The sequence below is a fragment of the Dendrobates tinctorius genome, unplaced genomic scaffold (assembly GCF_039654945.1).
Source record: "Dendrobates tinctorius isolate UK_male_01 unplaced genomic scaffold, ASM3965494v1 ptg000075l, whole genome shotgun sequence".
Taxonomy (NCBI): domain Eukaryota; kingdom Metazoa; phylum Chordata; class Amphibia; order Anura; family Dendrobatidae; genus Dendrobates; species Dendrobates tinctorius.
Window position 1 is genome coordinate 54,853,301 of NW_027361743.1, and position 288,358 is coordinate 55,141,658.

The 288,358-nt window shown below is 45.4% G+C and overlaps 2 protein-coding genes, 1 long non-coding RNA gene and 1 pseudogene across 6 annotated transcripts; 3 read left to right on the plus strand and 1 right to left on the minus strand.

The window, feature by feature from the left end:
• The first annotated feature begins 13,462 nt into the window (after positions 1–13,462).
• DHRS12 (dehydrogenase/reductase 12) lies at positions 13,463–42,427 on the plus strand. 4 transcript variants are annotated; one of them, XM_073583309.1, is made up of 11 exons: positions 17,431–17,711; positions 18,451–18,584; positions 25,115–25,197; positions 27,918–28,010; positions 28,576–28,657; positions 35,882–35,943; positions 37,162–37,266; positions 38,393–38,483; positions 41,460–41,597; positions 41,915–42,036; positions 42,127–42,427. In XM_073583309.1, exons 1-11 carry the CDS (start codon positions 17,611–17,613, stop codon positions 42,130–42,132), a joined length of 1,017 nt encoding a protein of 338 aa, XP_073439410.1. In that variant the 5' UTR covers positions 17,431–17,610; the 3' UTR covers positions 42,133–42,427. The 4 variants fall into 4 exon arrangements, with proteins under 4 accessions (XP_073439412.1, XP_073439413.1, XP_073439411.1 ...); XM_073583311.1 differs by lacking the exon at positions 17,431–17,711 and adding an exon at positions 13,463–13,542 and having other exon boundaries at positions 41,915–42,427; XM_073583312.1 differs by lacking the exon at positions 17,431–17,711 and adding an exon at positions 15,930–15,949 and having other exon boundaries at positions 41,915–42,427.
• Positions 29,138–31,993, plus strand: LOC141096576 (uncharacterized). Its single transcript, XR_012233715.1, has 2 exons — positions 29,138–30,022; positions 30,063–31,993. It is a non-coding gene; the product is annotated as an uncharacterized lncRNA (long non-coding RNA).
• A 9,311-nt stretch (positions 42,428–51,738) lies between the features above and the next one.
• WDFY2 (WD repeat and FYVE domain containing 2) lies at positions 51,739–118,332 on the minus strand. The gene is made up of 12 exons (XM_073583313.1): positions 118,045–118,332; positions 98,618–98,685; positions 95,878–95,951; positions 86,098–86,152; positions 84,906–85,056; positions 82,673–82,785; positions 75,415–75,541; positions 70,573–70,678; positions 65,827–65,928; positions 60,669–60,799; positions 58,855–58,963; positions 51,739–57,161 (listed from the first exon to the last, which is right to left on the minus strand). The coding sequence occupies exons 1-12, from the start codon at positions 118,179–118,181 to the stop codon at positions 57,132–57,134; spliced, it is 1,203 nt and encodes a 400-aa protein (XP_073439414.1). The 5' UTR covers positions 118,182–118,332; the 3' UTR covers positions 51,739–57,131.
• A 7,028-nt stretch (positions 118,333–125,360) lies between these two features.
• LOC141096600 (ubiquitin carboxyl-terminal hydrolase 31-like) lies at positions 125,361–223,894 on the plus strand (annotated as a pseudogene).
• Positions 223,895–288,358: the final 64,464 nt, after the last annotated feature.

Sequence of the window (288,358 nt, forward strand, 5' to 3'; positions counted from 1 at the left end):
TCTGTGTCTCCTCCCATTCAGTTTCATCCCATTGCTTCTAGTCTTTCCTTGTGCAAATGAGAATAAAGTTGATCCTTCTACAATGTGACAGCCCTTTAGATATTTGTAGACAGTTATTAAGTCTCCTCTCAGTCTTCTTTTTTGCAAACTAAACATTCCCAAATCCTGCAACCTTTCCTCATAAGACAGGATTTGCAGACCGGTCACCATTCTGGTCGCTCTTTTCTGAACTTGCTCCAGTTTGTTGATGTCTTTTTTAAAATGTGGTGCCCAAAACTGGACACAATATTCCAGATGAGGCATGACCAAAGAGGAGTAGAGGGAAATAATGACTTCACGTGATCTAGACTGTATGCTTCTGTTAATACATCCTAGAATTGCATTTGCCTTTTTTGCTGCTGCATCACACTGTTGACTCATATTCAGTCTGTGATCTATTAGTATACCCAAGTCTTTTTCACATGTGCTGTCGCTTAGCCCTATTCCTCCCATTCTGTATATGCTTTTTTCATTTTTATTGCCCAGATGTAGTATTTTGCATTTCTCCCTGTTAAAAACCATTCTGTTAGTTGCTGCCCACTTCTCCAGTTTATTTATATCTTTTTGAATCCTCTCTCTCTCTTCTCTAGTATTAGCTATCCCTCCTAGCTTTGTGTCATCAGCAATTTTAATCAGTTTACCTTCAATTCCTTCATCTAAATCATTGATAAAGATGTTGAACAATACAGGGCCCAGGACAGAGCCCTGTGGTACCCCACTTGAGACATTCTTCCAACTGGATGTGCAGCCATTTAAGACCACTCTTTGGGTCCGATCACTAAGCCAGTTATGAATCCACCTAACAGTTGCCTTGTCCACTCCATACTTAGTCATTTTTTCAATAAGGATTGTATGAGATACTTTGTCAAATGCTTTGCTGAAGTCAAGATATACTATATCTACAGCATTTCCTTGATCCACCCAATCAGTGATTCCGTCATAGAAGGAAATTAAGTTAGTCTGACATGACTTATTTACAAACCCATGCTGACTCTGTTTAATCACTTCATTCTTATCCAGGTACTGACATACATGTTTAATAATTTGTTCAAAGATCTTTCCTGGTATAGAAGTCAGACTCACCGACCTATAGTTGCCTGGGTCCACCTTCTTCCCCTTTTTGAAGATAGGAACAACATTTGCTCTTCTCCAGTCTTCTGGCACTTCTCCTGTTCTCCAAGAATTTTCAAAGATTATGGAGAGGGGTTCAAAAATTTCTTCTGCTATCTCCTTCAGTACTCTGGGGTGTAATTCATCTGGACCTGGAGACTTGAATTCATTTAGGTTAGCTAAGTGTTTCCTCACTATCTTTCTGTTTATAGATATCCTGGATTCTTCTAATCCCTTAATAGGACAGTGAAGAACAGTTGATGTTACATTTCCTTTCTGAGAGAAAACAGATGCAAAATAGGAATTTAAAAGTTCAGCCTTCTCAGCATCCTGTCTTACCATTTCATCAGTTTCATCCTGTAAAAATCCTATAGCATCTTTGACTTTTCTTTTACTTTTGACATATCCCCAAAATCCTTTATTATTGCTTTTGACATCTCTTGCAAGCCTCAATTCATTTTCAGCTTTAGTTAATCTGATTTGTGCCCTGCAGGTTCTGCAGACAGCATTATATTCTTCTTTAGATATGCCTCCCTCTTTCCATTTTATAAACATTTTTTTCTTCCTTTTTAGCATGTGCTTAAGTTCTGTGTTCATCCATCCTGGTTTCCTTAAATGCTTCCTATTCTTCCCTCTTTTCGGAATTGTTAACAACTGTGCTTTGAGAATTTCATTTTTCAAGATTTCCCATCCTTCCTGGACATTTTTGTCTTTAAGGATATCCACCCATTGGATCCCTCCAATTCTCTTTCTGAATCCCTTAAAATCTGCCTTTCTGAAATTTAACCTTGACGTCTGAGTCTTCACATGTTATAGCCCTCCACAGGCAGGGCTGTTGTCCCAGGGCAGGATAGGTGAAGAGACACTTAGATGGTGTAGTGTTGTGAGTTCATTTTCCCCTTCACTACTGAGGCCCGAGGAACTCCCTCTTCTGGTGAAGAAAGGTAGTGAGCCTGATTGTCAAACACCTGGGGCTGATGATGATGACAGGCTGAGTGGAGTTAATGACTGGATATAAGGCTGCCGACGCCCTTCTGGCCTGCGGGTGATTTATCTGTGGACTTCTAGGAAACCAGTCTGATTCCTGCTCATCTAAAGCTAACATTTCTGCTTTGCCTTTTTGCATTAGTGTTTTGTTTTCCTTGCTTTTCTGGATTCTGCCATTCCCTGCTGGGGTGAGCTGAATCTCCTTTTGCCTGTTGCTCTGTCTTCAGAGTATTCCTGAGTACTGACATAGCTTTTTTGAAGCCTAGCGTCTTCAGGGCCTTTTTACTGTCAGTTTGTTGGCTCTTATTTTCATAGGGTTTTTCACGGATTGCAAACAGCAGCCTTCCTGTCCTTTCCTATCTAAGCTAGCGTGGGCCCCATCTTTGCTCAGTCTATCTTTCTGTCTGTGTTTTGTTCTTTCTTCTTGCTTCACCGTCATTATATGTGGGGGGCTTCCTTTTGCTTTGGGGTCTGCTCTGGGGCAGTTTAGATTTCCCTTTCTGTCTTTAGGCTATGTAGTCCTCCGGCTGTGATCGAGGGGCCTAGGGCATCGTAGGAGCCCCCCACGGCTACTGCTAGTTGTGTTGATAGGTTCAGGGGTCTGCAATCCGATAGCTGCCAACTTCTCTGGTTTTCTGGACTTAGCTAGCATTTCTATTTTTGCCTCCTACGGTAACTCAATCATAACAGTGTAGTGTTTGGCGCAGGGGATGTAGCAGTGCCAGGCGGACGGACGCAGGAAGGAATGGAGGACCCCAGGGCATGTAGTTCCAAAGCTTTACTCACAGTCTGTAGTGCCCGCTTCTGTGCCGTGTCCTCCGGGTCAGGGACTCAGTCAACCTCCAGGCAAGATGGAAAGCTCCCTTCCAACACTCCGCCAACTTATGTGCCTTTTCTGAACGTCTCCTCTATAGCGCCTTTAAGTGTGAAGATCTCCTAGTACTGAGTTACACTGGAGTTCCTCCTGACAGATGTTCCCAAGAACTCTACTTGTACAGCAGACAGCTGTAGCCTGCTTCGGGGACTCTCTACTCCTGAGTCCCGGCTCTCTATCCAAATTGCTGTTGTGCCCCCAAGCCTTAGATGGGAGTAGTGCATTTACAGCCCACTACTCCACAGGTGTCTGCTGCAGAACCATTAGTGTCCATACAACCTCGGGGCCCGGGCCCCGGCTTTGCGCTTAGAACTTCTACGCAGGGTTCTTCCTCTAACCCACGTCCTCTGTGTTCCCTTTCACTCCTACGTTCCGTACTTGTCTTTCTCTCCTATGGAAGCTCAGGCTTCGGTTCAATGTCTTTCTCCTTTCCTTTCCCATGCCAGCTGGCTCCGATCACTGAGGCAGCTGCAGCACTCCTTCCTCCATCCCTCTTCCAGGGATCTCCACTTCTCTCCGAGTGGCTTCCTCTGACTCCCCGTCTGACTGACCTCTAATCCTAAAACCTTCCCGCTCTTTTATGTATATTCTCAACTCCACCCACCTTCCAGCACGTTTAGTGTTCCAAGCAGGGAACCACCAAAGGTGCTCTGCTTCTCTCTAAGAAAGGAGTCGCAATGTGGTTTTGCTGAACTACTCTATTGTGTGGGGTGCGAGTGTTGGAGCGTGGTCAGGAGCCTCCAACTTACCTGGATGGTGGGGCACCACACCTTAGGAGAAGGTGCAGTACCTCTGTGGCGACTGAGCCTCAGGGGCGCCACAGATTATTTACTTGTGCATTTTCCAAACGCAGATCTCGTAAGCCAAGCGTATCAGCACGGGATGAGATACAATGTAAGCTGTGCCGGCTACTTTATCAGATCACAATCCCAATATCTGCAGATAAATATTTCAGTGTGACATTTGGCATTTGACATTAGGCACGGCTATGAACCCATATAATAAATTGGCACTAGTGATGAGCGAGCGTGCCCGGGTAAGGCCTCTTTCACACATCCGGTTTTCAGCATCAGGCGCGATGCGGCGAAAAGTGTAAAAACCGGATCCGGCGCCGGTTGCCACCGGATCCGGTTTTTCCCCCATTCAGTTTCATTATTGCCGCATCGCGCCGGATACCTATGCGGCGTATCCGGTTTTTGCCTGATCCGGCAAAAACAGCCTGTCCGGCGTCTGGAAAAAACGTTCCATTTAACGTTTTTTTGCAGCGCCGGACCGGCTTTTTCCACAGCGCATGCCCGGACTCTGTGAATGTTAACCCCACAAGTGCCTGGCGAGAGAGAGAGAGATCTCTCTCTGTCACCCGGACACTTGTGAGAGATCTCTCTCGCCGGGCACTTGTGGGGTTAACACTCACAGTGTCTGGGTGAGAGAGAGAGATCTCTCTGTGGGGTTAACCCCACAAGTGCCCGGCAAGAGAGAGAGATTCTCTTGCCTGGACACTAAGTGTTAACCCCCCATGTCTCTCTCTCCACCACCCTCCCCTCCCCTCTCCTCCCCTCCCCTATCCTCTCCTCCCCTCACCTCCCTTTCAGCAGCTGTCTCATTGGCTGCCTTTGTCCACCTCGTCCTGCGGCTCCTTTAATAATGTCCGAGCCGTATCGTCTCGCCGCACACACATCCGGTGTCACGGCTGCAGGCCGGATCCGGCGACCCGGCTTTTCGCCGCATGCCGCCGGACCCCACACACCGGATGTGTGAAAGTAGCCTAAGATGTTATCGGATCCTGCTCGTGTACTAATAGTGTTGGGGAACCGTGGGGACGGTATCAGGCCTCTCTTATTTTGATGTCTGTTTTTATTTTTATCAGTGTGCTGGATCAGATTTTCTGCGGAGTTTGGCCAGTGTGTCCAGTTTTACCAGCAGTGATTTAGCTGTATTTAACCCCTTTCTGCCATTAGACGTACTATTCCAGGTCACATGGACGGGACTTAATTTCTATGGATGGAATAGTACGTCATAGGCGTGTCACAGCTGACACCCAGCACTAAGTGCCAGGAGCAGTCACAGACCGCTCTCGGCACTTTAACCCCCAGAACACTGCGATCAAACATGATCGCTGCATTTTTCGGACCATAAGACGCACTTTTTTCCCAAAAAATTTTTGGGGAAAGTGGGGGGTGCGTCTTATGGTCGCAATGTACTAACCTGTGAGGCTGGTGCGGGTGCCGCTGGGGCTCTGTAGTGCGGTGGTGGCAGCGGGCTGTGCTCCGGTGCAGGGGTAGCGGCTCTCTGTGCTCCAAGCCGGAGGCCCCCGCACATCCCTTGCTGGCCACCGCCATGTTGCGGTGGCCTCCGGGAACATGGACGCCGGGAAGATGGCCGCCACTCCAGGGACGGCGCAGGTTCAGATCTCATCCCGAGATCTCGGGGGACGAGATCTCATTGCCGAGATTTGAATCTCGTCCCCCGAGATCTCGGGACGAGATCTGAACCTGCGCATGCGCCGTCCCCGGACCGGCGGCCATCTTCCCGACGTCCATGTTCCCGTAGGCTACCGCAACATGGCGGCCGGCAAGGGATGTGCGGGGGCCTCCGGGCTTGGAGGAAATGCCGGCGGAGCCGGCGCCCCTGCACCAGAGCACAGAGAGCCGCCACTCTCACCCCACAGAGCCCAGCTGCCCCAGCCCAGCTGCCCCAGCCCACAGCACAGCTGGCACAGCCCAGCTGCCCCAGCACAGCCCAGCCCAGCTGCCACAGTGCAGCCCAGCTGCTCCAGCACAACCAACCTGCCGCCACCACATGAGCTTGGACCACTCCTCCACCTGTGCCGGATCCTTTCCCAGGTAAGCTGAATTCGGACTGTAAGACGGACCCCCATTTGACACATTAAAAAAAAGGAAAGAAGCCAGCGCCGCTTGTGGTCAGAACGCATAACATAAAGTGCATATGCACATAATATCTAACTATTCAAAATGAGATATTTGGCAAAAAAATTGATCAATTCAATTGAGCCACCCCGCCGCGCCAAGGCAATCTCATGTGGGGGGTCCTACTCTATGTTTTTAATAAACACTGTGCCATTACGGCCTCCTAAATACATTAAAAGCGAAACCACATTAAGTGCAATCCGTACCTGAGCATTTCTGGATCGCTCCCATGGAGCCAGAAAAAGCAAGTGCAGATGAAGGCCAATAAGGTCTGAATATAGACATGTCAGGTTTAACCTCCACACATTGCCCAACCAGCAAACATAGATGAAGGGCGATGCAGGCTCAGACACAGGTGCACAATTAAATAAAGCCTGGGGCAGGGCAGGGCTGCTGTGTGTGTGCACAGCAGCCTAGATCCATCACAGTGAACACAGAAAAAATGGCAAACATAACCCAGCGCGCATGGCAACAGTGGTGGTCAGCCACATACCAACATACAAAAAAAAAAAAGTTAGATGTTAATATGTGCATATGCACCTCATGTTATGCGTTCTAACCACAAGCAGCGCTGGCTTCTCTCTTTTTTTGTGGCATATTGGTTTGTGGTTGACCACCACTGTTGCCATGCGCGCTGGGTTATGTTCGCCATTTTTGCTGTGTTCATTGTGATGGATCTAGTCTGCTGTGTACACACACAGCAGCCCCGCCCTGCCCCAGGCTTTATTTAATTTGTGCACCTGTGTCTGAGCCTGCATCGCCCTTCATCTGTGTTTGCTGGTCAAGCAATGTGTGGAGGTCAAACCTGAGATGTCTATGTTCAGACCTGGTTGGCCTTTATCTGCACTTGCTTCATCTGGCTGCACGGGAGTGATGCAGATATGCTTCAGGTACGGATTGCATTTGACATGGTCTTGCTTTTAAAATATTTAGGAGGCCGTAATGGCTCAGTGAATAATAAAAATGTATAGTAGGACCCCCCACATGAGATTGCCTTGGCGCGGCGGGGTGGCTCAATTTATTGATCAATATTTTGCCAAATGTCTCATCTTGAATACAGTTAGATGTTAATATGTGCATATGCACCTCATGTTATGTGTTCTAACCACAAGCAGCACTGGCTTCTCTTTTTTTGTTCCATTTGACACATTATTATTTTTTTCCCTATTTTCCTTCTGAAAATTGGGGTGCGTCTTATAGTCCGAAAAATACGGTAGTTGTAAAAATATTTAAAAAATAATAAAAATATCTATTTATTCAAATAAAAAAATGTACACAATAAAAGTACACATATTTAGTATCGCTGTGTCCGTAACGACCCAACCTATAAAACTATCCCACTAGTTAATCCCTTTAGTAAACATCATTAAAAAAAGGCAAAGAAACAATGCTTTATCATCATACCGCCGAACAAAAAGTGGAATGACACGCGATCAAAAAGACGGATATAAATAAACGTGGTACCGCTGAAAACGTAATCTTGTCCCGCAAAAAACAAGCCACCATATAGCTCCATCACCAGAAAAATAGTTATAGCTCTCAGAATAAAGGGATGCAAAAATAATTTTTTATATAATAGTTTTTATTGTATAAAAGCACCAAAACATAAAAAAAGATATAAATGATTTATCGCTGTCATCGTACTGACCCAAAGAATAAAACTAGTTTATTAATTTTACCACACGCGGAATGGTGTAAAGGACCCCCCCACCCAAAAAAAAATAAATTAATGATTGCTGGTTTTTGTTAATTTTGTCTCACAAAAATCGGAATAAAATGCGATCAAGAAATGTCATATGCTCAAAAATGGTATCAATAAAAATATCAACTTGTCCCGCAAAAAATAAGACCTCACATGACTCAGGGCCAAAATATGGAAAAAATTATAGATCTCAAAATGTGGTGATGCAAAAACTAAAAGCGTATTTTAGCATGTGACAGCTACCAAACATAAAAACCCGCCATAAATAGTAAATCAAACCCCCTTTTATCACCCCCTTAGTTATGGAAAATTAATAACAAAAAAAAGTATTTATTTCCATTTAGGGCTGAGATTGGGGTTAGGGGTGTGTTGGAGTTAGAATTGGGGGGTTTCTCCAGTCACCTTCCACGACAGTCACCCTGGGAGGTTGTCTCCCCGCCCTAATGGGGGACAGGAAACACAAAGAGGTTAAATAACCCTCCCCCTTCCTGCTACCTCCAGTGTTTTTTCCTGTCCCCCAGTGGGGCATGAAGAGGTTACAGAGGGGCTGCCGTGGCCATCGAGCGGAGCTCCTACATACAGCTGAGCAGCCGAGGTTGGGAGGTTCGCCTCTCCTCCGTGTCGCTGCTCCCGTCTCCACCTCCCGGTGTGACTCGGGACTTATCCGTCCCTCCCGCGCCCCCCGGGGCAAAGCGGGGTGGTATAGTGCTGGCTGGGGTCCTCCCGTTAGCTCCCCGGCTTCCTCTTTCCTTCCACGCTGCTGTACAGGGCCGCGCGCGTCGGAGGGGGCAGAGCTTCAGCCCGTTAGTGACGTCGGCGCGCACTTCCGGTTCGAGTCCTCCAGCGTCTCCCGGGATGGGGACACGCGCCGGCACCCGGGGAGCCCAATGGCAGGAGGGGTCGGGCGGCAGTTCCTCCCCACGGACCAGAAGGAAGGAGGGGCACAAAACGACCAACGCTGCAATGCCCATATAAGGGTGCCACAGACTCCAGGTAAGCGCAGTCTGTATGAGTGCTGACATGGACGGTGACAAGCCCTCAACTGCTGCATCTGCGGAGCCCAGCGTTCCCCCTCCTACCATGAGTCCCTTAAGGCTATGTGCATACGCTGCGGTTTTTGCTGTAGTTCCGCTGCGGTTTTGGCCCTGCTGAACCGCAGCAGTTCCGCAGATATGGTACAGTACCATGTAACCCTATGGGTTTTCAAAACCGCAGTGCTCACGCTGCAGTTTTTTCCGCGCGGTTTATAAACCGCGGCATGTCAATTGTTTCTGCGGATTCCGCTGCGGTTTCACACCTTTAGCATAGTAGAGATGTGAAACCACAGGGCAAAACCGCAGGTCACTTTACCTGCGGTTTTACCTGTGGTTCCGTGGTGAAAAACCCGCAGGTGATTCCGCAGTGTGTGCACATAGCTTAACTGTCAAACTTTGATGGCACGGGTCTGAGCAAGCCTTCTCTCTCTTCTTGCAGGAGGACAAGGCCTCTGCCCCAAGAAACCCCCGCAAATGTGGTATCTGTGGTGCCAGGTTCCCTTCTGATTATAAAAAGAAGCTATGCCAGCCCTGTACGCAAAACATTCTGCGCACCGAACAGCCCTGCCTGTTTGACAGCATAAAAACTCATTAGACAGGAGGTTCAGACCTCCATAGCGGCCCAGACCCCGGTGACCCAGGGCCCTCCCCCAAAAAAGAGGAAAAGGGCACCTACGGAAGCCGATTCGGATTAAGGAGAAGTCCGCTCCTCAGGGTCAGAGGATATTTGGGAGAATGAGGGCTCCACATCCACCTCCAAACACGACGCAAAGAAATACTATTTCTCCTCTGAGGATATGGAGGAGTTGGTCTCCATGGTGAGAAATACCATGGGGGTTGAGGAGGAGGTGAAGCTCAGTCCAAGATGAGATGTTTGGGGGGCTGAAACCCAGAGGTAGAAAAGGCTTTCCGGTTCACGAAAACATACAAAATATAATAGCTCAGGAGTGGCCCTCCTCCGAGCAGGTACTCTCAGAACTAAAAAAATCGCTTTCCCCTCGAGGGTGACAGCTCTATTTGGGAAATTCCTAAAATAGATGTTCAGGTCTCTAAAGTGACTAGAAAGATGTCCCTTCCTTTCGAGGACTCTTCCCAGCTGAAGGATCCGATGGATCGCAAAATATGAAGTCACCCTAAAAAAAATCCTGGGAAGCTTCTACGAACTTGCTCAAGGCAAAAATAGTCTCCAATTGCGTCGCCAGATCATTGTTCTTCTGGCTTCGTACGTTAGAGGAACACCTCTCTGGGGTTACTTCCAGAGAAGAAATCTTAGATTCCCTTTCCCTCCTCCAAAAAGCAACAGGCTTTTTAGCCGATGCTTCGGGAGAAACGGTGCGGGTATCAGCAAGATCCCTAGTCCTCACAAATTCGGCTAGAAGAGCCCTTTGGCTGAAGTCATGGGGAGGTGATATCACCTCTAGGACAAAACTGTGCCATCCCCTTCCAGGGGCACCACGTGTTCGAACCAGTCTTGGATGACATTCTCGAAAAGGCTTCCGACAAAAAGAAATCGCTACCCAAGCAGAGAGTCGCCAAGAGACGATTTTTTCGTTCCCCACGAGAGCAGTCCTCCCAGAAGGAGTTCAGAGGGAAAGGCAAGATGGGACGATGGCGCTACCCAAAGGGGGGTAGAGGGAAGAACATCCTTGTCCCTCAGCAACAACAACCCCCTGACAAACAGTGACTCCCCGGTGGGGGGTCGACTCACTCAGTTTTTCGCCCAATGGCAGGCCACGACCTCGAACCAGTGGATCCTGCATACTATACAATTTGGGCTGAAACTGGAGTTCGAACACCCCCCCACACTGTTTAAGAGTCACCCCTGCACAGTCCCCAAGTCTCCAAAAAGTTCTACTTCTTCAGATAGAAGATCTATTACGGGAAGGAGTAATCTCGTATGTACTTAAACAGGAAATAGGCAGAGGACATTACTCCCGCCTATTCCTGGTGAAGAAGCCCTCCGGAAAGCACAGACTTATCATAAACCTAAAACCCCGGAATCGCTTCATCAGATACCGGAGGTTCAAGATGGAGTCAGTAAAATCGGCAATTCCTCTTATTGGGCAGGGCTGGCTGATGGCTACGATAGACCTAAGGGACGCTTATTACCATGTCCCAATTCATTTGGATCACCGGAAAGTTCCTGAGGTTCGCGGTCTCCCACGACCAGGGGATCAGCCATCTCCAGTTCAACGCCCTCCCATTTGGCGTATCCCCGGCACCAAGGGTATTTATGAAAATTATGAGGGAAGCAGTCATTTCTATCCATCTTCAGGGAATATGCATCGTTCCATATTTAGACGATATGCTCATTGTCGCTCCATCAGTATCCTGGCTGAACCAGGACGTATCAAAGACCCTACAGATGCTCTAATCTCCAGAAGTCGGACCTTCATCCTTCCCCAAGGAAAAAATTCCTGGGGATCCTCTTAGATTAGGAAAAGAAGACGTCCTTTCTTCTCGAGGATCGTCAATCAGACCTTCGTCGGAGAATAATCCGGTTCAGAGAACAATTGGCACCGACTCTGAGGGACGCCATGTCTATCCTGGGTTCCCTGACATCGTGTATTCAGGCAGTATCCTGGGCACAGGCACATATGCGAATCCTCCAGTCATACGTCCTGTAACCGCAAGGAAGTATCAGAACAATCTGTCAAAAAGGATTCCACTTCCAGGACACGTAAAATCGTCCCTCTTGTGGTGGCTGAGTTACCGGAACTTGAGACTAGGAATAAACTGGGACCAGCTTCCTCTGAAAATACTCTGTACTGATGCCAGTCTGAGAGGTTGGGGAGCCGTGGTGGAGGAGTCTTACTTCCAGGGACAATAGTCCCAGAACATAAGAACCAGATCCTCAAATCTAAGGGAATTGACGGCAGTGGAAGAAGCACTAAAAGCCGCCTCATCCCTTATCCAGAACCATCACGTCCGGATATACTCCGACAACGTAACCATGGTAGCATATCTCAGACACCAGGGTGGCACGAAGTACGCCAGTCTGAAGACGGTGGCAAAAAGAATCTTCCTATGTGCAGAAAAGCACCTATTATCCATCTCCGCCTTACATCTGAAGGGGTCGGAAAACATCCAGGTGGACTTCCTAAGCAGGAAGGACATCCATCCGGGAGAGTGGTGTCTGAATTAGGAGGTCTTCCAGTCTCTGACCTCAAGATGGGGAGACCCAGAAGTCGACCTATTTGCGAATGCTCAAAACGCAAAAACAACAACCTATTTCTCCCTCGGTCCCACATACGGAGCCCGAGGGACGGATGCGGTCGCTCATCCATGGGTCTTCAGACTGGCCTACGCCTTTCCACCAATTCCTATGTTGGCAAGGACGCTGCAGAAGATCAGATCAGACAGGGTCACGACAATCCTGGTGGCTCCAATGTGGCCAGGATGGAGCTGGTACAGCACCCTGTTGGACATGGCCCTTGAAGGTCCCTTGCTTCTACCCCAAAAGACCGACCTCCTTTTCCAGGGTCCCTTACTGCACCCAAACCCCAGCAAATTGAGTCTAGCAGCTTGGTTATTGAGGCCAACATTCTGAGGGCCAAAGGGCTATCGGATGAAGTAATCCAGACCCTTCAAAAAAAGTAGAAAGCTGGTAACAAATGCCATATACGGCAAAATATAGAAGAAATTTTCTTTCTGGTGTCTTCCTAAGGTCCCTGACCCCTTTCACCCCAATATTGCCCAGGTCCTAGATTTCCTGCAAAAAGGGTTAGAGCTAGGACTTACTCCAAGCACACTAAGGGTTCAAGTATATCTGCCCTTAGTTCTTTTTTTGACCAAGACCTGGCCAGACACTGTTGGGCTAATCGATTCATGACTGCTGCAAGCAGAATACGGCCTACACTCCCTAATCGGGTTAATATAGTGCTGAATAGCCTAACACAGGCCCCGTTTGAGCCCCTGTCAGAGATTTCATTGAGGATCCTCACACTCAAAACAGACTTTCTCGTAGCAATCACCACTGCTAGGCGGGTGGGGGAACTACTGGCCCTATCTGTACAAGAACCATACCTCCTGCTCAACTCAGACAGTATAGTACTGCGCCTAGACCCCTCCTTTATGCCCAAAGTGGTGTCAGACTTCCATCGAGGTCAGGATATTGTGTTGCCCTCATTCTGTCCAAATCCTTCTAATACGAAAGAAGAAAGGTTCCACACCCTGAATGTTCGCAGGGTGGTCCTCCATTACCTTGAACTAACCAGGGATCGGAGAATCGACCAGAACCTGTTTATTCAGTATTCAGGACGGAATAAGGGAAAGAAGGCGGCAAAAAACACAATAGCAGGTTGGATCAAGCAGTCCATCTCCCTGGTATATTCATCAAGAGATCAAGAGATCTCTCTCCTCCCGAGATGCTAAAGGCCCACTCCACTCGATCAGTCACTACATCATGGGCAGCAAGAGGGATCGCATCTTCGGAGCAGATATGCAGAGCTGCCACCTGGTCCTCTGTACACACCTTTACCAGACACTACAGACTGAATTTTAATAGGGATCTAACATTTGGCAGATGCATTCTGCAAGCCGTGGTCCCTCCCTAAAAATTAGTGTTGGTATAACTCCAAGGTGACTGTTGTGGAAGGTGACTGGAGAAAATAGAATTAGACTTAACGGTAATTCGGTTTCTAGGAACCTTCCACGACAGCACTAATTTCCCTCCCTATCTAATATCTTACCGGACGATTCCTGCTCTACTGGCGGTAACTATTCATGCTAGTATGTCCAGAAAAAACACTGGAGGTAGCAGGAAGGGGAGGGTTATTTAACCTCTTTGTGTTTCCTGTCCCCCATTAGGGCGGGGAGACAACCTCCCAGGGTGACTGCCGTGGAAGGTTCCTAGAAACCGAATTACCGGTAAGTCTAAATCTATTTTCCACTGTTTAGGCACATCAGGGGCTCTCCAAACGCGACATGACATCTGATCTCAATTTCTGCCAATTTTGCATTGAAAAGTCAAACGGCACTCCTTCCCTTCCGAGCTCTGCATGTGCCCAAACAGTGGTTTACCCCCACATATGGGGTATCGGCATACTCAGGAGAAATTGGACCCTAAAAGTTGTTGTGCAAATTGTCCTGTTACCCTTGGGTAAATAAAAAAAAAATTGGGGTCGAAAAGATCATTTTGTGAAAAAATGATTTTTTATTTTTACGGCTCTACATTATAAACTTCTGTGAAGCACTTCGGGGTTAAAAATGCTCACCACACATCTAGGTAAGTTCCTTAGGGGGTCTACTTCCTAATTGGTGTCACTTGTGGGGGGTTTCCACTGTTTAGGCACATCAGGGGCTCTTCAAATGCGGCATGGCATCTGATCTCAATTCAAGCCAATTTTGCATTGAAAATTCAAACTGCGCTCCTTCCCTTCTGAGTTCTGCCGTGCGCTCAAACAGTGGTTTACGTGCATATATAGGGAATCGGCGTACTCAGGACAAATTGTACAACAACTGTTGCGGTCCAATTTCTCCTGTTACCTTTGGTAAAATAAAACAAATTGGATCTGAAGTAAATTTTTTGTGAAAAAAAAGTTAATGTTCAGATTTTTTTTAATCATTCTAAAAATTCCTGTGAAGCACCTGAAGGGTTAATGAACTTCTTGAATGTGGTTTTGAGCACCATGAGGGGTGCAGTTTTTAGAGTGATGTCACTTGTGGGTATTTTCTATCATATAGACCCCTCAAAGTGGCTTCAAATGTGATGTGGTCCCTATAAAAAAAAAAAAAGGTGTTTTAAAAATGAGAAATCGCTGGTCAACTTCTAACCTTTATAACTTCCTAATAAAAAAAAAAATTTTGGTTCCAAAATTGTCCTTTCTGTTTTAGGCCGGGATCACACTACCTGTGTGATGCGAGAAACTCGCAGGAGTCTCTCGCATCCACGCTCAGGACCGGAGCTGCGGCTGCATAGAAATACATGCATGGTGTTGGTGTTGATGCGAGAGACTCGTGCGAGTTTCTCACATCATGCATGGTAGTTGGAAAATTGTGAAATTTTCACCAAATTTCCGTTTTTTTCACAAATAAGCGTAAGTCATATCAAAGAAATTTTAACACTATCATGAAGTACAATATGTCACGAGAAAACAATGTCAGAATCACCGGGATCCATGGAAGCGTTCCAGAGTTATTAATTCATAAAGGGACAGTGGTCAGAATTGTAAAAATTGGCCTGGTCATTAACATGCAAACCACCTCCGGGGATTAAGGGGTTAAAAAAGAAATAAAAATTGCCCAGCTTCTCCTACCAATCTGTCCAGGATCAGACAAGCGTATTTCACGTACATGTGTTGTCCAAATTAAAATTGTACAGCACGCTGACCCACGTATAGGACTGTTCAGACAAAAGGCTTTTTTTTTTTTTTTTTCACCCGAGCGGCGTGTCCTTGTGAAAGAGACCACAGCGTGCACAACTCTCCATTTTTTTCATCCAGAAAAATGGATCAATTTTTTAGACACTTGTCTGAACGCGGCTTTAGGGCGCAGTCAGATGGCCGTATGTGAACGACTGTCAAATTGCATCGCAATCCTCGGACTGGCCGTCGTCTCTCCTGTCCCGAGTGTGACCGCTGCATAGGAATACATGCTGCTACGCTCGGGTCAGGAGCGCCGCCGGCCAGTCCGAGGATTGCGGTGTGATTATTGTCCGTGTTAGGGCGCAGTCAGGCGGCCGTATAACGATGTAAAAATCAGGACAGCACAATAACGGCATCTGTATGCCGTCCATTATTGCCGTGGACACAGACTTGGTTTTGATCCGTGACTTTGATCAAGAACGGATATGTCTCCGTCAAAAAACTCCAACCTGTGTACAGCACCCTAGACCCTATAATGGATACAGATGTGTTGGCACCCTTGAAACAATTTTGTTCTGTCCATTTTTGGGGTTTTGTGTCAAGTAATTTGCCTTTTTTTCCCTGTTTTTTTAATGTTCCAATACACACGTGAAATAAACGTGTATAACAAAACGTTCTGGCCCAATTTCAAGGGTCCCAACACTTATTACTGTACATAAAAAACGGAGGTCTAAGTGAGGCCTAATGCACAGTGCAGACAGTGCAGAGCGTTTATATCACCAGCATAGGCTGTAGCACTGCAGCCATGGCAAGTCCTCACACTGTGGCTCCGAGCAGCAACATTGCCAAGTGATGACTGGTGCAACATAATGTCGGCACATTGTCGTGTTATGTCATCTCCGCAGTCTCCATTCACACTCCGCCGAGGAATGGCAATGGAGGCTGAACTACAACTCCCAGCATCCCTGCAGGTCAATGATGACATTATATAACGCTGTGTGCAGGAAGCGAAACGAGGAGGGCGGGAAGGTGCTGAGGGACCCGAGCACATATGTGACCGCAGCCCCGGGGGTAGCGTTACACAACATGGGCGGCCGCCGGTTACATATCCAGGGGACGTCCCGGCCGGGCGTGTCCGCCGTGATGGAGGGAGGGTGAGGGAGGACGGGACGCTGCAGACATGTCTATCTACAGGAACACCGTGTGGTTTGTGAAGGGGCTGCGGGAGTACACGAAGTAAGTGCGGTGCGAGGTGCAGGCGCTGTAGCCTGCAGCTGTGTGCGTCATATATACACACATATATATATTCTTTATCTGTGTGTGTATATATATAATATACACAGGAGCACATTCCTGCCCCTCTAGAGCTTGATGGCCTCTCCCAGGTGGAATGTCTCAGGGTGGCTGTTGTGGTACCCATGTGCCCCTGCTGTGTATTCCCTTTGTGCCCCCTCCTGGGGTTGGTGCCCTACACTGAGGCCGGCCGCTCGCTGTAGAACTGCAGCATCTTTTCAGCGATCTTGGAACTTCACGGCAAACCTCGCTGTGTGAACGATGCCAGATGCTGCGTCGCAGTGCGGAGACCCCTGGTGCCACAGGCGCAAAAGGCGCGCCAATAAGGGGAGGTCTATGCGTGCACATGTTAAGCTCGTTGCGTTCTTATGTTTCCTGCTTGTGGCCGGGGCGCTGTGGGGCCCCGCCATTAGTGTATGGTCTGATGGGGACTTATTAGATTTGTATTGCAGGCAACATCCCAAATTCTGTAAGATGTGCTCCTGTTCTTCCTATGGAAGTGATGGAGACTGTGATAGAACCGTGTTTCCCAGCTCCTCGCCGTGCCTCAGTTCTCCGATGTGTACTGTCCGTTTCTGTAACCGCGCACAGATGTATTCCAGCCTGCGGCGCTTCTCACCAGTGTTTGTAGACCTGCTGTGTGGATCAGTGATCACCCTGACAATACCCCATTTATCCATCCAGAAGTCATAGACAGTGATCCGCTGCTTCGGACCCTCGCTGTCAGCCGGAGTGGAGAGACTGAAGACCATCCATTGCTCTAGCAGCTTCTGCCCAACCACATGTTACACGGTCTCCTGATGGATCACAGGCCACAATACAAATCAGATAAAAGTTGGATGACCCTGCTGATTTCAGCAGCGCGGACCCCACCTGATGTGTACATTTGCTTCTCCAATCTTCCCTGAATGATGATGTGGACACAGACCGAGCAGCGCCCTGTGCAGGAACAGTACATGTGTCCTGTGCAGTCCAAAAACTCACTATAATGCACACTGCCACCTGCTTTGGAGGAGAAAGCGGGTCCCCTAACCTCCTGGGCCCCAGGTTGCCCCAATTATACCTCCATCCCTGATGTGGAAAGAGAGCAGGATTGGAGAAGTCATCAAAAGTCCCTTTCTCAACCTATGGCCACTCATGTATATGGCCGGCTTTACTGCCTGGACTGCCGTCCTGTAATCCAGAACCATGTCCTTACATTGTAAGGTGTCTGGAAACATTACTAAAAAGTCAGCCGAGCCCAGCTGCCGGCTGGTAGCGCACACTGCAGCGGGCGTGGACGTGTGACTGATATCATCTTATCTACCAAGAAGATTGACAGATCTGTGCTCATTTACTGATGAAAACTGCCCAGCGAGCAGAAATTGCCACCAATAATGGGACCCAGGGAAAAGGATTGGAGCAATATAGGAATCGGTCACCTGCTTCATGCTGCCCCAGGTGCGAGCAGCATAAATCCGAGCCTGGTTGGTGGGAGTGTATCACCTATAAGAAAATTGGAGGAATCGTATTGAAATCAAGGACCGTTTTGTTGCTTTTTTTTGTTTGTTTTCCTCTTTTCAACTTTCTCTATTTGGGTAAAGCTGGGACACTTCTATACACGAGATAGTAGATATTAGATCAGGGCCCGAACCGTCCAGCGCTACATCCCCTTCATTGTTTGTTCCGAACTGTCTGCGACAGGCGGGACGGCTTAGGTTGTAATTCAGCTCAGTGGGTAATACGGCTTAGTTTTTGACATGGCTCAGTCCCATTCACTTAAATAGGACTTCTGGCATAACCACTACTAAAAGTACGAGAATGTGTCTGGTAAAAAATTGAGGGGACCAGCAAAGAAATCAGGACCCCTTCAAACAACAAGTCAGCTGAGGCAGCAAGAGTTGGCCCGCCACCAGTCCAAAGGATAGGTGATGTGTTTTAACTTTCTGGATAACCCCTTTAATGAGGTCGTGTGCAAGATTTAATATCCTGTTTTTAAAACTGTCTTTCCTGTATTTAAAAGCCCTAAAAATGTGTTTAAAATGGTGACGGCAGTTTCCAGCTGTATTTGCACTAGGTATCGCTGTATGCCATGATTGGAGTGGTGTAATGTGTGATGATCCTGATACGTCCACCATCTAAACAGAGGGAAACGTTACCGAGTAAGTCACAGTAACGGGGGCTGTCTTGTGTCTTGTAGAGGTGGATATGAAGCTGCCGCCAAGCACTTTGCTGCTGAAGATTTACAAGTTGATGTTACAGGAAGGTCATACATGATCACAGGAGCAAATAGCGGCATCGGCAAAGCGACTGCTCTGGCAATTGCTAAAAAGGGTAAGGTTTTTTTTTAATTCGTTTATTAAACATCAGGGTACAAAGAATGCACAACATACACATTAGCTTATGATAACAGGCATTATCCAAAACACACATGTCTCCGTCCATAGTAAAATATTATAGATGAACAAGGTAATATGTACACTTCCCTCCAAGCATACATAAAGGATAATTATTTATGCATTTTCCAACATATATATCACTCCAATTTCACAAACCTTGTCATATCGTGCAACGGTGGATCTAACTAAAACTCCTAAACTACAGCTAGCACTACATCAACTAATATCTATTATTTCTGCAGCCAGGTTTCCTATATCATATTGTGTCGCCTGTGATGTCTCAGTCTTGTGAGGTGAGAGGAATTCCACCTCTCCCAGATCTTTTCAAATTTACCCGGTCATCCCCTGTTTTGGTATAACGTGCGCTCATATGGAACAATTGAATTCACCAACTTGATCCAAAATCTAAGGGTAGGACATGAGCCCCCCATCCACCGCAGCGCCAGCACCTTCCGCGCCATAAACAACGCCTCGCGCAAGAAAACCCCTGTATAGCGATCCCAAATCTCCTCCCATACCCCAAACAAGCAGACCAATGGCTCTAGAGGGACAGGGGCTTGCACCAAGGATGTCAGTAGTGTGGTCACCTCTTTCCAGTAATGTAGGATAGTGGGACATTGCCACACCATATGAATAAAATCAGCATCTGGCGAGTGACATCGTATACATTCTGAAGATTGAAGCCGACCAATCCTAAAAAGTCAAATATGATTGATTTATTATATACAGTTGTATCATTCTGTTATTTATAGATGGTGATACCCCAGTCTGAGACTCCAGAATCTCCTCCCACTCCTCTCTTTGCGTATCAGGGATGAGTCGTTCCCACTTCAACTTAATAGAGCTTATGGCCGATTATGCCCCTACTGACAGCATATATGTGTACAAAGAGGATATGAGACACTGGGGGCCCTGCGAATTAAGGATTCCTATCAGAGGTAAAGACAAAATAGTACAGTCCACACCCCTGTCCCTCATATGTGATTGAAGAGCCGACCTCAGCTGCAAATAGCGGAAAAACTGAGATCTCGGAATATCATGTGTGACCTGTAATTGTTCAAAAGACTAAGGTCCCTTGGTCATACAAGTCTCCCACTGAAGAAACCCCACACTGGGTCCAAAAAACAGCGGACGGGTGATTCAGCAGTTCGGAAAAATAGTTATTACTCCACAGAGGCATTTCCGCCATAACGTCTTTAAACCCTATTACGTTCTTAATTTGTCTCCATATTAATCGTGCCAGAAGGAGCAGGGGCAGCAGATGTGGAACATTAGTTTTTTCCAACTCAAGAAAACCTAATGGGCAATCCGCTTGTGCAGCGTGAAGCAGGTGGCTTTCAGAATTAGGGAGGCAATTACCCGGCATCCATATATTTAAAGCTTTAGCCTGCCCAGCTAAGTAATATAGGAAAAAATCTGGCAACGCTGCCCCACCTTCCTTCTTCGGTCTTTGTAAAGTGGACAGTTTAAGTTTGGGCCTAGTTTTCCCCCAAATAAAGGACGTGACCAGGGAGTTAAGATTAACAAAAAAGGACTTGGGCATCGCTACCGCACTGTGCTGGAGCGAGTAGCTAAATTTAGGGAGTAATATCATTTTAATCAGATTAATGCGTCCAGCCTCCGATAATGGGGGCCTACTCCAAGATGCAAATTTAGCTTTAACTAGTTCCAGCAACGGATGGACATTAAGTTGTAGATCAAGCGTACTATTATTAGGAGTGTGGATACCCAAATATTTAAAACTAGATACAATAGGCAGCGAGAGAGCCTCCAACTGGGGCATGAGAAAGGGGTAACAGGGCAGACTTCTCCCAATTTATATGTAAACCTGAATATTTACTAAATCTATCTATAAGGGATATCACCTGTGGCAAAGTATCTTCCACATCATTCAAGAATATCACCATGTCATCGGCATATAGGCCTATGGTATCTACCCGGCCTGCTATATCTATACCTCGGATATTAGGGAAGGACCTTATGCGTATTGCTAGTGCCTCGATTGCAAGGGCGAAGAGAGCCGGGGAAAGAGGGGCACCCCTATGAAATGCAAAAGACTCAGATATAGAATTATTTATTATAATACGGGCCTTGGGTTTCATGTATAATATTTTGATCCATGTTATAAATTTATTGCCAAAGCTATACCTTTGCAAACATGCGGAGAGGAAAGGCCATTCAAGAGAGTCAAAAACCTTGGCCGCATCTAACGATGCCAATGCCCATCTGTTGTCTGGCACCAAGGAGCTATATTGGACTATTGACTGGACTCTTCTGATGTTAATAGAAGTACTTTTACCAGGCATAAAACCCGTTTGATCTGGATATATAAGATTCAATATAATTGAATTCAGCCTAGTAGCTAGAATCTTGGTGAAAATTTTATAGTCCACATTTACTAATGAAATGGGACGATAGGATCCACATTCCAAAGGGTCCTTCCCCTCCTTCCGAAGCACTATGATATTAGCCCCGTAAAAGGACTCAGGCATAGAATTCCCTCTCCATATTCCCTGAAATACCTTTACCAGGAGTGGCGTCAATATATCCCGATACTTCCTATATAGTTCAATGGGGAGCCCATCTGGTCCAGGGGCCCTCCCAGAAGCCATATCTGTCATAGCATTATCTATCTCCTCTGCGGTGAACTCAGCATCCATAAGGGCTCGCTGTTTCGTATCTAATGTTGGGAATGATATATCTGACAAATAGTCTAGACATCCCAAATTTTCAAAGTCACTTTTAGATTCATATAATGACCTCTAGTAATCCTGAAAGCAGCCAAGAATATCCTCGGTCGAAGACACCAGTGTACCGTCCACCCTACGAATCTGCAATATCGTATTAGAGGTGTTATGTTGGCGCACTAAATAGGCCAAGAATTTGCCCGTCTGGTTCCCCATTTCGATATAGGATTGATGGGTGAAGAATAGTTTGCGCTTAGATTTAGTCCAAATAGAAATAGAAAGAAATAGCCAGCTCACCAGAGATCAAGCGCAGAAACTCGGAGCTCCGTGCGGACCAACGTCATATACCATAGAAGGAAAGTTCTGCTCCAGTTGCTATTAAAATCTTCTTTAATGAAAAACCATTAAAACATACAATGGTGAAGACTCTCCATGTAACCACACCACAACAGAGATGACAGGCTACGCGTTTCGACCAGACGGTCTTTGTCAAAGCATGACTTTGACAAAGACCGTCTGGTCGAAACGCGTAGCATGTCATCTCTGTTGTGGTGTGGTTACATGGAGAGTCTTCACCATTGTATGTTTTAATGGTTTTTCATTAAAGAAGATTTTAATAGCAGCTGGAGCAGAACTTTCCTGCTTAGATTTAGTGTCCACATGCTGAGTATATAGCCTCTGGGCAGCCAGCCACTCACCCCTGTTCCCGCTAGTCTGGTTAGGCCTCTTTCACACTTCAGTTTTTTGTGTCAGTTAAAATCCGCCAAAAAGGCGGACAAGCGGATCCGTTCCCAACTGATGTGAACGGATGCCACAGGATCCGTTTTTTGACGGATCCGCAAAATGAGGAAATGTAAAGGAACCGCTGGCAGAGAGATAGAGAGAGAGAGAGAGAGATATATATATATATTTTAGTCCGGCACCCAGACACAATTTTGGGTTAAATCCGTGTCTGGAGGATCCGCCGCCCAAAAAAACGTTGCAAGCTCCGTTTGGAAATCTTTGAGGATGTTAACGGATCCTCACAAAAACGGATGCAACTGACGGCAATCCGTCAAGATCCGCCAATAATGAAAGTCAATGGGGGAAAAAAAAAACAGATCCGCAAAGAAAAATGGCGGTTCCGTTTTTTTTCCAAATCGGCGGATCTTGACTGATTGTCAAAAACGGAAGTGTGAAAGAGGCCTTAGATACATATGTTGCCTCTGCATCTTTCAGTCATTGCTCCACCTCGTCATCCTTCCTTGCAGTCACCCGCTTAATATAAGAGATCGTGGAGGATAGACAGCCCCTCAGGTATGTCTTAAGGGCATCCCAAAATAAATGAATATCCTGGGGTTCCGGGTGGGACGCGATGAAGCAATTCAACTGATCAATCGTTGTGTGGGGAGACCCCATCAGTTTTAACCAGAAAGGATTTAACTTCCAAGCCATCCCACTGTTTACTCGCCCAAATTTGAGTTTAAGGATGACCAGACTATGGTCTGAGATCCCCCTACTTCCATGCTCTATATCAGTCACCCACATTGCCAGACCGCTAGAACCAAATATATAGTCTATACGTGATAGAGAGCGTTTAGTGGATGAGTGGCAGGTATATTCCCTTAAATCAGGGTGACGCACCCTCCACAAATCCAGCCACCCGCCACCCCCCATAAATGACGACAACTGGGTTGTAGTCATTGGAGAGGACCCCCCCAGTCGCTCCATCATCCAGCCTCAATTTATCAAGGTGATTGTTCATGACCATATTAAAGTCGCCCATACAAATAACATCTGCATCTGGATAATTAAGGGCAAAACTCATTGTCTTCTGCAGGATGGATATACGAGCCGGAGGGGGGTTATAAATACATAAGACCACATATTTCCTGGTGTTTATCAATGCATGGACAAAGACAAAACGACCCTCCGAGTCTCCCTCGCTTCCCATCTGACATCTTTATGTACCAACAGCGAGACCCCCCTCGAGTAGCTGGTATGGAATGTATGGGCAGACCATTGTACCCAGGGTTTCTGCACGCACCGCACTGTATCCCTAGTTAGGTGCATCTCCACCAAGGCCACAATGTGAGGACGGTAATGTCTGACCTGTGAGAAGACCTTGATCTTTTTTCGAGGAGTTTTTATTCCCCTCACATTCCATGTCATACATATTAGCTCCGACCCCATAGTTTACTCCGCCGAACATGGTGCATAGTATTACCTGGGCAAAGTGTAGAGACATCACCTGGAGACTGAAATTGTTGTTGACTGCGATTAGAACCTAAAAAATACCAAAAACTTCTACGGAAAAAAAACAAAGTGAAAAAACAACAAACAACATAGGAGCAGAGTCCTGTACTCCCATCACTAAACAAACAAGGCGATACCATCACTGAGCCCAGTGTCCGGTATTGTTGAAAGCCTGGACGCCTTCGAGTAAAGCTCCAATCAGCCGATTAATAGAAAATACCAACTAGCAATAGATGCACTAGGATTCTTTTTCAGCAGACCCTCCATGGGATCGCAGCCTCTCCGCTGCCTCCGCCGGGTCTTTAAAAAACAAAGTAGAACCCCTGTGGGCTACCCAGACCCGGAGCCAGGCCGGGTAAATCATCGAATACACAACTTTCCTCTCCCGAAGATGTCTTTTGACCTCCGTAAACTGAACCCTTTGTTTCTGGAGTTCCGCAGAGAAATCTGGGAAAATCGAGATCGTGGCGTTATTGAACTTGATAGGACTCTTCTGCCGCGCCAGACGTAGAGCCACGTCTCTATCCCTGCAATTGAGGATGCGCGCCAGAAAGGGCCTAGGCGGGGCTTCAGGAGGAAGAGGCCCAGTAGGGACTCTGTGAGCCCTTTCCACCGCAAAGATTGAGGAGAATTCATCGCCCAAAGTGGTTTTAAGCCAGTCTTCTAGGAACTACTCCAGGTGTTGTCCTTCCGATCACTCCGGCAGACCAATTATTCGGATGTTGTTCCGACGCATTCTATTCTCCAGGTCGTCTGCTTTTTGCCTTCACGCATTCATGGAGCCTGCCACTTTCGTTAGTTTAGCTTCCATGGGTGTGATGGTGTCCTCTACCTGGGATACTCGCGTCTCCACCTCCGTAATGCGGCCCTTCATGGCTTGCATATCTTGTCGGAGTCGTCCCACCTCGGTATATACATCCTCTATCTTCCCAGACAGAGACGTCCTGGTCAAGGAGATGGCCTGCATGAGTTGTTCAGACGCCTGCTTAAGGGTTAATTCCTCCTGCTCTAAAAAGGGTACGTTTATGGTCACCAAAATACAAGACTGAACATGGAAGTAACCCCAGAAGTTATGAGTAGGTGCCTGGCCTTCAAAATGGTAATTCAACTGTAGGGACCATGGCAAATCATAAAAAAAATAGGAGCGCTTGGTCCCATTGACCGTGAGAGAAGTATCTGCACTTGTGTTGTGACTCGTGATTGAAGTGAATGGAAGATACTTTTTCGTTTTTCCCCCAATTCTAAAACATTGGGTACAGTGTATTTTGGGTAAAAATGAAAACTTGTCTCAATAGTTTCAGGCTGCAAACAAAGCACGAAAAGTTTGACCCTGCCATCTTCCATCTGCTCCATTGATAAAGCTACGGTTATAATTGGATGGATGCAAAGGAATATGTTTGTGGTGTGTAACCACATAGTAACAGCAGCTGTAGACCGAACATGGCAGGCGATTGTTAATCAAGACTTTGTAACATTGCTTCATTTTTTATGCATTTAAAAGAACATAAGCAATAATGCCTCATCTGGGATTTTTCTTTTTTAGGCGGCACTGTTCATCTGGTATGTAGAAATAAACACCGAGCAGAAGAAGCACAAAAAGAGATTATTGCAGGTAGCGGGAATCAGGTAAGGATGCAATAATAATAACAAAAACTATACATACAATACTACATTACAGGCCTCACCGTCCACCTCCTCGTATTGGTGATACGTTGGCTAATACCATGTTTGGCTGAAGTGTATGGTGACATTTTATATTTCCAACCTTCTTATTATGGGTAAGCCATGAAAAGTTTGTTCTCTTTACAAGTCCATCATTCCTACTATAAAAGTGGCATTTGTTGCTGTAGTCAGAGTAGCCCTGACACCCTTCTTTCTGTACACTAGATTACATGGGTTGTCCGGGGACTGATCAGTATAAGATCTGCTGATACCTGCTCTGTAAGAGATGCCGAACACCGTAGATCTGTGCAATGTTTAGTGGCCATTGCCAAGTGCTGCGACTTCTCCCATTCCATGAGCTTTATGGGGACACCGGGTGCCAGTCCCCCACTCATCCCATAATGGTGACCCATCCTGCAGGTAGTCCTGGACAACCCCTTTAAATATTTGATTTTTTGTTGCAAGGAAACACATTACGTTCACATAACCGTGTCCTCTCCTAACCCCCTGTACTCATGAATGCAGGGTGTGTCCACGCTTACATCTATTTTCAGTAGGGGGAGTAATCGGTTGTCAGACATCTCAAACAATGGCTCATTTTATTGGCACGCAGAACACTTGAGCATTGAATTCAACACAGCTGAGCCTTCATTTCCCAACATCATTTTGCTCGCTGCTGCACCAGTTAACTGAGAATCTGTCAGTGAGCTCACTATGATGCTATAATAGGGAGTTTGTAAGTCTTGGGGCTCATGCTGACGTTCGTGGATCTCAGTCTGATCACAAACTGCAATGCACAGATTGACCAGGAGAGCATGACCGCCTCATATATTTCTATCAGGCTGTCACGCTCGGGTCAGTGAACCTGCAGCTAGTCCATGTATTGCTCTCTGAGATTGGACCAAGATCCAAGGATGTCTGCAGTAGCCCTTAGGCCTATTTCACACATCCGGCATGGTGCGGCGAAAAACCGGACTACCGTATCCGGCGCCTGTTACGACCAGATCCGGCTTTTTCCCCGTGCAGTTTCATTGTCGCCGCATTGCGCCGGATGGCAATGCGGCGCGTCCGGCTTTTGCCGGATACGGCAAGAATTGCTGGTCCGGCGTCTGGAAAAACGGACCGGTTTTTCGCACTGCGCATGCCCGAAAGACCTTCTCTGCCAGGAATATATCCGGCAGAAAGAAGGATCCGGTGTCAGCGTTTGCGGCCGGATCCTGTAGTCCGATATTTTCCCGCATCGTGCCGGATAAAGAAAACTGATGTGTGAAAGTAGCCTTATCTGTCTTTTTTTTTTTTTAAGCTAGTCTTAGTTGGATTATGACCACATCAAAGTTTAATCTGCAGGAAAACAAAGAATCTGTAGAAGCCAAAGGTTACAACATTTTTGATTAAATCAAATGCAAACATGATTTTTAGCCCCAAATACATACATGTAAGTTTAAAAAAAAAAAACACGTTCCCACAGGTGGCTAACCCCTTAAATCTAGGGCTACTCAGCAATTTTAGTGATGTGATATGAAGATCTCCACTTAGCTTATTGTGACTTTACAAGTCTTACTGCACACAGTGTGATGAGACAACACAGTTTTGAAAATCCAAATTTACCGGATCTTTGCTTGTAAGGACGCGTTCAGACGGCCATGTGAAGCGGACAATTTATATGGCCGTCTGAATACGCCCTAACTGCGACTTATTTTCCACATCTCGACAGTTTTTTTTTTTTGTTTTTTATATGGTAGCTAATGGGGTAAATGCCAAATTGCACCCTAAATTGGTCGGGTGACTTCAGCAATTTCTGGACAAGTGGCCTACATGGACACTGTGCAAGACCTAGTGACATGAATGAGTAGTTCAGTCTGATCTTAGTAGGGATTCCTACTTCCACTACCGCCACTGAGAGTAAATTGGTCCCGTATGGACCAGTATACTGTCCTCATACACGTTAGCAGGGTGTGCAATGAGACATGTAGCTAAACCCCCGGTCTTCTTTAAGAAAAGAAGCTGTAAAATTGTAACTTTCTTTTATTGATTGCAGATGTGACGGGAAAGGGTGAAATTACAGGATGCAATAACAGGAGCATTTCAGAATATATAACTGCACAGAGCATAAAAATACAGATAGTCTGCAATACACAGTAACATGAGGTAATACATGGGTACCATGAGGTAATACATAGCTGATGGTTACCTGTTTAATACAACAACGTTATACACACAGGATTATAACAACTAGATAGTGCTTACCAACTATGCTTAGAGCAGGCTGTTTAAGAAGCATGAAGAACATGAATGGTGTAGTTTCTCCTAAGACACGTGGAGGAATAATGGCTGCTGTTCCCCTCACAGTGTCAAAAACAAGACTATGATGTAACAGGAACAATCCCACAATACACTGCAAATTAAACTAGAATCTACGCATTAAACGGCCAGCAGGTGGTGCTGTTACCTTACAGTATGAAATATATGAAGGATTAATACACACAAAAATACAATGTCTGTAATAATCGAAGACATAAAAAAATGACTAGACCTTCTAGACAGCAATTATATGGCTGGACAGAACAACCAGATTCAGGAGGAAGCACAAATTTCACTTTGTTCTTACATTTGGTGCTTTTAGGAGAAATCATGGCTCTGCTGTGTCTGTTTCTTCCCCCATCATACACTGTCATGTGTTACAGAGCGTATCCGTGCACCTGCTGGATTTGTCTAACCCAAAAGAAATCTGGAAATTTGCTGAGAAGTTTAAGGCTGAAAACCGTCTGCACGTCCTGGTGAGTTCTACGATCTGCTCAATTCAGGCTTTTCTTTTCCTTTTCTCCCTACATCCAGAACAGTATTGCTTTACTGGCTCATGGTCCTTTTAAATGGATTAAGGGGTTATCAAACACAGTAATAAACATTATTCCTTATCCGATAAGTCCACGCATTTCTCTACCTTTATTTTTTTTTTTCATTCCGTTAGGATGTCCGTGCCACCTTCTTTGTGGCAGGACTAAGACTACAAGTCCTGCCATCCTTCTCTTGCAATGTTTTCCTGCTGATCTCGGAGGGATATGGGCTGGCCCTTGTACTTGCACATACAACTAAGCCAGGCCCCTTTGTCACCCCCATTAGTGTTGGCGATCGCTGACTGCATGTGGTTGGCAATCTTGCTGTTTTGCCCATTAGATGATTACCTGACACAAATGGAGGCGGCCCTCAGTCACGTGGCACTGTGTCGAAATGTCACAATGGTCGTGTTTGCTGATGGATGGATATTAGACAGTATTTTTTTTTTCTACAGATAATGCCTTTTATAAATTGGGACTCAAATCATATATTTTCGTGACTTTCTAGGTGAATAATGCTGGCTGTATGGTGAACAATCGCGAGTTAACAGAAGATGGAATAGAGAAGAACTTTGCCACTAATGTCTTGGGTAAAATAATACATTTTTCTTTTATCTTATGTGTCTTCTTTATACATAAAATAATACATAAATGATGTGACACTTTCACATCTTATTGCTTTTTGGATACTTTACCTTCATATTCCCTATGAAGCCTGGCATCAAGTGTATATATGGCGGCAACAGGAGATACAGGTGTCACAACAGATATGCACAGGAGGTAATTGGCAGAACATCTTCCCCTATGGAGATGTTGTCTGTGTATTCTGCATTGATAGATGCACCCACTATGACTCTGTAGTGGTGAAGAAGATGGCAGATGCAGGTGTTCAGGAGCTGAACAGACATCAATGGGAAATACTGGATCTCATGAGTTTCTGACTGCTGGAGGTCACCAGCTTAGCCAAAATAACTCAACTTCCTGGAGCCCTGATTTCTCCCTCACCCATGACAGCACCACGGAGAGAGGGGATCCGCCCTTCAGGGACAGGAACCTACAGATAAAAAAGGGCGGTACCTCTCCTCCGCCTTCAGTTGGGTTCCTGTCCCTGACGGAGGGACCCACAGGACGGTACCTTTCGTGTGTCCAGGATCCGGGGCCGGCCTGACCGGTGGTGGCAGCGGGAAGGCCCCTGCCTCGGGAAGGTGCGGTGCCCGAAGCCGCCACTGCTGGGGCCCATGCGGGCTGCCGGGTGAGCGGGCGGGAGTGACGCCGGAGCCGCCGCTCCGGAGAGGAAGTCGGGGCTCGTGGGGACCCGGTAAACATGCGGGCGGCGCCGGGTTACAGAGGTGTACCAAGATGGCGGCCACCCCGGAAGTAGAAGCCGGCTTCCGGGTCCCTAGAACCGGCGCATGCGCAGGAGCGCTCTCCCGGGGACCGCGGTGCAGGATGGGAGCGGTGACGCCAGCCGGGAAATTTTAAAATGGTGGCTGCACAAGCGCTCCAGGCTGGAGGCGTTCCTGAAGGAGATAGTGACCAGCAACAGGAGCAGCAAGCCAGGCAGCAGCTTTAGCAGCAGCAGCACCACCACCACAATCATCGTCAAAAGAACGCAGTACAGATGGTCGTTCCAGTAGTCACTCCACGCAGCATAGCACGTCAGCTGCAAGGAGCAAATCGCCACCAGGAGTGCAGCCTATTCAGGACCTGACTCCATCTCCCGAATCGATACCTGCAGCCGCATACCTTTGGGTGAGTGATCTTCGTGAATGTTCACCATTGTATTAAAAGTTCCATTTCCCTTACTAGGGAAAGAAGGGGAAAAGAAAAGGGGTGCCCCACTTGTGCTAGTCCCCTACCTATTTCTTGAGAGAGTGGTTCTACACCTCAGAGCCAGCTGCCACCTTCACCATCTCACTCTGCTGCGGACACCAGGCAGCCAGAGTTCAACACCAGTTTCAGCAGTGGCTTCAAGCCAGCTGGTAACTCCACCAGGTTTCTGCAGTGGCTTCACAAGACGCTATCACCAACACCTGCCTAGACCATGTGACCCCATGGGAAAAGGGAATGGTCAAATGATCAGGGGCCAAAAACTGCTATAACCCCAGTGACCACCGGGGGCAAAAGCCAAAGCAAAGAAAACATCGAGTGCGAAAAAAAAAAAAAAAAAAACCGGAACCATGTTAGGAAACTCCGGATTTGGCCTCTGACCTAAAAGCTGCAAGAGCAGAAAGCCCTAGGAAACGAAGTCCTAAGCCTGGTAGAAAAAGGAGCCCTCCAGGAGGTTCCCCTGCAGGGAAGGGGCAAGGGGTTTTACTCCCCTCTTTTTTTCCTGGTGACCAAGCCAGGCGGCAGGTTTCAGACAATTATAAATTTAAAAAAAAAAAAAAAAAAAAAATTTTTTTGGAGTCAATCAGGTCCACCACCAATCTCGGTGTTGGATCTCAGCGACGCCTATTATCACATCCCCATTCACAAAAACTCCAGGAAATATCTCAGGTTAGCTGTCTCGATAAAGGGCGAGATAAGAGAACTCCAGTATAGAGCCTTGCCATTCGGAATATCTGTAGCTCCACGGGCAGAGATGATGGCCCATATAAGGGAGCAAGACATAATATTAATCCCGTATCTGGACTATTTTTTAATAGCAACCAGCTTGGTTCAAAAACGCTGGGAACAGGGGGACAGAGTGATGGGCACTCTGCAAGGCCTGGGCTGGCTCCTGAATCTAAAAAATCAAGATCAGAGCCCAGCAGAGTACAGGAATTCTTGGGTCTAATATTGGACTCAAACATTCAAGAGTGCCGCCTCCCAGACCGCAAGAAGGAGAAAATCGCTCAAATTGTAACAAGAGCCATCCAAAATCCCTCCATGACATTAAGAAAAGCGATGTCACGACTAGGTTCTCGCTCCGCCTGCCTGCCAGCAGTCCAATGGGCTCAGTTACACACGAGAGTTCTACAGTGGGATGTACTAGCCAACTAGTCTGCAGTAGGGGGACACCTAGAGGGTCGTATTACCCTAAATTCAAAAACTACTCATTCCCTAACCTGGTGGAAAAGCCAAGACAACCCTTCCAAAGGGATCCCCTGGGTAACAAAAAATAACACACATAGCTACCACATATGCCAGTCCCACAGGGTGGGGAGCACACATGAACAACGAAGTGGCCCAGGGTACGTGGGGAGTTCAAGAATTAGAAGCCTCCTCGAACCAGTGAGAGCTCTTAGCAGTGGGCTACGCATTAGTACACTTCTTACCCCTGCTCCGGGGTCATCATGTCCGCATATTTCGGACAATCGAGTCACAATAGCATATATAAATCATCAGGGGGGAACCAGGTCCCGAGCCCTAATGGAAACATTCTCCAGAGTCCTCAAATTAGCAGAGGCAAACCTGCTATCTCTGTCACCACTACACATCCGGGGCACGGAGAATCAAAGGGCAGACTTTCTAAGTCGCTCCCAATTATGACAAGGGGAATGGGTCCTAAAGCGGTCCGTTTTTCGGCAGATTGTAAAAATGTGGGGGGACCCGGGCATAGATCTGTTTGCCGACTTCAGAAACAAAAAGTGGAAACTTTCTGCTCCATAGACCCCAGGGGGAATCCTCTAGCTCTGGACGCCTTCATACTCCCATGGACATGGGGCCTAACATATGCCTTTCCCCCGATCATGCTGATCCCAGCAGTGTTAAGAAAAGTCAGGGAGGATGGGGCAGGAATGATTTTAATAGCCCCCTTCTGGCCCAAAAGAACCTGGTTCTCCTGGCTAAGAATATTCTCTCTAACCGACCCATGGATCCTCCCAGATCTCCTGGACCTGCTATCGCAGGGGCCAGTGTTACACCCTCAGGCAGGGAGATTCCATTTAACAGCATGGAATTTGAGAGGGCACTGATGAGAGACAGAGGAATTTCAGAGAACCTGATAACTACACTACAAAAAAAAAAAAAAAAAAAGAGAAAAAATTCTTATCCACTTCGGAGGTAAAGGTTCAGGATGAGGTTCACATTGACAAAATCCTAGAATTTCTACAAAAGGGCCTAGAACAGGGTCTAGCGGTCAACACATTAAAGGTACAAGTAGAGGCCTTGGGCACCTTTATAACCATAATGTGGTAGGTAATCCCTGGGTGACAGATTACTAAGGCCGTATCCAGATCCGGGCCGATAGCTAATCAAAGATTACAATCATGGGATCTAAATCTTGTACTATCCACGCTAACAGGCCCTCCATTCGAACCTATTCACTCAGCATCCCTAAGAATCCTGTCGTTAAAAACAGTGCTTCTTTTGGCGCTAACATCAGCTCGCAGAGTGAGCGATATGCAAGCTTTATCAGTAGGGCCACCTTTCACAAAGATTCTAGATGATAGGGTCATTTTAAAGCCTGACCTGGCATATCTACCCAAAGTGTCATCACACTTCTATAAGTCCCAAGAGGTAGTCCTTCCTTCATTCTGCCCAAATCCTAAAAAGAAGGGAGAAGACAAATTCCACACCTTAGACGTGATGAGGTGCCTAGTGCAGTATCTAGAGGCCACCAAGAAATGTAGGAAGGAAGGCTCTCTCCTTGTGTGTTTTCAGGGACCTTGGAAGGGACTCAAAGCATCTAAGAGTACCCTGGAAAGGTGCATAAGGGATGCGATTGCCCTGGCATATTCATCCAGTGAAAATACCATTCCGGAAGGGTTGAGAGCCCATTCCACAGGAGTGATGGTGACCTCATGGGCTGAAAGATCTGAGGTATCAATAGAAAAAATCTGTAAGGCGGCCACCTGGTCATCACCTTCGACCTTTTTTAGGCACTATAGATTAGATCTAGCCTCTACGTCTGACCTGACCTTCGGGAGTAGGGTCCTTCAGGCGGTGGTCCCTCCCTAAGCTACCAATCTCTGTAATTCTCTCCGTGGTGCTGTCATGGGTGAGGGAGAATAGCTTAGTTACTCACCGATAACGGTGTTTCTCAGAACCCATGACAGCACCCGCTTATTCCCCTCCCCTTCACGAGTGTGGTGGGCACGTTTTACTGTTAGTAGAGTGTTTCCGTTTAGACACGGTGCTTCTGATAATAAGCAATATTATAATGTTATGCATATATTTCTGTTGTCTAACTAACCTGGAGACCCTCTGATGCTCTGTAACCAACTGAAGGCGGAGGAGAGGTACCGCCCTTTTTTATCTGTAGGTTCCTGTCCCTGAAGGGCGGATCCCCTCTCTCCGTGGTGCTGTCATGGGTTCTGAGAAACACCGTTATCGGTGAGTAACTAAGCTATTCCTCAGAGTGCGGTACAGACAGTCAGCATCACTGGTCTCTCAGACTCGGTGTTGTCTTGTCCACAAGCTAGTAGGGACCAAGCAGTCAGTTTAATCAAATGTTTATTTTAATATTAACCATAGCCCGCTCACTTGTGCTGCACTGCGATTTAGCAGCGACACCTAACAAACTTTGACCACGTCACAGATGTCGCAGCCTATGTCACTATTTAATCAAGCTTAAGAGTACTGTGACGACAATAATAGAAGGTGTATGGGCACCGTAGCACAAACCAGTATGCAGGACACCAGAGCCCAGTGGCCCCCAATATGGTCAGAGACTAGGCAGTAGCTCTGTATACAGGCACATCGTGGCTCTGTAGACAGTCACATCGCTGCTCTATATATACAGGAGTATTGTGGCTCTATATACAGTATATCCAGGCGTATCGTGGCTCTATATATATCCAGGCGTATCGTGGCTCTATATATATATATATATATATATATATATATATACAGGCGTATCGTGGCTATATATATATATATATATATATATATATATATATATATATACACACACAGGCGTATCGTGGCTATATATATATATATATATATATATATATATATATAGCCACGATACGCCTGGATATATGGAGAGCCAGGATATATATATATATATATATATATATATATATATATATATATATATATATATATATATATATATATATATATATATAGCTACGATACGTGTATATATATATATATAGCCACGATACGCCTGTGTGTATATATATATATATATATATAGCCACGATACGCCTGTATATATATATAGAGCCACGATACGCCTGTATATACTGTATATAGAGCCACGATACTCCTGTATATATAGAGCAGCGATATATATATATATATATATATATATATATATATATATATATATATAATGTGTATATATATATATGTATCGTGGCTCTGTAGACAGTCACATCGTGGCTATATATACATACAGGCGTATCGTGGCTATATATATATATATATATATATATATATATATATATATATATATATATATATATATATATATATATATATATATATATATATATATATATATATATACGTATCGTGGCTATATATATATATACAGGCGTATCGTGGCTCTATATATACAGGCGTATCGTGGCTCTATATATACAGGCGTATCGTGGCTCTATATACAAGAGCCTTTTCCTATCAGTTTTGCTTTGTAAACCTGGGATGTGCTGACCGTGGGCTGTGTGTGGTACAGCGGCTCAGTGCCATCCACTTCAAAAGATTCCCTATGGGAAATGTAGTGACTATATAGGCACTAGACGCACTAATGGTAAGATTGGATACATTTATCAACATTTGAGAAATATATCATATAAAACATAATTAAAAAGGGGGAATGATGTAAAAGGCAACAACGCATTTCGGGGAAAACAGTCCCTGTTATCGAGCAAAAAAAGAGGTGTCCTGCAGGATGTCAACTAATCCGTTATATATACATTTATACATCAGGACATACCCGGCAGCACGGCTGCTTCCACTCCTTAGATCCTAGACGCTTGCTCTAATAATTTAATAATTTGGACATACTCCTTTTCTCTCTCTTTAGTTTTCCTACCTTCCAGATCCACTTAAATAGGGCTGAGATGCAATAAGAGACACACATCATGGTCAGGGGTGGCGCTTTTTCTGAAAGTCAGCTGTGTTCTAATCCCTTTAATTCTGTCAGTAGTGATCCACACAGCCTTGTACATCTCTTTCCTGCCAATTCTGCATCTTTGGTAATGTACCTGTGAGGAAAATACTATAATGAGTGCGTCGGTTCACTGAATTACCCTGCCAGGACTTCTCCTGCCTCCGCACCAGCAGGGCTCCATTATATCCATGCACTTTGACTGCTAGAAGTAATATTGGAGCTACTCGGGGAAAGATGAAGTGCTCTGTAGGAGGCGATGCCCATTACTGCAGGGCTGTGGGTTGGCGCGTTTCTGGCTGCCCGCCATACAGCGAGGTTTTCATCAATCCAATAAACAGGAGGGCACAGAGCGTTAATCTAATAATATGCCCGTCCTCGCTCCCTGGGGCTGCTCGGCTGCGGAGTCTATTCATTTTGTGGTTATGTAACAATCCAATTAGTCGTGATTGTTAAATATTTAATTTCAGGACTTTTCACAAAAAGCGATGTAAACCTGCATAACCAATATCCGTGACTTCAATCGATGTATCCAATCATCAGTTATCAATTTTGATCAAAGATGAACTTTTTTCTTGCATTCGGGCAATAATACAAAGGATCGGAAGCCATTTTTGTTGTAAAGGGGCTTTACGCTGATCCAATTCTTAATGTAATTGGATTCTTGGAGAAACTTTTATATTTGTGTTCTCACAACTTGTTTGAAAAAAAAAAAAGTCCATGTTCAGGTCCTTGGGTACAAGTAAAGGAATTATACTGTGATGTTATAGGTTGCCATTGCTTCCAGCACCATGACCAAACCATTCTGTCTTCTGTCCTCACATAGGTACATATATTCTTACAATTGCGCTGCTTCCTGCATTGGAGAAGGAAGATGACGCCAGAGTCGTAAGTTCCCTGTTCTTGACTGCTCGGGTGATATTAAAGGGGCTTTTCCATTACGATAACTTATGACTTTTCCATAGGATAAGCCATAAATGTACGATCACTGGGAATGGATTAATGATATGTGCACACACTGAGGTTTCACTGCAGGAAAAAAACGCTGCATAAAATGTGTTTTACTGGCGGCTTTTCCCCATTAATTTGAATTGTTGAAAAACATTGCAAAATTGCTGTAAGAAGAGACGTGCTGCAGATTTTTTTTTTCCCAATCTGATTGATGCTTCAAATCTGCAGGGAAAAAAATAAGCAGATTCTGCACGAGACGTCACAAATCTCACTCACTTTACTCGTACAATAAAACGCTATGATTTTTTTTTAACGGCAAAAACACAGCATTTGAACAATTCTAAAGAAAATGAGCATAGCGGTCCAGAAAATACTGATATTTTTAGTGCAGGGCCTGAAGAGGGCCGCCCTGGCTGTTTATATTCTTTGAACATTAGACCTAACACGGTGTATACATTGTCTGCAGTGTTCCTTCTATTAGTTTTGTATCCTGTTGGATCTTTTTACTATAATTTGAGGTTTCTTGTACACTTAGTTTTTCAATGCAATTTGTTAACTGTGTGTTTTTGGGGTGTTAATAATCACCTCATTCTCCACCCGTTCTGACAATGCAGTGGCTGCAGCACTGCTTCAGTGTTGTGCCCCCTTTCCCAATTTTTAGTCTTTCTGCTCCTGGACACCCAGCTGTGCTGGGATTTGTAGTCTGCCCCATACAGAGCCGCAGGTTGCTGGAAACATCCCTCTTCAGATGGGACTATGAATTGGTGCTGTAGCCCCTTTGTTCTCAGGACTGGTGGTCCCAGAGGTCAGACCATCAATGATCATTCAGTCAATATTTTTTTTTTCTACTTTTGTATTTATCAGGTATTTTTTTCTCTGATATTGGGTGATTTGCCAGGCTCTTCACTGTATTCCTACTGTGTGGATTTATCTGGCCGCAGAAAGTGAGCTCTTGGCAATTTTTAGTTAGATTGGGGGTATTTTATTGGAGGGATTGTGCGGATTTCAAGCATTGGCCTCATTTTGAACAACTCCCGGAACAGTAATGAATATATCGTGTGCGGCGAATGCTGCCACTCAGCTGGCCACATGATTGTAGCCCTGGCACCTAGCGTGGGATCCTGGCATGTGACGGTTGTTGCTGGGTTGTTTCAGGTGACGGTCTCCTCAGGCGGGATGCTGGTTCAGAAACTCAATGTCGTAGATCTGCAGTTCGAGAATGGCACTTTTGACGGAACTATGGCTTATGCACAAAACAAGGTCTGTGCTCTCTGCTCCACAAGTATTACAAATTACACGATGTAGGAAATGTTTGCTTTGTGCCTGAAATACTCACTGTGCTCTAGCTATAGAAACCTGGGGGTATGAGCCTATACATTACTATGCATCTAAAACATAAAAAGGGGCATTCTTTATAAAAAAAAAAAATAAATAAATAAAACACACTTTTTATGCTTGCTTATATAGAGCAGCATTGTACAGACTGTGTAGACAGTGATACAATCTAGATTCCCTATCAGTATGTTTTTGGAGTATGGGAGGAAACCCACGCAAACACGGGGAGAACATACTTAATTAATACAGGAGTTCACATTGCTCAGATTGGAATCCAGGACCCCAACCATGGAATCCATTGCAGTATCGGGCCATGTTCTGTACAAAACCCCCAGCTTCATATGGCCTGGTGCAGATTTACATGTCATTAATAAGGAGGGCCTTATGTATATAAATTAAGCTACAGTTCTAAAAGCTCACTCCTACAGGTGTATTTACTTGGCAGCATGCAATTAATATCAGGCACCAAAAATCTCTGTAATCTGGCCCCATAAGGAGGCACAATATCACACACAGGGCCTAAGGATGGCTAAAGGGGTTTTCTTAGACATTGCTACCATATTGCTGTAATGTCACAAATGTCTAGTGGGTGGACGAGTCCTAATCCTAGGACATCAACCTCTAGAACCGCGTGGCTTTGGTGTCTCCACTCAGCTTTTCCAGGCTCATACATGTCGTGCTATTGAGGATATTGATTTATCATGGGCTAGCACTGTGCCAAAAGAGGAGTAGAGAGAAAATCGCACCGCACTTTTCTAGGGCCACTGTCACTTTGTTTTGAGTGGTAAGTGGGGGACATTGTTCTTAGCGTTATTCCAGTGTCTATCTTGAGACAATCCACTCATTACATATAAATGTGCCCTCGTACCCTTAATTCTCTGATATTGCAGACAGAATTCAAAATCCCACTCACTTTTTCAGCCCTTTTCCCAGAAATGTTTCTATTCCACACAAATGTTTGTTTTTTTTATTCTGCTTGAATGTTTGTTTTTTGTGATGGCATAAATAATTCTCATTTTTGTCATGTATGTATTGATTTTGTTTTCTTTAGAGACAGCAAGTAACCCTGACCGAGCAGTGGGCTAAAGCGTATCCCAAAGTCCATTTCGCTGCGATGCATCCAGGCTGGGCCGACACACCGGGTATAGAACATATGTGGCAGCTGTAACACTCAGGATTATTTCTGGCAAAGCAAAATCTTGTGATTTATAAAGTTCACTGTTCATGCGGTCCATACAAGGCAGGGGATATGTTATGTCAGGCTGCGTAATGTACTGTACTTTCCTGGGGAAAAAAAGGAAATCTGACGCATCATAAGCCAAAGGAGGGATCATGAATCCAGTGAAAACAGAATGCATTATGCAGCCTTGTCAAGCTAAATGTCTGTCTACTGAGCTGCAATGCTGCCACAAAAAAAAAATTATATATCGTGGTGTAGTGACCACTTTGTCCGCTAGGGGGCGCTGTGTGGAGGCCCCAAGAGAGAGGATGAGTGGCAGAATCCTGAAGGACCGTTATGTATCTCAAGGTGGGAGGCCTTGAGATGGAGACTTATGTGTGTGTGTTGATGAGCAATGATATTGCTGAGGTGTTGTTTCAATATGTCAGGGAGAAGTCTCCAGGTAACTGGGGAGATGGGCAAACCCAGTTACCTAAACACCCAAGGGGTGTGTTTGAGAACATTGTGATAAAAGTGTGTGAATGGTTCAAGGACTTGTGATGAGGTCATAGCCATGTGACCCCCGGTGGGCGTGGCTACGGGCCGTATAAGGTGGCCAGAGTAGGTCACATGGGGGGGGGGGGGAATGCAGGGACCTGGTTGGTCCGTTTTGGAAGGCCCCGTCTGGGAGAGATGGGGCTGTCTTTCTGTCAGCAAGGAATGCTGTGTTGAATGGCTGCACGTGACTGATGAATCCCTGGAGGAAATGGACATCTGCCGCATGATGAAGGAACTATGAGGAAACCCTGACGTGGGTGAGAGAACTGAGGCTGAAGAGCCTGTGTATGCATAACCTGTGTGACCACAGAGATTCCAGAGCTGAACTCTGTCATGGACGCTATGCTGATATGAAGTTTATGTTGCTTCTGTGGGTTTATGATGCTAAATAAACCGCATGGACTATGATTGTTTATGGAAAACCTGTGTCGGATCTGGTTTTGTGGCGGCTAAGTAGGTTAATGGGGGGATTGGGGCTAAAGTAAGGTATATGTGGATTTTTTCATTAATTTCCTATAGATGTGTTTTCTAGCTCACCATATTCAGTTTGAATGGCTTTTTTTTTTTTAGACTTAAAGAGGTTTTCTACTACTGTATCACCCCTGCTTAATTAAGGTCTCCAATTAGTGGATACTCTCCCCTCACTTTGCTGTTCCCGCGGGTGATGTGACAAACAGCAGCCACTTATTGGCGGAAATGGTGACATGAGACAATGTCACATCACCCGCGGAAACAGCAGCAAAGTGGGAAGCGTGTCCACTTTTTTTTTTTTTTTTTTTTTAACTGGGGTTCTGTTGCATTTCTGAACGGGCGATCCTTTTGTTCTCTTTGGTAGCGGCTCTCTAAAAGGCTATGTTCTCTTAATGAGGATTTGATGGTGCAGATTTTCTGTATCTGTTTTGTTGCGTGTATTTTTTGTTAATGTATTTTTATCACGTTTTAAGCATCAAATTTTCTTTTTGGTCAGTGTCAAAGACTCTTTAGAGGATACAGACCAGCCTAGCGTCCTTGTGTGAGTCGACAAAAATGGCTGCCAGCTGAACTGCAGCTTGGCTCAGTTATCTAATCTGTATGGGAGCCTTACTACCCTTCCCTACTTCTTGGGGTGTGTTTGCACACGCTGCTTATTCGCAGCAGTTTCTGCTGCGGTGTACACTACCATAATATCCTATGGGAAATGGAAACCGCAGTGCAGACGGTGCGGATTTGCAGCGGTTTTTAATCCGCAGAAAGAATTGACATGTCAATTCTTTCTGCGGATTCCGTTGCGGTTTACCATCTCCTCCATTGTAGAGGTGATAAACCGCAGGGCAGGTCTTTTGACCTGCGGATTTTGTAAAATCCGCGCGGATCAATCCGCAGCAGAATCCGCAGTGTGTGCACACACCCTTACACTATTATATGTATGTACAATTTATAATATTTATGCACAATTTATATGTAATTGTACATACTATAGCTTCCCAATCTGCATTAAAGGCATAGAAAATATGTACCGTATTTATTACTCTTATTTAGTCATTCTCCCCTAGACATAGCACAGTGAATCTAAGAACTGTCCCTGAATCTAGTATATAACATTACAGAATTTCATCAGAGCTTTTAGGGAAGATAAGATAGATTAAATCAGATCTGTCACCAGATTTCACAATACAAACTGCACATTTTATTGAATATATCTTAGACCTGATGAGGATGGTGTACTTTGAAAACTTAAGCAAAAATGGATGTATAATCCTTATATTAAGATGACCATTTTATCGGTCCAACTGATGAAACTCATGAATTCAAGTGTATTAATTCTCTGTCCATCCAGCCTGCCATCTGCAGCTTGTACTGAGCAGTATGAGATCTCAGCAGCAGCAGGGACACTGAGGAGCTGTCGATAGGGCTGGTTTGGGGGGGAGAATCTCAGTTTACACTTCCCCAAAGTATTATACAGCCATTGTGACATAGATTTCAGGACAGATGAAATTGCTGTACTTACTTTGAAAATGCTGTATACCATTTATGCAGTTTTTATGGTGGAATCTGATGACAGATCTACTTTGTGTTTTGGTTTTTTTTTTTTGATATATATATATACATATACACACACACACTGATTCGGTTGGTGTACATGATGACTTTATCACTAAAGTGTAATATTTAAAAGGGTTTCCAAGACCCCTGAGAGAATAGGAAAAGAGAACAGTCTGCAAGTAATTGCATATGGAGAGGGGAGGTTTAGGAATAACAGAACCCTACAGTGAGAATATTATGCATTTTTAGGATACAAATGTTTTGTACATGTCCAGATAATTCTGTGAAAGACTATGTCCAGATAATTCTGTGAAAGACTATGTCCAAATCTACTTATTGTGTTGATGTTCTGTAACCTCATTTTTCTTACCCCTTTAAGTGGTGAGGTTATCAGTGCCAAACTTCTATGAGAAAATGAAAAACAGATTACGCACAGAAGACCAAGGCGCAGACACTGTGGTGTGGTTGGCTGTGTCTCCTGCTGCAACAAAGCACGCAAGTGGCCTTTTCTTCCAAGGTTAATGCTTTTTCCTGAGAATTCTTGTTGTTTAGTTGGTGTGCAATACAAAAGGAAAAATATCTAATCCCTTTGGTTCCAGTGGTCACGAAAAAAAGTCACTTGGTCCAGATTTTCTGCTCTCATAGCTCATTTGCAGTTGATGAGTTGTGTATCGACTACCAGGAGTCTCATAGGGTTTTAGGCAGCACAATTCTATAGTTAAGAGAAATTCTAATGTAAATGTAGCTATACACAACTCTATGAACCAACAACCCCACATCTGTTGCTGACTGTAAGATTCATAACCATCTCAACAACTTAATTTTCTCTTCTAGATCGGAAGCCAGTTTCTACACATCTCCCCTTGGCAAGTACACACTCCTCCGCTGCAGATGAAGAGAAACTCCTACAGATCCTACAGGAAATGTCTCAAAAATGGACTACTGACTCCTGTAAGGTATAACCCCCGAGATCAGATTTGTTTAACAGAATAGGACAAATGTCATTTAACACCATGAGCAATATATTCACCTCTGTAACACCACAGCTCTAATGGAAGATAAGACGAGCGTTTGCGATGCTGCGGACAAGAGCTTCAGCCACAACAGACAACATTTTACAAGTTCTGTGGTATGTCTGTATCTGTAAGACTGCAATATCAGACTTACATTAAAAATGCATGTGTTCTCGTCATGGATTTCACAGATAGATCATGTATGTAATCTAAAGAGCTATTCACATGTGTCTACAAAAAAAAAAACAATGCCTGATGAAGAGACCTGAGTAGTCTCGAAAGCTTGCAATTTGTTACCATCTTTTCAGTTAGCCATTAAAAGGTATCAACCACTGAGGACTCTCAATTCTGAATATTTTTCTACAAAAAAAACAAACATGTTTGTGTTCCATGTCACAGATCAAAATTACTCATACAAGTCTATAGACCTGTGAAAATTCAGAGCTCACACAATGACTCGTGTGCTGTCCATTTTAACGGGTAGAAAAAGCCTTGGAATTCGTTTTGGCATAGGATTAAATCACTGAAGATGAAAACTAATGGTAGACACTAAATATTGATGGAATTCGGTCTGTATCTTTACATATGGGAAAAGTGGAAACTGGAACCTTAAGGGTATGTGCTAAATCTACAGTCATGGCCAAAAGTTTTGAGAATGACACAAATATTATATTTTCACATGATCTGCTGGCCTCTGGTTTTTATGTGTGTTTGTCAGATGTTTTTATCACATACAGAAATATAATTGCAATCATATTATGAGTAGCAAAAGGTTATATTGACAGTTAGAATGAGTTAATGCAGCAAGTCAATATTTGCAGTGTTGACCCTTCTTCAGGACCTCAGCAATTCTCCCTGGCATGCTCTCAATCAACTTCTGGATCAAATCCTGACTGATAGCAGTCAATTCTTGCAAAATTAATGCTTTTATTTTGTCTGAATTTGAAGGTTTTTGTTTGTCCACCCGTCTCTTGATGATTGACCACAAGTTCTCAATGGGATTAAGATCTGGGGAGTTTCCAGGCCATGGTCCCAAAATCTCTTATGTTTTGTTCCCTGAGCCATTTAGTTATCACCTTTGCTTTATGGCAAGGTGCTCCATGTTGAAAAAGGCATTGTCGATCGCCAAACTGCTCTTGGACGGTTGGGAGAAGTTGCTCTTGGAGGACATTCTGGTACCATTCTTTATTCATGGCTGTGTTTTTAGGCAAGACTGAGAGAGAGCCCATTCCCTTGGCTGAGAAGCAACCCCACACATGAATGGTTTCAGGATGCTTGACAGTTGGCATGAGACAAGACTGGTGGTAGCGCTCACCTGGTCTTCTCCGAATAAGCAGTTTTCCAGATGTCCCAAACAATCGAAAAGGGGATTCATCAGAGAAAATTACTTTACCCCAGTCCTCAGCAGTCCACTCCCTGTACCTCTTGCAGAATATCAGTCTGTCCGTGATGTTTTTTCTGGAGAGAAGTGGCTTCTTTGCTGCCCTCCTTGAGACCAGGCCTTGCTCCAAGAGTCTCCGCCTCACAGTGCGTGCAGATGCACTCACACCTGCCTGCTGCCATTCCTGAGCAAGCTCTGCACTGCTGGTAGCCCGATCCCGCAGCTGAAACACTTTTAAGAGACGATCCTGGCGCTTGCTGATCTTTCTTGGGCACGCTGGAGCCTTTTTGGTAACAAGGGAACCTCTCTCCTTGAAGTTCTTGATGATGCGATAGATTGTTGACTGAGGTGCAATCTTTCTAGCTGCGATACTCTTCCCTGTTAGGCCATTTTTGTGCAGTGCAATGATGACTGCACGTGTTTCTTTAGAGATAACCATGGTTAACAGAAGAGAAACAAACGATGCCAAGCACCAGCCTCCTTTTAAAGTGTCCAGTGGTGTCATTCTTACTTAATCATGACAGATTGCTCCATTAACACAGGTGTGGGTGTTGATGAGGACAGGGCTGGAGATCAATCACTGAAACGATGTTAGCTGGTCCTTTTAAGGCAGGGCTGCAATGATGTTGAAATGTGTTTTGGGGGCTAAAGTTCATTTTCTAGGCAAATATTGACTTTGCAAGTAATTGCTGTTAAGGGAATCCACCTGGCTAGCGTTGCTTTGACACGGCTAGACCCTTCTTATGCCCCTCTGGAAGCATCCTGAGAACTACCTTTTCCTGATGAAAAATTCAGGAATAGCGAACGGCAGGACAGAGCTGCCAATTCCAAAACTCGTCTGATTGACGTAATTGCCACTAGAAAAACCACCTTCCAAGAGAGGACGGACAGTGACACGTCCTGCGGCGGTTCGAAAGGAGCCTCCTGTAAGGCTCCGAGAACCAGGTTAAGGTCCCAAGATTCCAATGGCCTTCTATAAGGAGGCGTCACATGGGAAACTCTCTGAATGAACGTCTTGACCTGAAGTTTGGTGGCAATTCTGCGTCGGAAAAGCACTGACGTGGGTGAAATTTGGCCCTTGAGCGAGCTAAGCACGAGGCCTGATTTTAAACCAGATTGAAGGAATTCCAATATGGCTGGAATGGAAAAACACCAGAGGTGATCGACCATGATCCTTGCACCACGAAAAGAAGGTTGTCCAGGTGCGGTGATAGATGCACAAGGACAAAGGCTTCCTAGCACTAATCATGGTGGAAATCATGTCATGAGAGAACCCAGGCTGTGCTAAAATCCAGGATTCAACGGACACGCCGTCAAAGACAGGGCCCCGGAGTTCTGGTGGTAAATCCTTCCCTGCGAGTGTAGATCCATGCAATCTGGAAGCTGCCAGGGGACGTCGGCAACTAGTTGTATTAGTTCTGCATACCATGCTCGGCGCGGCCAATCTGGCGCGACAACGATCACTGGAACTGCCTCTGCTCAGATCTTCTTAATGACCCTCGGAAGCAAGGGAAGAGGAGGGAAGATGTACGGGAGCCGGAACCGGTGCCATGGCAGAACTAGGGCGTCCACTGTGATGGCGCATGGATCACGCGATCGGGAAATGAACCGAGGAACCTTATTGTTTAATCTTGAGGCCATGAGATCCACATCCGAAGTCCCCCCAACGATGACAAATCTGTTGAAAAACTTCCGGATGAAGAGACCACTTCCCCGAGGCAATGCTTTGGCAACTGAGAAAATCTGCAGGTCAATTTTCTACGCTCGGCCCAATGGAGGATGTGACTCGCTTCGTGCACGGCCATCCTGCTCCGGGAACCTCCCTGGCGGTTGATATACGCTACAGCCGTGGCGTCGGATTGGAACTTGATGAGACCTGCGAGGAGACGGTGGAAACTCCGTAGAGATAAACTGATCGCTTGCATCTTCAAAATGTTGATGGGGAGGCTGACTCTCGGGTTGACCAATGACCCTGTTCCGTGTGGCGACGAAAGACCGCTCCCCAGCTGATGAGACTTCTCCTGGAGAATGACCAACCCGTGGGAAGTGTCAAAGATCATCCCTAAAAGGGAAATCCGCTGAGCTGGTTTTGGGAAAGACTTTTCAAAGTTTATCTTCCACCCCAGGTGAGAAAGTGTATTTACTGTTATCCATGGATTCCTCACAGACTGAAAAGGGACGGACCCTTGATGAGCAGGTCGTCCGGATACGGTAACACCACCACTCCCCCGAGAGTGATTACCAAGGTCATGCGGCTGTCATGGCCATTGGAAAGACCCTGGGGGCAAAGGTGAGTCCGAAGGGCAAGGCAACAAACTGGAAGTGTTCCTTGTAAATTGCAAAATGCAGAAACTGCTGGAGGGACGGGCAGATCGGAATGTGAAGGTAAGCGTCCTTGATGTCGATGGATGGTAGGAACTCTCCTTTTTCCATGGAAGCGACAACTGATCGGAGAAATTCCATTCGGAATCGCCGTATCATGACAAACTGATTTAACAGTTTGAGATCCAGAATGGGTCACATCGTCCCGTCCTTTTTTGGAAACAAAAAGATTTGAATATAATCCTCTGAACCTTTCGTGATGAGGGACCGGTATGATGACTCCGACCCTTAGCAGAGCCTGAACAGCCCGAAGGAAGGCTCTTGTCTTTTTCTTTGGGGGGAGAGGAAAGGAAAAACTGAGTTGGAGGGGGGAGATGAAAATTCTATCTTGTATCCGGAGGACACCAGCTCCCTGACCCACTTGTCGTCATTGGGTAGATCTGAGATCTGGCTCCCCTAGATCCCGAAGCCCTAGGTTTCTAAGAACGGTTAGGTCTGTATGAGAACTGGGAGCCTGTGTCTCCGCGCGGAGACTGACCTGATCCGAAAGAAAAAAGGTAGAGGAGGACCAACCGGAATTGTTGCGAGATCGAAAATGCGTCGGCTGTTGGTTGCGAAATGGCTGAACAGCCCTTTGTTGAGGAAGGAATCTACTTTTTCCCCTCCAGTAGTATCAGAAATGAGCTGGTCCAGTCTCTCTCCAAAAAGACGACCCGCTTGAAAAGGGGGGGGGGGGGAGGAGAGAGTCAATAATCTTTTAGATGTGGCATGCGCCCACCAGCCGCAGAGCCCTGGGGCTCTTCTAATGGAGATTGCATGAGCTGCAGCTTGAGCCGCGCAATTGGCGGCATCAAAAGAAGCGTCTACTACAAAGCTTGCTGCGTGAAGCATCTGGCTGGCAACAGTGGTTGTCTCCGGAGGAAGATTGGTGCCCAGGAAGGAAGTAATCAGGACTTCTGTCCAAGCAGCCATGCCTTAGTGACCTAAACTGCCGCGAGGGATTGGAAAAAAAAAAAAAAGCCACTCCTGAAGCTTCGTCAAATTGGCTACCCTGCCCTTTTCAATTTTTGGGATCGGAGGGGTTTCTGACTGAGGAACCCTCAGAAACAGGAGCGTTGTAGAAGCAAGACGTGGTACAGCAGGGTCCACCGGAGGGAACTAATCGACCGTTCATTAGGTCTGGATCAAAAGGGTATTTAGCCAGAGTAAACTTATGCCCAGTGAACCACTTATGTGGCCGATCCCTATCTTACTGGATGGCTAGTAAATAACCAGCGCGCACTCTTGTTCCTTAAATGAGATAAGGAGTGCTGGAGTGGGAATATTTTCCTCATCTAACTTCAGAATCCTGTTGACTGATTCTATAAGAGAATCAAGCAGCTTTTGATGAGATGGGGGATTCTGAGGGCTGACGCGACAGATACGAATTCAGAGTGATGCTTGCTGTGAACCTCAGGAGAGGGCGAGCGAGTGACAGGCGTCGCTGATGCGCGACCACGACTGGGGGATGGGCCATGGGTCCGATTTTCCAGAGACCGTGCTCCCGGAGGGAGAATATAGCCTGGGCAGAGACTCGACCGACCGTGATAGGGGCGCAGCCCACTCAGGGGTACCAGACGCAGGAGGCCCATCAGCAGTGGCTGCGAGGGGCGTTGGAGCGTAGGTCGGGTCGCGGTCCGTACATAACTGATTAGTTTGTGCACTGGGTAAGACAGACCTGCAAGTGGTACACACGGTAGAAAAAACGCAGTGTGCTTCTTAGCAGCCCGTTTAGCCTTCTTAGAGTGAGGCATAGCGCTCCAGAAAGGGATAACGGCAGAGTCTGACTGCACCTGCAGGGAATTTGCTGGGAAGGGGTTAAGCTTTAATCTGAGGACAGATGCAGCTAACCCACGGTCCTGTGTTATGTCCCCCAGGAGGAAAAAACTGTGGCCCTGTGGAGTCACCCGGTATTCGGCTGCTCCTGAAAGGGTTAACTGCAGCAGAGGTAACAGACATGGCCCCTGAGATTAGAATTGCGTGTCTCGTTGAGTATGAGAGGCGCCAAGAGGAGGGGGCGGTGACGTTAGCGCGGGCGGCGCTATCCAAATTGCGGCCTAGCAGGCCAGAAAAGCCGGGGGCTACATTTCTGGCCTCCCCGCGGTAAGCCCCAGGCGGGGGGAGGGAGCCGCAATCGGGCGCCAGTGTACCGCCGCTGACGCTAAGTCAGCTCTTCTCCCGGGGACAAGGACCCGACCCCATACCTCCACTCCTGTGCTCAGTCAGGTCGTCCGCTGTCCGGGGTCTTATCCTCTAGGCGATGTAGCAGAGCTGGAGGAGGTTTTACAGGGGCGTATTGCTCAATTGATCCTCCCTCTGGGCAGGGGGACGGAGAGCTCTGGAGCTGATTCAGGGCATGCGAAAAAGCGCTGTTCAGGTCTCTCTCCATGCACTCCTGTTGCGCTTGACCTCGTATCCGTGGAACCATCGTCCGAGGAATACAGCCCCATTCGTCGCAGGAAAGTGTACGGGGAGGTATACTCCACGTGCTTGCCTGTTGTTGGTTCGGGGGGAGAGCGGGCCGTATAATGGAACAGTCGCCCCCTTCACTCCGTTAATTAAAAAATAAAAATTTACAGAAAATTCAAAAATAAAATAAAATAACTGTGGGGTCTGAAACCAGACCCAAGTGCCTCCTACAGACACTAAGCAAAGAACTAGGGAATTCCCAGCCAGCGAGAGGGTGTATACTGCAGGGGAGGAGCTAACTTTTTTTCTGGTTTACTTAGTGTCCTCCTAGTGGCCAGCAGCATAGCACCCACTGTCTCTGTGTCCCCCAATGAGGCGTAGGAGAAATAGGGTATATAGTTTTGCTTTTTTATTTTAATCAAAAAAACATGTTAATGCCATCCAGTCACGGCGACTGTAATTGGGACAGTCCTAACTAATTAAAAACCTTAATGTTTGTCAAGTGACATCCATGTGGATAAGGGCTGAGACTGACTGTGACCAACTAGTGGACACCCCAATATAATGTCTAGCGCAATACAAAGGCAGGCCACACCTTTATATGCACATGATGTAAACAGACTAAGAAAAACCCAAACGGTATGAAATGGGATATAAACTGGTGTGCGTGAAGGGTGTAAGTGCACATTCACACTGGCCACTGAACAGAAAAAAAAAAAAAACAAAGGCGTGACCTGCCTTTCTCTTGAGCTGGGCATTATTGATGTGGTCTCCCTCAACGGTGTGTCCACTAGCTGGGCCCAGTCCGTCTCAGCCCATATCTACATGCATGTCACTTGACAAACTAAGGTTTTAATGTTAGAGTTAGGACTGTCTCAATTACAGTCACCGTAGAGTGATGGGATGGCTTTCGCATTTTTTTGATAAATATGTTAACTAAATACTCTATTATTTTCATGCACTATGCTATTTACTGCAGGGTATTTAATCATTGTTTGTCTGGTTTTTTTTTTCAGTAGGATCAACCCTCCTATGCAGTCTATATGGGCATGTAGGTCATGGGAATCTGAATAAAATACACATACTTTGATATGTGCAATTTTATTCCAGAGAAATCCATGTTTTTCTTATATGCAAGTGAGCTATTAAAATCTATGGGACGGACACCAATCGCCCCGAAAATCTGCCTCCAGAGCTTATTATAAATGAAAGGAGGCATTACCAGTGTGAGATGTTATGATTGACACTTTGATTTCATAATCGCACAAAGCTGTGCAGTGACATCAGAACTAACAGTACAGCAGAAGTGAACCTCGTCTTATTACAAACAAGAAGCACATTTGTAAGTTTTTCTCTCACAGAGCAGTCAGCTCTCTGTACTGCTGTTCCCCGTCCACTGGCTGGGTATGAGATGGAAGCTGAAGCACTATGTTTTTGCAGTGAGACACATTTCACACTTTTGCTGTACTGCATTAGTTCCAATCTTACTGCAGAGCTGATTAGGAGAGAAAGTGTCAGTCATTATATGTCTCACACTGGTAATGCCCCCTTTCATTTATAATAATATCTGGAGGCAGATTAAGGGAAGATCTATTTCTAACCCATAGATCTTAACAGCTCATTTACATATAAAGAATGTGGATTTCTCTGGTATTAAGACATCGGATCTCAGATATTAAGGTATCATTTTATGGAACTTCCTAGGCCACTACAACAGATCTGCCATGTGTACACTCTACCTTCCCATGCTGTGGACACTTACAGCTGAGAGACAGGACGCATCACACAGCTGTCTCCTAACTTGAATTGTTTACCATGAGGTGATAGGACTAGTGACAAGCTAATGTCCTTGACTATGGTGTTATCAGAGCATGCTCATGTGCTAACACATTGTCTTCCGCATGCTTGAAAAACACGTTCCAAGTCTAGCGGCTGTTCGACAGCTGCAACACCATTCAGGGATTTCTTAACAACTGCAAGACATGCAGCTGTGGGGACTGGAACATATTCGCTCATGCTGAAGACACTCGGTTAGCACCTGAGCATGCTCAGATAACACCTTATACGAGCACATTGACTCGTCACTAGATATAAACCAGGGCGATTTGGTCCTAATAATTCACTTCTGGCCTGTTAAGAGAGCAGAGATCCAGATTTGTAATATTACATTATTTTTTGCAGTTGACAGTTTTTCCTGGACTTCCAATACAGAGTGAGGTTGTAATTCATATTTTGGTTGCGTTTCTATATATTTATACACCTAGGGGTCAGGTGTCTGTGGTGGAAATGTGCATTTTAGCAGTTTGCATTTTTCCCCATTCTTTTACTTCCAGAAGCTATAACATGCACATAATAATGTCTGAAAGATGGCATTTGCTTAAACAAATTGTCCAGGTTTGGAAAGACATGACCGCTTTTTTTTTCCAGAAACAGCACCACTCCCGACAGTGGGACGTATGTGGTATTGCAGCTAAGGCTACTTTCACACTTGCGTTTTTTTGCGCTGCGTGCGCAGTGCAAACGCTCATAAAACGCACTATGCGTTTTGTTTTTGAGCATGGTTTTTTTTAAAAAAATAAAAGCATGCTTTTTTTGCGCTGATGTGCGCATTACCATGTGCACATCAGCGCTCCCATTGAGTATAATGTGTTTTTGGGTGAATTGTGCACATGCGTATTTTTGAGACAGGTTGGACGCACAAAAAATGCAACAGGATGCATTTTGTGCGTCCGGACGCACACAACAAAAAAAAAGCATGCGCATACAAACGCGAACTAACGCATGTCTATGCGCACCCATGTTAAGTATAGGAAAAAACCGCATGTGTGAAAGCAGCCTAAGCTTCATTCATCACTTGAGTGTAGCAGAGTTGTAATACTGGACAACCCCAAACCAGTGTGGAGGGGTGGTGCCATGCCAGAATCAGGGACCACCACTTAGAAAAATCAGAAAATCCATTGTAGAGAAGTGAAGAGGATACTGCCCATAGTTTATTATGCAGTTATGATTATTAAGAAGAGCACAATGATCATATTGTATAACAATAAGGCAATGCTAGCGGAATAGTAGTTTAGACGGGTGTTGATCAGCTTTTGAGGCTCTGTACATACACTGTTATATTAGACAGTGTATTTTTCTTATCAAAGGCCATACTGGAACTGGTGGCATCTGTAGGCAGATTATGATGGCAATCATTAGGAATAGATGCTAAAGCAATAGGGTGACCATCGCCTTAGATCAGAACGCGGCAAAGGTCTTTAGCTATGGGTGGGTTCAGAAGCAAACATGTATATTGCAGTCATAATGGTTATTCGGTAAGAATTTAGAAAAAGGTAGGACTATGGCTGTTAAAATTAAAGGGAATCTGTCACCAGGTTTTTGCTACCTAATGTGAGAACAGCATAATTGTAGAGGTAAAGACCCCGATTCCAGCGATGTATCACTTTCCTGGGATGCTTCGTGTAGTTTTTATATAAAAATAAGATGCCATAATCTTTAATTATTGTTTGCAAATACTTTTTATTTACAATTTTTATTCAGTAACAAAATATTGTAAAATCAACATGTACAGAAATCAGAAAATACTAAATTAACTGCATCTAGGTAAAAGCGCAACAAGATTAAATTACTTAAGACAGTAACGTATTAACAAGTTAAAAGGTGCTGTCCAGGATATAAACGTGAATTTTAAAATAAAAAGGCAAAGCAGGAAACCGCTGCCACTCTGGGGGTCCCCAGTTTACTTGCCTGCATCTGAACATACACGGTCTACCAGCAACTGCTGCAGTCAGTGGCCTCAGAGGTCTCAGGCTAGAAATAGGCGAATCTCCATTAAGGCCATTGATTGGCTTCAGTGGCCAAATGGGCCAAAGGCAAGCGATTAGCCGCAAGGAAGAAAATGGAGGCCGCCAGAGACTACAAGAGTGGTGGAGCTGCTGGGGTTTAAACAGGCGAGTTTGTTAGTGCTAGAGCATTCCCTGCCTTTCTCCATCACGTTATATTCTGGACAACCCCCTATAATTTGGTCCCTTGTAGTTTTCAAATCACATTGTAAACAAAATTTAACAGCAGCAATTTAATAGCAAAGAAAGGCGATTACACCTTTCACACGATATACTCGTCTGTAGCAATACTCTGGACACCCCTGAAAAGGTCACAGTGGAATTAAAATTCATTTTACAGCCGTTCTGTATAGAGGAAATTCCCCGAGGCTGAGCAGTCTGCAGGCACTTCGTATTAGCCATTTACTACGCACAAGATGGCCTAGTACCTGCAAATGGTGCAAGTAGACTCCTTACTGCAATTCGCACTTTCTACGCCCCCCAAGATCCATGCTACACGGTAGACTTACATCGATGTCTCTTGTTCGCCACATAGTGTGCACAAAATGCAAACTGTAATGTGACAGTCGCCCTCAGATAGAGATCAGTGTGATCCTTGCACCACTACAGTCACACTTTCTTCTATGGGAATGCGACTTTAACAAGTGACATTCACTTTAAGGTGGTTTCCCATAATCATTTAATACCTATCCACAGGATAGGTTATAAATGGGTGTCCATCCAGTGGGAGGTCAGGCGCGCCGAAGACAGTTAACACCTGAGCATGCTCAGATAACACTATCCCAGCATGTTCGCTCATCACTAGACTGGTCCTGCATGTGCACCACAGCTTTCATTACACCGGATACTCTAGGCTTGTGAGTGCTGCGGATCCCAGAGGTTAGACCCTCACCGATCACCTATCCTATTAGTAGGTCATAAAGTGTTATCCCACAAACAATACTTAAATATACATTTAAAAACAAAGAAAAAAAACATATCACTTTTCTGCTGAGAATTGTAAATTTAATTGGAAGCTTGTTCTCTCACCGAGCTGTAACGCTGCAGTCAGATCATAAAATGCTGACTGTATAGAGGGGGCTTCCATTTGCTCTGTTCCCTTTTACTAATATGGCATCCTTATGTACATTTTACCAGTATGCTGGAAGGCCATACACAAAAAACCTCCACTTATAAAAGATTTGTGAAACTAAAGATGTCAGAGAAAGAAAACCGCAATATTGTGGGCTTTAACATTTTTGCTAGCTGTTTTTTACTTGCTGGTCGTTGGTGAAGTCATTGTTGTGGGCAAATGAACAACAGTCACAAGAGTGATGCCCGTAAGGCACATGGCAGCTGACCCCAGAGACTGCCTCCAGCATCACAACAGTTCACAGGACAACGACCATCAGGGGATCTAACAGAGAAGCAGTATTTGGTTTTTATTTTGTTATTTTCTTAACTGCAGTTTTCACTATTGTAGTATCCCATTTTTAGGCTATGTACATACACAACTTTTTTTCCCCAGGCAGATGCTACCACAGAAAACACTTGAGAGAAAAAAAAAAAAAAAACATTGGCATCTCTACGTAAAAGCAACTTGCTCTTAATATGTTCAAACTCTTGAGTGGTTTTTTTTAACCACTTCAGGGTTCTAAAAATTCCAAGCAGTTAAAAAAATAAGTTCATTTATCTGGTGTTTTCTGCTTAAAAGACGCTCTGTGCTTTACAATACTAGTCAAGGGAAAGCTCAGAAGGATGCCCAGACATGTTTGGGAGCATTCAGACATCGTTTTTCATCATTTTAATAAGACTAAAAAAATAAATGACAGTAAAAATAGGATGTAACTATGGGAAAACCCTGTAAAAAAAATAAGCTGGCTGCCAAAAATCACCAAAAAACGCTCTCCATCTTTTTACAACATACTAGACATATCTCCTTGTAGCATGGATCTTGGAGCGGTGCAGAGCTGGAAAACAAACATTAAATGAGCTCAGAAACGGAAACGTACACGACATCATTTCCTAATGAGACACTTATGGCTTTTGGGGTTTCTATGTCAGCATTACTGAATAAATAGGAATGAGGATTTGGAACTGCAGTGTTTGTTCAAAAGTGAAGACCCAAGGCACCGGGAGGAGGACGACAACAGCGCCTCCCAATCATGAGTGATCTGCCAAGAGACCCTTCAGGCTGCGTCACGTGCAGGATTGTGTGAAGTGTCATGTCAGTTCATACGATCAGTGTTCTAGATGTTTTAATTCCGCTTCGGTTTTCAAAAATGCCTGGTGCAAAAAAAAAAAAAAAAACAAGTTGCATGTCATGACTCTGATGTGGCTCAGGATGGAATCTGCTCCAAACTGGGCAGTTGCCCAATCAAAAATACTGCACAAAAACCTTCAAAACTCCCAAAAGAAGGGGCATTTTCTGAAACGGTTCCCAGTTCAAGGGAATCGGTCAGTTGGAACAACCCTCAATAAAACTCGGTGTGCACAAAACCTTAGGAGGAGATGGGAGCAGAATGTCACCATTTGCTTATAAGGATTGAAGTGACAAGTTCGGGCAATTCCTAATCAATATGCCTATACATCACTTGGCTGCCCCGAATTTCACCCATCCCCACTTGTGTTCATCCTCGAGGGTCAGATTGCTGTAGGGGATGGCATAGTTTGTCATAGGTTAAGGGGAACCGCAAAAGGTGAAACTGTCCGAAATGCAGACGTTTCTGTAAAAAGTGCAGGCGAGCACGGTACCAGCCCAGAAAATACGGCCTGCCTGCAGCATATCATTCTGAATATTGCTTTTTTTGCTCTTACATTTTGCGTTAAAACCTATTGAGCTCTCAGTCATAAGATCTTATTCAATGGAAGGCATAGATACCTTGCTTGAATGCAGTAATTTCACACAATAGATGTACTGGATTACTGGAAATTGTCGCCAATTATGTATCTTTAATGCGCCTAATCTGGACAAAAACAGATTTTCTCAATGTGGTCCTTTTTTGTGTGCGGCTACAGCGTCCCATTAAGAAATGGTTGTACATAAATATGCAAATAGCAGGAATATAGCCAGAATGCGTGATACGTATTGCACAGGATTACTTGTAGAACAGGTTAGAGACGATCTAGAAGATTTTCGTCCATGTTGAGTTGTGACCGGCCTGCCTGAAACGCTACACTTAGCTTCATGTATGCGAGACGTGTGACTGGATACTAACCGGAAGCGGAGGATCATTAATGTAGTATGTGGCAGCCTGCTGTGAATACATCACATTACCCCGTACATTATATATGCTGATAACTCCGGTTACAGAATATTTAACAATCACAATCTTAATCATAGTCGCCATTATACTGGACGGAAGACTCTCCAAATCAGCAATCCTGAAACCCCCCCAAAGTTGGGCCACAAGTCCCCCATCTATTCCAGACAGCTTGGAATGATCTGAATCTGCTCTTATTTCTTCATTTACAATATGCAATCACTGCCATTTCCATCATTGCTGTTTTAGCCAAGACAAATAATACTGAGATTTAAAGAAAGGATCTCTAGCGGTACAGCCGGGGTCACACACTGCCCAGAAGATCTCTCTGGCTTGGAAAGTGATGATATATACCGTTCACAGCGGAGAGGTGGGGATTAGTGATGAGCAAACGTGCTGGGATAAGGTGTTATCTGAGCATGCTCGTATGCTAACAGAGTGTCTTTGGCGTGCTCGAAAAATATATTCGAGTCCCGCGGGCTGCATGTCTTGCGGCTGTTCGACAGCTGCAACACATGCATGGATTTCCTGTTTGTTAGGCAATCCCTGACTGTAATGTAGCTGTCGAACAGCCGCGAGACATGCAGCCATGAGGACCTGGACATATTTTTCAAGCACACCAAAGACACTCTGTTAGCACCCGAGCATGCTTATTCAGCATGTTCACTCATCAGTAGTGGGATCTCTTCTGCACAGGACCCTTAAGGAATCTGCAAAAATGCAAATAACCCCACATCTCTCATGATTGGAGAAACTCCAGTCCTCAAAAAAAAAAAAAAATAAATAATGAGCAATTGGTGGTGCAGTACTCGGAATATACTCACATCATAAACTTCTTAAAATCTGCAACAAAGTTTACATTGATTTTCCATTCAATTGAAAACACCTGCTACATCATTTCAAAGTGACACACCAACCAAAAAAACGCATGGGGGGGGGGGGGGGCACCATATCAGATAGGAAGAGTCTCCGCTGCTGTCATCAGGCAAGTAGCGTCGTGTCTATAAACGATGAGCTAGTATTCCCCCGCTGATCGATACCTGAAATGTCTCCTGAAGTCGGCGGCTGAACGGCAAGATTAAACCCTTTTTTTTTTTTTTCAGGGTGGGGGAAAAAAAAAAAAAAAAAAAAAAAAATGGATGAGATCTTCCCCCCCTTTCAATATCCATATAATACTTTTATTAATATATACTCATTTCAAGTACTATTTTTTTTCTTATAAATAAGAAAAATGGAATTTTGGGTTAGATTAAAAAAAAAAAATTAAAAATGCATAATTTTAAATGATATTTACTAATATTTGATCGTATTATTGTGTGGAATGTTATTCTTGAAGAGTATTCATGGAGACCGCAGGGACGACCGCATGGCATGTATAGCATTAGATTGCATGTTGGCATGTTCATCCAGACACTGTCACATTAATACTGCAGCAGGAACGTATAAATCCAAAGAAAGCATCATGGAAAGGGTTAAATTAGAAGGGTCCTCATGATCAAAGATGGAGGAAACCAATCGTACATACAAATGCCAGTATGCAGCACAGAACCTCTGCACAGTAAACTGCAAACAATACCAACCCAAAAGCAGGTTCAGAGCGGGGAAGGAGCGGCGGTAGACCCCGGCTCAGATCCGTCAATACCAGTCATTCCACAAAGCAATTATAAAGAGAATCTCCCCTCCAGAGACAGCACTCAGAAACCCTTAGCGGCTAGACACGCCGCCCGCTGCGCTCCCGTAGGGGCTGCACACAATCTTCTACTTCTTCTGTTACCAGCTCTCAGATCGATTCATAGATGATCATCAAGAGACGACCGGTGTCATATCCCAAAGCTGCGGAAAAAGAAGCACAAGATGACCAGCGCTCAGAATTACACAAAAATAATTTGTAAGTCTTTGCATTTCACATTTTTGAAAAGCTGAGCCCTTACTAAACGTTCCCTGGGACCTGAATACACTAACTCTGGTATGGAAACATTACAGCTGTACAGACGACCAGACCGTGTCCAGGCCGTGTAACCTGTGCTTACATTTATCAGATCCCCACAATGATGACCGTGTCTGTAAAGCCACCTGTGGCGGCAGACATCTCCCACTGTGGTACACACCATATATTGGGTACAACTGGTGTTCTCACAACCCACGTCTCTATATTCGTTATTCCTGTACTCCGCAATAACAATGCCATGTGCTCTAACCCAATCCCACAGCGGCCAAACTTATACTTTCGTTGCAGAAGTGGAAATACAAAATATATTTAGGCAAATTGAAAGGACATTAAGGTGTACGGAGATCTTGGCCACACACGGGTGCAACAGAACTCCCTCATTGGCATGTGGAAGAAAACGAGCGTTAAAATGCAATGAAATCTATTCTAACAAGATTTGGATAGGGTCACTTCACACTTGAACCATTGAATATTTGATCTCCTATGAAGTTCAACCGGTGGGGTGGACTTCATAGGATAACAAAACATGGCAACCAATCCGCACCCAAACCAAAGCGCCACAACTTTACGTCCGTGAAAGGCAATGTCTATGGCATTTAAGGGCAAAAGTTTAACAGCAGTGTTCAGAGCCAGGTCAGAAGCCGGATGTACTCCATGGCAGGCAGCTGCTCAGTATTGAGCGGGCTCAGCTCCCAAAGCCACTCCGTATACTATTGTGTAGCGGGTGTTTCATGGAGCAGGAAGGGGAGACTCATCACACTGTCTGCATGATCATTACTGGGTACAAGGATATCTGCTGGCAGCACATACTTAAATAAAACTATTCAAGGAATGTTCACTAGTGATGAGCGATTATGCTCGTTGCTCTGGCCTCCCCGAGTATGCTCGGGTGTCCTCCGAGTATTTTGACGTGCTCGAAGTTTTTGACGTCTCAGCTGCATGATTTGCGACTTGTAGACAGGCTGAATACATGTGGGAATTCCCTAACAAACAGGCATTCCTCACATGTATTCAGCCTGTCTAGCAGTCGCAAATCATGCAGCTGAGACGACGAAAACTAAGTCTCCGAGCACGCCAAAATACTCGGGAGGACACCCGAGCATGGTCGAGAAAACCCGAGCAATGAGTATACTCGCTCATCACTAATGTTCACATCTAACGCAGCCACATGGCATGGTCAGACAGCTGGACCTTGCCCAGATGTGACAAGCAGCAAATCAGCTCTTGATACTGATGTAAGTAGCATTATCAGTTCACATTAGCGTTAATAGGTTTCTATCATATATTGTGATATATTTGACATCATGAATATTGCAGTCTGCAGTGCTAATGTTCCTGTCAAAAGTACCAGAACCCCAATGCCCCCATTATAAGTCAATGTGATCAGTCAGATTCAATTGAAAAAGTAATCAGCAGAGCGATCACGGCTGCAGTATGAGCAGAAGCCAATGTGCTAGTGTGCACAGACCTCAACGTTGCCTTACATGCAAACACTGAACAGGGGCCCAGACACCACGCAGGGATGCTATGTGTGCGAGCCTGTGTAAACAGCCGCCATAATCCGGCCTCATTACTAACCTTAATGACCTTGTCTGTTCCTGAAGTCAACAGCCAGACTCTCGTGGGGTCAAAATGTACATGGACTATATTGTGCTTACTATTATGGAAAGTCGCAGTCGGTGCACGTCTGAGAAGAGAAAGGAAAAAAAAAAAAAAAGCTAAAAGCAAATGTGACAAACAGTAAAGCATGAGCAGAGGTTTCAGTGCCTTATTTTTCCCAAACAGTAATACCAACAAATGCCTAGGTAAAGCTGGTAGACACGACCTAGGACAGAGAAGTGAGGAGATGAAAATCGCTTTTTAATGGAGTATACAAAAAGTTACAGTATTCCAACCACAATGTGCCTCACAACAAAGGACATTCAATAAGCCTCGTGCTAAAAATGAGAAAAAAAAAAAAAAAAAAAAAAAAAAAAAGGGGGGGGGGGGGGATAAATGAGAACTCACCAGTCCAACTGTAACATCCCATGTAGACATCTGTGTAACTAGTGAGTCGTTGGGTCTAAACAGTGTGTGGTCACCATGATAATCATGAGAATAGATGTACATTGCTGTTAATAGCTAGTGCTGTAAATGTAGGTCAGGTCTCATGACTCCACGTCGACGCGTTTCACCCGCTTCTGAGGGGGCATGTCAGGGAGGGGAACTTTTGTATGGCTAAATACTAGTGGCCATCCAATAAAACAAGTTAAGACACATCATGTGATGTGGAGGCAACAAAGTATATTTTATACACACACACACACACACGGCAGCATATTGACGCTAGCCCTTTAAAAATCCTACTTTTGTCCTATACTAGTGCACTTTGTAATGCGCATTCGCTGTCCCCTTTCCCAACTGACTCCTGAGTTCATGGCACTCATTTAGGGGTGGCGCTGCGGGATTGTGTTCCAGTGACCGAAACTGGAAACCACACTTAGATGCGTCATGTGCCGTTCATGCAATGCGCACCTTTCATTTATTCGATCATTGTTGCCTCCACATCGCATGACGTGTCTTAACTTGTTTTATTGGATGGCCTCTAGTATTTAACCATACAAATGTCTCACTCAGACATGCACCCTGAGGAAGCAGGTGAAACGCGCGTCGGGGTGGAGGGACCTGACATACATTTACAGCAGCAGCTATTAACAGCAAGGTACTACATCTATTTTCACACTGTTTATACACAACGACTCACTAGTTACACAGATGTCTACATAGGATGTAAGGGTACGTGCACACGCTGCGGAATCCGCTGCGGATTAATCCGCACGGATTTTGCAAAAACCGCAGATAATCCGCAGGTCCAAAGACCTGCGGATTATCTGCGGTTTTGCCTGCGGTTTGGTCCTGCGGATTCACTATCTCCACAATGGTAGAGATAGGAACCCGCAGCGGTTTCCGCAGAAAGAATTGACATGCAATTCTTTCTGCGGATTCAAAACCGCAGCAAATCCGCGCGTTTTTTTCCGCAGCGTCGGCACAGCGGTTTTTTTTTTCCCCATTCAAATGAATGGTACTGTACACCGCAGCTAAAACTGCTGCGTGTCCGCAGCGGCCAAAACCGCTGCGTGTGCACACAGCCTTACAGTTGGACTGGCGAACTCATTTGCCTCCCCCTTTTTTTTTCTCCTTTTTAACATGCCGCTGTACATGTTTTGAAGGCTTATTGTATGTACTTTGTTGTGAGGCACCTTGTGATTTTAATATTGTAACTTTTTGCATATTCCATAAATATACAATTTATATACACACATGTAGACAAGATAAAATTGAAAGGTAATATAGAGATTTACTTTTCTCTAACGTTTTATTCTATATTCAGAAATATTTGTGCGTGCACTCACTGTTCATCTGTGATGGACTCGTAACAGCTGTCACACACGCGTACATCAAACTCAAAGCCCATGAGGGGAATCGTGGACCTCTTGGAGCTGCATTTTCCACATACAGCTTTTCCACATTTTCTGCAGTGATGCTGAAATAACAAAAGAGGAGCTTTTAAAAAAAACCTGACCCATCAGTAGTCATGGAGGAACAGCGGTTTTCTCGCCCAGTGAGAGCCCAAGTTTCATCATCTCAGTATGTCTGCTGCATATTTAGGCTTCTACCAGAGACATCTTGTTCCACCAACGCTTGATTTTAACCATCATGTAACTGCTGCAGTCCAGAAATCCATGGCATTTCATGCAGTTTGGTGGACTGCAGCGGTCCATCGAATGATCCTTACTAATTACTGTAGCATCATCAGTAGTGCTACAAAAAGTCTAACTCCTGAAGCAGGTTAGGAAATGTGAAAATAAAGAGTCATCAATCATCTTATTATTTTTTATTTATAAGGCACGTTCAGTATTTTACATCAGTATTTGTAAGCCAAAACCAGGAGTGGAACAAATACTGGATGTGTGAACGTGGCCTAAATCAGTGTCTGGGACTGCAGCTCATCCCAATTCACTCAGACCCAGTGAACCATTTCCCTTTTGACCCCGACTCCATTCAAACTTCTTTTGGCTGGGGTTGTAAAGATGGAGGAACAAGGGAATGGGTTGTCTATTCTTAGGAATGGCGTGCCAGCGGTCGGACCCTCACCAATACGACATTTGTAATCTAATGGACAGACGATGAATAAAGGCGTATTTCATCCAAACATATTTCTCATTGTCAACATGCTCAGGATAAAGGGAAGAGATGGGAGATCTCCAGAACACCTTAAGTGGAAAAAAAATAAATTATCTTCAACCTTTTTTTTTTTTTTCGCTTTCTTTTTTTAACACATAGGCAGAAACATGATTATCAGGAGTTCTGCTCATGTTGATTTCACTACTATGTAGAATGCTACATGGGCATCAATACAGTGTTTACCATCTGACTCCCTCCATGGAGAGCTGTGACTGACATGGATCTGGCAAGACCAAGCATTGTATATGGTTCCCTCCGTGTTAGAGATAGCTGCAGGGATAAGTCTGTGGAGAGGGGAGAAGGCATGTACAGTCTCATAGAAGACAGAGGCAACTGAAAAGGAGGAAAGCATGTGAAGAGGAGATATGTGCTGGATAGAAGCTGTGATGATCTATGAGCAGTGAAGACAGGTTACACACAGATCTCACAGTCTGTATTAGTGGACACTTCCCACAATACACTGGGTGCAGAATTATTAGGCAAATGAGTATTTTGATCACATCATCCTTTTTATACATGTTGTCCTACTCCAAGCTGTATAGGCTTGAAAGCCAACTGCCAATTATGTAAATCAGGTGATTTGCATCTCTAATGAGGAGGGGTGTGGTCTAATGATATTAACACCCTATATAAGGTGTGCTTAATTATTAGGCAACTTTTCCTTTGGCAAAATGGGTCAGAAGAGAGATTTGATGGACTCTGAAAAGTCAAAGATTGTTAGATGTCTTGCAGAGGGATGCAGCAGTCTTGAAATTGCCAAACTTTTGAAGCGTGATCACCGAACAATCAAGCGTTTCATGGCAAATATCCAACAGGGTCGCAAGAAGCGTAAAAAAGGTGCAAAATAACTGCCCATGAATTGAGGAAAATCAAGCGTGAAGCTGCCAAGATGCCATTTGCCACCAGTTTTGCCATATTTCAGAGCTGCAACGTTACTGGGGTATCAAAAAGCACAAGGTGTGCCATACTCAGGGACATGGCCAAGGTAAGGAAGGCTGAAAAACGACCACCTTTCAACAAGAAGCATAAGATAGAACGTCAAGACTGGGCCAAGAAATATCTTAAGACTTAAGATTTTCCTAAGGTTTTATGGACTGATGAAATGAGAGCGACTATTGATTGGCCAGATGGATGGGCCCGAGGCTGGATCAGTAACGGGCAGAGAGCTCCACTCCGACTCAGACGGCAGCAAGATGGAGGTGGGGTACTGGTATGGGCTGGTATCATCAAAGGTGAACTTGTGGGACCTTTTCGGGTTGAGGATGGAGTGAAGCTCAACACCCAGACCTACTGCCAGTTTCTGAAAAACACCTTCAAGCAGTGGTACAGGAAGAAGTCGGTATCATTCAAGAAAAACATGATTTTCATGCAGGACAATGCTCCATCAAATGCATCCAAATACTCCACAGCGTGGCTGCCCAGTAAAGGTCTAAAAGAAGAAAAAATAATGACATGGCCCCCTTGTTCACCTGATCTGAACCCCATGGAGAACCTGTGGTCCCTCATAAAATGTGAGATCTACAGGGAGGGCAAACAGTACACCTCTCCGAACAGTGTCTGGGAGGCTGTGGTGGCTGCGGCACGCAATGTTGATCGTAAACAGATCAAGCAACTGACAGAATCTATGGATGGAAGGCTTTTGAGTGTCAACGTAAAGAAAGGTGGCTATATTGGTCACTGATTTCTTTGTTTTGTTTTTGAATGTCAGAAATGTTCATTTCTAAATTTTGTGTTATATTGGTTTACCTGGTGAAAATAAACTAGTGCGATGGGTATATATTTGGATTTTATTAAGTTGCCTAATAATTCTGCACAGTAATAGTTACCTGCACAAACAGATATCCTCCTAAGATAGCCAAATCTAAAAAAAAAAAAAAAAAACACTCCACCTTCCAAAAATATTAAGCTTTGATATGAGTCTTTTGGGTTCATTGACAACATAGTTGTTGTTCAATAATAAAAAGGATCCTCTCAAATACAACTTGCCTAATAATTCTGCACGCAGTGTAGAAAAGTCTGAAACTTGGATTAGACTGCAAACTGGATATCATGGGGTGCGAGTATGGTTGCCATCGCTGTGGCGAGAACACCTACAATGGAGAAGCTACGTCACCATTATGGTCTCTACAGAAAAGGTCCCGTTCACGCTTAATATTTTTCCCTTCTGTCTGAGGTACACAAAGTGTTCCCAAAATATACCCCGAGAAGGCTTTAGGGTATGTGCACACGTTGCGGATTCGTGTGCGGATCCTCAGCGGATTTGGCCTTGCGGATCCGCAGCAGTTTTCCAAAGGATGTACAGTACCAAGTTATCCTATGGAAAACAAAAACCGCTGTGCACATGCTGCGGAAAAATTTGCACGGAAACGCAGCGGTTTATTTTCCGCAGCATGTCAGTTCTTTGTGTGGATTCCGCAGCGTTTTTACACCCATTCCATTCTAGGAATCCGCAGATGTAAAAAACACAGGGCAAATCCGCACTAAATCCATAGGTAAAACGCAGGCATTTTGACCTCCGGATTCCGCACAAAAAAAAAATCTGCAGACGAATCCGCAACGTGTGCACATACCCTTAATGCATCACCCATGACATTACCAAGGTGCAGATCAGAGTCTGAATAGCGCTATAGTCATCTGGCAGCAAGTCTAAATTCACACGTCTGTGTGACACGTGTTCCGTGTCTCAGACTGGTGAGACTCAGAAGGCCCTATTCTCGCCCGTTTTGCGGATCAGACGCGGCCAAGTCTATGGGGAAAAGTGTGGAACGGATGAGGCTATGAAGTACAACGTACGGTGTGTCTTCTGTGCGTCAAAGTCTGACCAGTTTTTAATTGATATATTGTTAGGAGACAATGGATAAAAATAATCACCTGCTGCAGGGTAAAAAAAAAAAAAAAAAAAAAAATCCAAGAAAGGGGACACCTGAGGGGAAAAAAAAAAAAAAAAAAAAAAAGTCGGTCCATTTCTATCAGATGTTAATACACAGATGTGTGAATGCAGCCTTACTTATCAGCTTAATACTCTCCCCGTGCTAAGGGGGAACAGGTTATAAGTACGCCTTTTCATGAAAGTGATTAAGAGATTGTAGCCACACTTCATATTACACATGGGTGCAAGTTGCGCTGGCTTCAGAGTTAAAGGCGTATTCACATCTCCAAGATCCAATATGTAGTATATGTGATAATATTAGCAAATACCTCCAATTAGAAATGTAGTGTAGTTCTTCTGATTTGCCATCTTTCCTCATGTGCAGGCATTGCAGGACCTTAGGTATTCATGGTTACGGCCACTAGCAACTAGCTGTCACTTCATCAGTGGACGCAACCATGGATACCCAAGGTCCTGCAATGCCTGCGCATGAGGAAAGAGACATAGCTAATCAGGAGAACTATACTACAATTCTAATTGGCGGTATTTGCTAATATTATTACACCTACTACATATTGGCATAGGATCGTGGAGATGGGAACACCCCTTTAAGTAGTGAAATCAAAAGATATAAGCTGTCATAATGGACGTCAGATGCAAAAGAAACTTCTAAAGTTGATCATGCACATTACAGACTTGTCTCACGTTTGGCCAAGCCGTCCCTCCTGAAGTCCCATTAAAAGGATTTTCCATTACAAGGATACTGACCACCTATCCACAGGACAGGTCATCAATATCAGATCAGTGGTTGGCCAACATCCGGCACCCTCACCAACTTCAGCAGTGGCTCGGCGTAAATGTATAGGAGTTGATGTGCAGCACATGGGAGCAGCCACTAAACAGTGTGACAGCCGTGCTGTTCTGCTCAGGACATGGTTTACATCCAGCCATAAGTGGGAACTGAAGTCAGCTAAAATCAGCTAAGGAGCAGATTGTCGCACAACCACAGATCTGATATTTTATGACGCAATACTATAGTAAAAAGCCCTTTCACATGCACTTCCTACTCTGTCAGCTGTGCAAGTGTTTTATATGGAGAGATGGGTACAATATGTTGCCAGTCACCTCTTAAGGAACAAAACACATTATTCATGTAGAAACCCAAGTGCCCAATCCTTCTCTTCCTTAACATTATTGGCGACTATTCTACACGGTAGATATCAGCCATTCTGCCTCAAACTCAAAATTTTCAGTCAACATTAAATTTAAATTTGCATGGTCAGCCTAATCAGAGTTCTCAGAACCAGAAAAATTTCAGAGTTAAGCTGATTTTCATCAGTCCTCGAGTCGTCTTTCGTTAGCCCCGGTACCCACAGAGAGAGAGGACAGCTCCCGATTGCAGACTTGCGGCTGATCTTTAGCTTCACTTAGGAGCAGCCATAAGAGGAGATTCGCACCTGTCGGAGACCGATCTTCTTGCTGTCCCACATCTGCTTGAAGTTCCAAAAGAAAGGCTGGTCACACTTCTGACAAGAGTCACTGTCCAACCATTCCGGAGTCTGGAGAAGAGACAAAGCAGGATGGACCGTTTCAGATAACAGAGGTCTACAATGGAGGTGCGGCTTACGCATCTGTGGACTGGGAAATTCAATTTAGTAAGAGGTTAGTAAGTTTCATGGGGATTCCACAGTTTCTTGTAATCTCTTACTTTTATGCACATGTGTCTTACACGGACAGTTTTACCAATGTCACCAAATCGCCAGTAAAAGCAGAAGCTGGCTACTTCCTGCCCGGTCACTGAGGTCACAGGGGAGACACATTTCACATTACACTTCTGTGATGTGTATTTGTCCTGCAATTGTAGCTTTCATTCACCCCAGAATGGAGAAGGCTACAGCACACTAGTGTCCAGTGCACATAAGGATTCAGGAGCACCATCAACGTGGAAACTTTGCAGGACATAATCAATAAAAGGTGGCAAACTATGCTTTTTCATCATAACGCCGGAAAAAAAAAGTGGAATAGAGAGCGATAAAAAAGTTGAATGTACAAAAAAAATGGTATCACCGAAAACGTCATCTTGTCCTGCAAAAAACAAGCCGTCATACAGCTCCATCAGTGGAAAAATTAAAAAGTTATAGCTGTCAGAATATAGTGATGTAAAAATTATTATTTTTTCTGTAAACATTTCTATTGTGTAAAAGCGCCAAACCATAAAAAAAAAATTACATAAATGTGGTATCGTTGTAATCATAATGACCCGAAGAATAAAGCTGCCTAGCAATTTTACCACAGGCAAAACAGCTTGAAAAACACAAAAAAAAATTTCCTGAATTTCTCGATCATCTTCAGTCTGCTTCCCAAAAATTGGAATAGAACGCAATAAAAAATATGCCTAAAAATAAAACGTCAGCTCGTCCCGCAAAAAAACAAGTGGTAAAAATATAATTATTCGTTCTTCAACGCCCAATGGTATAAAGTTCTGTGAGGCACATGTAGTGGCAACATGCTCACTGCATCCTTAGATGAATTCATTGAGAGATGTAGTTTGTAAAATGAGGTCACTTATGGGTTCTGCTGTTCTGGCTCCTCAGGGGCTCTGCCAAGGTGACATGGCAGCATCAAACCATTCCAGCAAAATCTGAACACACTCAGGAGAAAATGCATAAAAAATTCTATGGTGCCATTTCTCCTGTTATCTTTGTGAAAATGGGGATAAAAACATTTTTGTGAGAAAAATTTGATGTTTTTATTTTCATGGCTCTACATTATAAACTTTGGTGAAGCACCTGGAAGTTCAAGGTGCTCACCACACAACTAGATAAGTTCCTTGGGGGGGGGGGGGGGTCTAGTTTCTAAAATGGGGACACTTGTGGGAGGGTTTCCACTGTTTAGGCACATCAGCGGCTCTCCAAATGCAACATGGCGTTCGCTCTCAATTCCAGCCATTTTTGCATTGAACGTCTCAAACTGTGCTTCTTCGCTTACGAGCCCTGCTGTGCACCCGAAAAGTAGTTTTCCCCCACATATGGAGTGTCAGCTTACTCGGGAGAATTTTCTCCTGTGATACACAAAAATTTGGAGCAAAAGTAACATTTTTGTGGTTCAATTTTTCCTTCCACACTGCATTAATTCCTGTGAGGCACCTGAAGGGTTAATAAACTTCTTGAATGTAGTTCTGAGGAGTGCAGTTTTTCCAGAATTGTGTCAGTTTTGGGTATTTTCAGTCTTAAAGCCCCCCAGTGTCATTTCAAATGTGTGGGTGGTCCCCCCCACCCCCCAAAAAAAGGGTCGTTTTGTAAATTTTGATGGAGAAATGAGAAATTGCTGATTAACCCTTATAAACTTCTAAAAAAAAAAAAAAAAAAGTATGTTTCATCCTAATGTAAATTAGACATGTGGGAAATGCCATTAACTAATTGTGTATGACAAACTCTTTGGTTGAGGGGCATATGAATTAAAACTGTGTAAATTATGACATTTTCTACATTTTTAGACAAATTTCCGATATTTTCACAAATAAACGCAAGTCATATCGAACAAACTTTACCACTATCATGAAGTACAATATGAGGTAATAACTCTGGAACACTTCAACAAATCCCACTGATTCTGAGACTGTTTTCTCGTGACAAAGGTCAAAATTTAAAAAAAGAAGTCAGGTCATTAGCCTACAAAAGTAGCTCAGTCCTTAAGGAGTGAATATTGTGATCTGCTGTTGGTATACAAGGCTGCATTTTATCTATTCTAAAAGCATCATCAGCCATAGCAAACCACTACTCATACACAGATAAATTAGTTGACATTAAGGCGCTTGCATCCCACGGAGCAGCAGACCGCCATGCCCACATCCGGCACCTACAGAGTGCATGCGTTTGCTATGACCCATAGGAGATACCTTCGAAATTGTTCTCTCGATGGACCCAGCCAGTGGACATTCCTCTCAGGCAGTGTGTAAATGCCGCTGTACAATTTCATTTTCTAAAGATCATCTTTGGTGAACTAATGATCCTTCTCTAACCGATCAATGGATATCCTAAGAATTATGTATCCAAGAGGCCAGATCCTAGTAACCATGCTTGGACTGGGAATCCTCCGGTGGGCCACCACCCTCTTATGAGCAATACTTAGCACTATATAGATGAATCGCTATGTACAGACGAAGGCAGCATCTTATGTAGTAGTTGAAGAGGGGGGCCCTGGAGTTGGTTAGTGGTGGGCCTCTGGCACCCCAGTCCGACAGACACGGCTAGCAAGCATTGGTTAGAAACAAAAAGGTTCAAAGAGGACCCGTTGCATTGATCATGATCTTATAGGAGCATGGATGATAAGAGACCAGGAGGAACTGAATTGATAAATATTTTGTTCAGTGACATCTCTGGCTATTCTGTGCTTAGGAGTCCAGTGGGCGGTCCTAATCAGAAACTGATAGCCATCAGTTACATAGGAAGGGACACTAATGACTAGAACCACCCACTTGGCTTCTAAGCCAAGAATTAGGAGGGTTTTCAATTGATAAAAGTACAAGTACCGATTTTGCTCCTACAGACGTACGTCGCATTCTATCCGCCTCCTCTTGCGCTATAACATGCTGCCCTTGGATCGCAGTGTCCCAAGCTGACAGGTTCATGTTACCACTTTACTTGTATCTAATGGACACAATACACGAGATATTTAGAAGGTTACTCAACACAGTCATCATCACCCGACCTTTACTCTGTTACAACATAGCACGTGCCTAAACCAGAAGAACAGCCCTCACGACATCTTTACACTAGTTTTTATTTCCATGCATTGGGAACATTGCACACTATTTTCTAATTCAAAAGACTTTTCCAAACACAGAGATACCAAATGTGTTTTTTTTTTTTTAATAATTTTTAAACGGGACAAAAGGGGGTGATCTGAACGTTTTTGTTTTTTTTAAATATTTTTTAAAACCTTTTTTTCTTTATTTTTTGCTGTATTTAACAGTCCCTTTTGAGGACTTGAAGCTGCGATCATCTGATCGCTTGTGCTATACATAGCAGTGCATCAGAACTGCTACATATAGCTAAAATCCCTAGTTGGCTTTCACAGGAGGATCATAATGACAGGCACAGGGGGTCATCAGCAGACGCCTGGCTGCCAAGACAACCCATCGGCACCCCGTAATCATGTCACTGGTGCGCCGATGGGAGCATGGGACAATGTGCCCCCCTGCAGGCACATGTTAAACTCTGATGTTAGAGACCGTCTCACACTTAGTAAAAGATGATATGCTCAATGGCCGACAAGTCCAGAGACGCTGCAGGCCATGGTAGAACGTGCCGACCATACAGGTTGCTCAAGGTAGCAAGAGTAATACGCAACCTGGAATAGTCGTGTTGAAAGATAGCTCCTGAGACTCTTTCACGTTCTCTCATGAAGGCCTCTCATTTGCGTTGCCCATATGGTTTCTAGCTCAATCTCTTGCATCCAAGACAAAAGCAGGACTCATCACTGAGGCAGACGGACCTCGATGGCCATGATGTCCTTTGAGAGCGGTCAGGTGAGGTCAATGGAAGATCTGTAGTCGGACTTCTGTCTCGTAGCCCAATGTCATACAAACGCCTTCTGATGGGTTGTGTATGCAAATCGATCCTATTCCCACAATTATGGGGTGGCATAATATACATTAGCTGAACCCCTCTACTCTTCATTTCGGGTACACCAACAGCTCGATGTAGTGTTGATTTGGTGGTAGGGCCAGGGGTACAGCTATTTCTCCTATGTTTCAGCAGCCATTTTTTAACACGACAATACCATGCAGCACGCTGCTTTTAACATTGTGAATGGAATAAACAAGCTACCATGGCCTGCAGCGACTTCAGACTTGTCTTTCGGCAATCACACCTAAGAAGTCATTAGTCTGCAAAAGCAAAGGGAGCTGCCAGCATCGGATTTTGATGATTTACAAGCCCAAGTGGATTTAACGTGGCAGAACATTCCTCACACAACCATTAATAACCTCATTGCTAGCAGCCAAGGTGTGTGGGTGCGTGTATTTCTGCACGTGGAACTTCATCCTCCATACTGACTAAATTGAGACTTTTGTAAATAGTTTTCATTTTCCCATCATTTGAAGATCATTATCATATCTATCCATCCCGTGATTTTCAAAATTCCACAATGTTTCTTTGTTAAGGTTACAAGAAACAAAACATGTAATCTATAAAACCAACCTCCTGTCTCTCAACATCCATGTTCCAGACTACAATCCCCCCATCAGCACTGCAGGAAATGAGCTGCCGGGAATGGTGTGCGTAGGCGATGGACTGGATCTTGTCACTGCAAGACAAATAAAATTTACAGGAATAACAATGACATATTGCAGGACAAAAAGGCGCTAATATTTATATAATCACCCACTATTACAGAACTAATCACTAGATCTAAGGATTCAGTGGATCCAGTGCAGCGAGCCCAGGAAAGCTCACTTGCGGAGGCAGCACAAGGGGGATTTAAACTTGATTTTCCAAGTTATTTGGGCAGCACAACCAACACTCTGCTCAAAAAATATATATATATTTAACAGAATACTTAAAGTACACATCACATCTTGATTATAGACATTCTAACTGAAAATCTTTATGGATAAAAACCCAATTAATTAACCAACTGATGGCTGAACATAAGTGCGGCTCCAGCGGAAAAGCGAGCGGTTGTGTTAAATGAAGAATTCTCCCAGAATATATATATATTAAAAAAAAAAAAAAAAAAAAAAAAAGTGTCTAAACACTAAGGTATGAAATCATTCCTCGGCAGAGATTTGTTTCCAGAGGCGGCTGTAATGTCTCACGACCGGTTTCTAAGCGACGGCCATCAGATGGCCTCCCCGGGTGCAACCGAGATCCTCCATGGGATTGTGAAAAAAAACAAAAACCTCACTCATCGTTGGATGCAGAACGAATACACATCACAGAGGAAGAAAAACAGCAGCAACCGTTGTCATGGGCCCGACGGTAAATCGTGATTGTTACATATATAGAGAGTAGATTGTAAGATCTGAGTGACAGCAGTGAAAAAAAATATTTTAAAAAAATATGTAGAAAGTGGAAAATATAAAAGATAGTCACTCCTATAGATTCCCAGGATACATGTGCTGCAGACACTGCTGCTGCGCTGCCCCCTTTCATACATTGCACGCTTAGTTTCTTGCATAGGAGTCTGACTATAGGGGTTATAAGAGGGGAGAGACATTTAACGCCTATCCACAACAGGGGATAAACAGTTAATCCCTAAGGACCCCTACAGATCACAAGGATTTCAGGATGTAATTTGAAGCAGCGGCACAGTCACACACAGTTTCTACCATGCCTGCTCCTATAAGGGTAGCAGAGTACACTTTCCATCAGTGCTACAGACATGAACGGAGCAGCAGGACGACTCCATTCAATCCCAACTTGGGCGAGGAAAAACGGGGAGCTGGACCCTCTTGTTCCCCTGATCGGTGAGGTTCCAGGCTGCCAAACATTCATAACCGATGCAAATGTCTTGTGAAAAAAGATGGAAGATACACAAAAAACGTTTCACATATTCACAAATACTAACCTAAAAAAAAAAAAAAATAATAATTTACATGCAGGCTTAAAGGGAACCCATCATCAGAAAATTTCCTATTGTCAGTTTAAAAAAAAAACAAAACGGCTCGATCTGTATTTAAAATATACTGCTGTTTTCACACTGGACATTGAAGCTTTTTTAGACTTCAACATTCTCTTGCTTCAGGAAATACTACATGCACATTAGCTGCGGAGATAATCTTATAAATGTGCCCCTGCTGTGTACTGTGTAATGGCCGTGTCTGACCGTACAGGGACAATGTCTGATCATACCACAGCTCCTGGGCAGGGGAGGAAGCAAAAGAGAGGAGACAGACAGGGACGGCACTTGATAACATAATTCTTTAAAAGGTAAAATATTTTTAAAACCAGGCATGGAAAGGTTTTCTCACAAAAGGAATCAGTTGTGATCACCGTGCTGTCCTGTCTGTATACTCTTTTGCATTCTCTCCTGCCCAGGAGCTGTGGTATGATCAGACAGACAGTGTTCCCGCACGGTCAGAAAAGGCCATTACACATCACATACAGGAGCTTCTCACAAAATTAGAATATCATCAAAAAGTTAAATTTATTTCATTCTTCAATACAAAAAGTGAAACTCATTATATAGCGTCATTACAAACAGAGTGATCTATTTCAAGTGTTTATTTCTGTTAGTGTTGATGATTATGGCTTACAGCCAATGAAAACCCAAAAGTCATTATTTCAGTAAATTAGAATATTTTATAACACCAGCTTGAAAAATGATTTTAAAATCCAAAATGTTGGCCTACTGAAATGTAATGTTCAGTAAATGCACTCAGTACTTGGTCAGGGCTCCTTTGACAACAATTACTGCATCAATGCGGCGTGGCATGGAGGCAATCAGCCTGTGGCATTGCTGAGGTGTTATGGAAGCCCAGGTTGCTTTGATAGCAGCCTTCAGCTCGTCTGCATTGTGGGGTCTGGTGTCTCTCATCTTCCTCTTGACAATACCCCATAGATTCTCTATGGGGTTAAGGTCAGGCGAGTTTGCTGGCCAATCAAGAGCAGTGATACTGTTGTTTGCAAACCAGGTATTGGTACTTTTGGCAGTGTGGACAGGAGCCAAGTCCTGCTGGAGAATGAAATTTCCATCTCCAAAAAGAAAAGCTTGTCGGCAGAGGTAAGCAGGAAGTGCTCTAAAATTTGCTGGTATACGACTGCGCTGACTTTGGTCTCAATAAAATACAGTGGACCTACACCAGCAGATGACATGGCTCCCCAAACCATCACTGATTGTGGAAACTTCACATTAGACCTCAAGTAGCTTGGATTGTGGCCTCTCCACTCTTCCTCCAGACTCTGGGACCTTGATTTCCAAATGAAATGCAAAATTTACTTTCATCTGAAAACAACACATTGGACCACTGAGCAACAGTCCCAGTTCTTTTTCTCCTTAGCCTAGGTAAGACGTTGGCGTTGTCTATTGGTCATGAGTGGCTCGTCACAAGGAATGCGACACTTGTAGCCCATGTCCTGGATACGTCTGTGTATGGTGGCTCTTGGAGCAATGACTCCAGCAGCAGTTCCTTGTGAATCTCCCAAAAATATTTGAATGACCTTTATAATCTTTTCATGGCTGTGGTTATCCCAGTTGCTTGTGCACCTTTTTCTACCACACATTTTCCTTCAAATTAACTTTCTATTAATATGCTTGGATACAGCACTCTGGGAACAGCCAGCTTCTTTAGCAATGACCTTCTCTGGCTTACCCTCCTTGTGGAGTGTGTCAATGACTGCCTTCTGGACATCTGTCAAGTCAGCAGTCTTCCCCATGATTGTGAAGCCTACTGAAACAAACCAAGGGACATTTGTAAAAACGCTTAGGAAGCCTTTGCAGGTGTTTTTTATTATTCCAATTTACTGAGATTACTTTTGGGTTTTCATTGGCTGTAAGCCATAATCATCAACACTAACAGAAATAAACATGTTAAATAGATCACTCTGCGTGTAATGACTCTATAATATATGAGTTTCACTTTTTGTATTGAAGAACTGAAATAAATTAACTTTTTGATGATATTCTAGTTTTGTGAGAAGCACCTGTATCAGGGGCACATTTATAAGACTATAATCAGCACTATATATTTTTTTAAAACACATCTAATTGTGAAAATTATTCCCCCCCCCCCTCCCAAGATCTATTGATTAAAATCAACTTTAAAATGAACTTTGTTGGTGGGAAAACCCCTTTGAGGGTGTGTGCACACGCTGCAGATTCTGCTGCGCTTCCGCAGCGTATTTGGCCGCTGCAGAACCGCAGCATTCAAGTCAATGAAAAAAAAAAAACAAAAAAAACCCGCAGTGCGGATTTTTCCGCGCGGATTTGCTGCGGTTTTGAAACCGCAGAAAAAAAAATTGACATGTCAATCCTTTCTGCGGATTCCGCTGCGGTTTGCCATCTCCATTGTGGAGATGAAAAACCGCAGGGCAAAACCGCAGAGCAATCCGCAGGTCTTTTGACCTGCAGTTTCACCTGCGGATTTTACAAAATCCGCGCGGATGAATCCGCACCCCAATCCGCAGCGTGTGCACATACCCTAAATATTTACAAGATTGGCAGTCATTTAAAAGCCGGTCCTCACAGGCAGACCACGCTAAATGTTACACACTGAGTGGTCTGTAACATCTCAGTGCGCATAGGCTGCCATTCTCTGTAGTGCGTTGCAGAGAACGATAATTTTTAAGCAAGCTCAAAAATTATTTCACCCAACAAGTGTTTTACTTCTTGGCTGCTCGTTTACATTGCAAGATTATCGCGAGTTTAACATTGCTAGGAACGTGTAGTGTAGATGCATCCAAAGCCGCCTAAACAGGGCAGCATGAAGCGATATTCCAGTCATTAAAGGGAACCTGTTGTGCTGAGTAACCTACAGACAGTGTCAGATCAGCGCTGTTTTACTGATTAAAATGATACCTTGGTTGATGAAATCCGTCCTGTGGTTGTGGTTTAATCTTTATTTTCAGCTAATCACAGTACATACGTGATTATGCAGCAACAAAGGTGTCTGCCTGTAGGTTTTTTTTTCCCATATGTATATAAAATTTTCATTATGTAAACTAGGGGGCAGGAAAGTGACCTGTCAGCAGTCTTTATTATGAATGCCTAAGCAGAGCACCACATGAAGACCTCCCACAGGCTGCCCCCCCCCCCCCGTGCACGAGCATATCATTAACTGAAGATAAAAATTAAAACAACCACAAGACAGATATCACCCAGGTATCATTTTAATCAGTATAACGGTGCCGACCTGACACTGTCTGTGGGTTACTGTGCACAATTCTGCTGACAGATTCCCTTTAAAATCAGACAAGCTAGCCAACAAAGTCTGCAACACAAATTTTTAGAGAGCTTAAAAGAATCTGTAACTTCAGGAAAATATAATTTTTTTGATAGAATGTGAGTAAATGTGCCCTACTGTGTGGTGAACGGTTTCTTACTGATGTCCTTGAAGTTCTAGTGCGGTTCCTTTTCGGCCCCCGATGTCCCATATAATAACGGAATGGTCAGAACTGCCCGAAAATAAATGTCTCTGTACCGGGTCCCAACACAAGGACGTCACACCAGCTGGGAAAGAAGAGCAGGATAATAATGAAGTTGTAGGTTTACAGCTTATTACGACACATTGTAAGTCACTGGACACTGCTAGGAGCTTGAACAAGTTCTGCTCCAGAAGCAATAATGAAGAGCACTTCAGAGAATGGACGGATGGATCAGAGGAGAGCATGGTCTAAGGAATATCAATGAAATGAAGAGCAGGGCTGCCAGCCTCCATGAGCACTTTTGTCAAATCATTAACAAATTTATAAAACAGACATACAATAGGCGTAGATAGAAACATGATGTAGAATAAGAGGACTGTGTGTAATATATATAATCATCTATATATCTCTCTCAACATCAAGATGTTGGACGGAAAAGTCGTGGAAATACGGAAATAAACAGAGTGGATAGATGGGTTAGCGATATGCTACTGATGAAAAATGGAAACAATTTTCAAATCTTCTCAAATATTGAGTATGAGCACCACATGCAGAAATTACTGCGCTTAACCTCACTGATAGGAGGTATTATTGGTTGCACTTGGGCAATTCATCAAGATCCACTGCAAGCAGCTCCCTGTACAATGGCAGACCAATGATGTTACAGATGTGCTAAATGACAGACAAGACCTGAGACGTTGCAGGCCATGGTAGCAGATTTAGGCCCCAAAGGCTGCTCACAGTAGCTCGTGCAATATGTGGCCTCAAGTTTTGTTGAAAAACAGTTTCCGGGACACTTTCATGCCAATTTGTGAAGGCCTCTTCAAAGGCATGTCCACATTATCACCAGACCAATCTCTAGCCTTTAGGAGAGAACCTTATAACAGTCCTACTACGGGGATCATGGTGTGGTGTTACATGCCTTTGGTTATGGAAATAGTGTTAAGGTACTTTCTCCAAAGTGTCCCAGGAGCCGTTTTTCCAATACGAGCATGTTACTCGTGTTACTGTGAGCAGACTGTGGCCTAAAACATGCTTCCATGGCCTACAGCGACTCCAGACTTGTCTGGCATCGAGCGAATCCGAGACGTTATTGGTCAACAATTGCACAAGGCACTGTCAGCAGCGGTTCTTGATGACTTTCATGCTCAAATGTATTCAGCGTGGCAGAACATTCCTCAGACAACCATTAATAACCTCACTGAGAGCAGTTAGGTGATGAGCGAGTATACTCGTTGCTCAGGTTTTCCGGAGCATGTTCGGGTGATCTCCAAGTATTTTGGCGTTTGGTTTCTGTTGCCGTACCTGCATGATTTGTGGCTGCTGGAAAGCATTAATACATGTGGGGGTTGCCTGTTTGTTAGGAAATCCCCACATGTATTCAGACTGTCAAGTAGCCGCAAATCATGCAGCTGCGGCGACAAAGTACATCTCCGAGCACATCCAAATACTCTGATCACGCGAGCATGCTTTGGAAAACCCGAGCAACGAGTATACTCGCTCATCACTAATAGCAGTCAAAGCACGCAAGTGCAGGGATTTCTGCGCATGGTGCTCATACTCAACCCGGAATTGAGATGTTTTGAAAATGTTGCTTCTATTTTTTCAACAGTTGACTACCACCAACACGTTTATCCATCCTGTGACTTCCATAATTCCATGGGTTTTCCTTCCAACATTTCAATGTTCAGTATAGGTGTATGAACACACATGGTCCTACCTATCGCGACACACCAAGTCCTGTAGTGATGTTTTATCAGCAGAATTTAAGTAGCCAAGTATGTGTAAGTTGGGGTCTCTGATGTTGCATCATGCCATTAGCAGGTTCTTGCTATGTAATCCAAGAACAGTTTCCCTTTAAATAGGTAAACTGTAAAGTTGCTTGTTTTAACAAGCACTTTGATCCAATTAATAAGAGACAACCACTGTAAAGCCGAGACTCAGATTATAAACCACAATCTGTCATAGGAGTCAGAACACATCACAGTAATATGCCTTCCATTTTTTTTTTTTTTTTTTGAGTGGGCGGTTCCACTTTAACAGTATTTTTCCAGTTCTACTGTATATTTGCTGGAACTTCCCTCACTTCCAAGCATGCACTGTTCCAGCTATTTCCAATGTATTCTTGCACCATAGAAAGTCTGTCCCTCTAAGTACGGTATGAACTTTTAACAAAAAAGAAAGCAGTAGCAAAGACAAATAGCCCCAATTTTAATATCAGAGTCTCCTCTGCTGGGGATGGATTATACTTGACAACAGGCAGGAACGTTAAATTTATACACTGTGTTCCAAATTATGCAAAAAGTATTTCCTCATATTTTCTCTAAATTACCTATATGAATTGCAGTCATTGTTATTTTCCAGTCATCTACTATTCTAGTATAATTGCAATGTTTTTGAACAAAATGCCTATGAAAACAGTATATTTTTAAAAATAAGAAACACTCAAAATGTTCCAAATTATTATGCACAGCAGTTTTCTCGTCCATTGAATTTGTCAGTTTTTGGATGGTTTGTGCTTCAATTGTTTTGCATGTGGACAGAATACCCTCCCAGAGCTGTTGCTTAGATGTGAACTGCCTCCCGCCATCAGAGACACTCCTTTTGATGATGCTCCAGAGGTTCTCAATGGGGTTGAGGTCAGGGGAAGATGGTGGCCACACCATAAGTTTGTCCTCCCATAGCAGCCAGAGATGCAGATGTGTTATTTGCAGCATGAGACGGTGCATTATCATGCATGAAAATGATCTTGCTGCGGAAAGCACGGTTCTTCCTCTTGAACCATGGCAGGAAGTGCCGTTTTAGAAACTCCACATAGATTATGGAGTTCATCTTTACCCCTTCAGGGATCCTAAAGGGGCCGACAATCTCTCTCCCCATGATTCCAGCCCAAAACATTACTCCACCTCCTCCTTGTTGACGCCTTAGCCGTGTTTTCATGGGGTGTCCATCAACCAGCCATCCTCCACTCCATCCATCTGGGCCATCGAGCGTTGCACGGCACTCATTGGTGAACAGAACAGTTTGGAAGTCAGTCTTCATGTATCATTTGGCCCACTGGAGCGGTTTCTGCTTGTGTGCAGTGGATAGAGGTGGTCGACAGGATGGCTTACGCACAGCTGCAAACCTCTGAAGGACCCTGCATCTTGTTCGGGGGGTCGTTGGAGGCACCAGCAGCTTCAAAAACTTGTCTGCTGCTATGACAAGGCATTTTTGCAGCTGCTCTTTTATCCTGACGCAACTGCCTGTTGGAAAGAGTCCTCAATTTTTCCTTATCAGCACGCACACGTGTGTGCTGGGAATCAGCTACATACTTCTTGATTGTGCGATGATCACGATGAAGTGTCTTGGCAATGTTGATTGTAGTCATGCCTTGACCCAAATACTCCACAATTTGTTGCTTCTCAGCAGCCGACACATCCTTTTTCTTTCCCATTTTGGCAAAAAATGTAGGCTGCTTAATAATGTGGAACAGCCTTCCTAAGTAGTCTTGCCTTTATTTGGACACACCTGCCAAACTAATTTGCACAGGTATCTGCAATTGCTTTCAGTGATATAAAGAGCCCTGACACATCACCATCAATGAGTTTAAATGACAAACAAAAAAATTCTAACCTTATCACTCCTAAAATCTTTTTGCATAATAATTTGGAACACAGTTTATATAAATGTTAGTAATACAGTGGGGCTGTTATATAAAGGTCTATACAGAAAAGTACAGTGGTAATAGTGCATGTATCAATCAGGATGGAGGGAAACCTGCAGGGGAGGCTACGGTCTGGCCACCCAAGGATCTCAATATCTTGGACATGTGTTCAGCCTCTTAGACCTCAGTACATGGCAGGATCAGGAGGTGTATAGCCGGCACTGTTGCTGACAAGCGACAACACAGCTGCGCAGAATTAATAGCACAGTCTAGCTTCTCGTACAGTAAAAATCATAATACAAAAGGATAAGCCAGCTCAGTCACACTTGTCATGGAAAAAGCCCACAGCTAAAAAGACCGGGGGATTAAGGTAAAGTCTGTACTTGTAAATTGCTGTAATTAGAGGTTGATGCTAATTCCTAGATAAATAGTGCAGTCTAACCCATAGATGAATGCCATGTGGAAAAAAACAAAAAAAAAAAAACCAAAACAAAAACGTGCATACTAGAATTTATTGTAAGACAATACTGCCGAAATGGATAACAGGCATATTCCTACGTGCTGCCTATATATGATTCATTTATTAAATAAAGCTAAACTAATGACATAAGACAGCTATTCTCGCCGGAGGAAGAGTCCTATAGTAATGCTAATACTCTGCAATATGGTGCCACTATAGATGCAGACTTAAAGGGAATCTGTCACCCTTTTTTTGACTATTAGGTGCCGGCATTGACATCGGGCTTATCTACAGCATTCTGTAATGCTGTACATAAGCCCCTGATGTAACCTGAAAGATAAGAAAAACCTGTTAGATTATACTCACCGGGGGGGCGGTCCGGTCCGATGGGAGTTGCGGTCTGGTCCGACGCCTTCCATCTTCATATGATGCCGTCCTCTTCTTCCCTTCCTGTAGTGGCTCCGGCGCACTGCTCTGCAGACCTCTCCCGACGGAGCCACTGCAGGAAGGGAAGAAGGGAACGGCATCATATGAAGATGGAAGGCGTCGGACCAGACCGCAACTCCCATCGGACCGGACCGCCCCCCCGGTGAGTATAATCTAACAGGTTTTTCTTTCAGGTTACATCAGGGGCTTATGTACAGCATTGCAGAATGCTGTAGATAAGCCCCTGATGTCAATACCAGCAGCTCATAGTCCAAAAAAAGGGTGACAGATTCCCTTTAATACACATTCACCTTATCGTTAGTGCAATGTATTCAATATTAGTCACAGTAATGTTGTATCTAAATCCGGTGACCATTAGGGCTCCGATCAGCGGTGACCATTAGGGCTCCGATCAGCGGTGACCATTAGGGCTCCGATCAGCGGTGACCATTAGGGCTCCGATCAGCGGTGACCATTAGGGCTCCGATCAGCGGTGACCATTAGGGCTCCGATCAGCGGTGACCATTAGGGCTCCGATCAGCGGTGACCATTAGGGCTCCGATCAGCGGTGACCATTAGGGCTCCGATCAGCGGTGACCATTAGGGCTCCGATCAGCGGTGACCATTAGGGCTCCGATCAGCGGTGACCATTAGGGCTCCGATCAGCGGTGACCATTAGGGCTCCGATCAGCGGTGACCATTAGGGCTCCGATCAGCGGTGACCATTAGGGCTCCGATCAGCGGTGACCATTAGGGCTCCGATCAGCGGTGACCATTAGGGCTCCGATCAGCGGTGACCATTAGGGCTCCGATCAGCGGTGACCATTAGGGCTCCGATCAGCGGTGACCATTAGGGCTCCGATCAGCGGTGACCATTAGGGCTCCGATCAGCGGTGACCATTAGGGCTCCGATCAGCGGTGACCATTAGGGCTCCGATCAGCGGTGACCATTAGGGCTCCGATCAGCGGTGACCATTAGGGCTCCGATCAGCGGTGACCATTAGGGCTCCGATCAGCGGTGACCATTAGGGCTCCGATCAGCGGTGACCATTAGGGCTCCGATCAGCGGTGACCATTAGGGCTCCGATCAGCGGTGACCATTAGGGCTCCGATCAGCGGTGACCATTAGGGCTCCGATCAGCGGTGACCATTAGGGCTCCGATCAGCGGTGACCATTAGGGCTCCGATCAGCGGTGACCATTAGGGCTCCGATCAGCGGTGACCATTAGGGCTCCGATCAGCGGTGACCATTAGGGCTCCGATCAGCGGTGACCATTAGGGCTCCGATCAGCGGTGACCATTAGGGCTCCGATCAGCGGTGACCATTAGGGCTCCGATCAGCGGTGACCATTAGGGCTCCGATCAGCGGTGACCATTAGGGCTCCGATCAGCGGTGACCATTAGGGCTCCGATCAGCGGTGACCATTAGGGCTCCGATCAGCGGTGACCATTAGGGCTCCGATCAGCGGTGACCATTAGGGCTCCGATCAGCGGTGACCATTAGGGCTCCGATCAGCGGTGACCATTAGGGCTCCGATCAGCGGTGACCATTAGGGCTCCGATCTTGGCTCAGCGGTGACCATTAGGGCTCTGATCAGCGGTGACTATTAGGGCTCCGATCAGCGGTGACTATTAGGGCTCCGATCAGCGGTGACTATTAGGGCTCCGATCAGCGGTGACTATTAGGGCTCCGATCAGCGGTGACTATTAGGGCTCCGATCAGCGGTGACCATTAGGGCTCCGATCAGCGGTGACCATTAGGGCTCCGATCAGCGGTGACCATTAGGGCTCAGATCAGCGGTGACCATTAGGGCTCCGATCAGCGGTGACTATTAGGGCTCCGATCAGCGGTGACTATTAGGGCTCCGATCAGCGGTGACTATTAGGGCTCCGATCAGCGGTGACCATTAGGGCTCCGATCAGCGGTGACTATTAGGTCTCAGATCTTGGCTCAGCGGTGACTTTTAGATCTCAGATCAGCGGTGACTATTTTCCTCAGATTTTGGATCAGTGGTGACTATTAGGGCTCAGATCAGCGGTGACTATTAGGGCTCAGATCAACGGTGACTATTTTCCTCAGATTTTGGATCAGTGGTGACTATTACTCTCAGATTCTTGGTCATACTAAGGTTGGAGTACTGATACATTATGCTGATCAGTGCTGGTTTTAAAGGTCCTTTTTCATACTCTATCGGGGGGGGGGGGGGGGGGTAAATGACATTAATCTAGTCAATCACTTAGTCCCCACTTGGTGTGCATATTGTCGACAGTTGACCCCCATATTTTCATCGGGAGAAGTCACATAAAAAATTAGATCAGTCGATGTGATTAAACAAATGAGCGTTTGACTGATGCCATGGTGAGAAGGGTCAATGATCGGGTATGAGCAGCCATTCGGACAATGAAAATTAAAAACGTGAAGTTTTCACTACTGTCTGTAAAGGGAAAAGGAGAATTGAGCATGTTCCATTTTATAATACCAGATCTTTTACTCCTGCAGGAAATAAGCCCCTTACAGAGGGGTCTCACAGCAGTTTATTTCCCTGTCCCCATTAAAACATGCATAAACCCTCAGCTAAGACAACATAGGTAAACCTAGCACTGCAAATCGTTAATTGATCCTGTGAAATTGGTAAATGGTTCCATCACCGAAACAGAGCAATACTCAATCAATAATCACTCACCTGTATGTCCCTTAAAAGTAGTAATGAGGCTACAATTGTCTTGTTCAAGTTTTAGAATAGTGACCTGCCCTGAATGGTCACCGACAAACACATGCCTCGTCTCCACGTCAAATCTGTTACATCACAGTCAAGGATCAGAGACGCCGAGAAAATGTTCTTAAAGATAATCTTTAAAAGAGAACTAGCAGGTGTAAAATAAAACTGTACACAGTGCACATAAACAATGTAGAAAAATAGTGTTTGGGCACGTAGCCCAAAGATTATTCGCTTTTGTGGCCCTTCAAGAACAAACTCCTGTATTGAGTCATCAGGGAACATTGCACTGATTGTTTGTGTGTGGATATTGATGTAGATAGTATAATAATGAGACAGACCAAATCACTAAAGTCTATCGTAGACATTATACAGCCGTGTCAGCCCAGCCGAACGAGGCTTAGGCCAATTGTATGTCCGACATGCATCTTGGCTGTCTTTCCCATTTAAAAAACTTAGGAAGCTTCTAAACTATAAGCAAAAAATGAGCTTTGAGAAAGGGGAAAAAAAAAAAAAGAAAACTATTTTGGAGCGCATGCATGTAAGGGGGAACTCCCACCGAGCTCTGAACCTGCAGCTCCACAAGCAAGTATTGCAGAAAAGGCAGGAAAACAGTCTGCTAGGACAAGAATCTCTCCAAGTACCCAAAACCACATCTACAAAATTTCCCATACAGAAAGGTAAACATTCCCTTTAAGCATTCTATTTCTTTATACCTCCCTAGACTTTATTGTGTAACAGAAAGATGAAATGAAGCCAGTGAAGCCATCTTATTTACAGAGCACTGAATAGTTAATGACGCATTGTTCATCATCTTGGCAGAGCACAAGACTCTGCTCAATTATAGCCTCTGTAATTGGAGTCACTGAGCTGTAGGCAAAAGGAAGTGGTTCCCGTGGTAAGCAGGTAACTTGTGCCGCCACAGCAGCTGCTCAGAATACAGCAGGTGAAATAAGTATTGAACATGTCAACAATATTCTAAGTAAATATATTTCTAAAGACGCTATTGACATGAAATTCTCACCAGATGTCGGTAACAACCCATTCAGTCCATACAGGCAAAGAAATCAAACCATAGAGGCCGATAAATTAAATTATGTGTAATAATGAGAAATGACACAGGGAAAACGCATGAAGAAAGAGGCGCCAAAAGTCACAGCAAATTATGATACCAGCTGAAATCTATCAGTAATTAGAAAGCAATCCTGCCAGTGCCAAATAATTTCAGCTGGTTCAACTGATGGCTTATAAAAAGGTCTCATTACCAAGGTGCCACAGAAGAAACATCTCATGATGGGTAAAAATCAATGAGCAGTGTCAAGACTTTTGAAACCTTATTGTTGCAAAACATACTGCTGGCATTGGTTAAATATTAAATAAATTTCAGTTAACCAAGTTCAGTACTTATTTCCTTTGCCATTTCTTTATACACAATTTAATTTATGGACATCTATGGTGTACTTCTTTTGCATGGATTGCATGTGTTGCTACCGACATGGGGTGAGCGTTTCACATGAATAGCACCTTTAGAAATATATTTACTTAGAAAATAAGTAACCCTTATAGATTGTGAGCCCTCAAGGGCAGGGTCCCCTCTCCTCCTGTACCAGTTGATGACTCGTTTTGCCCAAGATTATTGTACTTGTTTTTTGTTATGTATACCCCTCCTCACATGTAAAGCGCCATGGAATAAATGGCGCTATAATAATTGACTTGCTATACCTGTTGATCGGTGCTTATTCCGGCAGTTGTAAATCCCCTCATATCATCCCACTGGTGTACTAAACTCCAACTCCTTGTTTTTTCCTCTGCTCTGATTTGCTTTGCCTTTTTTTACTCTACGGTTTACTTTTCCTGTTGTTGATTAGTTACAGCTATAAAGGCAAGTTGGTCAATTTCAGGAACAATTCTCCATGCCAACCAAGATGGTGTATAGCCCTTGCCTCCTACAACATGCTTATTCCTGGATCTAATATGTATAGTGGAGCATAGTTCTGTAGGAACACAGTTTCGATTTTGTTTGTTTGTTTGATTTTTGACACATGTGGTCGGTCCACTTGACCTAAATCCACGGTGACAGGCAGGAAACATGAAACTTTGTGATGCAGTTGGAATGTAAGAAGGAATTAAGAAAGATAGGAGGTTGTGCACTTACCGTAAGGAAGTCACAATTTTATGTACTTGGACTCTGAAAGGATACTGAAGGCACGAAGCACAGGCTGCCGTGCGGTAATTTCCCAGGCGTTCCCCGGTCTCTGAGCAGTGCCAGGTAAAGAGCTTGTCCTGACCGGTGCTCAGCATCCACTCCATCTCCAGAATGAAGAGGACCATGGTTACTCTGCTCTGGTGGGCTGGGTGGCAATAATACGACTAGTCACAGTCAGTACTGTACAGCGCTCCACATACACAGTCACAATCATAATAAAATCAGTAGATCAGTAATGCTAGACAAGTAGTATCAAATTTGAGGGAAAAAGGCAGCGAGGACCTTTTGTATGTGAAGAATGACAATTTCATGCTTTCTCTGGAGAGGTGGGATTTACGGAAACTTCAATGTGAGCTCAAACCAAATTTGTGAGACTGTCTCAGCCTTTTTTCAGTACCAGAATCTAATCTGAATGATAATCATATTGGTAGTTTTGCTTTGTAGAAAGCTCAGATATTTTGTGTGCCTTTATTATACAAACCCTTAAAGGTTTCTCTACACCAACCAACCAGGGGCTCTAAACTATTGCCGATCAGGCGGCTCTTAATGATGCGCACAGAATGAGCTTTAGCCGAGCGCACATAGGCTGGCATTCACACCAGCGCGAACCCTGTTTACACAGGACAGTGTGCTGCCGAGAGCGATGAGCTTTTCTGAAGGTCATTCTAATAAAATGACTAATTATGCCATTATTTTAGAAAAACTATTGAAGGGTAACTGCCCTCAGAATGATAAGGATACACTCACACAAGACTTTTCCACTGCACAAAAATCCACAGTGGCAAAAGCCACACTAAATGACATTTTTGCTACAGATTTTACTGAGTTTTCACAATCTTTGCAGCAGGGTGTAAAATCTTTCGGGAACCAAAAAAATAAGTCCAAGAAGAATTGACAGACTGTACGTTTCAGCTCTACAGCGCCTCTGAATTTACGGCTACGTGTGGAAGAGACTTTGTAAAGTTTTCCACTGCAAATAAGAGCCATGGAAACATGTCCGATTTGTGCTGCAGAAAATGCACCACAACATAATGATTAAAAAAGTGAGACTAAATGTGTTTCTTATTTGTGGAGGTCTCACTGACAATATTGTACCAATAAGGAAAATTGGTCCTAGAACCATTTCTATAAAAAACATTGGGTACTGCAATGAGTTTTGGCGGCTATTATATTGACGCTCTCTTACCCGAGTACGTTCTGGTGGAGTTCATTTTGTTGTAATCTTCAGCTAAAATAAATTCCTGAATAAAGGTAAGAAATAATTTACATAAATCTACATGGAAAACACAACTTTGTACAGAGTTACGTTTCAAATTCACTGCAGCAGTTGTTTTCACCACTTAGACGGTGATCCCCCTTCTGTACTATGGGTTATAATTGATTACAGAGGCAGAAGAAAATCTGAAGTCATGATGCTCATATGAACCAGGCATTAAAAGGAATACAGTAAGAAATATTTTTGTACATATTGATTTCTACCAGTGACTGTCTTTCCGCTTCTTCTAACATTATCTCTTCTTTCTAAAGCAGAATCTTTCCAAAACTGAACTTCTTGCGTTTCCGCCCTCTACTGGATATAGCCATTACCATGGATTATTCTACCTCAACTCCCAAGGTAAGGTTATATTTGACTCAGATCCTTCTCAAAACATCCCTAAAATCAAACCTTTCCTTACCTTTGACTGCGCAAATAAATGCTAAGCGTCTCTTATTTTATGCTCATCTGGACTACTGCAACTCTATACTAATCAGTCTTCCTCATACTAAACCCTATCTTGAACGTAGGAGACAGGGTCTTATTTCTGTTCAGCCATTAATTGCATGCAGAATGGAAAGGTGGTAACTGAGCGCTGGCCACACACTAGCTGTCTGCGCCACCATTATCACAATCACTGACACTGTAAGCCTTGATTAGGCTACTTTCACACATCCGGTGTTTTGTGTCCGGCGCCGTGCGGTGAAAAGCCGTACTGTCGGATCCGGGCTGCAGCGCTGACACCGGATTTATAGTTGTGGCCAAAAGTATTGACACCCCTGCAATTCTGTCAGATAATACTCAGTTTCTTCCTGAAAATGATTGCAAACACAAATTCTTTGGTATTATTATCTTCATTTAATTTGTCTTAAATGAAAAAACACAAAAGAGAATGAAGCAATGAAGCAAAAAATTGATCATTTCACACAAAACACCAAAAATGGGTCAGACAAAAGTATTGGCACCCTCAGCCTAATATTTGGTTGCACAACCTTTAGCCAAAATAACTGCGACCAACTGCTTCCGGTAACCATCAATGAGTTTCTTACAATGCTCTGCTGGAATTTTAGACCATTCTTCTTTGGCAAACTGCTCCAGGTCCCTGATATTTGAAGGGTGCCTTCTCCAAACTGCCATTTTTAGATCTCTCCACAGGTGTTCTATGGGATTCAGGTCTGGACTCATTGCTGGCCACCTTAGAAGTCTCCAGTGCTTTCTCTCAAACCATTTTCTAGTGCTTTTTAAAGTGTGTTTTGGGTCATTGTCCTGCTGGAAGACCCATGACCTCTGAGGGAGACCCAGCTTTCTCACACTGGGCCCTACATTATCATGCAGAAATTTGTTGGTAGTCTTCAGACTTCATAATGCCATGCACACGGTCAAGCAGTCCAGTGCCAGAGGCAACAAAGCAACCTCAAAACATCAGGGAATCTCCGCCATGTTTGACTGTAGGGACCGTGTTCTTTTCTTTGAATGCCTCTTTTTTTCTCCTGTAAACTCTATGTTGATGCCTTTGCCCAAAAAGCTCTACTTTTGTCTCATCTGACCAGAGAACATTCTTCCAAAACGTTTTAGGCTTTTTCAGGTAAGTTTTGGCAAACTCCAGCCTGGCTTTTTTATGTCTCGGGGTAAGAAGTGAGGTCTTCCTGGGTCTCCTACCATACAGTCCCTTTTCATTCAGACGCCGACGGATAGTACAGGTTGACACTGTTGTACCCTCGGACTGCAGGGCAGCTTGAACTAGTTTGGATGTTAGTCGAGGTTCTTTATCCAACATCCGCACAATCTTGCGTTGAAATCTCTTGTCAATTTTTTTTTTCCGTCCACATCTAGGGAGTTTGGCCACAGTGCCATGGGCTTTAAACTTCTTGATGACACTGCGCACGGTAAACTGTTATGAATGAGTCACCGGAGGAGGAAAAAACAAAAATGCCAGCTAAGTCAAGAAAACCAGAGAGGTTGGTAGCTAACGGATTGCAGACCCCTGATCCTATTCACACAACTAACAGTAGCCGTGGAGTGTTCCTACGGTGATCCTAGACACCTCGTCACAGCCGGAGAACTAAATAAGCCTAAAGAAAGAAAGGGGACATCTAAACTGCCCCAGAGCAGACCCCAAAGCGATAGACAGCCCCCAACATGTATTGTCGGTGAAAACAGATGAAAACACAGACAGAAAGACAGGCAGAGCAAACGATGGGGCCCAACTAACTAGATAGGAAAGGACAGAAAAGATGCTAGCTGCAATCCGCAAAAATCCTACCAAAAATGTCCCAACACGTCTGATAAGAAAAACGGCCCTGAAGTCACTAGACTTCAAAATCCCTATATCAGCACTCCGATATATTCTGAAGACAGAGCAAAAGAGATTTAACCAATCAGGGACAAAATGGAAATTCAGCAAAGCCCCAGCCGGGGCTAGCTGAACACAAATCTCAGCAAATCAGACAAAATCTCATGGAACAATAACAGAGCAAAACTTAGCTTTCAGAAGACAGGAACTGAACTGGGGGCAGCCTTATATCCACTCAGATTCCGGATGTCCAATCGCAATCCACCTGTTCAGATGACAGGTTTCTCCCATCCAAATCAATTTCACCACCTCCTTTCACCAGCAGAGGGAGTTCATCGGACATCAAAGGTGAACGAGAAAATAAGCTCAACAGTAGACACAGGAACATTCTGGTCTTTGGAGATGGACTTGTAGCCTTGAGATTGCTCATGCTTCCTCACAATTTGGTTTCTCAAGTCCTCAGACAGTTCTTTGGTCTTCTTTCTTTTCTCCATGCTCAATGTGGTACACACAAGGACACAGGACAGAGGTTGCGTCAACTTTAATCCATGTCAACTGGCTGCAAGTGTGATTTAGTTATTGCCAACACCTGTTAGGTGCCACAGGTAAGTTACAGGTGCTGTTAATTACACAAATTAGAGAAGCATCACATGATTTTTCGAACAGTGCCAATACTTTTGTCCACCCTCTTTTTTATGTTTGGTGTGGAATTATATCCAATTTGGCTTTAGGACAATTCTTTGTGTTTTTTCATTTAAGACAAATTAAAAGATAATACCAAAGAATTTGTGTTTGCAATCATTTTCAGGAAGAAACTGAGTATTATCTGACAGAATTGCAGGGGTGTCAATACTTTTGGCCACAACTGTACATGCGTCGCCTGATACGGCTTTGGCCGGATTTAAAGAAGCCAGCCGTAGAAAGGTATGCTGAACCGGGGGACGAGAGAGAGAATATTTTGCATTCGCCGAGCACTTGTGGGGTTAAAAATCACAGTGTCTGGGCATGCGCTCTTTAAAAAGCCGTTGCAGCGCTGCAAGAAAACGTATCAGGGAACGTTTTTTGCAGACGCCGGACGGCGCATGTTTGCCGTATCCGGCAAAAACCGGAGGAGCTGCATGGCCATCCGGCACGATGCGCCGATCATTACATGCTATGTGAAAAAAAAAAAACGGATCCATTTCCGGATCCGGTTTTTACAATTTTCTCCGCATCGTGCCGTATTACAAAAGACGGATGTGTGAAAGTAGCCTTATTCACCACGTTCTTTATAGCTGCCACCTACAGATTGTCAATTGCACGGCAGAATACACCAGGTACTGGTTGTTTTGTTTTTGTTTGTTTTTTTAGGTTTCATTTCTTCCAGCAAAATCATCCCCAATCTATAACCGTTTAGAAGACATAAGGTTTGTTCACATAGGACTGTATAACAAAACACCCCTGTATATATTACAGTAAATTGATTAGGCATGTTTATTTAGGAGGCCGATTTCGCTGGAAATCCGCAGCAATCTCACAATGAAGACTAGAGCGCTTTGTTTTTTTCCAACTACGATGAAAATGTTCCATCTCATTAAAGGGAGTGTCAGCAGGTTTTTGCTACCCCCATCCAAGAGCAGCATGATGTAAGGGCAGAGACCTAGATTCCAATGATGTGTTGTTTACTGGGCTGCTTTTGTTTCAGTAAAATCAGAGTTTTATCAGCAGGTGATTATCACAAGAAGATTAGGCGTCTTGTACCTCCTGGTCCAACTTGACACTCACCACTAATTAGCAGCTGTAAAAAAATAAATAAAAAATATGAACACTGCCAATCAGCGGTGTGTGCGGGATTACACAGGGATCAGCATTCAGAGCTTCGAAAAGTGATTCTAATCAATACTGCTGCACCCAGTAAACCAAGTGATACTTTGCACAAATCTGGTTTCTGCACCCACCTACGTCATGCTCCTACTGCTGATTCCCTTAAAGGCAGTGTCTCTTCAGGACCCTCTCTGAACCAGAGCAGAGATCCCCCAAGTAAGAACTGCTCTCATGAGGACGAGCCTAGAGTTACAGGATGAGTCTTATTTGCTGCTAAAGATGGAGATGTAGGGGTAGAGACATCGTCCAGCTAATAGCCGATCTCAGGCCCCTGGAGATCAGTTGACTACCAATTCAGGTTCTATTGTAAAGAGTCTATCCTCATATAAACCCCTTCAATCATAGTCTATGACCGACTTGATTATATGCTACAGAGTATTACAGTTAAAGGGCGCCTCTTGGGTGCTCGGTGCACCCTGGGTGTGACCAAGTAATTCACTACGCCTTCACACCTCTCTCCGTCCTCACAGGGCTCCAGTAAGGCCAGGTGTGTCAATGAAAGAAGAGCAAGGAGGAGACAGATAGGAAACAAGTAGGTGGTAAGGAAGGTGCACCGAATGGCTTGGCCAAGGGGGCACTTGGTGCCTGTGTTTGGTTTGATCAGTTATTTACAGCGGACTGACTCCAATTAATATTTAATGTCTTGAGTACACGGATGACCTTCACATGGGGAGCAAGCTGAGGAACACTTGTTTCTAGTGCATAGAAAGTGATGTAATGATCTACTGTACCTGCCTATAGCGGTCGATGTACGTTGTACAAGAATGTGCCCCTTCTGTTCTTGGTTTATGTTGTGAAATATGTTAAACTTGATTTACACAATGGATAACAGCACGTCTGACATATCTACAATTAGAATGGCTGCCATTACAAGAGCGGACAATCCTGAAAAAGCTCCAAGTTCTCTGCCACTGCCCCCCCCCTAAAAAAAATGACCATATGCTTCCTAAATAATGTTACAGTGATAGATCTGTATGAGGGATGTCCCCTTATCTACAGTACACAAAATCATGTAAGGGAGGCGAAATCTTGTAAAAGAATAAATGTTGACTGTCCCTTTAATTATCCATACCCTTCTCCATTGGAAAACTGCTCATGTCAAGAATACAAGTCCGAGTGGGAACAAATGCAGCATTGTGGAGATGAACTCTGCGGTGCAAGGGCCTCGAGTTACACTGTGTAATGAGATCGTTGTTTCTAGGTCAAGTGGAAGCCGACACATCGCAGTGAAATGTAACAGAGGAGACTTTGCCCTTTATGTAACAGTAAACTGTCACTGAACAAATGTGGCCAATAATATGGCGCTGGATCCCCCGCATTTCTAAGATAAAGACTGATCAGCCTTAAAAAGCGACTGTCCACCTTTTGCGGGTAATTTTTTCTTAGTTAAAGGGAACCTGCCAGCAGGATTTTGCCAAGTAAACTACAGACAGTGACGGGTCGGCGCAGTTATGTTGATTAAAATGATACTTGGGGTGAAGAAATCAGTCTTGTGGTTCTTCTGTAATCTGGTTTCTTCTGCAATCCATGTTAGAAGTTTGCAGTTACTGTTAGGCCTGTTTCACACTTCCGTTTTTGTGTCCGCCAAACGGATCCGTTTCCGTTTTTTTGACGGAAACTGATGCAAACGGATCCGTTTTTAAAAAAACGGATCCGTTTTTTTTGACGGATCCGCGGTAACCACTAATGGAAGTCTATGGGACAAAAAAAACGGATCCTGCAAAAAAATGGCGGATCCGTTTTTTTACGGAAACCAACGGATTTTGACGGATTTGAAAAAACGGAAGTGTGAAACAGGCCTTATGCCCGTTGTCCAGGTCAGGACTGTAGGCAGAGTCTAATCTTCCTCCTGTAAGCCAGAGAAACCAAGGAAAGACCAGCCCACAGGCCACCCCGAAGCACAAACAGTCTGTCTCTGTGATGAGGAACATGTCTGTGCTTCGGGGCATCCTGAGGGCAGGTCTTTCTTTGGTTTCTCTGGCTTAGAGCAGGAAGATGAGACTCTGCCTACAGTCCTGCCCTGACAACAGGCATATCATTAACTGCAAACTTCTATCACTGATTACACAAGAACCACAAGAAGGATTTCGTCACCCCAGGTGTCATTTTAATCAAAATAACGGCGTCAACCTGACAATGCCTGTAGTTTACTTAGCAAATAATTGGGTTTCATGACTAATTTGGCACAGCTTGTTTTCAATAGCCTTTGTGTTGCACCATTCGTCGCTGACTGCAGTATGAGTAAACTGAGAATCTGTTGGCGAGCTCAGCCTGTAAAAAACAGACATGGCACATAAAGCATCACAGAAGATTTAATTTGTGGAGGTTCACGTGTTTAGGTCCCTGCTGATCACTAAAAGACAGTGTTAGAAGCGTTCACCTGAGCATTGCTCCTTACGGAAGCTGAAAACAAACAATACAAAATCTAGGATTGAGTCTTCATTCTCAGAGATTAACTATATGCGAATGCCCCCTCCTTTTAGTGATTGGCGAGTTGTGTCACACCTGGACTGATGTAGAAAAGAGAAAAGAATAGCACACACCAACATAACTAGTGTAATGGGGTATACCATATACTGAATGCTGCCAATAAAGAGATTAATGACAACCCCAAAAAGTACATGGTGTTATGGACTGAGTAGAGACCATTTGTCAAATAAATATATGCAAGGGGGAGGAAGAAAGAAAAACTTCCTAACAACAAAACAGGTCAATAAATAAAATTGGGGCGCCCCCTGACGAAGGTTCCCGAAACGCGCGTCGGGGCGGGTACCTGGTCCTTTACTTGCCGCTCTGCACGGACACTTTACCTGGTAATATAGGACAGATATATTTTTTGTGTCATGACTCTATGTAATCCATTTTAATGGCATTATGGCCATATTCGGTGGGATTCCCACGCTATTATTGTATGTCACGACTCTGGGTTATATATCATGATGGTATTACCGCTACACTGAGTGGGCTATGTTCCCACTTTATATTCTGTGTGGTTGATATAACATTTGTGTGATTTTTTTCTTTTTGTCCTTTCCATTTGGGTTATATTTGATCGACATGTTAGGACTTTTGGTATCTTTTTTCATGACAAGTCACCAACTTATACAAATTTTTAATGGTATTGTTCCTTGCCCTGTATCCTAAATAAAGCAATTTTATTTATTGACCTGTTTTGTTGTTAGGAAGTTGTTCTTTCTTCCTCCCCCTTGCTGATGTAGAAAAGGCAGTTACACTAAACGTCAGGGCCACCCATTGACTTTAAAGGTCCTGGCGGTCCTACTCTTCAGTGATGTTCTAAACACTCACTGCAAAGGACCGTGGCTACACAAGGTCTGTGCTTCCACAACTACACAGATCAGCTGTCAGACAGCTGGATACCCCATAGAGAAGGCAGAGGTGGTTTATTATTGTCTTTGTCTTCACACCATCACTGTATACACAGCGCTAAAGAAACATTATCTGCAGTAATAGGAAGCACTGACAGTGCCTCCTCCTCCATACTCAGTGATCACTGTGATATAGGGAGGGAGCAGGAGCTGCTGGGTATAATATCAGCCACAGTTACAAGGGAAATAAGATGAAAATAAAAAAAATATAATAAATGAAAAATTCAGACAGGTATCTATGGCACTGCATGAGGAGATCAGTGCCATACACTGTGTATCATAGTTAGGGGCTCTGTTGCAGTTCTTCTTCTGTTGCAGTGTCTACACACTCCTCAGCCCCCCACCTGCCTAGGATGTTTTAACATCTTTTGACTAATAAAATTTGGACTTTATTCCGGTGAGTGCTACTTTTTTTCTTTATTTGGATCATCCATTTGGCTTTGATGTGCACCTGAAGGAAAAAAGGTTTTATGCCTGCGGTATTCCTGCTTCACAGACAGCCTTGGCTGTTTGGTACTTTTGGTGGTGCTCGGCATTTTTTTCTATTTTGTGTCTACACGAGCGTATAAAAAAAATAAATAAAAATTTGGTCCGAACTTCATCCATAAAAGTGGAACAATTCTTTTATCACTTGTCATCCATGAGCAATCTGTTGTTTTTTTTATGATCTTGATAACCGCAGAATTAAAAAAAAAAAAAAAAAAAAAAAAAAAAATGGGGCAAGTGGTTTATTCCGAGCTCCAACCATAGAACATGAACAGTGGTTACATAAGACAGCTGGCACCAACAGTGTATGGGGTGAGCCCTTCCTCTGCTCCAAACAGTTAGTGCACACATTCGCTATACATGTACGACAGAAGTTGTTAAGGGGTTAAAATATTATTCCTGGCATTAAGGAATTTTGATTAAGGCTTAGATTTTTAGTCCACTTTGCCTTGGAGATGCAAAAGGGCTTACTGTCTTCCAGGTCACAATGAAGGGGTGAAGCCCCGCTAACATTGCAGCGTGTGGCTATCGGAATACCGCGCACAAGTAGAACGTGTGGACGATAGGGTCAGCGTACGCTGACAACACTGCCTGTATCTTTACATGAGGCATGAAGACACAATACACGGTAGATACATTAGGTGGCCTAATACAAAAGCACTGGGCCTGCAGCCTTTTGTGTCCACTAATAGGACCATTGGGTGCTGGAAGGGGTGACCGAGCCCTACGAGTCACAGTATCTCGTTTGTTACAATTGAACCTATTCACAGAATACAATCTACTCAAAAAAAAAAAAAAAGCGTATCGAGTCCTTGAAACAGTTCAGGCCAACAATGTGGCCCGTATAGGAAAAAAAAAATAATCCTATGCACCCCCTAGTCTGCAAAACTCTATAATACAAATACTCAAAAATAATTACAGTAAATTGAGCAGATACCAGAGGTAAATGGGCTTTCCTAGTAATATGTAATCACTATACAGAAAAGCGATATACAACTCTCTATCTAGTTCTCATTCTTTCAATGGCTTCTAAGATATCTGCTTGTTGTCAGTGGATGGAAAATAAACTGAATTTGTTACCAGGATTTTGCCATCTAAGCTGAGAGCAATAAAACGTAGCGACAGACCCCGATTCCGGTCATGTGCCACTTACTGAGCTGCTTGCTGTAGTTTTGATACAATCACTGTTTTAATCAGCAGGAGACCACTAGAGGACTAGATGTCTTGTGCCATACAGTCCTGCATATTCATGAGCTCTGTATAACCTCGCCCACACCACTGATTGGCAGCTTACATGCAATTCCCCCCCCCCACAGGACTGAAGATGAACTCCCTAATGAGTGATTTGCAAGTTTCATAACGCTGGAAAAAAATGTATAAAGTTTAGTTACTCTCTAATCACTGTGAATACAGGCGAGAGCCACTGCGACTGATGAAGGTCCCGCATCTTGACCACCCTCCCCCAATACACATGCCCCGGTGTAAGCAGCGTATCAGTGCAGGCTTCCAGCTTGTTGAAGGAAATGGGAGCCTTTCACTTACATCAAAAAGAGAACTTGGGAATAATTAGGACACATTTAAATAAGCTGAAAACAATTATAACAAAGACTTGGATTATATAAAACAAATCCTTTAAACCAAGACTGTACTTTATATGGAGGGGGCATATTACAGCATACTTACTGAGATTGTGCCATTGTCTAGCCCAACAGACAGCCTCCGGGTTTCCGGGTTAAAAGACATGCAGGAACACGGAGCTGTAAGATATGGACACGTACTGGGGTTAGCAACAATCCCATACCGGGAGCCAGAATCTAAACATTTAGAGGTCATCCATCACCAAAACATACAGATCTGTCTCCCTTACTGTAGAAGGCGATCCATTTAATCCATGAGCAGGCGAGCCCTCCACAGCGGGAGTCAAGACCACCTTCTATGTGTAACGTTCATGGAGGGCTCCCGATTTCCCCACTGTATTTTGGGGATGGGTACAGAGGCTCCCAGACAGGATTCCGGATTAGCGAGTTGAACTATAAGGCCGGGATCACACTACTGTGTGTAATGCAAGAATCTCACGTGAGTCTCTCGCATCAACACCCGGCGGCACTCAGGACCGGAGCAGCGGCTACAGGTATTTCTTTGCCGGGTGTTGATGCGAGACACATCACACACGGTAGTGTGATCCCGGCCTTAAACAAAATATCTGTATATTTCTCGACAAAGGCTGGGTATGTTCTAAACATTGGAGGTCTTAAATTATCTGTTTCCATGTGGATGGACTGAATAAAGATCATTCCTTTATAGTGCATGCCGAGTCCCAAAGACCAAGTCTTAGGCTGGAGTCACACTTAACGTGTAAAAATATGGACCATATTGTACGGTCGTAATTCGCAGAAAATTTCCCTGAACAGTGATCCGTATGTCATCCGTTGTCAAGGTGTGGCCGCATATTTTGTGCATGTAAGCATCAGTATGTAATCTGTATGCCGAGATGTTCTCGCAGGCATGCAAAATGGACAGATAATGGAGCCCAATGGCAGGTTAAAACCCAAACGAAAGGATATATATATCTGTCCCCTCCTGCTTTTTCCCCCTGCTCTACCTACTCAAGGTTGCCAGCTTTACTTTCTTTCTATGAGGTACCGCTGATCCCCTTCCCTGCTCCTAGTATGTTTACTTTTTATGCTTTCTGGGCAGATTGAGGAAAAAAAAACAAAGAAAAAAAAACAAAAACGATCCATTTAAAAATAGATTCTTTGAATTCTGTTTTACATCTGTTTTTAACAGATCCATTTTTTACTATTTTACCAGTCGTGTTTTTGAAGATCTCTAGTATTCTGGGCATGTGCATTGCTAAAAAAACCGAATCCATTAAGAAATGTATAACTAAACGATCCAGCGCTATCCATTTTTTAGTTGGACAAAATTTTGTGCAGGCTAAACTTTTTTGTAACAGGCATAGGTCCTATAGCTATAGGAGACAAATTTTTGGCGTCGTGACAATTGTAGGGCACCTACATACATCACTATATGACCTGCCGATCAGTCCCAAATTAATATCGGACAGAGCGTTAAGAATATGCTGCATATCCCATGTTGCCCCATCTATGAAAAGCTAAAAACCAAGGTAGGAAATATGGCATATCTCCCGCCTGGGACCTCCAGCAACAAAGTCATACTAAAAGTTGGGGATACCATAATTTTCTAAAGACAGTCAAATCCCATGAACAGTCCCCATATGAGCTCTCCAAGGGGAGGTGTGAGGGTGTAACCTTTAACTAATACAGTAAAGTGACAACCTGGAAACAGCGGGGGAATACCATATTTGCGGGATTCCCTAGCTGTTCTTCCTTGAAGCAAGCGAATTGAAAAAGAGAACACTTCTCAGGTAACACTTCCTGTTATACTCTTTCAGGAGGGAAGGGGGAAAAAAGAAGGAATTAGGAGCAAAGTTAAAAAACGGGCAGGAAGACACAGGTAAAGCGTTCTGACTGAGCTGTCTAACAAGTCTTTTAAGCTTACTCCTGAACTGAATTCACATCTACCCTGCTCAGTGATGCAGTATAGTTTCCTCCATGCTGCCGAGTTCTAATTAAAGAATGAAGAGCAGCAATCCTTCTCTGTATGTTGTGATGTGAACAGGACACATAGCAAGTAGTCACCAGTTCAAAGTCAGTTGCAAATCAAGAGAGAGAACTTGCATAGGGAAAAACTGGTTAAAAATGCAGGATACAAGTCATATATTGGCCAGAAATCTTATTTTTCCTCATGCACTCGCAAAGGAAAGTTTAGTCTCAAATGCTCTTTTAAAAACACAGTTAAACTATTTATAATACTGAAAGTTCTTAACCTCTGGAATTGTATTGCCCAATAAAGGAACCAAGTCACGAGACGAGTTGTAATTTGCTGAAAAAAAAAAAAAAAAAAAACACAGCTACAAAAGTGAGGAGACTATAAGGCAAGAAACTTTTTTTTTTTGCTTTCTTTAGTTACTCTGCTGACATTCTTCCTCGTGGTACTGGATCTGTTATTGTAACTATTATCTACTGAAACATTATTGAGTCTCAGAATCATTGAGTCTTTCTAGAAATACATAAATTCAGTTTGAACCATCTGATCCACGATACCCTAGGAATACGAATGGTCGAAAGAGAAATGTTATGAAACGGAAGAACTGGTAAGAAATAGAAACTTAGATTATATTTCGTAATTGAACTGTCAATGAACTTTAATGGGATATTCCTATATGGGATATTTATGGCATTTACTGCACATTAGTAAGCGGAAAGAGCTAGGCAGCGCCTAACGGCCCTGTGCTTAGAACACATGTAGGTCTGGGAGGCGAGACCGGCGTCCATCCTGTGGACATGATACAAGTATTACCATCTTAGACAATGACCCTTGTAGAGTATTGGTGACTTACCTGGCATAGAATGATATATGCTGGGCCAGAACTGACCGCTGTCCCGCTTCATCCACACACGGACGGTCCTAAAACAGTTGGGAATAAAAAGGTTTATAGCTATTTATTCCGCCAACAGAATTTCATAGGCAAATGCCTAACTAGATTCTCGATTGTGGGATAACGGCCATCACTCCCACTTCCTGCACACAGCTGCTCTACGTACAGACCTTGTCCGATTTGTGGGACCCTGGCAGACCCTACAGATACCAGGCTGGACTTTTACAGCGGAGTATATGGTTATTTAGTATATAAGTAAAAGCAATATGGCATATAAATAACATTTAAACACCATTTTTGATTTATAAAAAAATAATTAAAAAAAAAAAAAAGCCTAAAATCCATCCCACTAATGTCAAGGTGCACCCAAATTCGGGATGGTTCTAACCTCTAGAGTTAAAATTTCACAAACATTCGTCATACGGGTTCCTGTGTGAATAAGGGCTGAGCAGGCCTGGGTCCCAAACTTGGATACACAGCAAATGGTAAGCTACGTAAATGAACTGTCCAGCTCAAAGAAAGGGAGGCCGCACCCTTACCTGCACTAAATGCAGCATGGGAATAGGAGCACAGCCACTGTGAACATGCTAGTATTTCAAAAGCATTCCAACTTATACTCCCGTTCATTTTAAGTTTCTGCATTTAGTCTTCATGTTTAGGACCCGATCCTGCTCAGCCCTCGTTCACACAGAAATCACTAGAACACATAGTAAGGTTTTAAATACTAGAGGTTAGGACCATCCCGAATTTGTGTATACCATGATGCATTTTTTTTAATCAAAAACAATGTTTAATAAGTCCCCAATGTTATTTATATGCACCATTTCTTTTACTTACTTACAGTGCGATATACGGTTATTTTGTTTCTGTCTTATCCCATCTAAAATCTGAAAGTGGATGCGATCTGGAAAGAACAGTTTGGTCTGTGGCCAGCTGCCTTCCTTAAGGCTATAAAGAAACCGAGCCACCACTGCCGACATGGGTTGACCAACTACTTGCTTATGTCATGTAATAAATCTTTTTTTATAACTCTACATGGGGCGGTTCCCGTAATCCCTCTGAAACAATATGATTAAAATAGACAAATGGGTGTTCCCACTGAATAGGAAGATTGCAGAGACAAACCCCAATTAGTACAACCTATGTATCACCCATGAGGATTTGTAAGAAAAGGCCACAGAATTCTTATATTATCAGGACAGACATCGCAGGAGTGGCCACAGACTTTCTGTATACCATACTTTAGTTATTTCTAAAAAGAGAAAAAAAAAAAAAAAAAACACATCAAAAAAACAAAATGAGCATTACTAACCCTTCCTGGGTTCAGTGACAGCTCTCTACGGCTGCTCCAGTGTTTGGCTGCAGCAGTGATGACAGCGCTGCTGCTAATTAATGAGGTTAGCAGCTTGACATAAGCCGCTGAGTTCAGTGACTGGCTGCAGTGCTTTCCACGTGACATCACTGCTGCAGTCAAAAAAAAACTCTGAACGGAGCAGTGGCAGAGAAGAGATGCTGGACGCGGGGTAACTAATATTCAGTTTGGATGGCATAAAGTTTTTTGAAAGATCAACCCCTTTAAAGCACCACAACAACTCCAGAGCATTGGAGTGTTGCTCCTAATCTAAGTTCCTGTGGTCTCCTCCCCTGTTAGATCTCTAACCCTTACAAGTTTATTGAAATGAAAAGATTAGGAAATCCAATGAGAGACCATAGGAGACGTCTACTTACCAGGGAAGCTTCCTTGATTTATAATTTGGGCACACAGGTCCCATATGGCCTCAACATGTGCAGGGAAATTACGTTCCACTACTAACTTTTGACAGGACTTTTTTTTTTCTGCTTGTTTTAATCATTTCATGTTACTTCCAATTTTTTGTTGTTGTTTTTTATATATTTGTGTGTCTTTTCATGTCTGTCTCCATTGAAGTTGAGTTTGTGTTCTTGTTGTAATGATGAGTATGCACATGGTAGACATCCCGTGATCTTCATCTCCACCTGTATTTAATTAGATCCCGTGCTGGTTCAGTCTGAGCAGTTCTGACACAGGACGCCGGAGTGTGATTGAATCACGTTACTTTCTGCTTGATTGATGCGTGGACGGATTAACACTTTGGATATGCAGAGTTCTGAAATGGTCACCCACTTTCCGCAACACTTAACTATTCTACAATTGTAAAATAAAAGGGAAGGCACTGAAGGACAATGACCACTACATATCCAGGGAGACCCTCTGTCATGGTAGGTCTCACAGAAATAACTGAATTTATATTGCAGTTTAAATAAAACTAGAGAAAAACACATAAAAATGGGTCTATTCACTATTGAACTTTTTGGCCACCAAGGTAAATGCTATGTGATGGGTCACACTAAAACAACTCATCATAAGAACACCATCCCTACAGTGAAACATAGTGGTGGGAGCATCATTCTGGGGGATATTTTTTGACAGCAGGGACAGGGAAAGTGGTCCGAGTCGAGGGGAAGAATGATGGTGCGAAATACAGGGACACTCTTGAGCAAAATTGTTTGTCGGTGATTTGAGACTGGAACAGAGGTTCAGCTTCCAACAAGCCAACGATACAAAGTATACTGATAAAGCAACACTCCAGTGGATTAAGGGGAAAAATGTAAATGTTTTGTCATGGCCTAGTCAGAGCTCAGACCTTAATCCAATGGAGTATGTAACCAAAAAACAAAAAACCTACGGTCAAAAAAAAGTCGCACTTCCTATCATGCCAGAGATCCAAAAAAGAAAACAGAAGTCAAAAGCGAACAATTATATGTGGTAAAAAAAAAAAAAAAAAAAATTTAGACAAGTAATATGCATTAAAATGACTTGAATAGTCAGAGTGTCACATATCCAGGAGCACAAAAGGTCTATAGGCTACAAAGCATATGTACAAAGTATAGGGGACGAGAAGAAATGTGCAATAGTACAAAATAAAAAAAATGGAGCATAAGAACTGATATAGCAGAAGTACAAAAATAGTAAGGTGCTACAATCAAATGCTGACATAACATGGGGAAATATCCTAAATAAAGTGTTAGCCCTGTGGCCAAATAATCCAACAGTTCATTCTGTACAGTACAAATGTTAATAAGCCCCTAAGTTGGTGAGGATGGAATCCATCATATATTATCCAATTAGTCACTCAAGGTGCAAAGAGTACCATATGAGTGTGCACATAGACTAATAAAGGCAAAGTGCATTGTATTTACCTGGCAATGAGATGCGACAACCCCCGAAGAAGCTGACGTGAAACGCGCATTGGGGTTGCCACATATCTTCTGTTCCATGGTTGATTTTGTACTATTGGACATTTCTTCTTGTCCTCTATTCTTTGTTCATATGCTATGTAGCCTATAGACCATTTGTGTTCCTGACCATATGACACTTCTCATTTTAAAGCATATTACTTGTCTAAAGAAAATTTGCTTTTTTTTTACCACACATAATTGTTTGCTTTTGACTTCCGTTTTCTTTTTGGGATTACTTAATCCAACTGAGAATCTGTGGTCAGACTTGAAGATTGCTGTGACCAGGGGAAACCATCTAACTAGAAGGAGTTGGAGCAGTTTTGACTTGAAATAAACAAAAATCCCATTGGCCAGATGTGGAAAGTTCAGCGTTATCTAAACTGACCTGCAGCTATAATTGCTGCAAAAGGAGGTTCTACAAAGTACTGACTTTAAGAGGGGTGAATAGTCATGCACACTGAAGTTTTCAGTTATTTCATTCTATTTGCTGTTTGCTTTGCAAAACCAAATGTTCACAGTTGTAGACATGTTCTTTACACAAACTGATGCAAACCCTAAAAAACAGTGAAACTCCAGGTTGTGAGCTAGCAATACACGAAAAATGCCAAGGGAAGTTGAGGGAGGGAATACTTTCGCAAGCAACTGGACACTGTGCTATTTTCAAATTAGGTGGCAAAATTCGGATGACAGATTCCTTTAAGATTTAGTACCTGTGCAAACTTTCCAACTAAGGGCCGCAAAACTGTATTGTGGCCATATTTTCGTGTTCGTATTATGGACACAATCTCGGCCCGACTACAGTTCTCGTGGCCGCAGCATCAGTATTATATACAGTAGGTCTATGATGTGGTCAGTTAAAGAAATTGGTAAAATAAATCATTTTTACCATTGTATACAATGCATGTAATATGGGAAAAAAAAAATTTGGAAGTAATATTTCATCTTCTACCCAGCATTGCAAGAAGCCAAGGACAGTTGTGACCTTGCAGCTGTAACTTGCAGTCTCACATGTTTCAATGCAATAAAGGAAAGCAAGAAGCATTTCTATTCTTCATCCATTTTCATGTAGCAATTACCATTTCCAGAACATTGGAGAAGGTAAGAACTGTAAATGAAAAGATACGTGGGAAGAACACTTGTCACAGCAAGAAACATTATCCTTCCCGCAAAGAAGCCTATAGTGTTATATCTGCTGTGGCACTAGAAGTCCCATCATGCCATGCCAGCCTGAAGAATTATTCATTCAGAGCGTTTGTATCTCAGGGTCACAGTGGCTCAGACGTTGAGTCACACACCTATGATAGTCTACGGTTGGATATTTTCCCCTCGGACAGAGTGGTCTATACAAAACCAATACTGATTGCCGCTAATGCCAGTCTATGGGTTTGCGAAAATCGGTCAGCACTAGGATGTCATCTACGCGCTGCCCATTTCTCACGGACTGTCTGATATCAGAAGCTTGCGGGGGGGGGGGAAATCAGAATTTTTTTTCATCCGATAAAACAGGCCAATAATCTCTGATGAAAGTCTGATCAAAAGCACTAATGAAACACAGTTTTCTGCAGATGAGAGAAATCACTGATGTGTGAATGAGGCCAGAAAGCATCACATGAAACAGTAAGAATTACAAGAGACAGAGGGGAATATGTATAAAATAACACATTAGAAAAAGGAAGCTACACAGCAAACTGTTAGAAAATTAGTACAAATACCATTACTTGCAAGCTCGATAAATATCGCTGCCGGTTCCTAGCTCGGGAACTGGCGTGGTGGCCATATTCCCCAGGGTAGGAGACAACTTTAACTGCTACATGAACATATCTAAGAACTACGGTAATACAAAAAAAGCTACCTGAAGGTAGTCACAGCAGTGATAACCTGACCGGAAGGAATGGAGTGGGCATCAGGGTTCAGGTCTCCCTCCATTCCGGTGCTGCTTAAAACTCCTCCAACGGGAAAGTCTGCTCGCTAAGCAATGCTCATCATAGAGAACTTTGCAGCCATTCAGCAACTTCAATATCTTGTCTTCCCTATGATCCTGCGTTTTTAGGGGTCAAACTGCTTCAAAAACACTTAAAAGAAACTTCCCAATCATTTTCATGCTTTTTGGCCTTTTTGTGCCAATGGATGCGTTTACCGCTAAGGAAACGCGTAGCAGCTAAAACCGCAGCATGTAAATTAATTTTGCGGCTTAGTCCGTGTTTTTAGCTATTTCCTATGGTCCAGAAGACGCGCGGAAAACGCGCGGTAAAAAACGCGTGTTTTCTGGGAAGGAGTCTGGTTTTGTGTCGGGTTTAAAACGCTACTGTGGGCACATAGCCTAAGACGAGAAAATGAGAAGCTGCACAATCGGCGGGTGCATGGAGAGAAGTCTGTGCGCCCACTCTAGTCTCAGCCATCCTCCATCACTGGATTGCCTCCTTGATTCTGAAAGCAAGATCACCTTTGACCAGATATGCTAAGAAGGGAGCTTAGTTGCTACCGTTGTTCTTTGCATAAGACCGCCATCTCTGGATTGACAGCTTGACCTGAGCTTTAAGGCTCAAACTCATCTCCGTGAGGAGGGGAAGGGGGGGGGGGGAAAGAATCGCTCCGATGTAGGACAAGTATCATGCGAGTACATTGCAACGTTTTATCAAGTAGCATCCGTATGACATACATACGCAATCGGCTTTTACATATATTATTTCTCCATGTCATTTCAAGCTAGTTTTCTAATAATACAATCTTAAATATAGAGAAAGATTTGTCAGCGAGAGCTAATATATGCTTTGTGTGTGCATTTTTCTGTACAAGGATTTAGCTAATTTAAAAAATATGGGAAATTTCTCACGCTGTGAGCGTTGACATCAGTAAGGCGAGCAGAGTTCATCTGCTATGAACTACGGTCACCTTAGTGATGTCAGTGCTCGTCACAGCTGGCATGTTCTCACGCTACTGTCACAGTGTTCCAGCTGGCATGGTGAGCAATCACATTACTGATTTCACAGCTCAACACAACATACAGAAGTAGTAGAGTTGGGGGATTGTTGTGGGTTCATTTTACTTTAGACCCCTTCGGAATATTACATTTTTTAAGGTAATAAATGGGTAACATGGTCAGGGAGTGCTTTGTACAAATAAAGTACTTTTCTCTGTGTTTTTTTGCTTTAAACTTACGAGGTTAGTAATTGGGGGGGAGGGGTTTCTTATTGATGCCTCTCAATCCCTGAGCTTGATGTCAGCTCACATTACAAAGCTAACATCAACCCCAAAACCATTACCCCAATTGTTAAAGAACCAGGGCAAGTGGGAAGGGCCAAGCCCAAGCACCAGAACATCTGATGGATGCACCATGTCTGGGGCAGCTGACTGGTGTTATTAGTCTGGGAGGAGGTCAATATCTATGGCCCCTTCCCAGGCTACTAATATCAGCCTGCAGCTGTCTGCTTAGCCTTTGTTGTTTACTAAAAATAGGGGGAAGCCCACATCATTTTTATCTCTTTTTTTTTTTTTTTTTTTTTTTGGGGGGGGGGGGGGGCCCATTTTTAATAACCAGTAAAGGCCAAGTAGACAGCGGTGAGCTAATATTGATAGCCTGGGAAGCTCCATGTTTATTAATCCCCTTCTCAGTCTATTAAAGGGAATCTGTCACCCTTTTTTTCGGCTTGCAGCTGCCGGCATAGACATCGGGGGCTTATCTACAGCATTCTGTAATGCTGTAGATAAGCCTCCGATGTAACCTGAAAGAGAAGAAAAACACGTTATATTATACTCACTGGGGTGGGCGGTCCGGTGCCTCCCTTCTTCATGCGATGACGTCCTCTTCTCCCGTCCTGTAATGGCTGCGGCGCAAGCGCACTGCTCTGCCCTGTTGAGGGCAGAGCAGAGTCCTGCAGTGTGCAGGCGTCAGGAGAGGTCCGGCGCCTGCGCACTGCAGAATTCTACTCTGCCCTCAACAGGGCAGAGCAGTGTGCTTGCGCCGCAGCCATTACAGGACGGGAGAAGACGACGTCATCGCATGAAGAAGGGAGGCGTTGGACCGGACCGCAACGCCCACCGGACCGGACCGCCCACCCCGGTGAGTATAATATAACGTGTTTTTCTTATCTTTCAGGTTACATCGGAGGCTTATCTACAACGTTACAGAATGCTGTAGATAAGCCCCCGATGTCTATGCCGGCAGCTGCAAGCCGAAAAAAAAAAAAAAAAAAAAAAGGTGACAGATTCCCTTTAAGACCAGCTCTTAAATATCTGCTAAGTATGCAGTGGGATTTTTTTTCCTCGCATCCATTGGCGAGTCTCGTACGATATATGCGGCCATGCAGTCCAAGCTGAGAAAAAAAATTTTGCAGATGAACACAATCATTCAATAACATTAGTCAGAGAGAAATACGATTCTTTATTCGCATTGCACTCGTCTGATTTAAACGCAGATAAGTATGAGCCCTTACATAGGGGCTCCTCACTCCGGGCTAGCTAGCGCCTTCAGTCAAGAGAGATGGAGGTGGCTGCATGCAAAAGTAACTGGAGGAAAGGTGCACCGAGCAGTTCAGTCACGCCAGGGTCCACCCAACACGCCAATAAGCGTATCTAAGCAGAGTTAATTTCAGGGAGAGCGGAGGAGGAGAATTTATAAAGAAACATTACGTTGTTATAGGGGTCAAATGCATAGTTTATGCCGTCAATTTGAGGTGGTAAATTCCATTAAATACGTTTTCCCGTAATCAAAACATATGGTTTCTTCACGGGACAAATTATGTTCTGATCTGTGGGTTCCTACCGCTAGGACACATGCCAATAATAATAACAAGAATATACGGTCCTTTGATTGTGGAAAATCCTCTTCAATCTCTTCTTTGCCCCACCATTCAGCTGTACACAGCTCTGGGGGCGGCCAAGAGAAAGCAGTAAACCGACCTGCAACAGCACAGCGCCATTCACTGGGTAGTGGCTGTTGTCAGGTACTGCAGATCAGTTCCTGTTCATTTCAACAGGACAGGGATTGTCCTGATAAGCAAGTCTGACCCCTTTAAATAGTAAGCACCATAATGGTAATATTTTTCTTCTCTTTTTAACCCTCATTCCCTGCAGGACTGATGAGCAGCGGCAGCTTTTACCTTGCAGGCGAGTGTGACCCAGATTGTAATGCACTTTGTGCAGTTAGCCGTTTCACGTGTGAAAGTAATGGATGAGAAAAACAATTTCTAGCATAAAATTCATGTGTATATTTTCTAAGAGCTAATGGTTCTAGTAGAAAAACCAATAAAGACATACTAGAAAAACAAACCCATTACTTAGGTCATTGACAATATTCGAGTTCAGGATCTCTCCATCCCTGACCCCATCCTCCTTCAACTGACAGTGACCACACCTTGCGCCATCCACATAGCCGGGCGAAATCTGGCGCCTGCCCACTATGCTTTGCCCTACTCGGCAGAGACAAAAACACAACTTATGTGCGCAGGCGCCAGACTTCACCAGGCAATATGGAGGACGTAAGGCATCATCCACATTGATTGAAGGAAGACGGCGAGAAGCAGCGTGGGGGGGGGGGGGGGGGGGGGGGATGGAGGTGCTCAAAATCATGCCCATCGGACCGGACCGATTACCTTACAGCATCAGAGTAATATGAAAACGGTTTTTAGGGATATGTCAGGGCGTTCTATAATCATTTATGAGCTGCAGCACAGGCCCAGAATAAGGTGATGGTTTTGGCTGTTATATGACAAAACCAGTGACAGGTTCCCTTTATAATCACAGTCTATGATCTAAATACTTGGCCTCTCTCTCCTTTTGTATTTTTTGCCATGGAATTTTTCACATTGTTCAAACAAAAATAAAATACTGGAATTTTTATTGAAGGGAAAAAAAAAAAAACCTCTGCTTTTTCTTGAGGAAAAAATAAAATATTGCTTTCTAGATTAAAACTAGAATTTTTTTTTTTTTATTTTTTTACTAGGCCCACGAGAAACCACCCTGCCTTACAGAGGGTGTCTGCAAATTCCATTGGTAAGATCAGCAATCTCTTATAAAAGGGGTGATCTGTGGGTATAAAAACTGAATCGGTCAGCAGAGTTTTGTCTATGTAATCTGAGAGCAGCATGATATTGGGAAGGAAGCACAACTTTTTTTAGTCATACTAAACCCATCCGGGGGCCACACTACAAACTATAGGGGCATTATCTTCTGACATTTATCGTATATACTTTACGCATGCAATAAATGTCCCAGATCGATACGAATTTTACTCCTAGGACTCTGCAATCTAAGGTTTTATGTCCATTAGAGTTTGACGCTGCGTATCTTCTGGCAAAGTGGATGTGATTTATAGGAACCTCGTGACCCCTTCTTTTAGCGCAGCGTACACTGCCCTGCGGTGCGGGTTTCAAATCCACAAGACGCCAATTTCTCTTGCAGATACGCCGAGTTTTCTGTGCAGATTTTCTCCATACCGGGTTATCAAGTGCGCCCATCCAGCATGTAATAATGCAAAGACTCAAGTATCCTGTACAATGGCCGGGTCCTGTGCACCGCACAACATGACAGCTCAGCCTCACTGTACTCAGCCATTACTGACACCAAAGTAGTAACAAACTGGACCGAAAACCATCACCTCTCTTTGCAAAATGCAGAAAAATTGGAGATGCTACATTTACTACTTCATCGTACCGGCAGTGTCAGACTACACACGGGGTGAGTTTGTGGTGTATACAACGGCACTGGAAACACGTACAATAGCGGCCAGACATTTTACAAAAACTATTGGAACTAAGTGTCTACGTTCACATGAACGTATATAAAAAAAAAAAAAAAAAATAGTCCTAATTTCAACCTGAAAAGATGGACAATTTTCTTTATACAGTGGCTTGCAAAAGTATACATCCCCCTTGGCTTTTTACCCCTTTTTTTTTATATTCTGCGATATAAAAACTGTCAGTCTGTCAGTGATTTAAAACTGTGATTTTGATTATCTGACATGTGCCCCCAACAGCCGTGGGTGGAATCGTGATCCATGTTAAATGCTGCTGTGTATTTCTGACAGCGGCATTTAACTCACACTTAGGGTATGTGCACACGCTGCGGATTCCGCTGCGTTTCCGCAGCAGTTTTGGCCGCTGCGGACCCGCAGCAGTTTTAGCTGCGGTGTACAGTACCATTCAAATGAATGGTAAAAAAAAAAAAAAAAACGCTGTGTAGACGGTGCGGAAAAATCCGCGCGGATTTGCTGTGGTTTTGAAACCGCAGAAAGAAGTGACATGTCAATTCTTTCTGCGGAATCCGCAGCGGGTTCCTATCTCCACCATTGTGGAGATGGTGAATCCGCAGGACCAAACCGCAGATCTTTTTACCTGCGGTTTATCTGCGATTTTGCAAAATCCGTGCGGATTAATCCGCAGCGGATTCCGCAGCGTCTGCACACACCCTTACCGAAAGCAAGCCCCAAACCCTGCCCATCGGCGCCCTTGACACATGCTAGCAGGGCACCAATGGGTTGGCATGACAGCAGAAAGTCTACAACGTGTTATTTATTGCAGATCTCCTATGGATGCCAACCCGTGGCCGGCAATCATATTTGTGCTACACATAGCAAAGAAAATCAGTTGTTCACAGCTTTGAAGCAAGCAAAAAAAGAGAAAAAAAAAAAAAGTGTTAAAAAAATATAAACGTTCAAATCTTCCCCATTTTTGCCCCACTCAAAATTAAAGAAAAAAAAAAAAAAGAAAAAGTTTGGTATTTAAGTGTTCAAAAAATATTTAAGTTAATTAATCCGCTCATTAGACGGCGTAACGAGAAAGTTCCACAAAGTCCACTATCACTCCAGCCTCCACCAGTCTGGCCTTTATGGCAGAGTGCCCAACGGAAGACTCTCCTCAGTGCAAAACATATGATAGCTGCATAAAGTATGCTAAAAGAACTCCCAGACTACGAGAAATAAGATTCTCTGGACTGATGAGGCGAAGACAGAACTTTTTGGTAATAATTCTAAGTGGTATGTGTGACCAAAACCAGGCACTGCTCATCACCTGCCCAATATAATCCGAACAGTAAAACATGGTGGTGGCAGCATCATGCTATGGGGGTGTTTTTCAGCTGCAGGGACAGGACAACTGGTTGCAATTGAAGGAAACATGAATGTGGCCAAGTACAGAGATATCCTGGATGAAAACCTCTTCCAGAGTGCTCTGGACCCCAGGCTTGGCTGAAGGTTCACCTTCCAGCAAGACAATGACCCTAAGCACACAGTTAAAATAACAAAGGAGAGGCTTCAGAACAACTCTATGACCATTCTTGACTGGCCCAGCCAGAGCCCTGACCTAAACCCAATTGAGCATCTCTGGAGAGACCTGAAAATGGCTGTCCACCAACGTTCACCATCCAACCTGACGGAACTGGAGAGCATCTGCAAGGAAGAATGGCAGAGGATCCCCAAATCCAGGTGTGAAAAACTTGTTGCATCATTCCCAAGACGACTCATGGTTGTACTAGCTCAAAAGGGTGCTTCTACTCAATACTGAGCAAAGGGTCTGAACACTTATGACCATGTGATATTTCAGCTTTTCTTTAATAAATTTGCAAAAATGGCTACATCTGTTTTTTTCAGTCAAGATGGGGTGCAGAGTGTACATTAATGAGAAAAAAAATTGAACTTTTTTGAATTTACCAAATGGCTGCAATGAAACAGAGTGAAAAATTTAAAGGGGTCTAATACTTTCCGTACTCACTATCTCTCTATTTTTTTTAACATCCATAAGTGATTTTCCCCATTGATGGAATGCATACTGATGTTTTATTGATACTACTTTGGGGTGCATGTGGTAATCTGACCACTTTTTTTTTTTTTTTTTAGGGGTGGGGGAGCTTTAATACAATCACTGCTCTTATTTACTGATGCCGGCTGTATAACACAGTGGACATCTTCCACCTAAGGTGTGGACTTATGCAAGTAGATGTCAGGAAGGTGTTAAAGAGGGTCTGTTCGCTCTCTAAGGCCTCTTTCACACATCCGTTTGTCTCCATCAATCAAAATCCGCCGTTTTGCAAGAAAAAAAACGGATCCGCCATTTTTCTTGGCGGATCCGGGTTTTTTTCCCCCATTGACTTGCATTATCGGCGGATCTTGACGGATGGTCATCCGTTGGATCTGTTTTTTTACGGATCCGCCAAAATGTTGGCGTCCGCAGACATGACGGGACGGACACTGAAACGTTTTTTCGCTGGCCGGATCCGCATTTGTACACTGCGCATGCCCGGAAGGATTGCCTCGGCCGGAAATTTAACCCTAAATGCCAGGTCTGGCGGCTGAAAAAAAAATTCTCTCGCTCTCTCCTCCCCGGGCACGGGTTCCTTTCAATTTATGCCTTCCCCGGATCCGTCAAACCAACGGTCCGATTGCACACGTTGCTTTCAAAACAGTTGCGGATCCGTGTCCCGCCATTTTCGCGGATGGCAACTGATGAAAAAAAAAAACGTATGTGTGAAACAGGCCTGACATGGCTGTTCTAGCAAATAATTGTATTTCTCATACCAATTCTGGAGACTCTTTTCTTGCTACTCTTTGCTGTTCCTCTCATCCCCGCTAGAAATTTAGGAGCAAATTAAGAGTCGAGTGTTCCTGGACAATCCATAACCGCGAAGAGCTGACGGTATTTAACCGTAGGGACACACATTTTTGACCCAATACATAAATCCTGGACAGCCCCTCAAATATTACTAATTATATTGTCTAAACGATCTGCAGTGACAAAAGGGAAAAGGAAAGTAAGACATTTTTATTTCTTGCTCCTGGGTTTAAAGTTTTTGCCACAAAACATTTTTCCGCCATCGACAGGTGATAAATGTATGCTCACTTGGGGTCTGACTGTTAAGGCCCACCTACCGTAATCCCAAGAACAGGCGTCCTGTGAATGGAGCAACAGTGCCTCGTCTCCGCTCCACTCACTTCATTCAGTCTATGGAAAAGGCAGACAAAGACCACCACTTCCATACACAGTGAATTGTCACATATGTGCATTAACGCCCCATTCACACAAGAGACCCCCTGCTCCTATAGATGGTAGTTATGAGTAATGCATGTCTTTGATGGTCCCCATGGACTCAACTGCTCCCCAAATCTCAATGTGCGCATCAGGTGGAGACCTATAGGGCTGATTTAGCACAGTCCGCACAGACAGTCCTGGCCATTCAGCTTTGCAGAGGACGACAGCGGCTCCCATTCACTTCATTCTCAGTAGGGTCTCAAAGGTCAGACCCCAAAAATAAGGAGGCGATCACTAATCCTGGGACTGCGCCAGCAGCAGGATAATCACGGGCAGCTTTTCCCTGAGAAGGAGCCAGCACAATTAGATCCCACCAGTCAGGGCTACGCACAACAGGAGAACTCAAGTGTCAGAGTACAACATAATAATAATAATAATAATAATAATAATAATAATAATAATAATAATAATAAATTTTATTTTTATAGCGCCGACATATTCCGCAGCACTTTACATTTCAGAGGGGATTTGTACAGACAATAGACATTACAGCATAACAATAGTCACATACAGTAGATTATAACAAATACCAAGAGGAGTGAGGGCCCTGCTCGCAAGCTTACAGTCTATGAGGAAAGAGGTAGACACGAAAGGTGGGTGGTAACAGTTGCCCTGATTGTATGGACCAGCCATAATGTTAAGTGTGTAACAGTACAGACACAGAGGGCTAATGGATGCATAAAGCATGTGGGAACATGATGCTGGGAACCTGGTTATGGTAAAACTTTTGGCTCTGCCACACAGGGATAGATTAGGTTAATGTGTTGAGGCGATAGGCCAGTCTGAATAAATGTGTTTTCAGGACACGCTTAAAATTGTGGGGATTGGGGACTAATCGTATTGACCTGGGAAGTGCATTCCAAAGAATTGGCACGGCACGTGTAAAGTCTTGGAGACGGGAGTGGGAGGTTCTGACTATTGAGGATACTAACCTCAGGTCATCAGCAGAACGGAGGGCGCGGGTAGGGTGGTATACTGAAACAAGGGAGGAGATGTAGGGTGGTGCTGAGCCATTGAGGGCTTTGTGGGTGAGGGTAATAAGTTTATACTGAATTCTGGAGTGGATGGGTAGCCAGTGTAATGACTGGCACAAGGTAGAGGCATCGGTGTAACGATTGGTGAGGAATATGATCCTGGCTGCAGCATTCAAGACAGATTGGAGAGGGGAGAGTTTGGTAAGAGGGAGACCGATTAGAAGAGAGTTACAATAGTCGAGACGAGAATGAATAAGAGAACAGTAAGAGTTTTTGCAGAGTCAAAAGTAAGAAAAGGTCGAATTCTAGAAATGTTTTTGAGGTGCAGATGACAAGAGCGAGCCAGTGATCGAATGTGGGGGCAAAGGAAAGCTCGGAATCAAGTATGACCCCAAGACAGCGGGCATGTTGCTGGGGAGTAATAGTGGAACCACACACGGAAATGGCAATGTCGGGTGTAGGTACATTAGTAGCGGGAGGAAACACAAGGAGTTCAGTCTTTGACAGGTGACGACATCACAACAACCACCGTCACTGCGGCCGTGCTGCACAACGCGGTGGGACCGGGCCCAGCACTGCAGAACTGACCGGATTATTATTTTGTAGTCACACATGACTTTCCCAGCATAAACTTTACAAGTATCACATGAGAGCAGCCAGCGGGCGACTCCATGGTGGGTTTTTTTAAACCGCAAAGTTACAGCTGTCTAATAGCCACATAACAGAAAAATCACAGAACAGACGAGCGCCGGTGGGGTAACTTGTGTGAGAATCAACGCTGGGAGGAAACGCAACATTGCACCTGTACTGGTGACTAGTGCAAGACGAGGTAGGTCCCGGGAATGGAGGGTATCGGTCAGGGCACAAGCCTCCTGCCCAAGACACCAGCTCTAAGGATGGTAATCTGTACATGCAGGTGCTACACAGAATGTCTACAGCAACCCCCCCTCGGGACTATAGAGGCCAAAAACCCCTGCAAACCCCAACCCCAACCCCCCCAAGAATGCCAATACTCTCCCCCCTCCCCATGCCAATAAAAGCAAACACTCTCCCCCGCCAATAAATGTCAACACTCTCCCCCCTCCCCGTGCCAATACCCCCCACCCAGTGCCAATAAACGCCAATACTCTCCCCCCCTCCCCGTGCCAATAAATGCCATTACTCTCCCCCCCTCCCCGTGCCAATAAATGCCATTACTCTCCCCCCCTCCCCGTGCCAATAAATGCCATTACTCTCCCCCCCCTCCCCCGTGCCAATAAATGCCATTACTCTCCCCCCCTCCCCGTGCCAATAAATGCCATTACTCTCCCCCCTCCCCGTGCCAATAAATGCCATTACTCTCCCCCCTCCCGTGCCAATAAACGCCATTACGCTCCCCCCCCTCCCCGTGCCAATAAACGCCAATACTCTCCCCCTCCCAGTGCCAATAAATGCCATTACTCTCCTCCTCCGTGCCAATACTCTCCCCCCTCCCCATGCCAATAAATGCCAATACTCTCCCCCCCCTCCCCGTGCCAATAAATGCCATTACTCTCCCCCCCTCCCCGTGCCAATAAATGCCATTACTCTCCCCCCCTCCCCGTGCCAATAAATGCCATTACTCTCCCCCCTCCCCGTGCCAATAAATGCCATTACTCTCCCCCCCTCCCGTGCCAATAATGCCATTACTCTCCCCCCCTCCCCGTGCCAATAAATGCCATTACTCTCCCCCCCTCCCCGTGCCAATAAATGCCATTACTCTCCCCCCCCTCCCCGTGCCAATAAATGCCATTACTCTCCCCCCCTCCCCGTGCCAATAAATGCCATTACTCTCCCCCCCCTCCCCGTGCCAATAAATGCCATTACTCTCCCCCCCTCCCCGTGCCAATAAACGCCATTACGCTCCCCCCCTCCCCGTGCCAATAAACGCCAATACTCTCCCCTCCCAGTGCCAATAAATTGCCATTACTCTCCTCCTCCGTGCCAATACTCTCCCCCCTCCCCATGCCAATAAATGCCAATACTCCTCCCCCCCTCCCCGTGCCAATAAATGCCATTACTCTCCCCCCCTCCCCGTGCCAATAAATGCCATTACTCTCCCCCCCTCCCCGTGCCAATAAATGCCATTACTCTCCCCCCCTCCCCGTGCCAATAAATGCCATTACTCTCCCCCCCTCCCCGTGCCAATAAATGCCATTACTCTCCCCCCCTCCCCGTGCCAATAAATGCCATTACTCTCCCCCCCTCCCCGTGCCAATAAATGCCATTACTCTCCCCCCCTCCCCGTGCCAATACCCCCCACCCAGTGCCAATAAACGCCAATACTCTCCCCCTCCCAATAAATGCCATTACTCTCCTCCTCCATGCCAATACTCTCCCCCTCCCCATGCCAATAAATGCCAATACTCTCCCCCCCTCCCCGTGCAAATAAATGCCATTACTCTCCCCCCCTCCCCGTGCCAATAAATGCCATTACTCTCCCCCCCTCCCCGTGCCAATAAATGCCATTACTCTCCCCCCCTCCCCGTGCCAATAAATGCCATTACTCTCCCCCCCTCCCCAACAAATGCCATTACTCTCCCCCCCCTCCCCGTGCCAACAAATGCCATTACTCTCCCCCCCCCTCCACGTGCCAACAAATGCCATTACCTCTCCCCCCCTCCCCGTGCCAATACCCCCCACCCAGTGCCAATAAACGCCAATACTCTCCCCCTCCCAATAAATGCCATTACTCTCCTCCTCCATGCCAATACACTCCCCCTCCCCATGCCAATAAATGCCAATACTTTCCCCCCCTCCCCGTGCCAATAAATGCCATTACTCTCCCCCCCTCCCTGTGCCAACAAATGCCATTACTCTCCCCCCCTCCCCATGCCAATAAATGCCATTACTCTCCCCCCCCTCCCCGTGCCAATAAATGCCATTACTCTCCCCCCCTCCCCAACAAATGCCATTACTCTCCCCCCCCTCCCCGTGCCAACAAATGCCATTACTCTCCCCCCCTCCCCGTGCCAATACCCCCCACCCAGTGCCAATAAACGCCAATACTCTCCCCCTCCCAATAAATGCCATTACTCTCCTCCTCCATGCCAATACTCTCCCCCTCCCCATGCCAATAAATGCCAATACTTCCCCCCCTCCCCGTGCCAATAAATGCCATTACTCTCCCCCCCTCCCCGTGCCAACAAATGCCATTACTCTCCCCCCCTCCCCATGCCAATAAATGCCATTACTCTCCCCCCCTCCCCGTGCCAATAAATGCCATTACTCTCCCCCCCTCCCCAACAAATGCCATTACTCTCCCCCCCCCCCTCCCCGTGCCAACAAATGCCATTACTCTCCCCCCCTCCACGTGCCAACAAATGCCATTACTCTCCCCCCCTCCCCGTGCCAATACCCCCACCCAGTGCCAATAAACGCCATACTCTCCCCCTCCCCGTGCCAATAAATGCCATTACTCTCCTCCTCCGTGCCAATACTCTCCCCCCCCGTGCCAACAAATGCCATTACTCTCCCCCCCCTCCACGTGCCAACAAATGCCATTACTCTCCCCCCCTCCCCGTGCCAATACCCCCCACCCAGTGCCAACAAATGCCAATACTCTCCCCCCCTCCCCGTGCCAACAAATGCCATTACTCTCCCCCCTCCCCGTGCCAACAAATGCCATTACTCTCCCCCCCTCCCCGTGCCAACAAATGCATTACCTCTCCCCCCCTCCCCGTGGCCAACAAATGCCATTACTCTCCCCCCTCCCCCGTGCCAACAAATGCCATTACTCTCCCCCCCTCCCCGTGCAATACCCCCCCACCCCAGTGCCAATAAACGCCAATACTCTCCCCCTCCCCGTGCCAACAAATGCCATTACTCTCCCCCCCCTCCCCGTGCCAACAAATGCCATTACTCTCCCCCCCCTCCCCGTGCCAACAAATGCCATTACTCTCCCCCCCCCTCCCCGTGCCAACAAATGCCATTACTCTCCCCCCCTCCCCCGTGCCATCAAATGCCATTACTCTCCCCCCCTCCCCGTGCCAATACCCCCCACCCAGTGCCAATAAACGCCAATACTCTCCCCCTCCCCGTGCCAACAAATGCCATTACTCTCCCCCCCCTCCCCGTGCCAACAAATGCCATTACTCTCCCCCCCCTCCCCGTGCCAACAAATGCCATTACTCTCCCCCCCCTCCCCCGTGCCAACAAATGCCATTACTCTCTCCCCCTCCCGTGCCAACAAATGCCATTACTCTCTCCCCCCTCCCCGTGCCAACAAATGCCATTACTCTCTCCCCCCTCCCCGTGCCAACAAATGCCATTACTCTCTCCCCCCTCCCCGTGCCAACAAATGCCATTACTCTCTCCCCCCTCCCCGTGCCAACAAATGCCATTACTCTCTCCCCCCTCCCCGTGCCAACAAATGCCATTACTCTCCCCCCCCTCCCGTGCCAACAAATGCCATTACTCTCCCCCCCCTCCCCGTGCCAACAAATGCCATTACTCTCCCCCCCCTCCCCGTGCCAACAAATGCCATTACTCTCCCCCCCCCTCCCTGTGCCAACAAATGCCATTACTCTCCCCCCCCGTGCCTATAAATTCCAATACTTTCCCCCCCACCCCGTGCAATAACTGCCAATACTTTCCCCCCCACCCCGTGCCAATAACTGCCAATACTCTCCCCCCACCCCGTGCCAATAAATGCCATTACTCTGCCCCCTCCCCGTGCCAATACTCTCCCCCCTCCCCGTGCCAATAAATTCCAATACTTTCCTCCCCACCACGTGCCAAAAATTGCCAATACTCTCCCCCCTCCCCGTGCCAATAAATTCCAATACTCTCCCCCCTCCCCGTGCCAATAAATTCCAATACTCTCCCCCCTCCCCGTGCCAATAAATTCCAATACTTTCCTCCCCACCACGTGCCAAAAATTGCCAATACTCTCCCCCCTCCCCGTGCCAATACTCTCCCCGCCAATAAATGCCAATACTCCCCTCCACCCAGTGCCAATAATTGCCAATACTCTCCCCCCTCCCTGTGCCAAAAAATGCCAATACTCTCCCCCCTCGCGTGTCAGTAATGCCCACACCTCCCTGTAACCCCAGCCCCGCGCTCATTAGTTGATGGAGATGCCGGGGATAATGGAGCAGCAGGGGGCGCCTCTTTGTACCTGTCCTCGGACACGCTGATCACCCCGTCCTCCTTGGGCACGATCACTGCCATGTTCACCACGTCCTGGGACCCCTCCACCTTGCTCAGTAATACCGGCTTGCGGGTGAGCGGTGCGGGGCTAATCTCGGCCGCCATCCTCCTCCACCTGGCGCCGAGGTGTGCGCTGCCCGGACCTATCAGCAGCAGCCGCCGGGCACGGACTGGCAGCGCTCTACACACTCTCTACACTCCAGCCTCAGCGCCGAGCTGGTCAGCTGACTGACACGTCACCGCTCAGCACACGCCCCCCGCTTATTTATTTAATTTTTTTTTGTTTCACTCATCTTTATTGATGTGTTTTGCTCGTGTACTTTGTGTCCGCGTGCTCGCCACGTGACCTGTGTGTGTCGCTGTCCCAGGTGTGAGGGCTGCAGGTCGTCACGTGACTGATATTCCTGGTATAGAGGGTTGGACCTCTGTGATTCCTCCTGTCACAAGGACACATAGTGTCAGCTGCAGGGCTATGTGCACCATTATTACAGCCGTGTGTGCGACACTGGTCAGCCACCCTGAGTCTCTTAAGTTTACTCTTCTGATACATCGGCCATACTCTGATAATGGTGCTGGTTGATAAACACTTTGCCATTATAAATGTGAACACTGCTGAATTTCTGATGTACAACTACCTTAGTTTGGGTCAGGCGCAGCCTGTCGGTGGGGCATGTTCCCGAGGCGCTGCCTGTCGGTGGGGCATGTTCCCGAGGCACTGCCTGTCGGTGGGGCATGTTCCCGAGGCACTGCCTGTCGGTGGGGCATGTTCCCGAGGCGCTGCCTGTCGGTGGGGCATGTTCCCGAGGCACTGCCTGTCGGTGGGGCATGTTCCCGAGGCACTGCCTGTCGGTGGGGCATGTTCCCGAGGCGCTGCCTGTCGGTGGGGCATGTTCCCGAGGCGCTGCCTGTCGGTGGGGCATGTTCCCGAGGCGCAGCCTGTCGGTGGGGCATGTTCCCGAGGCGCAGCCTGTCGGTGGGGCATGTTCCCGAGGCGCAGCCTGTCGGTGGGGCATGTTCCCGAGGCACTGCCTGTCGGTGGGGCATGTTCCCGAGGCGCAGCCTGTCGGTGGGGCATGTTCCCGAGGCGCAGCCTGTCGGTGGGGCATGTTCCCGAGGCGCAGCCTGTCGGTGGGGCATGTTCCCGGGGCGCAGCCTGTCGGTGGGGCATGTTCCCGAGGCGCTGCCTGTCGGTGGGGCATGTTCCCGAGGCACTGCCTGTCGGTGGGGCATGTTCCCGGGGCGCAGCCTGTCGGTGGGGCATGTTCCCGAGGCGCAGCCTGTCGGTGGGGCATGTTCCCGAGGCACTGCCTGTCGGTGGGGCATGTTCCCGAGGCACCGCCTGTTGGTGGGGCACGTTCCCAGGGTGCAGCCAGTTGGTGGGGCACATGCCCAGGACGCAGACAGTCGGTGGGGCACGTTCCCGGGCGTAGCCTGTTGGTGAGACACGTTCCCGGGGCGCAGCCTGTCGGTGGGGCATGTTCCCGGGGCGCAGCCTGTCGGTGGGGCATGTTCCCGAGGCGCAGCCTGTCGGTGGGGCATGTTCCCGAGGCACTGCCTGTCGGTGGGGCATGTTCCCGGGGCGCAGCCTGTCGGTGGGGCATGTTCCCGAGGCGCTGCCTGTCGGTGGGGCATGTTCCCGAGGCACTGCCTGTCGGTGGGGCATGTTCCCGAGGCACCGCCTGTTGGTGGGGCACGTTCCCAGGGTGCAGCCAGTTGGTGGGGCACATGCCCAGGACGCAGACAGTCGGTGGGGCACGTTCCCGGGCGTAGCCTGTTGGTGAGACACGTTCCCGGGGCGCAGCCTGTCGGTGGGGCACGTTCCCGAGGCGCAGCCTGTCGGTGGGGCATGTTCCCGAGGCGCTGCCTGTCGGTGGGGCATGTTCCCGAGGCGCAGCCTGTCGGTGGGGCATGTTCCCGAGGCACCGCCTGTTGGTGGGGCACGTTCCCAGGGTGCAGCCAGTTGGTGGGGCACATGCCCAGGACGCAGACAGTCGGTGGGGCACGTTCCCGGGCGTAGCCTGTTGGTGAGACACGTTCCCGGGGCGCAGCCTGTCGGTGGGGCACGTTCCCGAGGCGCAGCCTGTCGGTGGGGCATGTTCCCGAGGCGCTGCCTGTCGGTGGGGCATGTTCCCGAGGCGCTGCCTGTCGGTGGGGCATGTTCCCGAGGCGCTGCCTGTCGGTGGGGCATGTTCCCGAGGCGCAGCCTGTCGGTGGGGCATGTTCCCGGGGCGCAGCCTGTCGGTGGGGCATGTTCCCGAGGCGCTGCCTGTCGGTGGGGCATGTTCCCGAGGCACTGCCTGTCGGTGGGGCATGTTCCCGGGGCGCAGCCTGTCGGTGGGGCATGTTCCCGAGGCGCAGCCTGTCGGTGGGGCATGTTCCCGAGGCACTGCCTGTCGGTGGGGCATGTTCCCGAGGCACCGCCTGTTGGTGGGGCACGTTCCCAGGGTGCAGCCAGTTGGTGGGGCACATGCCCAGGACGCAGACAGTCGGTGGGGCACGTTCCCGGGCGTAGCCTGTTGGTGAGACACGTTCCCGGGGCGCAGCCTGTCGGTGGGGCATGTTCCCGGGGCGCAGCCTGTCGGTGGGGCATGTTCCCGAGGCGCAGCCTGTCGGTGGGGCATGTTCCCGAGGCACTGCCTGTCGGTGGGGCATGTTCCCGGGGCGCAGCCTGTCGGTGGGGCATGTTCCCGAGGCGCTGCCTGTCGGTGGGGCATGTTCCCGAGGCACTGCCTGTCGGTGGGGCATGTTCCCGAGGCACCGCCTGTTGGTGGGGCACGTTCCCAGGGTGCAGCCAGTTGGTGGGGCACATGCCCAGGACGCAGACAGTCGGTGGGGCACGTTCCCGGGCGTAGCCTGTTGGTGAGACACGTTCCCGGGGCGCAGCCTGTCGGTGGGGCACGTTCCCGAGGCGCAGCCTGTCGGTGGGGCATGTTCCCGAGGCGCTGCCTGTCGGTGGGGCATGTTCCCGAGGCGCAGCCTGTCGGTGGGGCATGTTCCCGAGGCACCGCCTGTTGGTGGGGCACGTTCCCAGGGTGCAGCCAGTTGGTGGGGCACATGCCCAGGACGCAGACAGTCGGTGGGGCACGTTCCCGGGCGTAGCCTGTTGGTGAGACACGTTCCCGGGGCGCAGCCTGTCGGTGGGGCACGTTCCCGAGGCGCAGCCTGTCGGTGGGGCATGTTCCCGAGGCGCTGCCTGTCGGTGGGGCATGTTCCCGAGGCGCTGCCTGTCGGTGGGGCATGTTCCCGAGGCGCTGCCTGTCGGTGGGGCATGTTCCCGAGGCGCTGCCTGTCGGTGGGGCATGTTCCCGAGGCACCGCCTGTTGGTGGGGCACGTTCCCAGGGTGCAGCCAGTTGGTGGGGCACATGCCCAGGACGCAGACAGTCGGTGGGGCATGTTCCCGGGCGTAGCCTGTTGGTGAGACACGTTCCCGGGGCGCAGCCTGTCGGTGGGGCACGTTCCCGGGGCGCAGCCTGTCGGTGGGGCACGTTCCCGGGGCGTAGCCTGTCGGTGAGACACGTTCCCAGGGTGCAGCCAGTTGGTGGGGCACATGCCCAGGACGCAGTCAGTCGGTGGGGCACGTTCCCAGGGAGCAACCTGTCGGTGGGGCACGTTCCCAGGGCGCAGCCTGTCGGTGGGGCACGTTCCCGAGGCTCAGCCTGTCGGTGGGGCACGTGTCCAGGGCACAGCCTGTCGGTGGGGCACATTCCCGGGGCACAGTCTGTCTGTGAAGCACGTTCCCAGGGCGCAGCCTGTCGGTGTGGCGCAGCCTGTCGGTGGGGCACATTCCCAGGGCGCAGTGTTGTGAATTCACTTTCTGGCCTACCTCTGGTTACTAGTGAAGGTAGTGGAGCTGGTTATGTTGATAGAGGGGTCGCGAGTTCTCTTCCCGGGCTCCCTCTGGTGGTTACTGGAGGTAATGGAGCTGATCTAATTAACAGAGGCCTGCCAACTGATAATGAGGAGGATGACTGGAGATCTGGAGTTTCTGACTGGATTTAAGACAGCCGACTCCCTCTATCCCTGCTGGTGATTTTTTCCTGCCTCCTGAGGTCTTAGTTTCCAGCTCAGTCCCTGCATGTTCAGCTAAGTGTTCTTTTGCTATTGTTCACATTTGATTGGTTTTGTCTATTTCAGTTTTGTGTGGTCAGCCAGCTCCGGCTGGGGCTGTGCTGAATCACCATCCATATGTTACTGCTTGTGCCAGTTTGTTTTGTCCCCTATTAGATTGGCCTCTCTTTGCTCTGTTTTCAGAATATACCAGAGTGCTGATATAGTGGGCGAAGTCTAGTGAGTTCAGTATTTTTTCTATGAGACGTGTTGGGCATTTTTTTGCAGGGTTTTTTGCGTGATTGCAGACAGCGTCTTTCCTTTCCTGTCCTGTCTAGTCAGTGTGGCCCCCATCATTTGCTCAGCCTATTTTCCTATCTGCGTTTGTGTTTTCATCTTGTCTCACCGACAATAAAGTTTGGGGGCTATCTATTCCTTTGGGGTCTGCTCTGGGACAGTTTAGATTTCCCCTTTCTTGCTTTAGGCTTATTTAGTTCTCCGGCTGTGTCGAGGCGTCTAGAATCATCATAGGTACGCTCCACGGCTACTGCTAGTTGTGTGGATAGGATTAGGGGTCTGCAATCTGCTTAGTTACCAACCTCTCTGGTTTTCTGTGGCTTAGCTTGGTCTTGCTTTCCTCCTTGGTGACCCAATCATAACAGCGCAGCCTGTTGGTGGGACACGTTCCCAGGGCGCAGCCTGTTGGTGGGGTACGTTCCCTGGGCTCCGCCTCCACATTTCGAACCTTCCACAGTCCAACTGCTCACTCTTGGAAAAAATCACTTCATCATGTGCAGTCTCCTTTACCCCCCACTTCATCTTGTGCAGTCCCCCTTTAACTCCCTCCCCACATCATTATGTACAGTCCCACTTTAACCCCCTCCCCACATCATCATATGCAGTCCCCCTATAAACCCCAAATATCATCTGTGCAGTCCCCCTTTAACTCCCACATCATATATGCAGTCCCCCTTTAACCCCATCCCCACATCATCATGTGCAGTCCCCCTATAACCCCCTACAGCATGTGAAGTCCCCCTTTAACCCCATCCCCACATCATCTGTGCAGTCCCCCATTAACCCCCACATCATATGTGCAGTCCTGTTGTGAGTTCATTTTCCCCTTCACCGTTGATGTCTGATGAACTCCCTCTGCTGGTGAAGAGAGGTAGTGAAATTGATTGGGTTGAGAAGAACCTGTCATCTGAACAGGTGGAGCCTAATTGGACACCCGGAATCACTGAGTGGATATAAGGCAGCCGATGCCCTACAGGGGTGCTGGTGATCCTTTCTGTTCTGAGCTCTTGCAACCAGTTAGTCCTGTCTACTGAAAGCTACGTTTTTGCTCTCTTATTTTTCCATGAGATTTTGTCTGTTTGCTTCGTGTTTTGTGTTCAGCCTGCCTTTGTTGGGACGGGCTGAGCTCCATTTTTGTCTCTGATCAGTTTATCTCTTTGCTCTGTTATCAGAATATACCTGAGTGCTGATATAGTGATTTTGAAGTCTAGCGACTTCAGGGCCTTTTTTCCCTATCAGACGGTTGGGACATTTTGGGTAGGGTTTTTTGCGGATTGCAGCCAGCATCTTTTCTGTCCTTTCCTATTTAGTTAGTTGGGCCCCATCGTTTGCTCAACCTATCTTTCTGTCTGTGTTTGTGTTTTCATCTGCTTTTCACCGACAATAGATGTTGGGGGCTGTCTATTGCTTTGGGGTCTGCTCTGGGGCAGTTTAGATTTCCCCTTCCTTTTTTTAGGCTTATTTAGTTTTCCAACTGTGATCGAGGGGTCTAGGGCACCGTAGGAACCCCCCACGGCTACCTTTAGTTGTGGTGAATAGGATCAGGGGTCTGCAATCCGATAGCTACCAACCTCTCCGGTTTTCTGAACGTAACTATGAATCTCAGAAGTGTCCACAGAGGTGTCATAGGAAAAATAAGAGAGCAAAAACTTAGCTTTCAGTAGACAGGACTAACTGGTTGCAAGAGCTCAGAGCAGAAAGGATCACCAGCACCCCTGTAGGGCGTCGGCTGCCTTATATCCACTCAGTGATTCCGGGTGTCCAATCAGGCTCCACCTGTTCAGATGACAGGTTCTTCTCAACCCAATCAATTTCACTACCTCTCTTCACCAGCAGAGGGAGTTCATCAGACATCAACGGTGAAGGGGAAAATGAACTCACAACACAGTCCCCTCTTAACCCCATCCCCACATCATGTGCAGTCCCCCTTTAACCCCCCATATCATATGTGAAGTCCCCCTTTAACCCCATCCCCACATCAAGTGCAGTCCCTTTAACCCCCCATATAATCTGTGCAGTCCCCCTTTAACCCCCTCCCCACATCATCATGTGCAGTCCCCCTTTAACCCCATCCCCACATTATATGTGCAGTCCCCCTTTAACCCCCTCCCCACATCATCATGTGCAGTCCCCCTATAACCCCCCTATCATCATGTGCAGTCCCCCTATAACCCCCTACAGCATGTGAAGTCCCCCTTTAACCCCATCCCCACATCATGTGCAGTCCCCCTATAACCCCCCACATATGTGCAGTCCCCCTTTAACCCCATCCCCACATCAAGTACAGTCTCTTTAACCCCATCCCCACATCAAGTGCAGTCCCTTTAACCCCCCATATAATCTGTGCAGTCCCCCTTTAACCCCCTCCCGACATCATCATGTGCAGTCCCCCTTTAACCCCCTCTCCCCACATCGTCATGTGCAGTCCCTCTTTAAACCCATCCCCACATCATCATGTGCAGCCCCCCTTTAACCCCATCCCCACATCATCATGTGCAGCACCCCTTTAACCCCATCCCCACATCATCATGGGCAGTCCCCCTTTAACCCCATCCCCACATCATCATGTGCAGCCTCCCTTTAACCCCCCATCCCCACATCATCATGTGCAGCCCCCCTTTAACCCCCCCTCCCCACATTGTCATATTCACACTGCACCCAGGGTTGGAGCCGCAGGTGGCATCATCCATCCATCCATCACTCCATCTAGTAAAGTTTTCCTAAACTTGTTTATGGCCTGGAGTGCGATACCCGGGAGCAGACTCACCTAGAGCTGGCTGCTGGCTGCTGACATTGGCCGGGCTGTCAGGACTCCCTCGCAGCACAATTATGTGCAGTGTGAGCTGAGCAGCACAAGTCCCAGCAGCAGCAGGAGCTCTGCTGCCAGCCGTACCATCCTCTGGGTTCAGGGAGGCTGGCTGGGTGGAGGGGCCGCCGCCATGACTACCACCGCCGCCGCAGCAGCAGCAGCCCCAGGGAAAGCTTCAGGTGAGGGCGGCAGGCTTTTCAAATGTCTGTACAAGCCCTGGCGCGCTCTCTTCCCTGCACTGACGCGGGCCGCTGCGGCCCTGGTCAGAGCGTGCACCGAGAGAGTATGCGCGCACCAAGGCCTGTGCAGACGATTTAAAGGGCCGGCGGCCCATTTTGAAGCTCAGAGACGCCCGCCTGGGCAGTTTATCAATCCGGGCCTGCACACACTTGAGCTTTATATATTAGATTGCACCCCTTACAGCTCTATTTAGCCATAGTGGTTTCCTCCTATTTCTAGCATGTTTATTCCCATACGGTATATATTGTGCACAGGTCTTATTCAGGATGCTAATAAACGTCTCCCATTTTCTTTTTGTATTTTTATGTCTCAGGATATCGTCCCAGTTAATTGCACCAAGATCATCTCTCATCCATTGGAAATTTCCTTTCCTGAAGTTTAGTGTCCTTGTAACCCCTCTACTACACATCTTATTAAAGGATACATGAAAACTTATTTGTGATCACTATTACCCAAGTGACCCTCAACCCTTACATTTGCTATGCGGTCTGGCCTGATGGTTAATATTAGGTCTAGCAGTGCCCCCCCTCTTGTTGGGTCCTGAACCAGTTGTGAAAGGTAATTGTCTCTCATAGTTGTCAGAAACCCCATTACCGTTGCTGGAACTGCAGGTTTTGGTTCCCCAATGTATTTCAGGGTAGTTGAAGTCCCCCATAATAATGTCTTCTCCTTGAGTCGCAGCTTCATCTATTTGCTTTATGAGGATATTCGCTGTTGCTTCCATTATTTTTGGAGACTTATAACAAACCCTTATCAGTAATTTATTATTTTTCCCCCCTCCCCTTATCTCTACCCACAGGGACTCTATATTTTCATTAGATTCATATATATTATCAGGAAGGATGGGTTTTAAGGATGATTTTACATATAAACACACGTCTCCCCCTCGCTTATTTGTTCGGTCATTTCTGAACAGACTATAGCCCTGTAAATTAACCGCCCAGTCATGGCTCTCATCCAGCCATGTCTCAGATATCCCCATGTCATAATTATGTTCCAACAACATTAACTCCAATTCCTCCATCTTGTTTGCGAGGCTTCTGGCATTAGTATACATGCACTTTATGTATCTCTCTGTACCTCTATTCTTTCTTAAATTATTAACTGTTCTAACCCCACCCCCCATGCCACCCCCACCCCCAATGTCATTATTTGTGCCCAGGTCTCTATCTGCACTGTCTTCCCCTCCTATAAAAGGAATACCCTCCTCCCCCCGTCCCTAGTTTAAATACTCCTCCAACCTTCTAGCCATTTTCTCCCCGAGCACAGCTGCACCCTCACCATTGAGGTGCAGCCCGTCCCTAGCGTAGAACCTGTAGCCAACTGAGAAGTCGGCCCAGTTCTGCAGGAACCCAAACCCCTCCTTACTACACCAATTCCTGAGCCACTTATTAACCTCCCTAATCTCCCGTTGCCTCTCTGGCGTGGCACGTGGTACAGGAAGTATTTCCGAAAATACCACCTTGGAGGTCCTTGCCTTAAGCTTACAGCCCAATTCCCTGAAATCATCTTTAAGGACCTTCCACCTACCTCTAACTTTGTCATTTGTGCCAATGTGCACCATGACCGCTGGATCCTCTCCAGCCCCTCCCAGTAATCTGTCAACCCGATCAGCGATGTGTCGGACTCGAGCGCCAGGTAGGCAACACACCGTTCGACGATCCCTGTCTTTTTGACAGATTGCCCTATCTGTTCCCCTAATAATTGAGTCTCCCAATACCAGCACCTGTCTGGCCTGCCCTGCTCTCCTATTTCCTCCCTTACTGGAGCAGACACTCCTCCGGCTTTCAGAGGACATGCCTTGCTGCAGTAGTGCTACTCCTGCACTGACACTCCCCTCATCTGCAAACTTATTGGGGTGTGCTAGATCAGGACTAGCCTCCCTGGTGCTCTTCCCTCTACCCCGCCTTCTAACTGTCACCCAGCTAGCTGCTTCATTGTCCTGCAGCTCCAACCTAGCATCTCCCCCTCATCTATCTCATTGAGCGTCTGCTCAGTGATCAGAAGTCTCCTTTCCATATTGTCTATGGATCTCAGTGTTGCTCCATATTGTCTATGGATCTCAGTGTTGCCAGCTGCACATTTAGATCCAGTATCTGGGCTTCCAAATGCACAACGTGCTCACATCTCGCACAGGAGTATGCACCCTCGACCGGCTGTTCAAGGATTTCATACGTGCGGCAAGCCGTGCACTGGATGGCATTGGCAATAGTGGAGCACATCCTAATGGGGATTGCACCAGACAAAAAGATAAGCAAAAATAGATAAAAAGTATTAATAAAATATAACAGCAATTCAATAATTACTCCCTGAATTCAAAGTCACTGAATCACAAGTCACACACTTACCACAGTCCGCACTTACGCTCAGGTCACACTCAGCTCGTTCACACTCGCTCAGGCAGAAGATTTAAAAGATTTTTTTTTTTCCCTTTTACCAGCACACCACCCTTCTGCTCAATGCACTTCCAAAAGTGAGTAGTTTGATATCACCATTTCACCATTTTTTATGCAGTTGATGCAACACAAGTTTGAAAATTTACAATTTGCATTTTTTCACCGTCTCTTTTATGATTCTTTTTTGTACGTTCTGTGAGGAACATACATCAAGTTTTATTGCACTAGTTTTTATGTGTTCAGAAATATATCCAATATGGCACCAATGTGAGTACTGGACACATGGCTTTGCCTATAATAATAGATGGCACACCATTTGGTCTTTAGGGTAAAATTGAAGTTCTAGGACCCATCCAAAGCTACTAGAGTCACTGAGCAAGCAAGAAAATCCTTCCAGGAATTATTACTCACAGAGGGAGGCATGCTGCTAAAAATACATTTGGTCTTGCTAACAAAACAGTTTTCCCGCATTTGCGTATATTGTAGCAGGAAGAATAAACTGTACTAGAATGAAGGGCAAAATGTGGAGGAAAATGCAGCCAACTATGTGGCAAAGCTGAATTTGTTCCAAAGATGAAAGAACACCAACAGGGCTAGAATGGCAGACACTTTCAGAGACAACGTCCGTTTAGCTCCATCAATCCCTATATGAGAGACTAATGTGCCAATAGACGTGGGATACCATAGCAAGCTCCCATCCGCCAAGGTAGGAACCGCTATACGCACAAAACAACCAATTCTCTACAGAAACCGTAAAGTATTGTCTGGTACCAGAGGTTCGTCAAGAACCATACAGTAAAGCCCATAGTGTATAAGTATGGAACTTCGTCATTATTAGAGACCCTCCAATAAAATAATCATGCCCGTATCACTAACATAAATATACCATATATACCCGTGTATAAGCCGACCCGCGTATAAGCCGACCACAAAAAACTGGGAAAGCTTATTGACTCGCGTATAAGCCTAGGGTTAATGGTGGTCCAAGAAGATGCTCCATAGATAAAAAAAACCCCCATATACTGCTGCACAAGGGTTACTGCTGGCCCAAGAAGATGCTCCATAAATACCCCCCATATGCTGCTGCACAAGGGTTAATGCTGCCCCGTAAAATGCTCCATAAATACCCCCTTATGCTGCTGCACAAGGGTTAATGCTGGACCAAGAAGATGCTCCATAAATACCCCCCATATGCTGCTGCACAAGGATTAATGCTGCCCCATAAGATACTCCAGAAATGCCCCCATATGCTGCTGCACAAGAGTTAATGCTGCCCCGTAAGATGCTCCATAGATACCCCCATAATATGCTGCTGCACAAGGGTTAATGCTGCCCCATAAGATGCTCCATAAATACCACCCATAATATGCTGCTGCACAAGGGTTAATGCTGCCCCATAAGATGCTCCATAAATACCCCCCATAATATGCTGCTGCACAAGGGTTAATGCCCCATAAATACCCCATAATATGCTGCTGCACAAGGGTTAATGCGGCCCTGTAAGATGCTCCATAAATACCCCCCATATGCTGCTGCACAAGGGTTAATGCTGCCCCATAAGATGCTCCATAAATACCCCCCATAATATGCTGCTGCACAAGGGTTAATGCTGCCCCATAAGATGCTCCATAAATACCCACCATATGCTGCTGCACAAGGGTTAATGCTGCCCCGTAAGATGCTCCATAAATACCCCCCATATGCTGCACAAGGGTTAATGTTGCCCCATAAGATGTTCCATAAATACCCCCCATAATATGCTGCTCTACAAGGGTTAATGCTGCCCCATAAGATGCTCCATAAATACCCCCATAATATGCTGCTGCACATGGCTTAATGCTGCCTCATAAGATTCTCCATAAATACCCCCATATGCTGCACAAGGGTTTATACTGCCTCATAAGATAATCCATAAATACCCCTTTTTTTGCTGCTGCTGCAAATGACATACTCACCCCTCTGTCGCTGGGGGCCAGGTGCCGGTGTCCTGAGCCCCGTGCACTGGCGATATTTACTGGTCCCTGTTCCATCGCCGTCCACTGCTCTGTCTCCCGGGTCTCTGCAGTGACATTCAGCAGAGGGCACGCTGTTGTGAATTCGCTTTCTGGCCTCCCTCTGGTTATTACTCAAGGTAGTGGAGCTGGTCAGATTGATAGAGGGGTTGCAAGTTCTCTTTCTGGGCTCCCTCTGGTGGTTACTGGAGGTAATGGAGCTGATCTGATTAACAGAGGCTTGCCACCTGATAATGAGGACGACGATTGGAGATCTGGGGTTTCAGATTGGGATTTAAGACAGCCGACTCCCTCTATCCCTGCTGGTGATTTTCTTCTGCCTCCTGAGGTCTGATGTTTCCAGCTCAGTCCCTGCATGTTCAGCTAAGTGTTCATTTGCTATTCTGTTTGCATTGATCTGGTTTTGTCTATCTCAGTTTTGTTTGGGTCAGCCAGCTCCGGCTGGGGCTGTGCTGAATTACCGTCCATATGTTACTGCTTGTGCCAGTTTGTTTTTGTCCCTTATTAGATTGGCCTCTTTTTGCTCTGCTTTCAGAATATACCAGAGTGCTGATATAGTGGGCGAAGTCGTGCGACTTCAGTGTTTTTTGCATCAGACGTGTTGGACTTTTTGCAGGTTTTTTTGCGTGATTGCAGACAGCGTCTTTCCTTTCCTGTCCTGTCTAGTCAGTGTGGGCCCTATCATTTGCTCAGTCTATTTTCCTGCCTGCGTTTGTGTTTTCACCTTGTCTCACCAACAATATATGTTTGGGGGCTATCTATTCCTTTGGGGTCTGCTCTGTGGCAGTTTAGATTTCCCCTTTCTTGCTTTAGGCTTAGTTAGCTCTCCGGCTGTGCTGAGGCGTCTAGGATCATCGTAGGTACGCTCCACGGCTACTGCTAGTTGTGTGGACAGGATCAGGGGTCTGCAATCCGCTTAGTTACCAACCTCTCTGGTTTTCTGTGGCTTAGCTTGGGCTTGCTCTCCTCCTCGGTGACCCATTCATAACAGCGCGCACTGACTACGTCATCGCTCCCTCTGCTGAACATCACAACAGGAGGACCCGGAGACACAGCGGTGCACGGCGATAGAACGGAGACAGGTGAATATTGCTCTGCCCCCGTCATACTCACCCCCTCCTGGCGCACGGTCTTCTCTGCCGCCTCTGCTTCTCCCTCGGTCGTCTGCTTCCTGCATTCAGCGGTCACGTGGTACCGGTCAGTAAACTCATTAATATGCGCATATTCATGAGTTTAATGAGCGGTACCACGTGACCGCTGAACGCAGGAAGCAGACGACCGAGGAAGAAGCAGAGGCTGCAGAGACGTGCCAGGAGGGGGTGAGTATGGTCTCTGACACCCCCGCTCCCCCTCCCCCGCCAACCCCCGGTATATGACTCGTGTATAAGCCGAGAGGGGGACTTTCAGCCCAAAAAAATGGGCTGAAAGTCTCGGCTTATACACGCGTATATACGGTAAGTAATATAAATGAAAGCCAAAGTTTTGTGTAGCAAGACAGTCGTTAAAACAGTCAAAGTTAGATAAATGATCAAAAATGTTAGCGAGTAATCAAGTCCTGGAATTAATTTTCAGATGACCTGATTTTTCAAGAACATTTGTGGGGTCCACACTCTGGAGTGTACAGATGTGGGTACGTGGATGAGAATTTGTTGGATTAGTAGTTTGATATGTGATTGATCAAGTCCTGGAATTAATTGTGAAATGAGGTGAAATGGGATCTAATGATGAAAATATTTGCTATTACTTACTATTACTTGCTATTAAAATATTGAAAAAAAAACCCTAAGGCTGGTTTCACACTTGCGTTTTTTTGCGCTGTATTTTAGCGCTAAAAAACGCATGCGCTTTTTTCCCTATATTTTGCATGGGATGCGCTTATGTGCGCATACACATGCGTTTGTATGCGTTTTTACGCGCATGCGTTTTTTTGTGGTGTGCGCTCAGGCGCACAAAATGCATCCTGTTGCATTTTTTGGGCGTCCGACTTGCCTCAAAAAAACGCATGCGCGCGCAATGCGTTTTTTTACAGCAAGACACCCATTATAAGTCTATGGGTGCGCATATGTGCGCATTGGCATGCTCATGTATGCGTTTTTTTGCGCATGCATTTTTTTTGTTGACCATTGGTTAGACAATGGAAATTAGGGGTTTGGGTTAGAGTTAGGGTTAGTTAAGGGGGTTTAGGGTTAGGGATTGGGTTAGGGTTAGTATGGTTTGGTTAAGGGTTAGGGTTTAGGGTTAGTTAGGGGTTAGGGTTAGGGTTATGGTTTGGGTTAGGGTTAGTAGGGTTTGGTTAAGGGTTAGGGTTAGTATGGTTTGGTTAAGGGTTAGGGTCAGGGTTAGGGTTAGTATGGTTTGGTTAAGGGTTAGGGTTAGGGTTAGTAAAGTCACGGTTTGGGTTAGTGTGAGGGGCCAAATAATGTTGGAAAAAACACAAACGCGGTAAAAACGCACTAAAAACGCATACAAACGCTTGAAAAAAACGCATAACTTGTATGCGTTTTTTCCATGCGTTTTTTTGCGGGGAAAACGCGCTGCAAAAAAAAGCAAGTGTGAAAGTAGCCTAAGGCTGGCTTCACACTTGCGTTTTTTTGCGCTGTATTTAGCGCTAAAAAACGCATGCGCTTTTCCCCCTATATTTTGCATGGGATGCGCTTATGTGCGCATACACATGCGTTTGTATGCGTTTTTATGCGCATGCGTTTTTTGTGGTGTGCGCTCAGGCGCACAAAATGCATCCTGTTGCATTTTTTGGGTGTCCGACTTGCCTCAAAAAAACGCATGCGCGCGCAATGCGTTTTTTTACAGCAAGACACCCATTATAAGTCTATGGGTGCGCATATGTGCGCATTGGCATGCTCATGTATGCGTTTTTTTTGCGCATGCGTTTTTTTTGTTGACCATTGGTTAGACAATGGAAATTAGGGATTTGGGTTAGAGTTAGGGTTAGTTAAGGGGGTTTAGGGTTAGGGTTTGGGTTAGGGTTAGTATGGTTTGGTTAAGGGTTAGGGTTTAGGGTTAGTTAGGGTTTAGGGTTAGGGTTATGGTTTGGGTTAGGGTTAGTAGGGTTTGGTTAAGAGTTAGGGTTAGTATGGTTTGGTTAAGGGTTAGGGTTAGTATGGTTTGGTTAAGGGTTAGGGTTAGGGTTAGTAAAGTCATGGTTTGGGTTAGTGTGAGGGGCCAACTAATGTTGGAAAAAACGCAAACGCGGTAAAAACACACTAAAAACATACAAACGCATAAAAACGCTGCGTTTTTTTCATGCATGCGCATAAAAATGCTTGAAAAAAAATGCAGCATTTGTATGCGTTTTTTCCATGCGTTTTTTTGCGGGAAAAATGCGCTGCAAAAAAAAGCAAGTGTGAAAGTAGCCTAATAATTGTAAGAGGTGTGGTAGATCTCAAAACAGGGAGATACAAAGGCCTAGTTGGGATGGGCACGTGGGGCAGTAGTACCGGGAATCACTCCCTCTACTGTCATGGTAGACAGAGTGATTCCTACAAACCAGGCATCTTTATTGAGGATACATTTGAGTGGGAGTGACAGAGACAGGGCGAGAAATGATGCTCTGCAAGTCTCCGGGAATCCTCAGATTCAAAGGCTTCCCCCTATGCCATCGACTCAAACATGAGGCCCTCAACAATTTTTTCCTGAAACTGGAGGAATGTAACCGGTCTTTGGGACTTTTTGTACAGGACAAAATTGTTCTATGTGGCAGTTTGCATAAGGTAGATTGCCACCTTTTTGTATTAGGCCACCCATAAATTTGTTATAATCTGTGACACGGATTGGTTTTTGTTTGTCCCTGGTGGCGCCACTGTCTCTGACCGTCACAGTGGTGTCGGCATGCAGTGTGGTAAGCATGTAAACGTCCTTCCTGTCATTCCACTTCACTGCAAGGAATTGGTCACTTGTGAGTGAGTGACGCCCCCTTCTCCAAACGTCTGGACACCAACTATGACGGAAACCCCACTCGGTTTTCCCTGACTGTCCCTCAGCCCCTGTATTTGCAGTGTGGAGGGATTTATATAGGGGGATGCTCATGCAATAGTTGTCCATATACACATGGTACCCTTGATTTAGAAAGGGCATCGTTGGCTCCCAGACAATTTTGCCTGGGATGCCAATTGTCTGGGGTTAGTTTGGGGCCTTGATTTGGAGGTCCCGACCTTCATAAATTAGGAAGGTGGAAGTGTACTCTGATGAGCTCTCACATGTTTTGTACAATTTGATGCCGTATTTGGTGTGCTTGGAGGGGATAAATTGGCGTAATGACAGAGAGCCCTTGTAGCTCATCAAGGACTCGTCGACTGCCACATTTTTCTATGGGATATAGGAATTTAGAAATGAAATTTGTAGGAGAGAAATTAGGGGTCTCAATTTATTTAGCCAACCTTAGTTGGAGTCAGTTCTTGGGGGGGCTTGGGAATTGTCACTGAAGTGGAGGAATCTCATCAGGGCTTCATAACGGACTCGGGACATGACGGCTGCAAATACAAGGGTGCTGTGGACAGCTTTTGTTGCCCAGTAGGAGCGGAGTGTGGTTTTTTTTTTACTAATCCCATATTTAGGGTAAGGCCCCCAAAAAAATTTATTTCGGGAACATTTGTGAGGATCCAGGAACGGGAATGAAAGGCAGTGGGTTTTTGGGAGATGTATATAAGTTTATTTGGTGGGCGATTAATTTTAGGACTTCTGGGCTAATGAAAATTTGGAAAAAATCAATGTAGGTAAAATTGGTGACATCTACTCTTATTTCAGGGGCTGCAAAAAAAGGGGAATTTGATGGGAAAATGAAGTGTCATTATGCCACATCGGTGTGAGGAATGCGGTACTTGGTCCTGCCTCTGAAGCTTCAGCAGTGACGACCGACTCCGCTACTATCGTACTGGGGAATCCCGTGGAGGAATAGTCGTCGTCACTGCCTGAAAACTGCTCTACTACAGAGGCAGATTCCGTTTCGCTCCCGGAGCAAAGCAAGCTGTACGCTTGTGTGGCACACCTGAGGCTCGGTCGCCACAGAGGTACTGCACCTCCTCCTGAGGTGTGGTGCCCCACCATCCAGGTAAGCTGGAGGCTCCTGACCATGCTCCAACACTCGCATCCCACACAACACAGTATTTCAGCAAAGTCACATTGCGGCTCCCTGCTTGGAGTGTAGCAGAGCACCTTTGGTGGCTCCCTGCTTGGAACACGAAACGTGCTGGGAGGCGGGTGGAGTTGAGAATACATAAAAGAGCGGGAAGGTGTAGGATTTCTGGTCAGTCAGTCAGTGAGTGAGAGGAAGTCACTCAGAGAGGAGTGAGGGAAGAAGATCCCTGAGAGAGGGATGGAGGAAGTAGGTACTGCAGCAGACCTCAGTGACCTGGGTCTGCTGGCACGGGAAAGGAAAGAAGGAGAAAGACATTGAACTGAAAACTGATCTTCCAAAAGAAGGAGAGATTAGTACGGAACGAAGGAGTAAAAGGGAACAGAGGACGTGGGTTAGGAGAGAACCCTGCCTAGAAGTTCTAAGCGCAAGGCCGGGACCAGGTCCCCGAGGTTGTATGGACACTAATGGTTCTGCAGCAGACACCGGTGGAGTAGTGGGCTGTAAATGCACTACTCCCATGTAAGACTTGGGGGCACAACAGCAACATTGATAGTGAGCCGGGATTCAGGAGTAAGGAGTCCCCAAAGCAGGCTACAGCTGTCTGCCCCACAAGTAGAGTTCTTGGGAACATCTGTCAGGAGGAACTCCAGCGTAACTCAGTACTTCACACTTAAAGGCGCTATAAGAGGAGACGTTCAGAAAGGTACATATTGGTGGAGCATTGGAAGGGAGCATTCCATCTGGCCTGGAGGTTGATTGAGTCTCTGACCCGGAGGACACAGTACGGAGGCGGGCACCTGTGTGTACTACAGACTGTGAGTAAAGCTTTGGAACTACAAGGCCTGGTGTCCTCCATTGATTCTTGCGCCTACACACCCAGCACTGCTACATCCGAGTACCAGCTACTACACTGCCTGCGCCCCTCAGCTACCCCCCCACATCTACACTGCTCTGGGACTACAGCTCCACCTGTGGGGAGTTTCACCATCTTGGCTGCAACACACCACCAGTCCCAGAGGATCTGCATGCAGCGTCGGCTTAACATCTCCCTTGCCGAACACCACAGGTGGCGTCACGAACTATTCATCAATTCTATTTCATTGTTCTTTCACCCCTTTTTGCAATGGAACCCCAGGGCCACGGACCGGGTCACAGCTCCCGTGACAACTCCCATTGAGATCAACGGGCCCGGTGCCGAGTACCCCACAGCCCTGGCCGGGGCGCTCCACTTGATCCGCGCTGAATGTTCTGTGGGCCATTTATTTATTTGTCTGCCTAACGAAAAACTAACCCTAATCTAACACTAGTATTTTTTTTTACTGCGTAACCCTAATAAGCGTAACCCTGATACGTGTAGCCCTAACCCTAATACGTGTAACCCATACCTAATAACTCTAACCAAAAAAATTCTTAAAAAAAATATTTAAAAAAAAATTATAAAAAAAAATAAATGTTTTTTTATAATTCCCTGACAACGCTGATGCCGGGATTACGGAGAATGGGGGTGGGTAATTGGATGTCTTATGGGGTTTGCGGACGCAGAAATTATTTTTTATATTTCTGACAGGGCAGTGCTTGAACGTAGTCTATCTCTCTTCTCTCCCAGAACAACGACAAGGAGAAAAGAGAGAGGCAGAGCCCAAGTGCTGCCATATTTACTAAATATTGGGGGGTTTGATCACTGTGATAGGGTCTATTACAGTAATCTATCACAGTAATCAAAACCTAGCAGCTAATGAGAAGATTCTCATCGGTTGCTGGGTGCAGGCAGGCAGATCTTGACGGAGGAAGGAGGGGGCCGAGGGACAACTAATCTGGTACATAAGGTACCGTGGGGGGCTTGGGGACCCTATTTCTCCTCTGATGTGCAATCACATCAGAGAAGAGAGAAATTAAATGGAAAATTGGTGCGCCCGTCATTTTCTTTCTGCTGGAGGAAGGAGGGGGACCTGGGGACTACTGATCCGGTACATAAGGTACCGTGGGGGGCTTGGGGACCCGATTTCTCTCTCCTCTGATGTGCGATCACATCATCATAGAGATAAATTAAATGGAAAATCGGACTTTTTTTTCGGTCGCCGCTATACCGCTAATAACGGCGATCGCAACAACGGGGGTGGGTAAAAAAAAACTATCTGAATCATGTACTCTGGGGTCTCAGCTACCCCCGGTAGCTTAGACCCCGGAGAAATTCCGACGCTGGGGGGCGCTATACACTTAATCATCAGAGCCGGTGGTCATTAAGGGGTTAAACCACTTGAGTGTTGCTTTAGCAGTATGCTTTGGGTCATTGTCTTGTTAGAAGGTGAACCTCCGTCCCAGTCTCAAATCACTGACAGACTGACACAGGTTTTGCTCAAGAATATCCCTGTCTTTCGCACCATCCATCTTCACCTCACCTCGGACCATTTTCCCTGTCCCGACTGCTGGTGTTCTTGGGCTAATGAGCTGTGTTGATTTGGCACCAGACATAGCGTTTATCTTGGTGGACAAAAAGTTCAATTTTGGTCTCATCTGATCACAGCACATTCCTCCATACATTTGGGGAGTCTCCCACATGTCTTTTGGCAAACTCAATATGAGCCTTACAATGTTTGTGTGTAAGTAAACGCTTTTTTTCTGTCTCCTCTTCCATAAAGGCCACCACTGTAGAGTGTACAGCTTATTGTGGTAATATGGTCTCTGCGTGGGAACTCTGCAGCCCCATCAGGGTTACCTTTGGTTTCTGTGCTGCCTCTCTGATTTATGCCCTCCTTACCGGGGCTGAGAGTTTTGGTGGGTGGCCTCTCTGGCAGGTTTGTTGTGGTACCATTTTCTTTCCATTTGATGATAATGGATTTGATGGTGCTTCCGGGGGATCATTAGAGATTGGGATATTTTCTTAAAACCCAATCCTCGTTTGGAGATCTCCTTGGTCTTCATGGTGTTGTTTGGTTAGTGGTGCCTCTTAATTGTGTTGCAGTCTCTGTGGCCTTTCAGAAAAGGTAAAGTGTATACACTGACAGACCATGTGACAGATTGCACACAGGTGGACTTCTTGTCACTAAGCATGGGACTTATGAAGGTAATTGCTTGCACCAGAAATCTTTAGGGGCTTCATAGCAAAAGGGGTGAATGCATATGCACATGCCAATTTTTAGTTATTTGATCCCATAAATTCTCTTCACTTCATCAGCTTAGACTATTTAGTGCTGATGAATCACACATAAATCGATTACAAAAATATTTAATCCCTTTCCGACATCAGGCGTAATAATACGTCAATGTCGGACACCATCCCTTTGCTTTGGGCTCCGGCGGTGAGCCCACATCTTTTCCGTCACATGTCAGCTGTCTTGAACAGCTAACATGTGCCACTAACAGCTGCGGGAAGAATCGCGATCCTCCCGCAGCTGTTAACTCGTTAAATGCCGCTGTCAAACTCTGACAGCAGCCTTTAACACCCGCTTCTGGCAAGCACGCCGGGAATCCGCCCATTGGTGACCCCCATCATGTGATCGCGGGTCGCCGATGGGGTTGGCATGACAACCAGAGGTCTCCTGCAGACTTCTATGATTGTTACTACTGGATTACTATGAGCGCCACCCGGTGGTTGGTGCTCATAGCAAGTGAGTAGCTCTGCTACATAAAGATGACCTGATCATTGCCTGTATGTAGCAGAACCGATCAGGTAATGGCAGCTACTAATATACCATGGAGACTAATGAAGCATGCCAAAAGTTTAAAAAAAATTGTTTTTAAAAATATAAAGATTCAAATCACCCCCCTTTCGCCCCATTCAAAATAAAGCAAAATAAAATCAAACATACACATATTTGGGATCGCCGCGTTCAGAATCGCCCGATCTACCAATAAAAAAAAAGGATTAACCTGGTTGCCAAACGACGTAGCGAGAAAAAAGTCAAAACGCCAGAATTACATTAAAATGCAATAACGGCCATCGAACTTCTATCATGGAATGTGGCTGGCCTCAATTCACCGGTCAAGCACAGAAAAGTACTAGATCACATTATTCGTCTACGCCCCCATATTGTCTTTTTACAAAAAACCCATTGGCTATGCAGAGGTCACCCAGCGCTCCGTAATAGATATTATGCAGAGTGTTTGGAGGCTTCCTTTACACAGAAAAAACGTTGTGTGGCCATTTTGTTTCATAAGGATTATTATTATTTATTTATATAGCACCATTAATTCCATGGTGCTGTACATGGGAAGGGGGGTTACGAACAAAGTTATAGATAACGTTATATACAAAGTTATAGATATCGTTATATACAAAGTTATAGATATCGTTAACAGTAATCAAATTTACAATGACGGACTGGTACAGAGGGGAGAGGACCCTGTCCTTGCGGACTTACATTCTACGGGGATCTCGATTATTCTTTACAGCAGGGTTCCCCAACTCCAGTTCTCAAGGCCCACGAACAGATCTTGTTTTCAGGATTTTCTTAGTATTGCCCAGGTGATAATTGCATCACCTGTACAATACAAAGGAAATCCTGAAAACATGACCTGTTGGTGGGCCTTGAGGACTGGAGTTGGGGAACCCTGCTATACAGAATGTGGTGAGGGACCAGGCAGGACGATATATATTAGTCAGAGCTATTATTGAACAGCGGGAATATTGCCTTATAAATGTTTACACACCCAATACTATTAGCCCCTCCTTCTTTGCTAAACTTGAAGAGATGGTTCACAGCTGGCATCCTACCAATATATTATTGAGTGGAGATTTAAATGCCCTTCATGATGCTTTTTTGGACAGATCTACCCCCTGCCCGCATCTCACCCTCCATCCAGAGCAATTTTTACCTTGTTAAACAGGCTTGACTTGGTTGATGCCTGGAGATGCTGCCAACCTACAGAAAGAGAATATACCTTCTATTCTAGGGTACATGATGTTCACACTTGAATTGATTATTAGCTAACTTCTGCCTCCCTTCTTTCCCTTCTAAAAACAGCTGACATTCTCCCTTCAATTATCTCAGACCACTCCCCGGTCTTACTTACTCTGGAACTCCCCACTAATAGATCTGTGTCTTTGCGCTGGCGCTTCCCCTCTTATCTCTATACTTCAGATGATTTCAAGCGCTATATGACGGGCTGGTGGGAAACTTTCGTGGAGGACAACTTTGAACACTTGGACGATATCAATCTATTTTGGGCCACTGCTAAAACAGTACTTAGGGGACATGTTATCTCTTATGTGCCCCAGAAAAAAAGGAAGTTGTTGTCCTCCTTGCTGTAGGGTCGGTAGGCCGGGCTGGGGGGGGATGGTCCCTCTGTATACCACGCAGTGACGCACAGACAAAAGATGGAGGGTGCAACAGGTCCAAGTTTATTTCCCGCCGTCCGACTGACGGCCCTCACGATACACCGCAAATTCTCTTCACGACCCTCCGTGTCCAGGCCCCGTTACTCACACACCGTACTTATCACCAGGGACGTAAATACACGTACCGTCCCTTTTCGCTTAGCGACGTTCCTGTCAGCTCTGGTCAGGTATCGTCTTCAACTCGGTATGTGTTTCCCTGGGGCCTCGTCTGTCCTGCGGTACTTCATGTCAAGACCACCCCCCTGACTTCCTTTCTCCTCAGTCCCCTGGTTAGGTTTTTCCTCACAGTGCAGCAACTGTCACAGTCTCCTAGTCACTTGAGCTCCCCCTGGGGACTGGAATCTTCTGGAACCCTCCTGTCAAATTTATAGCTTTCCCGGTTCCCTGTAACTCCGCCCCCCATGACCAACGGTTTCTTAGCCCTAAGCTGATGTAAAGTCGTATGCTCACACTCCTCCCTGCCCTCTAATGTCAATTCCAGGTACTGCACGTCACCTACACTTTCCTAGCTGTTTTCCCTTCTGTCATAACTGACATCCTGCCTGACAAGTGCAAACCCCTTTGAAACCTGACCAGTCAATCTGTCCGTCAGGTCACCTTCCCTACATTGCGGCCTCACATAGTCCAGCTCACTCAGTCGTATAGAGACTTTAAATTACATAATACTCCCTCCTCCAGAGATGCTTACCTGACAGCTAAACAAAATTTAAATACCCTATTACATGAGCAGGCACACAACCAATTTGCTCATCAACGTAACCCTTATTTTCGTTGTGGTAACAAACCATGCCGTCTCTTGGCATCTTTAACGAAGTCATTCAAAGCGGCTACTAGGGTTCCCAATATTGCCTTACCCGATGGCTCTATTTCTCGTGACCCAACCCAAATTTGTGCAGTTTTTAGAGACTTTTATGCAGATCTTTATGGCCCATCTCTGGACTCTCAGGAGGATGGATATGCATTCCTACACAAGGCTTGTCCACCAAGGCTTTCTGACTCTCAGCGGAAGATCCTAAACCAACCAATTTCTTCTGAGGAGGTAAGATCAGTCATTAAATCTTCAAAACTGCATAAAGCCCCTGGCCCGGATGTGTTCTCGGTAGAGTTTTATAAACTGTTACAACCCTTAATTACTCCACACCTCACCTCTCTTTTTAACCATATTTTGGACTCGGGTTCTCTGTCCGATCGATTACTGAACCCTGTCTGTCATTACTACTAAAAGCGGGCAAAGATCCGCTTCTCCCTGCCTCGTACCGCCCGATTTCCCTTTTAAATGTTGATTTTAAATTGCTCACCAAAATCATGGCTAATAGATTACAGTCTATGCTTCCTGATATTCTTACATCATCTTTGTCCATGGTCGGTCTATCACTTACAATATCAGGACGGCGTTAGCGGCCATCACACATTGTTATCAGGCTAAGGCCAAGCAGAATATACTGGTCAGCCTCGACGCTGATAAGGCTTTTGACCATGTGTCCTGGTCTCATCGTATCAGAACTCTGAAGTATAGACTGTTTGGCTTTACCTTTTTTAATTTTATATGCACAATTTACACTAACTCCCAATCTTCGAATTGGCTTAATGGTTTCCAGTCAACCCTTTTTCCATCTTCATTTGGACGAGGCAGGGCTGTCCTCTGTCACCTTTTTTGTTTAATATTGCCCTTGATCCCTTACTAAGATATCTGGAGATCCCTTCCTTTAGGGCGTAGGGGTCGGTCACCATACACTTAAAACGTTGGCATTTGCTGGTGATATCTTACTCATGATATCCAATCCTAAGGAATCCATTTCCTCTATAATGGACGCCTTTAATGAGTTTGGAGCAGTTTTGGGATTTCGCATAAACTTTAATAACTCTCATGCTTTAGCTATTTTTAACCCCTTCCTGACATCCGACGTACTATCCCGTCCATGGGACCCGGGCCCCTATGCCCATGGACGGGATAGTACGTCTACCGCGATCAGCGGCGCCCACGTGGTGAGCGCCGCTGATCGCGGCCGGGTGTCAGCTGATTATCACAGCTGACACCCGGCACAATGTGTCAGGGGCGGTCACGGACCGCCCCGACACGTTAACCCCTTGCACACCGCGATCAAACATGATCGCGGTGTACCGGGAGTTAAAGGGAAGCATCGGCAGGGAGGGGGCTCCCTCCGTGCTTCCCTGAGCCCCCCATGGCAGCTCAATGTGCAGCGCTGCTGCCGGGGGCTCCTTTCCTGCAGGCCCCCGAATCCAAGATGGCGACAGGGGCCTTCGGGGGCCTGCAGGAAGCTGGCTTCCTCAGTGCCTGCAAAGCGCAGGCATGAGGAAGCCTTGTGCACTGCCTGTGACAGATCGCTGATCTGTCACAGTGATCTGTGATGTGACAGATCAGCGATCTGTCACAGAACAGTGATGTCCCACCTGGGACTATTTAATAAAGTAAAAAAAAAATAAAAATAAAATGTTAAAATAATTTAAAAAAAATCGCCAAATAAATTACAACAAAAAAAAAATATTCCCCCAAATAAATACATTTTTTGAAAATAAAAAAAAAAACAATAAAAGTACACATATTAGCTATCGCCGCGTCCGTAACGACCAGCCCTATAAAACTGTCCCATTAGTTAACCCCTTTAGCGAACCCCTTAAAAAATAAAAATAAAAAACGAAGCAAAAAATAATGATTTATTATCATACCGCCAAACAAAAAGTGTAATAACGCGCGATCAAAAACACGCATATAAATATCCATGGTACCGCTGAAAACGTCATCTTGTCCCACAAAAAACGAGCCACCACACAGCATCATCAGCAAAAAAATAAAAAAGTTATAGCTCGCAGAATAAAGCGATGCTAAAATAATTATTTTTTATATAAAATAGTTTTCATTGCATAAAACCGACAAAACATAAAAAAACGACCTAAATGAGTTATCGCTGTAACCGTACTGACCCGAAGAATAAAACTGCTTTATCAATTTTACCGCACGCGGAACGGTGTAAATGCACCCCCCGAAAAGAAATTCATGAAACGCTGGTTTTTGTTCATTCTGCGTCCCAAAAATCGGAATAAAAAGCGATCAAAAAATGTCACGTGCCCGAAAATGGTACCAATAAAAACGTCAACTCGTCCCGCAAAAAATAAGACCTCACATGACTCGGTGGGTCAAAATACGGAAAAATTATAGCTCTCAATATGTGGTGATGCAAAAACTATTTTTACAATAAAAAGCGTCTTTTAGCGTGTGACAGCTGCCAAACATAAAAACCGCCATAAATAGTAAATCAAACCCCCCGTTATCACCCCCTTAGTTAGGGAAAAATAATAAAATAAAAAAAATGTATTTATTTCCATTTTTCCATTACGGTTAGGGTTAGGGTAGGGTTAGGGTTAGGGCTAGGGCTAGGGTTAGGGCTAGGGTTAGGGCTAGGGTAAGGGCTAGGGTTAGGGTTAGGGTTAGGGCTGAGATTAGGGTTAGGGGTGTGTTGGGGTTCGGGTTGGAGTTAGAATTGGGGGTTTCCACTGTTTGGGCACATCAGGGGCTCTCCAAATGCAACATGGCGTCTGATTTCAATTCCAGCCAATTCTGAGTTGAAAAAGTCAAATGGTGCTCCTTCCCTTCCAAGCTCTGACATGCGCCCAAACAGTGTTTTACCCCCACATGTAGAGTATCAGCCTACTCAGGACAAATTGCAAAACAATTTTTGGGGTCCAATTTCTCCTGTTACCCTTAGGAAAATAAAAAATTGGGGGCAAAAATATCATTTTTGTGGAAAAAAATGATTTTTTTATTTTCACGTCCGAGCGTTATAAAATTCTGTGAAGCACTTGGGGGTTCAAAGTGCTCACCACACATCTATATAAGTTCCGTGGGGGGTCTAGTGTCCAAAATGGGGTCACTTGTGGGGAGTTTCAATAGTTTAGGTACATCAGGGGCTCTCCAAACGCACATGACACCCGCAGACCATTCCATCAAAGTCTGCATTCCAAAACGTCACTACTTCCCTTCCGAGCCCCGACGTGTCCATACAGTAGTTTTCTCCCACATATGGGGTGTCAGCGTACTCATGACAAATTGGACAACTTTTGGGGTCCAATTTCTCCTGTTACCCTTGGGAAAATGAAAAAATTGGGGACTAATTGATCATGTTTGTGGAAAAAATACGATTTTTTTATTTTCATGCCCGGGCATTATAAACTTCTGTGAAGCCCTTGGGGGTTCAAAGTGCTCACCACACATCTAGATAAGTTCCTTAGGGGGTCTCGTTTCCAAAATGGGGTCATTTGTGGGGGCTTTCCTCTGTTTAGGTACATTAGGGGCTCTCCAAATGCAACATGACACCCGCAGAACATTCCCTCAAAGTCTGCATTCCAAAACGTCACTACTTCCCTTCCGAGCCCCGACGTGTGTCCATACAGTAGTTTTCTCCCACATATGGGGCGTCAGCGTACTCAGGACAAATTGGACAACAACTTTTGGGGTTCAATTTCTCCTGTTACCCTTGGGAAAATAAAAAAATTGGGGACTAATTGATCATGTTTGTGGAAAAAATACGATTTTTTTATTTTCATGCCCGAGCATTATAAACTTCTGTGAAGCCCTTGGGGGTTCAAAGTGCTCACCTCACATCTAGATAAGTTCCTTAGGGGGTCTAGTTTTCAAAATGGGGTCATTTGTGGGGGGTTTCCACTGTTTAGGTACATTAGGGGCTCTCCAAAGGCAACATGACACCCGCAGACCATTCCATCAAAGTCTGCATTCCAAAATGTCACTACTTCCCTTCCGAGACCCGACGTGTGCCCATACAGTAGTTTTCTCCCACATATGGGGTATCAGCATACTCAGGACAAATTGGACAACAACTTTTGGGGTCCAATTTCTCCTGTTACCCTTGGGAAAATAAAAAAATTGGGGACTAATTGATCATGTTTGTGGAAAAAATACGATTTTTTTATTTTCATGCCCGGGCATTATAAACTTCTGTGAAGCCCTTGGGGGTTCAAAGTGCTCACCACACATCTAGATAAGTTCCTTAGGGGGTCTAGTTTCCAAAATGGGGTCATTTGTGGGGGGTTTCCACTGTTTAGGTACATTAGGGGCTCTCCAAACGCACATGACTCCCGCAGGCCATTCCATCAAAGTCTGCATTCCAAAACGTCACTACTTCCTTTCTGAGACCCGACATGTGCCCATACAGTAGTTTTCTCCCACATATGGGGTGTCAGCGTACTCAGGGCAAATTGGACAACAACTTTTGGGGTCCAATTTCTCCTGTTACCCTTGGGAAAATAAAAAAATTGGGGACTAATTGATCATGTTTGTGGAAAAAATACGATTTTTTTATTTTCACGCCCGGGCGTTATAAACTTCTGTGAAGCACTGGAGGGGTCAAAGTTCTCACCACACATCTAGATAAGTTCCTTGGGGGGTTTAGTTTCCAAAATGGTGTCATTTGTGGGGGGTTTCCACTGTTTTGGTACATCAGGGGTTTTCCAATCGCGACATGGTGTCCGATCTCAATTCCAGCCAAAAACGTCAAATGGCGCTGCTTCCCTTCCGAGCTCTGCCATGCGCCCAAATAGTGGTTTATCCCCACATGTGGGGTATCAGCATACTCAGGACAAATTGCACAATAACTTTTAGGGTCCTGTTAGCCTTGGGAAAATAAAAATTGGGGGTGAAAAGATCATTTTTGTGGAAAAAATATGATTTTTTAATTGTACCGCTGTACGTTATAAACTTCTGTGAAGCCCTTGTGGGTTCAAAGTTCTCACCACATATCTAGATAAGTTCCTTGGGCGGTCTAGTTTCCAAAATGGGGTCACTTGTGGGGGGTTTCCACTGTTTAGGTACATCAGGGGCTCTCCAAACGTGACATGGTGTCCAATCAGAATTCCAGCCAATTTTGCATTGAAAAAGTCAAACGGCGCTCCTTCCCTTCTGAGCTCAGCCATGTGCCGAAACAGCGGTTCCCCCCCACATATCAGGTATCAGCGTACTCAGGACAAATTGCACAATAAATTTTGTGTCCAATTTCTCCTGTTACCCTTGGTAAAATAAAAAAAATTGAACCTGAATTATTTTTTTTGTGAAAAAAAGTTAAATGTTCATTTTTTTTAAATATTTAAAAAATTCCTGTGATGCACATAAAGGGTTAATAAACTTTTTGAATGTGGTTTTGAGCACCTTAAGGGGTGTAGTTTTTAGAATGGTGTCACTTTTGGGTATTTTCTATCATATAGACCCTCAAAGTGGCTTCAAATGTGATGTGGTCTGTAAAAATAAAATGGTGTTGCAAAAATGAGAAATCGCTGGTCAACTTTTAACCCTTATAACTTCCTAACAAAAAAAATTTTTGTTCCAAAATTGTGCTGATGTAAAGTAAACATGTGGGAAATGTTACTTATTAAGTTTTTTGTGTGCCGTATCTCTGTGATTTAAGGGCATAAAAATTCAAAGTTAGAAAACTGTGAAATTTTCAAAATTTTCGCCAAATTTCCTTTTTTTCACAAATAAAAGCAAGTTATTTGAATGAAATTTTACCACTAACATGAAGTACAATATGTCACGAGAAACCAATGTCAGAATCACCGGGATCCATGGAAGCGTTTCAGAGTTATTACCTCATAAAGGGACAGTGGTCAGAATTGTAAAATATGGCCCGGTCATTAACGTGCAAACCACTCTTGGGGGTAAAGGGGTTAATATTTGCTGTGCCATTACATATTGCTAAAACTAAAAAAAAAAATATTTTTTTTATGTCTAAGTAATTTATGTCCATAGATGCTTATTTTATTCCCTTGTTTACAGTTTTAATTAATTAATCGGTTTTCAAGTTAACTGTATTTGTTTTCAGCAATATGTATATTTTTTTTCATCACAGCTGTATTAAAAAAATCTTGCAATTTCCCAACTGACCTCTGGAGCCATTGTAGACTCTAAGGGTACGTGCCCATGATCAGGAATAGCAGAGTTTTGGACGTAGAACGCTGCACCGTACAGTAGAAAAAAAAATCTGATAATTGGGCAAAAAGGTATCGTGTCTCCTGACTACAGTAATAGTTATATCATCCTATCAAAAAAACTGGAGACCTGTATTAAAAATAATGGACAAATCTTTATTAAACAAAAAATCTATTCATTAAAACACAGGGATTGTAAGGTAGTACATGATTGGACAACACATGGTACATTTAGGTAAGAGGTGGTATCAATAATATCAAAAGAATTTTTATTGCATAATTCGTCTCAAAGTCATCTTAAATATATAGATGTGGAATTTTACATAATATTTACCAAAGTGGACTCATTATTAACATTCAAATAAAAGATCTAATCACACCACAAATAATTTTAATTAATAATGATTTATAATTATATATAGTGGCTTGCGAAAGTATTCAAACCCCCTTCCCCTTCATGTTGGAGGTATTTTCGTTTTTTGCTACCCTTCTTCCCAGAGCCATAACTTTTTTATTTTTCAGTCATTATGGCCCTGTGAGGGCTTGTTTTTTTGTGGCACGAGTTGTACGTTTGAACGACATCATTGGTTTTAACATATCTTGTACTGGAAAACGGGAAAAAAAATCCAAGTGCGGTGAAATTGCAAAAAAAGGTGCAAATCCACAGTTGTTTTTTGTTTTGCTTTTTTACTAGATTCATTAAATGCTAAAACTGACCTGTCATTGTGATTCTCCAGGTCATTATGAGTCCATAGACACCAAACATGTCTAGGTTCTTTTTTATCTAAGTGGTGAAAAAAAAAAATCCAAACTTTGTTAAAAAAAATAAAAATAAAATAATCGTGCCATTTTCCGATACCCATAGTGTCTCCATTTTTTCTGATCTTTGGTTGGGTGAGGGCCGATACGATCTTTTTATCGCCCGTTAATGCATTTTTTTTTTAAACCGTCTTTATTGAGTGTAATACAAAGTATACATATAATGTCCAATAACGTAACAGAAGAACATTTATGCAATATTATTAACATTAGATGGCATTTTTTCAACTATAACCCCCCCCGCCCCTTCCCCTCCTCCCCCACTCCCCCGGGCAAACTCCATAACTTCATAACCCAATTTCAATCCAGTCTAACAGGGATATTACCGGCAAGCTGCTCTCTCATATACCAGTTGGTGAGCTGGAAACAACTATGTATCGCCTGGCGTGTGGAAGATGTCTGAGTATTGATGAAGGAGAACCATGTGAAAAAAAAGCGTTCAGTGTCTTTTTCTTTATTAAGTAAGGCCTCTATCCAATCTATTTTGAAGAGATATGTTACTTTTGTAGTAATTAGGCTTAAAGAAGAATATGGCCCACTCTGGGGAGAGAGAGATAGATATGCCAAAAGTGTTGATGAGATGTTGCAGAAGTGTATCCCACACCTCATTTTTGGGCAGTCCCAAAGGCAATGGAAAATATCAGCTGGAGAGTGTAAGCATTTAGGGCAGGGATAGTCCCCTGAGGGGGACATTTTTACTTGACCTCCAGGGAGATGTATGCTCTATGAAATATCATAAGAGACATGGTTATATAACTGTCATATGGTAATATAGAATTAGTACGCAGAGTGGCTTTCAAAAGGTCATTTACCCGACAGTTCGTTAATTGAGCAACCCATTTTCCTGGGCCTGATGAAGAGTCTGACCAATGTATAGAAGGCTTTAACCCCTTACCTACAATTGACGTAATATTCCGTCCATGTGTCCATGGACCTAATTACCATGGACGGAATATTACGTCATCGCGATCAGCGGCGCCCACGTGGTGAGCGCCGCTGATCGCGGCCGAGTGTCAGCTAATTATCATAGCTGACACCCGGCACAATGTGTCAGGGGTGGTCACGGACCGCCCCCGACACGTTAACCCCTTGCACACTGCGATCAAACGCGATCGCGGTGTACCGGGGGTTAAAGGGAAGCATCGGCTGGGAGGGGGCTCCCTCCGTGCTTCCCTGAGCCCCCCACGGCAGCGCAATGTGCAGCGCTGCTGCGGGGGGCTCTTTCCCTACAGGCCCCCGGATCCAAGATGGCGACGGGGGCCTGCAGGGAGCTGACTTCCTCACTGCCTGCAAAGCGCAGGCATGAGGAAGTCTGCAGCAGTGCCTGTGACAGATCGCTGATCTGTCACAGTGATCTGTGATGTGACAGATCAGCGATCTGTCACAGGACAGTGATGTCCCACCTGGGACAAGGTAATAAAGTAAAAAAAAAAAAAAAAAAAAAGTGTTAAAAATAATTAAAAAAAAATCGCTAAATAAATCAGTAAAAAAAAAAAAAATATTCCCCAATAAATCCATTTTTTCAAAATAAAAAAAAACAAAAACAATAAAAGTACACATATTTGGTATCGCCGCGTCCGTAATGACCTGCCCTATAAAACTGTCCCATTAGTTAACCCCTTTAGCGAACCCCTTAAAAAATAAAAATAAAAAACGAAGCAAAAAATAATGATTTATTATCATACCACCGAACAAAAAGTGCAATAACGCGCGATCAAAAAGACGCATATAAATATGCATGGTACCGCTGAAAACGTCATCTTGTCCCGCAAAAAACGATCCACCATACAGCATCATCCGCAAAAAAATAAAAAAGTTATAGCTCGCAGAATAAAGCGATACAAAAATAATTATTTTTTATATAAAATAGTTTTCATTGCAAAAAACCGACAAAACATAAAAAAACGACCTAAATGAGGTATCGCTGTAACCGTACTGACCCGAAGAATAAAACCGCTTTATCAATTTTACCGCACGCGGAACGGTGTAAACGCACCCCCCCAAAAGAAATTCATGAAACGCTGGTTTTTGTTCATTCTGCGTCCCAAAAATCGGAATAAAAAGCGATCAAAAAATGTCACGTGCCCGAAAATGGTACCAATAAAAACGTCAACAAGTCCCGCAAAAAATAAGACCTCACATGACTCGGTGGGTCAAAATACGGAAAAATTATAGCTCACAATATGTGGTGATGCAAAAACTATTTTTACAATAAAAAGCGTCTTTTAGCGTGCGACAGCCGCCAAACATAAAAACCGCCATAAACAGTAAATCAAACCCCCCGTTATCACCCCCTTAGTTAGGGAAAAATAATAAAACTAAAAGAAAATGTATTTATTTCCATTTTCCCGGTAGGGTTAGGGCTAGGGTTAGGGTTAGGGCTAGGGTTAGGGCTAGGGCTAGGGTTAGGGTTAGGGCTAGGGTTAGGGCTAGGGTTAGGGCTAAGGCTCAGATTAGGGTTAGGGGTGTGTTGAGGTTCGGGTTGGAGTTATAATTGGGGGTTTCCACTGTTTGGGCACATCAGGTGCTCTCCAAAGGCAACATGGCGTCTGATCTCAATTCCAGCCAATTCTGCGTTGAAAAAGTCAAATGGTGCTCCTTCCCTTCCAAGCTCTGCCATGTGCCCAAACAGTGTTTTACCCCCACATGTAGGGTATCAGCCTACTCAGGACAAATTACAAAACAACTTTTGGGGTCCAATTTCTCCTGTTACCCTTAGGAAAATAAAAAATTGGGGGCAAAAATATAATTTTGCGGAAAAAAATGTTTTTTTTATTTTCACGCCCAGGCGTTATAAACTTCTGTGAAGCACTGGGGGGTTCAAAGTGCTCACCACACATCTAGATAAGTTCATTAGGGGGTCTAGTTTCCAAAATGGGGTCACTTGTGGGGGGTTTCCACTGTTTAGGTACATCAGGGGCTCTCCAAACGCAACATGACACCCGCAGACCATTCCATCAAAGTCTGCATTCCAAAACGTCACTACTTCCCTTCCGAGCCCCGACGTGTGCCCATACAGTAGTTTTCTCCCACATATGAGGTATCAGCGTACTCAGGACATATTGGACAACAACTTTTGGGGTCCAATTTCTCCTGTTACCCTTGGGAAAATAAAAAATGGGGACTAAAAGATGATGTTTGTTGAAAAAATACGATATTTTTATTTTCACGCCCGGTCGTTATAAACTTCTGTGAAGCACTGGGGGGTTCAAAGTGCTCACCACACATCTAGATAAGTTCATTAGGGGGTCTAGTTTCCAAAATGGGGTCACTTGTGGGTGGTTTCCACTATTTAGGTACATCAGGGGCTCTCCAAACGCAACATGACACCCGCAGACCATTCCATCAAAGTCTGCATTCCAAAACGTCACCACTTCCCTTCCGAGCCCCGACGTGTGCCCATACAGTAGTTTTCTCCCACATATGAGGTATCAGCGTACTCAGGACAAATTGGACAACAACTTTTGGGGTCCAATTTCTCCTGTTACCCTTGGGAAAATAAAAAAATGGGGACTAAAAGATCATGTTTGTGGAAAAAATACGATTTTTTTATTTTTACGCCCGGACGTTATAAACTTCAGTGAAGCACTGGGGGGTTCAAAGTGCTCACCACACATCTAGATAAGTTCCTTGGGGGGTCTAGTTTCCAAAATGGTGTCATTTGTGGGGGGTTTCTACTGTTTTGGTACATCAGGGGCTTTCCTAACGCGACATGGTGTCCGATCTCAATTCCAGCCAAAAACGTCAAATGGCGCTGCTTCCCTTCCGAGCTCTGCCATACGCCCAAATAGTGGTTTACCCCCACATGTGGGGTATCAGCGTACTCAGGATAAATTGCACAATATCTTTTAGGGTCCTGTTACTTTTGGAAAAATAAGAATTGAGGGTGAAAAGATCATTTTTGTGGAAAAAATATGATTTTTTAATTGTACTGCTGTACGTTATAAACTTCTGTGAAGCCCTTGGGGGTTCAAAGTTCTCACCACACATCTAGATAAGTTCATTGGGGGGTCTAGATTCCAAAATGGTGTCATTTGTGGGGGGTTTCCACTGTTTTGGTACATCAGGGGTTTTCCAATCGCGACATGGTGTCCGATCTCAATTCTAGCCAAAAACGTCAAATGGCGCTGCTTCCCTTCCGAGCTCTGCTATGCGCCCAAATAGTCATTTACACCCACATATGGGGTATCAGCGTACTCAGGACAAATTGCACAATAACTTTTAGGGTCCTGTTACCCTTGGAAAAATAAAAATTGGGGGTGAAAAGATCATTTTTGTGGAAAAAATATGATTTTTTAATTGTACCGCTGTACGTTATAAACTTCTGTGAAGCCCTTGTGGGTTCAAAGTTCTCACCACATATCTAGATAAGTTCCTTGGGGGGTCTAGTTTCCAAAATAGGGTCACTTGGGGGGGTTTCCACTGTTTAGGTACATCAGGGGCTCGCCAAACGTGACATGGCGTCCGATCTGAATTCCAGCCAATTTTGCATTGAAAAAGTCAAACGGCGCTCCTTCCATTCTGAGCTCTGCCATGCGCCGAAACAGTGGTTCCCCCCACATATCAGGTATCAGCATACTCAGGACAAGTTGCACAATAAGTCTTGCAGTCCAATTTCTCCTGTTACCCTTGGTAAAATAAAGAAAATTGAACCTGAAGTATTTTTTTTGTGAAAAAAAGTTAAATGTTCATTTTTTTTTTTAATATTCAAAAAATTCCTGTGACGCACCTAAAGGGTTAATAAACTTCTTGAATGTGGTTTTAAGCACCTTAAGGGGTGCAGTTTTTAGAATGGTGTCACTTTTGGGTATTTTCTATCATATAGACCCCTCAAAGTGGCTTCAAATGTGAAGTGGTCCCTAAAAATAAAATGGTGTTGCAAAAATGAGAAATCGCTGGTCAATTTTTAACCCTTATAACTTCCTAACAAAAAAAAATTTTGGTTCCAAAACTGTGCTGATGTAAAGTAAACATGTGGGAAATGTTATGTATTAAGTTTTTTGTGTGCCGTATCGCTGTGATTTAAGGGCATAAAAATTCAAAGTTGGAAAATTGCGAAATTTTCAAAATTTTCGCCAAATTTCCGTTTTTTTCACAAATAAACGCAAGTTATTTGAATGCAATTTTACCACTAACATGAAGTACAATATGTCACGAGAAAACAATGTCAGAATCACCGGGATCCATAGAAGCGTTCCAGAGTTATGACCTCATAAAGGTACAGTGGTCAGAATTGTAAAAATTGGCCCGGTAGTTAACGTGCAAACCACCCTTGGTAGTGAAGGGGTTAATGATTTATATATAAGACTCATAGAATAAGTTCCCATTTGGGCTTTAATGGATATTAAATTTAGAGGGTGTGTTCTAGCATCATCCGGTATGTCTCGCAATATTGAGCTTACATAATGTCTAATTTGAGAGATAGTAAAATTGTCTTCTGTAAGGATTGGGTATTTCAAAATCATGTCCTCTAAGGTAAGAAGGCATTGATTTGTTAACGTATCTTGGACCAGTCTACACCCATTGTTTCCAAGCACCTTGTAAATGGGAGGTGACTTGCCTTGTAGAAAAGAGGGGTTACCTTGAAAGGGAAGAAACATCGAGATGTGGGGGTCAAGACTGCTAACTCGCCTAGCTTGACGCCATCCCAAGATTACCGACCATAATAGATGATTATCTCTAACCTCCACTGGAATTTCAGCATTTCGTAGGTGAAGCAATGCTGGGAGGCTGAAGGGTCTACACATGGCCTCATCTATTGGGGTATTAGTGAAGCGATTAAAGGCGTATATCCAATCAAGGGAATGGCGAAAAGCAGCCGCTATACTGTAGAGGCGTAAATTTGGGAGGTTAAGTCCACCCAAAGATTTGGTTTGCTGTAGCTTAAAAACACTAATTCTAGAGCCCCCTTCTGAGCCCCAAATAAATTGGCAGAAGGCTTGTGTTAGTAGCCTATCATCAGCTTTAGAAAGTAGGACCTGGAGCGTCTGTAAAGGAAAGAGTATTTTAGGGAAAGAGATCATTTTAATTAGATGGGATTTACCTGCAAAGGATAGTTTAAGGGATTTCCAGGATTGAATTTCTTGTATAACTACAGAAATAAGAGGCTGAACATTTATTTTATAGATATCATGAGGATTTGATGGTAGGTCGACGCCAAGATAACGTAAAGAATTTCTCCCCCACTGAAAGGGAACAGCCACCGTTTCTGAGCAGTTTTAACCCATTCACCCCCAAGGGTGGTTTGCACGTTCATGACGGGCCAATTTTTACAATTCTGACCACTGTACCTTTATGAGGTCATAACTCTGGAACGCTTCCATGGATCCCGGTGATTCTGACATTGTTTTCTCATGACATATTGTACTTCATGTTAGTGGTAAAATTTCATTCAAATAACTTGCGTTTATTTGTGAGAAAAACGGAAATTTGGCGAAAATTTTGAAAATTTCGCAATTTTCCAACTTTGAATTTTTATGCCCTTAAATCACAGAGATATGGCACCCAAAAAACTTGATAACTAACATTTCCCACATGTTTACTTTACATCAGCACAATTTTGGAACCAACATTTTTTTTTGTTAGGAAGTTATAAGGGTTAAAAGTTGACCAGCGATTTCTCATTTTTACAACACCATTTTATTTTTACGGACCACATCACATTTGAAGCCACTTTGAGGGGTCTATATGATAGAAAATACCCAAAAGTGAAACCATTCTAAAAACTGCACCTTTTAAGGTGCTCAAAACCACATTCAAGAAGTTTATTAACCCTTTAGGTGCGTCACAGGAATTTTTTTGAATATTTAAAAAAAAATGAACATCTAACTTTTTTTCACAAAAAAAGTACTTCAGGTTCAATTTTTTTTATTTTACCAAGGGTAACAGGAGAAATTGGACTGCAAAAGTTATTGTGCAATTTGTCCTGAGTACGCTGATACCTGATATGTGGGGGGGAACGACTGTTTCGGCGCATGGCAGAGCTCAGAATGGAAGGAGCGCTGTTTGACTTTTTCAATGCAAAATTGTCTGGAATTCAGATCGGACGCCATGTCACGTTTGGAGAGTCCCTGATGTACCTAAACAGTGGAAACCCCCTACAAGTGACCCCATTTTGGAAACTAGACCCCCCAAGGAACTTATCTAGATATGTGGTGAGAACTTTGAACCCACAAGGGCTTTACAGAAGTTTATAACGTACAGCAGTACAATTAAAAAATCATATTTTTTCCACAAAAATGATCTTTTCACCCCAATTTTTATTTTCCCAAGGGTAACAGGACCCTAAAAGTTATTGTGCAATTTGTCCTGAGTACGCTGATACCCCACATGTGGGGGTAAACCACTATTTGGGCGCATGGCAGAGCTCGGAAGGGAAGCAGCGCCATTTGACGTTTTTGGCTGGAATTGAGATCGGACATCATGTCGCGATTGGAAAACCCCTGATGTACCAAAACAGTGGAAACCCCCCACAAATGACACCATTTTGGAAACTAGACCCCCTAAGGAACTTATCTGGATGTGTGGTGAGAACTTTGAACCCCCAAGGGCTTCACAGAAGTTTATAACATAAAGCCGTACAATTAAAAAATCATATTTTTTCCACAAAAATGATCGTTTCACCCTCAATTCTTATTTTTCCAAGAGTAACAGGACTCTAAAAGTTATTGTGCAATTTGTCCTGAGTACGCTGATACCCCACATGTGGGGGTAAACCACTATTTGGGCGCATGGCAGAGCTCGGAAGGGAAGCAGCGCCATTTGACGTTTTTGGCTGGAATTGAGATCGGACATCATGTCGCGATTGGAAAACCCCTGATGTACCAAAACAGTGGAAACCCCCCACAAATGACACCATTTTGGAAACTAGCCCCCCTAAGGAACTTATCTGGATGTGTGGTGAGAACTTTGAACCCCCAAGGGCTTCACAGAAGTTTATAACATAAAGCCGTACAATTAAAAAATCATATTTTTTCCACAAAAATGATCGTTTCACCCTCAATTCTTATTTTTCCAAGAGTAACAGGACTCTAAAAGTTATTGTGCAATTTGTCCTGAGTACGCTGATACCCCACATGTAGGGGTAAACCACTATATGGGCGCATGGCAGAGCTCGGAAGGGAAGCAGCGCCATTTGACGTTTTTGGCTGGAATTGAGATCGGACACCATGTCGCGATTGGAAAACCCCTGATGTACCTAAACAGTGGAAACCCCCCCACAAATGACACCATTTTGTAAACTAGACCCCCCAAGGAACTTATCTAGATGTGTGGTGAGAACGTTGAACCCCCAAGTGCTTCACAGAAGTTTATAACGCCCGGGCGTGAAAATAAAAAATTCGTATTTTTTCCACAAACATGATCAATTAATCCCCAATTTTTTTATTTTTCCAAGGGTAACAGGAGAAATTGAACCCGAAAGTTGTTGTCCAATTTGTCCTGAGTACGCTGACGCCCCATATGTGGGAGAAAACTACTGTATGGACACACGTCGGGGCTCGGAAGGGAAGTAGTGACGTTTTGGAATGCAGACCCCAAAAGTTGTTTTGCAATTTGTCCTGAGTAGGCTGATACCCCATATGTGGGGGTAAAACACTGTTTGGGCGCATGGCAGAGCTTGGAAGGGAAGGAGCACCATTTGACTTTTTCAACTCAGAATTGGCTGGAATTGAGATCAGACGCCATGTTGCATTTGGAGAGCACCTGATGTGCCCAAACAGTGGAAACCCCCAATTCTAACTCCAACCCTAACCCAAACTCACCCCTAACCCTAATCTCAGCCCTAACTCTAGCCCTAACCCTAGCCCCAACCCTAGCCCCAACCTTAGCCCTAACCCTAGCCCTAACCCTAACCCTAATGGGAAAATGGAAATAAATACATTTTCTTTTAATTTTATTATTTTTCCCTAACTAAGGGGGTGATAACGGGGGGGTTTGATTTACTATTTATGGCGTTTTTTATGTTTGGCAGCTGTCACACGCTAAAAGACGCTTTTTATTGTAACAATAGTTTTTGCATCACCACATATTGAGAGCTATAATTTTTCTGTATTTTGACCCACCGAGTCATGTGAGGTCTTATTTTTTGCGGGACGAGTTGACGTTTTTATTGGTACCATTTTCGGGCACGTGACAATTTTGATCGCTTTTTATTCCGATTTTTGTGACGCAGAATGAACAAAAACCAGCGTTTCATGAATTTCTTTTGGGGGAGTGCGTTTACACCGTTCCATGTGCGATAAAATTGATAAAGCGGCTTTATTCTTCGGGTCAGTACGGTTACAGCGATACCTCATTTAGGTCTTTTTTATGTTTTGTCGGTTTTATGCAATGAAAACTATTTTATATAAAAAATAATTATTTTTGCATCGCTTTATTCTGCGAGCTATAACTTTTTTATTTTTTCGCTGATGATGCTGTATGGTGGCTCGTTTTTTGCGGGACAAGATGAAGTTTTCAGCGCTACCATGAATATTTATATGCGTCTTTTTGATCGCGCGTTATTGCACTTTTTGTTCGGTGGTATGATAATAAATCATTATTTTTTGCTTCGTTTTTTATTTTTATTTTTTAAAGGGTTCTCTAAAGGGGTTAACTAATGGGATTGTTTTATAGGGCAGGTCGTTACGGATATGGCGATACCAAATATGTGTACTTTTATTGTTTTTTTTTTTTATTTCCAAACAATTTATTGGGGGAATATTTTTTTTTTTTCTAATTTATTTGGCGATTTTTAAAAAAATTATTTTAACACTTTTTTTTTTTTTAACTTTATTACATTGTCCCAGGTGGGACATCACTGTCCTGTAACAGAACGCTGATCTGTCACATCACAGATCACTGTGACAGATCAGCGATCTGTCACAGGCAGTGCAGCAGGCTTCCTCATGCCTGCGCTTTGCAGGCACTGAGGAAGCTGGCTCCCTGCAGGCCCCCGTCGCCATCTTGGATTCGGGGGCCTGCAGGGAAGGAGCCCCCCCGCAGCAGCGCTGCACATTGCGCTGCCGTGGGGGGCTCAGGGAAGCACGGAGGGAACCCCCTCCCTGCCAATGCTTCCCTTTAACCCCCGGTACACCGTGATCATGTTTGATTGCGGTGTGCAAGGGCTTAACTTGTCGAGGGCAGTCCGTGACCGCCCCTGACACATCGTGCCGGGTGTCAGCTGTGATAATCAGCTGACACCCGGCCGCGATCAGCGGCGCTCACCACGTGGGTGCCGCTGATCGCTATGACGTACTATCCCGTCCCTGGGAATTAAGTCCCAGGGCACATGGACGGGATAGTATGTCTCATGGCAGAAAGGGGTTAAAAAAATGATGTTGTGCACTTTAAAATAATAGATTTGAATGCACGGTATTTTTCTCGTTGATGTAGAGTCTTGAGCACTGCACTCTTATGCAAGAGACTAGCTGAAGAGCCCGGTGCTGCCCGGGCATAGTAACTAACAGTGGTTAGTTATAGCAAATTATAATTATCCTCCATCCCATAGTCCCGTGCCCATATACCCATCATACATATCCACGATCCCATAGGCACGTGCCCATATACCCAACATACATATCCACCATCCCATAGTCGAGTGCCCATATACCCATCATACATATCCTCCATCCCATAGTCGAGTGCCCATATACCCATCACACATCCTCCATCCCATAGTCCCTTGCCCATATACCCATCATACATATTCTCCATCCCATAGTCCCATGCCCATATACCCATCATACATATCCTCCATCCCATAGTCCCGTGCCCATATACCCGTCATACATATCCTCCATCCCATAGTCCAGTGCACATATACCCATCATACATATCCACAATCCCATAGGCCCGTGCCCATATATCCATCATACATATCTTCCATCCCATAGTCGAGTGCCCATATACCCATCACACATCCTTCATCTCATAGTCCCATGCCCATATACCCATCATACATATCCTCCATCCCATAGTCCCGTGCCCATATACCCATCATACATATCCTCCATCCCATAGTCCCTTGCCCATATACCCATCATACATATCTGCCATCCCATAGTCCCTTGCCCATATACCCATCATACATATTCTCCATCCCATAGTCCAGTGCCCATATACCCATCACACATCCTTCATCTCATAATCCCATGCCCATATACCCATCATACATATTCTCCATCCCATAGTCGAGTGCTCATATACCCTTCACACATCCTTCATCTCATAGTCCCATGCCCATATATCCATCATACATATCCTCCATCCCATAGTCCCATGCCCATATACCCATCATACATATCCGCCATCCCATAGTCCCGTGCCTATATACCCGTCATACATATCCTCCATCCCATAGTCCAGTGCACATATACCCCTCATAGATATCCACGATCCCATAGGCCCGTGCCCATATACCCATCATACATATCCTCCATCCCATAGGCCCGTGCCCATATACCCATCACACATCTTCCATCCCATAGGCCCGTGCCCATATACCCATCATACATATCCTCCATCCCATAGTCGAGTGCCCATATACCCATCACACATCCTCCATCCCATAGTCGAGTGCCCATATACCCATCACACATCCTTCATCTCATAGTCCCATGCCCATATACCCATCATACATATCCTCCATCCCATAGTCCCGTGCCCATATACCCATCATACATATCCGCCATCCCATAGTCCCGTGCCCATATAACCGTCATACATATCCTACATCCCATAGTCCCTTGCCCATATACCCATCATACATATCCGCCATTCCATAGTCCCATGCCCATATACCCATCATACATATTCTCCATCCCATAGTCGAGTGCCCATATACCCATCACACATCCTTCATCTCATAGTCCCATGCCCATATACCCATCATACATATCCTCCATCCCATAGTCCCGTGCCCATATACCCGTCATTAGTGTTGAGCGATACCATCCGATATCGTGAAATATCGGATCGGATTGGATCGGACCGATACCAAAAAAGTATCGGGTATCGCCGATTCCGATACCGGAAACCAATGCAAGTCAATGGGACAGAAATATCGGAATTAAAAAAAACCCTTTCTTTCCTTGTAGGTTAATTCTACATGAAGAAAAACATCTAATAATAATGTAGAATGTATTGGGGGAGGTGGAGGAGACATTAAAGGCATAGAGCTTTAGCCCAATCAAATGGAATAGCAGGAAGAATTTTTTTTTTTTAAAGACGTTCGGAGTTACAAAGATATTGACTATGTTAACCTTTGTTATATTTTGTCAGATATGTATGTTTCACTACTTCCATGCTCTTCACCTTCTTTTTTACTTCTCCCACACTTTCTCCTTCATGATCCTCAGCAGCAGCATCTTTTTCATCATCTTCTTCATATTCTTCTTATTCAACTATTATTCTTCTTATTCTACTTCTTCATTTTCTTCCTATTCTTCTTCTTCTTCATCATATTCTTATTTGTGACAGGCATTCCTGTAGTTGTAATCTATAAAAGTTTTAAGATTACACCTTCCATTCTGCCTGTCACAAAAGATTTACAACAGGATTTGTCTGCGTTCAGTTTGGCCTGCAGCAGCAGGCATTTTCCAGGGGCACCACGAGGAGGAACGGACTCACCCCCATACACTGCTTAGTCTTCTTCTGCTTATAATTTAGATAATATCTTTTGCTCTGATTTTTAGTCTTATGCTTAATGTTCTTCTGCTTTTGGTTCTTCTGCTTTTTGTTCTTCTGCTTCTTGGTCTTCTGTCTTTTGTTGTTCTGTATCTTGGTGGTTGTCTGCATGTTCTTTGTCCTCTTGGTCATCTTCTTCAGGGTCATCTTTTTGGTCTTCTTCGGGGTGGTCTTCTGGGTCGTCGTCTTCAGGGTCATCGTTTTCGTGGTCGTCGTCTTCTTCGGGGTGGTCTTCAGGGTCGTCATCTTCAGGGTCGTCGTCAGGGAGATCCAGAGTTATAACCAAAAACCTTTTCCAAAAGCTTGAACTTGGAAAAGTAGCAGAAGGTACAAGAACGCTGAGGAACTGCCGAGAACCAGCTGACGGTACTGGAACCCGGATGGGTAGCAGAAGGTACCCATGAAAAACAAAGTTGCAAGGCCGCGAGCCGGCCGCAGTTACCGAAACCCACAGTCCATACAGGGGGTGCTTGTCCTATTGACACTACGGAACCAGCCTTTATTACCAGAACCCGCAGCCCACATAGGAAGCACGACAGGACAACGTATTGGTGGCAAAGTGACGTTGACACTACCCGGAAACAGCAGGAGTGCTGGAACCAGGCTGGGCAGGAGCTGACGTTACTGAACCCCAGTAACACAGGAACAAGTGTTGATTGTGCAGACGGCACTTCTGAGCAGCAACTGTCGGTGTTGGAGGCCAGGGTAAATACTAGAGACAGAGTGGAGCCAGAGGCCTAATTGGAGCAAGTTTGAAATCAGTAGTAGTGTGAATGTGGAGGCAGCAGTAGACATTGCCGGACACACAGCAGGGGAGCAGCAGGCATTACTGAACCCCACTAACACGGGAGCATGTGTTTTTCTCTGTGCAGATGGTACTTCTGAGCAGCAACTGGCAGTGTTGGAGCCCAGGGTCAATCATGGAGTAGGCTGAGGCCTAATTGCAGCAAGTTTTATATCTGATGTAGTTTCAATGTGGAGGCAGCAGGAGACTTTGCCGGACACACAGCAGGGGAGCAGCAGGCGTTACTGAACCCCACTAACACTGGAGCATGTGTTTTTCTCTGTGCAGACGGCACTTCCGAGCAATAACTGGCGATGTTGGAGCCCAGGGTCAATCATGGAGCAGGCTGAGGCCTAATTGCAGCAAGTTTTATATGTGATGTAGTTTGAATGTGGAGGCAGCAGGAGATATTGCCGGATACACAGCAGGGGAGCAGCAGGCATTACTGAACCCCACTAACATTGGAGCATGTGTTTTTCTCTGTGCAGACGGCACTTCCGAGCAACAACTGGCGATGTTGGAGCCCAGGGTCAATCAGGGTGTAGGCTGAGGCCTAATTTCATCAAGTTTAATATCGGTTGTAGACTACTGCTGATTTCAACATTGCTCCAATTAGGCCTCTGGCTCCACTGTCTCTAGTATTTACCCTGGCCTCCAACACCGCCAGTTGCTACTCAGAAGTGCCGTCTGCACAATCAACACTTGTTCCTGTGTTACTGGGGTTCAGTAACGTCAGCTCAACCCCTGATGTGTGTCCGGCAATGTCTCCTGCTCTGTCCACATTCCCACTACTAGTAATGGGAATATCGACAGAGCAGGAGACATTGTCGGACACACATCAGGGGATCAACTGATGCTGCTGAGCCCCAGTAACACAGGAACAATTGTTGATTGTGCAGACGGCACTTCTGATCAGCAACTGGCGTTGTTGGAGGCCAAGGTAAATACTAGAGACAGTGGACCCAGAGGCCTAATTGGAGCAAGTTTGAAATCAGTAGTAGTGTGAATGTGGAGGCAGCAGTAGACATTGCCGGACACACAGCAGGGGAGCAGCTGACGTTACTGAACCCAACTAACACAGGAGCTAGTGTTTTTTTCTGTGCAGACGGCACTTCTGAGCAACATCTGGCTGTGTTGGAGCCCTGGATCAATCATGGTGTAGGCTGAGGCCTACTTGGAGCAAGTTTACAATCTGATGTAGTGTGATTTTGGAGGGAGTAGGAGATATTGCCGGACACACAGCAGGGGAGCAGCTGACATTACTGAACCCCACTGACACAGGAGCTAGTGTTTTTTTTCTGTGCAGATGGCACTTCTGAGCAACAACTGGCGGTGTTGGAGTCCAGGATCAATCATGGTGTAGGCTGAGGCCTACTTGAAGCAAGTTTAAAATCTGATGTAGTGTGATTTTGGAGGGAGCAGGAGGTATTGCCGGACACACAGTAGGGGAGCAGCTGACGTTATTGAACCCCACTAACACAGGAGCTAGTGTTTTTTTCTGCGCAGACGGCACTTCTGAGGAACAACTGGCGGTGTTGGAGCCCAGGGATTACAGTTCAGGTGGTAGAAACATGAACACAACAGGAGACCTGGATACTGTTGCCAACCAATTATTTATTCTGGAAGAGGACTGGCAAATTCCGGCGAGATCCAGGCCTTGTTCATTTTCAGAAAAGTAAACCGGTCAACGTTATCAGAGGATAGTCGCGTGCGACGGTCTGTTAGTACACCACCTGCAGCACTAAAGACTAGAGTTGAGCGATACTGTCCGATACTTCAAAGTATCGGATCGGAATGGATCGGCCGATCTTTAAAAAAAGTATCGGTATCGCCGATTCCGATACCGGAAGTCCCATTCAAGTCTATGGGACTTCCGGTATCGGAATAAGAAAAACCCTGTTTTTGCCTTGTACAGCCTCTCTGGGGTCTGTACGGGCCTTTCGGGGGGCTGTGCCGGCCTGCCAGGGGGTCTGTGCAGGCTCCGGTGGTCTGTGCCGGCCTGCCGGGGGGCTGTGCCGGCCTGCCGGTGGTCTGTGCAGGCTCCGGTGGGCTGTGCCGGCCTGCCGGGGGGCTGTGCCGGCCTGCCGGTGGTCTGTGCAGGCTCCGGGGGGCTGTGCCGGCCTGCCGGTGGTCTGTGCAGGCTTCGGGGGTCTGTGCAGGCATCATCCGATGGGACTACAAGTCCCATCGGGCGATGCCTGCTACCATGACAGTGATTGACACATTAGCCAATGATGGGACAGTAGTAGTCCCATCATCCGGCTAATGTGTTAAATGTTAAAAAAAAAAAAAAAAAATACTACATACATACTACATGCATGCTACATACATACTACATGCTACATACATACTACATATATACTACATGCATGCTACATACATACTACATGCTACATACATACTACATGCTACATACATACTACATATATACTACATGCATGCTACATACATACTACATGCTACATAAATACTACATGCTACATACATACTACATATATACTACATACATACTACATACATGCTACATACATACTGCATGCTACATACATACTACATACATACTACATACATACTACATGCATGCTACATGCATGCTACATACATACTACATGCTACATACATACCACATACATACTACATACATACTACATGCTACATACATACTACATATATACTACATGCATGCTACATACATACTACATGCTACATACATACCACATACATACTACATATATACTACATGCATGCTACATACATACTACATGCTACATACATACTACATGCTACATACATATTACATGCATGCTACATACATACTACATGCTACATACATACTACATATATACTACATGCATGCTACATACATACTACATGCTACATACATACTACATGCTACATACATACTACATATATACTACATACATACTACATACATGCTACATACATGCTACATACATACTGCATGCTACATACATACTACATACATACTACATACATACTACATGCATGCTACATGCATGCTACATACATACTACATGCTACATACATACCACATACATACTACATACATACTACATGCTACATACATACCACATACATACTACATACATACTACATGCTACATACATACTACATATATACTACATGCATGCTACATACATACTACATGCTACATACATACCACATACATGCTACATGCTACATACATACTACATATATACTACATGCATGCTACATACATACTACATATATACTACATGCATGCTACATACATACTGCATGCTACATGCATGCTACATAAATACTACATACATACTACATGCTACATACATACCACATATATACTACATACATACAATACATTCATACAATACATACATAGACATACAGTACATATAACATAGAGTAACATACTTACCAATACTTGTCACATTGTTCCCCGAAGCCATTGTCTTTTCCGGAATAAATATTAACATAACAAACCACAAAAATACTCACCCACGATCCGAAGCAGTCCACGAGTGTGTCCCACGACGATCTTGGGTAGAGAACTGCAGCATCAGCTGATGCTGCCGTTCTCTACGGGCTGCAGGAATCCAATGACGGAAGGTAGGTATCCTTCCGCACTGTATTCCTCCGCCACTTAAAAAAAAAAAGTCCCTAGTCTCACTTTATGCCATTGCTGTGTGGGAATTTCCCACGCAGCAATGGCATAAAGTGAGACTAGGGACTTTTTTTTTTTAAGTGGCGGAGGAATACAGTGCGGAAGGATACCTACCTTCCGTCATTGGATTCCTGCAGCCCGTAGAGAACGGCAGCATCATCTGATGCTGCAGTTCTCTACCCAAGATCGTCGTGGGACACACTCGTGGACTGCTTCGGATCGTGGGTGAGTATTTTTGTGGTTTGTTATGTTAATATTTATTCCGGAAAAGACAATGGCTTCGGGGAACAATGTGACAAGTATTGGTAAGTATGTTACTCTATGTTATATGTACTGTATGTCTATGTATGTATTGTATGAATGTATTGTATGTATGTAGTATATATGTGGTATGTATGTAGCATGTAGTATGTATGTAGTATGTATGTAGCATGCATGTAGCATGCAGTATGTATGTAGCATGCATGTAGTATATATGTAGTATGTATGTAGCATGCATGTAGTATATATGTAGTATGTATGTAGCATGTAGCATGTATGTAGTATGTATGTGGTATGTATGTAGCATGTAGTATGTATGTAGCATGCATGTAGTATATATGTAGTATGTATGTAGCATGTAGTATGTATGTAGTATGTATGTAGTATGTATGTGGTATGTATGTAGCATGTAGTATGTATGTAGCATGCATGTAGTATGTATGTAGCATGCATGTAGCATGTATGTAGCATGTATGTAGTATGTATGTAGTATGTATGTAGTATGTATGTAGTATGTATGTAGCATGTAGCATGTATGTAGTATGTATGTAGCATGTATGTATGTAGCATGCATGTAGTATATATGTAGTATGTATGTAGCATGTAGTATGTATGTAGTATGTATGTAGTATGTATGTGGTATGTATGTAGCATGTAGTATGTATGTAGCATGCATGTAGCATGCATGTAGTATGTATGTAGCATGCATGTAGTATGTATGTATGTAGTATGTATGTAGCATGCATGTAGTATGTATGTAGTATGTATGTAGTATGTATGTAGCATGCAGTATGTATGTAGCATGTATGTAGCATGTATGTAGTATGTATGTAGTATATATGTAGTATGTATGTAGCATGTAGTATGTAGCTTGTAGTATGTATGTAGCATGTAGTATGTATGTAGCATGCATGTAGTATATATGTAGTATGTATGTAGCATGTAGTATGTATGTAGCATGCATGTAGTATGTATGTAGCATGCATGTAGTATGTATGTAGTATGTATGTAGTATTTTTTTTTTTTTTTTTAACATTTAACACATTAGCCGGATGATGGGACTACTACTGTCCCATCATTGGCTAATGTGTCAATCACTGTCATGGTAGCAGGCATCGCCAGATGGGACTTGTAGTCCCATCGGACGATGCTTGCACAGACCCCCGGACATCAGCACAGCCCCCCCGGCAGGCCGGCACAGCCCCCCGGCAGGCCGGTACAGACCCCCACAGGGTGCACAGACCACCGGCAGGCCGGCACAGCCCCCCGGCAGGCCGGTACAGACCCCCACAGGGTGCACAGACCACCGGCAGGCCGGCACAGCCCCCCGGCAGGCCGGTACAGACCCCCACAGGGTGCACAGACCACCGGCAGGCCGGCATAGCCCCCCGGCAGGCCGGTACAGACCCCGGGCAGTCCACACAGCCCCCTGGCAGGCCGGCAGAGACCCCCGGAAGGCCCGAAATGACGGCGCATCATGATGCGCACACACCGCGCATCATGATGACGTCAGGCTGTCAATCAACTTTGAACTTCCGATTCCGATGCCGAATTCCGATATTGAAAAAATATCGGAAGTCGGTATCGGAATTCCAATACAGCAAGTATCGGCCGATACCCGATACTTGCGGTATCGGAATGCTCAACACTACTAAAGACGCGTTCCGATAATACACTGGCAGCAGGGCAAGCCAGCACCTCCAATGCATACTGGCTAAGTGTAAAATAATGCTTATCCTGTAAAATACTCAGGACTAGTTACCAGATAAAAATATAGTGGTTTATTTGGATTCTTCCATCAAAGAAAGGTTATTACAGAAAAACAGGTGAATAAAAATAGGTGAGAGATTGTTCATCAGTTCATAGCAAAGCAACGTGTATTCTTCTTTCTCTCCGGGATCTCACATGGCAAATGGCGTCTGTCTCTTAGTTCGGCTTCTTCATAGTAAAGTAACATACCAGCTGTTATGTCATGTCATGGCCCAGAACAGATGACATCTTCGTGTCTGTCTCTCATGATGGTGAGGGAAGAAGAGCGACCTCTACAGTTAGCCATGAATTATATACGTCTCCTAAAGCACGTGGTCTCTACATATATGGAGCTGTCTTTCTACCATGAGCCAAGCTTAAAAATAGCCTATGTCATGTAAGCTAAAGCAATCTACAGAACTGGGTGTAATAAGAAATATTTAACGAATTATTAATATTTAACAATTCCCCCTTTTGAGGGAGACAGACATTAATTGGAACCCTCAAAATATAACAAGATCTTCTTTCTTCTTTTCTTCTTCTTTGACAAAATAATTTAATATCAATAATAATAATAATATCAGATTACCGTTATAAGTACTCAATGACATAATTGATGTGAATTCATGTTATGGTAAGCCGTGAACAATATTCATATAAAATATGTATAATTATACTTCCCTAAGTCTAAATTGAAGCATCTCAGGTCCAGTCATTATCATCTGGTGTCATCTGGTCTTCATTTTGATGTCTTCTGTCTTCTTCTTGGTTCTTTTAAAAACACAGTTTTTCTATAGCATATAGATGTTGTAGAAATCGTGTTGTGTATAAAATCAAAGTTTATAAATTCAAATTTTGATAGGAAGCAAAGTCTATAGATGAAATGCAGCTTTAATATCTGTGCAGTGTCATCTTTAAAAACCTGGGCTTACATTGGCTCGCCTTGGATATTCTGGAATCCTTCATCGGCACTGGTCTTTGAACAGGTGTGACGTCTTTGGTCAGCAAAGCAAGGGTTAAAATGACTCTTCCTTGCTAAACATAGCACCATAACCAGTCCTTGTCCTAATGCACAGGACACATGTCAGGGTTGTAGCCTCCCGACAATTACCTTATTGTTCACCAGCTTTCATCGAAGCTTTTCAGGTGATTGAAAACCTCTGGAACTTGATAAGAACGTGATAACACAGTTCATCTCAGCATCATAGGATCATCGTCCTCTGGTTGTCAGGTTAGACACTTTAATTGTGACTGACAGTGGTGGATACTGCACTTGTGACTGTCAGTGGTGGATACTGCATTTGTAATTAACACAGTCTATACTCAGAAATCATAGTTTTGTTACCTTCTGGGACTTCTGGATCGCGGCATTCTTCTTCTTGCAACTGATAAGAATCAATGAAGTTTAGAAATGTGAAAAGTCTTTATTAACATAATTTCAGTATCTTGCTTGAAGTCTTCATTCCCTATTCTATACCAAATCTGGTAATTTCCCTATCCCATAATATCACAGCGTACCATAGCAATCAGTAATATCCATATAATTATTATCAGAATTTGTACCATATATGGATTTCAATGTTTGAAATAATAAACCAATAATAAGTGATAATACATTATTATCCATATTCTTCATGTGATAGAACATTTTTATGTCATAGGTGTAATTACCTTTTCCAACCCCTAGGTGTCAGTGTGTTTTATGTAACCAGTGTTTTCATCTTTATTAATAAGGAATATATTTATTATACTAATAATATGTAGGAATGTATAGCCATGAACCAAAATAAGAATATATGAGTGAGCGAATGAATGAATAAAAGAATTGTTGCATATAACTCAGAAGTGAAACATTTTCCTTAGTAATAGAACCATATAATTGCTATATTTAATGAAGCAATATTCTCAGTAGATATTACCCCACTAAATATTGGTGAAAGAATTAAAAATAATGAAAAATAAGAATAAAAATAAAAATAAGAATAAGGCCTTTATGTTGATGCAGAGTAGTTATGTCTTCAGTAACATATACCCTTAATATTTCCATGATCTGGATTATTTCATAATTGTCATAAACTTGTGTTATCAAAATATTCAAATCATGCAACTTTGCATGTAATTCCTCTTAGTGTAAAGAAATGACTCTTTATAATACTTGTTATTATACCCAATAATTATACCATTGTACCTTATTAATATTTTTTCCTATTAAAATGTGTGAAGAAGAGGTATTAATCAAATGTGATGATGTAGTCAGGATAAAAAACATATTTTTCCCCTTAATACCAAAAAATATTGTTCTATGAAATAATTCATTTATCAAAACCAAAATTAAAAATAATTAATGTATAAATTGTGTAAATATTATACTTGCTTATACCATTATTTGTCTGTAGATGTGTAACCATTAAAATTAATTTGAATATCATAAAATTATCCTTTGGAAAAATTAATTTAAATGTAGTTTAAGATTAACACACTTGGACAGAGAAGGAAGGTCCACTATTCCCAGATGCAGCTGGTGAATACCAGGCTCTGTGCTGGTGCCTGTTTAAAAGAGCTAAAGCTGATAAGGAAAGAATAGATTTTCTTCATAAACTATTTTCTATTTTGTTGTGCGATTGCACTTATCCACAATTAACTAAATCAAGAAATAATTACTAAAGAACTATAGAAATATATGTTGTGTAGATAATATTTCATTATGTATCTTAATATTCTAATAATTTATCTGATCTGCATATTTCTCCTAAAGATAAAAGCTTTGGGGGTTTTTTTTTCATTCAGAATCCTGAGGCCTCCTACAAACGTACCACATCACTCGCTCAGCAGCTGCTCATACACTCAGTCACTGTCACTCAGACTGTGTCACATATTTAAGTTTAAACCAAATACCTCACATATGAAGGTGTGATGAATACACGTGTTTTAACCCAAATTATCCTAATCATCAATGCATTGTAAACTATTTCAATTTAGTCTCTTAATATTTCTTTGAATATTCCCCAAATACACATGACATAAATATATGTATATGTATAGCTATACTTGACATTTAGGCCTGGAAAAAAAATTCCATTGCTTTGCAAAAGCTGAGACCCCTTTAAAAATTCTTTCCCTAAGGAACAGGGACATAGTATACTGGTCTGGTATACTTATTATTAGAACAAGGTACAAATTCCACATGCTGTGGTAGTCATTCGAACCATGCAGTGAAGGCACACATACAAAACATATTTTAAAATGCAATTAGTTATTTCCTTTTAAGGGTTAGATATATGAAATCATGCAATTATTGCAACTTCCTGTGTAAATAAAGGCATAAATCCTTGGAAGAGAATTTTTCCCGATTAAGTCCTGCTTTGAAATGAAAATTCTAAGGAAACATAAAAAATAAGGTTAATATCATATTCATAATTCTAATTATTATTACTGATGTAGATTTTAATTTTCATTAAAAAATACAGTTCTACTATTTCTACTTCTACAAACACTCTATATATACTGTATGAATATGTATATATCCACAAACCATAAAACTAGAGGATTATACTCTATAAAATAATTACATATAACTCACTAATTGTATAACACTGTTACACAAAATATATATATATATAATTACTTTTTCTAGCCAATTCCTAAACCCATACTTATTTCTCTGCAAAAAATATCCTGAAAGGTTCTTGCCATTTTAAAGCTGATAGATTCTTGGAGCAGAGTATTCAGTTTACAGGCCATGATGTCACTCACCACCTGTTTCTGTCTGTCACATTCGGCCATCTTGGTTACAGAAAGAAGATCAAAACTCATCATTTTTCTTAATTCAATTTGTGTCTTTTCGGTGTTCTTTTGCATCATTCCATATGGCTTATAACAAACATGTGATCTCCTTTGTTCTTCATAAATTTGATTTTGGGGAAAACTCATTTTAGAAGGCTTTGCTAATACAGGCTTCTGATAAGATTTTACTCTGCCTGTCTTTACAAAATTAGCACAATTTACTTTCCTCTCACGATTCTCATGTTTTCTGGCAAAATCAAGGGATTGCGCACATTCAAACAATGAATCTTTTTGTGACGCAATAACACGAGATGCAGGATTTAAAAACCAAAATTTGCTTACAAAACTCCTTATGAGGGACGGTGTTTTGACATTCTCACTCAGCATTCTATACAAACGTTCATATATGGACATGAACGTAAAAATACATTCCTTCCGACCAATCCTTAATTTTTGAAGAATATCAATATCTGGATGATTTTCATTTGATGAACAAAAAATGAGAATTTTTAATCTGTCTTTATCAGTTAAATTCTCATGTGTTTCACCAGATAACTTTAAAGATAACCTCCTGGAAAAGGTTACAGGGATCCACATTTTGAACAACTGATTCTTCTCCTCGTTAGATAAATCAAATTTATCAACACAACTTTCAAAAACCTCAGAGTTTCTACAAACATGGATTGTATTGTCATATGCGGGAATTATTCTGCATACCTTTAGCAAAGTTTTCCTTCGGATTTGGGCCTGTGAGTCGTCTATTTTTAGTGGTACGTCTTTCCCTTGTACGTCCTCTACGTCAGTTCTGAAGTCTCCTCCTACTTCTCCATTTTGTTCCACGTCTGCAAGGTCACCTTCAATGGCTGCTGCTACTTGTAACTGTTTCTCCACATTACAGTGAATCTCGGGAATATCACTATCCTCTACACAATCATTTTTAGATTTCTCTGACACAGATCTATGAAATATATCTACAATCTGTAGAATATTTTTTAATCTCTCTCTTTCTCTATTGAAAAACTTAGAATCTAACCTCTGATTCTCGAGTTCACACTCGGCATATAAACTCAACCATAAAACTTCTGAATTAGAATTGTCTACAGACTTAAATTTCAATCTACTCTGCTTAGCATAAGAATTAATTACATCCATTTCTCTTACCTTGAAATTTCTCAGCTTGTTCCTTTGATGGACAACGCTGGGCTCTTGTCTTCACACGTCTTGGCTTCAGCACGTCTGGCACTTTGGCACTTGTAGTACTTCTCAATCTATCTGGCAATTCTTACTTCTAGGTTCTGTGTGATTCTTGTAAGTAGTGGAATTCCCGATAACTTGCACATATGATTTGACGTTAGCAAAGTCCAATCCCCCTTGTGGGCAAGTTGAGGGAAATCCGCAAAAAAGTACAAAAATTCAGATCTGGCTGGCTCTCCAATGTAAAATAATGCTTATCCTGTAAAATACTCAGGACTAGTTACCAGATAAAAATATAGTGGTTTATTTGGATTCTTCCATCAAAGAAAGGTTATTACAGAAAAACAGGTGAATAAAAATAGGTGAGAGATTGTTCATCAGTTCATAGCAAAGCAACGTGCATTCTTCTTTCTCTCCGGGATCTCACATGGCAAATGGCGTCTGTCTCTTAGTTCGGCTTCTTCATAGTAAAGTAACATACCAGCTGTTATGTCATGTCATGGCCCAGAACAGATGACATCTTCGTGTCTGTCTCTCATGATGGTGAGGGAAGAAGAGCGACCTCTACAGTTAGCCATGAATTATATACGTCTCCTAAAGCACGTGGTCTCTACATATATGGAGCTGTCTTTCTACCATGAGCCAAGCTTAAAAATAGCCTATGTCATGTAAGCTAAAGCAATCTACAGAACTGGGTGTAATAAGAAATATTTAACGAATTATTAATATTTAACACTAAGCTCTGGCCATGTATCCAGCTTAGAGACCCAAAACTTGAAGGGGAAAGAGCCGTCTGGGAGTACACTGACAGGGCAAGACATGTAGTCTGTCACCATCTGACGGAAACGTTGCCTCCTGCTGACTGGAGCCATCTGTGATGGTGTAGACATTTGTGGCGGGCACACAAAGCTTTGCCACATTTGGGTCATACTGGTCTTGCCTTGTGCTGAGGCGCTGCCTCTGCTCCCTCTTTGTGCAGAGCTTCCTCCACTGCCTCGATGCACAGAGCTGCTTTGTAAAGCACTAGCAGCACTGCTCTCGGGTGGAATGGAGAACATGATGGAATGCACCAGTGTGTCTTGGTACTCCCGCATTTTACGCTCTCGGTTCAACGGTGTTATGAGGCCTTGTAAGTTGTCCCAGTAGCGAGGATTTAGGAGGCTGTACACCCAATAATCAGCCGTGTTGAGAATGTGGGCGATGCGGCGGTCATTTCTCAGGCACTGCAGCATGAAATCAACCATGTGCTGCAGACTCCCAACTGCCCAAGAAATGCTGTCCTCTGCTTGAGGCGTCATCTCTGCCTGCTCTGCATCACCCCACCCTCGCTGTACATACTGACTACTAGAGCATTGTGTACCTCCCTCCTCTGGAGAGATGTCTTCCTCCTCCATTGACTCCTCCTCATCCTCCTCACAAAGTGTCCCCTGCCTAGGCCTTTGTGAGGAACCATGTTGCGCAGACTGTCCAGAAGCAGATGGCATTTGTGACTCCTCATCCTCCACCTCTTCCAAAACCTCCTCCCTTAGTGCTTGCAGTGTTTTTTGAAGCAGGCAGATAAGGGGGACAGTCATGCTGACCATCTGCACTCGCCATCCACATGGAATCATCGAAGGCACGCAAAACAAGGCAGATGTCCTTCATAGAGGCCCACTCAGTGGTGCTGAAGTGTGACCGGCGCACAGTGCGACTTGTTTGCGCCTGATGCAGCTGGTACTCCATTACTGCTGCCTGCTGCTCACACAACCGCTCCAACATATGTAACGTTGAATTCCACTGGGTGGGTAAGTCACATATGATGCGATGTTCCGTAAGGCGGAATCGGCGCTGCAGAGCTGCAATGCGCGATCTTGCCATGCTGGAACGCCGCAAGTGAGCGCACTCTATGCGGACCTTGTGCAGCAGTGCATCAAGATCCGGATAGTCCCTCAGAAAGCTCTGCATGACCAAGTTGAGCACATGTGCCAGACATGGGATGTGAGTGAGGTTGCCTAGGCCCAGAGCTGCCACCAGATTTCGGCCATTGTCACACACTACCAAGCCTGGCTGGAGATTCGCTGGCACAAACCACACGTTGCTCTCCTGCTTGATGGCATTCCAGAGCTCCTGCGCTGTGTGGCTTCGATTACCAAAAGAAATTAATTTCCGTACGGCCTGTTGACGTTTGGCCACGGCTGTGCTCATATCAGTCGTAACAGGCTCCTGCAGCGCTGATTCTGAGGAACTGGAGTATGAGGAGGAGTCAATGTGTACAGACTGGATTCCTGCAATCCTTGGAGTTGGCAGAACACGTACAGCGCCACTCTCAAGATCTGTACCCGGCTCCACAACATTGAGGCAGTGGAAAGGGGAAAGGGAAAGGGAAAGGTATCGTCCCTGTCCATGGTTACTGGTCCACGCATCGGTGGTCAGGTGGACCTGGCTACTGACGGCGTTTAGTAGCGCATGTTTAATTTTTCCCTCCACATGCTTTTGCAGGGCAGGGACGGCTTGCCTGCTGAAATAAAAGAGGCTGGGCACGGTGTATTGTGGGACTGCCAATGCCATGAAGTTACGGAAGGTGTCAGTCTCCACCAGCATGAATGAGAGCATTTCATGGGCCAGTAGTTTGGCAATGCCAGCATTCAGAGCCTGTGCTCGGGGATGGTTTGCCGAGTTTGCCCGCCATTTCTCCCATGCCTGTGCTACCGATGGCTGTAGAGTGGCCTGGGAGTGTGAGGATGACAGGGAACGTGGTGTTGTGGGTGGAATGTCACTGGGTCTCTGGGTAACAGTGCCAGAGGTTCTTCCATGGCGATCCTGTGAGGAAGCCGAACCAGCTGTGTGTGAGCTGGACGAAGAGGCTACAACACGAGCTGAAGAGGTGGTAGGTGGTGCTGTAGGTTGGCCTACGTCTAAAGTGTGTCTTTGTAACTCCACCACGTGCTTGGTCCGCACATGTTTCCACATATTTGTGGTATTGAGGTTGCTGACACTTTTCCCTCTTTTGACTTTCTGATTACACAGCTTGCATTTGACAAAGCAAATGTCATCTGCAACTGTGTCAAAAAAGGACCACGCACTGCAAGTTCTGGGAGCACCCGTTTTGGCTTTTGGAAGAGGAATGCTCCTAACGGGTGCCGAAGTGGAGGCTACAGGCAACCAAGTCTGCCCCCTCCCTCTCCCTCCTGTTTTGGCCGTTCGGGGAATCTCTTCCTCAGAGCTGCTCCCACCACCTTCCTGTTCCTCACGCCATGATGGGTCAAGGACCTCATCATCTACACTCCCCTCTTCAAACACTTGCTTCTCCTGGGTAAACTCGGCAGCACCGTACGCACCAGAAAGTGGCACCTGAGTCTCATCATCTGATGCGTACTGAGGTGTGCTAACCATAGGCACTGGCCCACCCGCCTCTTCAGATTCAGAGGGACAAAGCAGTTGCGCATCACTGCATACTCCCTCTTCTTCACATTCTAGAATGCTGCTTGGCTGGCCCCCTCTTTCCAAGCCAACAGATTCAGAGAACAGAAGTAGAGAATGAGATGGCTCCTGTACAGGGCTCTCTGACTGCCTGGGCAATTTGGCAGGTGGTGAAGAGACAGATGGTTTCTCTTCAGTGCACTGGCCCTGAGAGGATGTGGAAGTAATTGAAGTCGATGCATTAGCTGCCATCCATCCGACAACAGCTTCAATTTGTTCGTCCCGCAGCAGTGAGGTACGGCGAGGTCCTACAAAGCTGCGCATAAAGGACTGTTGCCTGGTAAAACTGGGAGATGCTGAGTCACTGGTGCCCGCAGCAGGCACAGAATCCTCACATCCTCTCCCTGCTGAATCCCCACGTCCTCTCCCTGCTGCAACTCCACGCCCACGACCACGTGCCTTACTCCCTGCCTTCTTCATCTTGGTAGACTGATAAAGATAGGCAGAAAAGTACAAAGGGGGGGCTTAGTGTGCTTATTCCTGAACAGCTGCTAACAGGTATAAGAAACACTAATTTTATAAAGTGTGTGGACCACACTTTAATATGAGCTAATATGGCCTACACAACTGTCAAGTGGAGTGTTTGGTGAACTTTATTTACGTGTTTTTTTTTTCAAAAAAACAAAAAGGATGTGACCAAAGATGTGAAAGCAATAGTATCACAAACTTTTTGGAGCTATTACAATGCAGGAAGGTAACCTACAATGCAATAGATGAGGCTCCAAAAAATAGGCTAATACTAATCTGGCTGCAACTGCAGGGCACAAGCCAGAAAAAAGGCTCCTCTATCTACTCCTATACAGTGTTTGCAACCAACTAATGTAGATGGATATGGATGGATGCACACTAATAGGAGAATTAATGAAAAATGAGCAGCAATAAAAGAAAAATATGTATGAGGCAGTGATGCACGCTGATCGATCTACAACCAGAGGTGGCTGCAGAACACACTACAACGTGAGCTGCACTCACACACAGAGACCTCTCAGACAGCCGTGAACAGTGCAGATAACTGGGCACTAGCACTGAAAGGCTGCAGAAAGGCTCCGCTGTCTACTCCTATAGTGTTTGCAACCAATGTATATGGGTACAGATGGATGCACACTAATAGGAGAATTAATGAAAAATTAGCAGCAATAAAAGAAAAATATGTATGAGGCAGTGACGCACGCTGAGCGGCCTACAACCAGAGGTGGCTGCAGGACACACTACAGCGTGAGCTGCACTCACACAGACCCTGTGAACAGCGCTGCAAGGCAAAAGAAAGCTACAGTGATTGATAATGTAGCCTGGGTAAAGCACAATATTATATAGCAAATCGCTATCTCTAACTGTCCCTCAGAGTCTTGAACAGCAGCCTGTCCCTAACTGAATTCACAGCAGAGTGAACCCTAAATGGCGGCGGCTTTTATAGTGCATCATGACATCATTTCAGCAGCCAATCACAGCCATGCCATTAGTTAACATGCCTACATGCCTAACAGGATGTGCCCATACTTCTAAGGATTCCTCATTGGCTGAATCAAATCAAACTGGGTAATAGCATTATGGGAACTTCCGATTCCGGTATTCGATATGCAAAAAGTATCGGAACTCAGTATCGGCCGATACCCGATATTTGCGGTATCGGAATGCTCAACACTACCCGTCATACATATCCTCCATCCCATAGTCCAGTGACCATGTACCCATCACACATCCTCCATCCCATAGTCAACCATTATGATATCATAATGAGCGGCGGGGCTTGCAACCTATGATGACATCAGCGTCGCCATGGCAACCATTATGACATCTTAATGAGGGGCGGGGCTTGACACAAACACACTTTTTCCCCATTAAGTAGATAGGGGCAAAATTGTTTGGTGAATTGGAACGCGCGGGGTTAAAATTTCGCCTCACAACATAGCTTAGGACACTCTCGGGGTCCAGACGTGTGACTGTGCCAACTTTTGTGGCTGTAGTTGCGACGGTGCGGATGCCTATCCTGGACATACACATATACACACACTTGAGCTTTATATATTAGATAAATGCATCTGCCTATTAGATGCCAAACTCCCTGCTGCTGTCTGGGTATAAATCAACCATAAAAATCAGTACAACTAAGTCCTGGGAAGCTTTTAAGTGACAGTCTCTGAATAATCACTGTTGAATTGAATCTGCTGACATTTACAGTTGATAAACAGAAAAAATAAAAATAAAACAAGATAAGATGTAGCTGCCTATGTGCTTTTGGAAAGTTTTGTGCGTGTTTCTAATAAAAATGTATTGTAGATAAGGTCACCAGATGAAGGCAGGGCTGGCACTGTATGCCAGGCTTACCAGTCAAACTTGAAAGCCTAGAGATGAAACAGGTGAGGCTGTAGACAAAGCGAGCATTGCGGTGTAAAATCATTTCTATGGTGTCTAGTTAAGACCACACCTTTACGGCTACGTTCCCATGATGAGTATTTGATGGTACAGATTTTCTGCAGCATTCCTGCACCTATTACCTAAATTATGTTAATTGCGTTTTGTTTTGGGTTTTTTTCATTGCGTTTTTTTTCACATGCATCTGATTCTTTATCCCTTTTTTATGTTGTAGTTTTTTTCTATATTTGGTTTGTCATTCATAAATAAAGCTGCCTTTTTTATATTTCCTGGTATTTGCTTTGACAAAACTTTGATACAGTCATGTGCGGATTACATGCATTTTTACCTGCAGATTTTCCACAAGTAATGCAATTCTAAGAGGGAAACCTGCATATAAGGCCGCGTTCACACTTTCAGTATTTGGTCAGTATTTTACATCAGTATTTTACATCAGTATTTGTAAATAGAAATGGGCGGACCCCTGGATGTTCAGGTCCCGCAGGTTCGGCCAAACACTTACAAAAAGTTTGGTTTCAGGTACCAAAACAGAACCCGGACCGCATTCACTTGAATGGGGGCCTGAACATTCAGTATTTGCCACGCTGTCATGTACTTGACAGCGCAGCAAACACCGCTTCTGATTGGCGGTGAAATCACCCTCGCCGGTCAGAGAGCTGCGGTTCCCACACTGTCAAAAAGACAGTGTGAGCGCTCAGCTGGTTATCAAGAAAAAAGGGGTTCCCACATTGTATTTTTAATTATTTATACAAATAATTTAAAAAACGGCATGGATCCCCCCTTTTTTGACAACCAGCCTTGCAAAAGCAGACAGACAGCTGGGGGCTGGTATTCTCAGGCTGGTAAGGGGCCATGGATATTGGCCCCACTTAGCCTAAAAATAGCAGCCCGTAGCTTCCCAGAAAAGGCACATCTATTAGATGCGCCAATTCTGGTGCTTTGACCTGCTCTTCCCAATTTCCCTGTAGCTGTGGCAAGTGGGGTTAATATTTGTGGGGCTGATGTCACCTTTGTATTGTCATGTGACATCAAGCCCATGGCTTGGTAATGGAGAGGCGTCTATAAGACACCTAACAATTACTAATCCTAAAGTTGTATGGTAAAGACACAGCCAGAATAAAGTCCTTTATTAGAAATAAAACAAAACACACTTTTACTTTTTTATTTAAAAATAACAAACACAGTTATACTCACCAAACGCCTATTCCACCGAAGCCCTCGTTCTCCTGTAATAAAACTAAAATAAAAATACAACAATATACCATACCTGTCTGTCGTTCTGTCCCACGCCATAATCCATGTATGGGGGATAATCAGTTTTCAACCTGGACGGTGCCAAGATGCGACAGTCCAGGCTGAGAACCACTGGCGAATGAGATACTTTGAGCGCATTAATGACGAGTGGTGATGTCATTGAGGTTACCGCCAGTCACTGAGGCTTCGTTCCCAGCCGGGCTGAACTGCGGTGACCTCGGTGAGATCCTCACTAGCAGAGTGAGAGGTTTTTTTTTAGTATTTCAGCTGCCGACACCGAGAACAGCTGACCGACGGGTGCTAGGTGTCAGACCTTGGCCGATCAGAAATTGATGACCTATGCTAAGGACAGGTCATCAATGATAAAGTATTGCACAACCTCTGTCAGTTTTCCAGTCTAGACGGGAATCTGAAGAGAACCCTGATCTGGAAGTGAATGTCTGTGGCAATGTCCAGGAGGTGTGAGTGAACTGGGTCGTTACTTCCGACATTGACCTATTTTACAGTGAACAATCTGGGATGGTGCTGCAGGCGGGGTTGGGACCTATCAGAGTGTGTCAAAAGGTTTTGCGGCCTAGTTAGAATAACCGTAGATGACTGCCAGGACCCCGAAGATAAAGGGGATCGTTATAGCGACACCCTTGGTACTGTGAACATTGTTCTAATTAGAAACTAGATATATATAATGTAGTGAAGTCGCATTGCAAGAGCTAGAGTGTGTTGATAACAACCTTGCTATTATTGTATATTGAATATTGTACTCTGTAAATACCCTGTTACTCACGAATTACTCTTTATTCCAATCACTCCCTTCCAGTTGTCACGCTCATGCCCTGACTGGTGGGCGTGAGCCAGGGGGTTGTGGCCCCACTGTGCCACAAACCAGACTACCCTGGAAGCGGCTTCACTAGAACAGCTACCTTGGTCTTCACTGGAGCCTCTGATGGTGCGATCAGGTTTGTGCGGCAGGTAGCTGCCAAGTGCCACTCCAGGGTGGTGTCTGGCTGTGGCTGCTGATCCCACTCAGGGAGACGGAACAATAGGACAGTTGCTGGCAGCAGGCACAACTGGCAGATGAGCACGGCTGAGACACTGGCAGGCACAACTGAGACACTGGCAGAAAGGCACAGCTGAGACACTGGCAGGCGGTTACAGCTGAGACACTGGCAGGCAGGCACAGCTGAGACACTGGCAGGCGGGCACGGCTGAAACACAGGGGCATGCGGGCACGGCTGAGACACAGGGGCAGGCGGGCACGGCTGAGACACAGGAGCAGGGACTAACTCGAAAGGCACAGGGACACGGGCAGGAAGGAGTGGTGCATGGAATAGGTAGAGAATTGTTCACACAGGAGGTGCAGGTACTGGTACGGGAAGGATGGAAATATAGATGGGTATGAAGGAACAGATTTGGACCTGTTCACACTGGAGAAGAACTGCAAGGCTGTGGAGAGGAGCTGCCATTAGCAGCAAGAGGTTCTGCAGCAGAAGAAAGAAGAACAAAGCAGAAACGCAGGAGTGCGGAGCACAAGCAGAGCCGCAAGAGTACGGAGCACAGGCAGAGCCGCAAGATTGCGGAGCACAGGCAGAGCGGCAAGAGTACGGAGCACTGGCAGAGACGCAAGAGTGCGGAGCACAAGCAGAGCTGCAAGAGTACGGAGCAGGCAGAGCCGCAAGAGTGCGGAGCACAGGCAGAGCCGCAAGAATACAGAGCAAGCAGAGCCGCAAGAGTACGGAGAAAGCAGAGCCGCAAGAGTGCAGAGCACAGGCAGAGCCGTAAGAGTACGGAGCACAGGCAGAGCCGCAAGAGTGCAGAGCACAGGCAGACGGAGAGGACACAAGGATAGACACAGAAGGGAAAGGAGCCACAGACAAGGAGACTGACAGAGGTAGGACAGACAATGTAAGGGTGCGAGACAAGGCAAGGAACAAAAGCAAAAGGACCAGGATATACTGCCTCCTGGAGGGCGGACAGGACAGGTATGAGGCAAGGCTAGGAACAAGGACACAGAGACCAGGATATTCTGTCTCCTGGAGGGCGGCAAGACAGGCACAGACATAGGACTAGGAATCAAGCCTCCAGAGAAGGTGAAGCACAGGACAGGACCTGGCAACTCAGCAGCAAGACACTAACTGAATTAAGACATTGCACAGGCAGCTTCCACCAGGTGAAGCTGCCCTAAATACTAGAGGCCTCTTGGCGATTGGCCGGGAGCACATTAGGCAGGTGCACACTGATTCCATAAGAACCAGAGAGTGCCGGCGCTGCCCCCCTATGCATACAGCCAGTGAGCATGCAGAGAGCAGGCAGGAAGCAAGAGGCAAACAGCATGGAGCCAGCAAAAGACAGAACCCACAGCATGGCCTGGAGTAGTGGGTAAGTTGGTGTGTAAGGCAGGTGGGGGATGGGAGGCCATGCAGTGATGTCGGCAGGGTTGTTACACCAGTCTTCACATCTGGAGAATTAATAGTTAAGTTGGTTACTTCTGTATTGTCCTTCTCTGCGTGTGGCATCCCGTAACCTGCTTACACACTCTAGTATTCTATAAAAGAGGTCTTAAAGGTGGTGGCCATACTTTACATGGGGAAAACCTGGTTACAGGTACCATTTTAAAACTCATGTGTGTATGAAACTCTGAGTCAGTGTGCTGTCAGAAAACAAAAATGAAAATCGACAGCACATGAGACATGTGACTTAGATACAGTGGCATGTAAACGTTTGGGCACCCCTTGTCAAAATTGCTGTTATTGTGAGCAGTTAAGCAAGTTGAAAATGAAATGATCTCTAAAAGGCCTAAAGTTAAAGATAACGCATTTCCTTTGCAGTTTAGCCAAAAAATATGTATATTTTTTCATATGTTTTAAAAATTGCAAAAAGGAAAATGGGCCGATGCAAAAGTTTGGTCACCCTGCATAGCTAATACCTTGTTCCACCGCCTTTTGAAAGTATCACAGAGTGTAAACCCTTTTTGTTGCCAGCAAGAATCTTTCAATTCTTGTTTGAGGGATTTTCATCCATTCTTCCTTGGAAAATTCTTCCAGTTCTCTGAAATTCCTGGGTCGTCTTGCATGCACTGCTATTTTGAGGTCTAGCCACAGATTTTCAATGATTTTGAGATCAGGGGCTTGTGAGGGCCATTGCAAAACCTTCATTTTGTGCCTTTTGAGGTCTATTGTGCATGTTGACATGTGTTTCGGATCATTACCAATTTGTAGAAGCCATCCTCTTTTCAACTTCATCGTTTTTACAGATGGTGTTATGTTTTCATCAAGAATTTATTGAGATTTCATTTCCATTCTTCTCACTATCCGTGAAATGTTCCCTGCGTCCTTGGCTGCATCAAAACCCCAAAGCCTGATTTATCCACTCCCTTACTTAATTCTTGTCGAGATGTTCTTTTCCTGAAATTCTATGTTCTTTTTTTCTCCACACATACATTTAATCATTATGGCCAAAGAGTTCTATTTTATCCTCATTGGTCCACAGGTTTTGTTTCCAAAATGCATCAGGCTTCTTTAGCTGTTCTTTTGCATACTTCTGAGGCTGAATTTTATGGTGAGGACTTGGGAGAGGTTTTCTTCTGATGAGTCTTCCATGAAGGCCATATTGTACAGGATTCTCTGAACAGTAGAACAATGTGCCACAACTCCAGAGTCTGCTAAATCTTTCTGAAGGTCTTTTTCAGTTATATGGGGGGGGGGGTCTCATTTGCCTTTCTAGCAATCCTACGAGCAGCTCTCACTGAAATTTTGCTTGGCCTTCCAGACCTTATCTTGACCTCCACTGTTCCTGTTAACTGCCATTTCTTAATTGCATTTCGAACTGAAGAAAGGGCAACTTGAAAACGTTTTGCTGTCTTCTAATTGCTTTCTCCTGCTTTGTGGGCCTCAACCGTTTTAATTTTCAGAGTGCTAGGCAGCTGCTTAGAAGAACCCATGGCTGCTGTTTTTTTGCGAGAGGTTAGAGGAGACTGAATTTTTATAAAGTCATGAAATTGGCATCACCTGGCCTTTCCTAACTAGGTTAGTGAACAAGCCATAACCCCAACAGGCCAATTAAGGTGTGAAAGTCATCTGAACACACAAATCTCCAAGGGTGCCCAACCTTTTTTAATTGTCCCATTTTCCTTTTTGTAAGTTTTAAAATGTAAAAATTGACCTGTATATATATATATTTTTTTGTCTAAAATACAAAGGAAAGGTGTCACCTTTACCTTTAGGCCTTTTAGAGATTATGTAATCTTCAGCTTGCTTAACTATTCACAATAACAGTAATTTTGACCAGAGGTACCCAAACTTTTACATGTCACTGTATGTGAAAGTAGCCTAGCTGTGGACATGACTGAGTTCTTCAATTCACAGATTCATTAGTAATGCAAGTCAGGTGGAAAAGTAGCATAGCACCAGTCTCTACAAGAAAATCAGCTTTAGGGCATGCTCTCACATAGCGAAAATGTTTTTTTCCCTGCTGTGCAGTGAACTGCAGTTAGCCACATTCACTTAAATGGACCTGCGCTTTAGTTCTTTACACTCTGTATGGCCAGGATGTCAATGTGCAGGGAAAGCAGAGGAGTCTTAAACAGGGTCCGATTTATCTTTTGTCTAGTTTTTAGGTTTTTTTTGTCTTTTTGCTCATTTGCTTCTCAGTATTTTAATTTGCAGCTTTTTTAAAGTCTATTTTATATGTGTTTGCCTCTTTTCTGTTCACCATTTTAAACAGGGTTTGAGGTTTCCAGATATTATCGGGCGATATATTAATTCCAATTCTTTTAAAAGTTGCTGTAATAGCCTCTTTGGATTGATGTTACGTAAGCCTGATATATTTTACCATTTAGTGAGGCATGTGACTTTTTACATTACATAGTGAAAAGACAAAAATAAAGAGCACTTTTGATATTGCATAAAATTTGGGAACTGTGTGTGCTATTTTGATTAATTTGGCACAAAATTATCAGCGAATACGAGACAAAAAAAAGAAAAAAGTGACTTAAAAACCCTGCAAATTATGAATTGGACCTTTATTGTGCTTTCACACGGCGTTCCGGCACCCATTCGTTGTTCACATTGAGGCTTACGCAAAACGGGATTCGTGCTTGGACAACAATGGGCCATAGACTATAATGCTGCCGATAGAGTGAATATGTGCTCTGCATAATTTTCGGGCAGTGTACGCCTGCTGAAGGTGGACACTCAGATGTAGTAGACTGCGTCTGGGTGTCTGTCTCCAGCAGGTGTACACGCCCCATCTGTGCATACGCCCAGATCTCATTTTTTCAGGGGTTTCGAACGTAAGCACCGACGGGACCAATGATTGGGTGTCAAAGCGCAATGTGAAAGCACCGCTAGTCTTGCAGAAATGCTGCAGAGAACAGTTATTCTCTTGCTGATCAGTTCCATCTTCAGCTAGTGTCCGGCTGAAGCTCTGTCCTTTACAAAGGGATGGAACTTAGTAAATTTTTGCGTTATTGGAGACAGGGAAAGAAGCTTTTGCTGGAGCCAGTTGTAATACAGATGTCCCGAAGGGAAAAACAGACATGACTGATTTACTGAGACTCATAAATCAACAAATATTCTTTGTTTCTCACTGTTGAATATAATATGAGACAAAATAGGATCAAAGAAAATAACGCGATTAAGGGATGAATTCCTGGAATTTTTTTTGTGTGTGCGCGCGCATTTTGTTAAGTGTTCTTTTAATTGTGGCCCCTTCAGTCACAAGATCAGTGGGAGTCCCAGAAGTTGTAACTCGCAGATCATAAAGTGATAACATATTGTAGTTAGACGCTAGATACTGACACCAAGATTCATCTGCCTATTCAGGAAAATTTGGAACAACTAAAGGAAACCAGATGTCAAGCTGACAGGCCACAAACAAATTGACTGTATGCAAGATAAGGAACTATACAAAAGTTAGGATGCAGCAGACCAACTGAAATCATGAACACGAAACATGCTATGGGCGGACAAAACAGGATGCTGTCAGGAAACAAGCTGAAGTCAAGAACCCGAAAATCATTCCCAGACAGAAACATATATATGATTTATTACAGGGAACTGGTCATCAGATTTTACAACACAAACTGCATAGATAATTAAATAGATATGATAGACCTCATGAGACTGGATCTATTACTTTAACGGGATAGACCATGAATATTTAGTTTAATTTCTTTATTATGGACCTAAAAAGTAACAGACGGCTAGTTGCTAACAGTGGCAACTACTACCTGCCTTTTCTACCCAATACTGGCTCAGAGCGGTGACTGATAGCTCATGCCAGCAATTCAGCTGCTTCATGTCAACAGAGCAGTTCTTCTTCTGGGCTGCTTTGTCGACTGGGCTTGACATTGCCATTGTCGTGATTTATGGAACCACTGTGCCACGGCCCGCTTAGAGCCTGGAGGGGCGTGACTAAGCGATCATCTGACTATTCACTAGAGCCTCTGATGGTGAGGTTAGACTTGGCTCCCGATGAACGCCAGGTGCCACTCCAAGGCAGACCAACGGTCGCGCTAGATCGCCCGCCAGGAAGTCGGGATACTCGGTATCGGGCCGCTTCTTAAAGGGGAAGTGTCACAGCAGCCGTGACCCAGTCCGTGGCCCTGTGCATCCAATAAAAGGGATAGTTAGGCTACTTTCACACTTGCGTTTTTTTGCTGCACGTTTTTTGCGCACACAAACGCATTAAAAAAGCGCATCATGCATTTGTGTGCGTTTTTTTGCGGGTTTTGGTGCGTTTTTTAAAAAAAACGCATGCTTTTTTTGCGCATACGTGTGCATTACAATGCGCCCATATGCGCACCCATAGACTATAATGGGTGTTTTGCTGTAAAAAAACGCATTGCGTGCGCATGCGTTTTTTGGGGGCAAGTCGGACACACAAAAAATGCAACAGGATGCATTTTGTGCGCTCGAGCGCACACTACAAAAAAACGCATGCGTGTACAAACGCATGTGTATGCGCACCTATGCACACCCATGTAAAAGATAGGGGGAAAAAACGCATGCTTTTTTTGCGCAAAAAACGCAAGTGTGAAACCAGCCTGAAAAAGGGATAATAAAGTGTTTGTGACGCCACCCGTGGTATTCGGTAAGGGGACCGACACTGCAATGCAGATTCTCTGGGATAATGATAGGTCAGCAGAGATGGTTAAGCTTTCCACGGGTAGAGCTGTATCCCAGGGCAGTTTGGATGTAGATGTTAAAGGTGAGGATGGCGAATGTTGTGCAGGGCAGGTGACACAGGAATGATTAGAGGACACCGCTGGGTGCAGTTTCCAAAGCTTTACTCACAGTTCTTGTGTGCACAGATGCCCGCTTGGTGCCAGGTCCTCCAGGTGAGGGGTCCAGCAAACTCCCAGGTAGATCAGGATACACCTTTCCAGGACTCCTTTCTGTATGTACCTCTCCTGGCCATCTCTCTGTGCTGGCTTTCCTCCCTTCCTGCCCAACACCTCACAGTCAGTGTCCCAAGCCAGCAGATGCGTTCTTGTCGGGTGACGTCCTCTCTGCATCCCCTTGCTCCTATATGGCTGCCTTTTCGGCGAAGATAACTGTGGCTGTGACTGAAGCACCTAGAGATGCTCCTGCCTCCGGCTTGCTAGCTGAGTCTGGTGATTTCTCCACTAGACACGGGGGCCGTTACCTCACAGCGACATGGTCCCTCCAATTGTCATACGATTATTCTGATGTTCTATTGAGACTGGTGACGTTGATCAGAATGATTATAACACGGTATGTCAAGACTTATTAAAGTATATTGTAGGCAGACAGGCTTCAGTTAACAGAGGAAATGTAAACAGAGGCTCAAAGAATCAAGCAGCAGAAAATGCAGCCTCAGTAATCCAAGGGTGTTGTCAGTATAGACCAAAGATGAAAGTTCAATCCCGGGAATGCAGGATCCAGAGGTTCAGGGCCCGGACTGGGCTCCCAGCGGAGAGCAGGCCACAGCGGAGGTGCGTGTGGAGCAGATCCGGCAAAGCAGAGTCCTTTGGATGAAAGACAGACTGGTAGCAGACAGGGTAACCCGATGAACAGAAGGAGCAGACGACATACAAGTCCTTCCAGCTTGGCAGCAGATGAAGTACGAGATACACAGGCAATGTATAGTGTGCAGAGTCCTTTCATATATGCAGCATACAGGACACAAGATGACCCTCGTGAAGCCACTAAGCCCATCTTAGATAAGGGCAAAGTCAGGCAGAACTAAGGGCAGACCAGGCAAAACAGGCACACAGTTCAGATCCTTACACCAATATCAATATGGATCGGGCCCCACGGATGGAATGTTCACTATCCTTGCCATTAGGACCCCTTCCGTCTTCTGGGTGCTTCCTTCAATCTGGTTTCCTTTCTGCAGCTCTTCCTGACTGGGAGCTGCTCGACAACACTTCTCTCCACTTTCCTTCCACTCTCTGAACTGTTCTGTCCTGCTTACTAAGCTCCTCCCCTTTTCCTACCTTCTCCACCCACTCCCCAGCACTCTTTACTACCCAGCCTGGGATGAGACCATCCTCCCGTAGGGTACGTCCAGGGTGTCCTGCTGCAATAGTCTGTGTTGGGTGCAGGTGTTAGAGTCCTGGATGGTGCTCCCTCCTTACCTGAGAGTGGGGTACCACACCTCTGGATGAGATGTAGTACCTCTGTGGCGACTGAACTCTCAGGGGTGCCACAGCGCCGCAGCTGGACCCGAAGGGCAGACTGGATGGGGCAGCAGGCAGAGCTTGTATCAGAGTGCAGGTGACCAACTTCGTATCAGAGTGCAGCGGAGAAAGTTTGTGTCAGGGACAGAGTTTGCTTCAGAGTGCAGCAAGCAAGTTTTGCTTCAGATTGCAGCAAGCGGGATTTACTTCAGAGTGCAGCAGGCAGGATTTGCTTCAGAGTGCAGCAAGCAAGTTTTGCTTCAGAGTGCAGCAATTAGGATTTGCTTCAGAGTGCAGCAGGTGGTATTTGCTTCAGAGTGCAGCAAGCGGGATTTGCTTCAGATTGCAGCAGGCAGGATTGGTACTTGGAGTATAATAGGCAGGATTTGTACTTAGTGTACAACAGGCAGGATTTGCACTGGCATGCGACCTTAAACAACATAGACTGAAACAGGAAGGTTGCTCTGGCACCTCCCAAGTGGAGAGGAAGCAATATATACATATTGTCTCCAAACCATTGGATGGGGAGGAAATAGCAAGTGCATGACCCTAGCGACTCCACATGCCCAGGTAATCTGGGGTACAGGGATAGGTTAGGCACCTCCTAGTTTGAGAGATCAGGTAGACACCCACCGTTCCTAGTCAATACGCAACATTATCAATGGCCAATCCTTTTTGGATCCATTACAGATTTTGTGGGTGCTCTGGCAGGGCAGCTACAAAAAATCAGCTTGGAGGTGGTGGACTTACAGTCAATGGTTTTGCAGAGCCAAATTAACTCTAGGCGTAGGGCACGTGGCTCCCGGGCAACCCTTGGTGGAGCCCAATCTGCCGGATCTCTGGTGGTCGGGATAAGTGTGTGGCTTTCAGTGGGCCTGTAAACTTTATTTTACGTTGCGTCCTTTCTCCTCGGGTGCCGAGGAGAACAGGTGGGAATCATAATCTCTCTTTAAAATTGTGACCCTCAAGCCTGGGCATTTTCTCTCTCTTCTGTCTACCAGTCGCTTCAGATGGTCGAGGAATTTTTTCAGGCTCTGGGTCATATCTGTAACGGCCCCAACCACGTCTCTCTCGCTGAGTCTAAGCTATGTCAGCTTCAGCAGGGAGACCAGCAAGTGGAGGAGTATTGCTCCGAGTTCCATAACTGGTCTACAGATACTAGATGAAATGACCCCACACTCCATAGTCAGTTATGTCAGGGGATTTCAGAGAAGGTTCAGGAGAGCAGGAGTGGCCGATGGGAGTATTCATCAACCGCTCCTGTGCTGTAAATAATTAATTTAAAAAAAAACGGAATGGGTTCCCCTGTATTTTTGATAGCCAGCCAGGCAAAACTCACAGTTGGGGGCTGCAGCACTCAGCTGTCAGCTTCAACAAGGCTGGTTATCAAGAATAAAGGGGTCCCCATGCTGTATTTTTAATTATTTAAATAAATAATTTAAAAAACCGACATGGGGTCCCCCCCGTTTTTGACAACCAGCCTTGCTAAAGCAGACAGACAGCTGGAGGCTGGTATTCTCAAGCTGGTAATGGACCTGTTATGAATGGGTCACCGAGGAGGATGGCAGGAACAGGCTAAGCCACCAGAAGACCAGAGAGGTTGATAACTAAGAGGATTGCAGACCCCTGATCCTATCCGCACAACTAGCAGTAGCCGTGGAGTGTTCCTACGATGCCCTAGACACTTCGTCACAGCCAGAGGACTAACTAAGCCTAAAGACAGAAAGATGAAATCTAAACTGCCCCGGAGCAGATCCCAAAAGGAATAGACAGCCTCAAAACATATATTGTCGGTGAGACAAGATGAGACACAAACACAGGCAGAGAACAGACTGAGCAATTGGTGGGGCCCAAGCTGTCTAGACAGGACAGGACAGAAAAAGATACTGTCTGCAATCACGCACAAAACCCTGAAAAAGTCCAACTCTTCTAATATACAGAAAAACCTGAAATCATATGATCTCACCCCCGCTAGATCAGCACTCTTGGTATAAACTGGTAGCAAGCAAAAAGATACTAACATAACAGGGGACTGAACAAGTGGCAACATATGAAGCAGGGCCCAGCGCTGCCCCCAGCAGGGAGCACGCTGAACCCTAACAGCAAAACAGAAAGCAAAAAAAAAGACACAACCAGATTAGATGCAAAGGATTAGCAAAAGAATCACTTAGCTGAACATGAAGATCAGGCAGGGGACAAAAGAGCTCCAAATGCACACAGAGGAAAAAATCACCAGCAACCTTCAAGAGCAGCCAGCTCCATTATATGCTCCATCCACCTGGCCAGCTCCACTACTCTCAGTAACCACCAGAGGGAGCAGAGGGAGCTTCGGTTCAGAAATCTGAGCAAGGGAGTTCTCAACAGTAGCTCCCCCCCTTGAGGAGGGGTCACCAAACTCTCATCCACGTCACCAGGCCGATCAGGATGGGCCTGGTGAAAGGCACGAATCAATCTCTTGGCATGGATGTCAGAAGCAGAGACCCAAGAATTATCCTCCTGGCCATAACCCTTCCACTTGACCAAATACTGAAGCCTCCGTCTAGCCAGACAAAAATCCAATATCTTCTCTACCTCATACTCCAAATTACCCTTAACCAATACAGGGTCAGGGGGCGCTGCCATGGGAATGACTGGCTCCACAAACCTTCTCAACAAAGATTTATGAAAGACGTTATGAATCTTAAACGTAACTGGAAGAGCCAAACGAAAAGAAACGGGGTTAAGGATTTCCAAAATCTTATAAGGTCCAATAAACCTTGGCTTGAATTTTGGAGATGCAACCTTCATGGGAATATTTTTTGAGGACATCCAAACCATATCACCCACTTTAAACCGGGGACCAATGGTCCTATGCCAGTTGGAAAACCGTTGGGCCTTTTCCTGAGAGTGGGACAACTTATCCACTACTTGGTCCCAAATCTGCTGCATTCTCTCTACCACAGAATCCACACCTGGGCAGGCAGAAGCTTCTACCTGCCCCGAAGAAAATTGAGGCTGAAACCAAAGTTACAAAAGAAAGGAAACATCAAAGCGGCAGAGCTAACCCTATTATTTAGCGCGAATTCGGCCAAGGGCAAAAATGAGACCCAATCATCCTGATCAGCAGATATGAAACATCTCAAATAGGACTCCAACATCTGGTTTGTTCTCTCAGTCTGCCCATTGGTCTGAGGATGAAATGCAGAGGAGAAATACAACTGAATTCCCAGTTTAGAACAAAAAGCCCTCCAAAATCTGGAAACAAACTGGACACCTCTGTCCGACACAATGTTCTCAGGAATCTCGTGCAAACGAACCACTTGTTGTAAAAACAAGGGCACCAACTCAGAAGAAGATGGCAACTTTGGGAGTGGTACAAGATGGACCATCTTAGAAAATCTATCACAGATCACCCAAATAACAGTCATTCTCTGAGAGACAGGGAAATCATAGATAAAATCCATTGAGATATGGGTCCATGGCCTCCTGGGCACCGGCAGGGGCATCAACAAACCACTAGCACGAGAACAGGGCTTAGACCGAGAACAAGTCCCACAGGACTGCACAAAATTCCTGACATCACGAGATAAGGCAGGCCACCAAAAAGACTGATTCACCAAATCTCTGGTACCAAAGATACCTGGATGACCAGCCAACACGGAGCAATGAATTTCAGACATTACTCTTTTCCTCCACTGGTCAGGGACATACAATTTTCCCATAGGGCATCGTTCAGGTTTATCCTCCTGAAATTCCTCTAGGGCACGTCTCAAATCAGGAGAGATGGCGGAAAGAACTACACCCTCAATTAGAAAGGTCGTAGGCTTGGTCACGTCAAGAGAATCCGTAAAGAAACTCCTAGAAAGGGCGTCTGCCTTAACCAGGGGCGTATCTAGGGGGGGCAGCCGGGGCAGTTGCCCCGGGCGCAGCCAGCAGGGGGGCGCAGTCGGGCCGCCTAATGCAGCGGTCCGCAGTGTCCTCCTTGGCGTTCTGCCGCCCCCCCCGGCCTGGGAGTCGGCGGTTCTCTGTGTCAGCTGTCAAGCTGACAGCCGGCGCAGAGAAGGAGCGTGTGCCGGCTCCCAGGGAACAATTGTACTGGCGTCTATACCGCCAGGCCAGAGCGACGTCAGCAGCGTGACATGTCATGTGATCACGCTGCTGACGTCACTCCCCGGTGCCCAAAGCAAACGCTGGTGGTAAGTGTGCTCCTCTGTGGAGCTGAAGAACCACCGAAGATGGGAGATGAGGGGGAGTTAATGAGTGGAGATGGGGGGGATTTGTAGAGGGGATGGCGGTTAATGTGTGGGGGTATTTAGAGTGGGGATGGCGGTTAATGTGTGGGGGTATTTAGAGTGGGGATGGGGGTTAATGTGTGTGGGGGTTAATGAGTGGGGATGCCATGGGGTTAATGTGTGGGGGGATTTGGAGTGGAGATGGGGGTTATTTAATGTGATGGGGGTTAATGAGTGGGGATGGGGGTTAATGTGTGTGGGGGTTAATGAATGGGGATGGGGGTTAATGTGTGGGGGGATTTGGAGTGGAGATGGTTATTTAATGTGTGGGGGGATTTGGAGTGGTGTTGGGGTTAATGAGTGGGGATTGGGTTAATGTGTGCGGGGGTTAATGAATGGGGATGGGGGTTAATGTGTGGGGGCATTAATGAGTGGGGTTGGGGTTAATGTGTGGGGGTATTTGGAGTGGGGGTGGGGGGATTTGGAGTGCTGATGGGGGTTAATGAGTGGGGATTGGGTTAATGTGTGGGGGGATTTGGAGTGGGGATGGGGGGTTATTTAATGTGTGGGGGGGATTTGTAGTGGGGATGGGGGGTACTTAATGTTTGTGGGGGATTGGGAATGGGGGGATTTAATGTGTGGGGAGATTTGAGGACACAAAATAAAGAGTATGTATGAGGAAACAGTATGGGGGATTGGTGCAGACAGTATGGAGAGCAAATGGGTTAATGTAAGTGGACACAGTATGGGGAGTCAGGGGTATGTGTGAGCAGACAGTATAGAGAGTGAGGGGTAAATATATGAGGAGACAGTATGGTGAACAGGTGGGATGCTAGAGGGGAATAGTGTGAGGCGACAGTATATTGCAGATATTTTTATTTAGGAGCATTATAATGACACTTCTATCTTTAAGGGCGTCGTGTGGGGATTTGCTGCAGAAGACCGGAGAAGATGGACGTCTACAGAGATGAGATGTGGATGAGAAAACTCATCATGGGGTCTAGAAGAAAAGGTGACTGACTGCAGAGACGACGTCATCTATAAGGTACCTGGATGTAGATGTTATTTGTGCTACTGACTTATTCTCATGTTTTTATTTGTTAGGAACATTAAAGGGTTTGTCCAGGTTTGTGCTGAGTATGCAGACATTCTATGTGACTGCAGACTTCTGAATTCTCACAGTGCTCACTGAACGCTGTCAGGATTCTCTCGTGCCGGTAATTTACATACATGCGGTCACATGCTGACTAGACGTGTGTGGCCTCACTCAATGAAAATGAACGGAGCGAGGTCGGGCACGTCTAGTCGGAATGTGGCCAGAAGTATATAAATCACATACTTGTGCTGACATGACTGTACATCGGCAAGGGAGAATCCTAAAAGTGTGCAGTGCATTCGTTGTGAGAATTCAGAAGCCTGCAATGTCAGGATTCAGCTCTGCAGGTTCCAGTAGTCATCACATGGACACTTCACTCATATGCGATTTTCATAGGTATGGTCCTGTGACAACGAGCTTCTCTTCCTGCTTCTCTGTTTTTTACTGAACATTGAGAGCATTAGGAAGAGCAGCTCGCAGGTACATGGCTAAGTGTGCAAGTTGCATATGTACTTGGGGGGGGGGGGGGGCGCCGAACCGAGTTCTTGCCCCGGGTGCCAGAAAGCCTAGATACGCCTCTGGCCTTAACATTCTTAGTGCCCGGAAGAAAAGAGACCACAAAATTAAAACGCGTGAAAAACAAGGCCCACCTAGCCTGTCTAGGATTCAAGCGCTTGGCTGATTCAAGATAAATCAAATTCTTGTGATCGGTGAGGACCACAACTTGATGTCTAGCTCCCTCCAACCAATGTCTCCACTCTTCAAATGCCCACTTCATGGCCAATAATTCCCAATTCCCCACATCATAGTTACGTTGAGATGGAGAAAATTTTTGAGAAAAGAAGGCACAGGGATTCATCTTAGAGGTTACCAGATCTCTTTGAGACAAAACGGCTCCTGCACCAATCTCAGAAGCATCTATCTCCACCTGAAAAGGGAGTGAAACATCAGGTTGCCGTAGAGCTGGAGCAGAAGTGAATCTCTGCTTAAGCTCCTGAAATGCCGAGACTGCCTCTGGAGACCAATTTACCACATCAGCGCCCTTTTTGGTCAAATCCGTCAAAGGTTTAACAATACCAGAAAAATTACTTATACATTTACGGTAGAAATTAGCAAAACCCAAAAACTTCTGAAGAGCCTTCAGAGAAGTGGGCTGAACCCAATCATAAATGGCCTGTACCTTGGTCGGGTCCATTTCAATAGCAGACGGGGACAAAATGAATCCCAAAAACGAAATCCACTGTTCACCAAAAAGACATTTCGATCCCTTAACATACAGAGTATTTTCCCTCAAAATCCAGAACACAGTCCGGACATGTTCCACATGAGAATCCCAATCACTGGAAAAAATCAAAATATCATCCAGATAAATGATCAAAAACTTATCCACAAGGTCCCGGAAAATATCGTTCATAAAAGATTGGAAGACGGAAGGGGCATTAGTGAGCCCAAAAGGCATCATCAGGTACTCAAAATGTCCCTCCGGAGTATTAAACGCCGTCTTTCATTCATCCCCGTGCTTGATGCGAATAAGATTATACGCCCCCCTGAGGTCAAGTTTGGTAACCCAACAAGCACTTTTAACTCTGGAAAATAAATCAGAAATCAGGGGTAACGGGTACTGATATTTAACCGTCATCTTGTTAAGGGAACGATAGTTAATACATGGCCTTAATGAGCCATCTTTTTTGGCCACAAAGAAAAAACCAGCACCCAAAGGTGAAGAGGATGGTCTAATATAACCCTTCTCCAATGATTCCTTGATATAAGATCGCATAGCATCATGTTCAGGTACAGATAAGTTGAAAAGCCAACCCTTGGGAAATTTACAACTGGGCATTAGCTCAATTGAGCAGTCATAACTCCTAAGAGGAGGCAAAGATGCGGACTTAATCTCACTAAATACATCAGAAAAATCAGCCAAATAGTCAGGAACATCTTGAAACTGGGGAGAGGTGGAGAAAACACGAGTGTCACTAAGAACACATTGACAACCCTAACTCACCACAGACAGAGATTTCCAATCTAAAACAGGATTATGGGTTTGCAACCAAGGAAAACCCAGTACAATAGTATCATGTAAATTGTGCAACACCAAAAATTTACAATTCTCTTGATGGTCCGGGGCGACCTGCATTTCCACCTGGGTCCAAAACTAGGGTTTATTCTCTGCCAAAGGGGTAGCATTAATCCCCCTCAAGGGAATAGGGGTTCTCAGGGGCACGACGGGGAAACCACAACGCTTGGCAAAGTCAAGATCCATCAGATTCAAAGCTGCTCCTGAATCCACAAAGGCCTTAGCAGAAAAAGTAGACAAGGAGCAGATCAAGGTAACCGCCAAAAGGAACTAGGCTGTACACTGCCCACCGCAAATGCGTGAGTAAAACGTTTTTCTCGTTTAGGGCAGACAGAAATAACATGAGAGGTGTCCCAACAAAAGAAGCATAACTTATTACACCTTCTAAACTCTTGACGTTGCATCCTGTTAGGCGTCGGGTTTCTGCAGCGGCTCAACAGTAATCCAGAGCCTCACATTCTCTGGTATCCCATTATCTTTCAACCGCAGAGGAGATTGCTCAGCAGTCCTGGCGTCCCAGACACTCTGCCCAGATCTGCTCTGTGGGTCTGGCTGTTGCTGCCACCTTTAGGTCAGCAATAGCAATGCAGGCTGCTCAACAGCAAATCACTCCAGAGGCTAAGTCCCTCCGTCGCTCTACTGGGCATGCTCACGAGACGATCTTCCTTTGGAGATCGGGAGTCACATGCCCAGGTCCTTCTTGTGATCTGATTGGTCCATCTCAGGGATCTGGAAGCTTCCGGAAGGTCCCGGCTATAAAAGGTTCGCATGGCCGCTCGGCCATGCGCTAGTAAAGACTCTAGTGGCTAACTGTGTGAATGATGATGGATGCATGTACCTGCGAATGACTCCTTAAGATTCCCTCCCTCTGATATTACGAGTGTGTATAGGGACTTAGGTTTAGAGTCAGCGCCAGCCAGTGGCAAGCTACAAGCCACAATAGCATCATCAACAGTGCTAGCGTCCGACAGTGCGCCTGCTACCGGGCATTGTCGATTAGCGGCAGTGTCTGTTGCCACGCTGCAGTCTGCAGCTCCTCTTGGCATCCGCAGTAGCGACGACGCACGCACGGTAGGTCTAGACGGACACTAACCCTCTGCCTAGGGCCCAGCTCCTGTGACCATATACCATGCGTGCACTTCTCTGAGACCTGTGACGTTAACAGGCTCAGCCTTTTGTGTTTAACACGTAGGCGTCTCTGTGAATTAACAGACATCGCTCAGCGCACCCGGGTGACGTTCAACCCGAGTGCGTTATACCGCCATATTGTACGTCCGCCATTATCTAGCAGCAGTGTTAACACCTTCTGTACGGTGGACCCCGGGCGGCGAACTCACTTTACGTTATTTAATATTTAGTGCGTTCTGTCGTCCCTAACAGCGTCCTAGACAGAACCCTATCACATTGCATGGGTTCAGAAGTTTGTTCAAAAGGCAGCACCGCCTCTCGCGTACTTCTACGCTCACGTAAACGTCGATCAATTTGAATGGCTAATGACATGGAGTCATTAAGACCAGAGGGGACAGGAAATCCCTCCATAACATCTTTTATGGTTTCTGCCAGACCTTTCCGAAAGAGAGCTGCTAGGGCATCATCATTCCATTTAGTAAGGACCGCCTACTTTCGGAACTTCTGGCAGTATAACTCCGCAGCATCCTGACCCTGGTTCAATGCCAATAAGGTCTTCTCAGCTTGATCAATAGTATTAGGTTCATCATACAACAACCCCAGGGCCTGAAAAAACGCATCCACATTAGCCAGAATAGGATCTCCAGGTGTCAGAGAAAAAGACCAATCCTGGGGATCGCCGCCCAGCAGTGAGATGACAATTTTAACCTGCTGCACAGAGCTCCCTGATGAGTTAGGCTTCAAGGCAAGAAATAATTAACAATTATTCTTAAAATTCAGAAATTTAGACCGATCCCCAGAAAACACATCAGGAGTAGGGATCTTTGGTTCTACAGCAGATGATTGAGCAAGATAGGCAGAAATTCCCCGCACTTCAGCAGCGAGTTGCTCAACACAATCGGACAATTGCATAGTCTCCATTAAAGAAAAAAAAAATACTCCTACGGCCCCAGAGAAAAAGAGGAAAAAATATATATACATATAAAAAAAAATTTCTGACCCTTTTTTTTTTTTCTCTTTACAATTCTTTCCTTCTCTTGAGTACCTTAGTCTGCGGTTAGGCTGGTGATTTTGTTATGAATGGGTTACCGAGGAGGATGGCAAGAACAGGCTAAGCCACCAGAAGACCAGAGAGGTTGGTAACTAAGAGGATTGCAGACTCCTGATCCTATCCCGCACAACTAGCAGTAGTAGCGTGTGTGTGTACAGCAGCCTAGATCAATCACAATAAAGACAGAAAGAATGGCGTGCATAACCCAGAGCGCACGGCAAACTGTGGTGGTCAGCCACAGACCAATATCAAGAAAAAAAAGGGGGGAGAAGCCAGCGCTGCCTATGGTCAGAATGCAATACATAATTTCTAACTGTACTTTAAAATGAAACATTTAGCAAACAATTGATCAATTCTTTGAGCCACCTCGCCAAGTCATTCTCATATGGGGCAGACCTACTCTACGCTTTTTATATTTGCTGTGCCATTTCGGCCTCCTAAATGTATTAAAAGCAAGACTATAATAAATGCAAAATACACTTTATATATTGCGTTTTGACCATAGGCAGCGCTGGCTTCTCCCTCTTTTTTATTCGATATTGACTGACCACCACAGTTTGCTGTGCACGCTGGGTTATGTACGCCAATTTTTCTGTCTTTTTTGTGATTAATCTTGGCTGCTGTAAACACAAACAGCAGCCCTACCCTGCCCCAGGCTCTATTTGATTGTGCACCTGTTTCACCCTTCATCTGTGGTTGCTGGTTTGGCAGTGTGGAGGTTAGACCTGATATGTCCATGTTCGGACCTGGTCAGCCTTTATCTGCGCTCGCCCTTTCTGGCACCACGGGAGCGATTCAGAAACGCTTCAGGTACATTTTGCATTTTATACAGTCTTGTTTTTAATTTATTTTGGAGGCTGTAATGGCACAGCGAATCTTAACCCCTTTTCACCCCAATGGTTTTTTTTCTACATTAATGACTGGGCCAATTTTTACAATTCTGACCACTGTCCCTTTATGAGGTAATAACTCTGGAATGCTTCCATGGATCCCAGTGATTCTGACATCGTTTTCTCATGACATATTGTACTTCGTGTGAGTGGTAAAATTTCAATGATATAACTTGCGTTTATGTGTGAAAAAAAGGAAATTTGGCAGTTTTCCAACTTTTAAATTTTATGCCCTTAAATCACAGAGATATGGCACACAAAAAAACTTAATAAGTAACATTTCCCACATGTTTACTTTACATCAGCACAATTTTGGAACCAAAATTTTTTTTTGTTAGGAAGTTATAAGGGTTAAAAGTTGACCAGCGATTTCTCATTTTTACAACACTCATTTTTTTTTAGGGACCACATCACATTTGAAGTCACTTTGAGGGGTCTATATGATAGAAAATACCCAAAAGTGACACCATTCTAAAAACTTCACCCCTGACGCTACACAAAACCACATTCAAGAAGTTCATTAACCCTTCAGGTGCTTCACAGGAATTTTTTGAATGTTTAAAAAAAATGAACATAAGTTTTTTTCACAAAAAAATTACTTCAGGTCCAATTTTTTTTATTTTACCAAGGGTAACAGGAGAAATTGGACTGCAAAAGTCATTGTGCAATTTGTCCTGAGTACGCCGATACCTGATTTGTGGGGGGAACCACTGTTTCGGCGCATGGAAGAGCTCGGAAGGGAAGGAGCGCCGTTTGACTTTTTCAACGCAGAATTGGCTGCCATATAATTAAAAAATCATATTTTTTCCACAAAAAATGATCTTTTCACCCCCAATTTTTATTTTCCCAAGGGAAACAGGACCCCAAAAGTTATTGTGCAATTTGTCCTGAATACGTTGATACCCCATATGTGGAGGTAAACCACTGCTTGGGCGCATGGCAGAGCTCGGAAGGGAAGGAGAGTCATTTGATGCAAAATTGGCTGGAATTGAGATCGGGCGCCATGCTGCATTTGGAGAGCCCCTGATCTGCCTAAACAGTGAAAACCCCCCACAAGTGACCCCATTTTGAAACTAGACCCCCCCAAGGAACTTATCTAGATGCGTGGTGAGCACTTTGAACCCCCAAGTGCTTGACAGAAGTTTATAACGCCCGGGCGTGAAAGTAAAAAAATCATATTTTTTCCACAAACATGATCTTTTAGTCCCCAATTTTTTATTTTCCCAAGGGTAACATGAGAAATTGGACACCAATTGTTGTCCAATTTGTTCTGAGTAAGCTGGTACCCTATATGTGGGAGAAAACTACTGTATGGGCACACGTCGGGGCTCAGAAGGGAAGTAGTGACGTTTTGGAATGTAGACTTTGATGGAATGGTCTGCGGGTGTCATGTCGTGTTTGGAGAACCCCTGATGTGCCTAAACTGTGGAAACCCCCCACAAGTGACCCCATTTTGGAAACTAGATCCCCCAGGGAACTTATCTAGATGTGTGGTGGGCACTTTGAACCCCCAAATGCTTCACAGAAGTTTATAAAATAGAGCCATAAAAATAAAAAAATCATTTTTTCCACAAAAATGATATTTTTGCCCCCAATTTTTTATTTTCCCCAGGGTAACAGGAGAAATTGGACCCCAAAAGTTGTTGTGCAATTTGTCCTGAGTAGGCTGATACCCCATATGTGGGGGTAAATCACTGTTTGGGTGCATGGAAGAGTTTGGAAGGGAAGGAGCATCGTTTGACTTTTTCAACGCAGAATTGGCTGGAATTGAGATCAGATGCCAAGCTGCGTTTGGAGAGCCCCTGATGTGCCCAAACAGTGGAAACCCCCCAAATTCTAACTCCAGCCCTAACTCCAACACACCCCTAACCCTAATCTCAGCCCTAGCCCTAATGGGAAAATGGAAATAAATACATTTTTTTTTATTTTATTTTTCCCTAGCTAAGGGGGTGATAAAGGGGGGTTTGATTTACTATTTATAGTGGGTTTTTATGTTTGGCAGCTGTCACACGCTAAAAGACGCTTTTTATTGTAAAAATAGTTTTTGCATCACCACATTTTGAAAGCTATAACTTTTCCATATTTTGACCCACAGAGTCAAATGAGGTCTTATTTTTTGCGGGACGAGTTGACGATTTTATTGGTACCATTTTTGGGCATGTGACTTTTTTGGTCGCTTTTTATTCCAATTTTTGCGACGCAGAATGAACAAAAAACAGCATTTCATGAATTTCTTTGGGGGGGGGGGTGTTTACACCGTTCCGCATGAGGGAAAATTGATAAAGCGGTTTTATTCTTCAGGTCAGTACGATTACAGCGATACCTAATTTATATAATTTTTTAATGTTTTGGCGCTTTTATACAATAAAACAGAATTTTATATTAAAAATAATTATTTTTGCATCGCTTTATTCTGCTAGCTATAACTTTTTATTTTTTCTTTTCTTTTTTTTCGTTGATGACGCTGTATGGCAGCTCGTTTTTTTGCAGGACAACATGACGTTTTCAGCGGTACCATGTTTATTTGTATTCGTCTTTTTGATCGCATGTTATTACACTTTTTGTTCAGTGGTAAGATGATAAAGCATTGTTTTTGCCTTGTTTTTTTTTTAAGGGGTTCAATAAAGGGGTTAACTAGCGGGACAGTTTTATAGGGTGGGTCGTTACGGATGCGGCGATACTAAATATGTATACTTTTATTGGTTGTTTTTATTTACAAAAAAAATCATTTATTGGGGATTTTTTTTAATTTATTGAGTAATTTTTTTTATTAATTATTGATTTTTTTAACTTTATTGTAATTTCCCCCCTGGGACATGTATTAAAGTGTCAGATCGCTGATCTGACACTTTGCACAGCACTGTATCAGATCAGCGATCTGACAGGCGCTACACTGCAGAAGCACTGAGGAAGCCGCCTCCCTGCAGGACCCCGAAGGCCCCCGCAGACTTATTGGATCCGGGGTCTGCAGGGAGGAGACCCTAGGAGCAGCGTGAGCACATCGCGCTGCTCCAAGTGTCTTAGGGAAGCGAGCAGGGAGCTGAATCCCTGCGCGATTCTTCCCTGTGCCCCCCGGTACACTGCGATCATGTTTGAGCGCAGTGTGCCGGGGGTTAATGTGCCGGGGGCGGTTCGTGACCGCCCCTGACACATAGTGGAGGGTGTCAGTACGTGTGTGACGTACTATTCCGTCCATGGGACTTAGGTCCCAGGTCTCATGGACGGAATAGTACGTCCAGTGTAGGGAAGAGGTTAATATGGCACCGTCAGCTGCACTTGCGGATTAGCATCTATCGCGTACCGATGAGAAAAAGGAGGAGAGTGAGCAGCAAATTTATAGACAGAAATTGACGGGTTACACTGCAGAGGCTTAGCTAGAGTTTTGGTTCAGGGGGGTGAAACTTTTGAGTGGGCCCCTAACCAGAGAACCTAAGCAGATGACAGCGCTGTTGCCAAAAATAATCTATATATAAAGCGACCAATATTGATATTACGTCCCCACTGTGTGCCGGTCTGACTGCAGCGCATCTCCTGACATCGGAGCAGAGTCACCGCCGAAATCAGCGTGGGAGCGAGGAGGAGAGGTGAGTATAGTTTTTTTTTTAATTTATATATTGAGTACTGGTTGCATGATTATGATACCCCGTATGGGGGGGGGACAGCATGATATCCGTATGAGGGGGCAGCATGATATACCCCGTATGAGGAGGGGGGAGCATGATACCCCACATGAGGGGGGGCAGCATCATACCCCATATAAGGGAGGGCAGCATGATACCCCATGAAGGGGGGCTGCATTATATTCTGAAGGGGCTACAATATATTCTTTGGGGGGGCTGTATTATACCATATGAAGGGGGCTACATTATAGACAAAGAAAGAACAAAGAAAGAACAGAGAGAGAAAAAGAAAGAAAGAACAGAGAGAGAAAGAAAGATTAGAGAGAGAAAGAAAGAGGGGAAAAAAAGAAAGAACAGAGTGAAAAAAAGAACAGAGAAAGGAAGAGGGGAAACAAAGAAAACAGAGAGAAAGAAAGAACAGAGAGAAAGAAAAGAAAGAACAGAGCAAGAGAAAGAAAGATTAGAGAGAGAAAGGAAGAGGGGAAAGAAAGAGAACGGAGAGAGAGAAAGAAAAGAAAGATTACAGGGAAAGAAAGAACAGAGAGAGAAAGAAAGAAAGAGCAGAGCGAGAGAAAGAAAGATTCTATGAAGATACTGTAGCAGCCTGGCTCCCATTGTAATGCCCACCTGAGCCTCCCGATGCAGGACATATCATGGTCCACTCACATGGCCGACATCCCCGAGTCCAAGGCGATCCCGCTGTCCACGCTGGAGGAGGAGGACACGGTGATGGATCTGAAGCATTCCCTGAAGTGCCTCCATGGTTCTGTCACAGTCTCCTCCTGAAATTACCTCCTTTCCGGTCAGCTCCTAGCACGTCACTTCCGGTGGAACATCACGTGCAAATTTTAAAGTGCTCCTCGGAGCCGTGTACTCCTGTGTCCGTGGGAAAAGTAAGCTCCCGGCCGGGGCAGTGGGGCAGACTCTCAAAATCTGGACTGTCCCGCTGGATCCGGGACGGTTGGGAGGTATGAATGCTCCCCACCATACACCTTGTACACGCATGGCTCCACACACCTCATACACACACGGTTCAGCTTTCTATGCCTCGTACACACACGGCTCTGCTCCGTACACCTTGCACACACACGGCTCCACTCAGTATACACATGGCTTCACTCCGTAAACCTCGTACACATGCGGCTCTGCTCTGTACACCTTGTACACACATGGCTCCACTCTGTAAACCTTCTACACATGTGGCTTTGCTCCATACACCTCGTACACACGCAGTTCTGCTCTGTACACCTCATACACACTATGATATCCCATGTACATTCTGTAAAATAAAAGCTCTCATTCCAGGAGAATGACAGCTAATAGAAAAAGCAAGTCAATAGCAAACGTGTTTATTTTCTTGCTGTCTAATTATTTAAAGCAATTTAGTAACTTGAGAATGCGGCTTTAAAGGAGGGGAATGCTCTCATGTCGCAGGTGGCGGGTGCTGCCCCGGCGGTGGCGGGAAGGAGAAGAAGGTCTCCTTGGGGAAGAAGCTGTTCTGGCGGTGCGGCGGGTTAGTGAGCCGCTTCCTGCGGATGCTCAGCGCCTTGTCCCACCTCAGTAATGAGCAGGAGGATGCCGCCGCCGCCACCGCTACTGCTGTCACAACCACCACCCGGGACAAGAGCGGCTCCCCCGCCTGCCCCCGGCCGCAGGCCCCGGAGTCTCCGCACCTGCTGCTGCCGCCGCTCCCCTGCCCGAGCCCCAGCCACCTGCCCGGCCTGTCCGGCCTCAAGAACCATGGGAACACCTGCTTCATGAACGCCGTGCTGCAGTGCCTCAGCAACACCGACCTGTTCGCTGAATTCCTGGGGCTGGAGCAGTACAAGGCTATGTGCACACGTAGTTTTTTTGGTGTGCTGATTTTGGAGAGAAAACCGCTGGTAAATCCGCAGGACAAAAGTCCTGCGGTTTATCTGCGGTTTTGCCCTGCGGTTTTGCACCTCATAATGGATGAGGTGTAAAACTGCAGCGTTTCTGCACCAAACAGTTGACATGCTGCGGATTGTAAATCACAGCAAAACCACGCAGAAAAATCCGCAGCATGTGCAGAAATGCTGCGGAACCGCAGCAGAATCTGCACCGTGTGCACATACCCCAAGGAGAGCGAGGCCTTGGGGAGCCCCCTGCCCTGCCCGGGGACCCCGGACCGCGGGGAGGTGACCGATCAGCTGGCCAAACTGCTGCGGTCCCTGTGGACCATGGAGTACACCCCGCAGCACAGCCGGCAGTTCAAGACGGTGGTATCCAGGAATGCCCTACAGCAGGGGTCCTCAAACTGCGGCCCGCCAAGGACTTTTATCCGGCCCCCCGCCAGGCCGACATTGAACTTATGAACTGCACTGCAGTTCAATGCCGGCGGTCCCTGTAATCGCGGGCAGGACGAGGCGCCGAGGAAAGGCGTTACGCAGCCCTCCGTACGCAGCAGAGCACAGTGCACACAGACGGCCTGATGACGTCACGCTGCCTGTGTGCCTGTGCAGGAAGAAGACTGAGATGAGCGGGCGCCTCTTCAGAGCAGCGGGGGACATAGGTGAGGAATTTTTTTTTTTTTAACGCCGGGTCCTGTTGGGGTCATTTACCTGTCTAATGGGGACATGTGCTGCCTAATGGGGACCTGTGCTGCCTACTGGGGACATTTATCTGCCTACTGGGGACATTTACCTGCCTAATGGGGACCTGTGCTGCCTAATGGGGACATTTACCTGCCTATTGGGGACCTGTGCTGCCTAATGGGGACATGTGCTGCCTAATGGGGACATGTGCTGCCTAATGGGGACATTTACCTGCCAATTGGGGACCTGTGCTGCCTATTGGGGACCTGTGCTGCCTAATGGGGACATTTATCTGCCTAATGGGGACATTTACCTGCCTATTGGGGACCTGTGCTGCCTAATGGGGACATTTACCTGCCTATTGGGGACCTGTGCTGCCTAATGGGGACCTGTGCTGCCTAATGGGGACATTTACCTGCCTATTGGGGACCTGTGCTGCCTAATGGGGACTTGTGCTGCCTAATGGGGACATTTACCTGCCTAATGGGGACCTGTGCTGCCTAATGGGGACTGTGCTGCCTAATGGGGACTGTGCTGCCTATTGGGGACCTGTTCTGCCTAATGGGGACATTTACCTGCCAATTGGGGACCTGTGCTGCCTATTGGGGACCTGTGCTGCCTAATGGGGACCTGTGCTGCCTAATGGGGACATTTACCTGCCTATTGGGGACCTGTGCTGCCTAATGGGGACATTTACCTGCCTATTGGGGACTTGTGCTGCCTATTGGGGACATTTACCTGCCTATTGGGGACATTTACCTGCCTAATTGGGGACCTGTGCTGCCTAATGGGGACCTGTGCTGCATATTGGGGACATTTACCTGCCTATTGGGGACCTGTGCTGCCTAATGGGGACCTGTGCTGCCTAAAGGGGACATTTACCTGCCTAATGGGGACATGTGCTGCCTAATGGGGACCTGTGCTGCATATTGGGGACATTTACCTGCCTATTGGGGACCTGTGCTGCCTAATGGGGACCTGTGCTGCCTAATGGGGACATTTACCTGCCTATTGGGGACCTGTGCTGCCTAATGGGGACCTGTGCTGCCTAAAGGGGACATTTACCTGCCTAATGGGGACCTGTCCTGCCTAATAGGGACTGTGCTGCCTATTGGGGACATTTACCTGCCTATTGGGGACCTGTGCTGCCTAAGGGGGACCTGTGCTGCCTATTGGAGACATTTACCTGCCTATTGGGGACATTTATCTGCCTAATGGGGACATCTACCTGCCTATTGGCGACTTGTGCTGCCTAATGGGGACATTTACCTGACTATTGGGGACATTTACCTGCCTATTGGGGACCTGTGCTGCCTATTGGGGACATTTACCTGCCTATTGGGGACCTGTGCTGCCTATTGGGGACCTGTGCTGCCTATTGGGGACATTTATCTGCCTAATGGGGACATCTACCTGCCTATTCGAGACTTGTGCTGCCTAATGGGGACCTGTACTGCCTAATGGGGACATTTACCTGCCTAATGGGGACCTGTGCTGCCTAATGGGGACTGTGCTGCCTATTGGGGACCTGTGCTGCATAATGGGGACTGTGCTGCCAATTAGGGACATTTACCTGCCTATTGAGGACCTGTGCTGCCTAATGGGGACATTTACCTGCCTATTGGGGACCTGTGCTGCCTAATGGGGACCTGTGCTGCCTACTGGAGACATTTACCTGCCTATTGGGGACATTTACCTGCCTAATGGGGACATCTACCTGCCTATTGGGGACTTGTGCTGCCTAATGGAGACATTTACCTGCCTAATTGGGGACCTGTGCTGCCTAATGGGGACCTGTGCTGCATATTGGGGACATTTACCTGCCTAATGGGGACCTGTGCTGCCTAATGGGGACCTGTGCTGCCTAATGGGGACATTTACCTGCCTATTGGGGACCTGTGCTGCCTAATGGGGACCTGTGCTGCCTATTGGGGACATTTACCTGCCTATTGGGGACCTGTGCTGCCTATTGGGGACATTTACCTGCCTATTGGGGACCTGTGCTGCCTATTGGGGACATTTACCTGCCTATTGGGGACCTTTGCTGCCTATTGGGGACATTTACCTGCCTATTGGGGACCTGTGCTGCCTATTGGGGACATTTACCTGCCTATTGGGGACCTATGCTGCCTATTGGGGACATTTACCTGTCTATTGGGAACCTGTGCTGCCTATTGGGGACATTTACCTGCCTTTTAGGGACCAATGTTGCCTATTGGGGATTCTTGCACCACACCAGTCTGAGCCTGAGGTAAAAGTGGAGTTCCACCAATATGGGCACTGGTGAGGCTGCATTGATGTGCACTGATCAGGCTGCGCTGATGGCCACTGATCAGGCTGCATTGATGGGCACCAGGGGCGGACTGGCCCACCGGTAGATCGGGGAAATCCCCGGTGGGCCCCGACCATTGTTGGCCACGCCCCCGAAGCCCCATCCCCTACCTCCCCTGGGGCCCCCGTCCGGTAATGACAGTACACACTGTCTCACATCGGCGCACTGCCGATATGATCAGTGAGTCAGTGACACAGCACACAGGGAATGTGATCATGTTCTGTTCCCCCTCTTTGCAGCGGCTTCCGCACAGTGCTGCTGCTGCCGGGAGCTCTGAGTCTCCTCTGCGCAGCGCGACACTGCCTTGCCCGGCACATGCGCGCAGGAGGAGACAGTTTCGGCGGCGATGATGAGTCATGACTGTCTGCTTCCTGCTTCCTGTGCCGCGGGTGCTGGCGCTCGCTGTGTCGCACTGCGGAGGAAGAACCTGGCTGCCTGAAGGAGAAAAACCATGGCAGCATGATTGATGAGTATGGAAGGCGGGGGGCCGGGTGAAGGGTGAGCGGGGGGGGGGGGGATTGGGGGAGGGTGTTGGTGCTGGTGGTGACTGAGTGTGGTGAGTGACTGAGGGGGCCCATGATCTGTTCTGCCAGTGCCATAAATGATGGGCTCCTCTCAGTCACCTCACCAGCCTGGGGCCAGGGTCAGGGTCCCAGACAGTGCTCCAGCCCCCACATTCCTTCTGTCCTGCTGGCTGGGGGCCTGTAGTGCAGTGGTGACTGAGGGGGCCCATGAGCAGGCCCCAGCAGTGGCATGCAGCGGGCCCCAGCAGTGGCATACAGCGGGCCCCAGCAGTGGCATACAGCGGGCCCCAGCAGTGGCATACAGCGGGCCCCAGCAGTGGCATACAGCGGGCCCCAGCAGTGGCATACAGCGGGCCCCAACAGTGGCATACAGCAGGCCCCAGCAGTGGTATACAGCAGGCCCCAGGCTGGTGACTGAGGAGCCCATCTTTTATGGCAGAACAGATGGGCCGCCCATCTGTTTTGCCATAAAAGATAGGCTCCTCAGTCACCAGCCTGGGGCCAGGGGTCCAAGACAGTGCTCCAGCCTCCACCATTCCTTCTGTCCTGCTGGCTGGGGGCCTGTAGTGCAGCATGTAATGTGATGTGAATGCCACACTGGAGATGCTGCTTCTACTACTGCCCCCATTATGGTGTGCCATCAGGCAGCTCCCAGCTCCCACAGGGCATTACAGGCCTTAGTATGAAGCAAACACTGTGGGAGCTCCCTGAGGACACCATACTGGGGCAGTGAGATCCTCACTTCACAGGGCACCATGATCTCTATGTAGGATCCCTGACTGGGCCCCATGATCTCTATGTACAATCCCTGCCTGGGCCCCATGATCTCTATGTACGCCACTGACTGGGCCCCGTAATCTCTATGCATGCCCCTGAGTGGGCCCCGGCCATGATCTCTATGTACACCCCTGATAGGGACCCATGTCCGTCCCTAATGGGGCCCCTGTAATCTCTTGTGGCCCTCGCCTCCACTTGGCAGTAGTAGAAGCAGCATCTCCTTAGTGTGGCGTTCAAACTTCATGCTACACTGTACATGACTCACAGCCAGCAGCAGGAAGGATGAGGAGGTAATTGCCTGGGCTGGGACCCTTGGCTGAGGCTGGCAGGGCATACTACTGCTCAATGGGCATGATTATCATGCCTATTGGCCAGCATGTCATGCCAGCCTCTGGTGGTACTATCATGCATGCCCATTGCCCAGTATGTCCTGCCAGCGTCTGTGGTACTACCATGCCCACCCAGCATGTCCTGACAGCCACTGGTGGTAGTACTAACAAGATAGTACCACAGAGGCTGGCAGTGGCAGTACATACTGAGCAATGGGCATAATAGTGCCACAAAGGCTGGGAGGACATACTGGGCAATGGGCATGATAGTACCACCAGTTGATTCTCCACAGCTCCATCTCCCCACCTCGCTGCTGTTAGGCTGGGTTAAGATTGCGTTTAAGCTGTGCGTTACAACGAATCGGTTGTAAATAAGCATAAACGCAATGTACCGTACACTTGTATTGCAAAAACGCATACTAACACTTGCAAAAATAGGCATGCATTTGAAAGTACCGCATATACTCGAGTATAAGCTGACCCGAGTATAGCGGAGGCCCCTAATTTTACCCTCCAAAACTAGGGAAACTTATTGACTCGAGTATAAGCCTAGGGTAAGAAATACAGCAGACCGCCCTCCTGTTATATAGCCCCCCATCCCGGTACAGCGGCCATAACTGGTATATAGTGCCCATCACTGGTATACAGCAGGCCCCAGCAGTGGTATACATCAGGCCCCAGCAGTGGTATACAGCAGGCACCAGCAGTGGAATACAGCACTCCCCTGCTGGCACACCGTGCCGCCCCCCATCCCTGTATAGAGGCCCCCTCCCCCCCCGCCGAAGCAGCACTGATCTCACCCTCCGACGTCTTCTTGCAGCCACCGGGGGTCCTCTGTCCTCGCTGTATTGCCGCTTCTATTGCTGTGGGCGGCACAGCAGCATGACGTCATCGCTGCTGCGCCCGCGGTCACATTATTAGAGCCGGCAATACAGCGAGTACGGAGGACCGAGGACCCCCGGTGGATGCAAGAAGACGTCGGAGGGTGAGATCAGTGCTGCTGCGGTGGGGGGGCCTCTGTACAGGGATGAGGGCGGTGTGCCAGCAGGGGGGCTGTATTCCACTGCTGGGGGGCTGTATACCATAGTGACTCGAGTATAAGCCGAGAGGGGCACTTTTCAGCACAATTTTTGTGCTGAAAAACTTGGCTTATACTCGAGTATATACGGTATGTGTTATTTTCAATGCACTGGAAAACGGTTGGCGGCTGGAGCCCAGCTGTACAGTGACCGCTTCTCTCACAGCTGTGTTCTAGTGTTATTCTGTGCCTGCTCATCTGTCAGTAGACATATTTGTCCGATGGCAAAGATGTAGCAGAGCTCAACACGGAAGATCGGTGGATTACGTCGGAGCGAGGATTTTTTTTTAGTAAAGATGGAGTCCCTAAATGTCTTTTGTGTTTGATTTTTAGTAAACATTTATTTTCTCTGGGTTGTTTTTTTTTCCTGTTTACTAGAAATTCATGGTGGCTATGTCTAGTTTGGCGTGACGCCATGATTTTCAGGCTTAGTATCAGCTGATAATACAAAGCTGGTACAACCCCATTATTACCCAGGGTGCCACCCCCCACCAAGGCCACAGGAAGAGCCGGATAAAGCGCCTGGAAATGGCGTTACGATGAATGCGCCAATTCCAGGGGGCTGCAGGCTGCCGTTTTCAGCGTGGGGGGCCCAAAATGCTTGGGCCTTACCATGCTGAGAATCCCAGCCCGCAGCTGCCTGGTTTTACCTGGCTGGCGATCAAAATATGGTGATTGCCAGCCAGATAAAGCAAGGCAACTGGGGGCTGGGATTCTCAGCATGCTAAAGCCCAAGTGTTCTTGGCCCCCCAATGCTGAAAATCATAGCCCACAGCCACCCCTGAAAATGGTGCCTTCATCATAGTACCATGTCAAGGGGCTTTCTTCGGCTCTTCCAGCGGCCCTGGTGGGTGCGGCACGCTTGGTAATAACGGGGTTAGTACCAGCATTGTATTATCAGCTGGTACTAAGCCTGAAATTCATAGTGTCACGCCAAACTAGACATGGTCACTATGATTTTATAGTACACAGGAAAAAAAAAAACAACCCAGAGAATATAAATGTTTAATAAAAATCCAACACAAAACACATTTAGGGACTCCATCTTCAAAAAAAAAAAAAATCCTTGCTTCGACGTAATCCACAGATCTTCTGTCTTCAGGTCTGCTACATCTTTGTCATTACACAAATATGTCTGCTGACAGAGATGAGCAGGCACAGAATGACACTGGAGCACTGTTACTGTGTATTGCGGCACTATGTCGCTTTTTTTGTCCTTTTATGTAGTGTAAAAATCTTGGGAAAAGTGTGGATTGTTCTCTGGAAGTGATCGGTTATAGCTCACTATGTTATTTTCTGTAGAGATAAGTCCTGCAAAGAAGACACGATATCGGTCTGCGACAGATAAAGAATTTCACCTAGAGACATCACTGGTGAGTTTGTGTATTACCTATACACGCACACTGACACTATATACAGAGCTCCTGTGTATAATGTCACTGCTGATAACTAAATTACCTGTACACTGACACTATATACAGAGCTCCTGTGTATAATGTTACTGGTAATCTCTACATTATCTGTACCCTGACTCTATATACAGAGCTTTTTTAAATTTTCACTATCGGTCACAATCTGGTGCCATGTTGTGCTCTGGTCATGGCTTGTCGGTATTCGTCCCTTGTATGTGGTATTATTCGGACAGTCATGTTGTGGTAATATGTGGTTTTCTCATGATGTGGCAGTATATATACCTTGTTGTTACATACAAAAGCAGAAAAGAGTGGCACTCACCGGGTTTCTTGCACTCACCGGGTTTCTTGCAAGCATTGGGGTCTTTATTAGAGACAGTGGCTGTATATTGTGCAGGGAGGGGGTCACCAGGCGGACGACGATACCGTTTCGGGCATAGTGCCCTTCGGCTGGTGCCAGGACCAGCCGAAGGGCACTACGTCCGAAACGCTATCGTCGTCCTCACGGTGACCCCCTCCCTGCACAATATACAGCCACTGTCTCCAATAAAGACCCCAATGCTTGCAAGAAACCCGATGAGTGCCACTCTTTTCTGCTTTTGTATGGACTTATCAGTTGTGCTTTAGAGCGAAGACACCCTGGGGATCTGTATATATGCCATGCTGTTTGAAGTGTTGCTGTAACCTGAGACACCAGTGTCGGTCTGCATTACTTGTTTTAGTGTATATACCTTGTTGTACTTGGTAGCACCGTATTTGATCACTATATGTGTTCTGGTCATGGTGTGGCGGTATTTCTCCCTTCTATGTGGTATTATTAGTCTGGGTATAGTGAATTGTTGTCAGTCATTTGTTTTTTCGGATATTAAGAATGGGAACATTCTTTATTTGCAATACATATTGAATACTTTGTTTCACCTTTCCCTGTGTTGTGACTACTACACAGCAGCAGAGATGCACTCAGGCTAGGGTCACACATACCGCTTTTGGGAGTTTTCCGGCTTCCTCAGATTTTCTGGACTCCGGTATTCTGAAACCGGAGTCTGGTTCTGGTGTCTGGTTCCTTCAAACATGGTACCATCTGCCCCCATGCTGTCAGCTCCCTGCGGCCACACATACAGCGCTTTGTGGTTTGCTTTTAAACGGTGCACCGTTGAAAAGCGGTTGCAAAAGCGCTGTATGTGTGGCCGCTCATAGATCAAAGCATAGGGGACTATGACAGGTCTTTTCCTAAAACTGGACGTCGGAACCGGACTCCGGTTTGTGAAACCGGAATGCTGAGAACCGGAGGGACCCCTGAAAAGGTCCTAAAACAGTATGTGTGACCGTAGCCTTACAGAGGTTTTCTGTAGGAAGCCAGTAATCATCATTTGTACGGCCATGTTTACACATTGAGTATTTTGTAAATTGTTAACCTTAAGATTTGTAAGGAGACTTATAGGAGCATGGACTCCTGTGCTGCCTCTGTGCATACATATATGGAAGTCCTGCAATACTATAGTTTATGTAAATGACACTGGACTTTTAATTAGCTTTGTACATTAAAGCATCACATTATTTTGGCAAATTGCAATAGTGTCAGAAATAAGTTCTCTTTAAAATATCACTCTGTGTTATTATTAACCACTACCTGACCCATGATGTACTATGTCATGGGCCGGTTACCAGGGTTTGATGTGAGCTCCGGCGCGGAGCTCACATCAAACATTCCACATCTCAGCTGATCTCATCAGCTGAGATGTCAGGCTTACAGCACCGATCGGATCCGGAATCCAATCGCTGCTGTTAACCCTTTTGATCCTGCTGTGATTTACTGCCAGCAGGACCCAAAGCAGCCGCGGCAGGGAATGTGCTGTTCTTCGCCGGTACTGGAGATCCCGCGATAGCATCGCAAGATCTCCAACGGTCATGTGATAGCCTGGGGGACTGGCTTGATGTTGGAAGCTGTAACGGAGCACTTCCAGTGAGTGGTTGTCAGTCGCTGAAAACTACTCACTGCGCAATTCTGACAGATACCGTTGTGCTGCAACTCATCAGTATCTTTCAGAAGTAATCGGACAGTGGATTCCTGTGCCTCTCTATGGGGGTGTGTAAAAGTTAAAAATTCATTAATAGTTATTACAATCGTAAAAAAAAAAAGTAACAATCTCTCCCTTTTCCCCCATTGACAATAAAAGTATACAAAAAAATACATGTTTGGTATCGCCACATTCAGAATCGCCTAAACTATCAAGATATGAAATCAATTAATGATAGCCGTAAACTGCGTAACTGAAAATCGGTCCAAATTACAAAATTATTATTTTGTGGTCCACTGCAACATGGCTTTAAAATGCAATAACAGGCGATCAAAACAGTGCATCCACCCAAACATTATATCATTAAAAACGTCAGCTCAAGACGCAAATAATAAGCCATCACACAGCCCCAGATCTCTAAAAATGAGAACGCTACGGGTCGCAGAACATGGCACAAAAAAAGGTATTTCTTTTCTAACTTGTGAATTTGTTTGAAACACTTAGATACCAGTAAAGGTATACATGTTCGGTATCTAAAAACTCGTACCGACCTAAGGCATCACACCATTACGTCACACCTTATAGTGAACATGACGTCTAAAAAACCTAATAAACAAACATGTAATAGCACTTTTTTTGCAATTTTACTGTACTTGGAATTTTTGGTGCCATTTCCCTGTACATTATATGGTAAAATAAATGATTGCACCTGAAAGTACAACTCGTCCCGCAAAAAAAAAGCCCTCATATATCTATATCAGAGGTCCCCGATGTCATTCCTCGAGGGCCAAACCAGTGCAGGTTTTCAGGATCTCCTTAGTATTGCACATTAGGTAATGATTCCAATCCCTGTGCAATAGTAAGGAAATCCTGAAAACCTGCACTGGTTCAGCCCTCGAGGACTGACATTGGGGACCTCTGGTCTATATTGACAGAAAAATAAAAAGGTTATGGTTCTTGGAAGCCGAGGAGCAAAAAAACGTAAATGAAAAACGAAAAATACCCGGATCATGAAGGGATTAATGTAAGTTCCCAGTGTGTAATAAAATACATAGCAGGCAGTCATTGTCTTCTGCCACTGTGTCATTTGCTTTTCCTCTTTTTGTTGACAGAAGCAGTAGACTATAGCCACCCACCGGTATTTTACTACACACACACATACCGTAATCTAAATTAGTGATACCGCTCTGGTGGTTAAATAAAAAAATTCCCTAAAGTGCTATTTAAAACAAGATGATATGTCAGCATTTCTGTGTGGTGTAATATATAGAGGATGTGTCTTGTGTGGTGTGTATATAGAGGATGTGTTGGCTCTCCTCTATGATTCTGTAAAGACTCACCTCACACACCATACATTTAAGGCCTCTTTCACACTTCAGTTTTTTACAATTAGTCACAATCCGCCAGGTTTTGCAAAAAACGGATCCTCAATTTTTTTTTGAGGATCCGTTTTTTTTCCCCATTGACTTGCATTAATGGCGGATTGTGACGGATTGCGGTCCGTTGCATCCGTTTTTTTTGAGGATCCGCCAAAAGTTGCTGTCCGTCACCATCCTCAAAGATTTCAAAACGGAGCTTGTAACGTTTTTTTCTCTGGCGGATCCTCCAGACACTGATTTAACCCGAAATTCTTTCTGGGTCCCGGACAAAAAAAATCAATCTCTCTCTCTCTCTCTCTCTCTCTCTCTCTTCCCCCCCCCCCTTCCTGGCCAGCGTTTCCTTTAAATTTCCTCATTTTCAGAATCCGTCTAAAAACGGATCCTGTGCCATCCGTTCACATCAGTTAAGAACGGATCCGCTTGTCTGACTTTTTGGCGGATTTGAACTGATGCAAAAAACTGAAGTGTGAAAGAGGCCTAAGCTGACAGTTCTCCCTATTGATATAGTATTCTTTTTTAGAAGCAAATGCAAAGTCTCTATTTTGTGGCAGCTGGAGTATGTTTGGCTGAATATTGTGTATCTATACTGATTCTATATGCTACAATATAAGTTTGACATGGCTTTATGAAGTACAAGTGCATAGGCTCGTATGCTAAGATTGTACTTAGGCCGGTTTCATACCACGTTTTTTGCCCTGTAAGGCTGTGTCCGGTGCTTTGCAGGAGGCGCTGGACAGAGCCTGACAGCTCCAGACAAATAGAACCAGAGGGTTATTATGCCCTCCAGTCCTGTTTGTAGCCGGATTCTACAGAACGCAGCTGAGGAAGCTGTCCCCTGCTGAAATGGTGCTAAACCTCTTCACATGAGACAGCTCCCCAGTGCTAAAGTTCAGCAGAGCTCACGCTGAACTGCAGCAGCCGGAGTCTGGGAACATGACAGATTCTCTGTCAGATCGGTCGCCCCATAGAATCCCATGTTGAGGGGCGCCGGATCGCTGTCGACCCGTAAGAATACGGCAGGGTCCAGTTTGCTTTAATTTTTCGGCCCAGACACAAAAATGCTGCAAGCTCCATTTTTGTGTCCGGGGCAAAAATCGTTTGCAGCCTGATGATGCCGGACAGGGACAAAACCGGATGGCAAATAACTGCCATCCAGTCCTGTCTGGCACCATAGGTCTGTATTGTGTGAAAATCGGGTCCGAGGTGTCAGGTTGACATCGGACAGCCCCGGACCTGATCCTGCCGTGGTGGGAAACTGATTTTATTCGTGAGAATCCACTAATTAGTTATAACTTACATTACCTTTTCGTCAATAGGAAGAAGACAGCGCAATGTCTTCTAAAAGAAATTCTGATTCAAAAGACAAGGCAGAAGAAGAGACCTGCACTTCCCAGGTCAATACGATTAGTCCCCAGTCCCCACAATTTTAAGCGTGTCCTGAAAACGCATTTATTCAGACTGGCCTATCGCCTCAACACATTAACCTAACCTATCCCTGTGTGGCAGAGCCAAAAATTTTACCATAACCAGGTTCCCAGCATCATGTTCCCACATGCTTTATGCATCCATTAGCCCTCTGTGTCTGTACTGTTACACACTTAACATTATGGCTGGTCCATACAATCAGGGCAACTGTTACCACCCACCTTTCGTGTCTACCTCTTTCCTCATAGACTGTAAGCTTGCGAGCAGGGCCCTCACTCCTCTTGGTATTTGTTATAATCTACTGTATGTGATTATTGTTATGCTGTAATGTCTATTGTCTGTACAAATCCCCTCTGAAATGTAAAGTGCTGCGGAATATGTCGGCGCTATAAAAATAAAATTTATTATTATTATTATTATTAAGAGGGTGGGGAAAAAAAAATATAAATCTGGTGCAATAAAGAGACAGGAGACATCAAGAAAGGGGCTAGCCAAAGCCAGTTCAGCACCAGGACAGCAGAGGTTATGGCAACCAAGAGGTGTTGCCAGTGAAACATTTGTGCAGCAAACAGCCTCAACCTCGGACGTTGCTACTAGTCAACCTGAGGTATTGCCAGATGAAGCTACTACTGTAGATGCAATATGTGATGCAAAAGAACCTTACACATTACTTACAGTTGAACAGTATTGCACAGATGAAACTTGTGAGCCAATAAGTGACTCCGATTCAGAGAGTTCTGCTTCAGCCTATGATGTCATATCCTCAGATGTGTCTTCATTGTCTGACACTTGCATTGCTTTTAGAGCACCAGATCAGATGAGCAGTTTAACTGCAAAGCTGCACTTTATGAATAAACATCCAATTCAACCATCATCCGATGCAACCCATACATTGCCATTCCATGCACACAAAGTTTACTTCAGAGCTGTACCAGGTGGTAGTGCCATTCAAAGAAAATGGCTTTCTTACTGTGCACAAAGTCAAAAGTTATTTTGCTCTACTTGCATGGCATTTTGTAGCAACAGAAGAAGCCATTTTATTAATGGCTGGGTAGTTGATAAAACACATGTGTATGATCGCATAAAGGAACATGAGGAATCGATCCTACATCAGTCATCTGCAACAGCCTATTTGTCTGCTGAAAAAAAAAAAGACATTGAAACAATGATCAATATAAATTTAGTCAATGAAAACAAAGAAAAAATACAACAAAATAGAACAGTTGTTAAAAGAGTAATTGACATTATACTCTGCATAGCCAAACTAAACCTTGCGTACAGAGGAAAGGAAGAAGCTGCTCATTCTTTGCTAAATCCTGATCTAAATCATGGAAATTTTCTAGAGATAGTACTGCTTATTAGCAAGTGTGATAGTATACTGAAAAAACATGTAGATGACGTTGTGGCAATTAGTGAGAAACAAAAAAAAGCACACCCACATAGCAAAGGACGTGGTGGTTTGGTGACATTTTTAAGTAAGACTTCAGTCAACCGTCTAATTGTAATAATTGGAAAAATGGTGAAAGACCAAATAAGTCTCGATGTGAAAAATGCTGTTAAGTTCAGTGTGGAAATGGACAGCACACAAGATGTTTCTGTTCAAGAACAGTGCAGCATAATTTTGCGTTATGTGAAGGACAGGACGGTACATGAAAGACTCTTTTCTCTAATTAATGTCAGTAGCACAACTGGGCAAGATCTTTTCTCAGGAATGAAAGAACAATTAGATAAGTTTTCTTTGAGTGTTACCAATATTGTTGGTTGTTCTTTTGATGGAGCTGCTAATATGAGTGGATGCTACAATGGTGTACAGGCCCACATAAAGACCATGTCATGCAACTCTGTGTTTACTTGGTGTTATGCGCATATACTTAACCTGGTCATTGTTGATGCTACAAAATCTGCCTATCAGGTAAAATCATTCTTTGGCCTTTTAAGGGCCTGTCACACTAAGAGATATCGCTAGCAATATTGCTATAACTAGTGACGTTATAGCGATATTGCTAGCGATATCTCTGTGTGTGATACTTACCAGCGACCGGCTCCCCCGCTGTCCATCGCTGATCGCGCGAAAACGTTCAGGACTGTTTCTCGTCGTCAGCTTCCTGTGGCGCTTCCTGCTGTGAGGACGAGCGATGCGTGGAGCCGGGCGGGAGGACGCAGGATCGCCTGGTGTGACAGGTAAGTAGCGATCCCCGTCCCCAGTGATGTCGCTGGTGAGATCTGCCTATGTGGCAGCTCACTAGCGACCACTTAGCGATGTACCAGCGATCCTGACCGCGTCATATCGCTGGTCGGGATCGCTGGTACATCGCTAAGTGTGACAGTACCTTTAGAGAAGACAGCTGTCTTTTTCTCAGAATCCTATAAAAGATCTGGTGTATGGACTCAACATGTTAGATCACAGACTGAAGGTCATGACAAATTGGCTAGACTTAAGAAAATTGCTGACACTCGCTGGTGGAGCAAACCAAGGGCTTTGCATATCATTTTTGGATCCTACCATGACCAATCGAGGCAACTGTACAGCACATTATTGTACTGCTTGCATTACATTTCAACTTGCCCAACTTTTGATGACAAAGCAATAACTGAGACAACTAATCTACTTCACTGCTGGACAAAGTATGAAACCTTGCTTGTTGCATTTTTGTTTATGCAAATTTTTGAAATTGCTAATCCGATTTCTGATTACCTCCAAACTCGTGGACTGGATGTTTTACAGGCATGGCGCATGATCGAAAGTGCCAGAATTCAGATCTTTAGGCTCAGGGATTCCTTCTCTGACCTTATTAAAACGGTCAATTCGTTTATTGAAAATGTAGATTCTACACTTGACGAACAGTCAATCAATGTTATTATTGAAAAAGCCTTACCGCAGAAAAGAATAGGTAGAAAAAAAATTATGCCTGGTGAGTTAGCAAAGGATGAGCCTTCTTCTGACCCCCTGAAAAGTTTTCAGCATCATGTTTTTTATGTTGTCATTGACCAGGCAACAATGAGCATTGAAAACAAATTCTCAAAAAACAAAAACCTGATTCAAGATCTAGCGTACTTTGACCCCAGACAGTTTGACCGTATTAGCTATACTGACATTCCATCAGAGGCTTTTCACACTGTAGCTACACTGGCTGAAGTTGATGTTATTCAACTTAAAGTTGAGCTAGTTAGTTTTAAAGAAAACTATTCTGCTCTCAAAAATCCATGCCCTCCTATGGATGAAATCACACATGAAATAGAGGATGATGAAGAGGAGGTCATTGATACCAAAAAGTTAGCTTGTGAAAACTGTCTTTCCTGCTGCTACAGACTTTTATATGACTACAATTTACATTCTGCTGCTTACACAAACCTTTTTGCCGTTTACAAGACACTTCTTACATTAGCTTGCACCCAGGTTTCATGTGAAAGAGTGTTTTCAAAGCTGAAGATTGTAAAAAATCGTCTGAGGTCTTCGATTGGACAGGAGCTTTTAGAGTCACTCCTTCTGTTGAACACTGAGTATGACATTTCAAGGAACTTAGACTATGATGACATTATTAATACATATGCAATGTCATCTTCTGTTCTGAAAAAAAAAACTTGTGTAATTTTGCTGCTGCATGACCGTTGTTGTGTGTTTATTTGTTGTTATAGGTCCTTTCAATATACGACTGGGTTCACACTACCATTTTTTGCAGGTTTTATCGGCATCCGCTTAAAACTTAGAATGTTTTCCAGAAGCGCATAAGCGCTAAAGAGCTCTTTAGCGCTTATGCGCTTCTGGAAAAGATTCTAAGTTTTTAGCAGATGCCGATAAAACCTGCTAAAAATGGTAGTGTGAACCCATAAAAATTGAATGGTATTATATTATAGATGAGAGGAAAACGTGCAATACAAACTTCCAAAATGCCTATAGAATTCATTAAGTTTTCCGAGTGGGGCAAGTTTGGTACTGCTACAATGATGCTGGCTGCTGGGATACTAGATAGATGCAGGTTCAATTTGTGGCACTTATACTTTAAGAGAATGTACCTTGAAAGTATTTATTGTTCTGTTATGGCACTTTATCCCACACTGATGTGAATAAGACACCAGTGTGTCCTCTTTTGCCAGAGTGTTTCTTTAGTTTGTTATTTATTCATTTTATTGGTTATTTATTGGTTAATAAAGTTAATTAATTTTGAAAGAGTTTGTGGACTTATGTTATTTTTATATACAGTACGGTAACTGCATGGGGCTGGTGGGCCCCAAGATTGAGTTCTCCTGGTGGGCCCCAGGTACTCCAGTCCGGCGCTGATGGGCACTGATCAGGCTGCATTGATGGGCACTGATCAGGCTGCATTGATGGGCACTGATCAGGCTGCATTGATGGGCACTGATCAGGCTGCGCTGATGGGCACTGATCAGGCTGCGCTGATGGGCACTGATCAGGCTGCATTGATGGGCACTGATCAGGCTGCATTGATGGGCACTGATCAGGCTGCATTGATGGGCACTGATCAGGCTGCATTGATGGACACTGATCAGGCTGCATTGATGGGCAGTGCAGTTTGTATGTCTCTGTGTGGGCAATTTTATTGCTGGTATATTGTTTTGGTAGCGCTGTATATATGTTGGTATTTTACTAATAGCAATTTTGAATCCCTAGGAAGCAATGATATCAAGAAAGAGAAAAAATTGACTCGACGTGTAGGATATTCGAAGAACCCAAAAAATCGGTAAGTTTGATGATTTAACTTCATTTTTAATATTGTATTTGTTCCTATTTTTGTTTTATTACCTCTAAATAAGATATGTGCAGTGTGCACAGGAATTTATTCATAATTTTTTTTAAACTATATTCCGGCCCTCCAATGGTCCGAGGGACCGTGATCTGGCCCCCTGTTTAAAAAGTTTGAGGACCCCTGCCCTACAGTATCGAGGCACCTCCCAGCACGATGCCCAGGAGTTTCTGCTGTGGCTTCTGGATAGGGTGCATGAAGACCTGAATATCCTCGTCAAGCACAAGCCCCGGCCACCACTGGAAGAAGATCTGACCGAGAGGGGCCACCTTTTCCAACCAGCGGGACCTTTGTGCAGGAGCTCTTCCAGGCACAGTATAGGTCCTCCTTGACGTGCCCACATTGTTAGAAACAGAGTAACACTTTTGACCCTTTCCTCTGCATCTCTCTACCCATCCCCTTGCCTCATACACAGCCTCTCTACGTGATTGTGGTTTATCAGGGGAAGTGCTCGCACTGCATGCGCATTGGTGTCGCTGTTCCCTTGTCCGGAAATGTGGTGCATTTACGGGAAGCCATATCAATAGAGACAAAGATTCCAACAGATCAGATAGTAATAACTGAAATGTATTTTGATGGTTTCCATTGCTCTTTCTCCGACACTGATGACTTGGATACTATCCAGGAGAGCGACTGTATATTTGCATTCGAGACCCCAGAGATCTTCACCTCTGATGGAATCATAGGGCAGAGCAGAGTCTGTGTGAACAATAATCAGAATTATATAAGGAATGGGATTGATCAGCATCAGCCATCCCACTACTCTTCTAGCTCCGCGCGATTTTCTATGAACAGGTTCGGAATGGGAGATCGCATTGTAATCCTGGTGTGTAACAGGTCCTACAGCGGGCAGCATGGCAAGAGGTTCGGCCAGCCATTTGTTCTACAGTTAGAGAGAAACATCACATGGGACATCCTGCAAAGAGAGATATTGGAGAAAATGCAGTATCCCTTGCGGCCCTCAGTCTGTGTTCAGGTGTGTCCATTCAGTCTGCGGGTGGTTATGGCTGTGGGAATAACTTACCTCTTACCTCAGGAAGAAAAACCTCTGTGCCACCCCACAGTAGAAAGGGCTCTCAAATCGTGTGGCATTGGTGGGGCAGCTCATGTAAAGCTGGTCGTAGAATGGGACAGAGAAACTAAAGAATACCTCTTTAGGAACACAGAAGAAGAATATGTCCCCGATTCGGAGAGCGTTCGTCTGCAGCAGGAGCTCCATCATCAGCCGCAGTGCTGCAGCCTGTCCCAGTGTTTTCAGCTGTATACCAAAGAGGAGCAGCTGGCTCCCGGCAATGCCTGGCGCTGTCCTCACTGCAAACAGCTTCAACAGGGCAGCATTAAACTCAGCCTGTGGACCCTGCCCGATGTGCTTATACTTCATCTGAAACGATTCCGGCTGGATGGAGATCGGAGGCTGAAGTTGCAGAACATGGTCCGCTTCCCATTAGTAGGGTTGGATATGATGTCCCATGTGGTCAAGCGCAGTCAAAGTTCCTGGAGCCTCCCTTCACATTGGTCACCATAGAGACGACCCTATGGCTTGGGTCGTGACCCGAGGACTTCATATATGACCTTTATGCAGTGTGCAACCACCATCGGACCATGCATGGGGGGCACTATACGGCCTACTGTAAGAACTCTGTGGATGGTTTGTGGTACTGCTTCGACGACAGCGACGTGCAGACCCTCGCAGAGGATGAAGTGTGTAATCCAACGGCCTAAATCCTCTTCTACCAGCGCAGAGCGGCTGTGCCGTCCTGGTCTGCAAACCGTTCTGTGGCAGGATCCACAAGCTCCTCCTTATGTGATCACTGGATCTCAAGACTACCCGGCAGCCGACAACCCAGTATTGCATCTGCAGCCTCTTCCAGGCGAACATCTTTGGCATCACTAGAGGAGTCTGTGGAACTGACGGGAGAGAGGAGTGAGGACAATGGTGGCTTCTCTTCCCTGCCGTTTGTCCGCAGTGTCCAGCGTCAAAGCTCTGGCTGAGCTTCTGTCACCAGTCCTCTGGTCATCTTGGTCACCAGCCACAAAACTCCATCTGCGGGCAGCCACTTCTTGTCGTCACCCTTCAGATTCGCCCATACACGGGTCTTCCCTCGGCAAGATCGGTGAGGCCGATGACCACGTGTCAACATCCTGTTTCGGAAGCCTTCGCAATCTGTCCGGCAGCCTCCATGATCACCTTGAAGGGGTTCGGCGTGAGCATCGTGCATCATGCAGGGCACCATTGGCAGTAGATGAATGTGGTGCTCAGAAAGATCCAGTGGTTAAGAAAACTGTGCCTGCAGAGCCCCCAGTAAAGACTGCAGCAGAGCTGGTTAGCAGTAACCCGCTGGATCCTATAGATAACAATAACCACATCGCCTTTGTTGATCAGAGTGATTCTGTGAGTTCATCCCCTGTCCGCGAGTCACCACTGAGCGAGGAAGGGCAGATGAAGAAACCTGTGACCAGTAAAGTGTCAATAGGGCTGGAGAAGACAACACGGACCCCAGAAAAAGAGAGTAATAAGAGCACATCCTCCACACCTAGCAGCAGTGGGAAACCGGTCTCCAAAACCAAGAGGAGTGAGGTCAAAACTCATACACGTCGTTCATCTACACAGCAGAAGAAAGACGTCGGGAAACCACAGGAAACCTCCACCCCTGTGTCTCAGCCGAGACCAAAATCCTCAACTTCTGCACACGTAAATGCTTCTTCTCCAGCACCAAAAAAACCTGCTCCTTCTTCTAGAACCTCTTCTATTTCCAGCTCCTCCAGTGAGCATAGAGCACCCGAAAAGACTCTCAGCAGAGAGGCGTCTAAAGTTAGCCTGGGCTCAGACAAAGCCTCCATTACCAAGCCCAGCAACACTCCCCGTGTTGCAAATCCCAAGAGCGACGATACTCCAGCAGATAGTCGGACTGTACGAAGTTCCTCCATGGCTAGCCTCCGCAAACCTCAGACCGCAGCACGGTCTAGTCTCAAGCGGGACAGCAAGTCAGAGGGAAGGGGACTGAGCTTCTTTAAGTCTGCTCTAAGGCAGAAGGAGAACAGGCGATCGGCAGACTTGGGGAAGACGAGCCTTTTATCTAAAAAAACGTTAGGAACCAAGAGTGTAGGTCAGGAGAAACTGGAAACGGCGCCCATGTCACCTACTGCTGAGGTCACCCCAAGTCCAAAAAAGCATTCTGCCTTACCTCAAAACAAAGTCAAGTCTTCCCCTGATGAAAGACAAACCCAGTCATCGCCTGGTGGGAAAAAGACTTCTGATAAGTACCTTAGAAAACTCCCTTCTTCAACAAAGCCATTGCCTAAAGCCCAGTGACCCAGGGTGCAGGGGTGGCCGCACAAGTCCTGACTGCAGATACCTGCAGGAGATGCTGTCCCTGCCTATGCTGTTGTGTGGGAATGTAGGCACTTTTTCTTTTTAATCTATTATGGGATAAGAATCTTGTCCTTGTATTCTCCCGGCATCGCTTGCGCATGGAAGTTGCCTTTTGTCGATCCTGCTGGAGTGAGCCATGCCCCTTACCAGCAGCTGAGCTGTAGTACTTCACCAGTCCAGCAGAACATTTCCCGCTCGTCCTAATCCTCAAGGGAAGAGGAGGAAACATTTTGATTTCTCTTCTGCCAACAGAATGCTGCTCTTTATGTCTCTCATCTTCCTTACCAAAGCCCGGCTGTGACTCTTAGCACAGAGAGGAGTAGGACGAAGGTTGGGCGACTTCTTGGGCTAGGAAGGAAACTTTCCTTTCCATCTTTCCTTGAAGTTCCGCACTGCTTACCCTTTCTGGAAGTCAGCAGAGCACTTTCTCTCCATCAGGCTCTTCTCCATTATCCCATTATATCACCTGCATATTGGTAATCTGCCACCATGTTAACTTGTCATATCCCGCTCTTAATATCATATTAGTGGTGTTACTCTACTCCTACATAGAGAGGTTCATTCTGTAAACTAACCAATGCGCGGTCAGCTGTTAGACCTCCCGGGTATTAACTTTTTCCCTTTGTAGCGGTGGTTTTTGCCCCCTGTATGATTTCATACTGCTTTCCGCCCCCTCAAGATGTCATTATGCCTCCAGCCTATGCAGTACCATTGCACTGTATAATGCTACTTAATATAAAGCGTCGGTAAGCACAGGGGGGTGGTCGGACTGTAAATCCTCACCTCCAATCCACGCTCCATATACACCCGATATTAACGAGCTCTTATGCTGCTTTAATAATTGCTGCCCTGCAAGACTGATGGCAGGTGCTCTCTCTGATACAGTTTTATTTCTTATTGTGTGGGGGCTTATCGTAACCTTAACCTATTAACGACGCGATGATTCCATATTTCTTTTTCTCTTGCAACATCCTTTTTTTTTTTTTTTTTTTTTAACCACATGTTTGACCTCAGGAAGGAATTGTGATATCCCAGGGCAGCCTTTGTAGCAGTATTGGATATTCCACGATCATTCGTCAAAGAGGAAGACTTTATGATACATTTCGTGTACAGCAACTGACATTCCTAAAAGGTTGGCTTTTTAGCGCAGATCACCATATCTGCCATTTCTGATTTGCCAATCACATGGTGCTCCCCCTCCATTAATTTAGTGACGAACGTGCCGAGTACGATATAGCAGAACACTAAAAACTCCTGGTGGATACAAAAGTGAATAGTCTGATGTTTGTTTTTTATTGATTTGTTGTATTTTTTCATTGCTGCTATGGCGAGAAAAAAAAAAGTGCAATCTTACTTGTGTACTCTTTGTTTTTCTCGGTTTTATAACACAGGCTGGCACCTTAGTGGACACACAGCCAGACCTCTCCTTTAATCTTCTGTCCCTTTTTGCTCAGGCACTTTTTTTTTTTTTTTTTGCATGGCAGTGTTTGAATGTGCACGCACATGTAACCTATGCAAACAAATAGTGTGTGACAATTCTGGTCTAATACGTCCAAGAGTGGACCCTCTGGGTCGTGGATCAGGAGCCCCTGGGCCGAGCACACCTGGTGAAGACCGACCCCTGTACAGGGATCGTTAGGGGCAGGACCGCAGGGGGCAGAACCGCGACAGCCGGTACCAGGAGGGACGGCTCGATGGACAGGCAGGCAGAACAAGGATAGCAGGACGGGATAGCGGAAAATACTGGGCAGGAGTCCACAGGAGGAGGATCGGAGAGGAGGAAACAGGGCAGAGACAGACAGACGGAAGTGGAGCAGGGCACAGAGCACACAGGGGAAAACAGCAGAAGGACAGGCAGGATTCACTAGAGTAGATATGGGGCCGATGAGTGCAGGGAAGTCACACAATCACCAGGCGCCCTCAGAATAGAGCGGACGCCTGATATATCCAGAACCCGGAAGTACGTCCTACAGACCCGCCCCTCAGCGACGCCCCCTACTAGCAGAAGAGAGCGGGGGAACGCGCGTGCGCGGCCTAAGGCCGGCGCGGTTACCCGCAGCAGAGCGGGGACCAGAGCGGAAGTGCGCGTGGACAGGAGTGCGCAGGTGAGGGGACGCTGCGGCGGGCACCGCCGCTGAAGGGGCATCGGCGGGCACGGCCGCCGATGTCACAGTACCCCCCCCCCATATGTCCTCCCCTTCTGAGGTTGGTCAGAAATCTTTTCATGATAAGGGGGGCATCGACATTCTCTTGGGGCTCCCAGGACCTCTCCTCTGGACCAAAACCCTTCCAGTCGATAAGAAAAAGAGTTTTACCCTTGACCCTTTTCATGGCCAAAATGTCCTTTACTTCAAAGACATCGTCAGAACAAATTGGCGAAGGAGGGGACATGGAGGTTGGTTGGAACCGATTCAGAACTACAGGTTTAAGGAGCGAGACATGGAAGGCGTTAGGGACCCGGAGCGATGCCGGCAACCTCAATTTGTAGGCTACTTCGTTAATGCGCCCAAGTACTTCAAAAGGCCCGATGTATCGAGGACTTAACTTGTAAGAAGGGACTTTTAGGCGGATATGTTTGGTAGAAAGCCAGACTTTGTCCCCGGGATGGTATGGGGGTAGATCCCTTCGTCTCTTGTCTGCGTGTTTCTTAATTCGGATGCTGGCTACCTCGAGCGCCTCCCTGGTCTCCCTCCAAATTTGCGAAAATTCCTTGGCGAGAGTATCTGCTGCAGGAACTCCAGACGATGCGGAAAAGGGCAACGGAACCCCAGGATTTAGCCCAGTTACCACAAAGAACGGCGTCTTGGACGTTGATTCGCTGGGATGATTATTATGAGCGAATTCTGCCCAAGGTAGGAGTGAGACCCAATTATCCTGATGGGCGTTAGAAAAGTGGCGTAAGTAGGTAGTCAAAATTTGATTAATCCGTTCCACTTGGCCATTGGTTTGCAGATGATACGCTGAGGAGAAGTCGAGAGACGTGCCCAGGAGCCGACAGAGAGCCCTCCAGAATCGGGAGGTAAACTGGACCCCTCGATCGGTCACGATTCGTAGGGGAAGACCATGCAGCCTGAAAACCTGGTGGATAAAGATCTCGGCCAACTTCGGAGCAGATGGCAGTCCGGACAAGGGAATGAAGTGGGCCATCTTGGAGAAGCGGTCTGCGACGACTAAGATGGTAGTACATCCAGCAGAGCGAGGCAGATCAGTCACGAAATCCATTGCGATTTGCTGCCAAGGGGCCTCTGGCACAGGCAACGGATGAAGGAGACCGGAGGGCAGAGTCCTTGGAACCTTGTTCTGAGCACAGGTCCTGCAGGAGGCTACAAAGTCCTTTGCGTCCTGGTGGAGAGAGGACCACCAGTAATACCGGGAGAGAAGCAAAAGGGTCTTCTTAATCCCAACGTGCCCAGCAACCTTGGAGGAATGCCCCCAGCGCAGCACTTCCAGACGTTTGTTCAAAGGAACGAAGGTCTTGCCAGGCGGAAGAGTAGAGAATCTCACAGGAGCCACGGAGATAACTTTAGCCGGCTCGATAATATATGATGGATCCTCCTCCTTTTCAGGTGGCTGCAAGGACCTGGAAAGTGCATCAGCTTTGATGTTCTTACTGCCGGGCCGGAAGTGGAGCTTAAACTCAAAACGGGAAAAATACAGGGACCACCTGGCTTGTCTGGAGTTGAGTCTCTGGGCAGATTGCAGGTAGGCCAAGTTCTTGTGGTCCGTGAAGATAGTAAAGGGATGCACTGCCCCTTCGAGCAGATATCGCCATTCCTCCAGCGCCATCTTAATGGCCAACAATTCCCGGTCCCCAATGGAGTAGTTGCACTCCGCAGGGGAAAAGGATTTGGAAAAGAACCCGCAGGGGACTAGACGTCCGGATGGAGCCTGTTGGGAAAGGACCGCCCCAGCTCCAGTGGAGGAGGCATCAACTTCCAGGATGAAGGGCCTACTGGCCATTGGGCGGTGTAGGATCGGAGCAGAGGCAAAAGAGCGTTTCAGGGCAAGGAAGGCGTCCTCGGCTTCGGAAGACCAGCCGTTAGACTTCGTCCCCTTACGGGTCAGGACCGTGATGGGCTTGGTGACTGTAGAAAAGTGGGGTACAAACTGTCGGTAATAGTTAGCGAAGCCGAGGAAACGCTGGATGGCCTTTATGCCAACTGGACGAGGCCACTGGAGTACTGCGGACAGCTTCTCCGGATCCATCTTTAGGCCGGAATCCGTGATGATATATCCCAAGAAAGGTAACGCTGTTTGCTCGAAGAGGCACTTCTCAATCTTGGCGTAAAGACGATTTTCTCGAAGGCGCTGCAGGACCATGCGTACACTTCTCCGATGGGAGGAGAGATCGGCCGAGAAAACGAGGATATCATCCAAATACACCACCACGCAGGAATAGAGTAGGTCCCGGAATACCTCGTTTACGAATTCCTGAAACACCGCCGGAGCATTGCAGAGACCGAACGGCATGACCAAGTATTCATAATGGCCGTCCCGAGTATTGAAGGCCGTCTTCCACTCGTCCCCCGCTCGGATTCGGATTAAGTTGTAAGCTCCCCGCAGATCCAACTTCGTGAAGATCCTGGCCCCCCTCAGCCGGTCGAAGAGTTCTGGAATCAGCGGGAGCGGGTACCGGTTTTTAACAGTGATGTTGTTCAGGCCCCGGTAATCAATACAGGGTCGCAGGGACCCATCTTTCTTCCGAACGAAGAAGAAACCTGCGCCCGCAGGGGACGAGGATTTCCGGATGAACCCCTTGGCCAGATTCTCCTGTATGTATTCCGTCATAGCCGTGGTCTCTGCTGGGGATAGAGGATAAGTTCTCCCTCTGGGAGGGGTGGCTCCGGGGACCAGGTCGATAGGGCAGTCATAGGAGCGATGAGGTGGTAAGGAGTCCGCCTCCTTTTTGCTGAACACATCAGCATACGTGTGATAGGGTGCGGGAAGGCCCGGAAGGTCGGCAGGCTTCGAGCATGGACGGGGACGAGTGAGAGCCCGTAGGCAGTGCTCCTGGCAGGAGTGCCCCCAATGGAGAACTTCCCCAGAGCGCCAGTCAATCACCGGCTCGTGCCGTCTGAGCCAGGGTAGCCCTAGAAGAACAGCATGGGCTAGTTGTGGCAGGACATAAAAGGCTATTCTCTCGAGGTGGAGTGCTCCGATTTGAAGGTCTACTTCGACGGTAACCGTGGTGATGAGTCCGGGTAAAGGTTTACCATCAACGGAGGAAATAGCACGAGGGTTCCTCAATACATTCACCGGGATCCGGAGTTTATCAACCTCCTCCTGGCGGATGAAATTACCAGCAGCACCCGAGTCCACATACGCCTCCACAGATCCACGCTCCCAACCTGCAATTATCAAAGCTGAAAGGGTAAGGGGGAGAGAGGAGTTTTGATCACCTAGGGGGTCCTCTCTTACCTGACCTAGGTGGAGGCATTTCCCGACCTCTCTGGCTTCTCCGGACAAGATCGCACAAAATGGTTGGCCCCTCCGCAGTACAGGCAGAGTCCCTTGGTCATCCTCTCCCTGCGCCGCTGCTCAGACAGTCTGACACGATCAATCTGCATGGGCTCAGGAGCGGTACTAACAGGAGATGCAGGGAAACGAGGGACAGGAGCCTGGTACAGCCTAAAGGACCTTCTCTCTCCGACCGCCTCTCGAGCGCGCTCCTGAAAGCGTAGATCAATACGAGTGGCCAGCGAAATAAGGTCCTCCAGAGTGGTGGGAGTGTCTCGCCCGGCAAGCTCATCCTTGATCTTACTGGAGAGGCCTCTCCAAAAGGCTCCCACAAGAGCCTCATTGTTCCACCCCAACTCTGAAGACAGGGTCCGAAAGCGGATGGCGTATTGCCCCACTGTAAGGGAACCCTGGCGGAGGTTAAAAAGGGCCTCCGTGGTGGATGCTAAGCGACCCGGTTCATTGAATACCTTGCGAAAGGTTTCCAAGAAAGTCTGAATGCTTGACACTACGGGGTCATCCCTCTCCCACAAGGGATTCACCCAGGACAGGGCCTCACCCTCGAGATGGGACACAATGAACGCCACCTTGGCGCGGTCAGTAGGATACTGAAGGGGGGCTAGCTCAAAGTGTAGCCTGCATTGATTCAGAAAACCCCGGCATAACTTAGGGTCTCCGCTGTACCTGGGGGGTTTACCCAGACGGGGAGACGGGGCAGAGACTACGTCTCGGGGGGAAGTTGCTGCGGCTGCAGAGGATTGCAGAGCAAGCAATCGATCATCCACGGATGCCATGTAACTTAAGATGTGGGATTGAGCGTCGCGCTGCTGCGCGAGCTCCTGCTGGAGGCTGACCAGGAGGGGGGCGTGCCCGGGGTCTGAGGTCTGCAGGGCGGATAGCCGGGTGTTCATAGACTTCATAAAGGACATTATCCGGGTCTGATTTTCTCGAAGGAAAAGTAATTCCTTTTGTGTAGCGGCCGCGGCACCGGCGGGATCCATGGCCTGGTGATACTGTGACAATTCTGGTCTAATACGTCCAAGAGTGGACCCTCTGGGTCGTGGATCAGGAGCCCCTGGGCCGAGCACACCTGGTGAAGACCGACCCCTGTACAGGGATCGTTAGGGGCAGGACCGCAGGGGGCAGAACCGCGACAGCCGGTACCAGGAGGGACGGCTCGATGGACAGGCAGGCAGAACAAGGATAGCAGGACGGGATAGCGGAAAATACTGGGCAGGAGTCCACAGGAGGAGAATCGGAGAGGAGGAAACAGGGCAGAGACAGACAGACGGAAGTGGAGCAGGGCACAGAGCACACAGGGGAAAACAGCAGAAGGACAGGCAGGATTCACTAGAGTAGATATGGGGCCGATGAGTGCAGGGAAGTCACACAATCACCAGGCGCCCTCAGAATAGAGCGGACGCCTGATATATCCAGAACCCGGAAGTACGTCCTACAGACCCGCCCCTCAGCGACGCCCCCTACTAGCAGAAGAGAGCGGGGGAACGCGCGTGCGCGGCCTAAGGCCGGCGCGGTTACCCGCAGCAGAGCGGGGACCAGAGCGGAAGTGCGCGAGGACAGGAGTGCGCAGGTGAGGGGACGCTGCGGCGGGCACCGCCGCTGAAGGGGCATCGGCGGGCACGGCCGCCGATGTCACATAGTGGCAATTTACTCGGTGCTCTCATCTCTCCGTAAGTGTCCCATCATCTCTTCTCGGGGGGTCGTTATGGCCGCAGAGTGGTAGCTTTTACGTTTTATCACTTGGCATCTCTGGTGGTTGTTGTTTTTTTTTTTTTTTTATGTTCAGTTACGTTACTGCAGCCATTCTCCTAAGGTTGTCGTTTTTTATGCCGGTGTTAGGCTGAGTTCACACGTGGCATTTTTTTCGCGTTTCCGCGGCGGTTTTAACAGCGCGATTTTGCCGCGAAAACGCAAAAAATAAGCATCCCGTGCATTCCTATGGGATTCCGCAATGCTGTGCTAATGCTGCGGTTTTTACCACGGTGGAATCGCTTCGCGGTAAAAAACGCAGCATGCTCATTAATTTTGCGGAATCGCAGCGATCCCGCACCCATAGGAATGCATTTTTCTGCTTACTTCCCGCATGTGGCTGTGCACACCATGCGAAAAGTAAGCAGAACATTTGCGGATGGTACCCACGGTCCGGAGGAGAAGAGACTGTCCTCCGGGCTTTGGGTACCATATCCCTGTAAAAAATAGAATTTAAAATAAAAAATATTGTTATTCTCACCTTCCGACGTCCCGCGCAGCCATCCTGCCTCTCTCCACGCTCCCGTTCCCAGTAAGCCTTTGCGAGCGATGACGTCCGTTCTCGCGGGATCGCGGTCATTTGCGCGACGTCATCGCGAATGACCACGAGACGTCGCGATCCCGCGAGAACAGACGTCATCGCGGTAATTGTCGCAAAGGATTACTGGGACCGAGAGCGTGGAGAGAGGCGTGAAGGCTGCGCGGGACGTCGGAAGGTGAGAATAACAATATTTTTTTTTAATTATTACTATTTACATTCTATCTTTTACTATTGAGGCCGCATAGGCGGCCTCAATAGTAAAAAGTTGGTCACACTCTCCAAACACTATGTTTGACGAGTGTGACCAACCTGTCAATCAGTTCTCCAAGCAATGCTCCAGATCGCTTGGAAAACGCTAGCAATTCTGCAAGCTAATTACGCTTGCAAAATGCTAGTTTTTCCGCGGGAAAATCGCGGGAATTTAAAATGCGATTTTCCAGCGGAATGGAATTCCGGAATTCTCGCGGTAATTTCCGTGAGAGTTCCGCAACGTGTGAACCCAGCCTTAGGCTATGGACACATGGAGGGTGTTTTTGATGAGTGCAGAAACTTTCCATATCTCAAAGACTTGAAGTTTCTGCTCCAAATCTCTTGTCTGTGCTTAAGTCGATTTGCATTGGAGTAAAATGGGCCTCGTTTATTAAGAAGTGCACGCCGCTTTTCAATTGGGCTTGTCTTTTAAGACTGAGAGTGAAATTTACTCTTTCTATCAGCAGGCATCAATTTGCACAATTTTTTTGTATCATTTTTGGGCTTCTGACATATCTATGGTCACATCCAGACCCACTTTTTACACCAGTTTTCAAAAGTGCCAAAAAAAAGTAGCAAATTATAGTGCAAATATGGCGTGCGTTACAATTTGCTATATTTCCATGACATAAGCAGTGTAAAACACACCGGAAAGTTCCCTCCAATCACTCCGACTCATTAGTAACGCCTGACTCCTTGCTTTGGCACAGTTGGCCCATCATTCAGGACGAAGGGTTGCTGGGCTCTTGGATTCTATAAGCTGCTCAATTACTATCATGCCATAATTTCTTGTTCTGTGGCATGGGGGCAAATGTCTGAGCACCGCTCGGTATACCTCCTCCTTAATGTGACTTTCTGGTATTTCTTTTTTTCCCATTGCGGTGAAGTTTAGATTTAGCTTAGTGTCATTCGGAGGCAGAACTGTATCCGGGGCAGCTGACACCCAGTTAAGCAGTTTAGATTAGTGTCATTCGGAGGCAGAACTGTATCCGGGGCAGCTGACACCCATTTATGTAGATTAGCTTAGTGTCATTCGGAGGCAGAACTGTATCCGGGGCAGCTGACACCCAGTTACAGTGGGGCAAAAAAGTATTTAGTCAGTCAGCAATAGTGCAAGTTCCACCACTTAAAAAGATGAGAGGCGTCTGTAATTTACATCATAGGTAGACCTCAACTATGGGAGACAAACTGAGAAAAAAAAATCCAGAAAATCACATTGTCTGTTTTTTTTTTCATTTTATTTGCATATTATGGTGGAAAATAAGTATTTGGTCAGAAACAAAATTTCATCTCAATACTTTGTGATATATCCTTTGTTGGCAATGACAGAGGTCAAACGTTTTCTGTAAGTCTTCACAAGGTTGCCACACACTGTTGTTGGTATGTTGGCCCATTCCTCCATGCAGATCTCCTCTAGAGCAGTGATGTTTTTGGCTTTTCGCTTGGCAACACGGACTTTCAACTCCCTCCAAAGGTTTTCTATAGGGTTGAGATCTGGAGACTGGCTAGGCCACTCCAGGACCTTGAAATGCTTCTTACGAAGCCACTCCTTCGTTGCCCTGGCGGTGTGCTTTGGATCATTGTCATGTTGAAAAACCCAGCCACGTTTCATCTTCAATGCCCTTGCTGATGGAAGGAGGTTTGCACTCAAAATCTCACTATACATGGCCCCATTCATTCTTTCATGTACCTGGATCAGTCGTCCTGGCCCCTTTGCAGAGAAACAGCCCCAAAGCATGATGTTTCCACCACCATGCTTTACAGTAGGTATGGTGTTTGATGGATGCAACTCAGTATTCTTTTTCCTCCAAACACGACAAGTTGTGTTTCTACCAAACAGTTCCAGTTTGGTTTCATCAGACCATAGGACATTCTCCCAAAACTCCTCTGGATCATCTAAATGCTCTCTAGCAAACTTCAGACGGGCCCGGACATGTACAGGCTTAAGCAGTGGGACACGTCTGGCACTGCAGGATCTGAGTCCATGGTGGCGTAGTGTGTTACTTATGGTAGGCCTTGTTACATTGGTCCCAGCTCTCTGCAGTTCATTCACTAGGTCCCCCCGCGTGGTTCTGGGATTTTTGCTCACCGTTCTTGTGATCATTCTGACCCCACGGGGTGGGATTTTGTGTGGAGCACCAGATCGAGGGAGATTATCAGTGGTCTTGTATGTCTTCCATTTTCTAATTATTGCTCCCACAGTTGATTTCTTCACTCCAAGCTGGTTGGCTATTGCAGATTCAGTCTTCCCAGCCTGGTGCAGGGCTACAATTTTGTTTCTGGTGTCCTTTGACAGCTCTTTGGTCTTCACCATAGTGGAGTTTGGAGTCAGACTGTTTGAGGGTGTGCACAGGTGTCTTTTTATACTGATAACAAGTTTAAACAGGTGCCATTACTACAGGTAATGAGTGGAGGAAAGAGGAGACTCTTAAAGAAGAAGTTACAGGTCTGTGAGAGCCAGAAATCTTGATTGCTTGTTTCTGACCAAATACTTATTTTCCACCATAATATGCAAATAAAATGAAAAAAAAACAGACAATGTGATTTTCTGGATTTTTTTTTCTCAGTTTGTCTCCCATAGTTGAGGTCTACCTATGATGTAAATTACAGACGCCTCTCATCTTTTTAAGTGGTGGAACTTGCACTATTGCTGACTGACTAAATACTTTTTTGCCCCACTGTATGTAGTTTAGATTAGTGTCATTCGGAGGCAGAACTGTATCCGGGGCAGCTGACACCCAGTTAAGCAGTTTAGATTAGTGTCATTCGGAGGCAGACATGTGTCTGAGTTTCAGACCTGTCTTAACCTTGGGTACGTTCTTTGTTTAATTTTTGCAGTAATTGCATTAGTTTTCCCACCCCAGGGGCTGCTTTAAGACATCCCATACTTCTTGTGTCCCCCAACAAAGAAATGAAGATATCCGGTACTCTCCATTAAATCTTTCTTGCAGCCTTCATTGTGGGGCCCAGCACCCTCCCTGCTGCTGCCCAGGTGTAGTCTGGTGCGGTGGATTCCCCTTTTTTTTGTAAGATGTATTCTTAGTGGCAGCCTCCAGGTGGCAGTATATTAACTAAAATTCTTTAATTCACTGAAAGCAAGCAGGGACATTAAGATGCTAAGAAAAATAGCAATTTTAATGAAAGACTCTTTCTGGAAACTTTATGGCCTCACTCACTATCTATCACCCTTTTCCATTCTCTCACAGTTTCTTCAGCGCATGCATTAGCGCCCGCTTGTAAGGCCGGAGCAGCAAATGTAAATCTGGGAAGAGGAAAAAAATCCTACAATCCGCCACACTATAGACCGGACCCGGTTAAAGCGAATTTCCCGCTTTAATACTCTCCTCTAAATGTTACGCAGCCTCCTTTGCATCGCGCGGTCTCATTTTCATCGTCCTTTGGCTTTTGGCAGCGTGATGTCGGACTTTATTTTTTCTGGGTTGCGATCATTGCTGTGCCCCGGGCTTTCAAAGTCAATGTGTCGTGCCAGCTGTACAAGGTCGCTTTTTCCAAGACTTTATCGATCTAATAACTGGAGGCAGAAACTTGGGATGAGAAGCAGAGTGTGAAATTCTCTCTACTGTTTAGGTTATAGCGGTTATTGTATCCGTGGGTCATTTTATTGTCCAGCTGTTTTATACCACACACTCCAGTGGATGATTATCTGACAATTGTCCCCTTATTTTAATGATCCGTTTAAAGTGAATCTTCACCTTTTTATCATTGTGGTATTTTTTTCTCCAAATTCCCTGCAGAAGAAAAATAATTGTGGCTGCTGGTAGCCGCCACTGGAGGGGGCTTATGAGCTTACTGCATACTGTTTACATTGAGCCCCATAATAAAGCAACATGCGGTGGGTGGGCCCCCTCTGGTGGTGGATGCGGGTGGCCGGGATTTCACTATTTATCTCAAGAGGAGGGGAATTAGATGATTGCAACTTTTTTTTTTTAAGGCCTAAGGTCTTTTTTTTTCTAAAAGGTTCACATATATTGTATACACCATACTTTTTGACTTTTCTATGCGATAAAAATGGCTTAAAGACTTTTATCTACCCCTCTTATGTCTATGCATGGGATTTGGTGCTCTGAGCATGATGGTACTGAAGAATGGACATTCACTTTAGGTCTAAAACCTTTTATAAAGGTTTGTTTTTTATGGTTTTGTATACTTTTAGAGCATGTTGACCTTGTAACAAAGATGGGAATGCTGCTTGCAAATTATTTGGTGACGTGCATTTTATAGATTTATCTTTTAGACCCTTTTTATGTTTTTAAAGGCCCAGAATACTAAGCTTTTCTGGACATTTGATGTTCAAAGAAGAGGTAGAGATGAGCAATTTGACTTGCACTGTCCTGACCCAACTTTGTCCAGGCTTCCATGGCAGCCTGGATCTCATTTCTGAACCTGGCATCATGGATGCTTCTTGTGCTTATTAGTCCCTGAGATTAGAGTTTGTGCAAATTTAATTTGCAGACCCCTGTCCATCGGCCTCATCTATAATTCGTGGCCATCGATCGGGAGTCCTGACAAAGGCTTCCTGGCGTCCATGGCTCTTCTTTTGATTAGCCGGTCGGGTGCAGCTCCGCAGTGATGACATTGAGCCGGATCCGCTGGCCAGGGGATAAGCCGAGGATGCCATCTAGTAGAAGGTGGCTCACGGGACTCCTGTCCAAGGGCCACAGATTACTACCGGGTCCTGTGTATTGATTTCCAACTCTACCTGAAATGCAATGATGTTGCATAAGGCCTCGTTGCTAGACCTCACACGAAATTATGGTGTCGGTATCGCCACCATGGCAGACGCCGCCGGGCCTGGGACCGAGGATACTGAACGCTTACGTGAACACCAGCTGCCACAGAGCATCGGACTGAACGCCGCCTCACCAGGACAGCCCAACTTAAATTGCATATTTCTAATGAGCGGCCGTTACACCCATTGGCAGTGGCATCCTTACCACTTACACTGGCCATACACCGTAGAAGATGGGTTTTTGGAGGGGGCTGACTGACCATCTATTGTATTCCTGTTTAGTGAGCTGTGCACAGGACGTTTTTGTTTACCAAATCTTGCCTAGACCATATATTTGTTTTTCGCTTTGCATGCCAGTAATACATGAAGAACGAGCGCTAGACCTGAGCTGCATATATCTACCATTGCTATTCTTGTGCCACTCCTGCCCACAAAGCTGTGTGCGGCATTCCAGCTCAGTCCTTGTTCTCTGAAATGGAGCCGAGCTGCAATACCAGACACCACTGTTGGACCAGAGTGGCGCTGTTATGTGCAAACGAGAAAAAAAAAAACAACTTATGTAGAATAATGAGTATGTAATGAAAGTGAAGTCGTGCAGTCTATTAAGATACATTTATATCATGTGTTATTTTTTTTTAAATTTTTTTAGCTGCTTAAACGTATTAACGTTCCCTTCCAATGAGTGAAATGGTTTGCCGCCTCTGTTTAGTCTTCTTTTTCAAGCTTGGGCATGTCACTGACCACTTTGAGGGCAATGACAGCATTGTGCTGGCCATCCACAGTCTGGTCTCATGGTGGCTACGGAGGGCGACCTTTTGGTCTAGTTCTCTGTCATGAAAGACTGTCGGGCACGTGGCACTGATGATGAGAATAAGGCTCCTCAAAGGTTTCCTCCATCTGAAAATGTGGCAAAATGGAGGTTGCAGCCTTTACAACACACTACATAATAGCCCCTTCTATGGTGCTGTAGTCCATGGTGACGACTACACGTCTCAGAGGGATGCGAGTTCTTATACCTCCTGTCGAGAGCACTTATGGGTTTCTTGGACTTTTCTCTGCCTTTCCACCTTCTTTCAAGGACAACTTGTATCTACGACCCTTCTGGTGACACTGGATTCGTATATGGCTGTGACCGGCTTCGTTCCTATATTTTCCTTTTTTTTCACGGTGTCATTACCAATTTGCCTTCTCATTGATGCAGTATATTATATATTTTTTTTTTTTATGTTTGCTTTGTTTTTGTGTTGTAAATATTATAAAAAAAAAAAATTGCTACCTGCCAGTTTGGGAGAGGGTGATTGATGGACATTGATGCCATTCTAAAAAACACTTCTTTCTGAATACCCTCTTGGGGCAGTGCTAAATTCAGCATTAGTGATGAGTGAGCTTGCTCAGAAAAGGTGTTATTTGAATACGCTTGTGTGATAACAGAGCATCTTCGGCGTGCTCGAATACTATATTCGAGTCCCCGCTGATGCATGTCTCGTGGCTGTATGACAGGCGCAACACATGCATGGATTGCCCGTTTTTAGGCATTCCCTGTGATGAAGCTGTTGGAACAGCCGTCAGACATGCAGCTGCTGGGACTCTAACATAGTACTTGAGCACTCCGAAGATACTCTGTTATCACACAAGCGTGGACTGGTAACACCTTATCTGAGCACACTCGCTCATCACTATCACTACACGGCATGTAATACCGGAAGCCCAAGTCTCACAATGAAATGAACAAGAGAGATCTGGGCAATATCCTATATTCTGCTCTCACATCTTAACCTGAATAATATGAAGAGATATAAAAAGAGGAATTCATTATAAGAAATTGAGAGGAGATGAATTAAACAATGGGAAGCTTACAGATTCCCATTTGTCCTATTCTGATCTCTGTGCTGGGAGAGATGGTGCAGACCCCTCATTCTTATCATTAAAAGCACCTTAGGAGCCACTTAAAAGAATATATAAAGGGAACACTGACGTAGCGATGCCCTAGTATTTTACCAGAATTAGAAACGCTGCATTTAGCTTTTTGATAATAGGCATGCAAATCTGTGGGGAAATTTAAAATCCTGCATGTGTTTTTTACAAACCTGACAGCAGACAAAGTATGGTTTACCTTTAAAGCATAATTGCCATTTCAGGTGATATTTCAGAATAGTCTGTCCGGTGTTTACATGAAGAATAATACTATTTCACTCTGACTCGTATTCTGCATTTTTACCTTCGTCAGGCTCCATTTCCCAAATTTGTTAGTTATCGCTGAGCTGGTACGTGGAGACTGGCTGATGTTTCCCCCTACTCAGAGGCATGAGGGGTTCTTGCTCTTCATTACATGTTGTAGGGATTCATACTCTCTGGTAGGAATCAAGTTTTAGATAGCGTTCATATATGCAGTGCAGTTTTTATTGCTTTTCACAAATTACACAGCATCTAAACAAACTCAAACATAAATCCCTAGCCTTGTCCAGGCGCTAACTGGGGACCCGGGTTCTCCTCCACATAACTGGATTAAAGAGAGAGTTCTCAGCTTTCAGTGGTCTTCTGAGCTGCATCAGCGACACCATGACACCGCAGCATGTGACCTTCCGACTGTACAGCTCCTCCATGCTTCAGACTGTGTTTGTACCGCTGTAGCTGCCTTTACCCAGGACCAGGGGTGAACCTAGCCTCTCTGCCGCCTGAGGCGAACTGCACAACGGTGCCCCCCCCCAGTAAATTTTTAAAATCAGTAGAAATTAATCTTAGTCCAGTCAAAATACAGTTTGACCCGGAACAAATTCCAAGAAAGCGTTTTATGATTTTTTTTTTATTACTATTATATGTGGGGAACAACATATTTAAAAGTTTTCCAAAAATTGATCACCACAAAGGTCCTAACTATGACGTCATAAGACAATGACAGCCATTGCACTAAAAATAACGAATATTTCCCTATTTCAAAGCTGTAGCTTTAGGTTACAGAAGAGTTTGCATTTTGTATACTAACTATTTTCATATAACAATTTTTATACAAAGTTTTATACTAACTACATGGACAGGCGAGGTCATGATGTCATCAATGACGTCATGACATATATGAACATTTCTAGAAATTATAGAATTAATACACAGTGCATTTTAAGACCTACTTCATCACTGAATAAGCGTGTCAGGTCAATAGTCACTATTTTCATCATCAGACACTGCTTCCTCACTCATATTGTCACAATGCGCTGCTTGACATGGTCCGCATACCCGTGAACAGGTAAGTCTGTGTCTTTTGTAAGTGCACCGAAGTGTACTACAACCACGAGAACAATTGCAGTGAATTATTTTCAGAAGTGTTTCTGGCGCGGGTGAAGTATCCATCATCACTGGAACTAGACTGTTGTCCTGCAATTCCCATCCCCATTCAGTAGTGTCCATGGCCTCACCATTGTCCATCCAAAGCATCACTTGGAGGTAACTCAGAAGGCCATGATACTTCGTTGCAGAGGAGGTCGGTGGCAGTCGTTCAGGTGTAACAAAGATTTTGACTGAACCAACTTTTTTGCAGAGAGTAGAATACCTCATTGCAGACAGATTTTCTCCACGTTTCCCACCGAACAATGCCACCATCGCTTTACACCCAGCGTCTTCAATCTCAGCTCTGTTTTTGTTAGGTGTGGAAAAGATTTTAGCACAGCTATTTAAGACCGAGTCTCCCTTCAAAACCTTGTGTAGACCGAGTTTTTTTCCGATTCCAAAAACCGCGGAAGTGGTATCGCATCCCATGAATGCATGAAGGAACAGAAGACTGCTGCAGACATGGTTTCCCAGGAACTTCTTCATAACCTTAATGTCGTATACTGTTGCAGGACTCCCTTTATCCAAGTAGAAATAAAGCTTGTTGCCATCGCTGGTTGACGCGTGATGAAGTAACAACACCAAAAGATCTGTATCTTCGCCAATGAGACTAATACTTTTGTTGGATGACATGGACACTGCTGCCTTAACAATCTCCACATCTGCATCCCCCTCTGATTGCATTACGTGGCAACCTCTGTCATTCATGCGCTGTGAAACGAGATTGATAAGAGACTATTTGTTCTCCACATTCGAAAGGAAGTCCTCCTTTTTCCCGACAAATTTCGTTCCTTCAGCAATGTTCACTTTGTTACTTGTTCATTTTTTGTGCCGTCGCTGATGGGTAATGTCCTTAGTGTTTGGTCCTCCAATGTAACCATCAAATACTATCGTAGCCTTACCATAGTGCTTTAGTGTGAAAGATGCATAGTCTTCAGCGATTGAACAATATGTCTTTCCTTCTGACCACTTCAGTCGATGGAGAAGAGAACCTCTGTCAAGAACATAATGTTCCACTTCTGGTACATCCTTGAGTACTGCGTCATCTGAACTCTGTTCTTTTATAGCAGCCATGAGTTGTGCTTTGTTTGGTTTGCGTAAGAGATGTTTTGCCTCAAAGAGGGATGGTGGGTATGGTGAAAGTTCATAGGTCATCTCCTCATCAAGGGAAAGATCAGCCATTTGAGACACCACAAAAAACCTTTGGAACAAAAAAGCGGGGTCTATTGTTTTGTCCTTAGTAACGTCAATAGCCTCACTGGATGCCAGAGTCTTGGGTTTCCTTGACCGCTTGTACTTAACTGAAAACAGTGATTGACCCTCCATTGTTGACACTATTTCTCTGCCAATGGTGAACAGGTTATGGACATTCACATCCTTATTTGCATTGACACCGGTGATAATGTTGCGAAGAGACACTTCATCAGAGAAAGGTGAAAAGGTCTCGAGTTTATCTGCAATTTTCTCCAGGTCTTCACGATCTCTTCTCGTCCTTGACGTTCTTGCCTCCTTGTGTTGTTCACTGGTGACAAAGCTCTGGCAAGTGAAACCCTGCATTGCATCACTGTAGGAAGAGGACACTGGCACAGACAGAGTCCACAAGGCCCTCTGATGTTCGGACATTCCACTTCCTCTGGTGAGTCCTCCTACAGTTTTTAGGGAGCGCATCAGAGCTTGCTCGATGACTAGGTCGCAACCCAGGCCTGCCCAATACTGATCAGTCCGCCTTACAACATGCAAGCCATTCATAAATCTATGGAAGACCAATGGCATATCATCTGCCAGAGTGGTCATAGACTGGAGGTAAAGGTAGGCGGCCTTCACATAGTTTCCATGCCCAGCAGCTGCAAGAATGGGCAAACATTCGGCTACAGCATGAAGGTGCATCAGCCAGGATCCTGTACGATCGGCCTCGATAAGCTCCCTTGCAATTCCAACCATCTGTTGGTAATGCAGCCATAGTTTACTGGTGCGAAAGTGAACGGAAAATCCGCTTCTTTTGGTTGACAAGAGGTGGACAATTTCACTAAGGCAGGTAGAAGTGATGACCGAATTCAAGTCACTCTCCCCTGTCAGTGTCCGAGCATACAACTGCTCAAGTTTTGCAACAGGTCTGCAAAACCGGGATGGTCGCAAAGTACTTTGTCTGCAATTTGCTGAGTAAGACACTGATCAAGGAGGAGATGGCCACGAACTGCACGCTGAACTGCCTTTCCAGTCATGATGTGATGAACAGCATTGTCACCGTAAATTGTACCCAAGATCTCTTTGATTCCACTCCCATCTATCAACGTTCCTATGGCACCCATAAGGTTCATCAATGTGTGGAAGCTCCCGAGCATCAGGACAACATCTTGAACCGAACTGTCTTCAGGCACCTCGTGTTTGATTTCTGACGCTTTCCAGTAGAGTGGCTGATCGAATGTAACAACTGCAGCGGATCAGTGTTTATCAGCAAGGTTGCACAGATACTCAAGAGTAGAGAAGATGCATGACTTGTCTCCGGAATACATGTCAATGATGGGCAGGAAGATTACCGAAGACGACCCCGGATGATCACAGTGTTTATGTAGCATGTGCATCATTCCATTCCAGCTCGGTGCAGGCTGTTTGAAGCGTAAAGACATCTCCTACAATACATCAACACGATGGTCAATGGCGTCGAGAGATGGCAAGGGCTTGAATTTTATGTTTCGGCGAGTGTGTTTTGCGAAACGGTATACCCTTACATCAACTCTGCTTGGTTCAACTATCTCCAAGTCCGCAGTCTTCCGTCTGAGAACAGTGCGACTGACCTTCCATCCTGGAGTCACAGTAGCTACCATCCCCATGCCGTGGAAAGTCCCCTTCCCATCTAACGTGATGATATTATGATCAACGTTGTCCGCAGCGAACAGCAGTGCCGTATCCAGTCTGATTATGGTACCACCGAGTACATCCTGGCCAACAGAAGCGGCAGCGTTTTCCTTGAATAGCTGAACTTCCGAATATGATGAACAATATCCCATGGCTGAGGACTGTCTACAAGAAATCAAAACCTGAAATGATGATGGAGCTGGACTGCTAACCCAAGCTGCAATAGAGCTACTATAGCCCTGGGACGTACAGCCTGAACAACTGATTGTGCAATGCTTTAGACCTTCCTGTGAATGTCCTTTACACCGAAGAGGGTTTCAAGCAAGCAAAGCAAACTCAGGGGGAGATAATCTAAGGCAGACTGACATTCAAGCAAAGAAGTCTTCGGATATTCATCGGTTGAAGATGGGATCTTAGACTTGATATCGCTCTTGATTAGCTTGGCCGCAGTCTCTATGACGGCTCTCTTCTGGGCTTCTTCATCCGTTTCCTGACTACGGAAATAGTCCCTCAGGATTATTCTGGTCTTTTCACGGAACGTTACAATGTTAGGCAACCCTTCACACTCTACTATGAATAGCGAATCGCCATACCTCTCTTCCAGCCTATACCTCAGCCATTTAATACTATAGGCAGCACTGTCTCCTTCTACAAGATACTCCGTCATTTTCTTTGCAAGATCTATGACAGTCAGTTGCTCTTCATCATTGTCCTCGAGAAATGCACACATTCTCAAGAACGCTTGCTCTTGGTCCATGTTCATCGGCCTCCCTACCTTCTGCGGTTTCTTTGTAGTAGATCCACCACCATGACGCATAGGAATTCCCTAATTTGTCCGAAAGTTAATGTCCCATGAACGATGATACAGACAGTATGCAGCATGTAAGTCCTTCCCAAAGTACGCGATTCTCCCTTGAGTGGTGATTTCCCAGTCATCATTACGCTGTTTGCAATGTGACAAGATGGACCTTACAAATCCATCCGTTTTAACAAAGCTATAGTCATTGAAATCACTACTAGATCTTGTCTTCACCACTTCATGTCCACAGAACAAACACTGCGTTGTGCTGTCATCGGATCCAGTAGACACCAGTGTACCTCTCTTGGCAGGTGAACGATGAACGGAAGTAGCTTTCTTATGCAAGTCTATTTGCTTCTTGTTTATGTAGTTCATACGACATCTCTTGTGCACCACTGCTCCAGCAGCTACCACAGTGGTAACGCCCCTCTCAATACTGGCTTTATTGATCCCTTCAGCTCCTTTCGCACCAATCACCACTCTTTCTCCGTCATCTTCTACTTCATGGCTGCATAAGGGGCAAGTTTCTTGACTTTCCATCATTCTCAGCTCTGTAAAAGAAGATAAATAAATTGTTAAATAATAAATATAATAATAGCAGTAATTGTAAAAGAAATATGATAGACACTGAAAGGCGAGTCGCATTTAACATTTGACAGCTTTGGCGGCCATATTCTTTGACGTCACATTTGGACCCTTTGTGGTAACCCTATCTTGGTAAACTTTTAGTATGTTTTTCCCTACATGTAATACTACCAAAAAAAACAATAAAACACTTTCTTGGAATTTGTTCAGGGTAAACAATTTTTTTTCGTATTTTGACTGGACTATCTGGTTCATACAGATTTATGTCTATCCTGTAAAAATTTGTACAATAGTGGACATTTTAATTTAGAGAAAAGATGTCTGAACACAAAGATGTCAGCCCCATCACTGCACACACATTAACCACACAGAAGAATCCAGAAGAGGGATCATTAATGGCAATGGCAGGCCTGGCACAGCATACAGTACACCACACATCCCTACATACAGTATTATGGGCACCGCATAGTCCTCCATACAGAATTATGGGTGCCGCATAGTCCTCCATACAGAATTATGGGCACCGCATAGTCCTCCATACAGAATTATGGACATGCATCTCTCCATTCTCCATGCAAAATTATGGGCACCACATATTCCTCCATACAGAATTATGGTACACCACGTAGTCCCCCATACAGAATTATGGGGCACCATGTAGTTATCTATACAGAAATATGGACACCGCATAGTCCTCCATACAGTATTATGGGCAATGCATAGTCCTCCATACAGAATTATGGGCACCACATAGTCCTCCATACAGAATTATGGTATACCACGTAGTCCCCCATACAGAATTATGGGGCACCATGTAGTTATCTATACAGAAATATGGACACCGCATAGTCCTCCAAACAGTATTATGGGCAATGCATAGTCCTCCATACAGAATTATGGGCACCACATAGTCCTCCATACAGTACTGTATTATGGGCACTGCATAGTGTTGTGAGTTCATTTTCCCCTCCGTCACTGAGGCCTGGTGAACTCCCTGTTCTAGTGAAGGAAGGTAGTGAGCCTGATTATCAGGCACCTGGGACTAATGAAGACGATTGGCTGAGTGGAGTCACTGACTGGATTTAAGGCAGCCTACGCCCTTTCTGCCCTGCGGGTGATTTCTCTGTGGACTCTTGGACACCAGTCTGATTCCTGCTCTCCTAAAGCTAAGTTTTCTGTTTTGCCTTTTTGCATTTAAGATTTGTTTTTCTTGCTTTTTGGATTCTGCCACTCCCTGCTGGAGTGTGCAGTGTTCCGTTAGCTCTGTCTTCTGAAAGTACCTGAGTGCTAATTTAGTTTTTGAAGCTTAGTTGCTTCAGGGCCATTTTTATATCAGCTTGTTGGCTTTTGTCTCTGATAGGGTTTTGGCAGATTGCAGACAGCAGCTTTCCTATCCGTTCCTATCTAGGTAGTTTTTGGACCCCGTCTTTGCTCAGCCTGTCTTTCTGTCTGTGTAAGTGTTTTCATCTTGCTTCACCGTCATTATATGTGGGGGGGCTGCCTATTGCTTTGGGGTCTGCTCTGGGGCAGTTAGATTTCCCCTTTCCTTCTTTGGGCCTATGTATCTCTCCGGCTGTGATCGAGGGGTCTAGGTCATCATAGGAACCCCCCACGGCTACTGCTAGTTGTGTTGATAGGTTCAGGGGTCTGCAATCTGATAGTTGCCAACGTCTCTGGTTTTCTGGACTTAGCTAGCATTTCTGTTTTTGCCTCCTACGGTGACTCAATCATAACAGAATCACCCGCCAAACCGCAGATCCTGGGGTACTCAATAGCAGGAAAGAATTGTGTTTAAAAAAAAAAAAAAAAAAAGAGTGTGTATATTCTTTCCTCTATATCTCTGAGGCCGTAGGGGGAATTTTTTCTGATCGTGTGGAGCAGCTCGCTGCTGAAGTGCGAGGAATTTCGCCTATCTTGCTCGTTCACATGCTGTTGAACCAAAGATCCCCACACCTGATGTATTTTTTGGGGATCGATCTAAATTTTTGAGTTTCAAAATTAATTGTAAATTATTTTTTGCTTTGAAGCCTAACTCGTCAGGGAGCCCCGCGCAGCAGGTCAAAATTGTCATCTCTTTGCTGCGCGGCGATCCCCAGGATTGGGCGTTTTCTTTGAAACCAGATGACCCTAGTCTGACTAATGTGAGCGCATTTTTTCAAGCCTTGGGGTTGCTGTACGACGAACCTAATGCTATTGATCAGGCTGAAAAGACCCTGTTAGCATTGAACCAGGGTCGAGATTCTGCAGAGTTGTACTGTCAAAAGTTCCGAAAGTGGGCGGTCCTTACTACCTGGAATGATAGTGCCTTGGCTGCTCTCTTTCGGAAGGGTTTGTGAGAAGCCGTAAAAGATACTATGGTGGGATTTCCTGTTCCCTCTGGTCTGGACGATTCTATGTCTTTAGCCATTCAGGTTGATCGGCGTTTACGTGAACGCAGGATTACACGAGAGGTGTTGCCACCGGTTGAACAGACGTCTGAACCTATGCAATGTGATAGAGTTTTGTCTAAGGCGCAACGTCAGGAATTCAGAAGGCGCAATAAGCTGTGTTTTTTCTGTGGAGATGCCTCACATATTATTTCTGTTTGTCCTAAACGTGAGAAACGCTTTGCACACACGTTTTCTATTGGTGGGGTTCAGCCTAAGTTTCTTTTGGCGATTACTCTGATCTGTTCCCTGTCCACATTTTCCGCCAAGGCTTTTGTGGATTCGGGAGCAGCGCTAAACCTAATGGACTTGGATTTTGCTAAACGTTGTGGATTTCCGTTGACACCTCTGCAGACGCCTATCCCTTTGAGGGGGATTGATGCTACCCCTCTGGCTAAAAATAAACCTCAGTTTTGGACCCAGTTGGTCATGCGGGTCGCCCCAGACCACCAAGAAAATTGCAGATTTTTGGTGTTGCATGGTCTGCATGATGCCGTTGTTCTGGGGTTTCCCTGGTTGCAGATTCATAATCCAGTTTTGGATTGGAAGTCTGTGTCTGTGGTGAGTTGGGGTTGCCGGTGTACCTTTAGTGAGGCTCCGGTTTTTTCCACCTCTCCTCAGTCGTATGAGGTTCCTGACTATTTGGTGGACTTCTATGATGTATTTAGTGAGAATGAGTCTGCGTCCTTGCCTCCTCATAGGAGTTATGACTATGCAATTGAACTAAGCCCGGGGTGTAAATTTCCTAAGGGTCGGCTCTTCAATTTATCTGTACCCGAGCACGAGGCTATGCGGTCCTATATTAAGGAGGCGTTGGAGAAGGGTCATATTAGACCATCCTCTTCACCCTTAGGTGCCGGTTTTTTTTTTGTAGCCAAGAAGGATGGTTCTTTAAGGCCTTGTATTGATTATCGTGCCCTCAATAAAATTACTATTAAATATCAGTATCCGTTACCCCTGATTTCGGATCTATTCTCTAGAGTCAGAGGTGCTTGATGGTTTACCAAGCTTGACCTCAGGGTGGCGTATAATCTTATCCGCATTAAGCAGGGGGATGAATGGAAGACGGCGTTTAATACTCCGGAGGGACATTTTGAGTACCTGGTGATGCCTTTTGGGCTCACTAATGCCCCTTCTGTCTTCCAGTGCTTCATGAACGATATTTTCCGAGACTTTGTCGATAAATTTTTGATTATCTATCTGGACGATATTTTGATCTTCTCCAAGGATTGGGATGCTCATGTGGAACATATTCGGACTGTGTTCCGGATCTTGAGAGAGAATTCTCTGTATGTCAAAGGATCAAAATACCTTTTTGGAGTACAGAGGATTTCTTTTTTGGGATTTATTTTGTCTCCGTCAACTATTGAAATGGACCCGGCCAAGGTACAGGCCATTTATGATTGGGTTCAGCCCACTTCTTTGAAGGCCCTCCAGAAGTTTTTGGGTTTTGCTAATTTTTATCGGAAATTTATAGCAAAATTTTCTAGTATTGCCAAACTATTGACTGACCTAACCAGGAAGGGTGCGGATGTGTTGAATTGGTCTCCGGAGGCGGTTGCTTCCTTTCAGGAGCTGAAGCGTAGATTTACCTCCGCCCCGGTTCTGCGGCAACCTGATGTCTCACTCCCGTTTCAGGTAGAGGTGGATGCTTCTGAGATTGGTGCAGGAGCAGTGTTGTCCCAAAAGGGTCCGGTAACATCTAAAATGAATCCCTGTGCTTTCTTTTCCCGAAAGTTCTCTTCATCTGAACGTAACTATGATGTGGGGAATCGGGAACTGTTGGCCATGAAATGGGCATTTGAGGAGTGGAGACATTGGTTGGAGGGAGCCAAACATCAAGTTGTGGTCCTCACTGACCACAAAAATTTGATTTACCTAGAGTCGGCTAAACGCTTGAACCCCAGACAGGCTAGGTGGGCCTTGTTTTTTACACGTTTTGATTTTGTGGTCTCTTTCCTTCCTGGAACTAAGAATGTCAAGGCAGACGCCCTCTCTAGGAGTTTCTTTGCTGATTCTCCTGTGGTGACCAAGCCTGCTACCATCTTAGGTGAAGGGGTAGTTCTTTCTGCCATCTCGCCCGATTTGAGACTTGCTCTGCAAGAGTTCCAGGAGGACAAACCTGAGCGTTGTCCCAGTGGAAAGTTGTATGTTCCTGACCAGTGGAAGAAGAGAGTGATGTCTGAAGTTCATTGCTCTGCATTGGCTGGTCATCCGGGTATTTTTGGTACTAGAGATCTGGTGAGTCGGTCTTTTTGGTGGCCCACCTTGTCTCATTATGTCAGGAATTTTGTGCAGTCCTGTGGGACTTGCTCCCGGTCTAAATCTTGTTCTCGCTCTAGTGGGTTGTTGATGCCTTTGCCGGTCCCCAGGAGGCCATGGACCCATATTTCAATGGATTTCATCTCTGATATGCCGGTCTCTCAAAGAATGACTGTTATTTGGGTGATTTGTGATAGGTTCTCTAAGATGGTTCATCTTGTACCACTCCCTAAGTTGCCATCTTCCTCTGAGTTGGTGCCCCTGTTTTTGCAACAGGTGGTTCGCTTGCACGGGATTCCTGAGAACATTGTATCTGACAGAGGAGTTCAATTTGTGTCTAAATTTTGGAGGACGTTCTGTTCCAAGTTGGGAATTCAGTTGTCCTTCTCCTCTGCTTTTCACCCTCAGACCAATGGGCAGACAGAGAGAACAAACCAGACCTTGGAGTCGTATTTGAGATGTTTTATTTCCGCTGATCAGGATGATTGGGTTTCATTTTTGCCCTTGGCCGAATTTGCTTTAAATAATAGAGCTAGTTCTGCCACTTTGATGTCACCTTTTTTTTGTAACTTTGGGTTTCATCCTCGATTTTCTTCAGGACAGGTGGAGCCCTCTGCCTGCCCAGGTGTTGACACTGTGGTGGAGAGAATGCACCAGATCTGGGACCAAGTGGTGGATAAGTTATCTCTCTCCCAGGAAAAGGCCCAGCGGTTTTCCAATCGACGTAGGACCATTGGTCTCCAGTTTAAGATTGGTGATATGGTGTGGTTATCATCAAAAAATATTGCTATGAAGGTGGCTTCTCCTAAGTTTAAGCCTAGATTTATTGGACCTTACAAGATTTTGGAGATTATTAATCCGGTCTCTTTTCGTTTGGCTCTTCCTGTCACATTTAAGATCCATAATGTGTTCCATAAGTCCTTGTTGAAGAGGTTTGTTGAGCCAGTTGTGCCTGAGGTGGCACCTCCGGACCCTGTATTGGTTGAAGGTAACTTGGAATATGAGGTAGAGAAAATTCTGGATTCCCGTCTGGCTAGACGGAGACTCCAGTATTTGGTTAAGTGGAAGGGTTATGGTCAGGAGGATAATTCCTGGGTCTCTGCCTCTGATATTCATGCCAAAAGATTGGTGCGTGCCTTTCATCGGGCTCACCCTGATCACCCTGGTAGCGTTGTTGAGGGTTCGGTGACCCCTCCTCAAGGGGGGGGTACTGTTGTGAGTTCATTTTCCCCTCCATCACTGAGGCCTGGTGAACTCCCTGTTCTAGTGAAGGAAGGTAGTGAGCCTGATTATCAGGCACCTGGGACTAATGAAGACGATTGGCTGAGTAGAGTCACTGACTGGATTTAAGGCAGCCTACGCCCTTTCTGCCCTGCGGGTGATTTCTCTGTGGACTCTTGGACACCAGTCTGATTCCTGCTCTCCTAAAGCTAAGTTTTCTGTTTTGCCTTTTTGCATTTAAGATTTGTTTTTGTTTTTCGGATTCTGCCACTCCCTGCTGGAGTGTGCAGTGTTCCATTAGCTCTGTCTTCTGAAAGTACCTGAGTGCTGATTTAGTTTTTGAAGCTTAGTTGCTTCAGGGCCATTTTTATATCAGCTTGTTGGCTTTTGTCTCTGATAGGGTTTTGGCAGATTGCAGACAGCAGCTTTCCTATCCGTTCCTATCTAGGTAGTTTTTGGGCCCCGTCTTTGCTCAGCCTGTCTTTCTGTCTGTGTAAGTGTTTTCATCTTGCTTCACCGTCATTATATGTGGGGGGCTGCCTATTGCTTTGGGGTCTGCTCTGGGGCAGTTAGATTTCCCCTTTCCTTCTTTAGGCCTATGTATCTCTCCGGCTGTGATCGAGGGGTCTAGGTCATCGTAGGAACCCCCCACGGCTACTGCTAGTTGTGTTGATAGGTTCAGGGGTCTGCAATCTGATAGTTGCCAACTTCTCTGGTTTTCTGGACTTAGCTAGCATTTCTGTTTTTGCCTCCTACGGTGACTCAATCATAACAGCATAGTCCTCCATACAGTATTATGGGCACCACATAGTCCTCCATACAGTATTATGGGCACCGCATAGTCCTCCATACAGAATTATGGGCACTGCATATCCCTCCATGCAGAATTATGGGCACCATGTAGTCCTCCATACAGAATTATGGGCACCATTTATCCCTCCATGCAGAATTATGGGCCCCACATATCCCTCCATGCAGAATTATGGGCACCACGTAGTCCTCTATACAGTATTATGAGCACCACATAATCCTCCATACAGTATTATAGGCACCAGATAGTCCTCCATACTGCATTATTGGCACCACATAGTCCTCCATACAGTATTATTGGCACCACGTAGTCCTCCATATAGTATTATTAGCACCACATAGTGCTCCATACAGTATTATGGGCACTACATAGTGCTCCATACAGTATTATGGGCACCACACAGCGCTCCATACAGTACTATGGGCACTGCATAGTCCTCCATACAGAATTATGGGCACCGCATATCCCTCCATGCAGAATTATGGGCACCATGTAGTCCTCCATACAGAATTATGGGCACCATTTATCCCTCCATGCAGAATTATGGGCCCCACATATCCCTCCATGCAGAATTATGGGCACCACGTAGTCCTCTATACAGTATTATGAGCACCACATAATCCTCCATACAGTATTATAGGCACCAGATAGTCCTCCATACTGCATTATTGGCACCACGTAGTCCTCCATACAGTATTATTGGCACCACGTAGTCCTCCATATAGTATTATTAGCACCACATAGTGCTCCATACAGTATTATGGGCACTACATAGTGCTCCATACAGTATTATGGGCACCACACAGCGCTCCATACAGTATTATGGGCACCACATAGTCCTCCATACAGTGTTATGGGCACCACATAGTCCTCCATACAGTGTTATGGGCACCATATAACCCTCCATACAGTATTTATGAGCACCATATAACCCTCCATACAGTATTTATGAGCACCATATAACCCTCCATACAGTATTATAGGCACCACATAGTCGTCCATGCAGTATTATGGGCACCACATAGTCTTCCATACAGTATTATGGGCACCACATAGTCCTCCATACAGTGTTATTGGCACCATTTAACCATCCATACAGTATTATGGGCACCACATATTCCTCCATACAGTATAATGGGCCCACATAATGCTCCATACAGTATAATGGGCCCCATATATTGCTCCATACAGTATAATGGCCACATATCTTACTCCATACAGTATCATGGGCCCCAAACATTACTTCATACAGTATAATGGGCCCTATATAATACTCCATACATAAAAAATCATCAAATACTCACTTCCCCCTGTACCCCCACTGCTCTGGTCTCCTCAGCGTATTCTGACCCTTTGCTCTGCTCGGCACAAAGGATGTACTGTAGTGATGTAATTGTGCCCTCTGAGCTAAGACATCACAGAGCTCAGACAGAGAGGGGGAATGATGGGAGAGGGAGCATCTGTGGATGGCTCCCTCACTCATCATTGTTTTCAACTGTGTCGGTGCTGGCACTGGGGCCCCAAGACTTACGAGCCACATAGGATGCCACGTCCCCGACGGCAGGTGGTGATGTCAGCTTTGATACGTGTCATAACTGAGCACCACCAAATATTAACCAGTGGGTGAAATGCTTTTATGACACACCCCATTAAATCAAAGGGATTTATAAAAAGAAAATAATCAGCACACCGATTAAATAATGGATCTGAAGCGTTGCCACATGGGCTAATAAAGAGTACGCCACTTTCCACAATTAGTCGGAGGGCTTCTTATTTTCATATATATAGAGACACTTAGAGTAGATACTTATATTTACACCATGTATACAGGACAGGAAGAGTATACACAATGTACACAGCTCCACAATATATACCGTGGTAAGGAATATAGAGTGGAGCTGTGTATATACTATATAGTGTAGAGATGTGCCAGTGTATATAGTGTGGATTCTATACTATATACACAAAAATATACTATATGAACAGCTCTACACTATATACACACAACTCTACATTATAATTAAGACAGTATTATACTATATTATGACAGCCAAACCAGATCTTCTCCCACTTTGCACTGATGAGGGGCAGTACCCCGAAACACAGTGTCTGCAAATGGAGATTCTGGCTTGGCTTTTATCCTAAGTCATGTAACTAGGCTCGTTAAAGGGTCAACATTGACTTTTAGGATTGCTACCTCCAATAGGTGGCACTAGAGTTCTAGTCCTCTTCCTCTCTGAAGAGACAATTTGCATAATTACTATATTATGATGCATACATCACATAGGAGACACATATATATATCATATAGGAGACAACACAACTGCTGAATATATATATCACATTGAGACTACTGTATATACATTATATAGGTGATACTGCTGTATATAACTGCAGTATCACTTATATATTGTATATACAATAGTGAATATACATTAAACAGGTCAAACTGCAAATGCTGTATATACTATAGGTGATACTGTGATTGCAGTGTATAGTTGCAGTATATATACACAGCAGTATCACAACATATATAGACTGCTGTACATACATTATATAGGTGATTATATACAGCAGTATCACCTATATATTGTACATACAGCAGTTTATACACATTATACAAGTCAAACTGCAAATGCTGTATATACTATAGGTGATACTGTGATTGCAGTGTATAGTCGCAGTATATATACACAGCAGTATCACCTATATAACATATATAGACTGCTGTACATACATTATATAGGTGATTATATACAGCAGTATCACCTATATATTGTACATACAGCAGTTTATACACATTATACAAGTCAAACGGCAAATGCTGTATATACTGTACATAAAAAAGCTATCATCTTGCTACTCACCTGAGATGGGGGGAGGATGAGGTGGGTCCACTGTCCAGCCAGCATCGGAGGTGCTGAGGACTTGGAGCGGATGCCAGCCGGGGATTGGTGAGGAGAGCTCTGTTCTCTGGTACTCTGTTCTCTGGCCAGCGTCAGACAGAGTGAGGCTCAGGTGGGTGTCCTTTGCGTGCCGAGGCGGTGGCCTTTTTAAACTTCTACACAGGACCTGGTACATAAGCTTTCCTGTTTGCCCGCACTGACCAGGGCCGATGGAGGACTATAGGGGTGCATTATGCAATATGGAGGACTGTGGGATGCATTATACAATATTGAACACTATGGGGCGTGTAATATACTGCATGGAGGTGAAGCGAGGCTCATCCCTCGCTTTGTCCATGGCACAGTAGCAGGCACACAACCCTGGCAGCCATTAACAGACAAATGGCAGCTGTATTGTGGATGTCGGAGAGCCGGGCCACATACTGGACATGTGCCCAGTCAGGTACAGTGGGTGATACCTAATAGAACAGACAGTGGGCAGCATGCCACATGCTGGGACTTGTATTGCTGATCAGCAGGAGAATGTCTGGGTACAGATCCCACAGACTTGGATAGAACAGCAGCAGTGCTCCATCACTGCTTATAGGCAGGAGTCCGGGACGAGGACTCCACATCTGCACTGCAGACACGACACTGTGCTGTGCCCGGCTCACACCGATGTGTGACTGCGGGAATGGACGGGGCAGAGCAGCATCTCGGACACTGAGGGGTCTATCCGCATAGCCGGGGGGCGCACTTCATGTGATGGGGGCTCCCGGGCACCCAGCAAGGGAGGGGCGGCAGCACGTACCGGAAACCCGGGCACAAGGATCTCTTTTGGCTGCACAAACTTCACTGTAACCCGAGCATTAGCCGGAGAGGAGCGATTACAGGACCTGTGATGATGTCACAGTCATGTGACTGGTCATGTGAGGGGAGGGGTGATGCGGGCTGGAGTGTGCTGTGCTGCATGAAGGAGTTGCCTAGTGATAGGTGAGAGGTCGCACTGGGCAGAGCAGCCAGATTCAGCTATGCTGAGCCTCTAGTTCTCCCTGTATACAGCCTCTGTTGCATGGCACATTACCTGATTGCAGGGGGCAGTGCCGCGCTGCCACCCCCTCTCTTCAGGGACTTGTTGTCGGCTGAGCTGACGGCTCAAATTGCCTCATTATAGATGTGGCCCTGCCCAGGACATTCATTTTTCAAACAGCAATCACCTGTGCTCCTTGGGATCTCTGCCCGCAGTTTTAGATGCAAATTGTAGGGTTTCACTCTCTTTGGTGGGCATTAGGCCTTAGGTAGTATTCACACATACAGTGCAGTTTTGGTCTCAACACGTGCAGTTTTTATTGTTTTGCACAGCACCAAAACAAAATCTCATAAACATAAATTCCTAGCCTTGCCCAGGCACTAACTAAACAGAACTGACCCTGGCTACTCACAGCTGAGCTAGTCACAGCTTGATCACACAAAACAGCTATTGTTCATAGCAACCACTGAAACTTGCGGTTCTCTGCACACGGCCTGTGCATTTAATCAAGTTCACATATGTCAGTGTGGGATCTTCCAAACAGATTACAGTCCATTCTCACAGAGCAGACTTCCTACACAAAATAAACACGATCTCACTAGTTGCAGTATCCCTTTCAGCCAGAGCTCCAGCAGCTTCCAGTGGACAGTTCACATTGAACAAGATTCAACTTCCACACTGTTCTCTGCAGTTTTCACACAAACTGCTTAGTGCAGTCTCCATTCAAAGAGAGACCCCGAAATGTCTTTCTCAGCTACAGTTCATGTTTTGGCTGCTCACTCACCAGTAGCAGACTCGCTTTCTCCAGCAGACTGACACACTTTCAGGCTATGTGCACACGTCCGGAATTCCCGCAGATTTTATGCGCTTTTGCCTCGTTTTTTTGCCTCAAAAACGCTGCAAAAACGCATAAAATAAGCAACCCATTGAATTCAATGGCATTCCGCACATGCTGTGCTAATGCTGCGTATTTGTCCGCAATGGCATCGCAGCATGCTCATTCTTTTTGCGGAATTGCGGGAATTCCGAATACATAGGAATGCATTGTTCCGCTTACTTTCCGCATGTGCCTATGCCCATCATGCACAAAGTAAGCAGAAAATGTGCGGATGGTACCCACGTTCTGAAGGAGAGGAGATTCTCCTCCAGTCTCTGGGTACCATATCCCTGTTAAAAAAATTATTAAAATAAAAAATCGTGATATTCTCACCTTCCGGCTTCCCACGCAGCGTCCCCAGGCCTCGGCAAGTCCCATCCCAGTCTCAAGTCTTTTGAAGCCTCAAACAGCCTCAAACAGGTTTTCCTCCAGGAATGCCCTGTATGTAGCTCCATCCATCTTCCCATCTACTCAGCTTCCCTGTCCCTGCTGAAAAAAAAAGCATCAACCACCTGCCACCACCATGTTTGACAGTGGGGATGGCATTTTCAGAGTGATGTGTAATATAGTGAGGGCCTGAACTAAATCAGGATAGATCCCAAAACTGTAAGACAATATGCAAGGGATTAATATAGAGTGTGAGAAACTTAGGTGGCTACACCAGGTGGTTTGGGGTGTGGAAGACCAAGATATAAGAGAGTTCATTGACACCAAATGGACCTTTTGCATATCTAGAAGAAATTGCATCTAATGGAGGTCCTGGAAAAGCCAATGTGGGAAAAAATTGAGCATGAGGGCATCGGGTGGCTACAAAAATTCCTGTCCACTGCACAGGAAGAAGCAGGGGCAGTGAAGAAGAGCCTTCCTCTACGCGCCTGGGCAAGACCTCTGAGTCCCAATCCAGTATCCCGGCATAGAAGACACCAGTCACGCAAAGATGACATCAGGAGTCAGCACACAGAGCGTAGCGCTTGGCGCGCCATGCACAAGGTACAGAAAGGAGACAAAGCACTAATGGACGGCTCTGGGTGACAGGAGTTGCACAGGTCATATGAGGAGCAACAGCAAGACAAAGATATGCACAGCGCTGCAGGTATGGAAAGCAGTGTGGGTGGTCCCATACAGTCTGCAATATTGATAGAGGTACAGCTGCAGGAGTGACTTTCAAGGGATAGGTAGGATGGAGTTAATTTACTGCTGCCCAGAATCCAAGATGGATGAGGTGCAGGCAGCAAGTCAGGTACTGCCTCAGGGGTCAGATGTGGCTGATCGGGATGGAACACTCTTAAAATTGGCTGCAGTGCCCAGCTGGAAAAGAGATTTTCTGGGTAAGCACATAGAGTTGAATTTTATACCATGTGAAATAAGGGTGTGTTAGGAACGGCAGAACGCACTAAATAAATAAATAATAAAGTGCTTTCGCCGCTCGGGGTCCACCGTGCAGAAGGTGTTAATACTGCTGCTAATAAATGGCAGATGCGCTATATGGTGGTATAATGCGCACGGTTTCAAATTCACCCGATGTGCGCAGAGCGAACTCTGTTAACTCACACAGGCGCTGTAACATAAACATAAACGCTGAGCCTGTTAGACTGAGAGGTCTCAGCGAAATTGCACGCACGGTATCTGGTCACAGGACACGAGTCCAAGACAGGGAGCAGTGTCCGTCTAGACCTACCGTGCGTGCGGCGTCGCTGCTGCAGACGCCGGTAAGCGCTGTTGAATGCAGCGCGGCGGCAGACACAGCCGCAATGCGATAGTGCTGTGAGAGAAGTGACACCACCGGACGCTAGTGTAGAGGTGCGATGTCCACAGTGGCCTATGGCTTGCCACTGACTCTTTCTATAGTTCCCTATCCACATGCGTAATATCAGAGGGAGGGGAATCTTAATGAGTCAGTCACCAGAATCATACATCCATCACCATTCACACATCTAGCAAGATGAGTCTATACTAGCGCATGGCCGAACGCTGCCGGGACCTTCCAGATCTCTGAGATGGACCAATCAGATCTGGAGAAGGACCTGAGCACGTGACTCCTGACCTCCAATGGAAGATCATCTCGTGAGCATGCTCAGTGGAGCGGCAGAGGAACTTAGCCTCAGGAATGACTTGCTGCAAAGCAGCATGTGAGGCTCTGGATTCCTGTTGTGTAGCTGCAGGAATCCGACGCCTAAGAGGGTGCAGACATCATTAATGCAAGGAGGAGCTGAATTGGCTGAGTTAGGGAGGGATCATCTTGGTATAGGTGAACGCGGACGAATTCGCACTCGCAGCAATGTGGATATATGTTTGGGAGCTGTTTAATCTTCAGAATTTTGTTTTGCAGTTTCCAGTGATGGTCACAGAAAGAAGGTTTGGAGGGGGAGTGCTAGGCATGTTTACCACGGGAAACCGAAGATCAACAGGTCAGGATAAGGTAGTCATGAACAGACAGCAGATCGCTATCTGTATCTTGCACTTCGGCCTCTTCATCAGAATGGTTTCCAGGCAGCACATGGTCTCCCATCACCACAGACGGGATCATTTTGCTTCATCTGAAAAAAGTTCTGCCCGGTCTGTACATGGGTACCCAGCTGGAGAGTCGATCATAATATACAAACTGATGCTACCTTGAGGATTGAGATCGGGAATCGTCTAGAGCAATGTTACTCAACCCCTGTTCTCTAGGTCCACAAACATTATATTTTCAGGATTTCCATTCACATTGCACGTGGTGGAATTACCACCTGGGCAATACTAAGGAAATCCTGAAAACATGACCTGTTGGAGGACCTTGAGGACAGGAGTTGAGAAACACTGGTCTAGAGGGTGAGTGTCCCGTGCTGCGGGCATGGTCCACATCACTTCACACACTCGACACAAACTGGGATTTGGTTTCTGTGTTAAAAACATTCTTGCATGGTTTAGAAAGGGAACTTGGGTCTTCTAATCCACTTTTAACACTAGGTGGGCAGCATGCTGGTAATCCTGTGTCACAAGGTTTGATTTTTAGGCACTATGCATTTTGTGGGGTAGCTCCGCTAGGTATTGAATGTATAAATGAGGGATAAGATCATACTTACCATACATACCAAATACAGTATATTAATGTGTGTTCTTTGGTTTCTACATACCAGGTGACTATTGACAAGGAGAGATAGTTTGAAAAAGGTGATAGGAAGCCAAAGGTAGCAAAGACCTTTGGCAATTGGCTACAGGCTTTCCTGGTACCAGCTCACAAAATTTGTTGTGGAGAGCACAATAAAGGTCTGGAGCTAATGATATACAGTATATTGACACTATTTTCACCACGCACAAACTCTACGGCGCATGGTGGAGATATCATAAACAGTTTCATTAGTTTCCCTCTCTGCTCTGGGCTGCAAAGGCAACGGATATATGGATTCAGCTAATTTTATCCCAGAGACCCCCATAACTTTCCTTTCTCGGGGGTGCCTCAACCACCAGTGGAAGCAGCCTCCATGCTGGCTATACAGCAAAGGACACTGTAGGTTCAATGCAACATGAAAGTTTTGACATGAATGTTCAGTTTGCAGGGGAGTACATCAGAGTGGGCGCTGCAAGTACATCAGAGAACGCCAGTGAGAAGGGAAATGCTTCTATATTGGTTAGTGCAATACTCCAAGAGGGAGGAGGCAAGGGTTCTTCAGGAGAAATTTTGTGAAGGATTTTTTATATTGTTTAAATTTTTGTCATTTTCTTTTTTTTTTTTTTTTCTAATGTGAAGTCAGTTCGAGACTATGTAGTTACGGTTTGGGATAAATTAATGAAGGAGGTTGCATTAGGGAGAATGGTTAGCTTTCCACTGCTCAATAATTTGAGAATATCCCCTTTAGGTCTGGTACATAAAAGAGATTTTGCATTATTTATCCCCTTTCTTTCCCACAGCGATCCTCAGTTAACAACGGTATCTCGAAGGAAGAGACAGTAGTTAAATACATGTCTTTTGATAGAGAAATTTTTCTGGTGTGACGAGCGGTTAGAGACGCTCTCTTGGCAAAATCAACCTTTCTAATATTACAAATTCACCAGGAATGTTTCCACTTATTGGGCTGTTGCACATAGGGTGAGTATTTTGCAGACATGTGTTTGCCAATGGGATACTCCATTTCACATTATGATTTTGAACTTTTGAGTTCCTTTTTTTAAATGAATACTTACAATGCAAGCATCCATTCAACAACTCATTATTTGGATGATTTCCTTTTTGTAGGTCCAGGGAAAATAGCTGTTTGTCACTATTTGTTGAACACTTTTGGTAGATTGATGTCAGAACTAGACGTTCTATTTTCAGCCGAAAAGACGGCAGACACGTGCACGTTTGACATTTTGGGGCATAGAAATTCACTCAGAGCATATGCTTTTCAGGTAGCCAGAAGACGAAGTTAAAAAGTTACGGAATACTGTTGCACAGGGCAGTAATGCGATTAAGTAGCGATTCACTAACTGCAAGTTTTGCTAGGACTTTTATTTTTCTCTTGAAAACTACCCATGGGTAGGTTTTTTTCATGGAGATTATCTATGGCAGTAAGAGGTATCACTCAGCCACATTATACGCCGTGTCAGCGCCCATATCTGAAAGTCATCTCAGGCTTTCGCCGGTCTGGCTGTGCTGCAGCAGCACTTTAATTTGCCTTCATCACCGACTGATTTGTGACCTGCCCACACGCTAGAATTCAACCTTTAATATGTTGGCAAGGCTTAGTGAGCAGCGTCTGAATTCCAGCTTCTCAATGCCTGTCAGAGTAACACTCAGACCCCACACATAACAACTGCCGAGTGGGTGTGGATCGCTAACATGTGAGGTTCTTCAAAATTTGAGTACTGCACCAAGATGGTGAGCAGAGATGATGCTATTATCTGCGTAACCATCCCGCTACTCTGGCTATTAAAACGTTCGTTGCAGAATCTCAAAGAGGAAGCTTTGAATACTGAGCAGGTGGCTATGGAACAAGATTTTACAGTGGTTGATACCACACAGTCCAGTCTCACACAATATTCTCAGGCCACAATGGGTGATGAGGAGGAAAATTAGAAGTGGATCCAGCTCACTCACAGGGCTTATTTAAAAATTAGAAAACTTTTATTGGATAATCCTTTAAAAATTCAAGATTACAAACAGACATCTCAGATGGCGCAGCAATGACGGGGTGGTGTGTAATGAGACCATACGTGTTTCGAGCAACACGGCTCTTGAACACTGGTTACAAAGTGAAATACAAACAAAGATTAAATATACTGATCCGCTAATGAGGAAACACAAAACACATGGGGAGGTATAAGGAAACCGACAATGAGGAGGGAGCAAGGTGCACAATTGCAAGCAGCACAGTGAACGATTAAAAAACAAGTAACATAGTTAGTAAGGCCGAAAAAAGACATTAGTCCATCCAGTTCAGCCTATAAAATTCTGTCAATAAATCCCCAGATCTACGTCCTTCTAAAGAACCTAACATTAACTGTAAGATACAATATTGTTACGCTCCAGGAAGACATCCAGGCCTCTCTTGAACCCTTCGACTGAGTTCGCCATCACCACCTCAGTAAAGATATGTTACAAAAAATGCAAAATATGCTTAATATGTATCAGAAAAATGTATATACTGTATATATAATTTAACCAGGAAAAAGAATCACCAAAAAGGGGATAATAATAACCTGTAATGCATCAATACCAAATTTTTCACAATAAGAAACAACCATTTTATATTAGCAAAAAAAAAAAGAATTATTATATATATACATATATATAAAGAAATAAAAAAATTTTTTGCTAATAATGCAGCATAACTTCTCATCTGAGATTTAACCCCTGTGGGGGCATATGTACTCAGTAAAAAAATCCAGTACGCTTCTTTGTTACGAAGATCGTGTTTCCAGATCAAATTATATATATACATTTTTCTGATACATATTAAGCATATTTTGTATTTTTTTTAACATATCTTTACTTGTTTTTTAATCGATCACTGTGCTGCTTGCAATTGTGCACCTTGCTCCCTCCTCATTGTCGGTTTCCTTATACCTCCCCATGTGTTTTGTGCTTCCTCGTTAGCGCATTAGTATATTTAATCTTTGTTTGTATTTCACTTTGTAACCAGAGTCCCAGAGCCGTGTTGCTCGAAACGCGTATGGTCTCATTACACACCACCCCGTCATTGCTGCGCCATCTGAGATGTCTGTTTGTAATCTTGAATTTTTAATGGATTATCCAATAAACGTTTTCTAATTTTTAAATAAGCCCTGTGAGTGAGCTGGATCCACTTCTATTTTTCCTATTGCCTTGGACACTGTGCAGCAGCAAGGAAGCCGTGCTCCTTTTCGTGCCTGGAATTGCATCTCAGGGTGAGCTGAAATTTTCTCATTTTTTTAGTGATGAGGAGGAACATGAGGAGGAACAGGATTTTTTAGTCTGTGCTACAGAGGGGACTCTCAATCCCAGCTTCATGCCTGTCCAGCATGGATTGGCTGAAATGGAGGCGGAGGAGATGCATCGTGAGGAGAAGAGGATGGTTAGTGTTCATCCTGGTGGGGACACTGAACGTTTGACTTTTCGTAGATTGCCACAGATGACACAGTTCATGTCCAGATGCCTTTCCCAAGACCCTCGTGTGAAAGACATATTTTGTCCACCATGAAATACTGGCTGTGCACTTTTCTTGACCCACGGTACAAGTAGAAATTTCCTTCTCTCATGTCGGAAGCAGACGTGGCATTTTCAGTGCATGCATGCCAGATGGCCATTGTTGAAGACTTGCTGAAAAGATTACCCTCAGACAATGCTGCTGGCAGAAGTACTGGCTCTTTTCAAATGTCCACCAACTGGGTCATTTTCATGAAACCGTCACATCAGCAAGGGCTCTCTGTGGGTGTAACTATGACGAGGATGGGAAAAGTTGACCAAGATAGTGAAGGAGTACTTAAGTGACCATACCAGCATCCTTCCTAATTCTTCAGTGCCCTTCAACAATTGGTTGTCCAAGCTGCACACTTGGCCCGACCTCTCCTTGTAAACCTTGGAGGTGCTGACATGCCCTGCCGCAAGTGTGTTGTCTAAGTGGGTTTTTAGTTCGGCCGGTGCAATCATAATGGATAGGCGCACATGCCTGTAAAGGGGAAATACAGACAGGCTGACTTCTAAAATTGAACAAGTGCTGGATACCCTCCGACTTTGTAAGCCCTATGGATGACAGCAACTCAACATAAATGCAGCCTAAATGTTCTTTTTTGGAAGTTGTCTTAACGTCCATCCATTACCATCCAAACCCATTTTGTTCTGGAAATCACCTCCTACTCCTCCTGCTTCTACAACAAGTACTTGTACCGGTGGAAGCTGCCTGTGCAATGTCTTATCTCAGTTAGTGTCTTGCTACTGCGTTGCCAGGTCCTGTCCTGTGTTTGGCCATCTCTGGAGGCATGATTACTAGCTTTTGTCTTGTACCTGTCTGTCTGCCCTCCAGGAGGCGGAATATCCTGGTCTCTGTGTCTTTGTTCTAGCCTTGTCTTGTACTACTCTTGCCGCCTACCAGGAGGCAGTATATCCTGGTCCCTGTGTCTTTGGTCCTGTACCTTGTCTCTTACCGTTACCTTGTCTGAACTCAGTCCTACCTCTGTCTGTTAGTCTCTTTGTCTGTGCTCCTTTCCCTGCCGTGTCTATCCTTTGTCCTCTCCATCTGCTTGTGCTCTGCACTCTTGTGGCTCTGCTTGTGCTCTGCACTCTTGCGGCTCTGCCTGTGCTCCACACTCCTGCAGTCCTGCCTGTGCTCCACACTCCTGCGGTTCTGCCTGTGCTCCGCTCTCCTGCGATTCTGCCTGTGCTCCCCACTCTTGTGGTTCTCCCTGTGCTCCCCACTCTTGCTGTTCTGTCTGTGCTCCGCACTCCTGCAATTCTGCCTGTGCTCTGCACTCCTGCGCTTCTGCCTGTGCTCCGCACTCCTGTGGTCCTCCGTGTGCTCCACACTCTTGCGGTTCTGCTTGTGCTCCGCGTTCTTGCGGTTCTGCATGTTCCCCACTTCTGCTGCTGCCGAACCTCTTGCTGCTCCTCTCCGCAGCCTTGCGGTTCTCCTCTAGTGTGAACAGGTCCAAACCTGTTCCTTCATACTCCACTCCTTCCGGCCAGTACCCATACCTGCACTTCCTGTGTGAACTGGTCTCTACCTATTCCATACACCACTCCTTCCTGCCCATGTCCCTGTGCCTCAGCCGTGCCCGCTTGCCTGTGTGTCAGCCATGCCCGCCTACCAGTGTCTCAGTCCTGCCCATGTCCTTGTGTCTCAGCCGTGCTCGCATGCCAATGTCTCAGCCGTGCCCGCCTGCCAGTGTCTCAGCCATGCCCGCCTGCCAGTGTCTTAGCCGTGCCCGCCTGCCAGTGTCTTAGCCGTGCCCGCCTGCCAGTGTCTTAGCCATGCCCGCCTGCCAGTGTCTCAGCCGTGCCTGCCAGTGTACCAGCTGTGCCCACCTGCCAGTGTATCAGCCGTGTCTGCCTGCAAGTATACCAGCTATGCCAGCCGTGCTCACCTGCCTGTCTGTCAGTCGCATGTTTCCTAACGTTCTGTTTGTTCCCCAGTGGGATCAGCAGCCACAGCCAGACACCACCCTGGAGTGGCACCTGGCAGCTACCTGCTGCACAAGCCTGACCTCACCATCAGAGGCTCCAGTGAAGACCGAGGTAGCTGCATTAGTTGTGCCCCTTCCACGGTAGTCTGGTTTGTGGCATAGTGGGTCCACAACCCCCTGGCTCATGCCCACCATCAGTTCCTATCCGACTTTCCCGAATCTGAATATTTCACTATTCTCTCATCACTCACTCCTACATTTTGTGGGCTGAAAATTTCTGGGCCTGGTGGAATGAGTCTGAGCAATCTCCATGTTTCAGTTGTTTGGGAGGGCGTAAGAGGTCTACGTTGATATTAAGTTCTCCTATCAGTAGTTCAGTATAGCAAACAATATATAAGCAACATGGTCTTGATGATCCATGCAGGCGGCACCAAACTATGCAGTAAAAGTAGGAAATTTGCTAGCTTAAATGTAGGAGGAACTTTCCAGATTTTCGTTAGTATATTACTACTAGAGTCCCAGTCCTTCTCTTAAATCTTGCAGTTTTCTTGATTTTAATTGTTTGTATATGATATCATATCAATGAAAATTTAGCTTTTAATGTCAGTTTTGTAGAACTTCTAATCTATACCTAAATGAAACTATGCACTTGGTGGGTCTTTGCTGAATTTAAGTTTTGAAGAAGTGGCGCCCATTGACTTAGGGTTATGTAATGAGAAGGACTTTTTTGGTTCTAAAACAATAATATGATGACTGCAATATATTAAGAGGATAAAAACTTTGGTGCGAGGAAGAGGAGAGCTTCTTTAAGTAAAATAGGTTACTGGCATTTTTAAAAAAAATACGCAGAGCAAAAAAACTAACCAAACATTCATCGCGGGAACGTAACCTTATAGTTATAAAATAATAAATAGGAAACAATACAGTATACTTTTGTGATGTTCCTGAACACGTTAGTATGTTTGACTTTAATAGCGATTAAATGATTTCAGGAAGCATAAATTACTAGAATGACAGCTTGTCATAGGTTTTCTGTCTGAAATGGTAAATGCTACTGAAGAGTTGACGTGTTCTGACAAATGGCTAAATTTAGGGACAGAAGACTGGAATCAGACCGACATACTTGATGAATAGCAGGAATGGGTGTAAAAGAACAAATCAGAAAAAAACAACAAGTTTTTACACATACCACTGGCTTACGCCACATTACTGGATTATGGAACACAGATATAACCTTGACTAAATGGTGCGAAGACTTCCCAGAATTAACATACCAAACAATATTAGCAGCCATGGACCAGGCACATAAATACCTTCTATCAGCCAGATATTTTGAAATGTGACTGAAAATCTGTCACAGAGCATACTTGACCCCATTGAAAGGCTTCAGGACGGGTATTTAAGTTAAATCCAAATTCTTTAAGTGTAACACAATGGAAGCAAATCTATATGACTGTCTATGGGTCTGCTCGAAAATCCAGAGTTATTGCAAAAGGATAACGCAATACACTACAGCAAATCTTGACAATTTCACTCCCCGAGACAAAGTATGGGCAATTTTGGGATATGTAAATCCTCATAAATATAACTGTATTTTAGTGATCGCTACAGGGCTAAAAGCGATAATTCAAACATGGTCGCAGGAACATTCGCTTCCATTTCAAATGTTCTTGGATAAATTGACATTCCTTTTAAAAATGGATTGGGTAGAGCAGACCTGGTCTGTTCCTATCAGTCTCACAAGCTGAAAACCGCAAACAGTAACCCACGAGCCACACCACTTCCAGCACCTCAATTTCACCATTATCTGCATCCTCAGGATACAGATACCGGTGAATATAATAGTGGGGAAGGGAGCTGCTGGCTCCCTCTTCCACCATTCAGCCTGTGTGACTGAATGTCTCAAAGCAACAGATGGGATAATGACACTGGATCGTGCCTGCTGTTGAGCCACAGTCTGTGCAGGGGAAAGACCATAGCAGCGTGCCTAAGGAACGGGGTGAGGAGAGAAGTGTTTGGCTTTTTTATTGTCATTCACTTGTAGGGGGTAACATGGGGGGTCATCAAACTGTGTGTGTGTGTGGGTGATATCATACTTTGTTGATGATCATACTGTGGGGGGCATCATTCTATATATAGGGAGCTGTTAGAGGATTAAACTGTGTGGGGTTCATAATTTTGGAGGGATGTGGGGGATACTGTTTGGGGAACCATGGGGGCCATCATACTTTGTATAAGGTGCTGTAGGGGCTATTATCGTGTGTACAGGAAGCAGTCATATTATGGATATGGGGCATCATACTGTTTGAGGGCTGTGGGGCTGTGGTGGCCATCATACTGTGTGTGGAGCTTTTTGGGATCACACTGGGGGCTGTGGTGGCCATTATACTGTCTGTGGGGATCTTAATATTTGGAGGTTGCTATTGCCATCATACTATGGGTGTGGGGCTTTTTAGGATATTATTTTTTGAGGGCTGTGGTGACTAATATATTGTCTGTGGGGGATCTTACTGTTTGGGGGCTGCTGTGGCCATCATATTGTGTTGAGGTGCTGTTGTGGCGCCCCCAGGAGTATGGTCGCCACAGTGGCATTGCCTTCCTCTAGGGAGGGTGATGTCAGGCTTGGAAGCAATGAAGGGTCTCTCTAGCAGTTAACCATAACATGCAACACAGTTCCCACTCCGGGCCAGCAGAGGGAGCTCTGAACCATAATTGGGGGAGGAGTGCTCTCTGAGGGCCAGGAAGGGAATTTAGTCAGTTCTGTGAGGAGGGCGAAGTGTATAGACGTGGAGAGAGAAGCTGGGGAACTGAGCAGAGTTGAGAGCTCGTTCCCAGCTGGAGCCTGGTCTCCAAGGTTGTATGGATGCTGACGGTCCTGCAACAGAAACCAGAGGAATAGGAAGCTGTAAATGCTCTATTCCCTTCTAAGACTCGGAGGCACAACAGCGACGGGTGAGCCAAAGGAGATAGAAGGCTACAGCTGTCTGCCATATGAGGTAGATCCAAAAAGGAAGAAGGAGGAACGTCAGTGTAACACAGTACTGCATGTACCTCAAGTAAGAGCTAGGAAGGAGACTACACAACCCATCTGATAGAGAGATTCCTGAGTTGCTTCTAGGCTAATCAGCTCCTGTGCCATCTGTAATCTGGACCCTGGACTGCACTTACAAAGTAAAGGTAAAGAAACTACATTCCGCTTTGTCCTTGCCTTCTTTCTGCAACTTCTCCAGCACTGCTACATCTCTGTGCCAGACACTGCACCCTCTTCCCCAACACCGAACTACACTGCCCTGGGACTACAGCCCTGCCTGTGGAGGGCTACACCATCATTGCTGCACCACACCATCTGTCCCAGAGGATCTGTCTGCAGCGTTGGCTTAACATCTTCATTGCCGAATACCACAGGTGGCGTCACAAATCACTCATAAACTTTATTCCACCACTCAATCCCCTTTTACATGGGCGGCCAGGGCCACGGACCGGGTCACCGCTGCTGTGACATTCCCCTCTGAAGGACCGGCCCAGTACCGAGTACCCCACAGCCCTGGGAGGGCGACCCACTGTGGTGGTCACCATTCTGTATATAGGGGACTATAGATGATCATTTTGTGTGGGGCAATAATACTGTTGGGTTGCTGTGGAAGCATTACATTTTGTGGGGGGCATTATACTCTGTTTGGGGGCTGTGGGGTCCAGAATACTGTGTGGGGAAGCTGTGGGACCATCATACAGTGTAGCGTAAGCTGCTGATCATGCTACAAGGGCTGAATAAGAGAACTATGATTTAATTTTTATAAACGTTATAAAAAGCAGCAAGTTATATGGTTTTGATTTGCTGTTACTGATACAAGTATACATGACAATAAATTCTATCGTAATCTGTAACAGCTAGTTAACAGACTTCATATACATTGTAGTGTATTGCATAGTGACGTTATTGAAGGGGTTTATGTTTCTCCCAGATTCTTGTTATATGCTGAGGAAAGTCATATGGGACAGGGTTAAATTCTTCCTCTACAGGTCCTAGCTGTGTATATAACCATGTGTTCACATTAGTCTCTCAGCCTGGGAAAGAAGAAAAGACAAATGTCTCTGAGAGGAGACTGCACAAAACTGCAAGTATTATTGCTAGGATGACAGTTGTTTTACTTGACTGGACTGGGACTAGCCCAGCCTGGTCTGAGTAGCCCTGGTTTATATTGTTTAGTTAGTTCACTCATTTATTTTTGCTGTCATTCACTCACACACCTTCATCAACACAGAAGAGCTCTGTGCATATGTGTCCCGGCCTGCAGGATCAGGCAGCAGACAGAAATCCTCAGTAAGCAAAGAAAGAGTATCACCGACAGTCACTGAGAGTAGTCTGCTCGCTTATGTAGTCCCAGTCACTACCACCACTCCTCCAATTATCTTGTGCAGCTGTTGGGTTAACATCATGTTGACAAGCACCAATACCAGCAGAATCCACCAGAGGGAGCCTTGCCTCAAAAGTTGGATCAAGAGAGCTCACAACAGCTGACATGTCATAGCATGGGTTACCCGTTACCACAGTGATACGTTGGTGAACACACCCCACTTCCCATCATGTGCTGCCTGCCCCAACAATGGGGTTGGGCTTCGCGTGTGTTGTAAATCTTGATTTATTGTACTGACTACCTATATAAAGTGCCCAAGTCTTAAGCCATGCCTCCTGATGCAGTCCACTGCAAACACGCGTTGAGGTGCTTGTGTGCCCCTCTAGTCATACCGGCTCATCATGTCTCAAGGTAAGAGTGATTTATTATAATCCCTCTACTTATGCCACTTTATCTGGTCTATACATTCTATAACATGATGTGACATAGTTTTACCTGATTTTCGTTTGAGGTGCTTGTGTGCCCCTATCCGTACCTTGATGATTTATTATAATTCTCTTATTTATTTATGTACCTTATTTAGTCTATGTATACAGCCTGTAATAAGATGTGATATAGTGTCACTTGACATTGATTTAATTGCACTCTCCTTATATTGGATTCATCTATAGGTGTTGATTATAATTACTTTATGCAAAACTAGACTAATAGGTTCAGTGTCTATTGGCAATTTAATATCCTGTCATTTATTATTTAACAATTTATATTAACAATTTATATTATATTATCATGACTGTTATTATTGTCCTACTAGATACAGTAGTGTTAAAATGTGTTTGCCCCTTCCTGATTTCCTATTCATTTGCATTTTTGTCACAATTAAATATTTCAAATCACCAAATAAATTAAAACATTACACAAAGATAACATCAGTACACACAAAATGTAGTTTTTAACTGAAGGTCTTTATTATTAAGGGAAAAAGAAATCCAAACCTAGAGGGCCCTGTGTGAAAATCTGATTGCCCCCTAAACCTAATAACTGTTTGGACCACCCTTAGCAGCAACAACTGCAATCAAGCATTTGTGATAACTGCCAATGAGTCTTTTACATGAGTCTAAGAGGTTTTCTGGCAAAACTAAGATGAGCCTTTCTGTTCTTATTGCTCAGCAGTGGTTTTTGTCTTGGAACTCTGCTATGCATGCCATTTTTGCCCAGTCTCTTTCTTATGGTGGAGCTATGAACACTGACCTTAACTGTGGCAAGTGAGAAATGCAGTTCTTTGGATGTTGTGGGGTCTTTTGTGACCTCTTGGATGAGTCATCGCTGCGCTTTTGGGGAAATTTTGGTCGGCTGGCCACTCCTGGGAAGGTTCACCACTATTCCATATTTTTGCCAAATGTGGATAATGGCTTTCACTGTGGTTCGCTGGAGTCCCAAAGCTTGAGAAATGGCTTTTTAACCTTTTCCAGACTGAGAGATCTCAATTACTTTGTTTCTCATTTTTTCCAGAATTTCTTTGGATTGAGGCATGATGTCTAGCTTTTGAGGAACTTTTGAACTAATTCACTTTGTCAGGTAGGTCCTACTTAAATGATTTTTTGATTGTGAACAGGTGTGGCAGGCTTGTAAGTGGTTAGGGAATTTCAACTCTGCTTCCCAAAGATGTGATCATTTAACTGTGGTTTATATTTTAGTGGGGAGGCAATCACTTTTCCACACAGGGCCCTATAGGTTTGGATTTCTTTTTACCTTAATAATAAAAACCTACATTTAAAAACTGCATTTTGTGTTTACTTTTGTTATCTTTATCTAATAACTACAGGAGGACTTAATCAAGACCTGAAGAAGGCTGGGACCACAGTCTCACACATTACCTTTAGTAACACACTACGCCTTCATAGACTCTTTGGAGGGTGCTGAAACTCAACGTTGCCCAGCAACAGCCCTGAATCCTGAAAGATCTGGAGAAGATCTGTATGGAGAAGTAAGCCAAAATTACAGCTGCAGTGTGTGCAAATGTGGTCATGAAATACAGGAATCATCTGACCTCTGTAATTGCAAACAGAGGTTTCTGTACCATAGTACCATAGTTTGGTTTTCTATGGTGGTAAATATTATTTTCATGCAATAAAATGCAAATTAATTATGCAAAAATCATACAATGTGATTTTCTGGATTTTTAGTTAAGATTCTGTCTCGCAGTTGTGGTGTACCTACAATAAAAATTATAGACGTCTCCATTCTTTGTAAGTGGGAAAAACTTGCAAAATCGGCAGAGTATCAAATACTTATTATCCCCACTGTATAGTAGAGGGAACACTCTAATGTTACAGTTCATTACATTCATTCAGGCTTTAGCAGTCAGACTTTTAGGCCTCAAATAAATTTTCCATTCCAGAGGGCATACATTATTACACTGCATGCTATTGAAATAAATACACATTCACTGTCTCCAACCGCCTAGTCAAGGTTACACCCAAGACTTTGCCTCCTGTGCCTTCAAACCTTGCGTCGCTGCCCATCCATTTTTGTGCTTTTGCTGACGTCTTCTGTGAAAAGAAGGCAAATGTTCTGCCACTTCACAAACCTTATGACTGTCCCGTCAATCTTCTTCCTGGCACTTCACCACCCCTTTGGTGAGTGAATACCCTATATCTACCTGAGACTTGGGTCATGTCTGAATACATCCAACAGAATTTAGGGTACGTGGTGCAGTGGATCCACACCCACCAGCGTTACAATGTATACATTCCCAAAAACAGTGGTCTTTACTCTCCAACAAGGGGCTCTGATGTGTGGCTAAAATTAAATGTGAACATAGCCTTAAGCCGCACCATGCTCTAAATGTCATCAAATATAATAGCGCTGTTTTTATTGTAATTATTGTTTTTAGCTTGCTGTAAAACAGCAATTTTACTGTAATTTTGGAAAAACGCTGCAAAAACACAGCGTTATTGCATTGTGTAAACATGGTCTTAGTAGTAGCGTTATTCCATGAAACTCAATAGGAAAAGGATTTGATCTTGTTGATAGTTTCATAGTAATAATTTCAGTTCCTTACAACACAAAAAGAAAGAAAAAAGTCCAAATATCAGTGCAAGCAAACGTCCCGTACAAGAAGTCGTTTTGTCTGCATTTCTTCCTGTTCTGGATGAGACACTTTATATCATAATGTGAACACCATTTGACACAAGAGATATTAATTACACAATGATGAAATACACAGAGTAATTACTTACTGCTTCGCTATAAATTGATTAGTTGTGTGTTTTTCAACACCAATTTTGATGAACGGGAAAATAAAACTTTTAACCACTAGGTGGAAGGTTTCAATTTGATAACACATGATACAGCAAATTGGTTCCGAGACAAAAACTGTGGAACGTAACTAATTTTGTGGTACTGAACACAAATATTTATGTATTTTACTCACTTATATAGCTCCATTATTTCCACAGCGCTTTACAGACAATACAATGATAAAATTTGTTGATTGGCTCTACTTTTGAAGACCCTGAGAGGTTGTCATTACTCCTGACACCTTTCATGCCGCTGATAGAAAAATTGCGTTTTTCTTATTTAATCATCATTATTGCAATGTTAGTAGCTCGTCCATTACATCATCTATTCTGTCTATTGAGCCATCAGTATTCTATCATCTGAGGGTGACCAATCCGAAAATGGCAACTCAAATTTACTGACCAAGTGGGAGAGGCTCAAATATGGGATAATTCCGAATTTCCACACTTCAAAAATCTACAGGACCATTTTCTGGAAGAGATACGGAATAACAACACTTAATGAGATTTTTGAAAATGAGATTTTACTATCATTTGAACAAATTCATATAAAGTTTGGGATCCCCATAGGGATTTTTACAGATACTCACAAATAAGACACGCCATGGTGCACCAGTTTCCATATCCTAGAATGCGAACATCCAGATATCCATTGATATGAATGTTAACGACTCAGGGACCCACAGACGTAATATCCTCCCTATATACTTTTCTACTAAACTCCAGAGTTGCTTCTACTCATCTTGCTGTAGAGAGTAAATGGCGGTAATGAATTCCATCTATCACTGATGATCAGTGGAATGATGCCCTAGAGGCACATACAATAGTATCGCCAGCCACGAATAACAAATTAATTCAACTATATATCCTACATCAGTCTTACCTTAAGGGCCTGTCACACTAAGCGATATCGCTAGCAATATCGCTATAACGTCACTGGTTTTTGTGACGTAGCAGCGATATTGCTAGCGATATCGCTATGTCTGATACCTCCGACCGGCTCCCCCGCTGGTAATCGCTGATCGCGTGAGAACGTCCTGGACCGTTTCTCGTCGTCAACTTCCTGCTGGGCTTCCTGTGACGTCGACGAGTGACGCGTGGACACGGGCAGGAGGACGTCAGGATCGCCACGTCTGACAGGTAAGTAACGACCCCCGACCCCAGTGATGTCACTGGTGAGATCTGCCTGTGTGGCAGCTCACTAGCGACCACTTAGCGATGTACCAGCGATCCTGACCGCGTCATATCGCTGGTCGGGATCGCTGGTGCATCGCTAAGTGTGACAGTACCTTTACTCCGATCAGATTACATAGATTTGGGAGACTAACTTCTGATGAATGCCATAGGTGTGGGGAACCAGGAGCGGATTTCTGGCATCTTATTTGGAATTGTGGTATAATACGAAGATACTGGAGTGAAGTGATAACTACAATGGAACGGATAATTGGGATACCTATTGAGTGTGTCCCAGAGATATGTATCTTGGGAATTGTGGATGAAGAATTGTGGTCGCATTATGATAGGATATCTCTCCGGGAGGTTATTTTTATTGCTAGGAAAGCAATAGCACTAAGGTGGATGGGGGGGGAAGCCTCCCATTATCAACCAGTGGAAAAATTAGTTAATAATATAATACCATATGAGAATATATTATACTAGATGGTGGCCCGATTCTAACGCATCGGGTATTCTAGAATAGGTATGTAGTTTTATTTATGAAGTTTTAATAATAATGCAATAATGCACCCCCCAATCCTGATATGCATGGTCCTCTTACCCTCCAATCCTGATATGCATGGTACCCCTCCCCCCTATCCTGGTATGCATGGTCCCCTCACCCCCCCAATCCTGATATGCATGGTCCCCTCACCCCCTAATCCTGATATGCATGGTACCCCTCACCCCCAAATCCTGGTAAGCATGGTCCCCTCACCCTCCAATCCTGGAATGCATGGTCCTCTCACCCCCCAATCCTGGAATGCATGGTCCTCTCACCCCCCAATCCTGGTATGCATGGTCCTCTCGCCCCTCTTTCCTGGTAAGTATGGTCCCCTCACCCACCTTTCCTGGTATGCATGGTCCCCCTCACCCCCCTTTCCTGGTATGCATGGTCCCGTCACCCCCCTTTCCTGGTATGCATGGTCCCTTCACCTCCCTTTCCTGGTAAGCATGGTCTCCTCACCCCCCTGTCACAATCCATGTTTGGATCTGTGGCAGATCTGGGCTCACATATAACCTTTTTTTTCCTTCAAGACTCTGGCTTAATGTTAGTTTTTTACCCCGGTGGCCACTAGTATTATCACAACCTTAGTGGCTGCTGATGGGTTTTGCCCCCGGTGGCCGCTGGGGTTATTACAACCTAGTTGCTGCTAATGGGCTTTGCCTCCGGTGGCCGCTGGGGTTACTACACGTTAAATTAGCCAGTAGGTGTTAACCCTCCCCTCCTTCCTATAAAAGGGTGTCAGGTGCTCTGGATCACTGTTGGTGACACTGGTCATTTCCTAACCAACCTTGGAGGAAAGAGGAGCCATTGGGAGCAGTGCTTTGCAGCTCATCCAGAGCTTTGGTGTTTTAGCTGTTCAGTTGGAAGCTGTATCCGGTGTCATGAACTCATTTTCTGCTCCACCAGTTGAGAGCTCCCCTTCCGTTCTCCTTCTGGTGGTGACAGGAGGTAGTGCGGCTGGTTTAAGTGGTAGTGATCTGCCACCTGATGTGGAAGATAACGATTGGATCTCTGGAGTATCAGACTGGATATAAGACAGCCGACGCCCTATCCGGGTGCTGGTAATTCAGTCTGCTTCTCAGGTCCTGGACTTCAGCTCTCTTCCAGTCTTCTCAAGTTAAGTTTGTTTTTTGCTAATGTTCACACTTGCGCTTGTTGGTCAATTCAGTTTGTTGTGTAATCAACCTGCCCCTGCTGGGGCTATGCTGAAATTCCACTCCTATTAATCAGTATTTGCCAATCTGCTTTTAGTCCCTTATTAGATTGGCCTCTTTTTTGCTCTGTCTCAGTGACTTCAGGGTTAATTTTGCTATCAGAAGTGTTGGACAATATTTTTGGAGGTTGTTTTTGGCAGATTGCAGACAGTGTCTTTCCTTTTCTGTCCTTTTTAGTTAGCCGGGCCCCATCGCTTGCTCAGCCTATTTTCCTGCCTTTGTTTGTGTTTTCATCTTATTTCACCGTCAATACATGTGGGGGGCTGTCTTTCCTTTGGGGTCTGCTCTGGGGCAGTTAGTTTTCCTCTTTTCCTGCTTTAGGTTTATGTAGTTCTCCGGTTGTGACGAGGCGTCTAGGACCAACGTAGGAATGCTCCACGACTGCTGCTAGTTGTGCGGTTAAGATCAGGGATCTGCAATCTGCATAGTTATCAACTTCTCTGGTTTTCTGAGACTTAGCTTGTTGTCTTGTTTTTCCTCCTCGGTTTCCCATTCATAACAGAATCACCAGCCATACCGCAGATTCTAGGGTACTTAAAAGCAGGAAAGAATTGTTAGAGAAGGAAAAAAAAAGTGTCAGAATTTTTTTTTTTTATGTATTTTTTCCTCTTTTTTCTGGGGCCGTAGGAGGATTTTTTTTTCCTAATGGAGATTAAGCAACTGATCGTGTGGAGCAGCTTGCTGCTGAAGTACAGGGAATTTCCACCTACCTTATTCAGTCACATGCTGCTGAACCCAAGATTCCTACTCCTGATGTGTTTTCTGGGGTTCGGTTTAAATTTCTGAATTTTAAGAATAATTGTAAATTATTTCTTGCTTTGAAGCCTAACTCATCGGGGAGCTCTGTGCAGCAGGTTAAAATTGACATCTCCTTGCTGCGCGGCAATCCCCAAGATTGGGCTTTTTCTCTGACACCTGAAAATCCTATTCTGACTAATGTGGATGCATTTTTTCAGGCCTTGGGGTTGTTGTATGATGAACCTAATGCCGTTGATCAAGCTGAGAGAACCCTGATGGCATTAAACCAGGGTCAGGATCCTGCAGAGTTGTACTGTCAAAAATTCCGAAAGTGGGAGGTCCTTACTACATGGAATGATAGTGCATTGGCAGCTCTGCTTTGGAAAGGTTTGTCAGAGACCGTAAAAGATGTTATGGTGGGATTTCCTGTTCCCTCTGGTCTGGATGGCTCTATGTCATTAGCCATTCAAGTTGATCGGCGTTAACGTGAACGTAAAACTACATGGGAGGCGCTGCCACCTTTTGAACAAACGTCTGAACCTATGCAATGTGATGGGGTTTGTCTAGGGCGCAACGTCGGGAGTTTAGAAGGCGTAATAAGCTGTGTTTTTTCTGTGGAGATGCCTCTCATACTATTTCTGTCTGCCCTAAACGAGAGAAACATTTTGCACACACATTTGCTGTGGGCAGTATACAAACTAAGTTCCTTTTGGCAATTACTCTGATCTGCTCCTTGTCCACATTTTCCACTAAGGCTTTTGTGGATTCAGGAGCAGCTCTGAATCTGATGGATTTGGACTTTGCTAAACGTTGTGGTTTGTCCATGACGCCTCTGCAGACGCTCATTCCTTTGAGGGGTATTGATGCCACTCCTTTGGCGGAGAATAAACCTCAGTTTTGGACCCAGGTCATAATGCGAGTTGCCCCAGACCACCAAGAAAATTGTAAATTTTTGGTGCTGCATAATTTGCATGATACTATTGTTCTGGGGTTCCCCTGGTTGCAAACTCATAACCCAGTTTTGGATTGGAAATCTGTGTCTGTGGTGAGTTGGGGTTGTTAGTGTGTTCTTAGGGACACTCCTGTTTTCTCCACCTCTCCTCAGTCTCATGATATTCTTGATCATCTGGCTGATTTCTCTGATGTTTTTAGTGAGAGTAAGTCTGCGTCTTTGCCTCCTCATAGAAGTTATGACTGTGCAATTGAGTTGATGCCTGAGTGTAAATTTCCCAAGGGTCGGCTTTTCAACTTATCTGTACCCGAACATGATGCTATGCGATCCTATATTAAGGAGTCGTTGGAGAAGAGTCATATTAGACCATCCTCGTCACCGTTAGGCACTGGTTTTTTTTTGTGGCCAAGAAAGATGGTTCATTAAGACCGTGTATTGATTATCGTTCCCTTAACAAGATGATGGTTAAATATCAGTACCTGTTACCTCTGATGTCTGATTTATTCTCCAGAGTTAAGAGTGCCTGCTGGTTTACTAAGCTTGACCTCAGGGGGGGCGTATAATCTTATTCGCATCAAGCACGGGGATGAATGGAAGACGGCGTTTAATATTCCGGAGGGACATTTTGAGTACCTGGTGATGCCTTTTGGGCTCTCTAATGTCCCTTCTGTCTTCCAATCCTTTATGAATGATATTTTCCGAGATTTTGTGGATAAGTTTTTGATCATCTATCTGGATGATATTTTGATCTTTTCTAGTGATTGGGATTCCCATGTGGAACATGTCCGGACTGTGTTCCGGATTTTGAGGGAGAATTCCCTGTTTGTTAAGGGATCGAAGCACCTCTTTGGTGTACAGAGGATTTCATTTTTGGGATTTATTTTGTCTGCATCGACTATTGAAATGGACCCGGCCAAGGTACAGGCCATTTATGATTGGGTTCAGCCTACTTCTTTGAAGGATCTCCAGAAGTTTTTGGGTTTTTCTAATTTCTATCGTAAATTTATAGGTACTTTTTCTAGTATTGTCAAACCACTGACTGATCTGACCAAGAAGGGAGCTGATGTGCTGAATTGGCCTCCTGAGGCTGTCTCAGCATTTCAGGAGCTTAAGCGGAGATTTACTTCAGCTCCAGTTTTACGGCAACCTGATATCTCACTTCCATTTCAAGTGGAGGTGGACGCTTCTGAGATTGGTGCAGGAGCTGTGTTGTCCCAAAAAGACCTTGTGACTTCTAAGATGAATCCCTGTGCCTTCTTTTCTCGAAAGTTTTCCCAATCTGAACGCAACTATGATGTGGGGAATCGGGAATTGTTGGCCATGAAATGGGCATTTGAGGAGTGGAGACATTGGTTGGAGGGAGCTAGACATCAATTTGTGGTCCTCACCGATCACAAGAATCTGATTTATCTGGAGTCGGCCAAACGCTTGAATCCTAGACAGGCTAGATGGGCCTTGTTTTTCACGCGTTTTAATTTTGTGGTCTCTTTTCTTCCGGGCACTAAGAATGTTAAGGCAGACGCCCTTTCTAGGAGTTTCTTTGCTGATTCTAGGGTGATCAGGATGAGCCCGATGAAAGGCACGCACCAATCTTTTGGCATGAATATCAGAGGCAGAGACCCAGGAATTATCCTCCTGACCAAAACCCTTCCACTTAACCAAATACTGGAGTCTCCGTCTAGCCAGACGGGAATCCAGTATCTTCTCTACCTCATATTCCATGTTACCTTCAACCAATACAGGGTCCGGAGGTGCCACCCCAGGAACTACTGGTTCAACAAACCTCTTCAACAAGGACTTATGAAACACATTATGGATTTTAAATGTAACAGGAAGAGCCAAACGAAAAGAGACCAGATTAATAATCTCCAAAATCTTGTAAGGTCCAATAAATCTAGGCTTAAACTTAGGAGAAGCCACCTTCATAGCGATATTTTTTGATGATAACCAAACCATATCACCAACCTTAAACTGGGGACCAATGGTCCTATGTCGGTGGGAAAACCGCTGGGCCTTTTCCTGGGAGAGAGATAACTTATCCACCACTTGGTCCCAGATCTGGTGCATTCTCTCCACCACAGTGTCAACACCTGGGCAGGCAGAAGGCTCCACCTGCCCTGAAGAAAATCGAGGATGAAACCCAAAGTTACAAAAAAAAGGTGACATCAAAGTGGCAGAACTAGCTCTATTATTTAAAGCAAATTCGGCCAAGGGCAAAAATGAAACCCAATCATCCTGATCAGCGGAAATAAAACATCTCAAATACGACTCCAAGGTCTGGTTTGTTCTCTCCGTCTGCCCATTGGTCTGAGGGTGAAAAGCAGAGGAGACGGACAACTGAATTCCCAGCTTGGAACAGAAAGTCCTCCAAAATCTAGACACAAACTGAACTCCTCTGTCAGATACAATGTTCTCAGGAATCCCGTGCAAGCGAACCACCTGTTGCAAAAACAGGGGCACCAACTCAGAGGAAGATGGCAACTTAGGGAGTGGTACAAGATGAACCATCTTAGAGAACCTATCACAAATCTCCCAAATAACAGTCATTCTCTGAGAGACAGGCATATCAGAGATGAAATCCATTGAAATATGGGTCCATGGCCTCCTGGGGACCGGCAAAGGCATCAACAACCCACTAGAGCGAGAACAAGGTTTAGACCGGGAGCAAGTCCCACAGGACTGCACAAAATTCCTGACATCACGAGACAAGGCGGGCCACCAAAAAGACCGACTCACCAGATCTCTAGTACCAAAAATACCCGGATGACCAGCCAATGCAGAGCAATGAACTTCAGACATCACTCTCTTCTTCCACTGGTCAGGAACATACAACTTTCCACTGGGACAGCGCTCAGGTTTGTCCTCCTGGAACTCTTCCAGAGCACGTCTCAAATCGGGCGAGATGGCAGAAAGAACTACCCCTTCGCCTAAGATGGTAGCAGGCATGGTCACCACAGGAGAATCAGCAAAGAAGCTCCTAGAGAGAGCGTCAGCCTTGACATTCTTAGTGCCAGGAAGAAAAGAGACCACAAAATCAAAACGTGTAAAAAACAAGGCCCACCTAGCCTGTCTAGGGTTCAAGCATTTGGCCGACTCCAGGTAAATCAAATTCTTGTGGTCAGTGAGGACCACGACTTGATGTTTAGCTCTCTCCAACCAATGTCTCCACTCCTCAAATGCCCATTTCATGGCTAACAGTTCCCGATTCCCCACATCATAGTTACGTTTAGATGGAGAGAACTTTCGGGAAAAGAAAGCACAGGGATTCATTTTAGATGTTACAGGATCCTTTTGGGACAAAACAGCTCCTGCACCAATCTCAGAAGCGTCCACCTCTACCTCGAACGGGAGTGAGACATCAGGTTGCCGCAAAACCGGGGCAGAAGTGAATCTTCGCTTCAGCTCCTGAAAGGAAGAAACAGCCTCCGGAGACCAATTCAACACATCAGCACCCTTCTTAGTCAGATCAGTCAATGGCTTGGCAATACTAGAAAATTTTGCTATAAATTTCCGATAAAAATTAGCAAAACCCAAAAACTTCTGGAGGGCCTTCAAAGAAGTGGGCTGAACCCAATCATAAATGGCCTGTACCTTGGCCAGGTCCATTTCAATAGTTGACGGAGACAAAATAAATCCCAAAAAAGAAATCCTCTGTACCCCAAAAAGGCATTTCGATCCTTTGACATACAGGGAATTCTCCCTCAAGATCCGGAACACAGTCCGAACATGTTCCACATGAGAATCCCAATCCTTGGAGAAGATCAAAATATCATCCAGATAGATAATCAAAAATTTATCCACAAAGTCTAGGAAAATATCGTTCATGAAGCACTGGAAGACAGAAGGGGCATTAGTGAGCCCAAAAGGCATCACCAGGTACTCAAAATGTCCCTCCGGAGTATTAAACGCCGTCTTCCATTCATCCCAATGCTTAATGCGGATAAGATTATACGCCACCTGAGGTCAAGCTTGGTAAACCAGCAAGCACCTTTAACTCTGGAGAATAGATCCGAAATCAGGGGTAACGGATACTGATATTTAATTATAATTTTGTTGAGGGCACGATAATCAATACAAGGCCTTAATGAACCATCCTTTTTGGCCACGAAAAAAAAAACAGCACCTAAGGGTGAAGAGGATGGTCTAATATGACCCTTCTCCAACGCCTCCTTAATATAGGATCGCATAGCCTCGTGCTCGGGTACAGATAAATTGAAGAGCCGACCCTTGGGAAATTTACACCCCGGGCTCAGTTCAATTGCACAGTCATAACTCCTATGAGGAGGCAAAGACGCAGACTCATTCTCACTAAATACATCATAAAAATCCGCCAAATAGTCAGGAACATCATGCGACTGAGGAGAGGTGGAAAAAACCGAAGCCTCACTAAGGGCACACCGACAACCCCAACTCACCACAGACACAGATTTCGAATCCAAAACTGGATTATGAATTTGCAACCAGGGAAACCTCAGAACAATGGTATCATGCAAATTATGCAACACCAAAAATCTGCAATTTTCTTGATGGTCTGGGGCGACCCGCATTACCACCTGGGTCCAAAACTGAGGTTCATTTTTCGCCAAAGGAGTAGCATCAATCCCCCTCAAAGGGATAGGCGTCTGCATAGGAAATCCACAACGTTTAGCAAAATCCAAGTCCATTAGGTTCAGGGCTGCTCCCGAATCCACAAAAGCCTTGGCGAAAAATGTGGACAGGGAGCAGATCAGAGTAATTGCCAGAAGAAACTTAGGTTGAACACCACCCACAAAAAACGTGTGTGCAAAACGTTTCTCTCGTTTAGGACAGACAGAAATAATATGCGAGGCATCTCCACAAAAAAACACAGCTTATTACGCCTTCTGAACTCCTGACGTTGCTCCCTGGACAAAACTCTATCACGTTGCATAGGTTCAGACATTTGTTCAACAGGTGGCAACACCTCTCGTGCAGTCCTGCGTTCACGTAAACGCCGATCAACCTGAATGGCTAATGACATAGAATCGTCAAGACCAGAGGGAACAGGAAATCCCACCATAGTATCTTTTACGGCTTCTGACAAACCCTTCCGAAAGAGAGCTGCCAAGGCATTATCATTCCAGGTAGTAAGGACCGCCCTCTTTCGGAATTTTTGACAGTACAATTCTGCAGAATCTCGACCCTGGCTCAATGCCAACAGGGTCTTTTCAGCCTGATCAATAGCATTAGGTTCGTCATACAACAACCCCAAGGCTTGAAAAAATGCGTTCACATTAGTCAGAATAGGATCATCTGGTTTCAAAGAAAACGCCCAATCCTGGGGATCGCCACGCAGCAAAGAGATGACAATTTTAACCTGCTGTGCGGAGCTCCCTGACGAGTTAGGCTTCAAGGCAAAAAATAATTTACAATTATTTTTCAAATTCAAAATTTTAGACCGATCCCCAAAAAACACATCAGGAGTAGGGATCTTTGGTTCAGCAGCATGTGAATGAGCAAGGTAGGCGGAACTTCCCCGCACTTCCGCAGCGAGCTTCTCCACACGATCAGACAATTGCTTTATCTCCATTGAGAGAAAAAAAAATTCCCCCTACGGCCTTAGAGATATAGAGGAAGAAATATACACACTTTTTTTTTTTTTTTTTTCAATTCTTTCCTGCTATTGAGTACCCTAGGATCTGCGGTAAGGCTGGTGATTCTGTTATGAATGAGCCACCGTAGGAGGCAAAAACAGAAATACTAGCTAAGTCCAGAAAACCAGAGAAGTTGGCAGCTATCGGATTGCAGACCCCTGAACCTATCAACAACAACTAGCAGTAGCCGTGGGGGGTTACTACGGTGCCCTAGACCCCTCGATCACAGCCGGAGAACTACATAGCCTAAAGACAGAAAGGGAAATCTAAACTGCCCCAGAGCAGACCCTAAAGCAATACGCAGCCCCCAACATATAACGACGGTGAAGCAAGATGAAAAAAATACTCACACAGATAGAAAGATAGGCTGAGCAAATGATGGGGCCCAAGCTAACTAGATAGGACAGGATAGAAAAGCTGCTGTCTGTAATCCGCCAAAACCCTATCTAAACAAGAGCCAACAGCTGATAGGGAAAAAAGCCCTGAAGATGCTAGGCCTCAAAAAGACTATATCAGCACTCAGGTATTTTCTGAAGACAGAGCAAAAAGGAATTCAGCTCACCCCAGCAGGGAATGGCAGAAATCATGGAAAACAATGCAAAACAAAACCAAAACACAAATGGAAAAAGTAGAGCAGAAAACTTAGCTTTTGGAGGAGCAGGAATCAGACTGGTCTCCTAGAATCCCTCAGGGAGATCACCAGCAAGGCAGAAGGGCGTCGGCTGCCTTATATCCAGTCAGTAACTCCCGTCACCCAGTCATCATCATCCTGCCCAGGTGCCTGGCAATCAGCCTCACTACCCTCCTTCCCCAGAAGAGGGAGTTCATCAGACCTCAACGGCGAAGGGGAAAATGAACTCACAACATGGTTCCCTCTGTGAATTGCGGCGCTGTGAGTGTGGTGACACAGGGGGACGCCTTTGTTGTCAGTTCCGTAAAGAGTTCACCATCTTGTGGCAAACGTATGTGTGGCAATAAACATTCAGGTCCGGACCTGTGTGTGAACGAGTATGTATGGGTGGCCATCAAAAACATCCAGTGGAAGTGTACTGCGGGGGTCTGGAGTTCTCAGGTGTTATGAGTTCATTTTCCCCTTCACCATTGAGGTCTGATGAACTCCCTCTTCTGGTGAAGGAAGGTAGCGAGGCTGATTACCAAGCACCTGAGCTGGGAGAGGATGACTGGGCGACGGGGATCTCTGACTGGATATAAGGCAGCCGACGCCCTTCCTCCTCGCTGGTGAGTTCTCTGTGGAATTCTAGGAGACCAGTCTGATTCCTGCTCCTCAAAAGCTAAGTTTTCTGCTTTGCCTTTTTGCATTTGTGTTTTGGTTTTAGTTTGCCTTGCTTTTCTGGATTCTGCCATTCCCTGCTGGGGTGAGCTGAATTCCTTTTTTGCCGGTTGCTCTGTCTTCAGAAAATACCTGAGTACTGACATAGTCTTTTTGAAGCCTAGCGTCTTCAGGGCCTTTTTCCCTGTCAGTCTGCTGGCTCTTATTTTCATAGGGTTTTTCGCGGATTGCAGATAGCAGCTTTCCTATCCTGTCCTGTCTAGTTAGCTTGGGCCACATCATTTGCTCAGTCTATCTTTCTATCTGTGTTAGTGTTTTTTCTTCTTGCTTCACCGTCATTATATGTTGGGGACTGCCTATTGCTTTGGGGTCTGCTCTGGGGCAGTTTAGATTTCCCTTTCTGTCTTTAGGCTAGGCAGTTCTCCGGCTGTGATCGAGGGGTCTAGGGCATCGTAGGAACCCCCCACGGCTACTGCTAGTTGTTGTTGATAGGTTCAGGGGTCTGCAATCCGATAGCTGCCAACTTCTCTGGTTTTCTGGACTTAGCTAGCATTTCTGTTTTTGCCTCCTACGGTGACTCATTCATAACACTGAGGTGATCGGGCCGTATCGGGTGTCGGCCATCCTCGGCCCGGGGACTTACTAGCTGGAGTTACCTCCAAATATGCCCATACACAACTCATTCCCCAGGTGGGCGCTCTGTAGATTTGTGGTGCCTCTTTCCTGGTATGCATGGTCCCTTCACCTCCCTTTCCTGGTATGCATGGTCCCTTCACCTCCCTTTCCTGGTAAGCATGGTCTCCTCACCCCCTGTCACAATCCATGTTTGGATCTGTGGCAGATCTGGGCTCACATATAACCTTTTTTTTCCTTCACGCCTCTGGCTTAATGTTAGTTTTTTACCCCGGTGGCCACCAGTATTATTACAACCTTAGTGGCTGCTGATGGGTTTTGCCCCCGGTGGCCACTGGGGTTATTACAACCTAGTTGCTGCTAATGGGTTTTGCCTCCGGTGGCCGCTGGGGTTACTACACGTTAAATTAGCCAGCAGGTGTTAACCCTCCCCTCCTTCCTATAAAAGGCTGTCAGGTGCTCTGGATCACTGTTGGTGATACTGGTCATTTCCTAACCAACCTTGGAGGAGAGAGGAGCTATTGGGAGCAGTGCTTTGCAGCTCATCCAGAGCTTTGGTGTTTTAGCTGTTCAGTTGGAAGCTGTATCCGGGTGTCGTACTCTGTTGCCTCAGGAGCATTGGCAACAGAGAAAGCTAAGTTGCTTGTTTTTCCCTGTTCGTTATTTTCCCTAGTGTTATATTAGTACAGTGGTGGGACCCAGAGTCCGCACTAGCCAGTTCTGTTATGATTGAGTCACCGAGGAGGAAAAAACAAAACACAAGCTCAGCCCAGAAAATCAGAGAGGTTGGAAATTATCAGATTGCAGACCCCTAATCCTATCACACAACTAGCAGTAGCCGTGGAGTGTTCCTACGGTGATCCTAGACACCTCGTCACAGCCGGAGATCTAAATAAGCCTAAAGAGATAAAAGAGAAAAACTGACTGCCCCAGAGCAGACCCCAAAGCAATAGGAAGCCCCCAACATATAATGACGGTGAAACAAGATGAAAACACTAACACAGATAGAAAGATAGGTTGAGCAAACGATGGGGCCCAAGCTAACTAAAAAGGACAGGACAGAAAAGCTGCTGTCTGCAATCCAAGAAAACCCTGCTAAAAATATTACCAACACAACTGATAAGCAAAAAGGACCCTGAAGTCACTAGACTTCAAACCCTATATCAGCACTCAGAATATTCTGGCAGCAGAGCAAAAGAGAACACTGATCAAGGAATAAGAATCCAGCACACCCCCGGCTGGGGATGGCTGAACTAAAAAAAAAACAAGGTGACCAAAACCAAAACTAATAAGTTCAATAGCAGAGCAAAAACTTATCTTTGGGAAGCAGGAATCAGACTGGTCTCCAAGAATCCAGCAGAGAAATCACCAGCCACTCAGAAGGGCGTCGGCTGCCTTATATCCAGTCTGAAGTTCCTGTTACCCAGTCACAATCCACCTGATCAGGTGTTTGGTTTCTTTCATCCAAATCAGCCTCACTACCTTCCTTCACCAGAAGAGGGAGATCCTCGGACACAAAAGGTGAAAGAACAGATGAGCTCACAACACAGTTCACTAGTAAGGGATAGGTGCAGGGCTAGTGAGGGACTAGGTATCCTGGTCGGCGACAGGTGAAGAGCCTGTATAGGGAACATTAGAAGTGTTAAGGGACACAGCCTCAAGAGAGTACAGGAGGTGTCCACGTCCCCGTTCCCTACTGTAGGGCCCACCGTTGTAACTGTGTCCCCGGTGTTCCCTTGTTTATCTTGTTGTTTCAGTTACCGACCTGCTGGTCACGTCACACAGGGCAAGTCACTACGTGACACCCCCCTTTCCTGGTATGCATGGTCCCCCTCACCCCCATTTCCTGTTATGCATGGTCCCCTCACCCCCTTTTCCTGGCATGCATGGTCCCCTCACCCTCCTTTCCTGGTATGCATGGTCCCCTCACCCCCATTTCCTGGTATGCATGGTCACCCTCAACCCCCTTTCCTGGTATGCATGGTCCCCCTCCCTCCTTTGCTGGTATGCATGCATCCCCCTCACTCCCCCTTTGCTGGTATGCATGGTCCCCCTCACCCCCCTTTGCTGGTATGCATGGTCCCCCTCACCCCCCTTTGCTGGTATGTATGGTCACCCTCACCCCCCTTTGCTGGTATGTATGGTCACCCTCACCCCCCTTTCCTGGTATATGTGGTCCCCCTCACCCCCCTTTCCTGGTATGCATGGTCCCGTCACCCCCCTTTCCTGGTATGCATGGTCTCTGTTAAAATAAAAAATAGTTATATACTCACCTTCTGACGGCCCGCGATCTCCACTCCACGCGCCCGGCCTCGCTGTGCCCAGTAATGCTTTGCGTGAAAAATCGCTGATGACGTCGTGCTCTCGCGAGAGTGACGTCATCTCCGGTCTAAGGCGCAAAGCATTACTGGGACCGCTAGGTTGGGCGCATGGAGTGGAAATCGCGGGCCGTCGGAAGGTACGAGTATAACCTTTTTTTAATTTTAATTCTCTTTTTTTACAGAGCCCTGCGCCCGATTGAGCGCTGCGCTCAACTGCGCCTGCCGCTGATTGGTCGCGGCAGGCGCAGCTTACCGTTACAAACAGCTGTGCTGTGGCTGTGTCACGCTCGCACCTTGGCTGAATGACGCGAGCCGGGGGGTTGTGGCCCCACTGTGCCACAAACCAGACTACCCTGGAAGGGGCGTGACTACGACAGCTACCTTGGTTGTTATGAATGAGTCACCGTAGGAGGCAAAAACAGAAATACTAGCTAAGTCCAGAAAACTAGAGAAGTTGGCAGCTATCGGATTGCAGACCCCTGAACCTATCAACAACAACTAGCAGTAGCCGTGGGGGGTTCCTACGGTGCCCTAGACCCCTCGATCACAGCCGGAGAACTAAATAGCCTAAAGACAGAAAGGGAAATCTAAACTGCCCCAGAGCAGACCCCAAAGCAATAGGCAGCCCCCAACATATAATGACGGTGAAGCAAGAAGAAAAAACACTAACACAGATAGAAAGATAGGCTGAGCAAATGATGGGGCCAAAGCTAACTAAGTAGGACAGGATAGAAAAGCTGCTGTCTGCAATCCGCGAAAAACCCTATGAAAATAAGAGCCAACAGACTGACAGGGAAAAAGGCCCTGAAGACGCTAGGCTTCAAAAAGACTATGTCAGTACTCAGGTATTTTCTGAAGACAGAGCAAAAGGGAATTCAGCTCACCCCAGCAGGGAATGGCAGGAATCCAGAAAAACAAGGCAAAACAAAACCAAAACACAAATGCAAAAAGCAGAGCAGAAAACTTAGCTTTTGAGGAGCAGGAATCAGACTGGTCTCCTAGAATCCCTCAGGGAAATCACCAGCAAGGCAGAAGGGCGTCGGCTGCCTTATATCCAGTCAGCAATTCCAGTCACCCAGTCATCGTAATCCTGCTCAGGTGCTTGGTAATCAGCCTCACTACCTTCCTTCACCAGAAGAGGGAGTTCATCAGACCTCAATGGTGAAGGGGAACTCACAACACTCGGTCTTCACTGGAGCCTCTGATTGTGAGGTCAGGCTTGTGCGGCAGGTAGCTGCTGGGTGCCACTCCAGGGTGGTGTCTGGCTGTGGCTGCTGATCCCACTCGAGGACAAGTCACTTGGACAGGTGCTATAGACAGGCAGGCAGACACGACAGGCACGGCTTGGAGACACTGGGCAAGCGGGCACGGCTTGGAGACACTGGGCAAGCGGGCACGGCTTGGAGACACTGGGCAAGCGGGCACGGCTTGGAGACACTGGGCAAGCGGGCACGACTTGGAGACACTGGGCAGGTTGGTGACGGCTTGAGACACAGGGCAAGCAGGAGTGGTATATGAGGGAACAGGTTTGGGCCTGTTCACGCAGGAGGTGCAGGTTTGGATATAGGCAGGAAGGAGTGGAATATGAAGGAACAGGTTTGGACCTGTTCACACAGGAGGTGCGGAGTAGAGCCGGGCTGCAACGGAGCCGAGCATGCTGAGCGGCTAGGGAGCTGGGCAGGCAGAGCGGCTGGGGAGCCGGGCAGGCAGAGCATCAGGGGAGCCGGGCAGGCAGAGCGGCAGGGGAGCCGGGCAGGCAGAGCGGCAGGGGAGCCGAGCAGGCAGAGCTGCAAGAGAGCAGAGCTGCAAGAGAGCAGAGCAGGCAGAGCTGCAAGAGAGCAGAGCAGGCAGAGCTGCAAGAGAGCAGAGCT

Excerpts from the sequence above, each read along its gene's own strand:
- WDFY2 (XM_073583313.1), bottom strand. The coding sequence starts at position 118,181 with ATGGCGGCCGAGATTAGCCCCGCACCGCTCACCCGCAAGCCGGTATTA. Across the intron at positions 98,686-118,044 it reads ATCAGCGTGTCCGAGGACAG|GACCGTCCGTGTGTGGATGA; the intron begins GTACAAAGAGGC and ends CAACTGTTTTAG. Across the intron at positions 75,542-82,672 it reads TACTTTTAAGGGACATACAG|CTGGTGTGACGTCCTTGTGT; the intron begins GTGAGTGATTAT and ends CTTCTTTCCCAG.
- DHRS12 (XM_073583309.1), top strand. The coding sequence starts at position 17,611 with ATGAAAACTGCCCAGCGAGCAGAAATTGCCACCAATAATGGGACCCAG. Across the intron at positions 18,585-25,114 it reads TCTGGCAATTGCTAAAAAGG|GCGGCACTGTTCATCTGGTA; the intron begins GTAAGGTTTTTT and ends TTTCTTTTTTAG. Across the intron at positions 41,598-41,914 it reads AAGTGGCCTTTTCTTCCAAG|ATCGGAAGCCAGTTTCTACA; the intron begins GTTAATGCTTTT and ends TTTCTCTTCTAG.